This window comes from Sebastes umbrosus, chromosome 12 (genome assembly GCF_015220745.1).
Source record: "Sebastes umbrosus isolate fSebUmb1 chromosome 12, fSebUmb1.pri, whole genome shotgun sequence".
Lineage (NCBI taxonomy): Eukaryota > Metazoa > Chordata > Actinopteri > Perciformes > Sebastidae > Sebastes > Sebastes umbrosus.
Window position 1 is genome coordinate 25,325,174 of NC_051280.1, and position 288,358 is coordinate 25,613,531.

A 288,358-nucleotide genomic window follows, 5' to 3' on the forward strand; every position below is an offset into this window, starting at 1 on the left:
TGTTGACACAGCTTCACAATTTGGGAATATTTTGTCATCATGAGTAATTATCACAATTATGCTAGCATTTGAAAGCAGGAGTTTAAAGTTTCAGTAGGCAGAAGGTTTTTGGCATCATTGGTCAAAAAAATCCATAAAACCCTTTCAGCATATTGTAATTCATTCTGCACCTCCTCATGGCTCTGTTTTCAGGCTTTACAAAATCTAGCCCGTGACGGTAGACTACAAGATGTTGGAAACATTTGAGGCGAGAAATAGGCATTACAGTAACATAACAACAACAACACACATTTGCTCCATTTCTACCCACTGCAGCTTTAAATAAGAGAAACACCGCCCACTGGGGCAAACCACATTCCTCAAAACGAACGCCCCCCAACCAACACACTGTCAGTTTGAACTGCGCAACAACCTCTCTGTCTTCTGATTGGACAGTTAACCGCTGACACACACACACACACTCAGTAGCAGGTTGTGCGTGTGTGTGTGTGTGTGTGTGTGTGTGTGTTAGTGATGGGAATTCCGGCTCTGTTTAGTGAGCCAGATCATTTGGCTCAGCTCACCAAGAAGAGCCGGCTCTTTCGGCTCCCAAACGGCTCTTCGTTTTTACGATTAACTTTATTTTCATTTCACTGAGTATTTGCATACACAGAAGGAAACAAAATATTGTTTCTCCCAGCTCCCGTCAGTGCATTAAAAGGATAGAATAAACAAGTATTAAAATTAACGTACTGAAAAATAACAATAAAAGATTAAAATAAGTCAACGTTTCAGACACAATTTCATACAATTTATTTTTATTCAAGCACCGCACTCCTCTCTCTTTTTCTCTCCTCTTCCTCCTGCTCTGTACCTGTAGACTGTCAGCGCGCCGCGCAACCTGCGCCCCTCCCTGCTTGATGGTATGATCCTTGTCTGTCATCACCAGATTGGTCGCACGGACGTCATTAACACAACATTCAGTCACAGTCAGTGCATGGAGTGCCCGTGGCGTGGAGAAGATCATCCTATCATTGTACGTGTCCACAGGGGCGTTTTTTATCGCGGGGAAAAGCCTACACTAGGATCAGCATTGATTCATGGAGAGACCTTCGTCTGGTCAGCTAACATTACTGCCCAGCAGGTGAAATATAGAGTGATATTGTGGTTTTAGCTGACGTGTGTCGCCTCACTGCTTTGAGGGATGCTCGTTCATGTCTATTTAGAGCGAGTACAAGCGCGAGCCCGACGCTGACTTTCGTTGACTTAACGGCCACAGGTGTCGCTGTTAACAAGCATTTCTGAAAAATACAAATAGTCCCCTTAATAAAAAAAAAAAGAAAAAACGGCTCTTGAACGGGAGCCGGCTCTTATCGTTCACTTAAAAGAGCCGGCTCAAAGAGTCGGCTCGTTCGCGACCAGCACATCACTAGTGTGTGGGGGGTGACAGCAGCCAGCAGCCACAGCGGGGCTAGCATCACATCACACTCCACCACCGTGAAACCGCCAACGTCAGCTAAGGTAACGGGTAACATTTATGTTCTACACGGCTTCAAGAGACCGCTTTGCTTTGCTAAAAGGAATAAAACGCCATTCTCTGAGTTCCGGTCGCCGGTGAGGATGTGTGTCCCGAGAGGAGAAGGATGAAGATGACACCGCTGCTGTTATGGAGAGTTGTGTCAGTGTGGCTGCTGTGTGTAGCTGTAGTCTGTCGGTAAGTTATTAAATCCTATTTAAACAGAGTATTAGTAACTGTAACAAGTAATAACCCAACTGACAAACGTTACCTACGTTTTATACCGTTACAACGCATCATAGCTGGCTGGCTAACTGCTAACTATGATGCTGTGATGTGGCACCTGGCTGACAACAAGAGAGTCAACGGTTAGCTTCAGTTAGCTTAGCTGCTACTTAGCTTCAGTTGCTCAAACTATAAGTACCAGTTAGCTTGGTAGCTAGCTGATAAACTACTAACTATCTAACTACATAAACCCCTCCACCTCATGACAGTATAACGTTACTACTGAGGGATTTAGCAGAAGAAACGTTGGTTATAGCTTCACAAGTTTAATCAACTACCACAGGTTTGTGTTATGTATGACTTAAAGCATAAATCAAACAATCAAAGATTCAAGATGTGTATTGTCATGTCGGTTATACAGGTACAATCGTGTGAAATGCTTTTTGCTGGGAAGCTTCATTCAAAATAATAAGTTATATTACAATTATAAAAGGAAATACTTTGTACAAGGCATATTAAGAATATATACAAGCATATTAATGACACATACAGGCATATTAAGATCATATACATTAAGAACATATACATTAAGAACATATACAGGCATATTAAGATCATATACATTAAGAACATATACATTAAGAACATATACAGGCATATTAAGAACATATACATTAAGAACATATACAGGCATATTAAGATCATATACATTAAGAACATATACATTAAGAACATATACAGGCATATTAAGAACATATACAGGCATATTAAGAACATATACATTAAGAACATATACAGGCATATTAAGAACATATACAGGCATATTAATGACACATACAGGCATATTAAGATCATATACATTAAGAACATATACAGGCATATTAAGATCATATACATTAAGAACATATACAGGCATATTAAGATCATATACATTAAGAACATATACATTAAGAACATATACAGGCATATTAAGAACATATACAGGCATATTAAGAACATACAGGCATATTAAGATCATATACATTAAGAACATATACAGGCATATTAAGAACATATACAGGCATATTAAGAATATATACAGGCATATTAATGACATATACATTAAGAACATATACAGGCATATTAAGAACATATACATTAAGAACATATACAGGCATATTAAGAACATATACAGGCATATTAATGACATATACATTAAGAACATATACAGGCATATTAAGAACATACACAGGCATATTAAGGACATATACATTAAGAACATATACAGGCATATTAAGAACATATACATTAAGAACATATACAGGCATATTAAGAACATATACATTAAGAACATATACAGGCATATTAAGAACATATACAGGCATATTAAGAACATATACATTAAGAACATATACAGGCATATTAAGAACATATACATTAAGAACATATAAAGGCATCTTAAGAACATATACATTAAGAACATATACAGGCATATTAAGAACATATACATTAAGAACATATACAGTATATACAGTATAAGATCTATTTTTGTGTGAGAAGGTGTCGTATGAATTATCTATTTAAAAGTCTGATGGCCTGGGGGAAAAAACTGTTCCTCAGTCTGCTGGTGAGAGTCCTGTATCTTCTGCCAGAGGGCAGGAGGGAGAACACAGGCCAAAATAAAATGTTGAACATAAGACTTTTGTACAAAAAGTCAACAATAGTGAAATTTAAAACAAGGGATTGCTATAAAAAGGCCCTCCTGTAAAGGTAGGTTTTGAGGCGTGATTTAAAAGAAGAGACGGAGTTTACTAGCCTGAGTAATGATGATTAGCAAGTAACCTCTTTGAAATTTCTTTGGAATTACTGCCAAATTACCCCCAATATTTACCTCAAAATTGATCAAAAATTACTTTATTATAAACATTATTTAATAGTAATATTCGGCTATTTCTCAATATCTTAATAATAATAATTAATTTAATACATTTCCAGGATCACCATGAAATTTGCAGACCTGTGAAATTAAGTGTTACCGAATATAGTCATGGATTAAGGTTACATGATATATTCCATAATTCTACGGTCTGGTACCACTGACTCAGCGTTTACAATTTTAAAGCGTTCTACCTAGATTTCAGAAGTGGCAGACAAAATAATTTAGTGGCCGGTAAAAATGTTCAGTGACGTGCCACAGTGGCAGGTGAGGAAAAAGGTTATTTTCAGACCCTGCCCACGACCCATACCGTCACTGAGCTGACGTTAGCCGACGTTACACAGATTTAGTTCATCAGCTCTTGACAGGATTAATTGACCTGTCACGTCAGTCCTCTTGAAAGCTGCAGGTTGGTCTGTGTAAATCTGACAGAACACAGTAAAGCCAGCAGAGAGGGAGATTATGTAGGATGATTACTGGCTGTAGCTATGATGTTAGAGGATAGAACACAAACCATAACACGCACTGACTACTGTACTTTAGATAGAGAGAGAGAAGGGATGGAGGGATACGTGATGTAATGTGGTATTAAGATCTATGTTAGTGATGTTGACCTGGCCTACTTTCACCAGCATTGCTTAGGCTCTCATTTTGAGAGTGAAGCTGTGGTAGTATTTTTGACCTTTTTGATGTCTGTTCTATACTCATGGCAGAGTACAATTCAGTAAAATGTAAACATGTCTAGACTGTTATCTCAGTGCTCAGACATGCCATAGCAGCAACAGGTGTAATTATGTTATTAACCGCATTATTACATCCAGGTGTAACAGCCCCAGGGCCCTGGTATCGTGTATGCTGGCTAACTGGAATGGCAAAGTGTGACATTTAATGGAGGAATGAATAATTCTCACAAAAAGATTTTTTTTTAAACGTTGCTCTCAAATAGGATTGGCCGATATTTACATCAGAGATTTTACTGTAGTCGTCATACTGTGGGTGGCATCTATCTGGTTGTATGAGACCATTGTAGGGTTGTTTTTATGGCAATATTGGATTTTTGTGTGCCAAAGTTTAAAGGATTTGATTAAGGGCTGGAAATCAAAGGGTAACTCATGATACTAGTATTGTATCATGAGTTACCCAGTGATTGACAGTATTTCGCACCATGGTAGAAATACTATCATAGCACAAGTAGGGCTGGGCGAAAAATAAAAACCAAAACCAAAATACCTCGATAACGATATTCAGACGATATTGCAGGGTTGACTATTGGTGCTTTCACAAAATATTTACAAAATTTGATTTTTGATAAATTGTCATCGGTTATGTCAGTTATGTGGATATAATGACTAAGTGGTTAAAGGCAAATAAAAGAACAGCTAGAACAGTCTGGTTAGTTCATAAAGTTACATCATTTTACTGTATAGCCTTTAAAATCAGGCAAAGGCAATACTTATGGCATATAACGATATTCAAAATCTAAGACGATTTACCTAGTCTCATATCACGGTATCAATTTAATATCAATCTATTGCCCAGCCCTAAGCACAAGTGATACATGCAATATGCTGGTGCCTCAATGTCAACTAGGGGTGCAACTAACAAATATTTTTATATTATCAATTAAGTTGTTTGGTCTATAAAATGTCAGCCGTTGCAGCTCAGATATCAATGTGTTTCAAGAGACTGCTGCTTCATGAAATGCAGTACATGAAATCATAATCACGGTACATATGATGTCATATCGCCATGTACTAAATTATCTTATCAGATTATTACACAGGTTAAGAATTGGGGTAATCAATGATGCATCATGTCAGGTGATAGAAGTTGAGAGACTCACAGGTCACTTGTTAGTCAGAGGTGTGTCTCAAGGACAATCATGATGAGAGTGGACACATACACATGATCTTTGCACTTGTGGGAGACACGTATATATTTAGTTTGTTGCATAGTAGGCAGCTCACTCCTTCATATCCAACCTGCTCAGTAAAAGCCCTGTTTTGTACAGTAGTGTACAGGGTCTGCTTTAACTCTTTGTCTCTAACCGGTTAGTTAATTATTGAGCAAGTCATGCCTTAACACCACTCTTGCTCCTTTTGGGGCTTTCAGTTAGAAAACAAATGCTCTGTTGTTCTCTGAAACGTCTATCGCTAGTCTAGCCCCTCAAGTCAGATCAACAAAGGAGTTGCGCCAGCCAGCCAGCCAGCCCAGTGGCCATCGGCCAAGTACTTGACCTGGAATCCAGAATAACATCCAGATAATGTCTTGGATTGTTGACAAGTTTGCAGTCGCTGTTGGAGTGTGGCCTTTGAGACTGTACGAGGAGGACATGTCCCCCCCACAGGAACACTCCATTATTAACGCAATTATTTAAAGCCTTGTTACTGCTAATTATTGTTTTTTTTCCTGCCAGGAGTGAGCACTGAAACTGACAAAAACAGAACATGATAAAATATAAATAACATTTTAGAACAATATTGCAGCTTTATTTTTCAAGGCCACACAGTGGGGTTGAGCAATATGCAGCTTGTTCGAGGTGTGTCTCTTTACTTTGACAACATTTCCCGACTCTGCATACAGATAAGATAAATTGTCGACGTTGGGGGTACAGGCCTCTGGGACTTTCGCAGTGCGTCACACTGTGACATTGGGCTGCAGCTTCCACTATGCATGACTCACTGTAGTCAAATAAACATGTTTAGTATGCCTGATTCAAGAGATGAATGCCCCTTAACAGTACTTCTATCCCAGATACCAGGACAATTTTCCCCTAATGTATTATCAAGTGACCCACTTTCAGACTCGTATGGTATTATGACACAGATTTTCTCTCCCTCCGTCTCGTAGGTACCGTAGTTGCTATGTCGGTTGCACGGAGTCGCATCAAGAGGCCCAGGGGCCCGTGTCCTCACAGGACGTCGGTTCGGAGGAAGAGTCAGGGGAAACGATTCATCATCAAAAGGTAGCATCAGCTGTATACTACTGTACAACCCACCTCATTGTCCAGAGGTTTCACAGGTTGCTGTATGAAATAACTCATGTGACCTTACACTTCATTATATATACCAGGGATGTCACGAGAACCAAGTCGATGCCCAAATTCTGAAAACATGACGGTACTCGTTTTTCTACATTACCGTAGGTAACGAAGGTACCGTCGTGGCTCGAGACTAATGGCGTCTAAAATCCGAAAGGACGCATTAAACTCACTACTGACACGTCCAGGGGATGCACCCTATTTTTTTTTCCTGATAATGCTACATTGTGAACGACAAATCCATGTTGAAATCGGCACGCTTGTTTTGTTTTAGCTGGTGTAGTTTTTGGTTTTGGTTGAGTTTTGTGTCTGGAAGATGATGATGATGAAGAAACATTGCAATAAAGTAATAAATATAAAGGAGAGCTAGTGAAGTTAGCCGTCAGCAGCCGGTGGGCTGCCCAGTCCTGCTTGAGCTAACAGCTAACGTCAGGTTTTTGTTATTAGTTTTTGTCAAGAAACCTGAATAAATAAAGTTGTTTGAAGGAGATGTTTTCACAGTAATATAAAATAGATAATAGAGAGAGAATTGTGATTTGTTTAACTTCCTAACTCTAGCTCTAAGTGTTTGTTGTTTTTTACCATGGTATCTAATTGGGTATCGAGAATCGTGGAATTTCACTGGCATTGGTATCGACTACTAAATTTCTGGTAACGTGACATCCCGAATATATATACATATATTTTTAGCTCATTTAACCACACAGGAAACCTGCTGTCATGCTAGACTCATATCGGATTAACAGTAGTTGCACAACAGTATCTGAATATATGGACTAGCAAAACAAATGTTGCTCATTTAAGGATGATCTTTGTGACTGAAACTGTCTCTTTCATGGTGTAAATGATATCTGTGTGTGTGTGCTTTTCTCTAGGTTGAGGAAAGCACGGTCTTACCTGCCCTTTCTGAAAATGAGCAGTTGATAGAGGATGAACGGCAAAAATATGAGCTGGCAACACAAGAGGTGGACAAAAAACAATATTTAGAGGAGGTACAGTATATATGCAGCATTTACGTAAAATAAAACTTCCCCAAAAATGAACTTCATACTACAAATTGGTTCTGTGCTGTGACGTTTGCTTAATGTACGCAAGTGATAATTTCAAAGACATGTTTAAGCTAACATTTCTAAAAGCTTTACCATTTGGTTTCCTCCAGATCAACACAACAGTTTTAGACCTGGATCATATGCACCATTACCACCCAGTCCTTTTTATTGATCGTTCCTGGAACATTTGAAGCTTTAAGTGTTTGGTTGATAAATCCAACTCAGGCTAATGGGCCAAGCGTTTTAACATTTCCATCCACAGCTCAAATATCTCTCATGTTTATCCATCAGGCCTTTGAAGTGGAGGAGCCCGCTGTCGAGGAAGAGTTGGAGGCAGACAAAGGGATTCCACAACCTGAGCCAGAACCTGAGCAAAGCTCAGAAAATCAACATCCTGAAACCTCCATCACTCCAGACCAGGACTCCCTGCTGCCTTCCTCCGACACTGTCTCTGAATTTGCTGCTGAGCTTGAAGACAACTCCAACATCCTTAATCTTGAAGACAACATCCCATATAGGCAAGATATTATTACCTCCAGGCTTATTTTAGTCTTTTTTTGGTCTTCTTTTTTTCTTTTCATAAGAGCAGTTCATTAATCTGTCAGTTATGTGGAAAAATGGCACAATGCAATTGAAATAGCTGCAAAAGTATAACATGGATTGTTGTTTCATTTCAGTGTTTTAGATGATACAGCTGACGTAGCTGCACCTGAGGTCATTGATTCTAACCTTCCTCCAGCTGACTTTGAAGAAGAAGAAGAAGAAGAAGAGAACAACCCATATGACAATGAAAGGTGGGTACAGTTAATTTTGTGCCCTACTTAGTGAGCTAAAAATATCTAAGGACGCTTTCACAAGCCATAGTCTGTTTGGCTAGTCCCGAATCAGAGTGAAACTGATATTTTTGGGTCGTTTTTTGTTTGGTCTGGTTCGGTTTCACGGTGCACAAATTAAAGCGTATCAAATAAAAAATATAACTTGCTGAGGGGCGTGTACGAAAGAGCTAATTTGTCTTTTTTGTCTTGAGAGCTGCCACTTCTCTTCAGGAAATCGCGGACTTTGATATATTGTTGTCAACGTTTTTTCACTCTGCACTGATCTACTGTGCGCACAAATCCCTTCTCCAGTTTATCTCGAATGACTTTATAAACATCATTACTTTTTTGAACTTTATTTAGCATATTCTGTATGCTCTCTTCGGCCCAGATGTCAAGCAAACATCAGTCAGTCCTCTCCCACTCATGTTAACCTGTCGTTTACCTGTGTCCACCGCAGAATTTGGTTATAGTTCAACTTAAAAGACAAATGGGACTCTGACTTAAACAAAGCTGTTTTTTTTTTTTTTTGTTGTTCCCACAGCAATCCTCCAATTGTTCTGGAGAACACTTCCAATGTTCACACTGCAGGTACTAAAACCCTCGCCGACCTGCCTCTGACTTCTCAGACTGAACCCGGCACACAGCATCTGGAGGCCAACGGTTCACACATGCTGAAAGAGCAAGTATGGAGCTCGGTTACCGTGTGAACTATTTTTCTCTCTCTACCAAATGAGGTGCCCCAGCTCTGATTTTTCTCATTATCTTTGACAGGACCGGAGCTCCCCTGTTCCCACAGGCCCAGATACCAGCGTGAACACCAAAGACCCCGAGGACATCCCCACTTTTGATGAGTGGACGCGGAAGATGATTGAGGTCGAGAATGAAAAGAGTAAGAATACAAGTTTATCCTTCTAAATTGTGTTAAGATTGATGATCCAGAACAAAACATATTGTGTGTGTGTGTGTGTGTGTGTGTGTGTGTGTGTGTGTGTGTGTGTGTGTGTGTGTGTGTGTGTGTGTGTGTGTGTGTGTGTGTGTGTGTGTGTGTGTGTGTGTGTGTGTGTGTGTGTGTGTGTGTGTGTGTGTGTGTGTGTGTGTGTGTGTGTGTGTGTGTGTGTGCGTGCGTGCGTGCGTGCGTGCGTGCGTGCGTGCGTGCGTGCGTGCGTGCGTGCGTGCGTGCGTGCGTGCGTGCGTGCGTGCGTGCGTGCGTGCGTGCGTGCGTGCGTGCGTGCGTGCGTGCGTGCGTGCGTGCGTGCGTGCGTGCGTGCGTGCGTGCGTGCGTGCGTGCGTGCGTGTGTGTGAACAATTTTTAAAACTCCCCCGTGATTCTTTATTGTGTTTGTCCTCTCAATAGCTCAGTCTACTCATACTTCTAACAACGGGGCTCCGCCTACGGTGAAAAAGGTTCAGAAGAATTTCAATAACTACGCCTCAGTGGAGTGTGGAGCCAAGATCCTTGGCGCTAACCCAGAGGCAAAGGTACTGTACTACATCCTACTGAGGAATCCGCTTCCTCTTTCTGATGTCGACACAATGACGGATACAAATTCGTATTTATTTGTGAATTTGTTCCACACAGAGCACTTCAGCCATATTGAAGGAGAACATGGACCTGTACATGCTAAACCCCTGTAGTAATAAAATCTGGTATGTAGTATGCATGAACCTCCTGCGTTCTATCCACCGATGCAACATTTCTTTTCACCTCCAACTGAAGCCAATTTATTGAAGCCTTGTTTCTCGTTCTGGCGCAGGTTCATCATTGAGCTCTGTGAGCCCATCCAGGTGAAGCAGCTGGACATCGCTAACTTTGAGCTATTCTCTTCTACTCCCAAAGACTTTCTTGTCTCCATCAGTGATAGGTATGCACTAGGGCTGTCCCGAATATCATCTTTCGGGCTTCGAAACTTCGATGAGAAATATGCGAAGGTATTCGAAGCTTTGCGGCGAATAATATGAATAATGTTGTGGGATTATTCCTTATTTCATGGGCTATTTGGGGGATTTAAACATTATTATTACACACATATAAAAAACAAAAAAAACAAAGCATTCAAATACTGATTTGGAGGTCGATTACCATGGCAATGGTCGAAGCTTCAAAGCTTTCGTGTCAGCCATAGTATGCACTGAGGCCACCATACACACAATATCTACCAGTATATTACCAATGTTGATCTTTTAATGTATTCATTTTTGGTAAAAAAACTACAGGCATTTCATTGGAAAAACTGACGGTGAATTCACAAAGAATGGATTGCGACCGCTGATAGCACCATGAAATGCGCATCACTTGCAACCGCTATTTGCCCCAAGGTCTGATTCACAAAAGATATTGCGCTAATGGTATTACGCCGAAAACACGCCCATAAAGTTTTGCATCTGGTCGCAATTACCTATGTAGCAAAGTATAGATGTTACCTTTGCGCCAAGAACATAGGCAGAACAATGGCAGAGAGAAAAATGACATTTTCAGACCGTGAGCTACAGGTCCTGACCGACGAGGTGCAGAGGCATTCCTCAAAACTTCAGGCAAGGAATTTGGCATTTAATATGCCAATATCACTTTTAAGTCAGGGCGTGACGCCCCTTTATAAAATGTGCTTCAATTACCACCAACTCTCTGAAGACGCTAATAATTTCACTGTAACTGTGTGCGGCTTTTGGCGCTGATCTTTGTGAACTAGGCTGTTTTTGCAGTGAGGCTTATTTGCATAGAAAGGGGCCAATTTTGTGCCAAATGTCTTCATATTCCCTAATTTAAATACGTGCAAATAGCACAGGAGCGCCGAGACGCTGTTTGCTTGACAGCACAGTCAGGGGTGCTTTGAGAATTAGTTTTTTTTTGTCTTATTTGTGCAGGTTTAGCTGCTGCCAAAGCCGCGCAATCCTTTTGTGAATTCGCTCCTGTTTGTGGTTCATTATAGAAAACGTATCAGAAATCTAATTTTAATGACCAAAACCTGTTCTGTAATCTTAATCTCCCAGACATTCATATCACTGAACTGACTATGTTGTGCAAATCTACTCCTGCAGATATCCAACAAATAAGTGGCTAAAGCTGGGAACCTTTCACGCCCGGGATGAACGCACAGTCCAGAGCTTCCCATTGGATGAGCATCTTTATGCTAAATATGTGAAGGTGAGTTTTTCTAGTCACACGACCATTGCATCTGTCTCTGTTCAATGCTTAAGTAGTGCAGAGGAATCGCCATAATGTCCTGATGAAGGTGAACATTTAACTGTTTCTGTACACTTTCTCTCTGAATGTCTTTGAATGGAAGTTTTGGCCCCTTCACTGTAGAATGCCTGTATTATAGGAGGAGGTCTTGTATATAACAGTTTCAGTGTTCATTATTGTAGATAAGAGGACTAGCAAATTTCTGAAATGTGAAGTGTAACCAGTTTGGTCATTTTGTCTCTGAAGTGACTCAAATGACAAACCAACACACACACTCTTTGGTCGTGTTATAAATGCATGTATACGTCTCTTTTAATTCTTTTCTCTTTTTTTCTGTCTCTCTTGCATCAGATGTTCACCAAGTACATAAAGGTTGGCCTGCTTTTCTTGTAGACGTCTGTGGTTGTGTGAGCTGAATAGTAAACACGGAGGGGGATGTATTTTCTTTTGTCTAAGTGGTGTGATCAACTCTAAACAGATGCAGATCTAACTCGCTATGCTAGCTGCTAACCCATTTGAACTTCAATAAATACTCTTTGCATACAGTCATATCGTGCATAATGAACATTTGATAACCCATGAAGTGATACCCACCAGCTGTCATTCAAATAATAAAGCATAGTATATATAAATCAAATGATCTAACCTACCCTATACTGAGATGTCCCTCTGATTCACTCACATTGCCAATCAGCCTCACAATGTTTCATTTGAACCCATTGTGTTGATTTTACAACAAAACAAATCACGGCTTTGCTGTTTGTAAATGATACAACCACTGCTGACTGAGAGTGTTTATTTGCGCGAGGTACAATGCAGCATCCATTTCCATTATAATAGCTGAATAATTTTAGCTTTCTTTTTTTTAGGTAGAGCTGGTCTCTCACTTTGGCTACGAACATTTCTGTCCCCTCAGTCTCATAAGGTACGTAACATTCAGGCAATGTCATGTTTTTCTAACATGATTTGAATATTTTAAGCTGTTTTACAAAGAAGGTGCGAAACATTAATATGGAACATGAAAGTAAAAGCAACATGTAGGTATTGCTATGGACGTGTCATGTTCTTATCGTTATACTTTTTATTGTTTTGTGTTGTATGTCTTTTTTAGTTGATCATTTAAACAATAGCTTACAACAGGCCTTGCTACAGTATATTGTATTATTTTCGCTGGTCTGTGCACAGTCTTCATTTTCTAACCACACGGATAGGCGGAAATCATGCTGAAACTATGCTGTAGAAGAGTGGGTAACCCAGAGTTTGAAAAATGAAGCCAATGCCTTAAACTTGCATTCTTTCTAATAGCCAGCAGGGGGCGACTCCTCTGGTTGCCACAAGAAGTCTGATTGTATAGAAGTCTATGAGAAAATGACTCTACTTCTCACTTGATTTATTACCTCAGTAAACATTGTAAACATGAGTTTATGGTCTCAATCGCTAGTTTAAAGTCTTTTTCAATACAGCATGATGTTCATTTAGTAAATTATGGTCCCATTTAGAGTAAAATAAACGATAAAGCAGAGTATGCTTTAGGGCGTGGCTACCTTGTGATTGAGAGGTCGCTACCACGGCGTTGTCCGGTCTTGGAGTTGTCCGTGGTTTCGTCTTACAACTTTAACCCTTTCACAGTGTGCTTTCAGTTCATGAAAGTTAATTATAACTTTTTGGTCGCCTAAAAAATGTCTTATTCAGCGTTCGGCTGTATTTAGCTCACAACCTCACAAAGCTCACTTCTGATTGCAAAAAAACAAAATGCTGAACTCGAGGCTTGAAAACGGCAGTTCACAAACCAATGGGGTGACGTCATGGTGACTACGTCCACTTCTTATATACAGTCTATTATGTTGAGAGCCATGCGGAGCTCCCAATCACACATTTAGCACCTTTAGTGTGTTTTCAAAATGATAGCTTGTTGCATACTGCATGAGCTCTAGAGGGTGTCAAGTGATATTATGTAATATTTGGCATGTGTTCATGGTCAGCTCACCCTTTACCCCAGCCCTTACCACACTATCAAACCTTTGGTGGGAGTAAGGAGAGCTAATGCACATGTTAGCAGCTGTTCTGGCTGAAGCATTTGCACCAAAGAGGTGCCAGAAATTGAAACGGTTCAGGAAAAGGACCAGCTGTTGGAGGACTCTCCTATACTGTATGACCTGTGTGTGTTGTGGGCTTTTAGCATAGCTCTCTGCCTCCTACAGGCTGTCAAAGACTTGATAATGGATCACTTCTAAGTGGCTAGATAACACAGATTAGATTTCACTGTTACATGAGCTCGGTTAGAATCATTTCAATGCACCTTTTTTTGCCAGGGTGTTTGGGACGAGCATGGTTGAAGAGTACGAGGAGATAGCTGATCCCGCAGAAAGGCCAGATGATCAGGACGATGAGTTGGGTAAGAACTCAGAAGAATCATATATTTAATACAGTTGGACATTTTCACAGCGTGCAATACACACTAACCGATTTGGTACAGTTTGTATCCCTTGTGAGGATAATATAACAAACTTGTCGCACTGAAATTACCCCATTCATGTGTGTGTTTAGGCATTATGTTTATGGTCACTGCACCAAAATCAACAGTCATATTTATCATTGTCCTTTTAATATTTTGTCATGAGATTGATGTGTGTCATTAAGTGTGCTGCTCCTTACAGATTATCCTCCTGGATATACACCCGCTGAAGTCAAGTTATCCAAGAATCTGATTGGATCAGCAAAGGGTAAGTATAGACCGTTTCAACTGAATTGCATTGCTAGTTAACAGCTTGGGTCTCTGTTTACTTCCTATCAGCTTACAGTATGTCATTCACATTCACATAGGCTGAGTACAAAATCGCATACTATGCACTAAATACTCAACATGTGTACTATCGTTCAACCTACTTTTGTGTGAATAAACAGTAGTATGCCTCTTTTTGGACGCACTGAACTGTAATTACCACGTCAGTTCCAGAGAGCCTCCTTGCCGGTTGGAGACGCGTAACCATGGTAACATGCACCAACCTCGTGTGACCAAAACGATGATTTGTGAGGATAAAGTCTGAACTAATATAAAGACTATAGTAGACTAGCAAAATGGAATCTTATACTTACACTTAAATTGAAGGGTTATTGAAAGAGCAGTCCGTCATTGTCTGTTATAAACGTTGTCGTTGCTATGGCATTGCGTTGTGGAATATTTATGCCGGTGTAGTGTCCAGTGTTTGCATACTGTAATATTTCATTGGAAATAGTATGCAATTTGCATACTTTTGGTTTCATACTAAGGTTCTGGACATACTAACAAATCTCACATACAGTTTTAGCGCACTAAATAGCACGTTAGTATGGAATTTCGGATGCAACCATACACTGCAACAGGAAATAAACTGGGATATATTTGGAATGTTTACGTGTACAACTGTGAAATGACCTATAGCCAACACAGATTTCTACTGCAAGAAGAGATGACTACAATGATCCCAAAACCTGGATTACTGTATTAATTTGTTACTCTGGTGTTTACATTGTCTCTTCAGATGTCATTTTGAACATGGTAAATAACATTGCTGTCAATGTTCTCGGCGGAGGTGAGGAGATGCAAGGTACGACCAACACAATCAGCTTGACATTTCTGCCCAGTAGCTCTCATAACCTTCGCTTTTTGAAGGAGATACAGTCACTATTTTATTTCCCCAACTATTCAGTTGTTGACAATAGGCTAGCGATGACTTTTTTAAATTATAATTATTTGTTTCTATTATTTACGTTTTGTAGGCAACCTTTCATCACAGGACGTGAACATATCTGAGCCACCACCGAAACTTGAAACCACCTCTAAAACTACCACTACGGACCTCACTTCAGTGTGAGTACATGTCTTATAACATCTTTCATAATTGTAAATTCATCTTCAACAAACCTTAAAAAGATGGTTTGGGTGTTTTGAAGTGGGGTTGTATTAGTTCCTCATATCTGGAGAACTGCTTTTCCATTAACCAGTGCTTTGTGAAATAAAGGATAAGGTTGCTCCACATGCTCTTTAGATATTTTTAAATGAGCTTACAGTGCTTTTTTGTCTTTCATGGCTGTTGTATTGTGCCCCTCCTTTACTGTATTTACTATGTACTATATTGTCCTTCTATTTCTCTAGTCCAGACACTGAAGTGGAAGAGGTTTTACCAGACCCCGATATCCCTGCAACTGTATCCCCGTCCTCAGAGATCTCTGAGTCAGAGTCACCTACTACTGATTCAAGCAATCAAGAGCTCCCCCCAGTGGAGGAAAATATTATCATTCCTTTAGAGAAAGATCAGGAAGAACATATCAGCTCTACAATCACCCTTTTGGGAAAGGAGGAGGAGTTGGATGAAGAAAAAGAGAAAATGAATCACCATGAGCGACAACAAGAAATCCAAAACTACTGTTCACTGCTTACTTCGTTTTCTTCCTCTTGTTCTTGCGCTGCTTCCCTCCAGGAGTATCTCCATCGGCAGTGTTCAGCCCTGCTGTCCAAAAAAAGGAAGTGCCAAACTATGAATAGAAAGCAAATGATTCCTCCCATCCAAACACCCGCTTGGCAACTACCGCTGTCCCCCTCTGCTTGCCCTGAACCTCAGCAGCACCACAGCGAGGTACATCAGCCCCATGAACAAGAACAAGCTTCTGAACAGGAGCCAGAGAGCGGAGCCAGCTCGTCGGAAACGCCACCGCCTCCAGGGAGCACAGTAGATACAGAGTCTATGTCCGAACCTCCTCTGCTGGAGCCCAGTCAGACCTCGAACCTCCCCACACCCAGCGCCACGGACTCATCTTCTGCCAAACCTACCCCTATTGTGGACACACCGCAGCTGTCTTCTGAGGAACCAGCGAGGGAGCTAAAGCCAGAAAAGAGCCAGGACGTGCTGGCTGAAGAGAAGCACATTGAGCCTTCAGCCTCTCTCAGTAGCTCCAGCGTCGGCACAACAGTGGACGAGGCCTCAGTGGCACCAACAGAAGAGAAGTCTGACATTGAGGTTTCTAAATCAGAGATAGACGCCCCCATCCAAACCCCAGATAAAATGGATGTATCCCAAGTTCTCCACCCCGCCACCTCCCCTCATTTAGACCCTGACGCACCAGCTGTACCTGAAAGCGGCACTACTTCCGCTGAAGTGTCCCACCCTGCTCCAGACACCTTTACAGAACTCGAGCCCTCTGGTGATCCCTCGACCATCACAGAAACTAAAACGGAGGATTTCGCGGATGACATCTCCACATCGTTAGGTGGCAAGCCTTCCTCTCCTATTTCGCCGTCCCTCTCAGACATCTACGCAGAGCCCCCCAACGACACGGAGCAGAACGGGAACCCGGTGCACGGCTCCGGCCAGAAGGAGTCTGTGTTCATGAGGCTCAACAACCGCATCAAGGCCCTGGAGATAAACATGTCGCTCAGCGGACGCTACCTGGAGCAGCTGAGCCAGAGGTGAGAAACGGGGACACACACCAGTGCTACAGAAGGGCAGAGTATGGTCGTCGAGTAGAGGCTGATATTAAGTCTTCTTCTATGTTTTGATTCAAGGTATCGGAAGCAGATGGAGGAGATGCAGAAGGCTTTCAACAAAACCATCATTAAACTCCAGAACACCTCTAGAATAGCGGAGGAGCAGGTGAGCAATGAAAGGGCACAAAATCAATTTATTATATTGATTAAAAATGCAATTGAAAGTCTTGCTAGGCGGAGTACAAAATTGCCACAGTCAGATGTGTTTTTCCCAAAGCTTTCTGCTTTAGGCACGGAGCAGAACGTACTGTACTTAAGTAAAGTAGAAGTATGTGAAAATTATACTTGAGTATTTTCATTTTATGCTACTCTACACTTCCACTACATTTTGGAGGTAAATATTGTACTTTTTACTCCACTACATTTACTTGACAGCATTTTATTAATACAAATTTTAAATAAACTAATACAGTCTGATATATTATTATAGATTAAGCTACCCAACACTATATTAAGTAATTAAAATTAGCTCCACCTTCACCAGCTACAACATTAAAGTGATGAACACATTCATGCATCCATAATTATAATCTGTTAATATAATATATATGATTCTGCATAATGAGTACTTTTACTTTTGGTACTCTAAGTATATTTTGATTCAAATTTTGTTTTACTTTTACTCAAGTAAGATTTTAAATGCAGGAATTTTACCTGTAGGAAAGTATTTCTACACTGGTATTACTACTTTTACTTAAGTCAAAGATCTTTGTACTTCTTCCACGACTGCAAATGACTATAATATGAAAAGGGTCACTCGTAATAACAAACTCACAGAAAAAAACAACATTGTACCTTCAATGATTTATTCATAATACCTTTTACACATACTATTTCAATGATGTGATTGTGTGTGTGTGTTTGCTGAATTTGTTGTCTTTGTTGTCTTTGTTGTCCTCCCGTAGGACCAACGTCAGACTGAGTCCATTCAGTTGCTGCAGGGCCAGCTGGAAAATGTGACTCAGCTGGTTCTCAACCTGTCTGTCAGAGTCAGCCAGCTGCAGAACGAGGTAGATACAACAACGCTGCAGGCACAGAGCCTTCATCTGTAATCAGGAGGTTTTTTTCAGCCTGATATCAAACAGAGTAAATTTAGTCTTTTCCTGGGACCAAGTCATTAGGATGACACACGGGTCCTGACCAGGCTCAGGGAGTAACGGAACGGCGTTACGTAATTAGAATACAAAAAAAAAGTGACTGTATTCTATTAAAGTTACAGAAAAAAAAGACCTAATATCCACCCCTAGTAATTAGTAATATCGGTATACATTTTTAAAGTCAAAGTAAACATCTTTAAGGCTACTAAATGCGTTGACATTTTACTGATTCAACTTCTGAAATACATGTCTGAATGTGTACCTATGGAATTGTTTCAGTTTTCTTCACTGTATTTTTCTCTCTCATTTGTCACATCAGACATTGTCGCTGTTTTGCTAATGATATAATCGCTGGTCTGTCTCCTACTGTAGGTGTCAGACAGGCAGAACTACCTGCTGCTATCTCTACTGTTGTGTCTGTGTCTCGGCCTGCTGCTGTGCGCCAACCACTGCCGCATCTCCTCTGTTCCTCCAACCACGGACCCAGAGCCACCCATGCCTAAGAGCTACGCCTACTGCTGTCCTGAAAGGTAGCACGACAATCGTACAGTTTTACTTTCTGTTGAAAAATACATATAATGACAAATCTTAATAACAAGATTCAGTAGAGTAAAATTGAAATGCTCAGATCTATCTTTACATACATGGTGGCACAGAAAAAGCTCTTGTGGAGAGGGTAAGTGTGAATAAGTGGCTTCTCCAAATGGGCTATAACAGCTAATGGGCAGAGGTTACTGTGCCTTGAACGGCTTCTACTAATTAAGCCAGTTTATTGATACGATTAATCATCAGGAGCATCGCAGCTGGAATCTTAGGCGATGACACAGTCGTGACTCATGTCTTAATAAAGGAGCTACATGCAGTCTTTTTCCTCAACCATTACTGTTACCCTAATAGGCAGTTCTCTTCCTGTGATGAGACGGGCTTGAAGAGGAGTGCATCCTATCCACTCATACACTCACTCGCCAACACTGACGGTACGTTTCCACTACATAAGTGCTATCACGGTAATAATGTTAATCAGTTTCAAATATATCTTGAATAATTAATCAATCCACATTTGAACCATTCCTGATCTTGGTGGAAATTAACCTCAATTGTTTGGCTCACAGGCCCAGAAATGCTGCACTCAGAGGAGAGTCTTTGTCCAGCTAACAGAAAGGTGTGTAAGGATGCATTTATCGCAGTGCAGTTTGAAATACTGATTGTGACTGATTAACAGTTACCTTTTCCCCACACAGAAGAGACGCCGTAAGATGAAACCCATGGAGAAAGTGGAGACTCTGAAAGCCTCTTTTCACGCTGCTCCAGAACTGTGTAACGGAGCTGTTGTGTGTAATGGCGTACTTATCACCACAAACCCTACACCCTTTGCAAAAAGGTTACTCCAACCTATGTTTAGAGACTCGCCGTCAGAGGGGAGCTCGGAGGGATCTTCGCATTCAGATGACCCCTCCTTCTGTGGCATCACCACAGCTTGCAACCGGATCTGCGACGGGCTCCCTCTACCCAAGACACGGGCGGAGAAACGGGCTTTAAGACGCAGGCGTCCGAAGCCCAGCTGCACGGTGGTGGACTTGCTTCAGGTCCCACGGAGGGACAGGAGCCAACCACTGCCCATCTCTACCATACCGGACATCATGAACAAGAAAACGGAGCAAAGCTCTGGGACCTTTGGGGTAAATGTTGCCCTCTCGGGTCCTGTTTGACAGGAATCCTTCTCTCACTGACTGCTTAACTCTTTCCAAAAGAGGATGGATGTTAATTTCTGTAGCCACAGGCAGCTTTAAGCTTCGATATGTGACAATCCCTTCACTCTTTTTTTTTTTCTGTTCATGTTCTCGTCAGATGTTTATATTTGTTATACTTCAAATCAAAGAAATGTCTTCCCAGCTTTCCATTAAAGCTTTTCTCTTTTGTTTGGAAATATTGACTGTGACTACTGACCCTACACACTAACAAAATGATTCAATCAAGTTTTATTGTCCACATGCTGCACACTGACCCTGTAAATGGTAAATGGACTTGCATTTATATAGCGCTTTTCTAGTCTTCCGATCACTCAAAGCACTGTAAACAACATCTATATTGTGAAGAAATTATTGTTTTTCAAAAATCTATCTGTCCCTTATTTCATAAAAAGTCAGATCTGACCTCTACAGTATGTAAACCTGATGTCAGGACATTGTCTCAAATATTCAAGAACAAGTACAAAGAGTTTTTCCTGTAGTCAGTTCACCTTCGAATTAAAAGCCCAGAAACTGTTACTTTAAATGTATTTGGGGTGTAAAGCACAGAAGACATTGAGATATTGGATTTTTTAAATTGAAAGTGGAAAGATGGAGCTATAAAAGAAACTGTATCATGCTGTGTTCTATTAGTTATTGATCAAGTTAACCTGAAAGAGAAGAAAGATGGTACACAACATAAAAAGGAATTCAATGAAAAAAGTACATTTATTTAGTGATGCTGTATACAGCAACTGGTGCTGGAATAAGCTTCAATGCAACCACTGAACTTCAAAATGGTACTTCAAATATTCCTAAGAAAAGAGATTAATCAACCATCAACTGCACTCAAGTCCAGTCATGTAGTGATTATTGTGTTTTCCCAAGTGTAAAATATTTCAAGACACATTTACTTGGTGTGTTTACCTTCCACTATGCAGAGTGAAACACTAGCGCAGGTTACAAGAGGCCATGGGTCATTTCAGTGTTTGGGACAAGTGCTGCAAAGCCCCACCTGCTGGCAGCAGAAAAAAGTGGTTTTAGTGGTACTAAGTAATTTAGAAATTAATATAATTCTGGATTAATACATGACATAAAACATCCTGAGTTGCTGCTGTTATTTATCATTATTCTACAATTCAAGGTCAATAGCTGGATAGAATAGTTTTAAAATTATGTTTTAAATGCACTTGGCTTGAGAAGCTGCTATGTGGGGATAGCCATATGGGGATCAAAGGGTGTAGAAGCAAAGAGAAGAAACTCCCGTTTTTTTGACAACACCCGTTGCCGCCATTTTGGACTGAAAACGCTTATTAGATTTAAAATATTTTATTGTTCACACACAGGCTATTTCGGTAGAATATGACAATAGAATGGAAATAATTTTGTTTTACTTTTGCGCGGCACTTTATAGGAGGACGTTTTACTGGCTTCCGTTAATTGCTTTCAGTCAAAAATGGCGGAAGCGTAGCTTTGCTGCTGGGTGCTGATGTTGCAACAAGGAACGTATATTGCCTCTATACTCTTTGGTTGCAATGGAACGAACAATGGACTTTCACTTCTTGGCAATATACATTCCTTGTGGGGAAAGCCATAGGCATATGTAAATATATCTCTATATATATCTCTATATCTATATATATATAGATATAGATATATATCTATAGATCTATATCTATATATATAGATATAGATCTATATCTATATCTATATCTATATATATATCTATCTCTCTCTCTCTCTATATATATATATATCTATATCTATATATAATATATAATCTATATCTATATATAATATATAGATATAGATATATATATCTATCTATATATAATATAATATATATAATAAATATATAAAATGTATATATTATATATATATTATACATCTATATATCTATATATATAAAATTATATAGATATATTATATATATCTATATAATATATCTATATGAAATTATATATATAATATATTATATATATATAATATATATATATATTATATGCCTATGGGGAAAGCTACAAGCTCGCAACGTTAAATGTGAGAAAACTACAGTGCGCATGTCCAAAGGCGCAAGTGTGATGATACCACGTGATGCTCCGCTTCTATTTGATTGGCTATTTGCTAATTACTGTTGTTGTCGTCATCTGCTGGCAGACGTTGGTATTTCTTTTAAACAGGATAGCTAACTGTCACCAGGAGCGATGGAGATTAAACTTCTACAGCACTAATCTGAAAGCGGATGGTTCCAGTTGTCAAGAACAGACTTTGAGGACCTGAAGCTTCTTTCTGAGAGGATTACCAAACCTCAGGACAACGCGGTGAACTCGGGTTTAAACATTGCCAAGTTACCCAAACTGACAGAGAATCCAAACAGAGAATCCAGCAGTATGACAGCAGATTGAGGAGGACAGGTAACTGGGTGTCAGTCTGATTACTTCCTGTGTTAACTGGGTGGGAAATTTGAAATGGAGCATTATATCAAATTTTAGTTTTTTTTGCATCTGTCCACAGTAGTTGTTGCTCCACCATTTTTTTTTTTTTTTCAATATTATATTTATTGTTTTTTTGTTCATTTTGAAACAACAGAACAAACATTCACAAATGTCCCCAATAATAACATTCTCAGTACAAAGAAACTTAACAAACCTAATATTAATATAAAATAAGCCAGTATAGATACAGGAAAAACACATTATATACATAAAATAGATAAATTAGTAAAAAGAATATACACAAGTAAAAAAATAAAATTAAAAACAATAAAATTAAATTGTTACATCACCATTTTACACATAAAAACACAACTGCAGGTTACACAGGAACTTACTGGAGATGTTTTATAAAAGCTGTAAACGTGGTGAGGCTGGATGGTTGTTGTGATGAATGCCATAGTCAATGCAAAGATTTGAGGTTTTAAGATTTCATTGTTGCTGTATGGCCACAAGACAATAGTTTTATGCAATATTGTCTGCATCATGTAAGATGTTTTTTTTGTGGTTGAGACACATTGCATCTGGAGAAAACAACACTGTGCATCTATCCATCATCTAAGTTATCAATCAAAATGTAAGTTTGCAGTGAGTTACTTTGCATGTTGTGTGGTCTCAAATTATGGTCAATAATGATAGCTGAGAGCTGGTCTAAGTCTAAATGGGGTGTTGGTTGAGAAGTTTAAAGTAACAGTTTTTAGAAAAGTTCAGTAATGGTTGTAATTTCCACTATGTAGCACTGTATTAAAGATGGGAGCCAACAGGAGTTATTAAAGAAAAAAGTAGTTTCTGCTACTATCTCCAGTTTTGGACATGCATTGTCTTTGAAATGCCAAGTTCTCAGTAATCTGAAGCACGGTTGGTTGGTGTGAGTCCTGGAATTGAACAATAACTTTAGATGACACACATGAAATTGGACATTTCCACCTTTTCTACTGAAGAATGAAGCTTAAAGGTCCCATATTATGCTCATTTTCAGGTTCATACTTCACTACTATTTTGTGTTTCCTGCTAGAACATGTTTACATGCTGTAATGTTAAAAATCAAAATCAAATCATGTTTGACTATAGGTGGGTGTAGTGTAATCTGCTAGAAAAAGAGGTGGGTATACCTGCGTATACCTTCCACTACACCACTGATTACAGTAAGGAATGCTTTGCTACATAAAACATCTGAGAGGGTCAACTATGGGGAAAAAAGACCAGTAATATGGCTGAAATTCCTTATAAGGTCATCAAATCTGATGGGTCACAGAATATGGCATAACATCTTTTATATGGCACTGACATGCAGATGTTCTCCTGTGATTTAAAAAAAAAATGTTTTTAGCAAATGGCTCATTTTGCAAATCCTCTTAACCTTTAAAAAGGTTAAAGTGTATTACAGTTGAAGCTGTACACACTATAGAAATGGAGTAATGGAGAAAACACACACACACTCACATGCACATTTAGGTAGACGACATGCATGCATCACTTAATACCGTGCAGTAACAAAACCACACATACTTACAATCACTAATAAAAATATTCACCCACACACATTTATGTGGAACCTGTTTGCATCATTGTGAGTTTATGTATTCATGAGACAGCAATTTTGGTAAAAAAAATAAGAATTTATAAGACAATCACTTCCCAGTCTGCAGGTAACAGAAAGCTGAACTACTGTAACCTCCCTTATGTAAGTGTGTTGTTGCTTTGTCCAGTAGGGGGCGGTGTAATCTTTGGATAAACCTTCTTTGTGTGATTTTTGATCTACCATCGGTTTCCATGTGATGAGTCATTACTCAGGATGGAAGTAAATTAGTTCAAGGGCTAATGCTGCTCTCCACCATGCATATTCATTTGCTTTTGTCTTTTCCGCCATAGAGCCACTGTCCTTATTATCATATGTGTGTTCTTTTATTAAAATCTACTTGTTAGACTCTGAAACAAGGAATATTCAGACCAAATGTGCTCACTGTTTTGTAGTTGCACATTTGAAGTGTTTCATGGAAAACAGAACACTGACTGAAACTGTGTTTGAAGACAGCATCTTTTGATGTGCAGCCTCAACCAAAAGCATTTATCACACGGCTTCAGCTGTGTATTCCAAGTCGGAAATTAATTCCATTACTTTTACACACACACACACACACACACACACACACAGTGTCTCTTGCTGGCTGCGGTCAGGCACGGTCAGAGCGGTGGTGGATGTGAGAAATTAGGTTAAAACCTCTTTATTCATCTGACCCGGTTGGGTAGCAGGAGCCTTTCAGAGATAAGCGTGCCTGATGCTCTTTTTTTTTTTCTCTCCCTTCATTTTGTTAACAGAATTCCTAGGTTTCTCTTTGCCCTGCCTCGTTCCAAAGATTATCTGTAAATGCAGGGCTGCAATCCTCTTTTCCCGGGCACTTTATCCGAGGTCTGTTATGGACTGAATATTATTCTCAGTGTGCTGTTGTATCTGTATGTTTTTATTTTGCTATACAGGTGTTTGCTCTATACTCTCTGTTGGCTAGCTCACTCTCTTGCCTGAAATGACCTGTGATTGGCCAAAGTCCAAAGTAGATTTTTTTTTTAAAGCCTGAAAACAGAACCATAAGGAGGTGCAAAAGTCTAGTTTTCTCTCAGAACACTTGAATTATAATATGCTGAAAGGTTATTATGGAATTTTTGCCCAATGGTGCCAACATTTTTTCTGCCTACTGAAGCTTTAAATCATGAAAACAGTTGTGTAAGCTGCTGCTTTTTAATGACAGTACATGTGTTTAGACAGAAAACAAAACGAGGCAAATTTTTTGCCTTATGTTATTTGCTGGGATTTGACCTCTGGACCATTTCTACAGTCTGTGTTATTAGCTCCAAACTGACTGATCTCAGAACTCACCAGGAACTCTTGACCCATTTTAGGGACTGAAAATCAGTATGTCTCGGCCTCTGTTGTTATTGATCTTGACCTTTTCTTCTTTAAATCTGTCTCTTGTGAGTTCCCCAACTTTAAAGAGCAATAGTTGGAGCATCCTTTGAATCTGTGTGAGGCACACTAACAATGTGGCTCTAGGGATGGCAATGTCAGTCTGTCGGTCGCTCCACGACTTTGATTCAGACTGAAATATTAATGTATTGCCATGACATTCTGTGCAGATGTACATGGTTTCATCATCTGGGCATCACGCTGGCTTTAAAAGGAATTCATGTTACTCGGATGTTGTAAGACTGAACTGGTCACCATCAAGAGGACAAGGTTCCCCCTTGTGTCTGTGTGTTTGTGTATTGTGTGGGTAGATAAAGCTTTTCGAGTGCCAGTTCTCATCGGGCCTGAATGCTCATCTGTCCTTTAAAAGGGCAAACACTCTAACCCTCACTTTCTTTTCCCCTCTATCTAGTTTCTTCATTACTTCACATTCTCTCCACATGTCCTTGCATCTCTTTATGGATCGACTCACGCACCTTTTATATATCTTTTTTCCCAAAAGCTCTTACCCTCCTTTTGCTCTCCTCCTTTCTTCTCACCACGCATACTTCTCTCTCTCTCTCTCTCGGTGTGGGAGGGGGGGTCTGTTAGCGAGGATCCCGTCAGTGTGAGCGTATGCGATTGGAGAGGAATAATCCTCTGAGTGCTTTGCTTTCTTAGATTTTTTGCGAGAGGGGAGTAAGGGGGTTCTTTGATGTTCTGCGGATACCATTTGAGACCGCGGCATTAAATGCGGATTTACAACTTCTGTCATAGATTCTCCCATCGCCTCCTTACCTCCCTCGGCCGTCTTCATGAGTGTTATTGCTCATTTCCTCCTTTTTTCTTTAAATTGCCCCGCTCATTATATTTCTACGACCCAATTTCCTGCACTTCCTCGCAGCGTCGGACATCACAATAAACACACTTGTAGTTGTGATTTAGCAGCAGTTTAATCTTCTTCATGGTTGGGCTACAATGGCATTCTGACAGGGCCGTTTAGCAGGGTGCTTAGCAAGAGGCCGATAAGACGTTGGCAGCCACTTGGAATCAATTCGGCCATGCTTTTACCCTCAGTAAGCCCACTGTCGCAGAAGTCCCATTCCCATGCGCCTGTGATTAAGCCCGGTGTGTAGGGCTGAAGTAGACATTCAAAAAAGCTACAGCAGACATGCCACATTGGATAAGCCTTTGGTCGGAGATGTATGTATATGAATAACGGTCTCCTCCAGTGAAGCTTCTGCTTAATGTTTCATGGACTTATTTCCTCTGTGCCTCTCTGTCATCTGAGATTTGCTGCTGTCTGATGCGACACACAGAGGTGCTCCCCATGAACATGGCTCATCTAACACAGAAGCCTGAGGTTTGCAAGGGGGTAACACTGGATATATATGTTTACTCATCACTCACATATCCCGCGTTCATGTGGCACGAGTGCAGCAGACGTATGGACATACAATACTGAGTCCACATTCACTGGGTCACGCTGTGTTCTCATGCGAAGCCCACATGGGTGAGACCCAGCTGAGACACACACACACACACACACACAGACGAGATGTGACATGTTGACTAAATACAGGATAGGATGCACATCATTCAGCCTAGAGTAAAGAATGATCATGCATGACGTGCAGTTTCACAGAAGCGTGTAGCCTAACCTTTCCTCTGCTGATGAATGAGTCACAACCCAGATGCCAAAGGTGACCTTAACTCGGTGTGTGCGCCTCTGACTATAGCCGAAAACCTGTCTTCAGCACGTCTCCAGACTTTTCAAACCATATCTCACATTGTTTTCTATTGTTTGCCATTTTTAATCTTCTCATGTTGGCGCTTTTAAACTAGTTTGTTTAAAAAAAAGAGAGAGAGAGAGAGGAGAATTGTACATATTGGAGCACATATTCAATGATCTCAATATCCACATCTCACCTGCAACATTTCACACACATCTAGTGTCAATGTTTTCACTAATTATAAAACATACAGTCTGTTAAATATTAATGTTAATGGCTTATGTCATTAATGAATTAATAGTGGATTTGTAGTTAAGAATATGATACTGCTCTACTTAACACGAGAGGACACAAAAATGGTAGGTAAAGGTAAAGTAATCATGAAATAAAAATGCATTCCTAGTAAATATTCAGACTATGTCCACATTACACCAGCTAAATTAAAAAAAACAATCATAACACCTTATACATGTGCATACGTATCGGAGTGAAAACGGTATGTTTTTAATGCAGCTTCTCATTTTCTTTATGGTTATTTGAGAACATAAACATAAATGCAACTTAATGACAACACATGTATATCTAAACAATAATAATAATCAATACAACTGTATATGGTTGGTATATATGATGATCTATATATGATCTGCTATATTGACTAAAGGAGTAATTAAAGAGAGGGTGACTGGCAGTGTTTGGCAGTAATAATGTGATTTTTTTGTTTCAGTAACGAGAACTGTAAGGGATCACATTTTGTAATTTACATTGCAGTTACTAATCTCTGTTACTTTTGTGACATGTGGGCGTTGTCTAGTTTACTGGGACTTAGATGGAAGGTTGATATCAGTTTGGTCTCTGTGTTCAGTGGACAGACTGGTCCTGGACATGCTAGTTTGCTGCTGAGACTGGAGGTGGTTAGCCTGTACAAAAAGAGGAGAAATGTGACTCCTGATAATTCTAAAGTCTTATTCATATTTTGTGTGTTCTTAGTTGTCTTGCTAACGTTCGCCACGGGTACGCCTACATTCAGGTGTTTTTTTTTTTTCAAGCTAGAGGGTGTGTGAACAGCGCAGCTGAGGTCGGGACAACTCACAGACCCGACAACGCAGCCTGTCAATCACAAGATAGCCACAAGATAGCCACGCCCTAAAGCATACCCTGCTTTGTTGTCTATTTGACTCTAAATGGGACCATAATTTACTAAATGAACATCATGCTGTATAGAAGAAGACTTGAAACTAGTGATTGAGACCATAAACTCATGTTAACAATGTTTACTGAGGTAATAAATCAAGTGAGAAGTAGGGTCATTTTCTCATAGACTTCTATACAATCTGATCAGACAGTCGCCCCCTGCTGGTGATTAGAAAGAATGCAAGTTTAAGGCACTTCAACATTGAATTCACGGTTCTGACCCGGAGGTTGCCCACAGTTCAGTGGTAGTTTCCGCTACAGTAGGTGTCTCCAGGACCGCATTTTACCATGATGACACACACACACACACACACACGGACTCACAAGGTGAAAACAATACCAGCCACACGCTGTCGCAGCTGGTAACAATATACAGCGAAGAGCCCTGCGGTAAATGCCATTTTATTGAAGCTTGAATCATTGTTCTCTGTTGAAAAACTGAATCAATTCGATTATCATTCTTGATGCTGCATTGTTGCTAGGCAAACCTAATTCACCAGAAATATAGACAATGACTGCATGGTCTCATGTGTCTCTGTAATGTGCTAATTAGTATTTAAATTAATATGAGTCTCTCGTGTAGCTGCCTTTGTAATTGTGATTTATAGTGCTTGGAACAAACACCGCAACATTATGTAATGTGGCAGGGGGGAAAAGCCTCAAAAAATGGCATGCACACTGTGTGTCAAGGCAAGAAAACTGTACTGGCAAAGAGAAATAGTGTGCTGTTTCTGAAATGTTTGTTCACCTCTTGTAGATCTGAATGGACAGTCTGTAATCACTATGTTCAACTCAAGACTCTCAATCTTAGACTGATGATTCATCTACACGTGGCAAACAATATCAGCTGTGATTCAAAGGGGCGAAATACCCACAACGTGTTCACGGTGTTAGATAAGAGGAACACTGTCTTATGAAAACCTTTATTCAAAGTAGTTTTCCATATGTAGCGGTGTAGAGAGGCAGTTTGAAGGCCACTGCACTGACCCTGACACCGCACCATCCTTGAGGACTAGTGGCCCCCCCTCTCGCTCAGATTGTCGCCATGGTTACACACAATGGGGGTCCTACAGATAAAGATACGATGATGAGGATGATGAGGATGGTGTTGGTTGTCATAGTCTGTCCCCGGGGCTTCTGCTTTCGCATCAGGCCCACCATCCTCCGCATCATGACCTCTGTCACCTACCCTGGGGAAACACTTGCCAGGTGAGAAAAGCACGCAACAGGAATTAGAAGGGCCAGGTCGACTGTATGTGTGGTCCCCCGAGCAAGGTTGTGTTTGGCTGATACGTCTGTCCTTTTCGCTCATTTCATAAATACAGGGCAGGTTTATTTTCTTCTAACTAAACCAGGACAAGGGGATGCACTAGCTGATGTATAACTAGCTGAACGGAGTCGCTCTTAATGAGATTTTACTGTCCAATCATATTAAGTTAACTTCAACTTTGAGCCCAATTTATTGTGTGTAAATAATGAGACCGTTTTTACACTGTTTACAAGGGAACAAGCAAATTTATTTAATGTAAAGTAAAATACTGAGACTCTAATAACTTTAATGGACCTGAAAACTGTTTTTCTCAATCTGTTTTTCACTATGAGTGATGGGGTCCTACTTGAACACACTATTATCTGTCATCGGGGCTCGGTTGTAAAATGATGAAGTCAATTACTTCTGTGCACGAATCAGGTTTTTACCAACATTTGAATTAGCGTCTCTTTCAAGTGTTAGTGATTTTCTGAGTGTTAAACTCTTCTTAATAACACCTAAAAATGTTCTTTTGACTTTTGTTCTACCTTCTTCATGAATATTTAATATTATAGAGAAATATTTTGGTTTTCAGGGACTCTATCTAAATTTCATTAATTCTGAAGACAGCTCAGCTGTCATTGATTTTAAAGACCCATTGTTATTTATTATATATTTTTCTCCATTTTGCCATTAAAATATGAATGTCCAGGCTTTGTTAAGTCAGAATTTAGCTTAAAGTTGTAAACAACGACTTATTATCCCCTTTACTCATTTACACATCCATCAGACAACGAACACCATTAGCATTTATTCGTTTTTTGTTTCTGGTGATCTGGCATATCTAACTCCCCTTTTAGCTCTGTTTTGGTCTCTCCACCAACGCCTGGTGAAAATATGTGGCCCTTTAGCTGCTAAATACTTCACTATGTTCTCTAGCTCAATGCTAACTTTGTGTTTCTGCCATTTTGGGCCTGGGCAGGTGAACCAAAACAGTTAAGTTGCGGTCCGTAAAACCAAAACAATAAGCTGAAAGATGCTAAAAAGGTGAGGGGAAACTACAAAGGTCGGTCATATTTATCTGTGGGTTCATCACTACGAGTAACACCTTTCACAAACACATAGTCATTTAACTCATTGTTAACATAAAATATGGGTAAGCGCAGCTTTTAAGAAAGAACCGATGCTCCACCATCTAAAATCAATCTAGACAAACGTTTACTGACGTTTTTACACCCAAAGAATATGTTGTTGTAATGTTAAATGTTATAAACCAGAATACTTGCCAAGGATGTCACCTTGGAATACTGATGCTGCATATCTATACTGGCAGTCTCCCATGTCAGTGGAACAACTCCAACTCCCTGTGATGGCCCATCACCATTTTGGCTCTCTATTTCCTGCCTTTGAGTGAGAGATGTTAATGTTCGCATATTAGAAGTAAACTTTTCAGGATCACAACAACACTCAAGACAATCCTTTTTCTCATTAAGGGTAACAAAGGGAGTGAGAGAATTGCATTAAAGAGCAGCAACCTGACTAAAAATACCGTAATAGATATGTATCTAGAGTGAAACAGCCCCACAGTGCTCGCTGAGACCTTCTTAATTAAACCTCTCTCCCTCCCTCTTTAGTTTTGGGTTATGCAGAAGGATGTTGTTACTCAGGTTCATATCCACTAGTCTTGTATTGGATCATGTTGATGCCATGTCGGCCCCTCAGCTCATACATAGTGTAGTGAAGGGTGATTATTTCGTTTGAGGGTAAAACAAGAAGGTGGTAGAGGAGAATAAGTCCCTGCAGGCTCACCACTTTGGTCCAGACTGATATAACTGTTTGTACAAAATTTCAAAGCAATCAGACATTCATGGTCCTGAGTGGATGAATCCTACTGACTTTGGTGATCCCTTAATTTCTCCTATAGTACCATCATCTGGGCAAAATCTCAACTGTCCAATACTTTTGTTCACGACCAAACACCTTCAAAACTAATGACATCTCCATCAGCCTAAGAAGTACTTTGTGTTAACATGCTATTGCCAACACTCTAAACTAAGATGGTGAACTTGGTAAACATTGACATCATCTCGCTTCACTGTCATTGTGAGCATGTTATCATCCTTACATTAGCGGACGTGCCTACAAACCACACAAATAGGGATACCTTATTGCAACAAAAGACCATGGTTCAATGTAATTAAACCAAGTGGCAACCTCCGGTGCTGAGAAATGAAACCAATGCGGAACTGCTAATAACTGCAGTTCTTCGAATGGCCATTTGAGGCTTGCTCCAAAAGTGAGTCAATCCCCATAGACCCCCATGTTAAAATGCCCAACTTTACAGCCGAAATAAACATGTTTATACACTGGTACAATAGATGTTTTTTGTCTCTATACCTAATATCCCCATTCATCTACGATGGGTGAATTTTTTTATAATGATATTAAGGCTTAAAGTTAGGCATAATTGAGGGCATGGCCTCTTTGAGTGACAGTTGGGTGCCGTACCAGGTTGCTCGCTGCTAGTTGTCTGTGATGTTACGAAGACTACGTTCATATTTTATACAATCTTTGAATCAAACACGGCGGCTGTGGTTCAGAGGGTAGAGCAGGTCGTCCACCAATCGTCAGGTCGGCGGTTCGATCCCTGGCTCCCCCGGTCACATGTCGAAGTGTCCTTGAGCAACAGACTTAACTCCAAATTGCTCCTGAAGGCTGTGCCATCGGTGTGTGAATGAGTATTTAGATCAGATCCTGATGGGCAGGTTGGCACATTGCATATCAGCCTCCGCCATGAGTGTATGAATGTGTGTGTGTGAATGTGTGAATGCTGACATGTAGTGTAAAGCACTTTGAGTGGTCAGAACACTAGAAAAGCGCTTTATGAGTGCCATTTACCATCCAAACATAAATTTAATGGATATGGTGTTTTACTATCAATGCACAATAGTTTGATCCTCACATGATGAACTCCGTAATCATATAACTACTTGAGTTCTTGATGAAGTGAACACTCGAAAGGAATCGTTCCTATCTCTACAATCCATGTCATATGACGTGAACACGGCACCAATACAGTCTCGCACAGCCTCAAGCATGTAGACTCTTAAGTTTTGTTCTACAGCTACTGAAAGGCTCTCAGCTTGCATGAATCCAAATCCATGCCATTTGATAAACCTTAATTTGGTCTCTGGAGTCTCATTTTTGTCTTGAGCCATATGGTCTAAGCCATGTGCATGTCATTTTACATATATGTACATTTGTGTTGTGTGTGTCTGAGGTCGCATGAATGCATGTACATTATTTGCTCCCATAGAGACCTTCAGTCCGTTGGGCCAACAATCAGCTGTTTGCTGTTTACCAAGAGACATTTATGCTCAAGTTTATGTGAACTGTGCTTGAAGAAAAAGACAATGGGCTGTCTAATAAACTTCCTCCTGCCAAAATGATTAATTCAGTCTTTTGCCTACGGGTCCAAGTTCATTAAAAATGTTGTGTTAATCTTCTTGTGTGGGGGCCAATCAGAACTAGGCCTATGACTTATTTTGGATTTGGACTCTTTGGCTATGACTAATCGCTGCGCGCTGACTGAGTGATCAGCGATGCTGTTTGTGCCCTTCCATGATGCTGTGTCCCTGAGTGGGCTTTTTAGAAAACAATAGGCCATGTCATACGTTAAGAAAAACTGGCTCCACTGACTCATACTGTGAGGCCATTTACCACTTTCTCTGAATGTAGAAGGAAAAGCCAGGCAAGTGAAATAAAAGGACTCACGACAATACCTCTGATGCATCATGGGTAGTTAAGACGGCACAGAAGTGGGCTGCAGCTACTGTACTGTACAAGCGAACTCCTTTAGGCTTGCTTTCTGACATACACCATAAGCAATTTAATTCCTCCAGAGTTACTCTGCTACAGACCTATCCACTTGAGAGCCTTGACATCATTAATCCATTAAACTTTAAATTCCAGAGGATTTTTTAGCCCTCCTGCTCCCAGATTAGCAGTTCAGTGCGTTTCTGTGTCAGTTCACTGGGTTGAAATTAATTTCTCGACTAATTTAGTAATTGCACGCCAAAGCTTTTCTATCTGTGTGGAGGATGAGTTGCATCACACTGCTGCTATATACTGCGGGCAGGTTAGATGTTTGGAAAAACTGCGGTTATGTTCACTCTGCCACACAGGCTTATTTTTTACTTATTTTGGCATCAGTACTACAGTAGTCTGCCCGTAACACCTCACGCATCGCCAAATAACTGACTGACCAGATCAAAGCTGGCGTTTTTTTTTTAAAATTCAACATGTGAAATCCAGATTGTAGAATATTGCACGCTGTGACCTGTCACTGCGAGGAAGCGGGAATCCATACTGAAACATGATAATTTGCACAAGCTTTTAACCACTTTCTCTGAATGTCTGCTCTAATTGTGAACACTGTATTATACAGGACGGCTCTGAATAAGTGCTTGATTCACTGCTGCAGCCTGCTTCGCCCATTATGGATAAGCTCCTCTGACACACTGATGTAGAGGCTACTTCTTTCATATGCTGCCATATGTGTGCGTGTGCATAAACTCGGTGTGAGCGCTCTTAGTGTCTGTGGGTGGTGTGGGCTGTAATGAGGGAGGTGGGGGGGGATGATGTGGGCACATGTGTGATGATGAGTGACTCTCAATCCTTCTCTCTCTCCCTCTCTCTCCCTCAATTCCCCTTCCCATCTACAGTGTGAGTCACTGTGTCTCCCTCGGCGCCCCCTCCACTCTCCAGAGAGGATGTACACACACACAAACACACACACACACACACACACACACACACAAATGACAGTTTTGTGCTGGCACGGGACGGCTGGACGCTGTCCCCGCCGATCACCCACCACGTCTGACATCTCTGCCTCTCAGCGCGACTCCAGCTCACAGAGGTCGGGGCGGGGGGGGTGTCATACGAGCGCATCACCCAAAAACATAGTGTCTCCTCAGCTGCGGATCCACTAGCTTGCAGCCTCTGAAAAAAAAAATGACAGCGCTTGAAATGCACATCACCGCTGTTGTGACACTGACTGGAATTACACTAAATTACCAGTTTGTAGTGAGGTGTAATAACAGCATTTGCTAGTCATTCGTCCCCATGACGCCGGCTGCCGCTGCTTCACTCATATGAGGCCCATCTGCTGGCAGCTCTGTCTTACAAGACGCACGAGAACATGAGGTGTACCCTGTTATCACGCCTCACTCACACACACACACACACACAAGTGTACTTGCCTGAGGTGTGAGAGTCGTGATAATGGTGTGTCTTGCAAACCCAGTCATCACGTGTCACTTCTGACAGTCATTGCTCGCCTCCTCCGCTGGCATACATGCAGCCGCCGTCACAAATATGTGATTGTTGTCACAAAAAGGTACGAACAACAGAGAGGAGACAGGCTGACAGGTTGTGATGAGGAAAATGTGTTGTCTTCTCACACAAGCACATGCTGTTTTAGATATTTAGGAATACATTGAGACATGTTTATGTCCCTTTTCTGATATCTTTTAGAGCACACATCTTTCCCAGAAACAGATCCAACGTTATCATCTGTTGATATAACTCACGGTACGATCTCAGGGTCCTGGGGCGGCGTTCTAAGCTGGTGTTTGTGGAGCCGGTGCCTGGCGTTGTGCAGTTGGTTAGAACGGTGTTTTCTCTGCCATCATCCCTAGTCATCCCTAATCCTGTGACTGCAGCTGTACACACAATGGGTAATCCCAAAATGACTCAATTGTGTGTGGAAATAAAGACACGCGTTGGCCATGAAGAGGAGTTATTTGTTAGAGCTCAAAGGGGGGGCAGGGACTGTTGTTGTGTGTTCACTGGGGAAGGGTGAATGGTATTAAATGTTCACCTGCCAATATGCCTCTACTTGGATGGGGTCCAATGTGGCTCCTGCTGCTACTAGAGGATTTTTCCTCATGAAAAGAGAGTGTCAATCTTGCTTGATAATACAGTCTAAAGGTTTTTACACACCGGGGGGGGATTTTTTTTCCCCTGTGATTAATTTGCACGTCAATAGATTTTTTAAAACTGTTGTTTTTGTCATGAATGCTTTCACACAGAACGTGAATAGTAAGCGTCGAAAAGGTGACAGTTTTTCTTTCGGAACAAGGTCGATTTTTCCTTACCTTTCACAATAAAAGCCCTAGACATATACACCGCCTAACTGTTTACCAGAGGAAAATTCACTCAGAGCATTTCTCTAAAAGTTGGTCCTCTGCAAGTACGAATCTCTTCAAATCTGTTATTGAAAAAGTGTTGTCGCAAATTCACATCGCTGCCATTATGAATAGTTTTGATGCAAAACATTTGCAGGCGTGTATTTTGCATTTTTTGTGTTGTTTATTTGTGTGTAAAGGCCTTATTGTGGTGTCAGATTAACAATACATTTCACTTGGCAAACACCGGCTTTCCTCGAAGCGGAAGAGTTTTTTTATCCGGTCTATGCCTTTGCCAAAATGTCTTGCTGAAGAAACAGACAAAAGTGAATATTTAAGTGAATCGAATATTTTTGCTAGCGGGTTATGTGCTCAGGGGAAAAAGCCGATAATTTCACAGTGCGATTTCCTGTTTACAGACCGATACCAGGCACTGAGCGGGGGCTCAGTACAACCACAGGCTGTCTATGTTGATGCCTGTTTGAGGTTTACGGAGCCACTGACCATGCTTGTATGTGTCAGATCGCCGTGGCCTCTTATTTCTGCTCCTGCTCCACTGAATTCTGTGCACTGGCTCAGATAATGAACAGTCCAACCCGAGGGGGATAATTAGCTTCTTAATGTGTCTGATCTGATAGACGTTTGCTCTGATGAGTGGAAATCCTGCGGAGGAGTGAGCGCTGCCACGCTATGAGGCCGTCGCAGCCTTATGAGGCTGGCGCCGTGACACGGAAAGGATCAAACTTGAAACACAAGCCTTCTGTCTGACACCGCTGTGTCTCTCTCTTCGCCGTACAAGGAACAAGAACCCCACAATGCATTTGGGATTCGCTGTCTGAAGATTTTTTTTTTACACAGAGCACCCCCACAGATTCCAACTGCACTTAACACTCGAAGCCGGCAATTGCCTCAAGGAGTTGAATCCAGTACCTTTGTCTGGAAACCCTCTTGACACACCAATCAGGCAAAGAGGCAGGGCAGACGCTTGGAATTTTAATCAGAAAGAGAATATTGAGTTTGTAGGATTTGAAAATGTGCCTCTCAAACAAAATGCTGCCAACCCTCTTTGATATGGAAAGCTGCTCCTCCTCCCTCCCTCCTTCATGAATTAAATTATTTTCCCTGTCTGTACAGTTGAGTAGCCCAGGGCACTATGACCCTCATTACATGAGCTGTACATATGAGAGTAAAGCCTCCACGTCTCTTTATTCGCCCTTCATTTTTTAAACTATTTATTTTCTCTATTGTACAATGACTCTCCAGCCGAGCAGGCAGGGTGGTGCTCCGCGCTGACAGGGTGTTAAATAGGTTGTGAGGAGGTCTGGAGGTTGTATAAGATTAACAATTGAGTGTAATTAATTACTGCAAAGTTCATGATGTGTATGTCAACCTTTATTGTGATTAAAACCTCTACAGCAAAAAAAAGAAAAAAAGAAACAAGACTGGCTCTGTTGTAAGTCAGCCAAGTTTCTTTTTAGAAGTCAGAGATATTGTAAAATCTAGCTTGCTGTTTGATCTTAACATATGTCTGTGTTCCTGAACGCCTCGAGTTTCTCTGCTCCCAACTAGTTTTTTAAAGTAATGTGATATTTGAAACATTTTGTCCAATTTTAATCTTTTTCTTGTTCATTGCCTTTGACATTTTAGTACAGTAGAGGTTCTTAGTTTGTATTTTCAAATGAAGAAACTGCAGTATATCAAAGAATGAATGTAAATTTGTAGTAATACACATTTAAAGAATCACTATAATCAAATGAATTCATATAATGCCACCATATGTTACAGGTGCCTTCACAGACTGCAATCAGGACTGTCATCCTGAGCCATCTGTCAGATGTTAAAACTGAAGGCAAACAAGTTCACCTAGACATGCATTAACTGACTTTAATGGCGGAAGCAAGCTGTAAACCCAACACTGACATCACCTTTTGAGATAATACGGTTAACATGTTAGCAAACGGGACTCCCTAAAAACATGGTGTTTCAGTGCACGCTTCGGCGAGCTCTGTGACCAGCCTTCAGCCCGTGTTCCGAGTGCACGTTCATAAGTGATGTTAGTTTTTGTATAAATAATGCACTACCTGCGTTACTACTCACTACGTTACTACTTTTAATCTGCACTATCCAGTCATGCTAATATTAGAATGTCATAACGTGTGTCACATACAGTATCATGTGTCACATACAGTATCATGTGTCACATACAGTATCATGTGTCACATACAGTATCATGTGTCACGAGGTATTGGATGAAAATAACTATCTAGCCAATGTTAGCTAACTGTTTACAAGCAAACACTATCAGGTTTCCTTTGTAAACATGCCTCACGTGCGGAGCGCTTGGTAACGTTAACCCCATGGAGCTATAAATAATGAAGTCACCCTAGTGTATTGTTAACGTTAAATAGATTAACCCTAATGTTAAATTATATAACCTTAACGTCACCAGTTTGTCAACAAATTTGCGCTTGGCAAGTGTTTGAGAGTTGAGTTGTGTGTGTGTGTGTGTGTGTCTGTGTGTGTGTGTGAGAGAAAGGGAGTCAAGTAAAATCACAGTGTGATCGGACAGTAACGTTAATCTCTGCTCTCCGGATTAAAGTTTCATAGATCTATTCTTCACGGTTGCAGCTCTGCCAGCAACGTAACAAGGATCAAAATAGCACAAGAAATGTTTAAATCATCGAGGTTTGAGGCATGAGGTCTCCTGTAGGTTTAATCTTTGGGTTAAGGCACAAATTAGGTTAATAAACAACTTTTTAGGTTACAGTTTTGGTAGTTTATCCAAAAACTGACGAGACAACCCAATGCGAGCCGATGAAAATGCGCCTCAGGCACACAACACTGCGTGACACAGGACGTAAGGCACCGTCCGTGGGTGAAATACCAAGTTTTTAGGGAGTTCCGTTAGCAAACAGTTGGTTATTTATACATCTTGCAACATTAAAATTCATTTGGAGTCGTGTTTCTGGCCATAAAGTGAATATAAATCCAATATTCACTCTACTTTTTAACTCTGTTTTGGTCTCCACCAACTCCTGAGGGAAATATCTGATACTTTAGCTGCTAAATGCTCCATTATGTTCACCAGCAAGTTTCTAACTTAGCATGCTATGAGCAGTGAGACTGAACCAAAACAGCAAAGTTGCAAGCTGTAAAACCAAAACAATGAGCCAGTGTTGTAGTACTCAAGATCGGTCTCAAGACCACTTTTTAAAGTTTCTCGTCTTGGAATCGACTGTATTTTTACTAAACGCGGTCTCTGTCTTAGACGAAGAAGACTCTAGATTTTTTTTCAAGACCACAACTGCGGGGATATCACGAAATTGCCTCTGATTTATTTGTTCACATCATTACTGTGTTGTTATTACATCAATACTGGATTATTTTATCAAGACATTTATCATGGCTCATTCATACATAAACACATATACTGTATATACGTATATGGCAATAAAAGAGGTGAATGAAGAGGAATCTTCATTTGTTTTCTGCGGGTGCGTTTATGGGAATGTGGATCTTTCAGATCAATTGGAGGAGTCCCTATGGTTTGCATGTTCCACATTTCATCACAAGTGTGTCACGCAGTTTGGGACTACTCACACTGGTCTGGTCTCGGTCTTGACTCGGTCTCGCCCTGCCTTTGTCTTGGTTTTGACTTGGTCTCAACCCCTCAAAGTCTTGGTCTTGTCACAGTCTCGACACACTCTGGTTTTGATCATGACTTGGTTTCGGTTTAGGTGGTCTTGACTACAACACTGCAATTAGCTGAATATTTACACTTAAATTCTCCATAGAGTGGAAAGGAGCTGCAGTTGAGTGATGCGTGAAGCAACCCCCCTTCACATATAAGTACAACTAGTCATTTGATCCATCGCTAATATAAAATATTGATTATAGCCATTTAGAGGCATTGCAGTCATATACCGGCTTTAACGATGGGCACTAAAAACTGGGTCGTCTTTGGCTACTCTCCCCATGTGCATGCTAATTACCTATTGCAGTCATATTACTCACATCACTTAGGTTAATGTAGAGCCATAGGATATAGTAACTGTTTTCACATACTGTGTATTGACCCACATAGTGAAGAAAGTGATTTTCATGTATAAAATCGGAGCCCTTTAAACATCCAAAACCTCCAAAACCTTTATTTTAAGTGTATAAGAAGCAGGTTTTTTTGGATTTATGTTATGAAGTTATATGCAATATACGACCATATCTCCCACTTCTTACTGTCCTGTAGTCTGTTATCTTGGATTTGAAGATCTATTACTTTTGAAGCTTTGCACCTGGTCCCTACTTATGGTGAAGGCTTTTGCTCTCTTATGAGCCTCTGAGCTTTCTGCAAGTCTCAGCTGAAGCTCTTTTCGCTCTTCCTTAATGGAGACTAAAGATTAAAGGTGACCGGTGCTTATGCCGCCAGGGCCCCTATAGGCGCCTCCGCCTGAGGAGCTCAGGCTGCCAGAGCAAGTATCATGATTTAAATCACTTCTTATACTGTGTTTCAACGGTAGAGTATGCCTTTTTGCGATCTTTCATTTCTTATTCACTTTATGTGTTTCCTTGCATGTCTCAGCTACCTTTTTATGCATTTTTTCTTCACATCTTAACCTCAATTTTTTATCTTTTGTTTTGATAAGTGCTATTCCGTGAAATATCAGCATGCATCATTCTTTGCATATAATGTGTGATTAGCACAGTTATCGTTACGCACCATAAAAGCACAATATGACGCACATTAAATGAATATTAGTTAAAGAAGATTCAAGGGGTTTTATGATTTGGTTGAGGTGAGCAGAAGGCTGTAATGTATTTCGGTTCTGCTCTAACAGCTACAGTATGTCTGACGCTCCAGGTTGTGACACTCTGGAGTTACTGTCGGCGAGAGCATATGGCGGGCTCTTACTCTGGTTTGTGGACCCTTTAATTAGCGCAGCGGTCCAAATGAGGTTACTGCAGTGAAGGAAAGAAAAATCAAATGAAAACGAGCAGGGGAGAGAGAAGAGTGTGTGTGTGTGTGAATGGGGTCATGTGGGGCAGCGGTGGGGGTTGGGTATCCTGAGAGCACAAAATGTTATGTAATTCAGTGCTTGGTTATGTAAGGGATCAATAGTGTAACTGTAAGAGAACTCCAGTTCCCCCTCCTATCAGTATGCTCACATGTTAATCATTGTTCTCCTCTGAAGTTCACGGCTAATTGTTTCTCAGGAGAGGTGGCTGGCATCCTCTGCTGCTCCTGCTGTGGAAACAGAGATGGTGTTGCATGCCGTGTTGTCAGACATGCACAGGAAGAACCGCACGACTTTATTAGACAGGTTTCCCCCCTGTGCTTTTTAACATTAAAGAGATGGGTCATAGGGAATTTTCTGAAGTGGCTGGCAGAAGTCTTATGTCTGACCCTTTTATGTAGTCTAACAGCATCCATGTCTACTCTGAGAATCACATGATCAAAATGAGAAACCAAAAGGGATACATTTATATTTCATACTTTTTGTTTCATGATTGCGCTCCTCACCCAGCTAGCAGCAAGAAATATGTGGGCCATCACGGGCAGAGTGAAGGAACATTTTCCTTCTCCCAGCAGGTAGTGCTAATTCGGTTCAACATCGGCTCTGATCCTGCGAGACGGCAGATCTTTAATGGTTTAATGGTTGCTCAGAATGTAGGCAACCTTCAGCTGCTAATGTTTGTGTGAAATTAAAATGAAATAAATCTTGAAAAGTGGAGTTATGCCTGGTACAAACTATACGAGAATCAAGCTGATTTTGGTCCCGATCCCCCCCCCGCCTGACAATTGTCAGCAAAGCCCAGATTTTTTGATGGTTCTAAAGATTATCTTTCCAGATATTTCTGTGGTGGGAGGTATGTTAAGAGCGTTTTTTACATCCCTCGATCAGCTCGGAAGTCCATCCTGGCCGCACTGATTTTCAAATCCTAAATATTAAACATGTTCAATATTGACGATCTGATATCCTGTTGTGTGTGGGGAACCCCAAGGACAGCCGATGACACAGTCATGTGGGAAAGAACAATAGCCAACTGAAAACCGAGCTGACTGAAGCGGAAGGACAACCACCGCCGTCATGTCGGCTGCGGCTAATGCATGAGTCCATGAATCCATGACTTCATCCATCTATCCATCGTGAATTATCAGTACAAAGTAGTGCTAATTCTTCCTAACCGTCGTCCGCCATGTTCGTTTACACTAAAGTCACGTTTGATCGCGAAAGATTTTGTGAGATTTCTGTCTTTTTAGTTAGGACTCTTGTTGTTCATGAATGGACTCTGTTACTGTGTGGTTTGCTGTTTTGGCCAAATCGTTGCTCACCACACACTATGGGAACAAAACTGTTAAATTTAACATAACGTGTCGTTATGTGTGGCGTCTCTCACATTTTCAACATCTGTTAAGATTTGAAAAATCTTCTAGTGTGGGCCAGCCTTTAGAAAGAAGTGGCTTACCAGACATCTGTAGCCGCTCCTCATCACAGCTTGAGGCTAGCGGCTCGAGGTTACATCAGCCCGAATCTCCTATCGAACTGTTGGTGGTCGAGTTGCATTGTGGGTAATGGAGGCGCCAGGTTTTGACAAGGAAGAAAAATGGGTGGAATTAAAAAGACAATATCTGAATCTGAATTTTTATACTTTTTTTCATGCTGGCCATCATGAGTCTGACTCCTAATGTTTCAGGAGTGCAATCAGTGGAGTTCTATTAACAATATATATACGGTATAGTATTGTATATATTAACACTTTTTACGTTTTTGCCTGCAAAAAGGGATGTCTAATTGTGATTTGAGTTGATGGATAACCTACATTATCACCTTAACTGACATTCAAAAGCTTATACAGGGAAAAAAATACTATCCAAATTTTGAATGCATGCTGCTGAGTACAGTGCAGTGAAGAATTGGCATTTCGCTTCAACTGACTGTCTGTATATGTGTGTGTCAGAAAGCCAACATCATGCACTGTGGAACTCTACATGACACCTGTCAAGACTGGGAAATGGCTGTTCTCTGTTTTTCCAATTCCCCTGCTCCATCAGGACGGCCTTGTTCCTTTTCTCACTGTAGAGAGACAGAAGATCACAGCGTTTCCTTCTTACATCTCTCTTTCATTCTCACCCTCTCTTGTCTTATTTTTGCACTTTTGCTCTCTCTTTTGCACTCTTACATCTCTGTCATTCCCCTTCTCTTTTGTCTTATTTCCTAGCTTTTGCTCTGTCTTGCACTCTGTTGCCTTCTGTCTCTTTTTGTTTCCTGCTCTCTCTCTCTCTCTCTGTGTGTGTCTGGCCCGCTCGGCTTCACCTCCTTCCTCTCAGCTCAGCTGCTCTGGGATTGTCCCTGATCATTCAACATCAAAATATCTTCTCCTCACTGTTGCCCTGTGTTCCCCTCATCTCGACCATGTAATATTAAAGTCAGAGGGGACAGCCATGCTGTTCTCAATGAGTGCTTGTTCGCGGCGGAGGAAAAAAAAGACCGAGAGCGAGAGAGGGGAAAGCGATGTCACCCACAGCCGAGCCAGCGAGATGAATGCACTCTGACTAAATCTCCCCTTTAGCCACTTATTATTATTCAGAAAGTCCAAACCCTGCTCCACTGCAGCTCTAAAACTGCATATAAAATGTGAGGGATGCATTTGTAGACGGTCAATAAAAGCTGGTTTAAGGCAAAGCTGAGACTGAGAAGAAGCTCAGACCTTTTTTGATTGATTATGGACTTTGATTACTACTGCACATCTGCCATTAATGCAACAGAAAAGTGTGTTTTTTTCCTGTTGAGATTTCAAATTTGGATCAGTCATTGAATTTCATGTTTCTACTTGACGTGTGACCAACTGTGTTTGGGAGTAAATGAACCACTCGCATTCACCTATTATCAAGAAAACCATAGGGGACTGCCTGCTGGGAGAGAAAACACAGCCTTTTATTATGGGTCCCTCTGTAGTGCAGGCCACCAATGAGGCTACATAGCAGCACATGTGCAATTAACGCAGGACAGATGGTCCAAGTTCACATCAAATCAATGCCGGGGATGAAGTGATGGGGAGGGAAGCCCTGCATCGCCCCATGAGGCCGCCATTGGCTTCACTGTCACCGATGCCTGGTTCAATTTGACATGTTTGATCAGGTGACTCCATGCAAAGTGTATCCACTTTGAAATTGAAATGCATGCCAGAGAGTGCTTACTTACAGCACCCCTCTGTGTTTTGTAACACAGGTGGATCCGCATTACAAAATCCATAATATTATATTACTCTCATGCATTATGCATGCGACATGCCATTAGTGAAGACAGGTAGGGGTAGGGCCAGGGGGGTTTTAATGAATTTTTCAGATGATGATGATAGGAGGATTTGCATTTCGCGGGAGGTGACATTGTGTTTGTTCTGGAAAATTGGTTGAGATTAAGGTTCATGGTCGTGGTGTGCCTGTACCAGCTAATACTGTTATAAAGAACTGGAAAACATCAGGTTGTGGTGTGTGTGCTGTGATCCTTTGGTTATATGAATTAATCTCTGCAGTAATCGTGACCTTGTTAGGTTAATTTCCATGCCAATAAAAGATTTAATACTGATTACGGATACTGATTAAATGCAAATATGACATGTTGTGTCACACAGCGTTGCTTCACATTGTGTTTGACCATCATGTCCTTTTGTAATATACTGTATTTGTTTTATACTCTTTCATAGGGATGTCACGAGTACCGATTTCTGCATTTGTTTCACATTTCTGAAAATGTGACTGTACTCGTTTTTCTACAATACCGCAGGTAATGTAGGGGATCAGGGCTCGAGACAAATGGTGTCCAGTCATCCTGATAATGCTAAATTGTGAACAACAAAACCGTGTTGAAATCGGCAAGAGGAGAGCTAGTAACGTTAGCTGTTAGCAGCCGGTGGGCAGCACAGTGCTGCTTGACTAAATAACGGAGCTAACAGCTGATAAATGGAGGTTACATTGAGTTACATTATGATGCCTTCAAGCTCTATTCTAAAATGAGTATAGGGCTAAGGTAAATTATAATGTTATGATGATGTGTTCAAATGTAATCTTGTAAGATTTAGTTTTTGGCGAGAAACTTGAGGTGGATCATCAGGGGTTGATAATGAATTAGCAAAAAAACAGTATGCAGACAGTAATAAGGAGTGTATGTTGAAGTACACGGGATTTATTATTTTGTTTTTGTTTTTAAAGTGGTATTGAATACTATTCTTTCATATTTAATTACATGACCATCATAAATTAGTATAGTAGGAAATTAATGAAGCCCATGAAGCACCAAATGCAGGTAAACAAATTGGCATTGGACATCTCCCATAATAACAATTTTTACAAAATGCTCATGTATGATTAAACCATAAGATACTAGAAAACTCCATCTGCTGATGAAGCCTGTTTAATCTGATGGAACGCTCTGGAAAGAGTGACATAGTGGACTTTGAGTTGAGAGTGTTTAATCAAAAAATAAGATACCACTACTCGAAATTCAATTCAAGTGAAACCAATTAATGGTTAGGAGATAAATGATGCTTAAAAACATCCTTCATGGAAGTGTTTCAGCTTTTGTAAAGACTACTTTTCTCTTTTCTGTCATTATTCCCCACAGCAATATCAACCAGGTACATGAAGGATAGACGGCCACTTAATGAACTTTCACACAAAACAGAAGGATCGGTCTCAGTCTTACACCAGAAATCTACACTCAGCTGCTGGTGGCTGTGTGAGGCAGCTAAATGCTAATATCGGCATGTTAACATGCTCACAGTGACAATGCTAATATGCTGATGTTTAGCAGGTGGAATGTTTACCATGTTCACCTTCTTAGTTTAGTATTTAAGCATGCTAACATTTGCTGATTTAATTAGCACTAACGTCTAGGGATGTAAATCACAAGTTTCATCACGATACAATAGTATATTGATTCTTTGGTCAACAGTACGATATTTGTTAATATGCCAAAGTCTGCCACGATACGATTTTGATTCAATTCAGGGGCCTGCCATTGATGTGAAATGATCTCATATGCCCATTTTACAAAATCAGTTACATTTCAACTCACAAAAAGCAACTAAAATACGATTTGACAATTTTAATACTGGGCTCTTCCAGACATTTAAATGAAAAACTATCTATTATTTTTTAATAAAAAGAATAAAAATAGACCTCCTGTTGTTCACTTTAAAGTGCTACATTTTCTAATGTTTTAGTAGAATTTGTGCTTGGACAGAAATGGTGTCACAGACGTGCCATGGGAATTTCTAAATAACGGCATATCTTAAAGATATGCATCGATGTTTTCACTTTGCATTGCTGATATTGGATCATTGAATCGATCCAGATTGATGTATCGTTACACGATAGACGTCAATCCATTCAATAATCAGGACAATGTTATTCAGAATCAAAAAAGTCAAAGTCATGGTGGTGCTAGAGGAAAAGTCAGCGATCGCCAAGGATTCATCCTTTTTGGGAAGTTTAAAAACGTCAGAATAATAGACTAGTCTATTATAATAATAGACTGCTGTGCAGCTACATCGAAAACAAGTTCAATGGTTTATTAATGCAAATTTATTTCAAGACTAACTCTAGATGGTAAATATTTTATATCGCCCTGCCATTGGCAGCTGAACCAAAAACTTAATTTCAGACTCTGTCAGTCATAGATTTGTTCTACATGATAATGGTGTAGCCTGCTCCTTCCTCCAACATTGAAAAAGACATCAGAGGTTATAAACCGGTTTCTCCATTTGCTACAGACTGTTAATATTCTACCAGAGGCTGTAGTTTAAAATCAAACAGCCTTCACTGAGAAGAACAGAATATTTATATCTCGCCTTGTGCCTGTACGGCGTCAGTGCTGAGCAGCCGTGATTACAACTGAAGTGTTGCGATAATGACCTTGCTTCGGGTACTCAACAAAATATTAATTAGAGGTTGCTGTGTTTATGAGTCAGCTGTGGTCGTTATGCAACCCAGGCGGGCAAAACAGCCAACTGTTAGGATGTGAATTCACCAAAAAACACAAATCTGTGAGGTTGGTCTTTGTCTGAAGCTGCTGTTATAGAAACCACATCATCATTAGTCGCTTCTTTTTTTCTTGACACATTTTCATCAATAATGTAAGAGATGGAAAATCAATACAGCAATAAAGGAAGAAGTCTATTCATTGGCAGTTTTAATAGCGAGCTTGTTGCGTGACTCTATCATCGTGATGATTTCCTTCAGCACCTGCAGTCACGGAGGAAGCTGTTTGCAGGGGAGGGGAGGCGTTGGAGTAGATAGCATTATGAGCATCCTTGCTAATTAACTGTTTCTAGTTCCCTAACCAAAGCCTGCAGTCTCTCTCTCTCCCTCCCTATCTTTCCTGCCCCTCCTTGTGCTCGACAGTCTGATTTGTATTCAGGTGGCTTCCTCTCCTCCCTGTGTGTGACTCTGCAGAGCAGGTGTCCATGGCTGTGGCTCAGACAATGATAGGCCACTGATAAGCTGCCTCGCACAGACTGATAGATAGGCAGAGACCCTGTGTTTTCCTCTGAGGAGAACGACATGTTTTTCAGCCGGCGCTTTGCAGTTATGGAAGGTCATTTGAATGCAGGGAACATAAACTTGCAAATCCCCATGGATGTGTAGTGTATGCATACAAACACAGCTATGTGGCACACACAACGTTTTCACTATTGATTTGAGCTAAATTCATACATATAATAAAGTTTCTTTCGCCTGTCACATATTTATAGATACAAATGTGGCCCTATATGTTAATGTAATAGTTAATCACTTTCCAAATATCAATTATTCGCATTCTTGCTGAGATCTAGATGAGACGATGGATACCACTCTCATGTCTGTACGATAAACATGAAGCTTGAGCCAGCTGCCAGTTAGCTTAGCTTAGCATAAAGACTAGCCTGGCTCTGTCACAACGTCCCAAAATCCATTTAAGATTACCTCTGAAGCTCTGAAATTCACACGTTATAACTCGTTAGTTTAAATTTGTACAAAAACTTAAGAGTAAAAATGACTATTTTTAGTTTTACAGGGGGTTATGTGCTGTAAAACCACAAATTATCATTTTTACACTTCAGTTTTTTGTCGTATTAAAAACAGAATTTAAACAAACAAGATATAAAATGTTAAATTGTGAGCTTTAGAGGTGTTACTAGGCAGATTTTGTTATGTTTCGACAGAGCTAGGCTAACTGTTTCCCCGTTTCCTGTCTTTGTTGATCTTCGCATCTAACCCTCAAAAAGAAAAATTGCATATTTTCCACAATGTTGAACTATTCCTTGTAGGCATTACTGATAATATAAAAACAATACTAACTTAGATTTCGTTGTTGACTACTGTAGCCAAAGTCACTGTGTTTTAGGGCCTGCCAATAAATTTCTTAACAGCAGGTTCCAATCCTGTGTTCTGAATTTTGGTGATGGGTTGATCCTTTTGTATACATTTGGATTACAGACTGTACCTCTAAGCCCTCTGAAACCGCGTCTGACAGCACAATGTTATCTTTTAACAGTTGTCGGACTTATGGACAGATCCCACAGGTCGAAGCGGTCCAGTATTCCCCAAGTGAACTGTTCTGCATGTGATGATATTGGGCCTCTTGGCATCCGGTGTGATACCACGGCGATTATCTCCTGTAATCTTTAATAACGTCCCAGGGAGGAAGACGGGGGAGCAATAAGCTGCATCTGCTGTAACTGGCCCTGGCTGAACAAGGTGAGGGAGAGAGAGATGTAGTGTGTTAGCCTTGAGATGCGTGTAGCTGTGCCGGGGCAATGAATCCTCTAACCTTCCTGTACCTTTGTTGGTGCTGTTCATTTTGCAGATGAATTGGGTAACAAAATCAAATTCTATCCACACAGTTCAACTAGTACAAAGCAGTGGCCTCAGGGTCATTAGTTGTTTCAAAATGTTTACGGTTTATAATTTTTTAGAAATTTGTCAAGGTTTTGGGTGAACCAATGCTTAGAAATGAATGTATTTTAGTTTCTGAATGTGGTCTGTGAATTGTAGCTTCAATATCAGTTTTTCATTAAAACAAACTAACTTTTTGACTTTGGTCACAGGAGCGATGTTTGTGCCTAAGTTTCTTTAACAAATGAGGCCTCAGGGTTTGTCACTCCCCGCTGAGCTGCGACGTTAATGTCAGTGTGTGCATCTGGGTGTATAATTGAAAAATGACTACATATAAATTAAGGGTGCCAAAGCAACTGCACTGCAATGTGATCTGAATGGAAACTGAAGGGAAATTAGGAAATGCTACGTTGTTGTTGTTGTTGAAACTAAACTTAAATTACAGCATGTAGTTTGGACCAGCCGTCTATCTTTGGAGAAGATTAAAATTGATTTTGTACTTTTGAGAGAAGTTTCTACTAATCTCAAAAACATCCAGTAACTGAGCTAAATCAGACTAATCTCATTGTTCAAAAATGGCAGCTGGTTTCAGCACAAAAACAAGCTATAACCCATTATACACTACCTGCCCAGCACCAAGTTTAGCAATATTTGGTGAATATAGTAGATCATTTAGCTGCTATGATACATATTTCGTTGGTGGAGACCAAATCAGAGAAAAAAGAGAAGAGAGGGCAACATTAACATTCATACTGGACAAATATAAGTCTAATATCCACTCTGTGTTCTGGATGTGTAAAGAAACAACTGTTTGCCAACATGTTTACCACTTAAAGACGTGATCATTTGTCAATGTTGTGTGTACAGATTGTTGCGCTGCCCCCAAGTGGTCAAAAAATTCAAGCCATTGCAGCCCCAATTTTAATTCCTTTATGTTATGATGAAAACAAATGTCTTTCCAGTCTTCCCTGTGCTCAGTTATGCTTATACTTGATTTTTTTCATAACTTAAAAGTACTAAATTTGGTTTCAAGAGCATTAATAAAGCGGCAAACAATTATTAGCTATGTAAAGATATAGAGGAGTAATGTCTACCTGAGCAGAGATTGAAGTCGCTTTCCCTCGTGTGTGTTGTAATCATGCTTTGTTGACATCGCCGGGCCGGCTGTGCATGCTTTTAGTGCATGTTTGTGCATGTCTGTGCATGTAAGCGTGCCCCGCTGCCTAGCTCACGGCCACCGCTCTGCACTGCTCTCATACGGCAGTTACAGCTGATAACAGCTGTCCCAACCAACAGCGTTGCTGGGAAGCGCAGCGCCCACCCTCTGATTCCCCCTCACGTAAACACTGTTAGCTCTGTCAGCACTTTCACCATTCTTTGCACTGTTAGAACTGTTAGCTGCAAGACGACAGCTCGCCGTCGCCATGTTGAGAGCCGTTGAGATACAATAGAAATGCTCTCAATCCCGTATCTAGCACCTTTAAAGTCCCAGTAAAACGGAAGATGGAGCGTCTTTATCTTATGTATTGTGAGTATTACACAGTGAAACGTAATATTTGTGTGGTGTACAGGTACAAGAGGGATTTAAATTAAATCCTTCGTATTTTATTGGACCGCTAAAAAGCCCTTAGGCTTAGCGCGATACAGAACTACAGAGTCCAGAGACACACACACCTCCCACGTCACAAAAGTTGCAGATTGATTGATGGAAGAAATAATGATTGATTGATGATGACTGGGGATGTGATCTAAAAGTGTTAAAAGGGCATTTTTCATTTCATCTTGACTTTAACACTAATTGTTGTCAATGTCAAAAGATTGAGATGGGTAAATGGATTGAGTTTGCCTGAAGACTTCTACATCAAAATGCACATATAAAAGTGTTTGAGCTTGTATTTGTCAAACTAGGAAGAAAAGCCACCGGGAGACATGACAAGCTGTCTGCATTATCTGCCTGTGTTGAAATAAAAATGGGCAAACAATCAAGAACAAGCGCTAAACTGACAGTATTGATCATGTTGTTTGCAGAGGGGAAGGGGAGAGTTGTGGCGTTTGCAGGTGACGGCGAGGTTTTCAGCCATGCTGATGGGCTCATGTTTTTTTTCTGCCTGTGATCATGGATGAAGATTCACGGTGGCCATGGCCGCTCCATGTCCGTTGCGAATCCAGGAAGGATATTTATGTTGACAGCCCTCCTTCTCCCACCAAGCCCGGAAGGAGGATCACACAACCTGTCACTCAGATTGATGTCTCCCCTGACGGCGCAAGTTAAAAGGAAAGGAGGAGAAGGTAATGAAGAGGAGATAGAGGATGGAGAATGCTCCCAGGGTTTGAGACGTATAAGGATGATCTCTCGCCGCTGCATCATCGGCATTCAATTTATCATATTGACATTCACATACATGCACAAACCGTACTGTATGTACTGGGAGTTGCACCGTGAGCAATGTTGTGTCGAGCAAAGCTGCTCTATTTCACAGAGGATTTGTTGAATATGTCTTTGATGTGTAGCCTGTTCGCGAGGGGGGGGGGAAAGCATGTAGGGAAGAGCTCGGTCATACAATATGGATCAAATGAAAAGGAAATAAAAAGATGCAATGTAATGTTATATGCGTGACCTCATTGCATATTGTTGCAATATTTATTATTTGGGATATGGCAGCTGCATTGAATGGCATAACTGTTATCCAGGCCCATCATATTCAAAATGGGATGCTTTTGTACTGCAGGTGCGTCATTCAACCACAACCGAGAACGCATTTTCCATCCCCGCGCGCTTCGATATCAGAAATGATTTGTTTTCATATCGCGGCCCCGGCATTGTGCAACAGGCAATTTTTGTTACATGGCAAGTGCCTCTACATAATGATGAGAGGAAACATAATCTAATTTCTACCGTCATTTACAGGACAGATTGTTCAAATGGAGTAACAACAATCTCCTCTTCCCCCTCGCCGCCACCGCCGCCTCCCCTTGTCCTCTTCCTCATCCTCACTTCTGTCCTTCCCTCGCCGCCTATTCCTGCCCTATTCATTCCTTGAAGAATGCATTCGAAACCATGCAAATGAGAACAAGTGAACAAATGAATGTTTCATGAATGCTTTTATGATGAGAAAATGCAAATGAGGATGAGTGAATGAATGAATGTTTAATGAACGCTTGTTTAATGAAAAGGACTTATTAACTAGAGCGCTGACTTAGCACTGCGCCACAGCCCAGGCCTACCACGCATGAAAGGATCACATTATATTTTGGCAAGGAGGTGATACAACACATTTAGATGAACAAGCGCCGCTAATCAGTCGGACCTGATTGACAGGACGGAGACATATTGAATTAGCATTTAACTGTCACTTTCGCCCAGCCCGCCTCTATTTGTTTTGGATAATACTGCACAAACACGCAATCTGATGGAGTAAAATTGGATGGGCCGTGCCAATCGAGCCACATTTTTTGGCTTCTGCGGCTGAGCTGAGGATAGAGGGCCTCACACATGAGGGAGATATATCACTCGCCTCATTAGCTGTTGTTGTTATATTTCCCCCACATCTCACACGGAGAGGCTAATAGAATAATATTTAATTTCACCCTCATGTCCTCCAGAAGGTTCTTGGGAGAGTGAGAAGTTGTGTATGTGTTGCAAGTGTGCTTCTTTACCTGTGTATCTGTGTGTGTGTTTGTGCAAAGGCTATCGACTTACGCACGTATGCTTGTGCGTGATGGATGTGTGTGAACGCCTTCAAATGAGTATAACCTTGGGTGTGAGTGTTTGTGTTTACCTCTGCTGGAAAGTACCTTTTAATCGTAATGTTTAAAGCCATTGTGGTGCAACTTCTCTCTCTTTATGGGATCCTCCCGCTGCCTCCATCACTCTCTCTAGACCGGCCTCATCACCGAGGTAAACCCAGTAGGAACGATTGGTTGATACACTGGAGCTGACTGGAGTGTGGTTTCTTTTTTATGCCTCCGCGCCAGCCGTGGCTGGAGGCGTTGTGTTTTCAGGTTGTCTGTCTGGCCGTCCTTCCCCTTCTTGTGAACCTAATACCTCAGGAACGCATGGAGGGAATCTCTTCAAATTTAAGGATGAACTGATTAGAATTTGGTGGTCAAAGGTCACTGTGACCTCACAAAGCATGTTTTTAGTGGTGGCCAACCTCCGGGTCTGAGAAGTGAAGCTAATGCCGAAGTGCATTAAACTTGCATTCTTTCTAATAGCCAGCAGGGGGCGACTCCTCTGGTTGCAAAAAGAAGTCTGATTGTATAGAAGTCTATGAGAGAATGAGCCTACTTCTCACTTGATTTATTACCTCAGTAAACATTGTAAACATGAGTTTATGGTCTCAATCACTAGTTTCAAGTCTTCTTCAATACAGCATGATGTTCATTTAGTAAATTATGGTCCAATTTAGAGTCAAATAGACGATAAATTCAGGTATGCTTCAGGGCGTGGCTACATTGTGATTGACAGGTCGCTACCACGGCGTTGTCCGGTCTGAGAGTTGTCCGTGTTTTTCGTCTTACAACTTTAACCCTTTCACAATGTGTTTTCAGTCCATGAAATAATTCATGAATTCATTTTAACATTTCGGTCGCCTAAAAATGTCTTACTCAGCGTTCGGTTGTACTTAGCTCCACCCTCTAGTGTCACTTCTGGTTGAAAAAAAACAAGATGGCAACACCCAAAAACCAAGTTGGCGACCACCAAAATGCCAAACTCAAGGCCACAAACCAATGGGTGACGTCATGGTGACTACGTCCACTTCTTATATACAGTCTATGGCTATAACTCAAGACCTTATATGTTAATTATGACAAAATTTCACACAAATGTCTAATACGATAAAAAGTAATAATATTGACAGTTTAAATCCAAAAGGTCAAATGTCAACTTCACTGTGACATCATAACGCTCTGCAAAAACACTTTTCTGGCCATTATTCAATGCCGTAAATCACAAATTTAAGCGGGGGGGTTTGTGACCATATTTCACATTTGGTTGAATACTGAATAGGTGACACTAATCTGCCCACCTTAAACCTGTGGTGATTGTGTAGATCATCTGTGCTGCCGGGTTGAATGTGTGTGTGTGTGAAGCATCCACATTTTAGAATGTGTAGTTTCTTTGCAGCAACATCCATATTTGAAGCATTGTCTACGGCTACAACCTGATCACTTAGCTGGCCTTCCTTAACAGCTTGTTGAGACTTCTGACCTCCAAGCCTTGGTGCCATCACCCCAACACACCATTGTAAAGAACAGAGCACTGGCTATTACAGAGTGGTAGAAGATCTGCTCTCTTTCACATTTTTCTTTTGTATACTCAGTTGAGTATTTATTGGCTGGCTGGAGTGGAGAGTCACTTCAATAGTGTAGAGAGCTCCTGAGCTGTTATAGCATAGATTTATTCTATATAAAAAATATGAGGCAGAAGTGAGTCTTAATACAAAATGTCAGCCCCAAGTGGCCATGACCATGGCATTGAAAGCCATTGAGGCCTATATCCAATACGTGAATAAATACTTTATAATGATAATTAAAATCTCTGAATGTATAGGATTCAATTAAGTGTCTATTGAAATTTAGTGTCAGTATTTGTTTCCTCAAGATGTTTGGCCCTCACCGCTTAATTCCACTTTTTTCTAACATGAATGTGATTTTAAAGCTGCATCAATACATTTCTTTTGGCCACTTTGGGGGCAGCAAAACAAGCAGTAAACAGCATTTATCGCCTTATTATGGTGAAAATGTGGGCAAACAATGTTTTGTTGATACATCCAGCAGACATGGAGCAACATTACATTACATTGAGAGTTGTTTTTCTGTCCTCCTGACAAATGTAAGTCAAATATTCACTCTCTTTTTAGTGCCGTTGTGTTCTCCACCAACTCCTGAGAAAAAATATCTGTCTCTTTAACAGCTAAATGCTCCACAATTTTCACCAACTAGCCACTAACTTTGTCTATCTGCTGCTTGGTGCTGATCAGGAAGTGTACAGTAAGTTTTTAGAGCTTTTTTTTTCTCGCCTAAGATCGCTGCCCTTCTGATGAAAACAAAGTTGATGAGAGTGAACCAAAGCGGTAAAGTTGTGGGCCCCAAAAACCAAAACAATTGGCAGAGATACACACAAAAAAAACTCCATGGAGCTGAGGACATGGTAAATCTCTGTGGATTCAATATTATGGGCAACACCTTTCACATAACACATGCTCATTTCTTCCATTGTTATCATAAAATATTGATTAGCTTTAGAGACCTTTTTTCTCTTAAGGAGATAGTTGCATTTTGGAAATATCACTTGAAACAGCTCGACGGTTCAACAGTACATTGTGTCCTTCAGGTCAGCCAGCGAATGTAAAAAAAAAAAGAAGCTCATCGTCTAATAGCAGGGTGGTACTGTTCTATAATCCTTGAATGAATTTAAACCTTTCAGCTTTAAACAGAACCATATTATTCCAATAACCGTCATTATCCCTCATATTAGCTTAGCGGAGAGAACACGCCAAATGGCAAGGGCCACTCTGTCTCCTATTTGACCTTCCACACCCACACTAACACTCGCTGCATATGCTCTCTCCCCCCCCCCCCGCCCTCCCTTCTATCTACCCATCTCCTCTCTCTCCCCTGTTGCTACAGTTGCGTTAGGGGGAAATGGGGCTTAACAAAAATATTGTCAAACTGCCTGGAAAGCCGAGGGGAGGAAGCTGGGCGAGCATATCCAAATAGCCTCCATTTGAATTGCTAATTTGAGCTCCGAAGAAAAAAAAAAAAAAGTGTTGACAGAGCGGAGCAGAGGAGAGTAGGTCCTTAATAAAGCAACAGCGTTAACTCTTGGGTGAGCGGCTTCCGAGCGAGATCAAAGCGTTTTAAAACAGGGTGGACTTAAGCTTCCTCGGGGGACCTTTCTCACCCATACACACCTCTCTCTCGGTTTCCCACTAATTCTGTCCCTTCAGTCGCTAGCCTCCACAATCCCCTTTTCTCACAGCTTGGGCTTTTGGATGAGAACCGCTACTTCCTCAAAGAGCATGCAAATGTGCGAATGCATGTGCGACAGAGACAGAGAGTGAGGCGGAAGGGAGAGGGAAGGAAGAAGGCGAGCTTTGTTAGAGATGTCTAAATTGGGTTGCCTTTGTGCAAATCCACTGATCTCTTTCAAATGAAAAGGGAAAACATGTGCTTTTGTCTCACTAATAGGCTGTCCACAAAGGAGGGGGACCCACGCATCAAAACACATAGTTACACATGTGGAAGAGGAGTCGGTCGCTGCTGGAGACGCACAAACACAACAACACGTGCAATGTCTTTACCTACATGTTTACTTTACAAGTCATCCGTGCAGTTGTTTAAAGTGCTATCACAGTCTGGGGTGTCTTCAAAATACAAAAATAAGAACTCCTCAGTGTTTCATCTTTGAGGGTTAACTGGTAACATAGCAAAAAGCACAAAAGACTTTTACTGCAGTTTAATTTACTTTGCACACTCATTGAGAACAGTGGTTGAGCTGTTGACCTAAGCTGCCAGCAAAACAGAAATGAGCATTTTCTATAGCCCTGGTGTAATAGTGTAATAGTAATGGGAGACAAACTCCCCACTGAGTACTTCTTCCACCTCTGGTTATACTGTAGTTATTAGGTCTGTCAATCAATTAAAATATTTAGTTGTGAATTAATTGCAAATTAATTGCACATTTTTTTATCTGTTCAAAATGTACCTTAAAGGGAACTTTGCCAAGTATTTCATACTCTTATTAACATGGGAGTGGGCAAATATGATTGCTTTATGCAAATGTTTGTATATATTTATTATTGGAAATCAAAAGTTACATATTGGACCAACTAGTTGTGACTTCTGATGTCACAAAATCCTGTTTGTAGGTACACGTCTTAAACTTAAATTGAAGGTGTGCACAGAGAAACGTTTCCCCCTTCAGCAGCTGAATGTGAAAACAGCCTTTTAGAGTCAAACATCATCCTGCACAGTGAAGCTGAAACACCCAAGTGAAGTAACAATGAGTAAAACACATTTCTGAGTGGAGGGGGGGGGACTTTTAATGTATAAAGCTGTAACAGAGACTAAAGAATTCCCCACACAGAGACACACCCACCACACCTGCAACATCTCCCCCGTCAGGATCCAAATATTTCAGGCAAAATATTCTAAAGATTAAAAGCTTCTGGCAGCCACACACATCACACACTCACATATCCTCCCCCCTCCTCCCTCCCGACGGGAACCACAAATTACAACCCAAATAAATCTGTCTGCTGTGAGATCAGACAGAATATTGTGTCCAACCACAACGTGACTTCCGACTACACTGATCTTTCCTCTATGATTTAAATAAGGCTGCTCACATATCATTCTGTGGTCGTGCCATATTGATTTCACTTAGATCACAGCCCTGATGAGGACGAGAGAATTATCCATATTTAAAGAAGTCGTGAGGGAAGAAGTCCTCACTTAACTGAAGATGGTGAATCTGAAAAACTTTCTTTATCAATTAAATCATTGCTCAGTTTTGACTTTAGACACATTCTGTCAAAACATATGATGTAAAATTAGAAACTTTTTTTTCATGTTGTCCTTATTTACCCCAAAACTAAGATTCAAATAAATGCTTAGAAGTTTTTATACTACATTAATTAATTTGATTGGATTTTTTAGATTCTAATTGATCTGTTTCAGTTTCTTTGAAAGTAGTGATATAGATCCGATTTATTTTGATTTAGAAGGTTTTCTTACTTTTTTAGTAGTTTTATCTGTTTCACTTAAAGGGAACATATCATGCTAATTTCCAGGTGCATATTTATATTTTGGGTAGAACATGTTTACGTGCTTTAATGTTCAAAAAACACATTATTTTCCTCATACTGTCTGTCTGAATATACCTGTATTCACCTTCTGTCTGAAACGCTCCGTTTTAGTGTCTGTCTCTTTAAGACCCACCTGAAAAAGCCCAGTCCGCTCTGATTGGCTAGTGAGAAAAATATTTTGTACCTTTGCAAAGGTATTTCTCAAACTGGGTGAAATATTCTAATGAGCCTGCATGTGACATATGAAGGGGAGCCAAATCTGAATGGATTGTTGGATTACATGTTTTCTGATCTAGACGGCCCACAAAAACTGACTGGGTTGTCTTATTTCTCAGTTTGTGGGTTTGTAGGCACTCCAGATACCATAATGTATGAGCACAAGAAAAAGTAAATTTTTCATGATTATGTCCCCTTTAACTAAAAGAAAAATGTATGAGCAAGTGAGGTAAACATCCACATCAGGTACACTCTCAGTCCAGCAGTACTGCAGCTCATCTGATGTCTCCCAAACTCTGTCTAGAGACTCCTGTATACTGGAGCGCAGCTCGTCGAGGCTACGTGAAGCGTAATGTAGGTCAGATGTGTGAGCCGCAGTGCCGGTTCACGGCGCTGACCCAGTAACGAGCCCTCTGTCCTGTTGTTGCTGTCAGTCCACCTTACCTGGCACACGAGGTTAGGTTCGTCCCTCTGACTGTGTCGTACAGCGGCCAGAGGAGCGACGAGGCGGCAACATCCAGCTGTCTGATCATCTGCAGGATCAGCAGATGAAGGCATCCAGGATGGCCGGATGTGTCGACAGCTGCTTCTCAGTGTAGGATCCAGAAAAACTCAGTGGGCGTAGGGATTTTATGATATGCTTATTATAATTAATGATTAGCAAGATTTTTGAGGGGCAGGGCTGTGGGTGTGGTGATACCGACGGTTACAGCCACGGTCTATCCCATAGACTATATATAGTGATGGATGATACGTCTCCACTTCCTCCCAATGTACCGAAGTGAAGCCAAAATATCCCGTATACTGGAGCTGCGATCTTGAGTATTTTATGTCATGTGGAGCCTGCTTGTCAGCGAGACTCACAACTGTCATTCAAGACGTCTCACCCCCTTTTTATAGCATCAATTAACTAATTAAAACCAAACGTAACAGAAAAATGAACACTTGAACATACATCAGCGTGATAAGGACTACTTAATGTCTCCTCATGGTGGCGCTAGAGGGAAATTCCTCATCTTTAATCCTCTGGACACCATGAATGTCTGTACAAAATGTCATGGAAATCCATCTAATAGTTGTTGAGATATTTCAGTCTGGACCAAAGTGGTGGACCGACAGGCTGACATTGTCATCCCAAGAGCCACACTGCTTTTTCATTTGTCTATTTGTATTTCTTCTCACTTCCATCTTATCTTGTTTGTCATCTTGGAAAGGCAATGCTCAGTTTCTTTTTTTTCTCATTCAGTTTATGTTGAAGTTTGAACTTCTGTGGGGGGGGTGGCAGTAATAACCACAATACGTATCTCTGCTCATCTTAACTTTGCAGTTTCACTTATTCCAAACAAACTGCTGCTGCTCCATTAAAAAGACAGTATTACTTTCTATGAACCACACATTTTTTTATTTATAAGGAAAGTGTGATCTGCCACTGAATGTTAAGAAAAGAAAAACAAATATGGTATATGTGTTCTAACCATCAGCAACACAATACAGAGTAAAAATGTATGAAATTAATTTTGTGAGATACACTTGATCGCTTTCTTGCCGAGAGTTAGATGAGAATGTCGAAGCCGCTCTCGCGTCTTCTCTGCACTGCTGGCAGCTGGTTAGCTTAGCTTAGCACAAAGAGTGGAAACAGAGGGAAACGGCTAGCCTGGCTCTGTCCAAAGTCTCTGACTGTAAAAGCTATGGCAGCTTTTAGGAAGAACTAGATCAAGAAGATCAGATGAAGGCTCAAGTAAAATATCCTCTTCCACTTGCACCTCCTTTTAGTTTATTCTTGTGCCTCATAAAATGTACATAGAATCCAGCACCAAAAAATAAGTGCGTAATAATTTGAATTCAGTCATGGAGAGCTTCACATAATATGAAATATAGAGATTTTCAAATCAATATATGCATTTACATCTTCAAGTTTGAACTGTAAAAAAGTGCAGATTTTATGGTATGAGAATATGATCATAAAAAGTTAAAAATATTGTCTGTATCATGTGATATTCACTGTAAACATGGTCTATATCTTCTGCACAGGGGACAAAAATACACCGCCGATATGAGCAACGATCAAAGCCAATGTCTTGAAAAAGGTCAACCTCTCCGAGCATCACAACATCACCGTGAAAAGGTAAACATGGGGGGGTTCATGTGTGCTTCACCGTACCTGTTTTTTCCCCTGTGAAAAATTGAATTAGCAGGTGGTACATTAAGCAGCTTATGTTTAGTTTACGATGATCGCCCTCCCCCCCTCTTTGTACCTCCGTTGCTCGCTCCCACTTTTTCTGACAGATGTCGAGTCTCTCCCCGAGCTGCTCCACCTTACTCCTGTACCTGCCTGCGAGGCTCCGCCACGGCTCTGTGTGTTTGTCGACTTAATGCTGGAGCAAGGCTCTAATCTGCCATTAAGACAGGGGGGAGAGAGAGGCTTACTGGTGTTTCTCTTACAAATCCACTTCCAGAAAACCCCGGCAGAGATGCTGCACTGCATCCCAAAGGATTAGCGATGGGGCTACCACCGAACAGGAAGAGTGGAGAGAGGAGAGGAGAAATAAAAAGGTCAAAAAAAAGCAATGATGTGATGAAGGAAAGGTGAGGATAAAAATAGGTGAATGGATAGCAAAGAAGGACAGGAGACCGAGGTGAGAAAATGAAAAGTGTGTTTGTGTGTTCAAACATTGCTTTACGTGGGAACACACAAGAGACGAGTGAAAAGGAAAATGACACAGGAGGGCAGGGGTGTAGGAGCAAGAAAACCAGGACAAAAGGGAGAGCTGGTGGTGCTGTGTGGGTGCCCTGGTGGTAGAATGAGGGGTTGTGGGCTGATACATTTAATATCTGGTGTCCACACAGCGTTTACTTAATGTTGTATGCAAATATCAGTTACTGACAGGTCCCCGCTCTGCGTCTTAACCCCCTTCAACCTGTTCAAATATGCAACAGATTTACCCCTCCGTCCTCCTTTCTTTGCTCAGCCTTTGCTTTAATGGTAGCCAGACTGTACGGCCCTCCTAGTGTCACTGCGATGCAGTCCAGGCATGAGTAACACCTTTCTGAAGGCTGTCCATCTGTAGTGGGAACACCGGAGAGCCAGAGCAGGGGTCTGAAATGGAGCAGTCCTGACAGGCAGATGGCTCAGCTCCTCCGTGCCAGGACTGTGCCCAGTTCCCTCCTACCCCCGCAACTCACCCTCTTCTTGGCTCGACCCATCTGTGGATTGGCCTTGAGGGGAATAAATGTGGCCCACCTGGGCTGACAGGGGGGGGAGCAACGGGCAGTGTCCATTTTGTTCTGAGTCAGAGGTCCGTCAGAGCTTAAAACACACTTAGCAAAGGAGAAACCACCCACGCTCGTCCAAGGAGCTGCCCCTCTAAAGGTAAGTGAAGGTTTTTTTTTTTTTTCCTTCTTCTCCGCCAAACACTCCTGGCTTTACGTGGGCAGTTGCCATGGCTACGGTAAAGTAAGCGACCACCTGTGGGCTCGCTTCTGATGTAAAAGAGGAAAGAGGCAAAAAAAGAGACAAATCAACAGACTGCAAACTGATTGACCGAGAGTACCCTGGAATAAATCCAACATTTGCAGCCCTCTGATGTTTCAGGACATTCACGCAGGCGGATCAAAACATCTTGATTCAGCAGACGGGAAAGCCTCTGGATCAGTCGGATAGGGAGGCAGTCACAGTGGGCATGGGCAGCAGATTTTAGCCCGGGTCAGAGCAGCCTGAACCCCCTCCAAAGCAACTCGCTCCACGGATTCCTCTCCTGCTGGACATCAATCTTCAGAGCTGCTGTCTTGGCAAAGAGCAGATTTGATTTCTCCACTGAACAGAACTCAACCCTTGACCTTCCTAGCCTCAAAGCCCTGGTAGCCCCAAGTAGTTGCTATGGTTACTGTAAAGCGGGTGGTAGCAGGAGCTGCAGCCCTGCAGGATGCAGAGCCGCTGTGAACATTATAGGAATAGATATAAATTTCAACAAGCCCCCTCGCAAAGTGTAATTGAATGTAGTCAGGAAACCCGCCCCTGTCGATAAATTACCTATTTATTTCTGGCCTTGAACAAGGTGACTGTGTGTAATACATGCCAGCACACTGCTGAGACTCCAGAGCATCAGGCTGCACGGAGGCGGATGCTGTTTAAAAACACAGTCATGTCTGAGCACTCTCCAGTCCTGTGTGTGTGTGTATGTGCACACTAGTGTGTACTGTACGTGTGTACGTACATGTGTCCAAGCGTGTGAGTATGTGTTGACTCTGTGCCAGTGGGTTTCCTCGTGCCAGCGCCGCAGTCTGGTGAGGCAGAGCGGCATGTCGGCTGCACAGCTGCGCGCGGGCAGCTCCCATTGGTCGAGGTTAACGAGGTAGAGAGCACATCTGCATCGGAGCAGGCCACGGATGAGTGAGACCACAGCAGAAGCTGTCATGCCGTTTCTCTCACTCTGACTCACCTGCTCATGTTCTTATGTGAGCGAGAAGTCCACGACCGTGGGTTGAGTTTAACGCCGGGAACGGTGTCAGTATGTCAGTGGAAGGAAGATATCATTTATTCTAGTACGGGATTATTTGTATGAGGCTCCCAAAGCATTTACTGCATGTGTGTGCATATACACCAGTTGGAAACTCCCGGGTCTGAAAAGTGAAGCCAATGTGGAAGTGCCTTAAACTTGCATTCTTTCTAACAGCCAGCAGGGGGCGACTCCTCTGGTTGCAACAAGAAGTCTGATTGTATAGAAGTCTATGAGAAAATGAGCCTACTTCTCACTTGATTTATTACCTCAGTAAACATTGTAGACATGAGTTTATGGTCTCAAGCGCTAGTTTCAAGTCTTCTTCAATACAGCACGATGTTCATTTAGTAAATTATGGTCCCATTTAGAGTCAAATAGATCATAAAGCAGGGTATGCTTTAGGGCGCGGCTATCTTGTGATTGACAGGTTCTGCTACGGCATTCCGGTCTGGGAGTTGTCCGTGTTTTTGTCTTACAACTTTAACCCTTTCACAGTGTTCGTTAAAGTTAATTATAACCTTTTGGTTGCCTAAAATGTCTTATTCAGCGTTTCGTTGTACTTAGCTACACCCTTTCGTGCCACTTTTGGTTGCAAAATTCAAGATGGCGACGGCCAAAATGTTGAACTTGAGGCTTCAAAATGGCAGTCCACAAACCAATGGATGACGGCACAGTGACTACGTCCACTTCTTATATACAATCTATGATATATACACTACCCAAGTGAGCCAATGTGTAGTTAGGAAATATAGTAATTGAAATGCAAGTAACAGTTAAATGTAACCAAGATCTTCTAAAAAAGAACCTATTTTCAAACAAATTTCACCTGGTTTGACAAAACCATCCCAACTTAAGGTCCACTTACCAGCTTTTTCTGGAGCTTTCAACCATGTCACATGGTCTTCATCTGTGAATTGAGTTTGCTCAGTTGACATGAAGATGAATCTGTTGACACGTGAGCTACAGTAAGTAGCTCAACCATAGTACTGTTTGGACTCCATGTTGGCGTATTAGTAAACATGAAATCATTCTTGACCTTGGACATAGTAGTTTGACAAAGCAATCCTAACTCAAGGTCTGCCTACTAGCTTTTTTCCATAACGTTGATCACATGGTCTGCAGCAGCAGAGCACAGTAGTTGTTATGTCATTTCATCCATTTAGCCTGTTTTTAACCTGCACACCTCAAAACAACTGTGTTAGAGCTGTACCGTTGTTGTTGGCTTAATGGGATCATAGAACAGAGCCATTGTTAATGTTCTTAGTAACACCTTTTCTTTTCCTACTATTGCTGCATTTACACAATGTCGGCAGAATGGAAAGACGTAGGAGTGATTCAGCATTATTCAAAGACCCCACTAATAACCTTGTAGTCACACCATTTAAATAGCTAAATTAAGCTACTTTTGCTGTGTTACAAATTTGGAGCAGTTCTTTAACAAGTGAACCCAGATACAAACGGTGTTTAGCTTCTTTAAAATAAACTGAATCGACTGTATCTAACTCTATCTGTCTGTATGTGGGTATCTCAGGAACTGTTCTTCCGATCTACTTCACACTTGGTGGGTGTATTGCTGGGGACCCAAGGACGTGCAGTGACGAAGTTGGTTCAATGTCGACACGCGACATGCTCAGTATTATTAAACTTTTAATAAACAAGCGATGGCGCTATGTGCAGCAGCGGGTGCGGGTATTCGGGGCTCTGCGAACTGAATCAATCATGTCATCCTTAGCGTGCCGTTACAGGCCACAGCTGCACTTCACTTTTTATGCTGGATATACTAACGTTACAACCAATCTCTTCTTCACTTCCATGGAGTCAGCAAGCAATGAGCAGTCCTCAAGGCCAAGCAATCCGCCCGCTCCAAGCAGGCACATGCTCCGAGCGGCCAAGCTCCGAAACGGGCACTGAACTAGTTACTCAAAGGAGATCTTTGAGACAGACGGACCGCGCTGTTATTTGCAAGTGATCAGATCGGATTTGTGTGTCCAGACATCACCAACTATCTGCATAGGTTGTTGTGGCAACAACGTAAGCATCAGTAACTACGAAGCTGACGTTAACGGTTCTAAACGTAGCAGTCTCCACAGCATCCACTTCTTCAGTAGCAGAGCCGTCAATAAAAGTAAAGGGACAGAGTATGTTGTCCAGTAAATCCTAAGCTGGGTTGCTGACACTGCCTGGCAGCTTTTGTTGTTACCATCTTTAATTTCCTCGTATTTAGTTTTCAGATTTTTTTATTTTTCTTTGGCACAGCAACGACGACCTACGGAACCGCCTTTCTTCCATGCTGCATGTCTTGTTCCGGTAGGTTCCTTCCAGCTTTGGAAGCTGGACAGAAGCTCCCCTCAAAGTGCCAGCAGACAATTTATTTCAGCGTCTTTCCAAGGACTGTTGTTCTCCCCCGTGTTGTCTTCCATAGCGCTCTGCTAGTAGCAGCATGGATTCTGCTCAGCACCTCCGTCACTCTGGATTTGACGTTGTTGTTGTGTTTTGCTTAACGAGTGATGCAAAAGACACTTCGAAATCTGACTTTAGTGGCCACAGCATCCGTACTGAGACACATCTGTAGAAATCCGATTAGGATCGTATTTCAAATGTGGTTTGGATCCGATTTGCAAAAATTGCATTTTTCGGCAGTTTGAACAAGGCCAAATGTCTGCTGAGAAAAAGGCCTACATGCTAGCTGGAGTCCTCAAAAGGAAACCAGGATCCTGTGATCTCCTGCACACATTCCATCCTCAGCTTGAATTATGTAATAGTCAGTCAGTAAAACAAAATACATGATCATAAATGATGCAATGATGGTCTACATGCTGAAATGAAAGTGTATGTCTGACACTGGTAATGTGGAAGACAGACTGTATTATCACTCTTGCTGGTGATCAGATAAAGAAGGTAATTCCAGCAGCGCAGTAAAGGCAGCGAAGTCCAGGAAGTCAAAAGGCTAACTGAGTTCATCCTCAGCTGCTGCAGCAACAACTCAATCGGTACAGGAACGACAGAGAGGAACGCAACTGAACTGATAAAGATGAACAGAAACCTGGATAATGTTGGGATCATGTATGAATAACCAGGCTGCTCTATGTTCTGTGTAAATGTCATTTCCCCCCGAATATCAACAGGATTAGATTCAAAATCAGGGAAACTGAAGATGACATAGGACTCATTCATATGCAAAGAAAATCCCTACTTTTTATGAATGGATTTTCAATGCAACACGAGTCACTCCTCGAGTTACAGGTGCATCGGATTGAAAATCAAAATTCCGCAAACTTATCACGGCGAAGGGTGCAGTCAGGCAAAGGCAAAACATCCTTGGAATAAATATGCGCACACTGCCTCGGCAAAGAGGAAGAAGTGATGATATGCTTCCATTCACTGCTCATCAAATATGGTTTCATAAATACCAAAATGTATTCACACACCTCCTTCACCTTCAGTGAACTGACTCTTATTGTGGAAATATCGTCCTGTATCCCACTACAAACTGTCTAGGACACTGAATGACATACGCCGAACTTTCCACACTCTGAACTTCATCTAAATGAGTGCTTGTTTATGCATGCGGCGTCCTCGGCCTCACTACGGTCTACTGCAAAGTATGAATGCGAGCGTACTCAGTCATGCATAAATGTGTCTTTGTGCTTAATGGTGTTGCAGTGCACAGTAGTATCTATCTAGGACAGTAGCATGTAGTGATTGTTGTTTACACTGCCTATTTACATTAGAAAGCCCCGTAACAATAGACGGTCTCACCATGTAGATCGGATAGCCGGGGGTTTTAACGTTGAAGCCCATCGTCCTTATTGTCTGTCTCACCCAGGGAATGTAGAATTAACAGATTAGCCAACTGGAGGGGGTAGAAGACGAGGAAAATGCCTGCATCCGCTGTTTGATTTAGAAAAGGGAAGACAGTGGTGATTGTTTGAGCAAGCATGCATGAATTCATATGTCTATTTGAGGACAATGAGCGAAATCGTATGTCACAGGACCCGATGAACGAGAGCAGGCCTCGATAATGGGCTAAAGCAAGTGTCTCCCTGTCCGTCTCCGTATGTGTGTGGACACGAGTCTATGAAGTGAAGCGTGTGTGGAGAGCGAGACGGAGAGACAGACAGAGGGAGGGAGAGAGCGCGGAGATGAGAGGAGGAAGAGAGAGGGCAAACATACCTTGGATTCACTGGCTGAGTCACTGCAGATGGAGGGCATTTTTCATGCTGCATTGCTACACAGTTCTCTTTACTGCGTTATTTTTTATGACACTCCTCCCCAAGGATGTTGGAGTCTTAAGGAGGCCCCTGACTGGGATTAATATAACAGGCTGCCCATTACCGACTGACATTTGAGTTCTTCTCCTACACCATTACGCATCTGCCTCATCCTTCATCGGGCGGGTTACGGCAACAGCCGCGCGTCACGCTACAGTACATGTGGAGGGATGGCAGTTAGCAGAATATTCAAACCTCCATCTGGCTCTTTCCGTATCTATTTTTCATTTTTACTCCCGTTGTCTTCTACCTTTTGCCTCTCCTTCTGTCACTCACCGCTTCCCTCAGATCCCGTTTCTCTCCTCCTGCTTCAAAGACACTTGCACACATGTAGCATCTCTCTCAATCTGGCTGATTTCTCCATACACCTGCAATCGTTTCCAAGTAGGTTGCAAATACTTGGCTGGTCGGATTCAATGAAATCCAGCAATCCCCCATCAAACATCACTTGTTTGCGCTGGGAAAGTTTCTGGTGTAATTATAGAGCAGATTCAGTGTTTATTAAGATTTAGAGTTGAGTTCTGAAGCGATGTATCGCAGTAACGCCCCCCGTGGAACAAATCAAAACTGGGTCAGAGCCTCAAAATATCAGAAGAGGAGCCTTATTATAATTTCTTTGTATTGTCGAGCTTCATATTCTGCCAGATAAAAAAAAAACCTCTCTAAACAAAAGGTTGGCACATTTAGGAATGGAGATGAGGATACGGTGGGAGGAGAGGGAAACCCAGACTCAATCTGGGCCGTGCACCAGTTACACTCCCAAATCTCTGGTGAATATCTCGGGGCAACCCTGCACACGTGGAACAGCGAGTGGAAAAGCCTGCCTGTGTGTGTCAGTGTGCCTCAATTTGCATCTTGCGTGCGTGTGTGTGTGTCATGTAAAGTAGGTGTGGATGGTTAAATATATATGTCAGTTAGACACAGAGAGGTGTGCAGCAGCTGCACCCATCTGTCTGCATGTGCACGGGAGTGTGATGATGCGAAGATGTGTATGTAGGTGTGCCTGTCAGGGCTGTGAAGGGGAGGTCTGAAGGCATTTGGATTCGCTTGATGGAAAATCAAATGCTCCCTCCTCCCTCGGCTTCGACTCCCCGTGCGGAGCTCCACTTTTCTGACGCGTTCATCTGGGTGCCGCGCTGCAAAATGCACCCATCTCAGCTCGTCATTTATCTAGGATTGAGTCTTAACATCTTGTTTTCCTCAAATACCAAAGTGAATGTATGTGCAAAATCTGACTTGTTTACAAACCTTGTTCACCTGTTAATGTCGTAAAATATGGCAAACTACTGCATTAATGTGAAGATAGTCACAATATATTGTGATTTGCATTGGAAAAAAGTGAAATAATCTCCACTCCACAACTCTGCTGGACTGATATGGAGCCCAGAAACTTACAAAATGTTGTAAAAGATGATCAGACAAAGTCAAAAATATATATGAATACATGAATAAATAATGTTGTTGGTTAAATAATTAAAATGCAATTTAAAAAGAAATGTGAAGGATGTAAGTGCATGCATTTATTTTCTTTATGTTTCACTATCTTATTTTATTTTTCAACTCTTTCAGTTTAATTTTTTTAGTCTCGGATCACATTACTTTTTTCTTATTGATAAAATGTTTATATAGACAAATAACTTCATAATAATAATACATCCACAGAGCTTTGAAAAAGGTGACGAATAAAAGCATGGCTTTTCCTAAAAAAGAAAAAAAAGAAAAGATGATTGTGAATTAATAATTAAATTTTCTTTTTGAAGGGTCCAAAATGAATGTTTTGTTTATCTCTCTGGAAGATATATATGACGTTTGGTTCCCACTTCTAACAAGGCTTCTGTGCCAATAGTATAACAACGTTGGTATCTCTGTGTCGTCAGCGATGCAATTGCCAGTTAGTGTGGAAAAAAACGTGGCAACAAGTTACAACTGACGTTAGCACATAGTAGCTGTCTTAGCTTAATCGTCTGAACAATAATAACCCATAAAATTACAATTCGGCATATTTAAACAAAACCAACAACAACTAACAACAGTCCTTACAACCTTAACTAATGTGTTGTCACCTGTTAGATTGTCAAAATGAGAAAAATAACAGCTTATATCCCTGAGGAGCTACATTAGCATCTTATAATTATAATCATCTTATAATGCGTGAACTCTCCCAAGTTGAAATAATAGAAGCTTTTCCTTTTTCCTTCCTGTTCTACCGTTACTGCGTGAATGTAGTATCACAGTGTAAACTCTTGTAACAGTAGCTAAAGCATTTTAGCCTGCAAGCTTATGCTAAAAACGTTAGCACCACCTAGACACCATGCTTCTATCTTCATAACATTATCTTCATCTTTAGAGGAAGACTGTATAACATTTAGGGGGATCTATTCACAGAAATGGAATATAATATTAATAGTATGTTTTCTTTAGTGTATAATCACCTGAAAATAAGAATCATTGTGTTTTTGTTACCTTAGAATGAACCGTTTATATCTACATACGGAGCGGGTCCTCTTCACGGAGCCGGCCGCCATGTTTCTACAGTAGCCCAGAACGGACAAACCAAACACTGGCTCTAGATAAGACCATTCGTGTTTTCATTTCGGCCACCATAGTTCTGCTAAATTTCAGTTGGTTGCAATCTGCAACCTCACCGCTAGATGCCGCCAGATTCTACACACTGCACCTTTAAGTGCATGTTTGATCGCCTTTTTTATCAGTTTCGAGGCTCCATACTCTAAAGGTCTTGTCAAGATGGACATTTTGCTGTGCAGCAGTGACAGACGTGATGCACAATTTGTGAGGCTTATTTCCGAAAGTGGAGAGGCACGGCTGAAGCTGTGGTTTCCCCGCCTGTCCTGCATTTACTGTCTTCAATTTGTACCTCTCTGATGCATCGCTTTAAAGAGCATCGGGGAAACCCATTTCTCTCTCTTTCTCCGGATTCATTTGACACTTGTGTGTGTGTTTTGGGATTTTATGCATTGAGATGTGCAACACACACCCACACACTGAGAAACACACTCACACGCGGAGGCGCACGGTGTGAAACGCATCTGTACATATACACAAACACTCCCCCTCTATGCAGTGCAGTAAATACAATGATTGTATTTTTTTGGCTCCATTTTCTCCAGGGTGGTGACAAGTCTTTTTTCCACTCGCATGGTTGAAATGAAATCCAATTATATCTGTAATGGCTCTCCAACTCTTCTTCTGCTTTGAAGGAGTCAGCTTGCTTGAGTCACCACTGTTGGACCTAAATGTGCTCAGTAAATCAGTGATGCGCAATGGCGCAAATGTGCAATGGAGACAGATGTAGAGTGTGTGTGTGGTACGTGTCTCTTTTTTAGGCCGCTAATGTTCGAAAGTGACTGAAATCCCATCAAACTTTGTTACTCTGCTAAGTGTGTCGCATGTTACGACGATGGCTGTCTATTTGCATATTTTAATTAAATAGCTGGAATTTAGAATTAATCACTTCCTAAATTTATGGGGTAATTATATGGTGTTTGTCCTTGACTTGGCAGCGTCACCCACCCGTGAATAAATTCATCATAGTCTTGTGACGGGAGACAAAGTTACGCTGACACCTGCAAACTTTGTTTCCTCCACTTACCCCTCAATTACCCTCTCTTACTTTCTTTTCTGACACAATAAATCACATACTGTCACATCGTCTTTGTCATCGGGGCCCCGTGACAATTTGATCACAGTGATGTGTGGGTGGAAAGAGCGCGTACAATACGTGCTTGTGTGTGTGTGATGGGGTTTCTAAATACTCCGTGCACTCACTAAAATAAAGGGCCTCTTTGACAAACCGGACATGAGAGGGGTGTTGTGCGTTTCCATGGTACCCTGAAGAAGCTGCTGTGTGCTCAGAGTTGCTGATTGGGCAAAGACAGTGCCACCTCACTGTTTTCACATATGTAGTATAGTATTCAGACTTATATCACCGGGAGATGGATGATGGACCTGTTGGTCAGATAATAAATGATAAAACATCCTTGGATGAGATTTATTTTCAGAAAAAAAGTGCATGACATAGTGTATATGTTAACATATGACATCCCAGTTTCTCTACTGGAAGGGCACCCTGGAAGTCACTTCATCCCGTTTTCTCTATTGGAAGGGCACCCTAGAGGGCACTTCATCCCATTTTCTCCACTGGAAGGGCACTCTAGAGGGCACTTCATCCCACTTTCTCCACTAGAAGTGCAACCTAGAGAGCACTTTATTACGTTTTCTCCACTGAAAGGGCACTGCATCCCGTTTTCTCTACAGAAAGAGAACCTTAGGGGGCACTGTATTATGTTTTCTCTACCATAGGGGCATCCAAGAAGGCACTTTTGCTGCGCTGTGTTTGAACATGGGGGCACCATGGGGGGCGGTTGCGCCCGCCCCCTGCCCCCCTTCCCCGAGTCCACCAGTGTCTGCAATGTCGATGGCCCACTGACACAAGACAGTCGAATAATTGCTTAATATTATGGAAATATGCATCTGCTCATATAGTGTCATCAAACAATAAGAATGTGGCATGAATGCAGGAGCAAAAGATGCAAATGGCCCACGGAGTATGCCAAATTTCTACAACAGACAATAATCAAGATGTTCAGATCCAAAATAACTGGCAGAAGATATCTGTACACTATTCTGCATCCAAATAGTGTACAGATGCAATGTAACCACATTGTGTTGGCGCTTCTAATTAAAAATGCGAGCTCAGCAGATGGATATAAATCCAATGCCTTTTCCCTCCCAAAATGAAAACTGGCACCTGTCATTGTCCATCTGCTTTATTTCCTGTTCTTGTGATTTAATATCAGCAGCTAATACACAGTCACACCCTGAGCATGAGCTTCAACCGCATGTATCCTTGATTCTGTGGTTAGACTGAGTGCTTCCATGCTGCACAATCATTTTAACCTGTTAGTGGGTGAGTGCAAAGTTGACATCTCGTATGTGGCTTTACAGGAATGATGCATCTACACTTTACAAACGTCACAGTTTACCATTGATGTTTTTTCAACCATGACATTCAGGCACATTCGAGAAATCCAAGGATATGTGCAATACACAGAAGCCTTGAATTTCTCTCTACTATCAGAAGTCAAAGCACAGGTCCCATTTTTATTTTTTAAAAGAAAGTCGAAGGCTTGCATCATGGTCTGATTATATCATGTTTTATGTGCAAGATTTTTCTCCAGACCTTCATGACCTTGACAAGACAGCTGGTCTGGCTACGTGAGATTAATGAGCTGGTGTTGTGGCTTTTAGACTCAGACAAGACACAACAATGGCAGAGAGCATCACACACAAAGCTAAACGTGTGGCACAATGCACAGACACATTTTAAAACCAGGCTGAGCATCAGCACTGCGCATGTTTTACAGCAGTTTGGCTGCATTAATCCTCTTATTCAATACCTTACTCTTTCAAAAGTAGACATCTAAAGTGACATCTGAATGGGGAAAAAGAAGGTGCTAACAACACGCCTAGGGGCAAATTCACAAAGGATGGATTGCGGCCGCTGATAGCACCATGAATTGCGCATCATTTGCAACCGCTTATCTTATTCTTCTTATTCTTATTATACCGCTTAATCTTATTGTGCACAGTCTTATGCGCTTCATTTACCACCAATCTTCTGAAAACGCTAATAATTTCGCTGTAAATGTGTGGAGCTATGAGCGCTGATCTTTCTGAATTTTGACTGTTTTTGCAATGAGGCTCATTTGCATAGAAAGAGGCAGATTTTGCACCAAATGAATGCATAACTAATTTAAATATGTGCAAATAGCGTAGGAGCACCAAGGAGCTATTTGCTTGGCAGTGCAGTTAGGGGTGCATTTCACCCTTTGCGGGTGTTTTTGAGAATTACACAGTTTCATATTGTCTTATTTGCACAAATTTAGCATCTGCAAAAGCTGCACAATCCTTTTGTGAATTCACCCTCTAGTCTTTCAAGGTGCAAAAAGCAGTATTAATAGATTTTTTTTTGGCCACTTGGGAGCAGTGGGACCAGCTGTAAACACACTCACCATTGACATAAAAAGGTGATATGGCGAACGTGTTTAGCAAACAGCTGCCTTTTTACACTTCCAGCAGACATGGAGCAACATTAGCATTCATTCGGAGTCATGTTTGCGTCCACCAGATGGATGTAAGTCCAATATTTAGTCCACTTTGTTGGTCTGCGCCAACTGCAGAGGGAAATATCTGGCCTGTTAGCTGCTAAATGCTCCACTTCGTTCATCAGCCAGTAACTAACTGTGTTTGTCTGCTGTTTAGTGCTGGGCAGATGAGGTTGATGAGAGCTATGAGACTCATTTGAAACAGTAAAGTTTCAGCCAGAAAACAAAAACAATGTATGCTAAATGTTAGCATGGCACACGTGTGTGAAGGATCATGACCAGTGGCTTGAACAACTTGCTTATCTCCCTCAGTAGAAAGTGGGTGTATTACTTTACCACAGGTGCTCTGCGCTCTGTCCCCTGAGGAGTATGGCCTCCGGACCTGCTGGTGTCTGAGTACATTATGATTAGCCATGCTACAGGAAATGAAGAGGCCTGGGAGAGACTGATAAAAGGAGCGGAACTTTCCAGCATCCGGGGTCAAGGTTCACATGTCATTTATCGACGTCGGGCGTCTCCCCCTCCTCCGTTCCCCTCTGAATGCTAATCGCTCACACTGATACGACAATACGATTAGACTTGATTAAAACAGTCCATTAGCATAGAACTGAGCACAATACTGAGAAAACAGGCCTCTCTCCTGGAGAACGCGCTCCATTCTGTGGCTGTTTACTTGTGTCAACAACACAAGCTGAATGGCCCAGTCGGTGGTCAAGTCTTTAGCAGGCTGCAAGCCCAGGAAACACTGTTGAGCATTTTGTGCCATGAGCATGTTTTCCGCCAGTCATGTACATGTTGTATCGTGATCCCAAAGCTGCTGCTCTGTCATTGTAACCAGCAACTAGTTATTGATCAGCTTTCACTCCCAAGGTTTTGCAGGAGGGTGGAAGGGGGCCACCAGTTAACCACCTCTCCTCTGGGAGATGACTAATCATTCGGGCCGGGGTGCAGCGATGAGAATTTTGACGTCGGTAATCTCTGGATTGAATGGAGATTAACCGCCATGTGGGGTGATGACTCTCCTCTTTTGTCTGTTTTTGTCTGGATGGGGATCTGCTCGCCTTATCTTATCGCTCTGCCTCATTTCTCCGGGGCAGTTCCCCGCCGTTATCAACGCCGCTCCATCTACATGGAAATCAAAGCCTTTGCAGAAGTGGAATACGATTAGGGAGGGGGAGAAAAGTCTAATCTTCCCCCCCGCCCCCTCTCTTGATTCGTGCTAATAATGCACCGCGGCAACCTGAACGACAACAACAACACTCTGTTATTGTGAAGGTGGATGGATGGGTGAACAAGGTGGCAAAAGAGCGAATGTGTTCATGTGTAACTCATGAAACATTTCATCTGTGAGGCTTCTTTTTGTCTGTGGGCCTTGAAAATGAGGATTAACTCTCGCTTCACGGGACCCAGCTGCCTGATACTGACCTCCTTTGTTTTTTTAATGACCAAAGAGTAGATGCTTGTGTGTGTGTGTGTGTGTGTGTGTGTTTCTGTGTGTGCGTGTGTGTGCACAGTATAGCAGTGGTGGCCGCTAAATGGAGGGCGGGTTACAGAGGGGATTAGAACCCACACAGCAGCCTCCCTCCCCAGTAAACAAAAGTACATTAGCTGTACAGTGTGTGTGTGTATGTGTGTGTGTGTGTGTGTATGTGTGTGTAAATGTATAACACACCACTGCTGGTGACACCAGACAAAAAGAGGAAGACTGAGTCCATCTGTGAAAGCAGCGGGATTAAGCTGTGCTCAAGCCAAGAGCTACACGTCAATCACCAGCTAAGTGTACGTGCGAGTGTGTGTACTACTACCAGTGTGTGTGTGTGTCGCATACACAACTGTACACACACACCCACACACACAGAGCTCTCGTCCAGCAGTGGGGGGAGGGAGGACCCCAACACTGTTGTTTTCATTTGTAATCTGTGGGATGGAGTGAAGCCAGCGATTCATCAATCACACTGAGCGGCTGCAACACAACAACAACAACAACAACAAAAAAATGAAAAGAGAAACTTTTTTTTTGTAATTGCGTATGAACTCTTTTTGCACCAAAGCATGAATCAGATATGACTGACATCTTTTTTCAATAATGTAGAATGTAAAAAAAAAAAAAAAGTCTTTTAAAAAAAAGAAAAAGAATTTTGACATTCAAGACGGAACAAAAACACATTTCATGCTTTCATACTTTTTATCTGCTGGAATGTCCCAGACAGTCTCGTGCACGCCCCCACACATGGGTCACCCCCCCACCCCCAAAACCCCCCTTCTCCGACTGTCTCTTTGAGAAGCTTGTTGTTACGCTGTCAGGACCCCCGACTGTTCCCCCATAATGCACTAGCACTTCTGACTGGCACCCTGTGGGGGCCCGTCTGAAGCCCACTGGTGTGCCGGCTGCATCCGTTCACAAAAGGTCAAGGCCGTTGTGTACAGTAGGTATGTGTGTGTGTGTGTGTTTGAGGATGGGGGGCTTGACCTGGATGTAGTAGCCCCCTCTAGGTGGGGGGTCATTACGCTCTCCACGTGCCACGTACCAGTGATTGAAGCTGGCTCTCGCTCCCCTACACCTTTCACCCCGGTTGGAGGGGAGGGAAATTGGAATCAATACGGCCTATGATGAGGCGACTGGAGTGGGACAGGGGTGAGGATGGAGGGGAGAGAGTTTGACGGATGGCTGGTTAAAAAGGGGGGTTGTTGATCAATTACCCGGATGGATTGCTTTTTGGGGATTTCAGAAATGAGACGGATCTCTGCTCCTTTATTGTCCGCTGAAGGAGAAGGAACCTTCGGTTTGCGTAACATCCTGGAATATCACTCACTTACATCTTTGTTGTAGTGAGAAGTGGCAACTGGTCCCTCCTCCTCCTCCCAATCCCTTTTATTTTTCAAAAAAAAATGTTTAATCCCCTCCCTCCATCCCTCCATCCCTCCTCCTCCTCCTCCACACATTCTCCCTCTAACGGATCCCCTCTCTCTACATTATTCTCTGTGCATTTTAATTTTTCTTTTTCTTGTCACCGGGGGCCCAGTTTCCCCCGCCCACTCTCCTCATTTTCGCCCGAGTCTAGAATAGTGAGAGCCAAGAAATAGTTAATCTCTCCGGCTGCTGCTATGATTGGCCGCTGTATGCAGCCCTCAGCCTCCTTGAATGAGAAACAGGGGTAACCAGGCAACTTCAGAGCTGGAGAGAAGGGAGGAAGAAGAAGAAGAAGAAGAAGAAGAAGAAGAAGAAAAAAAAGAAAAGAAAGAAGATATAGAGCTTTACTGGATCTTAGAATTGAATTTTGAACATGTAAAAAAGCGAGGCAATGTGATTTCACCTTGGAAATGGAATTAACAAATGGATTTTCTTAAACACTCTCTCTCCTCTTCTCTCTCTCTCTCCTCTCTCCTCTCTCTCCTCTCTCTCTTTCTCATTGGGGGGGAAATAGAGCGCTCAAATGAAGGGGACACAGATGTGGATTAAAACGCATAAATGGGACACTCCAGAGAAGCATCCGCTGAGAAAAGGTGAGTGTGCATCTCAGTCTATTAACTGGGTTTTAAAAACTGTGAAAGTGTAGCTGCTGTTTAAGGATGCGAGGCAGCAGCTCCGCGACATGCCAAAGATTTATGGATAAGGATGCGCTGTGGCTGCTGAATGGAAATGGGTTGCGGAACCAGGATGACCGAGAAACACTCACATATATATCTATATGTGTAGATGGAAATGAAACCGATCAGAAATGAGCTCGTGTTGAAGATCATCGATGGAGGATTTTGAACGTGAAGTCCTTTTTAAAAAGCGCAAAACGCCGGTGCGCCTGTCAAATAACCTGCTGTCCCACATTCAATTGCGCACAGATTAGATCTCGTTTTGAGATGATTTCGATGCATGACAATATGTAGTGTGCTTTTATAAGATGTCAAGAATCAGGAAAGGCTTTTTTTTTTTTTTTTTCTCTCTCTCCAGCCACGTCTGTTCTCTCCCTCCCTCCACAAATATTCAAATGAAGAGATGTCCTGCTGCAACAGCAGTAAGTCATCTTCAAACCACTGCGTGTTAAACTCAGAGCTGAATGAGCGAACGATGACGCATATGTTGATAAATGTATCGATCGGTGCTCAGAAACGGTTAGAAAATGCTCAGCGGGCTGCATGGAGGCTGGATGAGTACCTGTGGATGGATGGATGCTTGGATGGATGGATGGATGGGAGCGCACAGCAGAGCGCAGCAGCACCGGTCTGACCGGCAGCTGTGAGCACCAAGTCTGCCTCAATCCAGTGCATATACTACTGTAGGCCTGCAGAAGAAGAGAGAGTCCTCTGGTCTTTATTCACGTTCGTGGGTCAATGTAGGGGTAAAAACAATCCTGCTAATTGCGGAACCGTCTATTGTGGAGGAGGGGGGGCGTCTAAACTGCGTCAGGGAGTGCAGTTGCGCACACACGAGACATGGATTTCATTGGCCAGTTACTTTTTTTTTTTTTGTTGCATAGAATACACTTGCAACTTTTTTATAGTCTGTTATGATTTTTGGTTGTATAACCATATTGACTTTATGAAACTATACCAGGAGCCAATCAGCACTGTAAAATATTCATATTCATTCAATATTCATTCATAATTACATTTGATCTTATTTGATTTCTTAATAAAAGTGAAAAAAAGAGAGATATGCTTTTCCAAATAACTTGTGAGACAAACCATTTGTTAAAGTTAAAGGGTCAGAGTGTAACATTTCGGGGGGGGGATCTATTAGCAGAAATGGAATATGATATTCATATCTACGTTTTCATTTGGTGTATAATCACCTGAAACTAAGAATCGTGTTTTCGATAGCTTAGAATGAGCCCTTCATATCTACATAGGGGGCGGGTCCTCTTCACAGAGTCCGCCATGTTGCTTTGCCTTGTTTCTACAATAGCCCAGAATGGTCAAACCAAACTCTGGCTCTAGCGAGAGCCTTTTATGTTAACTGAAGGCCACCGTAGTTCTTGAACACGCTTAAGAAACTGCGGTAACGTGAGCCGCAGAGTGCAAAACCGTGGTACCGCCAGCCACCGTCTGACATCCGTTGTTCCTAAAGTAGTGTTATTGTGGTAAGGATAGCCTCTGAGTGAGGCGAATGGCGTTACCACGGTTTTGAACTTGGCAGCTAATATTACTACAATCTTGGAAAAGGAGTAGTGAGCAGAGGGGTATACAGTTGGTTGCTGCAACCACACCACTAGCTGCTGCCAAATCCTTCACACTGTACCCTTAAGTGATCTTCATATGAGGTAACTGGTGGTTTAACCTCTTCCCTCCATGATTTTCAATTATTTTAACCTCTCAAAAGTCAAATCCCCCCCCCCTCCCCATTGGGTAAAGCTGAATATGAGCCAACATAACCAGTTCAAATGCACAATTCAGTACTGGACCATATGTCTGTCATGATGCCCTATGTTTTCTGCTTGAGTGTTCATCTAAGAGAAGGCCTAGATGGAAAATGGCCTTGACCATCGGTGTGGAAAAGCAGTAGCAAAACAGCTAGCAGCCATCAAACAAGCTGCTGGTGAAATAGCGCGGCTCGCCTACAGTTCATCTCGTTGGCTCAAATTACCACGAATCGTGTTTATGTTGCTGCTCGGCGGGATGTAAGCAAAGGTCGTCGTTAGCGTTTTTGACATTGGTGCCAAAGTTCATCAGCGACTTCTGCCAATCGGCCAACATGCCTATAGTAATCTCCTTACAGAGGATGTTCTGCAACAGATCCTAAGCTGCACTCACTGGCTCGATTGTAGGACACATGTGTTGCACACGCACACACATACACACTCACACGCAGTGCAATTTCCAGTTGTCATCCCAAGACAGTTCTTTGCAGCCCAGTGTGAGTTGTGGGGCTTAAGATGGAGCCGAACAAAACACTAGAGAGCATTAACTTCTCCAGTAAGGGCTTCTTTGTTGGGTCTCCCAGTGGAAATCGAGACACTTAATTTAGCTCCTGACAGCAAAAGCAGCGGGTGGATATGTGAGCTATATCTTATCCGATTAAGACCATAATGCGTTTTCCCCTTTTGCATTTATTGTAAAATGGTGAAAGTGGTTTGGTTATTTCTTTTTCATGTTATCCTGGCACAATTACAACACAGCAGGGACAACATTTGGGCTGGTTGTTGTCTTGCACTCCCGACATCCTTGTGGTTGTCTCACCCATTTGCCTTAGTGTTGCCTCTTGCCTTTTGTCTTGCTGAAAGCCTGGCGTGTTATAACATTTGTTGTTTGTCTTTATATTGCAGTGGCATTACCTCAACTTGAACTCCCTTAAGATTTCTCCCAAGTGCTCTGAGATAATGCATCTAACGAACAGGCGTTACACTGAAATCAATGTAGCGTCTCAGCATTAGACACACGATTGCTGGAGTGGCCTAAATCTTTCATAAAGGTAGTTTTAATGAGCTTGCAAGATTGTGTCTGAGTTCTCATTTTGCTGGTGGCCGTATCACATCCCGTTTACTCATTAATGAAGATGTGGCCCCTGGCAGTGGCAGGTCAGAGGTGATCTTGGTCGCCTCGGTTTAACAAAAGGTGGAAGATTGGCCAGATAACGGTGCATGTGGGATGCTGAACGATGCACATGCTCCATTGGGGGTCTAATCAACATGACAGGTGCATCTGAAGTTGAGAGTGCAACGGGAGGGTGGCGGCAGCCAAACGTGTCAGAAGCAAAGACTCAAACTACAAGCTGTAAAAGTAGCTAAAGAAAAAGGAACGCAGATCTCCCCCATGGAGAAGTTAAAAAGAATAATTTGACATTTTGAGAAATACTTTGATTCGCTTTCTTGCCAAGAGTTATATAAGAAGATTCCTAGAAAAATCAAAGTGTAAAAAAGCAGTGCTTATTCAAACTTGTGAAGGGCTCATTGCATGGGTGGAATATGGGTCATATTGGACAAAGACCCTGATGAAGACCCATGTTGGTCGCAACATGTTGGTCATTTTAAACAATTATTGACATGTAAATAAAGGCATTTTGATTTTGCACAAACTCTACAAGTGTGCCTTGGATTATTTTTTGAAAGAGACTTGCATTTTGTACTTTTTTGAGACTATATTCCACCAATGCAATGAGTCCTTCACAAGATTGAATAAGCACAGTACACCTGAAGGATCCAAAGAGCACCTGTATGTGATCACCACAAAGACCCAGCAGCACTTCTACTCCGTTGTCTTAATGTAAAAGCAACAGTTTGATGTTTTATATGGGTCATGTGCTGAATTATTTCTTGGTCAGGACCACTTCCTGAAGTCTCTGCCTTGCCTTGAACCTGGTCCTGGCCAAGAAATAGTCTGGCACATAACCCCCATAAAACGGTAGGTTTTACACTTTAGCTTTTGTACAGATAAAACAAACAAGATATAAAGTGTTCATTAGTGAGCTTTAGAGGTGCTGCTAGGCAGATTTTGTTACCTTTGGACACAGCCAGGCTAGCTGTTTCCCCCTGTTTCCAGTCTTTATGCTAAGCTAAGCTAAACTGACCGGTCGTCCGCACCTGCTCCATATTTAATGTAACGCCATAACAGCGGTATCAATCTTCTCATGTAACTCTCAACAAGAAAGAAAATAAGCGTATTTTCCAAATTGTCATTCTTTTAGTCAAACATCTTCCAGAAGAATCAAGTATTTAGTTTGGACAGACCTCACACATGGCGACATAATGGAAACAATCCTCACTGACATCAATAAGGGGTTGTGCGAAATATAAAACCTCAAATTGGAAAAATGTTTAAATGAGCATTTCCTTTCCAGTATGTTTGGGCTGGACATGTTTCAGTAATACAATCCCCCACAGAATAGAAGATATTATCTTTTAACATTTTTTTCACATTGTAATGAGGCTGAAACTCTATTTCCGACCATATCTTGTTACATATATATTTCTCCTGAATTCTTTCCAATATCCATTTAGACTTTATGCAAGTAAAATGGGACCATTATGTTTACAAAAGCATCAAACCATATCAAAGTAAACTTGGTTATTATTATGGAATTACACGTTGAAATGAGAAAAAAAAGTTATCTGAATAATTGTGGTTAATGGCCGTCAAAGCTTAATGAATGCTTCAATCTATTCATATGTACTTAAGTCAATTATATTTATATATCTAAATTATGCAAAACCAGCAGTCAGGCACCATTGACTGCAAGTGTTTTCCCTTATTGCACCGACCCTGTGGAGTTGACAATGAGGCCGCGACCCCGCCACTATAGAGAGTGTTACTGGAATCAAATGGGCCAGTGAATTGCCAGACCATCACACAATTATTTCCATTGTGTGGAGGCGGGTAGCTCGTAATCTTTGTGCCCTGACCTGTAACATCTGGTGAGTGAGTGAAGTGTTCAGTGTGAAGCCCGACAGTGTCGGCCCGCCTCTCACGTTCAGCCGGAGCAGCCGTCGGTGCCCGCTTCACTTCCAGAGGACTGGGCATCTTCAATGCATCAATGACACCAGCCATCACGAGGGACATGTAGCATGCCAAACCAGTGATTCATTAGGACTCAATTAGCTGGGAGGCATGGGGCGCCCTGCCATATGCCTCGAGGTTCTACGGCAATCTGTACCCACTCCCCACTACTGTACTCTCAACTGTCTGTACAGTCTGTACATGTGTGTTGCATCAGTGCTGTACAGAACCAGCACAGGGCAGCAGTCTGCTCCTTTTTCCTCTTCTTTGTGTTATTAAAACAAGTCGGTAGTAGAGATTTAGCGGCTCCGTCTCCAGCCACCCAGCTTCCGAGCTGGAAGTGAGTCACAATGACCTTCAGCTCAACTCATGTTGCGCCAGTTGGCTCCGTATGAAATGCTCATCCATCTACTGAAGTATGAGGCTGTGGAGCTCCAGATACTGTAAATCTTAGGAGGTAAGAAAGCCCCCCCCCCCACCCTCCCGCTCAATATCGACTTCGCCTCGCTTGCCAAGAAACGGCGTGTGCTGCCGACAAGATCTATCCGCCCTCAAATCTACTTTGTCTTCAGATCTGTGCCAAGGTAAAGGACCCCTCGCCCCGTCCTCCGTGCCCCCACCGCCCAATCAAACTCTTCCACCACCCGAAATTAATGAAATTAGATTAGAGCACTCTTAAAGAGAAGGGCAATGAACACGCCGGGCTCCAGATATGTGATGTGATATGATGTGATGTGGCATATACACACTCTGTCTATACATCTAAGCTGGCTTGTAATATGAATGTGTTAATGATTGACATCTGCACATTTATTAAAGGTCATTACTGCTAATTTGCTATCAAGAACATATACGGAGCTGCAGAGGACTGTTATTGTTTGCTAGATCAGAAGGTATTGGGAGAGCTTCGCTGGTCATCCCAAATCCCATTTGATCCGATAAATGTATCTATCTGCCACAAAGTGCATGACGAGTCATCAAAAACTGTAAAACGGGAAGCTAAAAGAAAGAGATTTTGATATAAAAACACTCAAAAATTATTTTTTTTCCCACATATTTTACATACACAGAGAGATAATTAGGAACACAAGATGGAAACAACTTAAATTTCTCCACTTTTATGCCAAGATATAACCTGTAACACAGGAACAAACATCTGAAATGCCCAGTATCGGAAATGTTTCCCAAAACTGCCCAAAATTTGGTATCGGGTATCGGGTATCGGCGAGTACACCGGTCTATGCACTGATCCGATACCATAATTTATTAACCTGGAAAAGAATCAACTTGTTTAACCAGAAATCAATTATTTTTCTTTGTTATTTACCAGACCATACAACAAAGATAGTAATCATATCACATCCATACATGGTCAGTAGTAAACAGCTGTTAATCAATAGTAATGATAATAATAATATATATATTTTTTATCACACTGGCATCGGATCGGTACTCCGTATTGGCTGATACCGCAAGTTCAGGTATCAGAATCGGTAAAAAATGGTATCGGAACATCTCTAATCTGAAACAAAGATCGATAGCAATTATTTTTCAGAGCATTCCACAATTTGCAAATAGAATAAATTACTTTTTATAAATTCATGTTGATATTTCAATAACATGTTACTGCACAATTGAATGACATGGGGAAAAAAAAGCTGCCTACCTTTTTTAAATGTAATTATAGTCAGGGAGGGATCTTGTATCAGCTGTTGACAACATGCCCGGCAGATAACAAGTCAAATGTCAATATCTGCCTACAGAATGCATTAGCGATACATATTAATGCTATTTGCCTAAATATATGCATCAACCCTAGAATTGGTCCATGTCCACAATAGCAGCAAAAAGACGAACATCAGCAAACTGTTTTTCATTTGGGTCCATTTAAATTTGTTTTGAGGGCGTGACTTCAAGAAATGGAGAAAAAAAGCAAAGAATGTTTTTGCAAATTAAAAGCGTAACTTTTCAATAATGCCAGGAGGGCGAGAGGAGCCAGAGAAAGGAAATCGAGTCGAGTTGGAGCAGCTCTGCCCCAGTTGTAGGCACGTGCAGCCACCCAACTGCACTCCTCCAGCGTTTTCACCGCATTACCCAGAAACGCTACGTTCGTGTGACCCAATTTATCAGCCTCTCCTCCCCATTCATCTGCTCTCACAGATGCACTACGGGAGGCTCCATAAGCAGCAGAGCATTCATCACCTCTCTGAGTAGTGAAGTCCTTTCGGTTTCATCCCGTTGGCCCGTTCTACAACCCTATTCCCCACAGGCGGGACAGCAGCCCCATATGTGGCTGATGATTATAATAGTGTGGCAGCAGCAGGCACTACAGTAGCTCAGATGCATTTGTGCGTGCATTTGTGTTTGTGTTCCATAAAATATGTAATCAAATATAAGCTTAGCAGGGTTTTTCTTCCACTGACAGTCAATTTAAATATTGTATCTGCCACATCTCCTTACTGCAGTGCTTTTTCAACCCCCCAGAGGTAATTGAGATGTTTAGTTCAGCCGAGAGGAGCTATCAAACTCCATTCTCATGTGATTTCATATCCCCTGATTCATGTTTTTTCTTATTGAGCACAGCGCATTCCCCCTGTTTGGATCACTTACAGTTTTGAGTAATCAAGAATTAAATGACAGCAAGAATTTATTCACTTTCACACAAGCGAAGTATCTCTTCATTGAAACTGTTTTAAAGGAGGTTTTGATTTAATTTTATGGTCATTTTGGAGGCTGAAGTTTTACTCGTGTTTGGTCTCCATTTATTCATATAAAAGAATCTCCTGTCAGAGTAATGCAATACAATTCAACAGTACCAGAAACTGCTGCCTTTGAAATAGCCGTATAGTTGAATCAACACCTCAGAACCTTGATTGGTGGTTGAATTTATCTCAGAACTGTTGTTTTAGACTGCATTTGTTTTTGTACCAAATAAACTGGCAACTGAGTGTATAATGAATTAGATTAAACCGGTAGGTTGTCTGTTGGCATTACTTTCAGGTGGCCAACATGGAAGACGAAAACTTCATTATCTTTGACTATTTAATGCATCTTTCAGTTACTACACTGTAGAGATGTAGGAAAACAGAAATGGTATCAAAAAATACTGTTTAGTATTTGCTGAAATCCAAAAACACGCTAAACACAGCATTGGCTTCACTTCACAGACCTGGAGGTGGCCCACTCTACAGAACATATCTGCAATATACTGTATAGTATAGTGATTTGAAGCACATGGCCTTTCCTTAACCACCTTAAGTGCTTTAGTTGTCCTAAACAACTTGTGTGCGATACAAAACCACAACACGTTGCCACTGAACATAATCAAAGCAGCACCTCAGAAACAAATTAATACATAAATGTAATTTCTAGGAGACAGGTTTGCTCACACACTTATTCACTGACTATTTTTGTTAATTAGGAGGAGTGCAGCTATCTGTTGAATAAAACTTGTCTCGAAAATGAGTCAAATAGGAGAAAAATGACTCTCTGAGTAGGACAAGATTAACCTGCTAGGGAGGGCCCGGGGCAAAAATAAGCTCCTGTTAAGCACCATGTTTTTCCTCACTCTTTTATTCAGGAATATTCACAGAGTAAGCACAATATAAACTGACATAATGAAGTCCATAAAACTAGATATCAACCTCTCAAAACAGAGCCTCGAGAATAGATAGTCGCTTATGGGACGTACTGTATACTGCCACACAGTGACCCTGGGACCTTCAGACCCACTGCAGTTGCCTGCTTTGACCAATTGGTAACACAGCTTGTGTCAGAACCAGGCAGGAAACTGCAGTTTTGAAAAATGAAGCCAATGTGGAAGTGTCTTAAACTTGCATTCTTTCTAACAGCCAGCAGGGGGCGACTCCTCTGGTTGCAAAAAGAAGTCTGATAGTATAGAAGTCTATGAGAAAATGAGCCTACTTCTCACTTGATTTATTACCTCAGTAAACATTGTAAACATGAGTTTATGGTCTCAATCGCTAGTTTCAAGTCTTTTTCAATATAGCACGATGTTCATTTAGTAAATTATAGTCCCTTTTACAGCAAAATAGATGATAAAGCAGGGTATGCCTGATGGCGTTGCTACCTTGTGATTGACGGGTTGCTACCACGGCTTTGTCCGGTCTGGGTGTTGACTGTGTTTTCAGTTCATGATAGTTAATTATAACCTTTTTGGTTGCCTAAAAATGTTTTATTCAGCGTTCGGTTGTACTTAACTCCACCCTCTTGTGTCAAATACCAAGATGGTGACGTTGAAAATGCTGAACTCGAGGATTCAAAACGGCAGTCCACAAACCAGTGGGTGACGTCACAGTGACAACATCCACTTCTTATATACAGTCTATGATAATAATTCAGTTTGCCTATGGGACGTCCTTATTATTTCCGTTTACTGTATATTGCCACACAGTGATCCTGGATCCTTCAGGTCGCCTGACTAATTCTAACTCTACTAACTCTAAAGGGAGCTGACCCTCAGATTGACCCTCATGGAAGGAAATGGAACATTTCTGGATTTGGTTTGCTAATGCATCATTATTATCCTTTTATTTATTCATATTATTATTAGAAAAAGGGGTGACAGAAGGCCGTATTTAACTCAGTGACAGTCAATTAAGCTATAGAATCTGACATTTAAGTAAAATGTAGAATGAATGTTTCACTCGTAATGGCTGTTGGCATCTGATTTTTCTAAATGTCTGCCCGGGCTGAGTCACTGCAGTTGCTCTACCTCATTTTAATTAAATGTAGATCTGTCTCGTAGTGATGCCTGCAGGGAACAGATTCTATATTTCTGATGTGGAGCTGCGCTGAGCGACAAGCATCTGGCACAGCAACAGCGGTCAGCATGACGTCTTCTGACGAGACCCTTTAGATCACTTCTCATCAGAGCGTCACAGTTGGGGGGCTACCCTGATGTTTTGCTCTAATCAGCCATCAAGTGTCATATTCAGAAGGCTTCACTCAGGCTTGTACCCGGCCTCTGCTCTGGGTTTATACAAAACAACATGAGCGACTGAAGAAGCGGCGCCTCAGAGAGACACAACAGTGACACTGCTGCTCGTGTGTGTGTTCGCGATCTGTGCGAGATCTTGACCTTGCGATGCCATTGTAATGAGACGCAGTCGAATATTTCACTTATCATTAGCGGCATGATTAGCTGCCAATGGGCTGTGCCTGGCGTGGTTTAATCCTCCCCAGTCTCCGGAGTGCGATAACATATGAGATGACAACAGTTTCACACCCGGTTTCACACCTACCGCGGTTCCATACGTCGCAGCAGCCTAATCACTCATGAGAGATTAATGAGAGACGTTGAGGTGTGGTGGGAGATTCACTAATTACATCCGCACCCACTGCATTGTAGTCATGGGAATAGACAGTTTATGTGTGTGTGTGAAAGCTTCTTTTTAAAGTAAAGCTTTACGATTTTACCTGTAACTTCACAGTGGGAGAAGTTGAGCTTGAGGTGCCCTCAAGAGAAAAGAAGAAATAGTTAAAAGTACTTTGTGGGAATGATGATAACTACGTTACAGCTGCAAAAACAAAAGCACACCACTGCAAAATATCACTAATTGGAGAGTTGTAGTTTAATTTATTTCTGTTCTTTGAGTAGCTCCTACAGCTGCCCGCAAGAAACTAGTAGAGTCATGAAAGTAAACCAAATAATCATCTGCGTTATCACAGCAAGAAGTGTTACACGTGCTAACTTTCCTTTTCAATATGATGTCAGTCACTTCTATATTTCCTCTCAGGCGTATTTCTGCCAGACGTAGCGCTTTCAAAGGAAACCCAAACCAGCTCTGGAGTTTTCACAGCGGAAGAAAAGATAGATGGAGGATTTGTTGCATCTGAATTGTGTACAACATTGATCAATAAATGACCAAAGACAAAGATAATCACTTTTTTTCTCTTATACACTAGAAGGTAACCCACAAGTTGCGAAACGTGTGAAAACTATAAGAATTCAAGGTCGATGCCTAACCATAACCAATCAAGGTTCGATGCCTAACCATAACCATTCAAGGTCAATGCCTAACCATAACCATTCAAGGTCGATCACTAACCTTAACCATTCCAGGTCAATGCCTAACCTTAACCATTGAAGGTTTGATGCCTAACCTTAACTATTCAAGGTCAATGCCTAACCATAACCATTCAAGGTCAATGCTTAACCTTCACCATTCAAGGTCAATGCCTAACCTTAGCCATTCAAGGTCAATGCCTAACCTGAACCATTCGAGGTTGATGCCTAACCATAACCATTCAAGGTCAATGCCTAACCTTAACCATTCAAGGTCAATGCCTAACCTTAACCATTCGAGGTTGATACATAACCTTAACCATTCAAGGTCAATACTTAACCTTAACCATTCAAGGTCAATGCCTAAGACCTACAAAGTTAGCACCTAGCTGGTGAACATATCGGAGCATTTAGCAGCTAAAAAGCCACATGTTTCCCTCAGGAGTCGGTAGAGACCAAAAACAGAGCTAAAAAAAGTTGAACAATGGTGTACCATTTCAAACATATGTTAATGGAACAATCATTTTCACAGTATTCAGTAATTGCAAATTAAAAATGATGGCAAACATGAAATAGTTTGTTTACCAAAGTCCTGTCTATCAAACACTCCAGCCAATAGCTGAACAGCTATTACCGCTGTCAGTGAGTAAATGAGCAGCTCAAGGGAAGGCTGAAATAAAAAACAAATCAGGGCAGAAAAAAATCAAAACACTCTCCCCTGCTCCTGCAAAAACATCAGGCTACCCTCACTTCATCAAAAAGAAAAAATATATAACCCATCAATTTTTTAAACCCCCTCTCTGTCTCTAATAATTCTCACACAGTTCCTTAGCAGGCTCAAAACGACAACAGTAATTAGGAACTAAAAACTAAAGTTTGACTTTCCTCAGTCCAAAATATGTCATGCTGCTTTTTCATTTGCATTAAGTAAAACTCCTCCTCAACATTGTGTGTGTGAGGTATGTCACATCATGACTACATCAATAAGACAGTGTGACAGCGAGTAGAAAAACAAAAAGGTTCCTGTTTTGAAGTGGCTGTCCGGTGCTTCCCCCCCAGCTTCATTAATGCTGTCTCGCAGACTGCAGGTAATGTTTTTGTGCTCGCTGGTTTTGATCACGGCAACTTTTATCTTGACTACTTTGGATCTCTGCTGTGTTTGATAGTCATAATGTCTGTCCACGGTGCTGCTGAATCAAATTTGTGTCTTTTTAAGACATGAATACAGTCAGAACAACAAACAGTGAAACGGTTATTCACAGTCGAGTTTCATAAAAAGGCTGCTTGCGTATCTTAATTATATCCATGACCCATGTGCAATTAAAGAGGACACCTTTTGGCTATTTATTTAGTTCAAAGGGAACACAGAGGGAGGGGAAAAACCCTAATTGTCTCATTAATTACTCTCCGCATGAAATAATGACCAAACCAAGGTATCCACAGTTCTTTTGTAACTCACAAAAGAAAGCATGGGTGGGGGTGGCAGTGAAATAAAACGTGCTTGAACCTATTTTCACAAACAGGCATTATGTTAGAAGAGAGGGAGACAAAGAAAAAGAGGGCAGCGGTGGGAGGGAGAGAAAAAAGAGGTAGAGATGAAATTGAAAGGAGAAAAAAAAAAGGCTGTGGAGATTAAAAATGATAAATACAGAGCAAATCAAAAAGCGAGACAGAAGGAGAAAAGATTGGCTGTGAGGTAACATGGTGTTTGTCCAGGCCTTTCTGGAGCCTGCCCAGTTCTCTCTCCCACCGAACGTGGTAAATAGCCTGTTTTAACACACTGTTCAGACGCTGAGACACAGCACAACAACAAACCGAATCAACAGTGAATTAAAGACTCCTCGGGGAAGCCATAGAGTAACACCGGAGGAGGTGTTTTTGGAGATACACATCCACCAATTAAGTGTTCTGAGAGGGGTCCAGGAATCTCACGCCAGCTATGTTTCCAAACCTGCTGTACGCGGTGGGTGGAACTAGATGAATAAAAGACGGAAATGTATCGTGTTTTCATGCTATTGTTTACTCTCACCATAGGGAGCTGGTGACACTTTATTAGCCTGAATATGTCTGTTACAGAGGCAGAAGCAGCCTCAGAAATGCAGACTTTCAAAATAAACCCCATTAATATTTGCATCTTGAGACCTCTGCTGTGCGAGCGCGAGTGTATTTGTTCATTTATGTCATGTCTCAGACTTGAAGAGACCACCCCCTTTGCACACACACACACACACACACACATCTTCTCCTCACTCTTCTTCCATCTAAATTGCGCCCAGTTATCCTGCAGCTGAGCTGGTAAAGAGGATAATGCAGGAGCACTTCAGAGGGCAGCTCCTCACTGCCCTCTGTGTAGCTGTGCCCGGCCATGTTGGAGCCACGCCTAACCGAGTGCACAGCTCCGAGGCCTGTGCTGACATAAATCAGCACTGCAAAGCAACTGTGTGGCATCGCTTATTTAGTTTACCAGCTGTAGCCGCTGAACCCGAAGCGATGAGACCTCAGAAAGTAAATGAGAGCGCTTCAAATGCCCAAAGTGAATTTTTTTTGTATGTATTTTTCTTCTTCCCGTCGTCGTCCTCCTCCTCCTCCTCCTCCTCCGCTCGCACACTTGACTGTTCCGTCGTCAGAGGCCCTCCATCTTGTCAGAATGAGGTGAACTAATGGGCCGTGGCTGAACAGCCTGAGCTCAGAGGCTATCAGTTCCCCCTGGAAGGCCAGGAAGGCAGAGGAGGAGGAGGAGAAGAAGAAGAAAGGAGAGGTCCTTCTTCTTCTTTGGCTATAATATTTCAGCTTTCCCTCAGATAAATCCTCGCAGAAATCAAAAGGAATGGTTTAGTTTATAGAACGTCAATACAGAGTAGCTGTACCCGTTTCTTCTGCTTCCATTTCATGTCAATTTTATACACATGTGCTAGCTAAAAGAAAGCTGGGTAATTTACTCAATTCCATCACCGATTGTGATTAGGCTGTCCTCTGTAGCGTTGATGCTCATACTACCATCCTTTGGTTTTTAGCCATGTTAGCAGTGTGGTTGGCAATGACAATGGATGACAATGTCAGCCAGTTGGCCGGTCTGTCGCTCCACCACTGAAATATCACCACAGCTATTGGATGAATTGCCATGAAATTTTGTACCGACATTCATGGTTCCCAGACAATGAATCCTGCTGACTTTGGTGATCCTCTTACCTTTCCTGTAGCACCACCATGAGGTTGACATTTGTTTTGTTGTTACTGAAATGTCTTAACAACCGTTGGATGGATTTGCCACGAAATTTGGTCCACACATTCATGTCCCCCTCAGGATGAATTGTAATCACTTTGTTGATCACTCAAGTGTTCTTTCAGCCAGCGCAACTCCCCGACTCCCCGCCGGATCAGCAAACTTTCTGTTGCTGCCGTTGGACAGGTTAGACCAAGCGTTGCTGCTGCCAACAGCCTGCTGTGACTTGAATTTGACTTGCTACAGCCACCGCCGCCGCTCTGCACTGCGCTCAAACGTCGGTTATCGCTGATAACGCTGTCCCGACCCACAGATTTGGCGTGGAAGCGTTAACACCCACCCTCCGGTTCCCACCCCCAGGTTCCCACTGTTAGGTCTGTCAGCACTGTTGTGTTCGTTGTTTGCACTGTCTGTGCCGTTAGCACCGTTAGCTATAGGCGCCGGCACAACCGTTGCCATGTTGAGAGACAAATTTGGAATTGAGCACCTTTATCTAAGATGGTGAACATGGTATACATTATACATTAACATCAACATGTTAGCATTGTCAACTTGCTCACGTTAGCATGTTCATGTTAGCTTTTAGCTCAAAGCATCACTATGCCTTTAGTACAGCCTCTTAGTCTCGTTACTGACATATGTTTCTGTGTCTCTGTGGCCTTAATAGCTCGCCATGAATGTTTCTAACATGATTAACCCACTGAATCATATGGTCAGAATTGTTAATAGATTTCAGCGCTACACCAAAGACCCATATGTCAGTCGCTAGTCAGGAGTCTAATTAGTCCAAAAAACAACAAATTACTCTTATCTTATCTTAGATTCATGGTCTATCAGCCACTTGTAAGGCCACATTAGACATCCTTATTGTTGATAGTGAGGCTGCGTTAAGAGCTGATGTAGAAATTAAATAAATAAAATGTCCAGCTCTGGGAAAAATAACACAACAGTACAGATTAAAGTCTGTAGGAGAGGATATAGCAGTAGTTGGCCGACCTTCGCTGCCATAGGTGACACAAGGTAGCACAGCAGGGCTATTCAGAGGAGCTTTGCTAGGCCAGGTTGTGACAGTTGTGTCCCACTCCATAAGCTGGGGGGCGTTTTGTAACAAAGATGACCAGCGCGAGGTGCCAAAGCCGGTCTGTCGAACAAACGTTCCACCGGCCCCGGGCCATGCCAGCCTTGGCCAGGAAGAGCTGGAGATGGTCCGGGGGACGGGGGGGGACGGGGGGGGCCTCCCCGCTCCTCAGCAGTCACATGCAAACCGGAGAGCACAGACTGCGCCTTCCGTCGGGACCACAGTGAATGGAGGTGTAATTGGCCATATCCAGTGATAGATGGCTGTTCAACCTTTGTTACTCATCGGTGGCAGGATGCACGGAGGCTTGTCTCACAATATGAGGTTGATTGTGCAGTCTATTAAACACCGGTCTCGGGAGGAAATGCGACTTACAAGAATGCTGGAGCTTAAAAAAAAAATATCTCAAGAATGATCTGATTTAAAAATCAACGCGTGTTCAGTGATTGCCCATTATGGTTCTGAGACTGAGGTAAACATGACTGAAAATCCAATAATGACTCATTTTCATCCATAGAGGCAACTAGGAACTCAGTATAATTGTTGTAAATTACAACCCTTTGTCTCTCAGCAACATAAATCTAAATTATAGTTTATTTCATTGCAACCAAATTATCACGTCAAGCAAATTCCCCCTTTGTATGTGCATTAATTACATAATTACGAAGAGTTGAAGGCAGTAACTACACTCTATATGAATTTTTTGTTTATCATAAAGCCAATTTACAATGCGACTGAATATTTTAATTGGCCTGTACTTCAACCCACTAAAGGTTATAGGCATCTTTCTGACAAACTGATCAAAACGACGGAGAAAGAATTCATGAAAAGGATTCAGATCACATCTGATCCCAACACACTGACGCTGCATGACAGGATATATGTACCTGCGTGTTGCCCAGGGGGTCTAGTTCGCCCTGTGAAGGTATACACTCAAATCCTCCCCTCTGAAAAATCAATGGCTTACATGATTGATGGAAGAGAGAGTTGCCATACATCAGGTTTTCTCACAGCATGCCTGCTTTTGTTTAATAACGCGGTTACGGGGTAAAGAGTCTGACGCAAGCAGGAAACAAACATCTCAAGAGATGATTTGTGAAACGCTGGCAGACGAGAGACAAGACAGCGTGCGGGGTTGATGGAAGGAAATAACGAAATGCAAGCAGAAATGAAATTGACTTCCCTCAAGGAAGTTTCCACTCTTTGCACTTGAGAGAGGCAGTACTAAAATGAACAAATTAATAAATAAAGGGTGGCTTTTGTCAAGGGCTTTTGACATCCCCTAACAGTTGAGAGTAGCTGGAGAAGCGAGTGATGCTCGTTAACTCTGACCCAAATCATAAGAGACACTGGGAGCTGTTAAAACACAGAGCAGATTGGGGAGTCTGGTGACCTAGATAGCATTGGTTTTGACAAGCAGCCGTACATCACATTAAATCGCTCTTCCGTCTAATACAATGAGGCATATCTCCCTCGTTGGTAATGAAAATTACATTCTGATAAGGTTCTTTGTGACATGGAAAATACCTCTCCCACCGCTTGCACTCCAAGGCTCTTTCTGAGACGTACTTATGGGGAGATCGCCCCTTTCGCCCCGGACCTGGGTGACATTATCTGCCTCATGAGCACACATGAGTGGTGACACATGGTCTAGACAGCCATAAACAAGAAGAACCGTTGGTGATGAGGCAACCGCAATGACCTGTTGTTAGAGGAAATTAAATGTGTCTTAACATCACAGTTCATTTTGGAATAATGGGAGGGTTGAAGGACTTGTCTGCAGGAGGAGGAGTATATAGCTGTAGAGTCTATTTCATAGATCAATTTGTTTTACGCATACGTACAGTATATACAGGAATGCACAAAGCTATGCATCTGTACGCTGAAAAAATGACTATCTGGAGGGTTTGCCCAACCCAAATTGCAAAAACCAAGACATTTTCCACCTCTAGTCTTATCTAGTCATGTAGCCCCATTTGTGACCTCAGCACTTGCGTGATTCCGCGACAGTGGCCAACACAGTATGTGGAAATATAGTATTTCAATGTTGATTTAGCAGCCGATTAGACTGTTGTCAGGCTATTAAATAGGTCATTATCAGGCGCTATAAGCACCATAGATGTGGGTCAATAGGGGCCTACTACACCCATCAGTAGGTTTTATCATCTATTCACATGGTAGGTCATTGAAATTAACAATAAAAGAAGACCGACAGCGGCCTCTAGCGGCCGTAGTAGTTATGACAGGAGCAGAAGCGGAAGTCAGGCACTGTACTGTAGTATAGACAGCCTGAAACTCCATATGGGGTGGAGGTCAGGGGCGATGGATAGGACACAAAACACAGGACTTTCACCCAGGAGACCAAGATTTCCATCCTGTGTGAAACCAATGTGTAGTTGTCTTTGTGTTCACAAGCCCTAAGTTTCACTTTCACTTTTGAAACATAGTTATTTTAAGCCAAAACACAATGTTTTTTCTCTAAACTTAACTAAGTGGTTTTGTTGCCTAATCCTAAAAGCTTTTCTTTGTTCAAAGCATAATGTTTCATTCAGTTTTACATGTTAGAAGGTGTTGCTTCCAAGTATCGCTTTCACTTTTACAGCGTAGTAGTCGTAGTAGGCCCCTACTGAGCCACATGTATGGTGCTTGTAGTGACTGATAAGAACTGTTTAATGGACTGATAACAGTCTAATCATTTAGCACTGGGCAAAGATTTTATCTAATTGTGGACAGACAGTAGACACCTTTGGGATCACAGAAATACCTCTGAAACACAGCCCGCTATTGGATAAATGGTACAATCGTAATATTTAGACTTTCCTCCTAAGGTTTGCTTAAGTAACGTTACTTGCTGCTAGACATGCAGATGGTATCAGAGATTTTTGGCACCATCACAATACAGTGGAGGTGAATGGATTTCCATTTGGGTTGCTCTAAACATTGAAAAATGACATTTAAAAAATTCAACGGCAACATCTCTATCTTGAGACGGTGTCCCAGTTACTCTGGATAATCCACATTCTTCCCTGTGATGGTCCCTAAGAATAGCTTTCTTGTTTGATAGAAAGTAGTTCCAATGAAAACTGCTCACATTGGGTCCTGTGGATTATCCAGATTTAACGGGGACACTGTTTGTGGAGCACTGTCTCAACCTGGGCCAAAAAAGAACATAAGTGAGAGGATGTGCTTTTTGTAATTTAGGTGACCCTTTAAAGGTGCTCTATACGATATCCAGAGCATTAATATAGCATCAAACAACTATTTACTATGTAAAGATATGGAGGAGTGGGCGCCTGGCTAGCTCAGTCGGTAGAGCGGGCGCCCATGTGTGGCCAAGGCTCAATCCTGGCAGCGGTGGACCCGGGTTCGAATCCGGCCTGTGGACCTTTCCGCATGTCATCTCTCTCTCTCCCCCTTTCCAAGACTCTATCCACTGTCCTATCAATAAAACGCTTAAAAAATGCCCCCAAAATAATAATTTAAAAAAAAAAAAAAAAGATATGGAGGAGTAATGTTTACATAGCTGGGCCGGCCATACCTGCTTTTAGTGCATGTGAGCGTGCCCCACTGGCTAGCTAACGGCCGCCGCTATGCACTGCGCTCATAGGGCGGTTAAGGCTGATAACGCCGCCCCAACCGTCGTCGTCTTGGAAGCGTAGCACCCACCCTCCAGTTCTCCTTGGGTAAAGACTGTTAGCTCTGTCAACACTTTGCCGGGTTTGCACTGCTAGCGCTATTAGCACCATTAGCTGTGAGCCGCAGACTCGGTATCGCCATGTTGAAAGCTTTGCGGAGGCAATAGAAATGCTCCCAATCCCGTATTTAACACCATTAACAAGTCACATATTTAAGTTTTTTTGTCTCACATCAGAAACAGTTTCAGGAAGAAGCAAGTTGTTGAAAAAATGCAGAGTATCAAAATAAAATCACTCAAAATAATCTTAAAAATACATTTACAGTGACACTCAGATCACAGTCTCATTCTCACCACACAGACTCACAATGTCAAACAATGTCAAACAGGACAATGTGTGCCCGGTGCTCGATGTGCTGCAGCTCTTTTCAGGCCGGGGGTAGGCTGAAGGCCTCTTTTCTCCAACAATGGCCCATCACCATGCCAACAGAAGCAGTGCCAGCCGCGGTGCCAGCTTGGCACGGCACCCGTGTTAGCAGTGGATGATTCAAGGGCATTAAAGCACAATGCGGGGGGTTCCAGTTTATGGACGGCTGTGCCAGGATTTCCACCACAGTTTTGCTTTCAAACAGCCTGTCATTCATCGCTCGCTGCTACTTCCCCTCCTCTCGTGCCGTCGGGCCTGAGCTGTGAGCATTAACAATCCATCTTTGGAAAATTTGCTTTGCATGCACAGAAGCACCGGTCATGCTTTAATGTGCTATGTTTACTCACAAGCTGTACAAAAAACAAGTCAAATATGTCACCACAGGTCTCTTTCAAGGGTGGCCACCAAACAGCACGACTTTGCTGCACTCTCATAAAGGACTGATGCTCCAGAAGAGATGATAACATCTTTGTTGATTGGTTTAAATTGGAGTCTGCCATTTCGTATTTTAAATGAATGTTGTAATGAGTGATCAAGGTTTTTTTTCATTTCAGTTTTTAAACCACCTCCAGCTTAACATTAACTGTCATCCCTGTCTCCTCTCCTTGCAGTGCTCGGAGCAAGCGACTGTGATGGGCTGTCGGACTGCATCTGAAGTACTCCACCAAAGAATAATATCCACTCCTGACCTACTCTGAAGAACAATATTTGATTCAATCAATGTTGCAGTCTCCCCTGGGGGGAATTACTCCTGAGTAATAGGTGGACCCTCAGAAAAGAGCAACAGTGGACCATGTGATACTTGACCTTCAAGGAGAGAACTCAGGTACACTCCAGAAGATGTCAAATCGGATCTGAGGCTGCTCTCGAGAGGATCACCCAGCTCACAATTCAATCATCTTTTCATGTTGTTGTTCAGCAATACTCAAACACCATGGGCCAGCAGTGACGGCGCATAGCTATCAATGCTGGATCTTCATTTTATTGAGGAGTACCAGACGTCTCATCATGGATTCGAATGAGATTTTCCCCACCAAAGAGCGACTGTGAGAAAGACTGGAGTGTGCGGGAATCGGACACTGGGAGTTGGGAGGATCAGCTAGTGTGCTGCTAACCCATGGTGGATCTGCTGTGAGCAGGACGAGGGACTCAGCAGTGGAGGATGTCAGCGGAGGCCGAGCTCCAGCCGGGTGTCAAAACCAGCCAGCGAAAGGATTCCAGGAGGATCAAAGGTACGTGAGATGCTACTTAGCAAACAAATGCATTGGTACAACAATTCTGTAATGTAGATGCATGTGAAAAGGCTCATATGGTGGTATAATTTGAGATAAAAGTCTTATATGTAATGTAGAGGGAAAAGTACTCAAAAGACGACCAGAGGCATGTAGGAAAGGGAGTCAGGATAAAATGGGAAACTGGCAGCTCTCTCATGTTTGGCAGGCAGCGAACATAACTTTAAGTCATGTTTGGATGGAGCTAAATAACGCTGGACTACATGGGGAGAAGCTTCACTCAGTCAAGTCCGCCGAGAGCTCCCTGTCTCATCCCAGGGATCCAGATGTAGTAACAGCTATTCCATGTAGCCCCAGGGTTTGGTAGCGCCATGATTTAGGTGTCATGGACAGGGTAATTCACATCCTGTCGCTTTGATGAACAGCATAAGTGATGTAATAGGACGAGGCATTCTCCGAAACTTCACTGGGAGATTGAAATGGGATTGAATTGGCTGAGAGGAGGAAAGAAGAGGAGATAGAGAGGTAGAAAGAATGAGATTCACAGGGAGGGGGGGGGGGGAGGAAGTGAGCAAGAAGAGGATGCTTTCTCGTTTGCCTTCCCTCTCTCCATCCTTTTTTTACGCATTTCTCTATCCGTGAATAAAGCCACTCCAGCTAGTCCAGTAAATCTGGCTTCTGCGGGCCGGCTGTAATGAGGCCGCGGGGCCAGGTCCTCTGTGGCTGTTTCACTGGCCCTGTCGGCTCGCTCAGATAAATGGCCAGGCTGGAGGAGGGCCCATTGATTTGAGTTAAGTGGAGGGGGGAGAGCAGAGCGAGGGGGCTATTACACACGTGGGCACGCGGCGGGCTATCAGCACAGGCTATCAGCCCCTGACTTTACCATGTTAATCACATGTGCTGCAGGGACCATTGTCACAATCAGCAAAGATGCTATTTAGATCCATATAAATGGAAATGGGGCAACATAAATGCATGCAGGCTGTCAGGCTGCACAGCTCGTAGTGTTTGTGAGCAGGCTGGGGGCCAGGTGAAAGACACTGCTGAGGATCGAGATTGATGGCATGTATTTAGACAAAGCACTGTTTATATTCACATGGGTGGGAAGCTACAGAAGAATTCTGTGTGCTAAAAGATAAGGTTGCTGTTAGAGTATTTTATATTTTTCGTCTTCCCATGAAAAGACCAAAATCAACCATGTATAAATCTGTATGTGACTTCCACACCCTGTCTGTTAGCCCCATTGACTGTATATAAAGACGAACGACATGAAATGACATGACCGTCATGAGTCTGTGTCATGGAAAATGTGTCAATGTGATCATAAATGTAGTTATAGGGATATTATGGTTAGTTGTGTCTTTCTAGCCAAACAGCTTCCGTGGTGCTAACGTAGCAGCTAGGTGGCTCCTGCTAAAAAGCTACAGCCATGCTCGGCTCGTGATTGGTTCGGGCAGGTGTGTGGGCGGGACCTCCGATCACTACTGCGCAGACTCTGGTTCCAAATGATGTCAAAATCTCGAGATGGCAGCTCCAGTATCCGGGATATTTTGGCTTCACTTTTGTACAGTGGGAGGAAGTGGAGATGCATTGTCCATCTTTATTTACAGTCTATGGTTAGCCCATTTCCATCCCATCCCAAGCCCATTCATTCCTCGGGAAGATGTAAACCTTTTCCTTCTTTTTTTTTTTTTTAAAACTTGCAAATACATATATAGTTTAGTTTTTTTTTTAGAGGTTACACAATTTTGTGAAACAGCAGAGAACTGTAGTTTTTAGCAACTGTTACTCAAAGAGGAGTAAATAGTGCAGTAATTACAGGAGTAGGAAGGTATATATGTTATTGTGTGTACATGTTATTGCCCAATTCTGGCTTTTGATGTATACACAGGCGCTTGTTAGCAGGATACAGTAATTGTTGGTTTTGGGTTTTTTATGGGATTTGTTAACAATAAGGAAAATTTAGAATATATCCAGCCTCGTTCTTCAATGCCTGTGCCGCTTATTGTTTTGCTCATTGCTTCATAATTCGCTTAAAGAACGTATTTCAGAGGAAAACAGAACATGTAGGGTGATACTAGACACACTACCTTGTGTTTCATTTTTTTAGGAAAGTCATATTGCTCATCATTCCTTTCAAAACCTGTTTAGAGAAATCAAACCTCACAGCAGCAAACTCTGACTGCCATGGTTAAAGCCAAAGCTCCCCTCTATCCATCAACATGCGTGACTTTGCTCTATCTCCATAGCAACTGTTGCTCTCCCACTGTAATCTGTGCGCGCACAAAAAAAAATATTCATTTCAAAAAGAGAGACAAGGAATAGAGGACAGAGAGACATTGAAAGAGGAGGAGGAGGAGGATGGAGATGCCAGCAAACACAGAAAGAGACAGAGGGAGGCAGAAAAAGATACTGAATGTATGGCATTGGGAAGGCTGTAAGAGGCAGCACAAATAGTAACCATTTCACCCTATTCAAACACTATTTCCCACATTTGACCAAATCATTTGCTGGCACGCTTATCCGACTGCTCATCCCGCTGCTTCACCACGAGTGTGATAATAGCATCATCGTGGAGCCCCCCGCCTAAAGAATGATCTCGCCCATCACCGCCCGGCACACATCAATACCTGTGTGTAACTCTACAGTGATTCAATGGTCTGTCCACTGCATTGACGATGTGCACAATACCCCTCATTAACTCTGTAACTGCTTTAACGATCAGCCATTAAACCAAAACCTCGATCTGTTGTTCGATGCCAAACTTGGGGTTGAGGAATTTTGACATCAACGCGGGTTGGACGAGGGAACGCGTGCTGCTTGTTAGTGTTTGTAAGTGTGTGTCTGCGTGTTTGCTGAGGCTTACGGAAGTTCGTGCACATGGGGGAGGCAGATGGCGAGGACAGATTTGCCTTCCTCAGACATCCATTCTCTTTACTGCTGCTTAAAGCCATCAGCCCCCTGCGCTGATAGGACATACCTTTCATTTTATGTTGTGTGCAGAGATGCTGCAAATAATGGTTGTACATCCTATGTAGGTGAACTCATGACTTAGTAGGCATCGCCTCTCATTATAGCTCAGTGTGTGTGTGTGGCCTTCTAGCAGACGGGGATATTGACAGGAAGAGACACACTCGGAAAGGTTCAAAGGTTAAGCTGCCTCGATGCCCAGATCCCCAACAAAAAGTTTCTTGTTGCCAAGTCCTCATATCTGGAGGGGCACTTCTGACTCTCCATCTGTTGCCATCTGTCCCTTCGCTGTCCCCATTCTAGTGTGGCAAGGAGGAGGATGCAACACTGTGATCAGAGACAAGCCCTGAAACAGTATGGAGCAGGGCGAACAGTAATTGTTCTCTCCGTGGTCCTGTGTGTGTGTGTCAGGTGGGTGATGGTAGCGTTTGATTTAAGGCCCTCTTGATGTCCCCGCTGTTAAGTCTCAGCTCCATTTTTGAAGATTTGGCAATTTTATGGCGCTTAAGGGCACTTTCACAAGCCATAGTCCGTTTGGCTGGTCCAAATCAGAGTGATATTGATACTTTTGGTTTGTTTTATTATTTAGTCTGATTCGGTTTCACAGTGCACAAATTAAAAAAAATTAATTTGCTGCAGGGCGTGTACAAAGGAGTAGAGCCAAAATGTTTTCACCTTAACTCGGCACTGATCTACTGTGTGCACGAATCCTGTCTCAGTTTATCTTGAATGACTTTATAAACATCACTATTTTTGTGGACTTTATTTAGTGTATTCTGTATGTTCTCTTTGGCCGCACTAGGGTTCGCTTCGAAACGCACCTCTTGTAGGTGTTCTTGGACCGGTTGTTTTGGTCCGCACCAGATTACAATTACTGCGCTCATAACTAGGGCTGTGTATGGGCAAGAATCTATTTATTGTGATACTGTAAGCAAGACGATATACTGTCTTTTTTAAATTTAATTTTAGGAAAACTGTCATAGTATAAAGAACACACCAGAAATAAGCTATTTTAGAATAAGCAAAAATAACACATTTATACTGCATGCAAAAAACTGCATGGTTTTTGCCCCAAACTGCATGTGATTATCATCAAATTGGCATGTCTGTAAAGGGGAGACTTGTGGGTACCCATAGAACCCATTTTCATTCACATGTTTTGAGGTCAGATGCCAAACGACCCCTGTGAAAATCGGCATGCCAGTTTTTCCTCGCCAAAATTAAGCGTAACTTTGGAGCGTTCTCGACAAGCTAGTATGACATGCTTGGTACCAATGGATTCTTCTAGTTCCATGATGCCAGTATCTTCACTCTGGAAAAATCAAATAGCGTTCGGACAGCAGGTTAATTAAGAATCAATACAGTGTTTTGGAGAATCTATACACTATCGCACCACATAACATTGCGATACTCACGTGTATCGACATTTTCTTACACCCCCTATACACAACTGCCCAAATGAACCGCACCAGAGTTTGATTAAAACAGACTAAATGTTGGCTTGTGAAAGCACCCTTCGTCGTTATTAGATCGTTGGAAAATGAGGGCAACAGGAAATACTGTGGGGGGAGCAGGATGTGACGAAGGTCCCGGGCTGGATTCTGACCCTAGGACGCGTGAATCTCAGACCACCAGGACTCGCAAATGGCAGGCATGTTGTCCCATGTGTAGGATACACTTAGACGCAGACCGCGCTTTAGGCAGCCCTCTGTCAGACAAATTATGAGCATCCGGCTTATGGGCCAGAAATATTGTGAGGACCATTCAACCTTGGGTAATTGTAAAGCCAGAGGAATATGTGTCACCCCCCCTCCCCCCTTACACACACACACCTTCTCCCTCTCTCTTCTCCTTTCTTACAGTAAAAGTAACAACATGAAACAGCGTGCCCCGCAGCTCTTTAGTTTTCAAATACAGCACACTCGCTCGTCTTGATCTGAACCCAGAGCACGTAGCGCACGAGTTATGCCACTGTGTCAAGGCTCTCATTCGGTATGCAAGGCCTACTTTTTTGAGGATCTGCGCATAAAGCTCTAAATCTCTCCTGAAGTGTTATTAGGGGAAATGGCGAAGCTGTATGTAAAGAAACAAATGGCACAGAACATCTGGTTAAAGCTCATCTGAGAGAGCTGCGCTGAATTGGACCGATCGTGTTTAAAATGCAACTGGAGCAGCATGCATTTTACATTACATTAGTGTATGAGTCAGTAAAATCTGGATGGAATACATAATACGGTAGGAATAGGCTCCAGTCACCGTATGAGGGATGGTTTGAATAAGGTACAGCAATCGTTATCGTAGGAGTCCGCCCTCTCTCGCGTCTGTCCTGCAGGATTTAAGCAACAGCACATACATACATAGCGATGTCTATTCATCTTTTTAGTGAGTTTGTCATCAAAGTGGGAATGTTAATTTCTCTACATGGTTGCTGTGTGCATGCCAGGCTGCGTCTGGTTAATGTTCCGAGGTACACGGTGGCTGTATATAACACTCGTTATCCTCTGGCTTAGAAACGAGTCTGAATTAGACCCAGATTTGACATTCGCTTGCTTAGAGACTGTAATGACTAGCATCATCAAGCCCTCACCCCCCCTTTAGAGAATTGTGCCCTCATGAATTAGTGAGAGGGTGTGCATAGCCAAGACAAGTGCTTGTATTCAAACTTTTTTTTTTTTCTCCATTTGCACGAGCCACTTAATTTGCTCTTTTTCTAATTGTTCTTTTAGATTTTTCCTTACAAATTGCAGGGATGGAAGACTCCATTTGTGTTAGGGGTAGATGTAGTACAGATGGCAGTACTGTGTGTTTCTCGGTGGAATAAGGTCATTTCGGTGTAATACGCTCTTTGAGAGCAGCCTGACAAGTCTCTGTTAGGGATATTAAACCTTGTTCTCTTCTCGTGCACAGCTTAGCCAGCCACTTAACTGATGTACTGCGCGGGCTTCATGACCTAGAATTGAGTGAAGCAAAGGGGCCTGAAAACTGTTAAATTCTCAAAGGTGACGGTGACCTTGATTTTTGAAATCCTGCTATCTCGTCGTGTAAATGCGGCGGGGAGACAGTGTTTTGGTGGCTGACAAACCCGGCACAGGTTACGAGGGGATGGTTTATATGCTGTAGACGCACGAGACGGCGCTCGAGGCTCGCGCCCTCGTAATGAAAACCGTGCGACGGCAGACAAAAATGAGAAAAGTGTCGGTGTCAAGGTGGTGTCGGGGTAGTTTCAGAGACTGACAGACAGAATAATCAGCAACAGGGACGGGGAGGGAGAAGGGAGGGAAGGGGGGGGGGGACATTATAAAGCCCGAGGCCAACCAGACACACATTTGCAAATGCCCCCCTGTGTCACACCACCATCCTACCACCCTACATCCATCACCCAGGGAGGACCTGGTGGATTATGGGTGAGCGCTGGACCGAGATGATTCCTCTCAATAGCGGCCATTCAAGCTGGTTTGTCACTGCCAATCGCACCCATGGGAACCGTGGGTGTGGAGCGAGGCGTAGGGGTGAGCGCCCCCCCGCCCCTCCCCCCACTCGACCACCCCATAACCTTCCACCCCGAGCTTTCTGTGTGAACGCCCCACAATGCCGTGCAAATAGGTGACAGCGGAGTGTTCTCAATGTTCCAGTCGTTTTCTCATTTAGTCCACCGGCTTTATCCAACTCCATTTTTCAATCTCGAGTTCAATTTTCTTTCAATCTTTGCTCGCTGCTGCTAATTTGCAATTCATTCTGCATTTCCTATTCCATAAATATTTATACCGGAGCAGCCAACTCTGTCTCACACACTCACACACACGCACACACAGTAGCCCTCTATACCTCAAGCAGAGGGCATGATGCTAAAGTTGTAGGATTCAGTTGAGCTCACATCCGTGTCTCCTGTAATCGCTCGCCTTCATTTTTCTCCTCCTTATTTCTCGTCCTCTCTTTTTTCCCTCTCCCGCCCGCAGGTCAGGACCGCAGTGAGGCGGGGCTTATTAAGCGTTTCCGTGGAGATGGCGTGCGCTACAAGGCCAAGCTGATCGGGATTGATGAGGTGACAGCGGCGCGCGGGGACAAGCTGTGCCAGGACTCCATGATGAAGCTGAAGGTGCAGACTCCTGTGTGTGTGTGTGTGTGTGTGTGTGTGTGGACATCATCGGGTCTCTTCACTCATCACAGTCAGATTTGGAAAAGGCATGCTCGGGCATGTCTGTATTGTCTGTTGAATGAGTCATGGGAGCTGTCTTGTCCTGTATATGACTCACTGGAGCTCTGTAAAGAACTGACCAGACGGAACAAATAAAAGTCCAACCGTATTATCCGGTAGCTCTTTGTCACGTAGCTACTGTACGGTTGGTTTTATATCTTCTGCAAAAATGGTAGCATCTCTGTACTTTTATTTTCCCCTCTAATAGGCTGCTGTATTTTTAGCATTGCTCAAAGCTCTCCGCATTTATTCATACAGCTTTTTTTGACCTTGGAGGCAAACTGGCTTCCTATGTTGAGACGCTTAAAGCAATACATCACTTAAGTAGGAAATTTTCACTTTTCAGCGTGTGACTGCTAACCCTCCCAATTTGTCTGCCTCTTGAATGTCTTCTCACGTCAGTCACAGCCTTCTATTTTTACAACAAAGTCCACAACGTTATACTTGTAGTACGTATGCAAACTGTGATAACGTGACCCAGATAGTATTTTAGCCAGTGTTCTTGACAGAATGTTGCAAGTAAATTAGGTCAAATTCAGCCCTACAGAAAGAAAGTCTGGAAAAGGTCTGAATACTAGTGAATGTGCAAGAAAGGGTTGAGTGTTCTTGAACTTATTTTGAAGTATGTGTACAAAAATGTACTCTAAAATTACTGTTGCTACGCCAGTCAAAGATGATAACAGGTCTAGATTTACCACTACATTTTTAGTAATTCTCAAGATAATGGGTCCTTCATGTCAGGCAGTGGTAGACTAAAGCAGGATTCTCATTTCTAACCGGCATACCATCAATTTCATTGGCTGAAAAGACGACTGAGGCTAGCAGATTTTAAGGTTGTCTGTACAAGGTAATACACAAATAGCGAAACTCTTGCAAGATGGTTATGGTCATGCCAAGTTTTAGGTTTTCACACTACATGACTGACTGGAGACAGACACTACAGGGTCACACACTACAAGATCTTTCACAGGGAGGAATCCCCGATGAGGTCTGCAAACAACGTTTTGTCACGAAAACATACGCGAGAAGTGACGGGCGTATATGCTTGTTGATGTTGTCGCCCTTTTAATTTCGTATTGTTGCCGATTTAAGGACTTTAGGAGCTCGTGCTGTTAGCTACTTTCATTGGAAAAGAGTTTGCAACACTGGGCTCCGTGTTTTGGTTGGATCATTTTTTAAAAATCTAGTGTACTCTTGCTAGGCTCTCAAGATTACCAAACCTAGCTTTAAGCAACTCCTTACACCTTTGCTGTCTTATTATTAGGCATAAAAAAAGAAACCATCATTCAAACATCCAAATGCCAAGTATCGCTATTAATAGAACCCATACTTCTGTTCGTGGAGCAGAGGTTTAGCGAACAGTCAATTATCAACATAAATGACATATTACTCAGAAATAGCGAGCTTCCTCTTCTCAAAAGTTTATTCTGTATCCTCTTAAATGCCAGCTGTGTTTATTGGCTCCAAAGTAAAAGGCAGGAAGTACTTATCACTCTTCTTTGTTGGGGGGGAAAAAGCAGCACATAAGCATCTTTGCAGTAGGTGGCTACGGGATAAATCCTCCTCCAAAAGAGGACGTATAACGCATAGCTTTTTTAAGTATCTTCTCACACACTTTGCTGGAGCTTAAATGTGTGGGAAGCCCCATGAGAAGAGCAGTGTAGCCGGAGGGCAAAAGCCTCTCATCACCCATATCCATTCCAAGCGATATGTCCAATAAAACAACTTTTTCCCTGCCTCGATCTGACATTTCAGCAGTGCCCTCCATATGACTCCAGTAGTCGCAAGCTATCGGCCAGTTACAGTCAATGGAGCAGTCGATACAGACCTGCTATGATCTGGACAGGGGATAGAGGAGGGGACGTGGGTCTCTATTGAGTTGCCTTGAGGACTAATCCACCAAATGGAGAAGCCGATCGCTGATTGACAACATCCATCGACTCGCCCGCCCGCCTCTCTCTCACTTACTTCATCTCTTCCTTATCCCTGTTGCTTGTTCTGCTCTTTATACTCTCTTTATCCCTTCAGCTGCTCTTTTTCTCACATGAATGTACATTTTATGTATGTGAAGATGGATGGATATTTTCCCTTTAACATCTCCCTGAAGAAGCAGAGCTTGATGGTGATTAATGCGACCCGTTATGGCTCGGGTTTTAAATATTAGCTAAGCCTTTAAAAGAAAAAAAATCTAAAGTGGAGGGTAGCAGAAGTACAGAAGAGGTCGACCATTCATTAACGTTAGCGGGCCTGCAGTTTTGTCAGACGCATTCAACGCAGCAGGCAGGTCTTTCTTCTCCTCTTATCTCCTCTCCTCTTTTTCCCTTCTTGTCTCGTCTCTTCTCCCGCAGGCTTTTGTTCTATGAAAGACATGTCAAGCACACAGGTCGCGTCAAACGGAACACGGTGGAAATGTTAATTGTTTTCTTTATTAAAGCCGCGAATGTAAGAAAAAGGGGGAGCCGGCTGCCGAGATGCATGGGAAAAAACGCACTTCAAAGGCACGATCGGCTGTTCAGTCAGCACTATGCGAAGTTGTCGGAGCGAGCTGGTCGGTCAGCAGCCGCGATCCATTCTGTCAGCAAATCTCACCTCATTGTTGTTAGCTAGCACTTGTGTGTGTCACGTTGAAGTGCAGTAAACCTACTTCAAGGAAAGGGAGAGAGAAAAGGTGCTCTGGGGGGAAAAAAGGCCGCAATAATAATAAGACTCGCTGCACGAGTCGACGCGTGAATTCCTCTGAGAGTGAAGCTTCAAGTAACGGCACATGAAAGAACATTCTGTCCTATCACACCTTATGTAAGTCCTGTCACCCTACCCCCCATCTTCTCCCCCCCCGAATCCTCCCCCCCATCTCCCACTGTCACACTCACCTGAGTCGGAAGAGAAGAAGGCTCGCTGTCTCTCATGCTGAGCTCATATCCTTTCATCTCCTCATGTCGTTTCCTTTAATCTCTTGCAGGGAATGGCTTCCTCGGCACGTTCCAAAGGGGAGCACAAGCAGAGAGTGTTCTTGACGGTCTCTTTCGGCGGGATCAAGATTTACTGCGAGAGATCAGGGGTGAGTACGTAGCATGTCGGCGAGCGGGGGCCTCGTGGCAGAGCTGCACCGCGAGGCCTCCGCCAGCTGCTGCACTGTGAACCTACAGTATAGGACATCCAGAGGGCAGACGCTCGCACGGTTCAGTTCACAGCGGCTGCCAGGGCCGCCATCTTGTAAAGCCTGGCTGGCACGGTTTGACATATTAGAACGACTGCAATACCTGCGCAGGGGGAAGATGATTCTCAAGGTTGTGCTGGAATAAAACTGCATTTGCAAACCATCCAAATTCCTCTCCGAACATCAGTGCAAAAAATGAGCCATAACATGCAGGACAGTTTGCCCTTTAGCTCATAAAGATTGAACTTGACAGCGTTAAATTACAGGTCTTGCATTTGATATTTGACCCTACATAAACTGGTTTAACACAGTAGGATACGGGGCATACTGCAGGACCTACTTAAGATCACTCAGGCCCCGTCTGCCTGCTAATGATAGCGCAGTGAGCAATGTTATGGTGATGTTATGAGACGGGCTGTTTCCGCCTCCATCCTGGCTTCCATCCCCCTGGCGGACTCGGAGGCCTGCTGTTCCATTACAGGATGATCGAGGGGCTCGGCTCTCCCCCGTCCTGGGGCGTAGTGTTGGCTAGATAGGCCCACTCTGCTCATCAGCGCTAACCGATAATTAGCACTCCGTTCCACCCCTTAATGATCATTGCCGCTAATGCTAATTACACCGCGGCTCCACCTCAGCTGTCGTTAGAGCTAAACTGGTAATTATGCAACGGCGTTCCGTCCCGTGGCTGCCGACCCCCGCCCCACCGCCAAGCGTCTACTCCCCAAAAAAAAAACTAGCCATCTCTGATAATATCTCTTTTCAATATGACTGGTGGTGATAGCGGCGTGTCTTCTCGCCTGTAATGAAAAAGAACATTAAGCCTCCAGCCACCACCAACCAGCTCACCAGCTTTTTGACAAGCTCATTTGTTGTTTTGGAAATCATGCCCCCTAATGCTCCTCATTTTATTTACTGATTACTGGCAGTAAATAACACTCCACACTTAATATCCCTCTTGAGTTATTATGGGGAAACGGGGATCACTCCGGCGCAGGCGGCGTCAGCAAGCGTTTAGATGGAAATACTTTATGTAAAGCTGACATGATTCTCCGCTGAATCGAGTAGACTAGTCATATTAGTTTTGTATTTTACATTAATCTGAGGGGTTACTAGCGACGCTCTCCCGCTGAATATCGGCTAATATTCAAATGAATGCTCGTCCCCGGTGTTTGAGCTTATCTCTGCTAGTAGTGGAGCGGCAGGTGGGTGTGCCCGAGTGACAGCTGAATTACTCTCAGTGTGTATATGTGGTTTTTGCGGGTGTTTATTTTTTGACGAGTGATTCGGAGCTGCCCATTAGTCGGAAATATTATGAATGCATCACACAGTATATTTTGAAAATGGGATTATCTCTCAATCACCAACTTTCACAGCATCTCACATCCTGCTGATATCAAAGATGGACATTTAGAGATGTCACCCAATCTGACAGAACAGCACAAAACAAACTGATGCTGCTGGATTACAAGTTCTATAGCGTCTATAGAGTACTGTGTAGTAGAGATTTGAACACGCTTGAATCTCTCCTCCCTCTGTGTTGGTTGGGTTGCGTTTGGCTCAACAATATGCAAAGATGTTTAAAGTAGGTCTGACCTACTTTTCCTGCCAACACACTGTACAGTACTTGTACTTGTAAAACATTATTTAAAAAAGGCAGAAATGAAAGAAGAGATGTTTTTTGGCAACTTTAAAGGGATAGTTCGGATGTTTTGAAGCAGGGTTGAACAGTATGAGCTACTTATCCATAGTCAGTGTGTTACCTACAGTAGATGGTGGTCGGCACATCCCCAGTTTGGAGAAACAGACTGGAGTTACCACACAGAAGCAAAGCAATGTGGATTGGGGCAGCAGCAAAACATGTTTTAGCCACCTAAAAATCAGAATAAGTATACGCTCTATTTAGAATACTTTCATTGCTTTACCTTGCCGCGAGACAGCTATACAGTCTATGTTCCCGAGGGGGAACTGAAGCCGTCGTATCCATCTATGCTCTCGCCAAAGCCACCAGACTCCATTGAAAAAAACAGTAATTTTACATCGCAGAACACAGACGTTGCTGGTCTACCGCTGCCTCGATCGGTTAGTTTGTTCGTGTTATTGTGTAACTTTGGTGACTCCAAACTAACCAAAGTTGCTCAATGTCACTGTCTTTGTCAATGGAGTCTGGTTGCTTTGGCGAGAGCATAGATGGATACTGTATATGGGCTTCAATTCCTTGTTGGAAAGGACTGTCTGACGGCAAGGTAAAGAGGTGAAAACATTGTAAATACAGCGTACACTTAAACAGATATTGATTTTTTTTTAGGTGAGACTTTCAATTAGGTGGCTAAAATGCATTTTGTTGCCAGCCCCGTCCACAGCAGTACATTGCTTTCCTTCTTTGCGGTAACTCCTGTCTGATTCTCCAAGCTGGGGGCGCACGGACCGCCATCTACTGTAGGTAATACACTGACTATGGATAAGTACCTCATACAACCCCACTTCAAAACATCCGTACTATCCCTTTTAAGGGGAGCAAGACATACAGTATATTGTGTGCGATTACCCTGTTTCACCCGTCCCACGTGGTCTCTCCTGTAACACTTTACATCTCTGCCATTTAGGTGCTCATGCATCACCACTCAGTCCACGAGATCAGCTACATCGCCAAGGACACCAGGGACCACCGGGCCTTTGGCTACGTCTGCGGGAAGGAGGGCCACCACAAGTTTGTGGCCATCAAGACGTCACAGTCGGTATGTACTTTTCAACTCTGCTAGAGCTGCTCATAAGTTATCTTAGGCAAGTCCAAGTCAAGTCTCAAGTCCTCGAGGGCAGTTCCAAACCAAGTCACAAGACTGGATAAGAAAATTGAGGGTCGGGTCTTTTAAAATTTCTAAATTTTTAACATTTTCCTTTTAAAGCTGTTCTAAAGTAATATTGTGTTTACATAGCTGAGACCAAGTCCATGCAGTCGGACTATTAAATATTCAAGCTGCATGGCTGTGCGGCTGTGCAAGGTCTTCCTGGCGCTCTCAAAAACACTTATTTTGATTAAAATTGGGGGACTTGTTTTTGCATTCAAGCCTCAAATAGAGTCTATAGGCAGTCAAGTCTTCATTTCTGTCAGGTTTGACTCGATGTGCACTTGTTTCTTCACAAATCTTCAGCTCCAGCTCAGGAGCTCCAGTGGAGGATTGTGGAATACACAAATAATGGTTTAACTGAAGATTGCTCTGATGTGTACTGTAGGTAATTTCAGTAACCTGTGAAAATGAATTCTGTTGATTTGTTTCTAAACGACTGTGATGCAGGAAACTGCCTTATGTTCATTTTAACGCCACCTCAGTTCTAATCTAGGAAACCGATGGGAATATTAACACGCAGCTACTACAGTAGTCTCCTCTGATGCTAGTTTCTACTGACGAGGTCAGAGCCAAACACCTTCATATTCCACATTCACATAATCTATTCTACGTGAGTCGGCTGACTTAAATAACATATGAATATTTTAATAAATACATAAATAAAATAGAAACTACAAACAATTCATAAAGGTCACTCCTCATAATAAAACATATTCATTAAATTGTTGAGGATAACACGGTTAAATCAAGTCTGAGGCACCTCAGAATTATGTTTAAAGGGTTAAATATTTGTTTTGTAATATTATTCCTGAAGATTTTAAGATAGTTTTCTAAAAATATAAATAGCCTTCCTGCACATGCGCATCCTCTGGATTGGCAATTTTTTCCCCTCTTCCACATCTGTTTCTGCCTGCTTGCCTACACATGTTCATCTTCCAAAACACTGCTCTCCATTGACCTGGATCTCGTTGCTATACTCCTCCCCTTATTTCCCTGCATCTCTTTCTTCTATTTGTCCATTTCCTCTCCTTCATTTTCCACATCCTCTTTTTCCTCTTCTTCCAGGCGGAGCCTCTCATCATTGACCTGCGCGACCTCTTCACGCTCATCTACGACATTAAACAGCGGGAGGAGATGGAGAAGAAGGCCCAGAAGGACAAACAGTGTGAGCAGGCGGTCTACCAGGTAGGACGGCACATTTCTGCTTTTTTTTTTTTTTTTTCTCAGTTTCGTTTCCCATTCGGAGGCGAGATCACACGTTATAACTCAGCCAGCAATTCATTCACACAACAGAAATCTTAACACTCTCAAGCTTCCTCTGAAGTGCATCGCAGACTGTGTTTGTCTGCACCATTGATTTCTATGTTGAATATCTAAATATAATGGAAATACAACAAGTTTAGATGCCTTTTTTTTTTATTGGAGTCAGGTATGTGTGACAGGAAATGCATGCGTTGGTTGTGTGAGTTTGATATACAAAATCAATGTTTCATTAAAACACACTGTCAGTGTGTAAATATGCACGCTTGCAAGAAAAGACAGACAGAGATGAACGTATTTTTGCTGTTGTTTTCCGTCGTTCTTCCATTTTCTGTCTAATGAGACTCTAAATTGGGCCTCACTGTCTTACTGATGAAAAAACAACATGTGTCGTCTGCCTTCTGTCCCACCACTCTGTCCCACAGACCATCCTGGAGGACGAAGTTGACGATCCAGTTTACCAGGTATGTCCGCAGGCACACAGAGCAGCTACGAAACACTGCTGACCTTGATGCTTTTCTAGCTTCACTGGTGCTGTTTTCACTCTCAAAGCTTGGAATACAAAAACAAACAATTAATCCTTAATTTAAATATCTCCTCCAGTCACTGATCTGCTTGAATTAATGATTCATGATATTCCACCATTCCAGTAATACACAGTAGACCATCCTAGTGGACAGTTTTGTTCAACCATTCAACTCCCATTTGCCAGTGCAGTGTTGTAAAACCATATTTTTTGAGTTGATCTGTGTCAATGTTCTGATTTCTTCCAAAGACATGCCCTCCCCCACCCCCCTGACTGGTTGTTACCCCCTCCCCCTCTTTTTGCCCTGTGCATTTATTTGGCTGAACATGATTTATTTTTTTTCTCTGTGTTTGCTCACACTGAATACAGACAACACTAACTCTTACTCTGAATGCTATGTTCAGTGGTACGTCCAACCACCTCCCAGATCACCTCTGTTCTTTGCTCTTGAAGTGTGTTTTTGCATAAAGTCATTCCATTTGCAGCTTCCGATTATGTTGATGTTGGTTGACAAAACTCCAGACTGTGGCCAGAATCTTAAAGGACCACTTTGACACTTTGGGAAATGCATTTGTTCTTGCCGATAAGTTCAATACCACTCTCATGTCTGCGCAGTGAATATGTAGCTGGAGCCAGCAGCCGATTAGCCTAGCTTAGCATAAAGACTGGAAACATGGGGAAACCGTTAGCTTGGTTCTGTCCAAAGGTTACAAAATCCGCCTACCAGCACCTAAAACGAGCTGCAGTGTTAACTTTATATTAGTTTTAGTCCAATTTTAGTCATTTGTGGTTTTTGTTAGTTTTCGCCATGAAATTCTAGTCTCGATTATGTGATGTTTTCTTATCTATTGAGTCTTCTGAGCATTTTGAGGCTACAGCATCTTTGTTGTGTACAGTTACCATGGTTACAGGTGTCGTTCTCATCTATCACGAGGTTAGTGGTAAAGGCGCTGTTTACACACACACAGTGTCCATGTTACTCTGCTCTGCAGTAACACAACAGACTCTCATCAGTAAATCCAGTTGTCATTTCTAACGTTTGAATAAAACCGCTGTCGTTGCTGCTCACTTAGCATTAGGATTACCGCTGCTTCCTGTTCTCTCCACTGCAGAGCAGCTGATCAGAGGCTTATTCACTCACTTGTTCATTAAAGTCTTTGTTGATTTAGATTGAGAGAACAAGCTAAAACGTTGGATTACGTAGCGTTATTGTCTTTAGCGAACATCTAGAGGAATATTTAGATGGTTGACTTCCATCATTAATCCTACAATTTACTCATTCCTTCCAACATGAAAGATAGCTGACTGAAAGTAACATTAACATTACATCTACATCCACAACACTTAATAATCCAACATTAACTTACCATATTATAAACGTCGGCGTGCTGCCTGCATGTTTTCGTAGCCTGTCCCAGCTTTTTGGTTGCCGCTTCGTGTTTTATTCTGAGTGGATTGTAGAATACTTTAGTCCATAAATCTGTTTCTTTCAAGAACTGTTAACATCAGAAAACATTTCTGACATAACGGTACTGAATTGAAGACGTTTCTTACTGATGGTAGTGCAACAGGTCAAACAGCTCACCTCAACAAGAGATATTTTTGGGCGGAGGAGGATACTGTTGCTAATCAGGCGTTAGGCTACAGTGAGTGATTCCACAGATGAAAAGCAGGTTGTTTGATAAGACTTTGCATTACAACAGTAATTAGTTCATTTGTCCATTCGTCTATTTTTCATGGTGTTGTTTAGTTTTTCTTCGTTGACAAAAATGTAGTTAATTTGTCATAATTCTTGTTTTCAATGGTTACTTTTATTTAGTTTTAGTCTCGTGTACGTCATGAAAAATAGGTTGTCGACGAAGCTAACACTGCCGAGCTGGTAGACTAATTTTATTACAGTTGGACAGAGCCAGGCTAGCTGTGTCCCCGTTTCCATCCTTAATGCTAAGCTAACCTGAAACGGCTGCTGGCTCCAGCTACATATTAACCATGCATATATGAGTGAGGTATCCATCTTCTCGTCTTATTCTTGGCAAGAAAGTGAACATCATTCCCAAAATGTCAAACTATTCCTTTAATTGAGATCCATAAAGGCATTTATTAACATCAATCTTAAGAGGAGATACTGACCGATGATGTGAGACTTCACTCATGGATCTCAAGCGGACATTCTGACCTCCGGGTCTGTTTTCTCTCAAAGAGGTGGAGCATCATATTGCTGATGTTGAAGGGAGACCTCCACATTGCCTTGAACTACTGCCTGACCTATTATACTTGTGCTCTTTCCTCTTCCCACCTCACTCTTTTTTTCTTTCTCTCCACATCTCCCCCCATTCCTCTTTCCCATGCCCCATTTTTTTTACACCCTTCATATTCGTGATCTCATTTCACTCCCCACTCGACGCCATCCTCGCTCCCCTGTGCTTTCATTTATTCTCGTCATGTATCACTCCCTCGTTGTATCTCTCTGTTTTATATGCCAACCTTTCTCTCTGTCTCCCCATCTCATTAATTCTCTGCACCTCTACGCCTTGCCCACTACTTCTGTTCTATAGTACATAGTGTTTGAGGCTGGACACGAACCCCTCCGTGGCCCCCAGTCAGAGGAGAGCGTTTATCAGGTACAAAGACAAGCATTGCCCCCTTTTCTTTCTCCCTCTTTATACCCTGTGATAGATGATAATAGTAACAGTACTAACAACATGACTTTATAGCACCTTTCTTAAAGAAGCTACAAATTGTTTTTGGAGAAAGGATTTTCTGGGGATTCAAGTAGATCAAACTAAGGTTTCTGTTTGAATGTGGCTGAAGATGAAAAGCCATCCAGGAAAGAGAGAAAATGTGAGACCTATTAATAAGTTTAATTCATGTTAAAGTTATAATCCGTGCGATTTTAGTCCATTACTCCCTGCAATAAATAAAACTGATCGTCTGTAAAAAAACGCGAAAATTACCACGTCTTTATCGGAGCTAACCACGCTGACAAATCCATTGTGTTTCCCGTGGCTTCTTCACAATAAAAGCCACCCATGTATCGCTAGTTGAACGCTTTTAATGTGAAGCAGCGGCAGTAGGATGTTCCATTTGCATTAGCAGCAACTAAATACAGCTCTGATACAGTGAAATGAGAGCGTACGGTAAACAGTAAGGCTATCAGTGAGATAAAATTACACTGAGTTACATGCATGCGTCGTTTCCTGTGCGTGTGAAGGCAATTTTTAATCCAGCATGGGAATGACGGACTCCGCCACTACCAATGAAAACTATTATATTGAGAGGTAATTACAGAATGTAAATACTTTTAATGCCTATTGTTGAAAAATGCCAACCCTTTTCATGAATATCTTTAGGATTATACCTTTTAAAGATACTTAAAAATTAAAAAGGCAGCACCTTTACGTTTAAAATGAAGCCTCATGTAGCGTCTAAAACAGCTGCAGATGAGTCAAGGTCAGTTGTTCAGTCCAGATAGTTCTGTATAGCAGGCTCCTTTTATACATCCAACACTTTGACCTTTTGGCTTTAGACCATTTGAAGGACCAGCTAGGACTCCAGGGACCTGTCGTATGGTTTAATCCTACCCCCCTCCCTCCTTTTCTCTCCCTCCTCTCCTCCTCCTCCTCCTCCTCTTTTTGCCTCTCTGTATCTTGCGTTCCTCTGAAGATGAAAGATGCAGAGAGAGAGATTAATCACTTGCCATGCCATTTGATCTCAGAATGAAACAAGATCAATAGACTTGGGGAAAACGTACGGGAAAGTTAACCAGTAGAGAGAGAGAGCGAAAGGGGAGACAGGCAGCGAGGTTAAGAGCAACAGATAGTTTGAATAAATGTGAGAGAAATATACAAAAGGAGGCCAGAGCCGAGGCATTCTCGTATTGTCAGATGAACCAGTTGAGACGTACTGTTGCAGAATAACAATAGGCTTTCTTAACTCTCCCAGAACCCGCACGCACCATCGTCGCGCATTGTTTGCAATCAATATTGATTTAAGTAGAATTGATTCAACAAAACAGCTGTAGAATTTGCATAATCCCGCCGCTCTAAAAGATAAAATTACACCTTAAAAAAATTGACTAAATCGAAATTGACGCAGAAAGCTTTTTCTTTCTCAATAGACATGTTTCAGTTCCTTTAAGCTCCTGTTTTTTTTTAATAACCCAGCCTGTTAAAAAGAAAACATAAAAAAAAGGTGTTGCTCTGTTACTTACGTTTGAATCGACCTCCAATCCAATGCAGGTCCCATCCAGTCAGCAGAAGGAAGGGATCTATGATGTCCCAAAACGCCATTTCATGACTGTAGGTGTTTTTTATTTTTTTATCATTTGTTTCTTTACTCCTCTACTTGCAAACCTCTCTTTAAAATCCTCTCGAAGGAAGTGCCTTAAGCCCCCTTTTGACAGCGTCCATTTGTAATCCACTGTATTCAATAGCTTCAGTTATGTATTATACAGCCTGCAGGCTCTAAAACGTCAAGCCTAGAACGACTCAGACTGGGGTCTGCATCCGCTTTCTGTGGCGGTGACGATGAAACAAAGCCACATTGGTCATGCCTACCCTGCTTGAAGAGATAAGACTAATTGATTGGTCAACCAAAGTCAGACATGTCAGCAATTTCACAGGACATTAAAGAGGCGGGCTTCGTATCCAAAAACCCAATCCTGTGCAGAATCTGACGCATGTCGTGACCAGATGGTCGAGACAAAAAATCTGTTTGCCGGTCCCGTCTGACTGGTACGGGCGGACCGACTACATAAATAAAGGGGTGGCTGTTCCGTCTTCCTCGGAGGAAGAGGACGAGAGGTTTGTAGGTGGGGTTGCATGCAGTGTAGTCACGGCTACAATCAAGGCCGCCAAAACACTCATATAAAAGCTGTACCTTAATGAATAGCAATACATTTTGTTCAGGAAAAACAGCACAAAAAGCATCTTTGACTCCCCCCTCCCCTCCTTTTCATCAAACTGAAAAAAATATTTCATCTCATCCTGGTAGGTTTTATGAGTTCTTCACCACCATGCAGTGACCACGCTATTACATCCCTCAAATCGCTTATTAAAAAAAAACATTCATTCAAGCCCTATTTCGCCAAACATTCACCCAGAGACAATTTCCACGCAACTTCTGAAAACAGCCCTGGCAAAAGTGCTTCTCTGCTCTCCGCTGTTTGTGTGCTTGTTGCTCAGCATATCAAGCAGATAAACTGTCCCGGCCGCCCCTCGCTATCTCACCCGAACAGCCCATGCCAGTATAAGTAGCAGCGCTTCCATATCTCTTAAGTGTTACTGCTTGTCTGTTCATTCAGTTGGAGCCTTTTTTTGAGAGCCTTCGAAGCTCCCCTGATGTGTGTCGGTGCCTGCAGGGAAAGACCTCTGTGTACAATGTTTACCTTTTTCCCCCCCAAATTCAGACTCATTCTGTGACCCTCAATGGTTCCAAAGTGCCGTGCAAACTGCAATCCGCCATGTCCCCGGCTTATTCACGGAGGACATAAACACCCTGTTAGCGGCAACACTGATTGCTGCGATTCCTCCCTTTTTCTTTCTTTGCTTTAAATATGTGTGTATCTGTTTATTTACAGCATGCAAATCCTGTGTGTTTTTGTGCTTTTTTTTTTTTACCGTGATTCATTGTCTGCTTGTGCATGGCTCCCTGATACATTTCATGCAACTTAGCCATCACATAGTGTCTTCCATAGCCGCGTCCCCCCCCCTCCTTTTAAGTAGTGCGAGTGGAGGACAGAGGGGACCAGAGCAGGGGTCACGTCCGCCTATAGGGTGAGGTGGCCTCATTGTCTCGGTTGGGTGGTTCCAGGAGCTTCTTCCTTTCATACATTTGATGAAATAAACACACTCCTCTGTGTATGTGGAGTAGAATCAGCATGATAAAAGCGGCCCAGGCCTCTCACGGGGGCCCCTCTTGATTGGCAGACATAAGAATATCTAATCAGAGCCTGTTTTATGGGACTGAATAGCCTTTTACCCACTCAATTATAGCGAGCCATGAAAGATTCATTTTAGATCCATTTTCTGATAATGGAACGAGGGGATAGTTGTTTCTTGCCATCCGCAGCACAAACCGCCTTTGTGAATAGATTTCACTCCCCACACACCTACCCACCCATGCAATCACCACCATACCCTATCTGGAGATGAATTTTAAGGTTTCATGACGGTGCAGATCTCGTTGTCGTGATGTATCACTGGACTTTGTCTCTCTCTGTCTCTCTCCCTCACAACCTCGGTTTCGACTCGCAGAACATCAACCACTTTGATCTTTTCGGCGACATGTCCACTCCTCCCTCGGTGAGTAGTACCACACGAAACCAAAACCCCAATTAGCTTTGTGTGATTGGTACAAGTTTATAGCATTTAAATGACGGTATTTTAACTGTAATGTTGGGTCATTTCATTAGCAGAGATCTAAAGTACCTGAATATCCGACAGTGCTGCAGATTGGTGACTTTTAGGTGACTTTGTTGTGACATCTGTCTGTGTGTGTGTGCACGCTTTGCCTCCCAGATGCCCCCATCACCCGCCAACACACTGGACCCGAGCAGGAGCAGCCGCCAGCAGCAACACGCTGAGTTGTACGCCCCCTTCAGCCCCACCTCCGTGCCGTCAGGTAGCTACCCGGACTGAAACACATAAAAGAGAATAACGTGCTGGTGGGGATGTCAGTCTTTGATGTGTAGTTTGTGAAAAGCCTCGCCAAGATTTAATGTTACACGGAGATACTGTAAAGCGATGATTCCATCCAGCACTGGTGGCTTTGCATATTTTAGCAAAAACCATTGACATTGTGGGTTTCCAAGAGCATTCAAGAGCATCCCAAGATCATTTTAAAAAATAGCAGCCTTCTGAAAAGCAACCTTTTTAATGCAGGAAACATCTTCATCCCGTTCACAATGTGCATGTCCATGATAACACAGATTATGAAGTCAGTGCTTTTTGGCAGCGGAGCCTCAAATCTCAGATGTTGTCCTGGAGCACTCCAGCAAAGGAGCATTTTCAAGACAGTCCTTGCTTATAATTGCATCACCATGCAACAGTAACATCAATTGGACAACAATATGAATGTGTGTCATTGATTACTGAAGTTTAAAAAAAAAAAACAATACACCACATTTCTCAGTTCAGTCTAAAGGCCTTCACACACCGCGGGGGGCGTGGTGAATAAACGAGACGAAAATGCAATACGGTCCAGCTGCAGCCTGTAGCACCTCAGTAGCACCTTCGCAATAAAAGCCCTAGACATATAATATACGCAGGCGAGTATTTAGCATTTTCGTCTCTCTCCGAGAATTATCCGCCACACACACCTCACGCCTAACCCTATCCCGTCATTTTAACCCTAACCCTAACTATAGCAGGAAGGGGCGTGGCGTGGCGTGGCGTGACGTGAGTGTGGCGTGAGGTGCTACAAGCCGAATCTTTCCAGATTGAAAGAAAGGAATAATACAGGTTGCTGTCTTGGTTCGGACTACAGAGCCTCCGTGTTGTCGTTGTTTCATAAATATAGGCGCAACTCAACTCGTTCCGCACAACGTGATTGGTTGATGCCTTTATTCGCAGTGCAAAAGCTCCGAAAAGTCAACCATTGTCGCTTTTTCGGCGTGTAATATTTGAGTTCTGTGTGAGAGTACTCACGTCAAAAACAACAGTTCAAAAAAATATGTTGATGTACAAATTAATTGCGCAAAAAAAAAGCCTTAAGACTTTAAAAGCTGTGGAGTCCTTCAATAAATCTTTCTGTTATTAAGTTCAGCACTGAATCGCTCTCATTTAGTCAAAGATAGCCAGACAGCATTATTAATAGAGGAACATGCTGTAATTTTTAAAATCGATGTATTGACCTTGTAATCAAAGAGAGAAAATGTATTCTGTGCTCATAATAATAATAATCTCTCCTTCATTTTTCTGTCTTAATACCCTTTAATATTCTTTCTTCCTTCGTCTCTGCTCCAGGTTATATGACCATGGGTCCGGTGCAGGCGGCCCAGTGGGCGCAGCAGCCGTTTTCTGCCCAGGCCCAGACTCTGGCCTTCCCCGTGCAGGGGCCCCTCCAGGTGGCTCAGGTCCTCCCCGGCGGTCAGCCAGTCATCTGGAGCCAGGCCAACATTTTCCCGGCCACCCAGCAGCAGTGGGCGGCCATGGCGGCCTACATGCCGGCCCAGACCGTGGGCGTGGGAGGGCACGCCATACCAGCTGCCATGCTCCAAGGCCTGTTACCCATTACCACCATGTGCCCGCAAGGCTGCGACATGTCGGCCCCCTCCTCCGCCATCACCAGCCCCCAGCACACGGTCGACCCCGCCCTGCTACAGAGGCAGCTGAGCCTGGGGAGGGAAGGCCTCGGCGCGGACTCGGACGCGGGCGAGGGACCCTCTACGTCGGGAGTCGGAGCAGCAGGTGTGGGACCTGGCGTCGCGTCCGCGGCGGTGAGCAGATGTGGGACCCCGGGCCTCATGAGTGTACCGGACACGCTGGTCTGCAGTCAGCTGCTGCTGCCACCTTCAGCTGCCACGACCCAGGAAGAGGAAGGGAGCTGTAGTGACCTTGATCTCTCTAGGATGACCTTGAGCCCAGTTACATCCACATCACCGTCTACTGAATCTCGTAAGTGTTCTTCATTAATGTCCTCCTACATAATTGCAGCTTATTAAACCATCATCTGTACCACTTAATGCATTTCAAAAAACATGATTAGCCTTTCTATCTGCGTGGCTCTGTGGATGGTAATGACACAGACTGGACTCAACATCTATTAGATCCATCGCCATGAAATTTTCTACAGGCGTTCATTGTTCCCAGATGATGTATCCTACTGACTTTGGTGACCCCCTGACTTTTCCTCTAGCGCCACCATGAGGTTCACATTTCAATTCATGAAATTTAACATTTTGGTTGCCCAAAAAAGTCTTATTCAGCGTTTAGTTGTACTTAACTCCACCCTCTCGTGTTACATCTGGACCTCCTCTCCACCGTGGAGACCTGGACGGAGGACACACAAACACACTAGAGACAAAGCTCAAGCACACCATTCACATAGATAAGAGAAAGGAAACGAGCACACAGAGGCAGAGAGAGACAAGAGGAGAGGATGAATCTCCTGGAGGATGAAGATCCAGATTTAAACATCTGGAATGAGGCATCGACAGCCACAGCTTGGACGTTCATGTGCTTGTGGAACAACAAACAAACTAGGCTTCACAGATTAATTGAAACTGATAATGGTAACATGTATGAGGCCTGAAGTGATCAAAGAATAAGCAACTTACTGAAAGTTAAGGCAAAAAGATGAGCTTTAGGTTTGGATTTAAAGGCCACAACAGTGCAACTGTCTGTGTCTGAGGGGGGCATGATGGGAAAAGGCCCTGCTGCCTGCTGACTTTTTAACTCTGGGGACAGACAGGCGCCCTGTGTTCAGAGAGCGGGGAGCGTGGGATGTAATACAAGGTTTAAGGAGAGCAGACAGGGTATGAAGGTGCGTGCAGGTTTATAAAGTTGTGCTTTATTTGATAGTGTACAGAATGTCAGGTATAACAGAAAAGAAAGCCGAGGGGATGACATGCAGTAAAGGTCATGAATCCGCTGCTTCTCGGTATATGTTATTGCACGCTACCACCTTGATGCTAACATGTATTTACAGAGCAGATTAGCATTAATCAGTAAACACTCCACATTTTTTGGAAAGTGGTACAAAACAAAGTTGAAATCCTACTTACTGTATTTACTAGGGCTGTCAATCAATTAAAATATTTATTTGTGATTAATCACATGATTGTCCATAGTTAATCACAACTAATCACATGATTGTCAGTAGTTAATCATGATTCATTTGCAAATTAATCGCACATTTTTTATCTGTTCAAAATGTACCTCAAAGGGAGATTTGTCAAGTATTTAATACTCTTATCAACATGGGAGTGGACAAATATGCTTGCTTCATGCAAATGTATGTAAATATTGATTATTGGAAATCAATTAACAACACAAAACAATGACAGATATTGTCCAGAAACCCTCACAGGTACTGCATTTAGCATAAACAATATGCTCAAATCATAACATGGCAAACTGCAGCCCAACAGGCAACAACAGCTGTCAGTGTGTCAGTGTGCTGACTTGACTATGACTTGCCCCAAACTGCATGTGATTATCATAAAGTGGGCATGTTTTTAAAGGGGAGACTCGTGGGTACCCATAGAACCCATTTACATTCACATATCTTCAGGTCAGAGGTCAAGGGACCCCTTTGAAATTGGCCATGACCATTTTTCCTGGCCAAAATTTAGCACAAGTTTGGAACGTTATTCAATCTCCTTCTCGACAAGCTAGTATAACATCGTTGTTACCAATGGATTCCTTAGGTTTTTCTAGTTTCATATGATACCAGTATCTTCACTCTAGCTTTAAAACTGAGCCCGCTACAACCTCCGAAAGATCGATCGCGTTAATGCGTTAAAGAAATTAGTGGCGTTAAAATAAATTTGCGTTAACGTGTTATTATCGCGTTAACTTTTACAGCCCTTGTATTTACTGAACCTTTCTTATATTCCTCTCTCCGCAGCATCCACTCCGGCCCCTCAGCAGAGCTCGTCTTCAGACTGCCCCCCTTCCCAGGCCAGCGACCCCCCCACAGATCACTCCCCCGTAGACCCAGAGGGCGCCTGCAGCAACGCCAAGGAGGAACAATCGGTGAGCTCCGTCCCCCCCCTCTGGGTCACAGCCCAGTCAATAAGACTCATGCATTTGATTTAACAACTGACTGACACGATGCTGTAATCTGTTATTGTCATATGGATGATCTGTTCTCAAGTACATCGCATGTAATCACACACGGGAGAATGTCACGTGAGTAATATGGCCAAATGGGATTGATTTTACCTTCCTTTTTTTTTTAGAAAAATGTCAAGTCAATTAAACATGAAAGGTTATGTGTCTTGATTAGATCATATATAATAAGGTAAAATGGTGTTTCAAGGTAATTATAGTCATTATCCTAAATGTTTGGCTGATGTTTTTCTGGGAAATGTGGTAGGAAACAGACGCACATTTTGCAGGTCCTCACATGCTGGAGGATAGTCGATTTTGCCGAAGCATGTCACCTGCAAAATATAAATTTTACAGCTTTCTCTCTCTCTTTCTCTTTCTCTCTCTCTCTTTCTCTCAGGGCTCTGCTGTTGCGAGGTCGATCTCTCCGGAGCCCAGCGGAGATCCTGATCCTCCGCAGGATCAGACCTGTCCACAAGAAGACAGCTAGAGAACAACAAACAGAGTGGGTATTTCACGGTCCCCTCCTCTTCTCATTTGCCTGCGTAATCTATCAACTACCTTCACATTGCGGCATTTCGTGTATTTTCTCCCTTCTCTTTTCATCTCCCCTCCTCTCTCCCTCTCATTTTTTCATAACTCTTTATTAGCTTTTCATTTGTCTCATTTCCCCTTGCCCATGAGTGGTTTTGTGCCACTTGGAAAAAAGCCTTGGTTTTAGTTCAATGTTTTCTCTCATTATGCCTCTCTGCATCACCCAAACATAAGAAAGGCACAACGTTGCCACCTGGCGGTCGGATCTGTCGCCGCACAAATCATGATTTGGTCGACTGGTTTGTCTTTTTTTTAGGGGATGGAAGCTCTCAAAGGCCAAGACCGAAGCTCACGAGAAAGAGAAGAAGCGAGGGATGAGTGACTGTGAGCAGCAGCGTCCCTCACAGCTGGATTACACAGACTTGTTCTGTTTTTTACAACCTTTAAAGGATATTTTGGCAGTCCTGTAATAAGCTGGCTAACCCAGGATCTGCTTTCCTCCAGAGGCCGCATAACTCTACTGTACTGTACTCCTCAGCATGACAACCAGACTTTGGCTTTAACGTCCAATCAAATAAACCTTTCAACCAGGAAGTGACCTTTTGATATTTGAGGGGAAACCTACAGCAGGAGGCGATCGCGCCCTTCCTCCTGTAACGGATTAATGAGGATACGTTAAACGGGCCATGGTGACAACTGACGATGCAAATGATTTTTTGGGAGCCTTTCAAGAGGAGCAGTGTTCCTACTGCACGCGGTTGACCTTCGGGGTTTGTCAGCCGCCACCAGCAGAGACTGCACACAGCAGATGGATTTGCCAAATGTTCTCATAGTGTTGCTCCACCGATTCGTCCATTTGCATGAACAGACTCGATGTGGATTCAGCGGACTCAGCTGTGAGCAAAAACAGCTTCCTTCTAGACCTGAAACGAATACAAAAAAAAAAAATATGATTTCTTATTTTATAAGCTGTGAATTCTTAGTTGATGACGCCGAGTCATTAGAGGTATCGAAATGACTTTGAGGCATCAAATCGAAAAATTTGCCAAACATCTATTTTGTAAATAAGAATCCCCCCCGTCCCCCGTCCCCCCCCATACCTGAGCCTCTGTGCCATACGATAGCTCTCTGCCTCTTGGATGCCAACTACCTGTGTTTCTCTCAAGCAATGCCCTACCAGCACCTCCATCTTTTGACGTCTGGATGTTTGTTTCGCTTTTCGCAGCCGTTTAATTTCTCATTTCTGAAACATGTCTCTGTTTCCGTTCGGTTGGTGAGATATGAACTGTGAATCTGTGTTACATGGTCATTCAAAATAAAGCCTGCTGTTACCTGTCTCACTCATTTTGAGCTTGAAAGAAAGGAAAGGGTTGACAAACATAAAGATCGTGACAAAAATCCTCCTTAAAGGTTTTTCTTTAGTAAATAGGAGGCATCTGTTTGTTTTTAGATATTCTACATCTCCAGCTGAGGTCGTATTGTTTACAATTTGCCTCTTTGAATCATATCTCTGTTTGCTTTCTTGAATAAATAAACCCATACTGGCTTAATAACCGCGAGCTCGGAGACAGTAGAGTGCATTTCTACGCCTTATCAGGTTGATTTCTGTTGTCCAGTCACTGTTCTTCTTGTCGGGTCATTTGTATACAGTAAACAGGTCATTGTTGTAACAAAAGCACTTGGGCGTATTGTAGGTCTGCTCCACCCAATCCAAACGGTCAAAAAGAAAGGCGACTTTATATATAATATGAACAATAGAGATATCACTATTAACTGCTTAGACTTACAATAACAAAAGGTAACTGTACCCCCCTGCTCGTGTAAGAAAAATGAGAAATAGTCCAAAATATTTTGTAAATTTTATTTATGGAATTAAGAGTTGTCATGAAAAAGAGAAAAAAAGGACTTTTGTACGTCTATGACTTCCCCCCCATACACTGTACCCATGCCACTGTTCAGTCACAAATAAAATATCATGTGATTCCCACGTTTCTGCTCCCTTTTCTTTTCTTTCTGTAACCTGATGCCGTCTTTCTCAAAGGCCACAGAAGCAGCCAACAGAGGCTGCTCTCCTCTCACAAATACTGCACTAATCCTCCATGCAGGTCATGTGAATGTGATATATTAGTATAATTATCACTTGTTCTTTTTTGTGCTGATTGTGTTACTTCATCACATGAAGAGTAGCACACTGTCATTCAAAATCATACTTGTAAAATGAGAAAGTTTGTGACCCGGCAGCCATGTTGAGATCAGTTGAGGAAATACCAAGCACCAAGTTCTCGTTTTACAGCTAAACAGTACACTACAAGATGTTTCTGAAAACATTTGAGGAGATAAATAGACATTACAGTAACAGAATATTGATTCATATTTGATCAGCGCTGCCTAGATTGACAGTTTTGTTCACAAGCAGTGACACGAAATCCAGCTGTCAAATAAGTACAAGTGAAAAGTACGATATTTTCTTCTCAATTGTAGTGGTACGAGTATAAAATAATAAATACTCATGTTGAGTGCAAGTACCTCAAAGTTGTACTTAAATACGGTACTTGTATTTAGCTACTTTCCACCACTGCTGTCCTTATAAACATGGATCGACCCATCACACCCCGCTGCACATACTGCAAGGATAGCATATCTTAGTCATATCTTATCTGATCTTATTCGTACCAGTCATTAGATATTAGTTAGTGTTAGTGTTGTGATGGTGCTTTTCACTGAGTGAGTGAACTAAAGCTGAGTCAGTGGATTGTGTAATTCTGTAAAATCCCAAATCAGTGAAAATGGGGGAAGTTTAAAGGTCAAAGTACACAAACATTACTCAAATGATCTGAAGTCTGTAACAGGAATTGACTTTATTACAAAGCCTTCATTCTCCTCCACCGTCATATATTATTCTACTAAAGTATGTTTGCTTGCCATTTCAGATTCATCACATTCCTGCGGATTATACACAATAAAGTTTATAATAACTGAAAAGATATCCAGACCTCCTGGATTGCTTATTAATAAACGTGCCCATAGATTCTAACGTGCTTTGCTACGTATAAACCTGATTTCTGATAAATACACACTGACCCGAGGCTTAATACCACAACACCTTGTTTAGTGGCTCTGAGTCCTGCAGTCTTGTGTATTCAGCTCCACCTTTGAGTCTAATGGCAGCTCTGATTTCATATCCAGGCCAGTATTGATCAGTGTGTGTTTACACAGAGAGCTGAGCGGTGTCGTCTCCTCGTTCACAGTCAGTCATCATAACACACAGCCATGCTTCCTGTGGTCATACGGATGAGTGCACTCAGTTTGCAGTGCTGTCTGCTCTATGTTACTTTGGGCCTGGTGCTGCTAAGGTAAGAGGTTTATTTGTCTGTTTAGTAATAGATTGCATGTATTATAATGTTAATTTCCATTGAGGTTAATGTAACCTTATTGCTGTCAAAGATAAACTGGTTCCTATGCTATTCTCTGATAAAGATCTGTAGTTCTGTCAGTAGCCAATCCTACAGAAAGATGCTTTTGAGAAACACCTTTGTCAATTTGTTTTGCTTTGATTTTCATCTGCATGTCACAGTAAATTTGCCGTCACAACAGCGAGCGATGTAGAGCCTGGTGTTCGTGAAGCTCGGTCAGTGGGCGACCAGGTGCTGGTTCATCCAGTGGACTGTGTTTTATCAGAGTGGAGCTCGTGGTCACGCTGCGACACCTGTCAGAAAAAAAGAGTAAGTATGATGAGACCAGACAGGTGATAGCGGGGCCCCGGGGGGCGGACATTACAGCTGCAGTACATGGCATGTGTTCCAGCTGTGTTGGCCCATCGGGATACCTCAGTGTTTGCCTGATAGTCTGTTAGCAAGAAGGAATAAAATCAATGTGATGACGTTTAACATGTTTAAATCAAGAGTGCAGTCAGAGACGCTTAATGTCTCTCTGGGAGCAAGCTGTGATAGATTTGTCAGAAAAGGTTTAGCTCTGCCCTTAACACATATATGAACATTAAATCTTAGTTAAATTGATAATACCAAAAATACCATGCAGCAATAGCGAGAAGGGTTCACCTGCATGGATATGATTGGATGTAACCAGTCAGCTGTGAATGAGCCAGTGAAGCACAACGTCAGTGCTCTGTCTGAACTAATGCTATGCTTACAAAGAATTAAACGTTTTCATTGTTTCTCCCATAATGTCGTAAACCTCTGAATCAGCTTGTAGCTACACCAGTGGTTTTCAAAGTGGGGTCCTGGGACACCCAGGGGTCCTTGAGGGGGTTCCAGCAAAAAGGGGACTCATTTATTTTCACTATAATTCTATCTAGTGACACAATGGCAGAATGTATGACTATTTTGGTCATGGGTTTCATACATTTTCTGTAATAAAACATGTAAAAGCAAAAATCCTATCACATTGGGGACTCTGGAACAAAATCAACAAAATCGTATGAAATGGGGGGCCGTGGTCTAATTTGTGTCAGTTTAAGGGTCCTTGACTTGATTTTGGAACCACTGGCCGCCGCCTAGACCGTCATGTGACACCAAAATTCACCATTGAACGCACGTTAACGATATCATCTGATGTCTGCCCCTTCTTGTGTCTCTCAACCTAATTCCTATATAACAGGAAGACTAAATTATAGGCATTTAGTTTCAGAAAACATTTTTGGAAATATGCTTTCTTGCTGAGAGTTATGAGAAGATTGGTACCACTCCCATTTCAGTACGGTAGATATGACACTACAGCTGGCTAACGTAGCTTAGTGTAGAGACTAGAAACAGGGGGGAAACAGCCAGCCTCGCTCTGTCCAAAGGTAACAAAATGTGTTTGTTTCATTGATACAAAACCCGAAGTGTTAAAACGACAAAACGGCATTTTATGGGGGGTTACACTGCATAAAAAAACTGATTTTGGGCACCGTGAATGTCTGCAAACTTCACTATAATTCCCGATCGTTAACAGCCTGTGAAATCTTCGTTCGTCTGTGCCATAAATTGTCGAGAACGTACCCCTATTTCTTGGTTGGGTCAAGTAACATCTTGGAGTGCAACTGGTTCTGACCAAGAAACAGTAGGTGGTAGGTGGATTTTGTTATATTTGGACTAGCTGTTTCCCTCTATTTCCAATTATTACTGCTAAGCTCAGTTAGCCAGATGCTGCTACAGTAGCTTCAGCCTAGATGTGTGTCATCAATCTTCTCCTCTAACTCTTGGAAATAAAGCAAATTAATATATTCCCAGAAAATGTCGGACCTTTCCTTTAACTAAAAACTGTTGACCTTAACAATCAAATAAGTAAAAATGTACAAAAGAAACCCCCAAATGCTGGTTTTATGGATTGCACTGAACTATATGTCCAATATCCCACTACACCACTGGCCAGATAAGTTGATCTAACCATTGTAATACACCGGTTAAGATAAGATTTGGATACAGTCCGATTAGATTTGGGTGAATAAATCATTCCTATAGTGCTCGGAGGATGAGAGGTAATTCTGTTGACCCTTGTGGGCTGTTTTTCTGCGAGGTAGAGAGCTCCACTGCTGGCAAAGGTCTCAGCTGATGTACTTCAGTGCTCTATCTCATCCACTTTACAAGGAAGGGGGATTAATAACCTTGACATGACAAAGTGAAAACAGCCCTCTAATGGGATTTCGGCTGTTATAGTTCCCCGGAGCGGTTTCCACCACCTTTTATTGGGTAGTGGCGAGCCTTCCTCTGTGTTTCTCTGACCGTTTAAATGTGCTCGTCTCTCTCGACCACCCAGTACCGCTTCGCTAAACTGGACAGGCCGTCCCAGTTTGGAGGACAGCCGTGCAATTTTCACGGCCGGGAGGAGGAGGCCTGTACCGTTTCAGCCCGCTACACCTGTGACAATGTCCCTTTGTGTGAAGGATTCCTCTGCACCCAAACAGGTAGCTCCTACATCCATACCCATATACTCTCCATTTGTCCCCACTGCCTTCAGTCTTTATGCTAAGCTAAGCTTATTGGCTGCTCACAGTAGCTCACAGATCCATCTTTCTGCAAGAAAAACAGCATATTTCCCAAATATGATCCTGTCTTTGGAAATGAACCATTACTAAATGCCATCCACGTCCTTTCCTCTCCTTCAGGTCGCTGTATTCCCAGAACTCTGCAGTGTAGCGGAGAGGACGACTGTGGGGACATGTCAGATGAAGCCGGCTGTAAGAAGGTTTCCAAGCCCTGCAGGCAGGAGGCTGAAGAGTACTGGGGAATCGAAAACCTCGCCAAAGGGTGAGTCACATTCCCATTAGTCTGCAATGTGAGTCCCAGATATATTTTTTCGAGGGGCTTAGATGCGTAAACATGTCGCTCTCCTCAAATCAATCTGCTCACCACCGTTGCTGTTAACTTATCTTTCAGAATCAACATCTTGAACAGTAACCTGGAGGGAGTGGTGCTTGATAACAGATACTACGCTGGCAGCTGCTTGCCTCACTACATCCAGGATGTCAGCTTCAGGAAGCCTTACAACTTGCAACAGTACACTCTGCAGGTGAAACCGGCGGCTAATCACAGTTTTGTATAACAAAAGTATTGAGTTGGAGTTGATATAGCCTACGAGTTTTTTTTCTCCACCACTTTCTGATGCATCACCCTTTATAATAAGAGATCAATAAGTTGTATCTAATGTCTTCATTAATGGTGAATGAATCACTTACAATTGCTTTATAAATCAATTTTAAGCTATTAAAGGTGCTGAATGCGAGATCGGGAGCATTTCTGTTGCCTCTGCACGGCTCTCAACATGGCGACAGTTGAGCTGATGGCTCGTAGCTAACGGTGCTAACAGCGCTAAACGTGAAAACAATGGCAACAGTGCTGCCAGCTATCGTATAGAGAAGCTTTAAAAAAACTATTTTAGCCTGCCAAATTGTGGAAAATCCCTTTGACTGATTTGACCATATTACTACCAGAAAATGTCTGCAGAGGAACTGGATCAAAATTCATTAATCAACAACATTTATTAATGGATTACCAACATTTATGACTGAATTATTATAACCCCTTTATAAAGGGTGCCTTAGTAGAAAGTGGTGCCATTTTTTTCTTATTGGTTGCATCAGCTAGGATTAGGCTTCACCCTGTAATAATGATGGTTTATCTTATTTTATCTTTGTCTTTCATCTATTATTCCATGTTCTAAAGAGAGTTGGTAGTATATTCATTGTTTACTTGTTATTTTCCTGCTTATATCACACTATAAAGGACATTTTGCCTTTCATGTGTTTGCAGACAAGAGGCTCGTATGATTTCACCCTGCAGTCTTTCGAGTCGTACTCTGAGTACATGGACCACACCATAAAGGAGCGAATGACCCAAACCACCATTTCCTTCGGCTTTGCTATTCCAGGCATAGCTGAATTTGGCTTCAACTACAATAACGCCAAATTCACCAAGGCAGAACAGAAGATTCGCCGTGCTTCTGGCAAGGTGAGATGTCTTTTTCTCCTCCTGACCTCTTTACAACCTACTGATCTCTCCAAAACAAAACAAACAGATTTATACAAACCCACAAGTCATCTAAAAATACCTACAAATTCCTACTCCGAGCTTAGCCTGAAGTATCCATCACCTGCCTCCTGCTGATTCTCCCCTCAGACTAACAGCTTCGTGAGGGCCAAAGCAGAGCTGGAGTTGGCCCAGTACATGTTGAAATCAGATGATTTGATGCTTCACCCCGAGTTCCAGCAGCGCCTGCGCTCCTTGCCACAGTCCTACGTTTATGGTGAATACAGACAGATCTACAGGGACTACGGCACCCACTACATCACGGAGGCGGCCCTCGGAGGAGACTTTGAGCACACCATCATCCTGAACAAGGAGAAGCTCGAGAAGACAGGTAATAAATGTTAGCAGCTGCTGAACTGGAGTCGTGGGGGTCTCAGTCAAATCAAGTTTGGTTTAATTGCTCAGCCTCTTAATTTACTGCACGTTGCATAAAGATAATTATTATGATCAGTTACTGGGGTCTGGCAATGGCAGTGACCAGTGGACGCTGGTCCATAGAGGCAGAGGAGGTTGCTCCTTCTCTATTTTTGAGATGCAAGAGGGAGATCAAAATATTAAAAAGAGTAATTGGCTGAAATAAACCATTACCAAATCTCAGTATCATATTACCCCGTCAATCACTACATGCAGAAATTAAAAAAGACATAAAGACCTTTGCAGATTTGTCATTGATCATATCTTTTAAGACATTATTATGGGAAAATGTGGTGTTTGGTTTCTTAAAAAAATATATATATATATATTTTCTTATAATAAATTTGATATGTTTTCTTTTAATCTTTTTTTTCATAAATATATTTAACAATAAATACCTTATTGTGTTGTTTTCCCGAAGGATTTTGAGCAATATGTGAAACCACTTTCTAATTTGACAAAGAAAAAGGCTATTAAGGTTTTAATATTTTTGTTTAGTGTGATATACCCCTGGCTTTTTTGTTATTGTTATACTGAATGTGAATTATGTTCTTTTGTTTAATAAAGAAAGAAAGTAGAATGAAGTAGCCAACTAGTGTAAAATAACACAACGCCATGGGTTGGTTTCCCTCCTGTCCGCCCCAATTTGTTGAGTCAGCAGCCGCCACTGGCAGTGACATCATCTATATCTTGTCATCCTAATCACTGACACCTAGTGAAAAATAGGTGATGGATAAACCACACTGAAATGTCAAACCTCATGGCTTAATTTCATGGATGATAATATAATGTAACCACTCCCTGACTCCCTTTGTCGTTCTAGATTATTCCTTGGACGACTACAGGCGCTGTACGCAGGCAGGCCTTAAGGTCGGGGCCAACATATTTGGTGTTTATGTGTCGGTGGGGGCAAGCGGTGGATCCTGCAGCGGCTTGCTGAACGAGATGGGAGGTAGGGTTCCACGTTTTACCAAAAAATGCCCTGCAGAATACGCTCCGTTTTTACATCAGACACATGAAGCGATGCTATAAAACTCTGAAGTCATTCCGTCTCTCCCCAGAGGACACTGTGCAAGGCAGCATGGTGGAGGACTTTGTCGCTGTCGTAAGGGGTGGAAGTAGTGAATCCATCACCGCTTTGGTGTCTAAAAAGCTTCCCACCCCGCAGCTGATGGGTCTCTGGGGTGAAGGCGTGCGTTTCAACCCTGACTTCATTCGCAAAACAGTGAGTTTCTCCGTCTTTCACTAAATCTCTTCTTTTTTTGCTTTGCTATTTCTGTTTTTATTCATATTACAGGCTATAATCCCTTTCGTAATTCTCTCTTATCTGTGTGTTTCTTGTCTCCCACAATCACTTGTGACATTTCTTCCTCTTTTATATTTCACCATCTCAATTTGAAGCTGTAATAAAACTGTCTACATGGAATTTAACCTGACTAATTGATGTGGAAACATTCACAGAAGAGTTCAGGTCAGTGGTGGTACCAAACAGGCAAAGTACAGCGAGGCTGGTCAATAACAAGTTGGAGAACAAACAGCAAAAGATGCCAAATGGCAACTGTGCCAAATACAAATAGGCTGCCTTGCTCCGACACGGTTAAGTTTCAGCCCTTGTGGGGCTTTTCAGTTGGCTCTAAAAGGAAAAAGAGAATTAAATTTGAAAAGTATCAAGACGATTTATTTGTTTCTCATTAGACACGGCCGCTGTATGAGCTGGTGACCTCCAGAGTCTTCTCCCAGGATGCCACCCTGAAAAGAAACCTGAAAAGAGCGCTGTCAGAGTACCTGGCAGAGGCTAGCTCGTGTCGATGTGCTCCCTGCCACAACAATGGAGTCGCCGTTTTGAGAGGTACCTCAGAGGATATCATTTATTTGGTGTTCACGACAAATTTTATGGTCCCGTATCCATCAGTGACTGACTGAAAACTCATTAATTCTTCCCTAAACTATGTTTTGTTTTCACTCACAGTTTGTGCCCAAGCTTAAAGAGGACCTATTATGCTTTATTCCTATAGTGTGTTATATAGTTTTTTGTGGATTTGTAAAAGGTCTGCAAAGTTACAAAACCTAAAATCCACGCCAAAGGGAGTTACTCTCCCCCACAGAAACACTGTTCCTGAACTGCCTGAAACGCCTTGATTGAAGTCCCGCCTTTTCTTCTGTAACGTGGTGATGTCACCAAGTTAAACATTTACATAATACCAGCCTAGCGGCTAGTTTGGCTTGCCCTCAAACAAAGCTAGATAGAGCGGAGCTGGAGTGGAGTCTGAAGAGTTTGGTTCAGTTGACCAATCACAACAGAGTGGACCAGCTGACTAATCAGAGCAGACTAGGCTTTTCGGGAGAAAACTATTGTTTTTTGAACATTAAAGCATGTCAATATGTTCTAATAGAAACACTAAATACAAGTATGCACCTGAAAATAAACATAATAGTTCCTCTTTAAGGTTTAATTTTACTTAAAGGAACATTAAGTGACCTTTATCACCCTCAACGAGATGACCAAAGAAGCCAGTAACACCAACAGAGCTTGTTTTTGTTCCCAAACACAAAATTAATAGTGCACAAAGTGACTCTGATGATAATTACAGTGATGGTAATTATATTATTGATCATGATGAGAGCAAATTAAACATCTTCCATCTCCTTCAACAGGCACCAGGTGTGACTGTGTGTGTCCTGTTGGTTACTCTGGACGGGGCTGTGAGATCACAAATAGACAAAAAGGTTAGCTCCAAACATCCAAAACACTAAACACTGCATACAACGTTATGTTTCTTTCCTTGCACAAACACCTACAGAGATATTGACATAATGATACGAGATATGATGTGGCCCTTCCTGACAGATGTAGCCATTGATGGCAGCTGGAGCTGCTGGGGTACGTGGTCGCCCTGCAGTGGAACAAGAACAATGACGAGGAGTCGACAGTGTAACAACCCAGCACCCGGCGAAGGAGGCATGGCATGCAGAGGACTGCAGCAAGAGTCTACTGAATGCTTTTAAAAACAGCCCTGCTGTCAACCTTGACATAAAGATTTATAAAAACCCTCCTTGAAAATAGAAGTTTGGCCTGTGGTGTCTTTGTCTTTTCATCTGACATAATGAATCATATTTGAATAAAAACGGACTTCACCTGAATGGAATATCCTCAATGAATATTTTTTAAAGAGTGTTAAACCATTTCTCTTTAATGTAACTGTAGCATTTAGCTAAATCTGCCTGAAGCACTGACCTGAATTCAGATTCTGTTACCCAAATATATCCATCACATTCAAGATGATGTAAAGGTACAGTGTGTAGGATTTGGTGGCATCTAGTGGTGTGGTTGCAGAGTGCAACCAACTGAGTACCCCTCCGCTCACGCCTACCTTTCCAAGACTGTGGTAATGTGAGCCACCGAGTGCAAAACCGCGGTAACGTCGTTCGCCTCGTTCAGAGGCCTTCCTTACCATAATAACACTACTAGGAGCAAATGATGGTGGCTGCCGGTACCACAGTTTTGCACCATGTGGATCACATTACTGCAATTTCACAAGTGTGTCGGAGAACTACGGTGGCCTTCAGTTAACGTAAAAGTGCGAAAGTCTCTCTCTAGAGCCAGTGTTTGGTTTGTCTGTTCTGGGCTACTGTAGAAACCAACACGTTCTCATCCCACCTTGTCACATACCGCTGCTTTGTCACGCCCCTTGGCATCACTTTATTTTCAGCATCAAAACCAATATAGTTAAATTTGGGGAAAGAAATACATAGTTGGGCTTAAAACTACTACGTTTGTACAGTGAAAATGACACTGAACGTTGTGAACATGTGACACGAACAGCGGTCTCCTGGATGAAAGTCTTGTGATTGCTGGACCCATCCACCACTCCTCCCGCCCGCCCGGTGTATGTCTCTTTCTCTCTACATCACCATACACCCGGCGCACTTTTTCGTAGCGTTTACATTCGTTAATGGAACGCCTGATGCGTTTCCCCACCGCCAAAGGGTGCCGTGACAAAGCCTCGGTATTTAACGCCCTGGGAATGAAAATAGGCTGTCAGAAACATGGCGGACTCTGTGAAGAGGACCCGCTCCCTATGTAGATATAAACAGCTCATTCTAAGGTAACAAAAACACAACGATTCTTAGTTTCAGGTGATTATACACTAAAAACTTATTAATATTGCATGCCATTTCTGCCACTAAATCCCCCTAAATGTTACAAACTGTTCCTTTAATAAACCTCATAAAAAGCATCTAAAGTTGACTGTTTCACTCTTGTCCTTAGAAAAGGTTCAGACAGAAAAACAAACACATAGTAAAGTCTGCGCATCACACATTTATTGCTACCTTTAGTATACAGTGTCATCTTGTGTGTCCGGATAAATGCATGCATTTTATTATATTTTTTTCAGAGCTCAGACAGAGGATAGTGGAAGAGCAGTTTTTATTCATTAAAAAAAAACTTCAACATCGCTGGTTCTGAGAGGAGGAACCCAGGCAGATTGTTCCGCCCCCTTCAGGTGCAGGATTATCACAGGTTCTTGTCCGAGTCTTCCTCCCCGATGCACAGGATGACCAGGTCCCCCAGCACGACCACGACCCATCTCTCAGGGTGTCTATTCAGGAAAAATTAAGGATGTTTTAAGCTAAATTTAACAAAACGACGTAGATTTAAAGCCTGGAAACAGGAGGGAAGAGCTTTACTTTAGCAAATGATTTGAATGTGTTTATCTTATGACAAAAGTCTCACCTCTCCTGAGAGTCTCTTCACAGGCCTCTCCCTGGTAGCCGGACTTACAGATGCAGTTACAGGAGGTACCCGTGAGGACAGGGATGCCGTTGTGCTGGCAGGGGGCGCAGCGACAGGAGTCGAACTGCTGCAGATACTCGTCGAAGCCCCTCTCCAAGTTTGCCAGTCTCGCACCTACATGGTCAGCAGCTGTGCTGAGGCGCACTAACTCATAAATTGGCATAGTCTGGGTCATAGGGGAGGACGGACAGAGACAGGAAGAGGAGAGAAGTTAATAAAAAGCAGATGACCACACCACTGACACCAACAAACGCACAAAAGCAGCGTGCGGTCATAAACTGAGAAATTAACTATAACTTATGTTTTGTTTTTCTTCTGTTTAAAGGTCCAGGGTGTAACTTTTCAGAGGATCTATTAGCAGAAATGGAATATAATAATCAAAGCTATGTTTTCATTAGTTATATCCCCTGAAACTAAGAATTGTGTTTTCGTTAGCTTAGAAAGGCCACCGTAGTAGCTTGTGAAACTGCAGTAACGTGAGCCGCAGAGTGCTAAACCGTGGTACCGTCAGCCGACGTCTGACTTCTATTACTCCTAAAGTAGCGTTATTATGGTTATCGTTAGCTTAGAATGAGCCCTTCATATCTACATAGGGAGTGGGTCCTCTTCACGGAGTCCGCCATGTTGCTCTGCCATGTTTCTACAGTAGCCCAGAACGGACAAACCAAACACTGGCTCTAGAGAGAGCCTTTTGCGGGGTTTTTTACGTTACCTGAAGGCAACCGTAGTTCTCCAACACGTTTGTGAAACTGTGGTAACGTGAGCCGTAAAGTGCAAAACTGTGGTACCGCCAGCCGCCGTCTAAACTTCTGTTACTCTTAAAGTTGTGTTATTATGGTAAAGATGGCCTCTTGGTTGCAATCTGCAACCACACCACTAGATGCCGTCAAATCCTACACACTGTACCTTTAAGAGCATGTTATCATCTTCCAGTAAGTCACCTCGTATTCGATGAGCGTTGGGTTGTATTTGAGGGAGGCTCCCCATTGCCTGTAGGTGTCAGGGTTCCTGATCGCCAACAGGCCGCTGCTGCTGTGTGTGACGCCCCCCTTCACTAGAGTAACAATGTCCTTAATCACAGCGGAGTCAGAGTCCCTGCCTGCATTTCAAAAGAAAAGAAAGGCTCTGATAACACCTTACTTCAACAATCCTTCATATCACTTGTCAGTTGAATAAAAATTGGACATAGTTACAAATAAACCCATTAAAAAATTTCGCCGTCTCACCTTGATTAAACTCTCCTTCTTTCTTGCAAGGTCTCCAACCCACTTTGAGGTCTACTGATTGAGAGCTGCTGATGGCATAGCTCAAACCAATGGTGGCACCAAAACATTTACCAGTTTGTTCAGCATTAAGATCTGTGACAGTTAGACGGAAGAGAATTTAACACAGATTACTTTACATGACATTTCCCATCAGACGGCACTGTTTAACAAACTGGAAAAAGCCCACAGTACTTGATTCTGACATAGCCGTTTTGTTGACAACCGCCACGTATTCAAGGGTTCCTCCCATCGTTCCCTCTGTGACATAGTGGGTGCCGAATGTGCTGAAGAAGCGGGAGTACCTCCCAAAGTCGTACTGTTCCGGGAGCTCCATGAGTGAGATGTAGAAATCTTCATGAAGCATCAAATTATTGCTTCTCATTTTGAATTGGGCTGTTTGCACTTTGGACGAAAGCCTGAGGAACCCTACATCCTGGAGTCAAAAAGGAGCGTTGTTAGAGTAAAGTGATTTTTTTATTTCAGAAGTAGAAATAGTAATAATACAAATTAAATAAAACTAGTTTATTTATACCACAAATAATGACCTTTTTGAAAGTTTGAAATTGTGGGTAATACACATATTTGCTTTCTTGCTGAGAGTTGGATGATAAGCTTGATACCACTCTCTCATATTTAACTGTTAATATTAAGCTAAGCTATTAAACTGTTAGCTGAAAACAGGGGGAAACGGCTAGCCACGGCTCTGTCCAAAGGCAACCTGATCTCACAGGAAGGCGTATAAATATTATGACATTGCAAGGACTTTCTGCATGTTATGAAGACACATTTTAAGCTTTTTACATGTCATTTGTACGATACGGAACAACACTACGGTAACTTTCGCAGACAACGAAACCACTTAGTTAGGTTTAGGAAAAACATCATGGTTGGGCTTAAAATAAGTACCTAAACTAAGTAAAATACGTACGGAAACAACGTAACATTAGTACGGAGAACACGTCACAAATGTCAATAAAAAACATGACAAACGTCACTAACTCAAAACACTGGTCTGCTGGTTGAAAGTTCTGTTTGTTGGACTCTCTCGTCCACCATAAGCGCCATTTACGCAGGTACAGACATGACGTACTGACACGCCAAAAGCAAGGAAAGTGCTCTTATTGCACGCTAAATGCCTTACACATTAACATGTCATTCATACACCTTTTTGTGCAAACGGGCTGCCAAAGGTAACAAAATCCACCTACCAGCTCACTAACAAACACGCAAAGGTCCATAGGCCTAATATATTTGGTTTGTTTAGTCTGTACAAAAAAAGTGCTAGCAGGCCCATTTTGTTACCTTTCCCTGTGTTTCCAGTTTTTATGCTAAGCTAAGCTAACCAGCTGCTGGCTGTAGCTTCATACAGTATATACAGAAATGGACAGACACAGAGTGCGATCATTCTTCTTGTCTAACTCTCGGCAATGTATCATGTAGAACATGTTGACCTTTGGGTCGATAGCTCATACCTGGCTATTATATCGTGTTATGTTGCTGAGAAACTCTGATTCTCGACTTCCACTGAGTCCCACTTCCACATAATAGATCCCAACTGTGGCGCCGCCTTTGGAAGAACTGGAAGTTTTCCTGGCTTTCAGCATGCTCATCATGTCTTCATAGTATTCCTGAGTGCCCTCTGACGAAGCTTGAGCCTGTAACGGGTTAAAATCAGGTGAAAACGTCTCAGTTCAAACAGCCCACTTGTTAAATTTAAACAAAGAAATGAGTCACAACTTTACCACAAACTGGTAGGTATGGTAGTTGTACGGTTTCCTGTAGTTCTTCTCGTCTTCATTGTAGTGAAGGTTCTCACAGAACGCGTCATAGAGGAATTTCCTCCATTCACCATTATAGACGTATTCACACTTTCCTCCAAAGTACTTCGGGTCAAGTACATGATCCACAAATTCTCCAGTCAAGATGTTGTAGCTGGGCAGAGTAGAATAATTCAAATGAGTCATTAAAACCTCCTTTCATGTGATATAAACTATAGTGAATAATAGCAATAATAGCAGTATTTACCCCTGAGTGCCGCGTTCAGCACCAGGGATCGTCAGTATGGTGGAACACTTGTCATCTCTCAGGTTGAACTCTTCACACTCGTCCTCGTCAGAGAAATCATCACAGTCGGACTCTCCATTACAGCGAAGGGACTGACTGATGCAGCGCCCTGGACAGACAGAGAGACAGATTACTATACTGTACTGTAACCCCTTCAGCTTAAAGAGATCGGTGGTCGTTGGACTTGCCTGTTTCTTTGCAGGTGAAGCTCTCTCCACAGTAATCTGTCACCAGACACTGGGTTGTTACCGTCGGACACGCCAGCTTCTCCCACAGTGTCTCAAAGCACTGTGTGCCGCCAAACTGTGAGGGCTTCTCCATGTATCGGAAACGGACCTAAGACGGTTAAAAGTGAGTTGGCTCTTAAAATCTCTCAGGATGTCCATTCCCATTTACTGTACCATCGTTCAGATATAGATTCACACAGAAACAGTCTAGAAGTAGCCCATAGATATTGGTGCCTTCAAATGGGGTCGTGTTTACCGTGTTTACGAGTTGGGCCCATATGGACGCCCCCCTCATGTCGTATTCACGACCTCGTAAGTGGAAAGTTTCTGAAAGCTTCAGAACTTGTGATGTGTTTGTTGACGTTGTGAGAAATGGCGGAGCCAATGGAATTCATTTTTTGGTGCATTATAAGTTCATTTATTGTGATTTTAGTCGTATATTGTTTTTCTTGGTAATTTTATAATAAGTCTGAGGAAAATGTTGATTTTTCCTCCGTCATTATGCCTTTGCATTTACTGCATTATGTTACCCGCTTGCTAGCTCTCTAAATTGCTAGTCTCTGTGGCTTCTAGAGACCGACAGTAACGTTAATATTGTCGATGCTTAGCAGCAGTGTTCTTCAGGACTTAACCACTTGAACGCCAAGCATATCGTGTACATGATGTTGTAAACACGAGTTCACAAGTTTCATTTGAAGGCACCTTAATGCACAAATGTCTATTTCTACGTTCCATATACCAGAGGTTCTCAAACTTTTTGGGGCCAGGGATTCCTTACAGAGGAGAAAATTTGCCTCATAATCACAACGACAATTAAGCATATGCCATTTGTACTCTTAGTTGCCATTGGAACGATTGGTATTCTAAATCTTTCTAACCAAAATACTTCAGATTTGTTTCATAGTGATAAACAGAAACACATTTCAATTTGAATCATATTAACACCACTTTGTTCGCTGTTCTCAATAAAACCAAACTCGATATAACTGTCGTCATATTTTCTCAATTTAATTGGGCTTAGCGTCACTTGACGATGTGGACTGACTCAAATATTTCTCCATGCTCGCCAGCTAGCTAGCTGGCTAATAGGCTAAACAGGAGGAATGGTTCATTGCGCTCTGAGTGAAGTGACTCTGATTCCTGACTTGACGTTAATGTGTCACAATCATATCAGCCGAATATGCTTTTTTTATTGGCGGAAATGGTCCTTGTCTGTAGGTATGCACTTTTTAAGGATAGAGCAAAATTTTATAATTTATAGCACATGGACCCCCTGGCAGAGTACCACGGACCCCTGGGGGTCCCCGGACCCTACTTTGAGAATCACTGCCATATACTGCTATGTAGAGTCTACAAGTGGTTCCAAAGGTCCTAAATAAGTTGAGTATTTTGGAGCCTAAACAGTGTAAAAACCAAGGCCCACTTTAATTGACCTCACTGGAGCAGAAGTGCTGATTTAGGATTATCATTGTTCTGTTTGGACCTATTGATCATCTCATGCATGTATTGATCTGAGCTTACCAGACAGAAAACTGTCTCAACTACACATGATTTTGGAGAGAGTTTTAGTTGTGCTATTGCCTTGTATTGCTACAAGCCACCCATAATAGAAGTCATCATTTTCATTCAACATGTTTAAATCAACAATTCATGTAATTTATTGAGAAAAATACCTTTTTGTCTGTGCAGGAGTCACAAGGAGTCCAAGATGACCAGACCCCCAGTCTACAGTTGACGGGATTTGGTCTGTTTACGGCTCTGGCCATCCTCATCCGAGCCCAACTGTCGCCCCCCAAAAAACATCCATTATCATCTCAGTCTCTTCTCTAATACCCACGGTGCACGGGATATATCAAATCACTGCTATCAAGTGAATGTAAGAGATGTTGAAGCGAGGAATATACTGCACCTGTTATCAGCAGTTGGCCATTGCCTCTTGGATGTGTTTGCAACTGACATCTCAGACAGATGCAGTGTGCATAAAGTCAGCAGTAAATGAATAAACGTCTCCATACTGAAAATGAGTAGTAAATGGTCCTTTAGATTAAAAATGCCACAACACAAAACAGCCACTGTGTTGTGGCTTCTACCACTGCAGTCTTGACCAACCACAGTGAATGATTGATCAAGAGTAAACACATGCTGTTACAACAGCTGGGGAAGTTTTTTTTTTAATGATCTATAACCCCCATTTCTCATCTTCACCAACGCAAACACACATCAATCCAGCCAGAACATGTTGTCTCAGTATACACAAACACATTTGATGCAACACTAACAGTAAAAGTACTTCAAACACCTCAAACTGAAACATATTCCTTTTTACAATATCTGCAGTGAAGTGATCTATTGATTCTTCTTCTTTTTCTTCTTCTTCTTCAAATTACTATTATTATGATTATTAGGATGATTATTATTATATAATATTATTATTATTATTATAGCAATATTAAAGCCTATCCACATACAAAGAGGCTTCTGTCGCTTCCTGATTTTTTTTGTATGATATTATAATCATTTAGTAATTTATATGTCTTAATAAATTTTTATTTTTAATATTGGGTATGGTGGTGCTATACTGTTTGAATTAATTAATAAAATGCAGGAAAGTTGGCTTGGTTCCTGATCATTTTGTCTCATGAATATGACATTTTCCAAAAATAATTAATAATTGTATTATATACAGCATGTTATTTCCAATCTTATCTTGACTAAAATATAACATTATTGTATATATACAGTGAAAATAGATGGGGAAATACTCTCTTTTTCTAGTCCACAGAAATCACACTTGTAATCAATATCCAGCTTGAATCTTTCTAACACTAGTTTTACCAGGTACATATTCTTTTTTTTTTTTTTTATAATACTATTTTCAAAAGTTCAATACAATATCATTACAGTTCTGCAAAAATACCTTACAGTATAAAAATAAATTATAAATTATACAACAAATAAACTGTAAGGAAAGGAAAAGATGAATAAAAACATTTTTTATATATTTACTGTATTTCTATTGTTATTATATATATTGTCCTAATTGTTTGTTATCACTATTATGTAGTCATATTATTTCTTTATATTAATTTTGTCTCTAGGTGGAGGCTTCAGATAAGCCCAGTTGGGTTTTTTGCCTCTTCCTGCACTGTATATTATTCATTTATTTTTTTTGTTATGTTGTATAGTCTTAAATTGTGCAAAACAAATAAACAAACAAACAATAAACAATAAGACATAATAAAAAACAAACAAAAAACATTCAGTGTCTGCTAAACAATTGGAATAAATTTGAAATGTCTAAACAATTTAATGGGTAAATTCTATGCAAAATCTTGAAAGACACTTCCTTAAGTTTGTTATATTAATACAGTATTTATCACACATTTTCCAAGCTTTCTTTCCCACTTTGTCAATTAACCAGCACGAACGCGCACGTCATCACGTAACGCGCATTACGCAGGTGCGTCTCAAGTCAGGTGCGGTTTCAAATTGTTTGTTTTAGCATCAACAGTCTGCTGGATTCATCTCGCTCAATTTATCAACGTCAGAGTGCACGTCGCCTCAGTTTAGACCGTTTTCCACATGAACACACCTGAACAGGGATGAACAAAACGAGCCACAATGGAAGAGGTAACTTTTAAAAGAGCTACACCATGTTTGTTTTTTAGACAATTTGTTCACTAGTTTAGCTTTATCATAGGGGTGGTTTGGCTTAGCTTGGCTATCACAATTTTAAATACTATAGTGACAAAACATGTTCTCATTCACTTCTACTGGTATCTAGTCATGCAGATAGTTTTGGTTTTATTTGAACAGGTTTTCAGATAGATATCTAACTATATATCTAAGATATCTGCCTCCACCTCAAAACAATGGCTGCAAATTTCTTTTTGTGGTGCTCACAGCATTGAGGAGTTACATAAACAAGCATCATCTGTTCTGAGAAACATTGCACCTGTTATCCTGGATAACCCATAGACCTCAAGGTCAAGAGTTTATTCTCATAATTTATTATTATGTCTAATATTTTAGTTAATTATTTGTTTTAAAAAATGTCAGAAAAATGTGAAAAATGCCCATCATAATCCCCTAAAGCCCAAGTTTCTTCTGCACTATATTAATTTTTAACAGTTTCTTCATCTCCTGTTATTTTTATATTTTATACTCTGTATTACTTACTTGTGTCTTTTTACTAATATGTTTGCACTATGGAACTGTGATGCTGGAAACTTGAATTTCCCTTGGGATCAATAAAGTTACTATCTATCTATCTATCTAGTTTTGTCCACCCAACAGTTCAAATCCCATATTGCAAACATTTGAGAAGATTTGACGATTAATTGATTATCTAAATTGTAATCGACAAAACAATTATGGTAAATGGACCTGCATTTATATAACGCCTTTCTAGTCTTTTCCGACCACTCAAAGCGTTTTACACTATATGTCAGCATTCACCCATTCACACACACACATTCATACTCTGGCTTCCATACAAGGTGCCCATCAGGATGTGATCTAAATACTCACACACCGATGGCACAGCCTTCAGGAGCAATTTGGGGTTAAGAATCTTGTTCAAAGAGATGTGGACCGGAGGAGCCGGGTATAGAACCGCCGACCACAACCACAGCCGCCCCATTTGATTATCAAACAACTGAAGCTCTACTCTGTTTCTGGAAAATAGATGTTCAAATACAAATTGCATTCACCTCAATTGTATTGGAGTGAAGGCAGAAATCTTAAAGACGGATATTTCCAAATCTGAGCTTGTAAAACCAAAACTATCTGCATAACTAGATACCACAAGGGACTGGGAGTGAGTGAGAAAATGCTTTGTGTAATTTTGGTAAACCAAACCTTAAATTACGTTGTGTCAGCATTGGGGTTTGGCTAGTAAGTAAGTAAGTAAGTTGTCTGTGAAAGTAATAGCATTTCTATTAATTTAATGATTAATGATTTTTTTTTGTGTGTCTTTTTTCACTGGAGGGACCGAGCAGTTTCAAAGCTCTGAGGGCCAAGTTTCAGGAAGAGGCCCTCCTGGCTCAATCCAAAACCAGCCGACCAGCTGTTGCGGAGAAACCCAAACACCTTCCTCCTCCTGGAGGTCACTGCAGCTCCGTGGTCAGCAGTATTAATATTGCTGTGGAAAACAAGACCGTGGCTCCCCGGGTCATCTTCAGAGATGGGCTGCGGGCATCTGGAGGCAAGCGACCAATTTCCCTTCCACCACAACCTCAGCAGACCTCCCCCCCATCCCAGCTGGCTAATGGAGACGGCACAACAAGGCAGTCCCTCAAAGACAGACACATGCCTCTGGTGCTTCCTGTCCTGCCTGTGAAAGAGCAAAAGACAGAACCGCCGGCCAAAAAGGAGCACAAACTGAAACCAGAGCCGCAAACTAAAATCAAGAAGAAAGGTTTGCTGCTTCCTTTCAAGTCAGCCAAAGCGTCAAAGGCCAGTTCAGTAAATGGAGATGAGCCTACGTATGCTGATTTGACCACCAGACCTGCCAGTGCTCCCGGCGAGTTGCCCTCTGTGGAAAAACAAAACGCAGAAAACGGGGTTTCGCACCCGAGTGACCAGTCCAGCCCAGATATCCCAATCACCCCTCCTTCTGCAGAGACAAGTGTTGACTTCGAAAAAAAAGTTCTTAACTCTTTGGAGAGGGCCAAGAAGAAGTTTTCACGCAGGCCGATGTTGATCTCTGCCAAACCGAAGAGCTTGCGTTCCCCTGACTACGTCTCAAAAGACAAGGCGTTCCCTTTGCCGCCAAAGAACATTGTTGAACCTGATCTACCCATACCGCCACCACCCTGTCTTCCTCACCTGGCTTGTCTATCGGCCCGGCCTTTCTTCAAATCCAACCACCCTGCACACAGTAAGTCATATTCAGTGATAAACATCTTTTGTTCACATCAGACACATTTCTCTTCTTAGGAGCCGTACACATGCCACGTCTAAAAGCGCGTGGAAAACGCCAACTGTGCCGCTTTTTTTCTTTCCAATGTGCTTGGGAGGCTGTGCTCCTGTCACGCCTGTTGTCACAAAGCAACCAAAACCTGCGTGCTTTGATGACGATGAAGTTGCAGTAATTTAGCAGGAAGCCTCGCTGACTAAACTAAACACAATCAAAACAAAGATAAATGCATTCCCAGCACCGTAAATCCCTCACCGTATCGATTTCTCTGTGTCAGTTTGGTTGACCTTTTCAGCCGGATGTTGTGCCGTCCTCGGTCAGAGAGGGTGAAGCCAGGAACATAGTCGTAAAGCTCTGGGTAGCTCTGCACTAAAACGATTAACTTCTCCTCCATATTTACTGTAGACTGATACTGAACAGAAGAAAGAAAAGATATCTGCTGGCTGTGATTGGTTGTTCCTCATCACATGACGTGCGGGCTGCAGCGTTCAACTATTTTTTATCTCGGGTTACAGCCGTCGTGGCCTGAAAAAATAGGGGCTTGGGAAATGCATCTAAATTGACAGTGTATTTGAGCACGCAAAAGATGTGGCATGTGTTCAGCCCTTCATGCTGTTTATACAGATTTTTAATGCATTTGTGATATTGTATTTCCCAATGGCTAGAGTCTGCGTTGGATAGACACTTTGGCAGGGATAAAGCTCTTCCCTCTGTCAGGACTAGTGAACCTCGTCCACCCTCTGCTCCTCGGAAGAAGCCTCTACCTGACTTGAGGTCATTGGGGCTACCGCCTCCAAAACCCCCCACACCACCATTAGTAGATCTTGGCTGTTACCACCGACCCACAGTGAACGGTATGTTAACTTGCTTTAATTGTTTCTTTTTGGTTTCCATCGACTTTTGTGGCTACAGACAAAAAGTTCTATTTTACTTGGACATCGCTCACTGTGTCTTATGCGTACTGCAGTTTGCATTATACTTATTTGTGGTCAAGTTGAACATCTGCTCAAGTACTGACTTTGGTTTCCTATTATAGAGGTGTCACCAGGTCTTAGCCAAGCACCAAGTGAAGAGCCAGAGTCTGAGCACCCATCCGTCTCCCACTCTGATCTAGACGCTCCAGAGTTTCCAGACTTTGAGATTTCAGAGATGGAAACAGCAGAGGTGGATGCTGTGGACATTGGTTCGCTAGAACTGGAGGCCTTGGACTTCGTCAGCACTGACCTTCCTGTACCAGATGATTGGGGGGTCGCCAATTTCGAGGATCCGCAGCCTGACTTATCAGTGTGTGATCCTGTAGAGCCCCTTATGGGCACCGGCGTCCAAGATCTGAACCTCGGCAGCGAAAACATAATACCCCTCGATCCAGCCAGCTTCCCTGAACTAATAAACTTTTCAGAGTTCCCAGAGCTGGCTCTGCCTGAGTGGCCTCAGAGCGAGGAGGTGGTCGTAGATCCTCTTTCTGGCTCTCAAGCTGATGAGACTGATCTGGGAGATGCTGAGTCACCGGAAATGGTCAATGGTACCCACGCAGCTTTGAGTGATGGAATCCAGCCACATCCCAAGTGAGTTTTTCTAGCACCTGCAATCACACTCTGATCCATTTTTTTTCAGTTTGTTATGACATGTTTGTTTTAACAATGTTTTTTCTGAATTTTGTTAATACAACTCTGACAATTCACTGCACAAACATGTTTGGACTGAAAGATATCCCACCTACCCCCCACCGACCCATGACAATACCCAGAGAGCACACAACTAAAACCACGCAAGGAAAACAAGTGTACAAAAATAAATAAATACATACAAATATACAAATAAAATAATCATAGTTAAAAGAAGGAAAATAAAGAAGGATAAATTGTTAGTGGTCTATGACAGTACCCCGTATTATCTAGGGCACTAACATGCATAAAAACAAGCACAGGAAAAATGTGAACATGTGTCCTTCCCATGCTTCATTTGAAACATTCCTGGTCATATATACACCAAGTTATCTGAGCCTAAGGCGTCAACACGACTAAGGAAAGGTTGCCATATCAAAGAATACTTGTCAGCTTACCCCTTAATAGTGAACCTGATCTTGTCCGACTTAATAAAATACAACATATCTTTAAAAAGGTTTAGTTTTATTGTTGTTTAAAGTAAAATTTTGTAGTACCGCACCAAATAAAGCAAGGAAGGCTGATGGTTCTAAGGAGTTATCAGTAGTTTTGGAAACCATATTGAATATTCATTTTCCTTCTGTTTTGCTCCTCTCTAGTGAATCTCAACAGGACAGCTACTATGAAGCGTGCGATAATGTGTATGAGGATGTCGACACCATTCACAGATTCGTCTTGGGTCAGAGCTCGCGTAAACGAAAAAGTGGTGCGAAGAGTAAGAGTAAGTTTACTTAATATTTCTTCTCCATGTAAGATCATTTGCAGATATTTGTTGTCCCTGTTTAACTTCCCTGTTAACCATTTTTTACAGATCCGAATGCTGACAACCACCCTGTGGTAACTATCTTTTTTTAATTGAATTGAGTTTAAAATCATCTTAGTGAGTCAGAGAACAGTTGAGTTTATGGTCAGAGACGCATCCTGTGCAATGAAGAAACAACGTGACTCTGTTTAACAATCATCTGTGGTAAATTAAAAATCATGTGTGTTTATTTGAAGAAGGAGGAGGCGTCTCTTCACATGTGGCCGCGGAATCCGTGGTATGTCTTTTTTTTCCAAACATACAAGTCCTGTGTTTTATCAGTGACATTTGTTTTTTGTCAGGCAGAAGGCAGCCATTGATTTTTTTTTTCTCGCTGTGTTAATCAAACTGCAGGGGCAGCGTATCAGGAGAACACGCTCATTCAGCCCATAATCATGTCCACAGGTACGTTAGACATCTCCCCTCTCATGCAGCCTGACGCTTATTCCCTCTGTTCTCACTTTGTTATTTCTTATTCAGTTATTTTTACTAGCATATGGTTCCATTTATATTTCAGGTGGTACATGTAATCTTTATGGAAAACAAGTTTTCTTATTTGCCGCTGAACAGTCAGATTTTCTTTTGCAGTAAAGAACGCCAAAGCCCCAACAGTGCTGACCATAAAGAACAGAAGAAGAGGGAAAAGCATCGACTGGAGAAGGAGAAAAAGGAGCAAAAAGAAAGAGGGAAGAAGGAAAATGAAATGAAAAAGAAGTTCAAAGTAAGTTAGGCATTCACTTTACTTAGTAGTTGACTGTTGTCAGTCTTGTAGAGCTGTTTTTTTTTTCTCTAGTCTACTTTTAAAAGGTCTTGTGCCTCATTGAGACACTGCAAATATTTCATCCTGCATTTTAATGAATGTCTTAGTATCACAATGATGGTCAATGAATAGCGGTAAACAATTCACTGCTTAGCTGTTCTCAATCCAAACTAGAGCCTCTTAATACTGAAATTTGACTCTCAAGGTGACGGGCGAAGAGGAGCCCTTGTACCACGCCAAGGTGATGGTGGCTAGCAAGGTTCGCAAGAACGACCTTCCAGTGACGAGCGGGGACACGGTCAGCATCATTCGCACCACCAACTGCCCCAAAGGCAAATGGCTGGCCCGGGACGCCAACCACAAGTGTGAGTTTAGACGCGTGTCGTTTTGTTTCCATGTGAGCCCGAGAATTGAAATCAGGATTTGGGATATGACGATGCATTTGTGTTTAACCTAGACTTAAAGGTATAATATGTAATTGTAAACACACCGAGAGAGAGAGAGAGAGAGAGAGAGCGCCGCTAGTGGTAACAAAGCAGTGAATCAGAGAAATTAAACGTTATTTTGTGATTGTTTCACGGCGGTTATGTTCTAAAACACAAATAAACACACAACTAACTCCGCAGAGGAGAGACAGGGGAACTCACAGCGACGTAACAAACCCGTTCTCATCCGTCAAATACGGCCGCAAAACATCTAAAAGGGGGACTTGTGCCCATCGATGTATAATGCTTGTGAGTCTGTATCAGAAGCTGAGGGGCGTGACAAAGCGGTGGCATTTGTCCACCTGAACGGGCTGCACACCCTGCACGCTGTTTTTAGCTGGGGGTTACACCCCCACTTAGGGCCCAGAGGCTGTTGGCTGAAGCCCAGCAGCGTCCCGAGTAAAGCAAAACAAGAAGAAAAGAGAAAATCCAGGCAGAGGGCTGCACCACACACTTCTAGTGGGGCATACGTGATGATTGAGAGGGTTAGTTTTTATATCTGTCCATACATATTATATCTTTTTTTTTAAAGAGCCTAAGCATGTGTTGACTTCACCTGAATAACATCTAATCACATAGAAGTAATGGGAATTCTTTACAGGAGTCTTTTTTTCACATTTACACCACCGTTTCTCAGTGTTATCAGTAACTACTCTATTCTTGGTATTGCAGACGGTTATATTTCAGTGATGAATGTGGAACTAAATATCAAAGAGATGCTGGAGCTTGGCAAGAAGGCCCAAGCAGCTGGACGAGGAGGCAACCTGGAGGGAGATACCATCAGCATTGGGAGCAGGTACCGGGCAGCCCACTGATAAAATGCTTTGGTATCTCAATTAATAAAGATTTGTAACCGGCCCTTGCTTGCCAGTCCATCAGTGTGTTTCATCATCGATGGGGTCATAACTCTTTTCTTTGTTTTGCAGATCCTCTAACCACCCTGTACTAACAAGCAGTTGTAAGTGCCAGCAGCCTCTGCACAAAAACATTAAGCTCTATGGTTAACTTACTATTATTAGACTGGTTTTACTGTCACCTCTAACAAAAACACACTGCAGTCTGATAAAGATGTACACGTAAAGCTTCAGTAGGCAGAATGTTTTGGCATCATTGGGAAAAAATTCCATAATAACTTTAAGCTTTAAAAAAAATCTAGCCCATGACGGCCAATCACAGGTCATTTCAGAGAGAGAGAGTTCCTATTGGCTGTTTGTTCAACGGAGGCAGCTGTCAATCACGCACAAATTCCAATCAAGCGGTCAAACTAGGCAGCGCTGATCAAATATTAATCAATATTCTGTTACTGTAATGTCCATTTCTTGCCTCAAATGTTTTCAGAAACATCTTGTGGTGTACTGTTTAGCTGTAAAATGATTGATTGATTGGAGTTCGCGAGTGATTGACAGCTGCTCAGAGACGGCAAGACTCCAGCTCGGCTCTGATTGGTTGTTTTCCTCCGATCTGTGAAATCTTGCAGATGCCATTAGGAGCACTAGGAGGAGGCAGAGGAACATCATTTTTTCACAGATTATCTGTCTCATGCACTACTGTCAGGATATAGTGACCGTTTTATAAAAATAACTTTTTAATTATATTTGCTCGGAGTTACCAACTGCAGCTTTAACATGTTGATATAATAGATGGACTTGTTGACTGACAGAGAGCAGTTGCACAGCGGTTGGCAACCAGCCCAAAGACTCACACGAAGCAGTGCCTTGGCCTGATATAACTTAACTAGTTGTCATCTGCTCGACAGCCATGTGTTGTTTTATGATTGTGAAGGAATTCAATGTTTCCAAGCTGGTGGTTTTAGTTTCAACGCTGCCAAACATCTATCATCACCATACATGCTGGGCTTAATCAAAGTAATTTGCTTTTCCACAGTCACGGATGACAGTGAGGAGTGGGCATGTGAAGATGAGACCCTCTCACCGGCCAGTGAAAGCCAGTACGTACTGTCCTTCACTGTGGCTTAAAGTTGCAAAATGCTTGTTCTTTCTAAGAAGAATGACAGAAACCATTGACCACATACATAAGAGTACATTTATTCCCTCTGAAATATATGGCTGAATTTATGTGGCACACACTATATGTTATTATTTTTCTTTCTTTTCATTCTGTATAGCAGCTTTCCCCATCAGACTGCCTCTCTGCCGGAGATGTGTGAGTACATTTTACATCCGGTCCTTTTGAAGTGAAAACATGAGAACACAACATGGTCGTCGTCCCCCTCTCAGCCTTCTGGTTTAGAGGGAAATAAAAAGCTCTGCCTGTGGTTGTTTTATGTTATGCATTGACATATGGCAGCCTGTAACAAGCCTTTGATGTGCACTTTTACCATGCCTCTTCCTTACTCCCTCCCTCCTCCGTCATACTGTCCTCACCCCCCTCCATCCCTCCCTCCCTCACCCACCCACCCACCCACCTCTGCCCTTCATGTGTTGGCTCTGACAGCATGTGGCCATGTCGGCGCCCAGCACACTCTGAGCGATGCCAACCTGGAGGACCTACACACACAGTAAGTCTCAAAGCGGATACCTTGGCATGTTTCTCTTGGTTACTCATATGTACATAAATCTCTCTACATCCACGTCTTCTCAAGACAGCGAGTGTGTACCTATATACAGTATTTCTTCATGAGTAACTAAATCTTAAACATTGGTAAGAAGAAAAATAATGTTAAGAGCTAAAGAATTTGATAATGGGAAACATTATACATCAATTTGTAGAGTGTGTTCCTGGCGTCCTCGACTACAGTGTTTCCCAAACTTTTTTCTGGGTATCCACTTTTTCAAACTCACAAACCATCGCGACCCAATTCATAATAGACCTTATCCATAAATTGTGAATTTGTGCGAAAATGAACGTTCCTGACCATTTTTACTGCCATTTCCACATCACCTTATATGATCCTGAACAGGTAAACCAGCCATTTCAAAGAGAGAGATGTGTTTTCTGCATGTTATTGAAAAATACTTTATAAATGAGACCAAATAAATACATTTAAGAGGAGTTAACAGGCTCTCATTTTTTCCTCTCATCTGTAAAACAAACAGAATTGTACGATAGCCTTACATATTAGATTCAATGTTATAAATAGCCTACAATTATCAGAACAATACGAACATTCAGGCTCCCTCATGTGGCTCAATGGTGTACTGCAGATATAAATCTTAAATAAGGCTATAGAAGAAAATCTGCAAATTTATTTGGCGACCTGAATAAAATTGCCTGAGACCCACCTGTGGGTCCCGACCCAGTCTGTAGGAATGATTGCACTACTATGTGATTACAGTAGAGACCAAAGACAATAGTTAGTGCATTGGATAACACTACACACCAAACTAGGGCTGCAACTAACGACTGTTTTTGATAAATCTACAGATTATTTTCTCAATCTATGAATCGTTTCTTCTGTAAAATGTCAAAAATAGTCAAAAATGCTCCCATTATAATTTCCCAGAGTTTAAGATGAGGTATTTAAATAGCTTGTTTTGTCCGACCAGCAGTCTGAATCCCAAAGAGATTCAGTTTACTTTCATATATAACAAAGGAAAGCAGCAAATCAGCACACCTGTGGAGCTGAAATAAACAAATATTTTGCACGATGAAATGATGATTAAATAATGAATTGATTAGCAAAATGGTATCCCTTTTAACTTTCTGACGAATGTCTAATTGATTTAATCGTTTCAGCTCAACACCAAACAGCATAAAAGTTTTTTCAAAGCTGGAACTCGGATGCTTCCAAGTCAAAGTTACCAGATTTGGATGTCACCAAATAGTCTAGTCAGAGCCCAACTGGCCCAATTGTCATAAAAGTAGCCCAAAAGTATTGGTGAGGGTTTTATCCAGCATGGTATGTATGAAATAATATTAGTCTGAAGTGGGATATGATAACATTTTGTTAAAGTAACACACGCACAGTTTTGTTTAAACAAAGCCTGCATGTCGACAACACAGGACCTCTCGTACACCAACACTGATCATCATAAGCTAATATGGTCGTATTTATTTCAGGGGTACTGTTTTAGATTGTATTGGCTCTATATACAAGTAATAAACTTGGACAAAGGAATAAACTAAGGTGTAGTTGGAATGTAATCATGTAGTTCTAGTAGTAAAACAAGTCGTAACCGTTTCTTGTCTTCAACCTTTAGGACGAGACACGAGGCCCTGCAGAAACTAGCCATCTTCTTTCAACACAGCAAAGATGAGTTTGGAGACATCCCAGATGGCGGCGGAGCGACCCCCACAAAGTACAGTATTCTCTTATCCATCTCCATCACCTCAACCATTACTTTATTGAAACTTATCTTCTTATGTCCAATGATCAGGGTCTGAAATTAACTCTTTTCATTGCCTGCCACTGTGGCAGGCAAGTTTTGTTTTTTTATCTGCCACTTTTGAAATCTCTGCGCTAAATGAAGGAATAACATTTTAGATCTGATGTCATTCAATGTTCAATATATTTTACACAAAAAACATTATATACACGGTAAATTACAGTGTCTGAATTACACCGTGGCTTCCGGGGAGGGAGGGTACTGTACACAGTACTGTACTTTGTTACCGTCATCTATAGAGGTTGTTTGCATAAAAACACACAATCCAAATGATTATGATTATTTAAATATTTGCTTTGATTAAAACAAATCCTGCAAGCTGCTTAGAGTAAGTGTTGGGAGGTTAAACAGGTCATAATTCCCATTCCCATAATTGTTTTTCTCTCTCCCTCGTGGCTCCGATCCAAAACAACTGCAACATGATACAGCATGTGTATGCGTCACTGTGCATGCGTAACTGTCGGAAAGCCTCAATACAGAGGAATCAATAGTCATGGAGGGATGGGATGCCAAGGAATCAGACAACTTGGAACCGGTTCTCTATTCCCATCTATAGCGTTTTCCCTGTTGTCTGCCAAAGTGGAGGATGGCCTGACGATTTCACCCGTGGCGGGTGCTAATTTCAGACCTTTCCAATGATGTTGTCATATTCAAAAAGTCTATAATCAACGACCCTGTTAATGATATAAAATGTTTATTTGTTTCTTCATTTTTTATCCATTCTCTACGCAAAGTGCTGAGCCATCAAGTAAGTTTTGAATTCTTTCCATGACTCCACTGTTGTCACCACTTGTGTCACTCTCACTGATAATGGTGAAGCTAAGGAGGGCACTTGCACATCTTGGCGCCCTGTCTGTGATGGAAAATGACTTGTAGGGTGCATTTATCTGACTCCTGTAACCTGGAGACATGGTGCAGGACACACTGCAGAGACAGTTCAAAGTTAACGTGACGTTTTTTTATCTGCTCGTCTTTATCCAGACTTCTTGTGTGCTGTTGAGGAGCCTCCATATCCGTAAGTGTTGACAGGTTTCCTTCTAATCAGCAAGGGGACGCTTGCCTTTGATTGATTTATATTAGTACTCAGAGATATTGCCAAAATATAAAGTAATATTGCCAGTACTTCAGGTTCTTCGACATTCCCCTGAACTGTGTTGTCCCATTGTTTGTTTTGTCTGACAGTGAACAGAAAGTTGACTTCACGGAGCTGGAGCTGCTTCCTCCTCCGCCTCTATATGCCGACACCTTCTGATTACCAGGTCAGCTGGAGCAAGTAATGTTAGCAGGAAAAACTTGAACTTAAACAGTTCACTTTTTGGATTTGATACCATGAAGAATATGTGCCATCAAGACCAGTTTGCCATGTGTTTGGAAATGTATTTTTGATCCTCTACAGTGAAGAAAAGAAACAATCGAGAATGGAGCTGCTGATGTGACTGTATTATAATTTTGATTTCACTTTTTTTTTTGTTTGGTTTGTTGTTCATATTTCACGTTGTGTTCTACACTTTCCTTTTCTCTGTTACTGTTAACGGAGCACAAACTGAATCATTGCACTTTATCCAAGTGACATAAATTAGCCAATTATAGAAGCTTAAATTTAAGGATTTGTTTGTATTTGCATGTGGATTTTTCTTTTGTTTCTGTGTTACATCCAATAAATATTTGTTATTGATTTATGCTTTTGATGACATTATTTGTCCCTGATTGAAACAGACTGCTGGAACAATCATAATGTATAAAGTGTAGTTCCCATAGACCTTCAGTGATTCACTCCTGAGATACGTGATGCAATCCCTCCTCTCTTATCCTGTTTATTATCAGCACTTCACTCTCACTTGATACTTTGTCAAGGTGGCACAAATATAAGCCTTGCACCATCTACATTTTGTTGCTTGAATTTCATTACACTTTTCAGGGTTTATCATGATGCAAATATGTCACATGGAAGAAGTCTGTATTGCATCTTGTCTTTTTTTGTTGGTTTTCCACAGATTATACCAATTTAAAGCTTCAGTAAAGAAGGGAAAAAAGTGGAAAACAGACCTAACCACATAAGTGGACACCTTATGCTCCTATTCCTGGGTCTTTTTCTCATGGGAAACACTTCATTTTACAGGTCTGCAAAGTTCATGGTAATTGGGTGATAATTAGCACGTAACCTATTTGAATATTTCTTTGGGATTACTCCAATATTACCCCAATATTTACCTCAAAATGTATCAAAAATGTATTATAAACATTATTTAATAATTATATGCTAAAATAGCATATAATTAAATAAGCTTAGGCTTGAGAAGCGGCTGCTCTTCATGGAAGGTGGAAAACCAAAACAAATAGAAGACACTTCTGATTAGGCAAAAATCTCCCCATTGTGTGACTTATTATCTACACAAAGGTAATCTAATGTCATGATTCAGGGAGTTTTTTTTAAAGAAATTTCAAATAAGTTATTTGCTAATTATAATCTATTTACCAGCAGACATGGAAATAAAGCCTATCAATTAACTATGTATTGGAAATGTATTAAATAAATTACCAGCTGTTGGGAAATAGTGGGATATAATTATTAAATAATGTTTGGAATAAAGTAATTTTTGATATATTTTTAGGTAAATTTTGGGGTAATTTGACAGTTTTTTCAAATAGGTTACTTGCTAATTATCACCTAATTACCATGAAATTTGCAGACCTGTAAAATGAAGTGTTACCTTCCATTGTGATCTGGCTGACTTTGCTTTGTGAAATCCCCCTAATTACTCCTGAATTTGGAAAGGGAGTTTTCTTTTTCCTTCTTATAAGAAATAAAATAAAATGAAATATGAATAAAACAAAACAAATAAAACCAGATAAAAAATGTATAAAGAGAGAAAAAGAAAAAAGAAAGAAAACTTAAAGCTTAAAGCATTAAGATTAAAAATAAATAAATATAAATAAATAGATAAGTAAAAGACAATGATGGATAAAAAAGATGTTTTAAAAGAGAATGATGGGTAAAATTTCTTGTTGGTTTTCCACAGATTATACCAATTTAAAGCTTTTGTAAAGTAGGGAAATAATAAAAAGTGGAAAACACAACTAACCACATAGATTTACACCTTGTGCTCATATTCTTGGATCTTTTTCCATTGTTGTCTGGCTGACTTTGCTTTGTGAAATCCCCCCTTAGTTAGGAACAAATAAAATTCTTCTTCTTATAATTATTATTATTATTATAACAAATAAAATATGAATAAAACAAAATAAAACTGGATAAATCTTCTTTTTTATTATTTTTTATAAATAAATAAAAAATAAATAAATGAGACAGGGTGGGGGTGGCTGGCAGTAAGAGTGGAAATCAAATTAAGGCAAGATTAAAAAATAAATAAATAGATAGGTAAAAGAATGATGGATAAAAAGATGATGTTTTAAAAGAGAATGATGTGTAAAATTTCTTGTTGGTTTCCCACAGATTATACCAATTTAAAACTTCTGTAAAGAAGGAAACCTTCTACACCTTGTGCTCATATTCCTGGATCTTTTTCCATTGTTGTCTGGCTGACTTTACTTTGTGAAATCCCCCTTATAAATTACTGCTGAAGTAGTAAAGCATCACCTAATCCAGCACCCAGAGGTGACTGTGGGAATCAGCCTGTTTGTGTGTGAAGCTGTGGAGCAGCTGCTGCCATATGGCATTAATTGAAAGAGGAGGAGCTGGAGGAGGAGTGGCTTTCAAGGAAAGGCTGTCACAGGACTCTCACTACTCCTAAAGAAGAAGAAAAGAGGAGTAGATTGGTTAGAAGTTAGTAGAAAAGGAGCTGTGATTGTGAAGTAGACAGACAGGAACTGTAGTGTAACATTAGTTTAGACTCACATGACGACGACTCTTTTATGAAGAAGCCACGTTTTACATAGTAAAAATAATAAATAAACGCACTGCGACAGCTTGTAAGATTTTTAATCCCTTTTATTTTGAAGCACACAAAACGTTTTTTAAATGCAACGCTGTTTGATATATGAGAAAACGATGGCAGCCGAGACGAGGAACGGCGGGAGTTCACTGAACAACAATAACTGCAAAGACCACAGCAGGAGGAAGTTACTGGTCGGAGTGGATCTCTTCTGCTTGTTTCTAGGTAAGAAGAGTCTCACACTGTGCATGCTCATTAATGTCACCTATAACATGTATGATGTCATGTTTACAATGTATCATCTTCTGGTACTCTGCAGTGGATTTATGGCTTCATATTGTGTCATTGTAATAATATATATTTTAATGTTAGTGTTACAGGACTTGCAGGAAAAAGTATTAAACTAGTAGTTTACTGAGAGTATACTTTAATGTGTACTTTTCATAAACTTAAAAAGTGGGCTACATGTATATAACTAGCAAACTAATAGTATACCTAACTAGTTGTGTACTCAAAGTTTACTACTCTTACATTTAAAGTACACTTAAAAGTATACTTTTATAAAACTAAAAAAGTGGGTCAATTTAGTCCAATTAAGAAATATTGAAGTAGTACACTTACAAGTATAGCCTATCCTTAGCTTATACCGACAAGTATACAGAAACATCTAAGTGTACTTGGCAAGTATACAGAAAAGTCCAAGTATACTTGGCTTATAATGAAAATTGTACAGAAAAGCATATTTGATTAAGTACTATAAGCTAACTTAAATAATACTTACAAAACTATAAACTATTAAACTAGTAGTTTACTGAGAGTATACTTTAATGTGTACTTTTCATAAACTTAAAAAGTGGGCTACAAGTATATAACTAGCAAACTAATAGTATACCTAACTAGTTGTGTACTCAAAGTTTACTACTCTTACATTTAAAGTACACTTAAAGGTATACTTTTATAAAACTAAAAAAGTGGGTCAATTTAGTCCAATTAAGAAATATTGAAGTAGTACACTTACAAGTATAGCCTATCCTTAGCTTATACCAACAAGTATACAGAAACATCTAAGTGTACTTGGCAAGTATACAGAAAAGTCCAAGTATACTTGGCTTATAATGAAAATTATACAGAAAAGCATATTTGATTAAGTACTATAAGCTAACTTAAATAATACTTACAAAACTGTAAACTATTAAACTAGTAGTTTACTGAGTATATACTTTAATGTGTACTTTTCATAAACTTAAAAAGTGGGCTACACGTATATAACTAGCAAACTAATAGTATACCTAACTAGTTGTGTACTCAAAGTTTACTACTCTTACATTTAAAGTATACTTAAAGGTATACTTTTATAAAACTAAAAAAGTGGGTCAATTTAGTCCAATTAAGAAATATTGAAGTAGTACACTTACAAGTATAGCCTATCCTTAGCTTATACCAACAAGTATACAGAAACATCTAAGTGTACTTGGCAAGTATACAGAAAAGTCCAAGTATACTTGGCTTATAATGAAAATTATACAGAAAAGCATATTTGATTAAGTACTATAAGCTAACTTAAATAATACTTACAAAACTATAAACTATTAAACTAGTAGTTTACTTAGAGTATACTTTAATGTGTACTTTCATAAACTTAAAATTGGGCTACAAGTATATAACTGGCAAACTAAAAGTATACCTAGAAGTTCACTTCACAAGTTGCAGTACAAAATACAACTTGGATGCAAACTAGTTGTGTACTCAAAGGTTACTACTCTTACATTTAAAGTACACTTAAAAGTATACTTTTATAAAACTAAAAAAGTGGGTCAATTTAGTCCAATTAAGAAGTATTGAAGTAGTACACTTACAAGTATAGCCTATCCTTAGCTTATACCAACAAGTATACAGAAACATCTAAGTGTACTTGGCAAGTATACAGAAAAGTCCAAGTATACTTGGCTTATAATGAAAATTATGCAGAAAAGCATATTTGATTAAGTACTATAAGCTAACTTAAATAATACTTACAAAACTATAAACTATTAAACTAGTAGTTTACTGAGAGTATACTTTAATGTGTACTTTCATAAACTTAAAAATTGGGCTACAAGTATATAACTGGCAAACTAAAAGTATACCTAGAAGTTCACTTCACAAGTTGCAGTACAAAATACAACTTGGATGCAAACTAGTTGTGTACTCAAAGGTTACTACTCTTACATTTAAAGTACACTTAAAAGTATACTTTTATAAGCTAAAAAAGTGGGCCAATTTAGTCCGAATTAAGAAGTAATTGGAAGAGTGTTCAAGATTAACTATTCTTTGCTCCTTAAACCTTACAAAAAAGAAGTATACTTCAAGTTTATTTTAGGATATAAACTTAAGTATAGTCCCATGTATACTTTATGTAATATGTATACTTATATTAAAGCACTAGTAGTATATACTTGTGTACTACTTCAATACTTCTTAATTGGGACTAAATTGACCCACTTTTTTAGTTTACTTATAGTAGTTTAAGTATACTTTTAAGTGTACTTTAAATGTAAGAGTAGTAAACTTTGAGTACACAACTAGTTTGCATCCAAGTTGTATTTTGTACTGCAACTATGATATGAACTATACTACAAGTGAACTTCTAGGTATACGTTTAGTTAACTAGTTATATGCTTGCAGCCCACTTTTTGATTTATGAACGCACACATTAAAGTATATACTCTCAGTAAACTACTAGTTTAATAGTTTTTACTGCAAGTATACTTGTAAGTTTTCTTTAAGTGAGCTTATAGTACTCAATCAAATATGCTTTTCTGTATACTTTTCATTATAAGCCAAGTATACTTAAGTATAATTTTGTTAAGTATATCTCAGATAAGTACAGTAAGTGTACTACTTCAATACTTCTTAATTGGGACTTAATTTTTACCCACTTTTTTAGTTTATAAAAGTATACTTTTAAGTGTACTTTAAATCTCGAGCTGTGTTACCTTAGCAACAAGTGATGCCCCGTTAGCAACTGCAGCCCACACATTTAACTTGTAACAGCTATTAAGCTCCATATTTTCCAAAAATACATCAGCTTAGCTAGTGAAAGTATGTTTTCCTCCATGTCTCCACCCCTCAAAGAAAATAGTGCTGGCAAAGGGGAAACTAATGATTTGCTCCAGGAGGGATATATTCTTTGGTGTCCAGCCACACCTGTACTGTACCTCTCTGCTTTGACTCCTCATTATATTTTCCAGAAAGGCTCACATTCCTCACCAGCAGGAATTCTCTTGATCTCAACATCTGGCATAATATATATGTATATGTATATGTGGAGTAATTAAGGGAAGTGGTGAAAAGGTCAGACCTGAGTGTGTGTGTGTGCATGTTCATCAGCACAGGTCCTGTGATGTTCAGCAGCTGCAGACACTGAGTTAAAGGTTGTTAAATATTCTTTTTTTTGCACTGATGTTTGAACCCAATGGTCCTACTAATTTCACTCATTTATTTTCTTCTCTGATAAAACCATATGTTTGCAATGTGTTCTGTCAAACAGTGTGAGAACATGATTGCAAACAGCAAAGCGGTAAAACTAAATTGTTGCAACTGCATGGGGAAAAACACCAGCTATTGTTAAAACAACCCCATGAAACATCATACAGTATAAACAGTATTTTTTTCTGACAAGCTATGTTTAGTTTTTGTCTAGTGTTTTGTCTCTACGGTGGGTAAATCCCCGTGATTTGCTCTGTGTGCAACGTGCCTTCCCACAGAGAAGCTTGTCAACAAACCAGCAGTGTTTTTCTGGCTGAAGATGTGGTTTTAAAGGGAGCAACCACAAGGAGGAAATGGTGTGTAATCACAAAGTCCCTCCATTCTCTCACACACTGATTGCAGTTCCAGTATTACTGCATCCAGTCGTATATCTCCCTCTCCTGCTTGCTCATGCACAACAATCCCCGGTCACTGTGATCCCAGTAGACCACCAGTTCCAGTAAAAGATAACACTTCAAAGTCATAAATAGTCATAAATTCACTCTGATTCAGTGGTGATTGGAACTAAATCCTGACAAATAAGGAAAGCAGGAGGCCGCTTGGACCCTGGTGAGGTGATCAGGTTCAGTTTACATTAAGCCGTAGCACGTGGCTTTCATGTTTCCCACTTAATCGTCTTACAGTATAATGTTTCTGTGTGCTTTTGTCCTGGTTCAGCACTGGGTAAAAGGTGGTTAATCGGCTACAGTTGCAACTAAGTTTTTGTGAACGCAAGCCTTCCTTTTTTCATGCTGAACCAGGTAAACAGGAAACTGTGGAGAGTTGGATTTAAATGGTTGGTTCATGCTTGTGGTATTTATGTTGGGGTAGTATCAAGTATCTCAAAACTTCAGAAAATAAAATGGACGTTCATCTCCAATTTTTGTAATTTGGTTCAACTAACGCTTTAAAATGAACTAACATAAGCTGAGAAAATGCTTTCAAGAGTTGAAGATTCAGTTGAACTTCCAAGCACTGAAAGGAGTTGAAGTGCCGGTTAAAGTGGTAAATTGAGCTTGAAGGGTCCGTTTTAGTTGAAGCCCTAAAAAGAAACAAGTGCTGCCCAGTTAGAACAGACAATATGGGCTCTAAGATTGTTTTGGGTCTCTCAAGTCAAGAAGTTAAATCACAGAAAGTTAAAAGTGGCACTGGGACATTAAGGAATGGTCAAACAGCTGTTTCGACATTTTAATTTGTCACACTTTACAACAAAGACGTGAGAGTTATATGAGATACTTTTGATCTGGTGGCTGTTCCAACAAACATAAGGGCTTTCATCCAGGAGACCGCTGTTCGTGTCCCGTGCATCATGTTACAATCAGCTGTTTGCTTGTGTCCCATGTTCACAACGTTCAGTGTCATTTTCACTGTACAAACGTTGTAGTTTTAAGTAGGGATGCACCGATACAGATACCAGTATCGGGTCCGATACTTTGCTCATGTACTCGTACTTGCAAAACGGCTCCAATACAACGGCACCGATACCACCTTACGGGAGCGTGACATTACCCTCTCGTCACCATCTTTCGGGTCCTATCGCACGCGCTCACGCTCCACCTCCCTGACTGTGCGTGCGAGACGTGCTGGTGATGCGCCCTGACCTCGCGGGGCCGGGATCCAACCTCAGCCGGCGCGCGTCGGCCCTCACTTTCATTGCGCCACGGGGTTTTGCTTGCACCCACTGACTCGCTCGTGCGTTAGACTCCTTGGTCCGTGTTTCAAGACGGGTCGTGTGGGTTGCGGACATTGCTCCAGACCCCTGGCGCCTTTTACGTGGGCCGAGCCCCGCCCTGGGGTCACGACGCGGTTTGGGCGCACTAAGGACAGTCTGCCCCAGTGACACTTTGGCCACGGCCACAGCCCCGGGAAGCACCTTCGCCTCGAGCCTTTCCAAGCCGACCTAGAGCCGGTTGCGGCGCACCGCCTCGTAGGCGGGACTCCCCAGCCTGCCGTGTGTCGCTAACAACCTCCAGCTGGCTGTTAATGAGGGTCTTTTGGCACAGAGAAGTACTCGTATCGGTACTCGGTATCAGGGAGTACCCAAATGTAAGTACTTGTACTCGATCTGAAAAAATTGGTATCGATGCATCCCTAGTTTTAAGCCAAATCATGTAGTGTTAACCTAAACCTAACTATAGTGGTTTTGTTGCCTAAACCTAAAGTGAGGGGCGTGTTAAAGCGGCGGTACGTGACGAGTTGGAATGAGAACATGTTGGAGGCACACAATGATTTCAGGTGTTTTAAATGCTTCAATTGAGTTAACATTAAAATGTTGGATCGTGAACAGTGTGTTTATAAATGTACTTTATATGTGATAATGTTATGCATGATTTATTTGTGTTTGTATGTACATGTATTGTCAGCATTACCATTTCTGTTTTTGTGTGTTTGGGGGCTGTGGGAATAGAGGAGGAACAGATATGTAAACTGTAAACTGCGTTGTGTTTAACCTCCTCTTCTTTAGAAATGTGAATAACAAATGCAGTGAAAAGCAGCAGTTATAGCCGCTGGCAATTCAATGTAAATGCACTTTTATTTAACTCAAGTGGGCAGACTCGGTTTCCCTTCTGCAGTGGAACTATGAACTACGTTTTACAGCAGGACGGACAGACAGACAGACGGACAGACAGACAGACAGGGGGCAGGTTGTGCTGCTGCAAGTAAAAACAACTGCATCTGTGTATACACCACAACTACCTCAGACATGTATACATTTCTACGCCAGACAGTGAGAGATCCCTGCAAGTGGAAAATGTGCGTCTGTTTATTTTAATAAGTCACACTCTGTGTTTTGGCCGATGCCTCCAAAATATGGTGGGGATTTAATCCAGTGTGAGGAGGGAGGTTGTACACTGAATCTAGTTTCCGTGGAGCTGCCAGTGCTGAACTGGGGGAAAGGCGAACGGGCAAGCGTAGGAAATTCTAACAAGTGTGTCTTAACCGAGACGGAGCTCGGTTATGTGCTGAAAAAGTCATCATTGTTCTTCATTTGCGGTGTTTGCTTATTTTCAGTTAGGGGCCCCCAGTTGATTGTTAAGCAAACTGCTTTAGGGCAAAATGGAATAGAAGACACCTGATGTTGACATTAGCAACTGAAAACTTGGTGGGAGAAAAACTGTCTCCCTCCAACTCCTGTTCCATTTTGTTTGTTTCTGTTCTCTTTGGGTTGATGTTGAGCTAATGCAAAAGACATACCCACGCTGGCTGACTGGTGTTGTTGTTGTTGGCAGGACAAGCACAGCGTCCCCCTCCTCCTCCTCCTCTTCCTCCTCCTCCTCCTCCTCCTCGCCCCCTGGCTGTTAGAAGCGGGAAAGGAGGAAGAGGGTAAGAGGGGAAAATCCTAACACGCTGTTTTCAGTGCTGATGCTGCACTGTTTAGACGGATGGAAAGGGGGGTCGGAGCGGGGAAGAAATCCCCGCTGAGTGTCTGGAAAACAGGGCCTGACAGCGTCTTGTAGTGGGTTGTGTTTTTCTTCTTCTTCTTCTTCTTTCCAATCAGCTGTTTGAAGCACTTGACCCGTGCAGGTTCCTTAAAAGCTGTGGACTCTTCAATCCTGTCTCTTTCCATCAATCTCTGCCCTCTGCGCCTGGCCTTTTGTATCGGCTCTGTGAATGTGTTTTTCTGGGGTCAGGACTCTGGGGTTAACGTGTTTCACGTCCAGCACTTTCAGCCGTGTATGCTTTTTAAAAGATACATATATATCAGCAGTTTGGGAAGCCAAAGTCCATGTTTTGGGAAGTCCTGTGTGGTTCTGTTCACGGCCAGGCCAAGCAAACTGAAGGGATCAGACATGCAGGATTTAGGGTACTGTAAAGTACTGTATGTTTTTACAGTTACAGAACTCTGAGACATACCACCCTGCTCTTTCTTGCTCCGGAGCTGATTGTAGCCTCGTCGGGGGTATTTGTTTGGAGAGCGAGAATGAAAAAAGCGAAAGTTAATAATGTGAATCCTGCTGAATGCGGAGGGAACGCCGGCGCTCTGGAGTTCCCATCAGGCAGCAGAGCTCTGTCTGTAACCTGAGATCAACCCAGCTGGACCTTCAAAGGCCAAAGTCAGCTGTGTGTGTGTGTGGATGTAAGGGGGTTGAGGGGCTCAGCAACTGAAGCGTGTGTTGACATTTGGTTTGAGAAATCATGCCCCCCCCTTCACCGCAACCGTCCCGCCTTCAGCGGCTCTCAGCGCCGCTGACCTCTACACCCCCAGTGCCTTTTAGCTTCTGAGACCCGAGAGACAGAGGAAGGGAGCGTGTGAGAAAGTCAGCGCCGATGTTTGTTTTCCTTTGTATCGGCAGATCGCAGAATTATTCAGAGAGCGACTTGAAAGCTCAGCCATCAGTTAAATGGTGCTTTGAAGTGATTTGAAAGTGTGTTTTCCCAAATTCTGTCAGAGATTTGAGGCCTCTCCTGGGTACCACACGTCCACACTCCAATTTCAAAGTCCTCCATTGAAGCCTTTGGTAAATGGGGGAATATAAGCTGTCCTTTTTGGCTTGCATCTCAGTAACACCCACTCTTGTTTGTTGTCAGGAGATAAATAAGATCTTTTTGCCACTTTAAGTGGCGAAAGACACTAAATTGATCAGACGCAGACACCCCCCAAGGCATCTTAAAGTGGGCCTTTTTAAGTGCACTTGAAAGCCTCGGCAGGAAGGGAAGGATGGCTCTGATACTGTTTGTGTTTTTTTCTTGTCAGTTAGCAGCGATGGTCTCTCTCTTAAGAACATGACACATCCAATCCTTTTAGCGCTAACTCAGCCTGTTTGAGATCCAGTGATGCTATTCTAAGCATAAAAGGTTCACTTAAGTCTAAAACAATGACGGAGCTTTGATTTTGGCGTTAATTCCGACACATTTTATTTTGTTTATTTTGGCTCATGACGGCATCAGTGTCAGTTTAGAAAACGGGATGAGATACATAACTTGAATACATGTCTGCTGGGAGTTTTAATCTGTTTGTATAACTGTCTGTCTGTCTCCTTGTTGCTTTTCTGTTTGTCTTCCTTGTTGATAATGTGTATTGATGAAGCTGTCCACTGTGTGTCCAACCATACAGTGTTGCTTGTTGCCGTGTTTTTGCACAAATCTCCCTTCCCGCCTTTCCGGAGAGGATTCTTCTGCGACGACGACAGCATCGCGCTGACCTATAAGGGCAGCACGGTGTCCAACACTGTGCTCACAGCCGTGGGCGTCACTGTGCCCGTGGTCTCAGTAAGTCCTGCTGTGGTACCGCAAGACAACTAGAGAACACGTGTTGGGACACGCTCAGTTCATCCAATGGTTGGCTTGTGACGCCTCAAAAGACATGACTGGTTGGACAGGCTCTGAATCACACTCAGTGGTTTTGCATGTCGTACCTCATTAGCTGCAAATCATGTATGCTGTGCATAACTGATGACCATTTTCCAAAGCTACTGGGTATTATCATAACTTTCAGATTGATTTCCAAGTGGCAGCCATTGCTTTCTATCAATTTCACTACTGTAAGTTATGTTACAGTTGCTCTTATATAAAAGCACAGAAATGTAAGAAAATAGAAATAAAGGAGTATGTAACATGTAAATTGTGTGCAACAATATATAACACAATATATGTAGAGATATATAAATATATAATAAAAATAAGAAATTTTAAATATTAGAAATATGTGCATCAGACGTACAATATATACCACAATGTAAATAAGTAAATACAAAATGCTGAGAAGTGGGATTTATTAAGTGTGTTAAACATAAATTCAAGAATGGTATAAATAAGAATATTTCTTGAAATGTACAGTATAAATGTAGTATTAATGGCAGATTATTGCGCTACTCAATGCACTCTTAATTTCACTACTGTAAGAAAATATTTTAACTGTTAAAGTACTTTATCAAGTAAAACATACCAAAAAACTTTGCTTTGAAGGTTCACTCTTGACCTTAAAATAGTCATTTGTAAGGATGCAACCGCCAGTTATTTTCTCAAATAATTGAATAATTGTTAATTATATAGAATGTCAAAAAATTGAGGTAAAATGCATGTGACAAGTTAACTTATTTAAATTGCTTGTTTTATCTAATCAAAAGTCCAAAACCTGGAGATATACAATTTTCTACCATAGAAGACTATATAGAAAATTAGATCATATTCCCATTTGAGAGGCTGGAACCAGTGACTTGTTGGCATTTTTGGTTAAAAATAAAAATAAAATCCCTTTTTAAATTGTTGGCAATCATTTTCTGTGAAGTGTATTTAAGGTTCCTTTTTTATTTCAAAAATGTCTGCAGCTAACTGTCATTCTGTAGTGAAATTAATAGAAACCATGGTAGCCTGAAGAGAGAAGTCCAGAACATTAGGTGTGCTTTGGAAAATGGCCATCAGTTAGAGAAAATAAACAGATATGGCCCTTTAAGACAACCATATGTCTGCTCAAAATTCACCACAAATCCTGAATATTGAACAAAAGCTGGAGTCATTATTTCCTGATTAGTCACAGATAACAGCCACAGAATGGACTGAGCCTGTCCCAGATGTTCCCTTGTTGCCTCTTGCTTGTACCTGCGACCTCTGTAATTTGCGTATCATTAACCCAGCACCTCCATCTCTCTCCCATCCCCACACCCCCGTCTTTCTCTCTGTGCCGCTCACTGCTTCTTCACACTAGCCGGCCTGCCTTTCTTGGTCATTGAGACCAGCGCTGTTCAGCCTTACCGTAGAGGGTTTTACTGCGACGATGAGTCCATCAAGTACCCGGCCAAAAATGGAGAAACCATTAACGACGGTGTGCTTAGCGCTGCTGGCATTCTTATCACCATCCTCTCTGTAAGTCACCTCCTCACTCTGATCACTAATGTCATCATCACTCTTTGTGTTTCAGCAGCCTTCACCATTACTAGCAGCACCCACTGACACCCACTGACCAGATGTTGACCACATCATTTCTCATCCTCAGTGCATTGTAGTGTTTCTCAAATGTCTGATTTGTTTACAATAACATGTCCAACAATATATAACATGGGTGGGGGGAAAAAGACGATTCACCTATGTATCATGATTTTAAAAAATATTTTTTTACGATTTTGAAATAGATTTTTTTAATGCTGGAATCGATATATTTGCTTCATTTGAGTCAATGCAGCGATAGAAAGAAATTACCACTTTTATTGTTGTAGTCAGAGTAACGTGACGTCATATCCGTTCCATATCCTTCAACCTAAACAAACAAGTCGGCCGCCACGAGCTGAAACGAAAGAGTAGAATTTGGCGAAGGATCCGCGTGGATACAACCAGCACCTTCACATGTTAAATCCAGCGTGGTAAACACTACACATACAGTAAAGTATGGAAACACTTTGGGTTTCACACATTGCCATGAAAAGCAGAGCTAGACATCACGGCTAAAGCTGCATGCTAACTCTGTCATGGACAGGAAACGTTATCATATCGTATCGTGTGGTCAAGCCAGCCGCCACTCGTATCTCCGTGGTCAAAACGCTACACCTGTAGAGCACCCATATACTGACATTTATGATAAATGCATTCAAACGGCTCCGATGGAGCTGACCATGGATGTATTAAGAGAAAGGAGCTGACGGGAGAGCTAGAGACGGACTTGACAAAGTTAGCGGCGTATACACGTGTGACTACGTCCGGTTTTCAAAATAAGGTGTTAACGAAGGGAACTGTATATAAATAATACGAATATTGAAATAAGATTGATTGGATTATATTCACCAGAAGTATAAAACATTACATATCCCTTATAAATTAAAAGAAAATACCACTAATGTATGAGGGAAATGTCTTTTTTCATTGATTTTTGGGTTGCTGGAATTTTTTTTTATAAATAATGCCTGACAATGACTGATATATTTGACTTAAGGACATCTCTGACTACATACATGCTGAAAATCAAATATTATTAGATATTTTCCAAAGTAAAAGTCCCTAGAAGTGTATGATTAAACTTTTTCCCATGGTCTAGTGTTAAAAAAGTTAACAAAAATAGCAATAAATCGCAATATCAAATCACTTAAAATACTTAAAAGTTGCAATAACTATCGAATCGGCACCCAAGTATCGTGATAGTATCGAATTGGGAGATAGGTGAATCGTCCCAGCCCTAATATATAATAATATGGTGATTATATAGAGATTTTAAACTGTTGAATTAAATGCAATTGCAACATGTGTTCATGCTTTTCTCCAGCCAAACCGTGCACATTCCCACTGAACTTATGTTCAGAGAAATATCTTTGTGCACACTCCATCAGAGCAGGGCTTTATCTGACTGTTGACTCATTGAGGCTATAAACTGAGATTATCCTCCATGATTACTGAAACAACGACTCCCCATACCTGTGCTATCTGCCCCTCCGATTGGCTTCAGCACATTCCAGATAAAAAAAACAGTCAACAACATTTGTTCAAGGCTTTTCTCCTCGGGGGCTTAAGATGACTCTGTTGATTAAGGCACTTTAGCAAGTGAAGTGTTGAGTAGTTTGTTGCCATCTCCTGGGAGAAAACAGTGAGGCTGTATCCAAGATCTGCACACTAAACTGTCATCTTCCCAACATCCTTTAATTCAATTTCACTTTTCTCCGTTTGCCACCGCTCGGAGGCTGAAGCTCAAATCGTCTCCGTACATTTTTCTGCCACGGCTTTCAGACACGCTTTCCATTTTGAGTAATGCGTCCGTCTACACGGCTCCGTAATGGCTAGCATTTCAGTCCACAGATAACTGCGACCCGAAGCGTTTTTTCGGCCTTGCTTGTGCGTCTAAGTACATGATTGTGTACTGGCCTTTGAGCTCTCTCAAAACACTTCTGAATTCACAGCAGTACTGTGGCTCAAAAAGAAATCCAGTGTAGATACTGACACGCTTCTGTTGTGCTGCTGATTTAAATGAGGGCTATTTAAGTGTTTATTTAAAAGATTATCCTCTGATTTACAGACGTTTCTTTACACATTCATGGCTATGGACTCATTGGTGTTTTCAGTCCAAAATGGCGGCAGTGGTAACGCAGTGCCATCTAGCGGCCGCTGTCAGAAAAGCACCAGAGTTTCGCCTCTTTGCTTCTATACTCTTCGCTCAGCAGCATTCTCAATTAGTCAGAAACGTCCTAGTTCCTCTACGGTGTTACTCAGAGCCGCCATAGCACAGCATTCGTCACCTGGCCGACCCACAGTGGGAAGGTGCCTTGTCTCACGGCATGGCCCCGTCTGTCCCTGTAGCCGGCATTGCCGTCCTCCTGGAGAGCAGACTACTATACAGACTTGGGGCCACAGGGGTTTTCATGGTGAGAAGGAGTCCTGGCCCTGTGTAATTATGGTTGACGCAATGGTTGTTCGGTTAAATACTGTAATTGGCGGGGTGGAATTGCGGTGAAGGCCCAAAACAAGGGGACTTTGCCAGATATCTCATTTTCCCCTTGCAAAACCCGACTTTACAATCCATCTTCCCCCCCACCGGAGCGTTCTGGCGGGCGTCTGTGTTTTCTGAACTAGAAAACACCAACATCAGGTCATTTAGTGCTTCGTTTCCCACTGAACAGAGCTGAGAAACACAACGAGGCCACTTCCTTTTATAATTTATGCCGATCCGTTTTTAGAAGAAAAGAAAACACCACGGTGTCAGATTTGGAAACACAAGACGTTTGACGTGAGCCACAAATCAGCGTCTTGCACCCATGATGATTATCTCTTGAGGTCTCGGTGTAACAGCTACACGTCCTACAACGCCAATTCATTTATTCATTCACATAGTTAAATCTTTCACACAAGGGGAACCAGATGTGTTTCCCCACCGCCCCACTCTTTCTTCCCTGTTTCCCATGAAAGCAGCTGGGCTGTATCGAGCTGGCTCTAAAGGCCTGGATGGTGGAGAACAGCACAATCTCAATCAGCTTGTCAAATCTCCGTAGAGGGCTATCCCTCTAGCAGAGTGGTTCCCAGAATGAGACTTATTTTCTGCGCCCCTCGAAAGAATGTCTGATGAAATGGAGATACTAACATGAAAACAGCCAGACATCCCGTGTGAAATCGGAGCCGTTTCAGAGAGCGGTGAAAAACAAACGCGGCCCCCGACGTGCGTCTGGTGGAGTCTGGCCACCAAAATCAGACACGTCGCCTAGCTCAGCGTTTTGCTGATTAGATCCAGCAGTGCCTCCCTCGCTCCCTCCTCATTCCTCCTCTCACCTTCCTCTTACGTCCCCCTTTTCTCCTCCTCCTCCTCCTCCTCCCTTCCCGTCACTCGGCCCTCCACTTTCTCCCAGAAACTCCCCCACACTCTCGCTCTGACTCCTCTTCCTCACTGATTTGTGAGCTGCTGGAAGACAACGGGTGATGAGGGGGTTGGGAAGGCCTTTCTTGAGCTGGAACAGCTGTTGTGAGTTATGGCACGTCCACCTCCCCCTAAGTGAGCCTTGCACGTCAGTCGTCGGTTTTTAGACGGTGGTTTATTTACACACTTAGAGAAAACTATACACGGCGGACAGTTTTGAGTCGCCTCCCACGTCGCTTTCGCTGTTTTCTCTCAGAAGTAGAACAGCACAGGTAAACACGTTCAACTGTAAAGTAGCCCTTTTCGAACCACTTCAGGAGAAGTTCTTATTTTAGATGTCATAATAACATCTTGATACTTAAAAAAAGGGTTATTTTAGTCGCATACATCACTTAAATTCTCCACTCTGACCATCCAAGTTTGCTTAGCTTAGCGCTGTCCCTCCGTGAAATTTGGCAAGCACAATTTACAGTGTTCTAATGTTAAAAACAGTGATGACATGTCTTAAAGGATGACAAAAGACCTTAGAAGAACAAGTTTCCTAGGCTATTATTATATTCAGATAATGACAAACACTAAAATTACATGTGAAATATGAGCATCACACTTGGCTGGCAAAACACATTCCTCTTTCCAAGTAACACAATTCCCAAAGTGCTGTCCCATTCCTCATAAAATGCTTGGCTCTCATGCGCTCACACATTTTCACGGAGCACTCAGGAGATGAATTAGGTGCTTAGGAATAAGGGTGGACATCGGGACTGGGGCTGTGTTAAAATCATGATATTGATCCACTGACGTCACCATCTCTTCTGTGCCTTCAGATCATCATCGGGGAGAGCTACAGGATCTACTTTCTGAATGAGGGATCCAAGTCCTTTGTAGGCAACCCGTACATATCTGCTCTGTACAAGCAGGTGGGCGTGTTCGTCTTCGGCTGCGCCATCAGCCAGTCCTTCACTGACATCGCCAAAGTGTCAGTGGGCCGCATGCGCCCTCACTTCCTGGATGTGTGCAAACCAGACTTCTCTACTATCAACTGCTCTCTGGGCTACATCACTGACTACCAGTGTCAGGGGCCGGATAGCAAAGTTCAGGAGGCCAGGTATTTTGATTGAGAGAAACATATACTGTAGAAACATATTTTAAATAGGGCTGTCAATTGATTATAATATTTAATCACACTTTTTTTTATCTTCACGCAAAATGTACCTTAAAGGGAGATTTTTCAAGTATTTAATCCTCTTATCAACATGGGAGTGGGCAAATATGCTTGCTTTATGCAAATGTATGTATATATTTATTTCTGGGAATCAATTAACAACACAAAACAATGATAAATATTGTCCAGAAACCCTCACAGGTACTGCATTTAGCATAACAAATATGCTCAAATCATAACATGGCAAACTGCAGCCCAACAGGCAACAACAGCTGTCAGTTTGTCAGTGTGCTGACTTGACTATGACTTGCCCCAAAGCTGCATGTGATTATCATAAAGTGGGCATGTCTGTAAAGGGGAGACTCGTGGGTACCCATAGAACCCATTTACATTCACGTATCTTGAGGTCAGAGGTCAAGGGACCCCTTTGAAAATGGCCATGCCAGTTTTTTCTCGCCAAAATTTAGCGCAAGTTTGGAGCGTTATTTAGCCTCCTTCACGACAACTTTGACAGCCCTAATTTTAAAATGTTTTGCATTCAAGATTTTGTTGAACTGTGTGTTTTTTATACAGTTTACATCTGTATTTGTACATATTGTAAGCTTTGGTACAATGCTGATTGTCCTCTATTCTTCTCAGGAAGTCTTTCTTCTCTGGACATGCATCCTTCTCCATGTACACCATGCTTTACCTGGTGGTGAGTTAATGAATTGTATAAATACACCATATTCAAAAACAAAGTTCCCTCCCTAGATAACAATATAGTTTCTATCTACAGTATATCACCTCACAATTCTCTCTCTCTCTCTTTTACAGTTTTACCTGCAGTCTCGTTTCACCTGGCATGGAGCTCGCCTGCTGCGCCCTCTGACCCAGTTCACCCTGGTCATGATGTCTTTCTACACCGGCTTGTCCCGTGTCTCCGACCACAAGCACCACCCCACTGATGTCCTGGCGGGTTTTGTGCAGGGAGCTCTGGTGGCCTACTGCATAGTGAGTGGTTCTATTATGTTGGAATGTTTTTCAAAAGATTGGTTGCGTTAATACGTTAGAAATTAGTGGGTTAAAACAAATTTGTGTTAACTTTGACACCCCTAATATGTGCTATATTATATGTGTAGTCTACTGTCCATTATGTAGTGTATCTTGTACTGTTCCTCCCCTCCACTTTGCAATGATTAAGATGTTCAAGTTTTTTTTTTCTGTTCCCTCCGCAGGTATTCTTTGTCTCTGATTTGTTCAAGAACAAAGGTAGACGCTCTACACTGTCGCCAACCCCAGTGAAGAAAGATCTCGTTCCTCCGGCAGACATCAGAGAGCGGAGCAACCATCTCATCATGGCATAGAGAAGACTGCAAACGTGAACTGTACGTAACCCTGACCTGTGCCATTTTTAAATCACTGCTACAGCCACTGGCCATTACTGGATAGAACAAACATCCAAACAATCTGGATGATGCAGACAAAATATGGGATCTTGAACATCTCAGAGGACGAGAGAAGAGGAGGCTACGGAAAACAGTCGAGAGAATTTTGCTTTCTCAACGGAAATGTCTCACCAGACATTTTGTAATGTGGAAAAGAGACGACCAAGGATATTTCGTACCTCTTCTGTTATGAAGATTATTGGAGATTCTCCTCTGTCAAGGCATTTCCATGGACAAACGTCTGAAACAAAACAAAACCGAGAAACGGCAGCTGTAAACGAAGTGTGTGGCTTTTGTGCCTTCTCTCTTCAGCTGCATCCAGCGTGGGAGCTACACTAATATTCCTGCCACTCACTCACTGTGTGACTAATACAAACAAACACATGACAAAAAAACAAATTCCTTTGATTTCATGAAGGATTTTTGTTTGGTTTTTATTACAAACATAAGCATTGTATATGTGATTTTTTTTTTATAGCACTATTTTAACTAAACTCAAGTACTGTTCGTCACCACTTGAATGACCTGAAGTGAAGCTTTTGGAAAGCTTCGTAAGCTTTTTGTTATGTCTATAATGTAGTGTAATTCTTTTAGAAGGTGCACATAAGTTACAGTAGGCGGTGAAGTAGAGTGAGAGCGTATGTGTTGGATGTGTGGGCCTCTTTCTGCTGGCTAGGACGAGCCCCCACTGAGCCATTTAATGAAATGACTGTCTGTTATATGTACCAGACGGGTGCTCACAAGTGTTAGGTCAGAGTGTGTGGGAGAGTGTGTGTGTGTGTGTGTGTGTGTATGGGTGAGGTCTTTCTGTGAGCGTGCCAGTGTGTCTTTATGTCATGTCTATATATTTCAGTGTTAATAGCCTACAAGTGTGCCTCTCTTCAGCCAGAGAGCGGGCACCTGCTCCAACAGACACATCATGTAACTTGGACACGGAAACACTGTGGAAAAAAAAGCATCACATGCAGTACATGTACTTTACTGTTACTAATCATAGCGATGATTCACATCTTGTGATATACTGTATGCCACACAGTCGTGTATATATAAAGACAGTGACTTAGAGCAATGGTTACTTACAGTAGCTTTTCAGTATCGAAGCACAATTTAGTAAAACAGTTTTTAAAAAATCCTTATTTTGGCACATTGTAACCTTTTAATATCTCATAATAGTCTTGTAAAGCACTACAATAGGGCTGGCAATGAGGCTCTGCATTATAATAGATGAAAATCTTTACGATGAATTTTTAAAGTAGTGATGCTAATATGTTTTTGCTTAATGTAACTTAACTTCTTAGCAAAAAAAACAACTTAAAACCACTGACTGAAAGCATCCTGACTTTAAGTTACTGAGACAGACTTTGATCTGACACTTATAGGGAAACTAGTCTTTTCTTCATACACGTCTTGGAAGTCTACTATATACAGCATCAGAAGGATTCTGCATGCTACCATACCTTGTACAATACTGTTTCACGTGTACACATACAGTATATCTTTTGAAGAAAACGCCCACTATGACTTTGTGTGTCGAGACCTGTGTAAATGTAAACCATGCTGCTTTTAAAGAGGCAAAGCTTTGGCAGATGTCATCCAGTAAAGTTGACAACTTGTGAATATTAAGTTTTATGAAAAACAAAAAGCTCTCAAGGCGGACAGCTCCAGTACGTTTTTATTAAAAAATTGCCTTTCAATATTTTTGTATTTGTCGTGTGAAATTTTGTACGATGAAACTGTAAGACGTATCAAAGATAAAATGTCTTTAATAAAAACATAAAAAGAAAGATCAAGAGCAGCGTGCTGTGTTGTTCATTTCAGTCTCTGTGTGTCATACATGACTTTTGTACTGTAATTCAGAAGCCGGCCAACTGTGCGTGCGATGGAGGGATCTGGGCGTGGGGGCAATGGTAGACTTCCATGCTTGGCTTCCTGTGGGGAAATAGTGTGCATTCCAGGCTTTAACCCCTCTCCCCAATGGCTCTCTGGAATAATATAGCCTCCACACAGAAAGTATGCCAGAGTGGCAAAGTACATTCACATATGAGAATGCTTAGAAGCAGTGTAATTTGCCTTTAGTGTCTTGTATTATCCTTATAGACCACGTTGTCTCCACATAAAACCTGAATAAACCATAAATATATATATATCTAGAGGTTGTTCCATGTTAAGTTACTGCATGTGTCAGCATATTATGAGCTGGGTTTTGGGCCGCGGTGTTCACATGGTATCTTAAGCTGATTGGTTTCACTGTGGATCAGGCACAGTGCCCAGAAGGAGATTAGAGTTGATTAGTTTAATAAGCTGCAAAATGTGTTTTGTTTTTATGACCATGCCATGGGGTGATGCTATTCTTCAGCAGCTGTCTTGTGTTATGACTACTACTAAATGACTGTTTCCAATGTCTTAATTGGGCACAAGACTACACCCTTACAGAGTGTGTGTGCCCTGTGGTAGAGTTTTTCACCACTTTGGTCGAAAACTGAAATATCTCTCTCTAACTGTTGGATGGATTGCCATAAAAATTCATTCATGGTCCCTAGAGGATGAAATCTAATGATGTTGGCGATCCTCTGGCTTCTTCTCTAGCACAATGACATTTACCTTTTAGGTATTTAGTGAAAATTCACAGGTACACAGATATCCATGCATGGTCCCCAGTGGATGAAACCAAATGACTTTTGTAGACCTCCGGGTCTGTAAAGTGAAGCCAATGCAGAAGCCTTAAACCTGCATTATTTCTAACAGCCAGCAGGGAGCGACTCCTCTGGTTGCAAAAAGAAGTCTGATTGTATAGAAGTTTATGAGAAAATGAGCCTACTTCTCACTTGATTTATTACCTCAATAAACATTGTAAACATGAGTTTATGGTCTCAATCACTAGTTTCAAGTCTTCTTCAATACAGCACGATGTTCATTTAGTAAATTATGATCCCATTTAGAGTCAAATAGACCATAAAGCAGGGGATGCTTTCGGGCTTGGCTATCTTGTGATTGACAGGTCGCTACCACGGCGTTGTCCCTACACTTTTGATTACACTTTTTGGTTTGGTCGCCTAAAAATATCTTATTCAGCATTTTGTTGTACTTAGCTCCACACACTATTCAAAATAGGTAAACATGATACAGGTAGGGGAAACGGTGGAGCATGTTGTATTGCATCGTGAGAGATATGAGGAAGAAATAAGGCATTTGATTCAAGACCTTACAGAGATTAAAGTACATTTTGATTTAATAGATATTCTAAAAAGAACAACTCACTAAATGAGTGTTATAGAATATTATTTCAATATCTTAGACAAATTAATATGATTGAAAAAATATTAGTTTTTATTTTATTTATTTATTTATTTATTTATTTTGTAGTTATTGTTTTTGAATATTATACCAGTTGGTGGCGGTAATGCACCAAATCGTTGTTTGCCAACCGCCAATGAAACTCCAAAAAGAAGAAGAAGAAGAAGAAGAAGAAGAAGAAGACTTAGCTCCACCCTCTCGCGTCACTTCTGGTTGCAAAAAAACAAGATGGCGACGGCCAAAATGAACTCGAGGCTTCAAAACAGCAGTCCACAAACCACCGGGTAAGGTCCCGTAAGGTCACAGTGACTACATCCACTTCTTCTATACAGTCTATGAGTGTGAGCATGTTAGCATGCTGATAATAGCATTTAGCTCAAAGCTATTCTTCCAGTAGCTGCTAGCTTGTCTTGTGATGCCTGTTATCTTAGGAGTGACATAATGTTGTGTAGCAGTTTCCTTGTTTTGACTACTACTAAATGACTTTCTCCGGTTTCTTAATTGGGTACGAGACTACACCCTACAGGGTGTTTGTTCCTTTTGGTAGATATTAGGTTTTCTACCCTTATCCTATCTTGTTACCGTCCATAGTTTCCATCTCTCTCTCTGCCTCTTCCTCTCTCTAAACCAAACATGGAGCGCGTTTGATCGGAGTGATCTAATGAAGGTGTAAAGACGTCTTTGCTACCAAACATGGCAGTGCCTTTAAGTCCATGCTAGTTGTGTTTCTCTCTCTGTTCAACAGATGTCCACATCCAGCGCCAAAAGCTTGACATAATGTTTATCTTTGTGAACCAGTCCTGACCCGCTCCATTAAACCATCAGTGGTGCGAGATTTTCTCAGAGATATCTTCAGTTGTAATTGAAAGTGATCGAGGCTGCATGCGGAGTATATTTTAAGCATTCACCAGACCAACAAATTGCACAGCCTTGTGTGTTTTTTTCACATTTTTAGCTGGACCCATTTTTCTTGTATGGGATTCAAAGAGGCTTTCTTGATCAGCAGCTCGTAACGCTCTAATAATGGAATCCTTTTCATGTGGTCCGGAGGAAAAAAACTCTTGTTGTATTTATCCCCACCGCAGTTTAACCCCCATTATTTGTGAAGTAATTACCCTGTGTGATTTACAAATTCTTCTCATGAACTCTGTAGCACTGTTGTGGTTGCTCTGAAGTGATTCTCTTTCTAGTTTACCCCCGACACACACAAACAATTAAACCACCATCCCTCTTTCCCACTAAGATTGTTGCAACTGTTGTCATTTAAATTACTAAACTGACATATTTTCACATCACACAAACAGATTAGACTGCTTACACAGTCTTTATGAGCGGCTTTGAGCTGTGTTTTTACAATGTGGGAGCTGTTTGCTGTTTGCTTTTCCTGGTGGTGGTTTGGTCTAGCCATTAAGGGAAAAACAGCAATAATCAATTTGTAGTTTTTGTCACTTGAGTTAAAGTGGCAGTAGGGAGTATATTTTTGCCTTTCAGCATATTATAATTCAAGTGTTCTGAGAGATAACTAGACTTCTGCAGCTCCTCATGGCTCTGTTTTCAGGCTTTACAAAATCTAACCAGTGACGGGAGACTTTGACCAATCACAGGTCAGTTCATTGAGAGAGCGTTCCTATTGGCTGTGCTCCGGTCATGTGACCGGAACTTGGCGTTCCTTCACCAGATTTCACAATGGCGGCGGTGTCACAAACTTTCTCATTTTACAGCTAAACAGTACACTACAAGATGATTCTGAAAACATTTGAGGCGAGAAATATGCATTAACGTAACATAATATTGATTCATATTTGATCAGCGCTGCCTAGTTTGACCGTTTGGTCGGAGTTCGCGAGTGATTGACAGCCGGCTCTCATAGACGGCAGCTGGATAGCAGACCTCAGATCAGCTCTTACTGCCTGTTTTCCTCCGGTCTGTGAAATCTTGCAGATGCCATTAGGAGCAACGGAGGATACAGAGGCACATGATTTTTTTCAGGTTACCTGTTTCATGTACTACCGTCACGATATAGCGACCGTTTCATAAAAATAACTTTTTTTTAATCATATTTGCTCCAATCTCGTCTACTTCAGCTTTAAAGCAGTTGGAAGCAAAAGAAAAATCGTGACCTGCTTCATTCTTGTTGAAAGGCTGTACTTCAGAAAGTTTGTCCCGTCTGCTCCTTCAGTCAACTTGAAGCCTGTCAAAGAGTCTGACGCCACACGACATTATTGGCAGTCGTCGCTGAGGTCATTTGTCCTCGTCCCTGACAGATGGAGGGATGCTGAGAGGAAGCGAGGCACACCCTCCAAATGCCCTGTCTGATAAGTGACCTCATTACAGCTCCACTGGGCATGTTTTTCTTATTCACAGAACACCATGATGATGGCTGGCTCCCCGGGAGACCTCGGCTTTTGAGCCATGCCAAGCTCTTGCACTTTCTGAGAGTTTTTCTCTCCTTGGCTCATGGCACACAATCTCTTATTCCAAGACTATCACTATCAGCCTGAAACACTTATAATATACATGAAAATGCATCTTTAATCCCTCCATACTAGTGGTTTACATGGCATTTATCGCTTGTAAATGTTCTGTTTGAGTGGACTGAAACAAAGACAGCAGGCCTTAAACATGTTATGTAAGTCTCCTTTATCTGCCCCTCACTCATCCACACACAAACCCCCCTCATAAAAACGACCCTAAACCCTAATGTTAGCCATAATATGTTGTGTCCCTGCCCAGAAGCCCTCAGACTTTGGGTTGCAGTGCTGCAGCTGTAAGTAATTCTCTCTCTGTTTCCCTCTCTCTCTCCTCATCCTCCCCTGTGTCTGGATAATGTAAACATCCAGAGGGAGGCCAAATCTCTACCATCACAACTTTTCTTACAGCTGACCTGGAGACGGGGCTACACTGACCAGGAGTCTGAGCCTGAAACAGTCTAATGTACACACAGGGTAAAGTGTGATTAGTGTTTGGCTTGTGATGCTGCAACATGTTGTTGACAGTTTAACCCTCTCCTGGAGCTTTTCCAGCTCAACATCAGCATTTCAGTCGTCCATATCATGTGGACGGCATCTCTTAAAGTGTTTGCTATGGATGCAGAGCCAACAATCAAAACCATTCCTTCTTTATAGCATCTTTTATTGCTAGCGACGGGGCCTAAGGATGATGGCGTCGGCCAGTCTATTGGTCAGTCGCAAATACTTTGTGAAACAATAACTGCCATGAGCTTTGTTCTGGATATTCGTGGTCGTCAAAGCATCAACCGCCCTGACCTTTTGTCTGGTGTGAAATGGCATCCAATGTCCATGCTGCTGAGTTTGAACCCCAGATAATAAAGGATGACTACAGGATTGCGAAGAAAATGAATTAGCACATTCATGCTCCACAGAAGATAAACCCTTTTCATTTGGACCCTCCATGGGCTTCCCTCTAGTCGTCATCAGGGGAAATTTGGAACACAAATTACCAAAAACTGAATTGCCAGATTTCATTCATTTTATTCTATAGTCTATTGTGACTATTCATGCTCCCCAGAGGAAGATGCCTTTTTAAATTTGGCGATTGCACAATTTTTTTTTGTAGCGACATCCTGTGGTCAAACATTTTTAGCTTCCCCATTCATTACCTAAAAATGAATGTATTTTGTTTAATGAAAAGATCCAGAAAAATAATGGCTAGATTTCCAAAATAATTCTTTGGGTATTTGTGAACCCCAGAGAGTAAAGGATGACCAAGATGTCAGGATTACAGGACATTTACTTGGCGAATTGGCAAGCAATTTATCATTCATGTTCTCCAGAGGATGAACCTGTTTAATTTCAGACCCTCCGTGAGCTTTCCTCTAGCACAATCATCAGGTGATAGTTGAATCATCACTAGATACCCAAAAGCAATTGCCGGATTTCTGTCATGTAATTTTATTATGACTATTCGTGGTTCCCAGAGGAAGATGCCTTTTAAAATTTGGCGATTACACAACCTTTTTTGAGGCAAAATCCTGTGGTCAATCATGTTTAGCTCCCCCATCATTCTCTTGAAACATTACCTAAAAACTTAACCCTAGAGGGTAAAGAATGACCAAAACAGGACATTTACATGGCAAATTAGCAAGCAATATAATTCATTCTCTCCAGAGGATGAAGCCTTTCCATTTTGGACCTTTCATTAACTTTCCTCTGGCACAATCATCTGGTGAAATGTGAAACACAAGATACCAAAATGTAATTGCCAGATTTCTAATGTGTAATTTTATTATGACCATGTTCCCAGAGGATACATCCTTATGAATTTGGTGATCCTGTGGCTTTGGGCAATTTCTTCTTGCACACAAGATACTGTGATATACTGTATATAATGCAAAAATGCTTATTGTCATAGAAGATCCCTTGTACATGTGGTTATTCCACAACTAACCTTTTTTCCTTGTGACATCCTGAGGTCCAACTTTACAGTTTTAGCTCCCCTAACAAGGCAGTAAGAATAGCAATTGTTTTCTATTTGATGTCACAGTCATGTAGTGACTTTCATAAAATCTCTTAACGCACTCTTGCATGTTACTCAAAGCTCTTTAAAAGCCATTTCTCACAGAAACCCCTGTTCCCTGTACCCTCGAAGATGCGTACCCCGACTCATTCCCAACCTCTCAAACTGATTTTCAACCCAAAAAAAACCAAGGCCACCCCCTCCCCTCTTATTTCTCTCTCTGCTGAAGAATTTGAACAAATCACCTCCATATGTGTCTGAAGGAGCCCCATGGGAGAGGAGCCAAGAAGAATATACTGCTGACGGAACACAAACATTGACTTCATCAAACATCGCGAGCAGCGTGCTCTGATGCTCTCCATATGCTCACCTGGCACCGGCAGCCATTTGCTGACAGCACGGCAACATCTCACCAGCGAGCTCTTTATCTTCTCGTGCCACATGTTGTTTAGTATCTGACATGAGGAGGTGGACCGAGGTTGTGGTCATGCTGGTTGCTATCGCCAATGAGGTAACATGTCACCGTATAGAGGAGGGTTTGTGTTTCCTCAGGCCTTTCACAAGATAAGCTAATCGAGAGATAAAGATTTTATGCGTCAATCAAATGTAAATGTTTCGTGTGTGTGCTGTACAATCTTACGGAGGTGAACGAAATCCCAGATCCCCTCTCTATAGGGCCTCATGTGTTTTCAGTTAGTAACCAGAGAAACGGTAAAAAGGGGGAAGCATGAGACAGGACAGAAAAATGGAGAAAATAAAAAAAAGAAGTAGGAAGACGGGGTTTAACTTTCCCTGCAGTGTGATTAACTTTAAATCTCAGGTACCGCACTCGTTCTCACTGAAACCTGTATTTCCTTTGGCACCTGGCCAGAGGCTTTTGACCTCGTTCACTTTCTTTCTCATGTCACTCGGCAGGCGCTCGGTTGTGACCTTTAAGGCAATGAATGTGTGTCTCTGGAGAAAGATCACTTACAGAAAGCTTTCACGAACCTTGCAGAGAAAAAAATCACCCATTCAACAACAGCTATATTTCACGCAACCATCAATGTGTCTGGAGTCTTTCCTGACCTCCAACATTAGGAATGTGTGATTCACCGGGGGAGGAGAAGGGTGGACTCTGCTCCTATCTAGCTAACTCCAAGCTGCGCTGTAAAAGAGCTGCAGGTTGATCCAGAGGAATCCTCCTCCCCAGGCGTTTCTAACACCACAACATGCTCAGAGAGAGCGAGGGGGAGAGATCGTCAAGGATTTGGCAATAACGGCCTTTCTGAGGAGAAGTGGAGCTATGAAATTGCAGGGGGTTTCATTGTGTAGCGTTCCATGTGGATCCACTAGGCAGCTGTTTGACAGCTCGTTTAATGGTGATAGAAATCCAACAAGCCAGTTGACGTCAGACTGAAGAATTGTTGAACATAGCGATTGCCTGGTTATGACCAGTAGTGTTCTTGTTTCGCAAGGACAAAGGCACAAGAAAAATGTCTTTGACTGATCATATAAACTCTTATAATTGATGATGTGGTGGGAAATGTCTTTCCAAATCACACTAAATGCCGACTTGGCAACATATTTGGCAACAATAGACTGTTAACAGCCGCAGCAGGCAGCTGTTTTCAGGGAAACCGACTGTACACTACATGTTCAGCACCAAACAGCCATAACAGACAAAGTTAGCGACTAGCTGGTGAACATAGAGGAGCATTTAGCAGCATAAGAGACAGATATTTCCAGTGGGCAAAACTCCGACTCTGAGAAGTAAAGCCAAAGCGGAAGAGCCTTAAACTTGCGTTCTTTCTAATAGTCAGCAGGGGGCGACTCCTCTGGTTGCAAAAAGAAGTCTGATTGTATAGAAGTCTATGAGAAAATGAGCCTACTTCTCGCTTGATTTATTTGTAAACATGAGTTTATGGTCTCGATCGCTAGTTTCAAGTCTTCTTCAATACAACATGATGTTCATTTAGTAAATGATGGTCCCATTTAAAGTAAAATAGAACATAAAGCAGGGTATGCTTTAGGGCGTGGCTACCTTGTGATTGACAGGTCGCTCTAGAAACTTTGACCCTTTCACGGTGATGTCACGTTGACGTCACGGTGACTACGTCCAGGATATTTCCCTCAGGAGTTGGTGGAGACCAAAACAGAGCTAAAAGGAAAGTGAATATTTGACTTATATTTGTCAGATGGACACAAACTTGACTCTAAATGAATGCTAATGTTTCTCTGTGTCAAGATATGTAAAGAGACACATGTTTGCTAACATACAGCGGGTAAAATAAATATTGAACACGTCACCATTTTTCTCAGTAAATATATTTCCAAAGGTGCTTTTGACATGAAATTGTTGCAAAACATACTGATGACATTGGTTACAGACGCATTTCTAAACTTCTGAATGTTCCAGTGAACACTGTTGGGGCCATAATCCGGAAGTGGAAAGAACATAATTTCACCATAAACTGGCCACAACCAGGTGCTCCTCGCAAGATTTCTGACAGAGGAGTGAAAATAATTATCAGAAGAGTTGTCCAAGAGCTAAGGACCACTTGTGGAGAGCTTCAGAAAGACCTGGACTTAGCAGGTGTTTTTAGGGTGATGTGCAGTGCCATTTGTCCTCCAAACATGGTGTGTATTATGGCATCCAAAGAGTTCAATTTTGCTCTCATCTGACCAGACTATATCCTCCCAGTATTTCACAGGCTTGTCCAAATGTTGTGCAGCAAACTTTAAACAAGCTTCAACATGCTTTTTCTTCAGCAATGGAGTCTTGCGTGGTGAGCGTGCATACAGGCCATGGCGGTTGAGTGCATTACTTATTGATTTCTTTGAAACAATTGTACCTGGTCGTGGCCAGTTTATGGTGAAATTATGTTCTTTCTACTTCCGGATTATGGCCCCAACAGTGTTCACTGGAACATTCAGAAGTTTAGAAATGCGTCTGTAACCAACGTCATCAGTATTTAGTCTCTGTGCTGTTCCTTGTCTTTTGTCAGTTTGTCTTTGTTGCTTCATGGAGTTTTGTTCGCTTGTGATCTGCCAGCTGTACCTGCCTGTCTTTTTGGTAACCTGTAAGACTTTTATTTGATTTATTTAGAAGTATCTCTGTTGAATGTGCCAGTCTCTGGCTCTGTATTAAGGTTCTCCCTGCTTGTGCTGCTCCAAGACAAAACATCCATAAAATATTTGTCCATAGATTTTGTACTTACAAGCAGGGGCAATTCTATAGGATCAGACCTTAATGAGAATGTGACATGTCTACAGTCAAGGGCATAGGCTACGTTTCAACATTGGGGGGGATACACATTAAGTGGGGATCCCCCAGGAAATTGTCAGTGTCAAGCACTTCATTTCCTGCATTCTGGTGAATTTTTATGCTCTAATTTCTGCAATTTTCTGCATCAAGTTATGGTGGAAATGTCTTTATTTATCTAAAGGAAAACACAAAATTCAGGTGCCAGGCGTCAATTCAATTCATTGGATCCACAAGAGTCTCAGCTTTCCAGTCATACCCAATTTATGTAATTCCAAGACTGTTTAAGGACCCCGGGATGCAGAAATATTCAAATACCCCATTTTTTGAATTGGCAACAATTACAAATTTATACTGCATGCAAAAAACTGCATGGTTTTGCCCCAAACTGCATGAGATTATCATAAAGTGGGCATGTCTGTAAAGAGGAGACTCGTTGGTACCCATAGAACCTCATTTAATTTACATACCTTGAGGTCAGAGATCAAGGGATCCCTGTGAATATGGCCATGCCAATTTTTCCTCGCCAGAATTTAGCCTAACTTTGTAGCGTTATTCAGCCTCCTTCCTGACAAGCTAACATTACATGGTTGATACAGCCTCTTAAAGACGGTAATGTTGGCCGGGATCGCCGGCAATCCTGTGGGTCTCAGAGGGTTTGATGATTAGTTTTTTTAGGGGTGCTGAGATGAAATTTAGGAGTGCTTGAGCACCCCTAAAAAGAGTCTAAAATCGCCACTGCTTAAAGGGTAACAATGCAAACGGAAGACTAATTTTAGCACAATGTACCACCATATACCATGTACAGTAGGGAGTTTCCAGCACGTGTAATGGCGAGGTCTGATGGTGCTCTCAGAAACATATCCAAAATGAACAGAGCAATGTATGTGAGTGAACAAAACTGCCTGGAAACAATTAAACACAAAATTAAATGTAGTATAGAGTAAAAAATGGCACATAGTTTAGCAAAGCTTACCTTTTTAGGTGTTTTTTGGAAGTCTCTCACTATAACTTTATGTTATATTATGCTGTACAGACGGTAAAGCCCCTTGACGGAGGCTAATTTGTGATTTGTGATATTGGGCTATATAAATCAAATTGCCTTGACTTGACTATACTTAACCTCTTGACCCCCACTGGTCTGGCTGAAAGTCCATTATTACAAACACATGTTATGTGGAAAACAATGTGAAACCCATAGTGTAGTAAAGATAGAAACATTTTTGTAACAAGTTTTATATAAAACGTGTTTTTACTTGATGATATCACTACTGGTCGGATGTGTTTGTATGTACACTGATGTAAAAATGAACAATATCTAAATGAATTCAACCAGAATCACCAGAATTCTTTCATGTGCTGCAATTTTCTTCCTAAGGAAGGATAGGATATAAGGGGTTTAAAAAGCTCTTAATTTTGGCACTGGGTGCTTCAGCTCCTCCTAACCCGGGGCGATGGAGACGCCAGAGTGATGCCTGGCCGTCGTTCTCCTGGGCTCTGGGAGGAAAATCCTGTTTAACGTCTCCACAATAACATTCCCTGGGGTTATTTATTCAGGAATGTTAATGTGCTTAGAATCTACTGGCCCCCGTGGCCTCTGACACAGGCTCCTCTGGGCTTTCCTATCAGGCGTTCGATCAGGCACAGCACAAGCTCTTTGGTGCTGCTGCCATCTGTTTAAACAACAAAGATGGATACAGCAGGAATCTATTGATGACCCTGCAGTCAGACAGCGTGGGCTGTATATGTGTGCCTCGGTGCATTTGCACAATACGCATCTCTGCTTATGTTTTGCCTCAATTTGACATTGCGATATGCACTCTGGAAGTTGATGTTGCAAGCCTTTCAGTGGAAATTAATGGACTTCTTGGTATGCCTCTCACGCACTGTAAACACTGTATTTATGTGTCTCCTCAGCTCCGGGGTTTGTGCTTTATGTCATGGTTTGAATAAACACAACACAATTACAGGATGTAAATGGGCCTCTCTGTACATATGAGATCCATTACTTTTCCACACTCATTTAATCTCACTATAGGTTCCTAAATGGAAACAGATGCACAGAGCAGCATGATCACCTAACTAAAAATTCACGAGCGGCGGGAGTTATTAACTAACTGTTTCTCTTTTAATCCTGGGCCTTTTTACATAATTCTTAAAATATGTCAGTTAGATCCTTAAAAGAACAGTGTGTAATATTTAGGGGGATCTATTAGCAGAAATGGAATATAATATTCATAACTATGTTTTCATTAGTGTATAATCGCCTGAAACTAGGAACCGTCGTGTTTTTGTTAGCTTAGAATGAGCCGTTTATATCTACATATGGAGAACCATGATGTAACGCCATGTTTCTACATTACAGTAGCCAAGAACGGACAAACCCAACTCTGGCTGTAGAGACAGCCTTTCATGTTTTAACGTTACCTGAAGGCCACCTAACGTGAGCAGGAGAGTGCAAAAATGTGGTACCGCCAGCTGCCGTCTGACTTCCTTTGCTCCTAAAGTAGAGTTATTATGGTAAGGATGGCCTCTGAGTGAGGCGAACGGCGTTACCACGGTTTTGCACTCGGCGGCTCACGGTACCGCAGTCTCGGAAAGGGAGGACTAAGCAGAGGGGTGCTCAGTTGGTTGCAATCTGCAACCACACCACTAGATGCCGCCAAATCCTACACACTGTACCTTTAAAGGAAATGTTTGCTATTTTGGGAAATATTGCTTTTGGGCTGAGAATTATATAGAAGATTTCTTCCGTGTTCACGACGTTCAGTGTCATTTTCACTGTACAAACGTTGTAGTTTTAAGCCCAACCATAACTATAGTGGTTTTGTTGCCTAATCCTAAAGTGACTCCAAGGGACGTGACGCCATGGCAAGGGACATGACGCCGAGGGACGTGACAAAGCGGCGGTATGTGATGGGTTTGGATGACAACGTGTTCAAGATTTATACCATTCTTATATCTGTTCAGTAAATATGAATCTACAGCTTGCTGCCGGCTAGTTTAGCTTAGCATAAAGGCTGGAAACAGCTAGCCCGGCTCTGTCCAAACGTAACAAAAACCACCTACCAGCACCTGTGACAGCTCTAAAGTTTCTTGTGTACTGTACATTTGACATGTGACGATTTCCACACTTGAGAGCTTATTTTTCTTAGGAAACGTATACGAACCGTTGAGTGATTTCTGGCCTAATTGTGCTGTAAAGTCCAGGCGTCCCCTCCCTCCCTGATTGGCTTTGTTTGCAGGGCCTTTCCACAAACAGACCATGTGAACCTGGAGGATTTCCTGGCCCGGGGGCCTCAGTTATTATGCTGTTTTTCTGACCTTGACTTCATGCATGCAAACACGCAAACACACACACACACACACAAGTCACGGTTCAGGCTTATTCACTGGGGAATTAGGCTACACCACGAGGATGGTTAAATATCTATTCCTCTATGTGTAAGAGACTTCAGGATTTATTCAACCCACATGAGTGAGTGTGATTCATGTCTCTGCTCTTCACGTTTCAGGTGGTTTGGCAAAAAAACTTTTTTAGGGCAACTCCCCTAATAAACCCCCACATCCTCTTTATGATTCAGAGTAAATCACACTTAATTGCACTGACAGATGCTGTAAAATCCTATCTGCTCATAATGCTGGCCTTTCAATGACATCCACAATTTGACCATTTTTTAATGTTTGCGCAGGTTTATGATTTCCTTAAAACTGGAAGTAAGAGGCCCCCCGACTCGTAAAAAACATAACTCTTTCTGTGTGTAACATTTTTATGCCTACCCTCCACCTCATGTAACGCTGACCCCGGGGTCACTCTGAGCTAACCTGCCTGAAAACACTTGCTTGTATGTGGGGCAATGTTTCATAGCCCTGCCCCCGCCCCCCCTCCCCCCCGGGATCGCAGTAACATGATTTTTTATCCACACGTCATTCCAACTTCCCACTCGCTTTTCCAAGTATGACATATTTGCTGTCAGTATTACGCCTCTCTGATGAAATCATGGAATGTGTTCGCAGCATGTTTGTCGAGAAACCTGGAGAATTAACGGCTGAGACTCTCCTATAAAATTACAGAAAACATATTCTTTATGATGAGATGACCTCAGAGTGTTGACTTTGGCTCCGTTTTCAGGGTTTGACAGCCTCATCGGTGAAACTTGATCTGCACTCTTGAGAAAACAGAGCTAATGAATGAAATCCCATGAGGTGCAAAAATCAGGCTTGATTTGCTCAACCCCTCTGAGAATGTCATCAAATACCTGAAAGCTTAGAAAATGTTGAATGTCTGCTGCCATCTGCAGGCCTTTTCAGAGGAAACAAGCTATTTGATTTAGCTGATTCTCAAAAAAAAACAAATCAATTACCAGATCACGTCAGGAGAAGAAGCTGTACGTTATGACCAAAAGTCAGAGAGTGTGGCTGAGCAGATGTCTCCTCTCTCTCACAAAGACATTCATGCTGCATCCTGCTGCAGACAGACAGAGTGGAGGGAATATCGATGCTTCGTATTATGTCCATCATGAACATTATCGACAGCTGTAACAGTACAGTTTCAGATCTATTTATGTGTACAAACATTTAATATTATATTAAACCAAATGTTTAATCTCTACAAAGGTTCTCTGCTTTGTTATTTGACTTGTGTGTGTGCCTTTGCGTCCTAGTTTTGCCTTATTTAAAGAGGACCTATTATGCTTATTTTTAGGTGTATACTTGTATTTTGGGTTTCTACTAGAACATGTTTACATGCTTTAATGTTCAAGAAACTCTTTACTTTTCTCATACCGGTTGTGCTGCAGCACCTGTTTTCACCCTCTGTCTGAAACGCTCTGTTTGAGCTACTCTGATTGGTTAGCTGGCCCACTCTGTTGTGATTGGTCAACCGAACCAAACTCTTCGGACGCCGCTCCAGCCCCGCTCTAACCAGCTGTGTTTGAGGGCGTGCCAAACTAACCGCTAAGCAGGTATTATACAAATGTGTTACTTGGTGACATCACCACGTTACCGAAGAAAAGGCGGGACTTCAATCAAGGAGTTTCAGACAGTTCAGGAGCAGTGTTTCTGTGGGGGGAGAGTAACTCCCCTTGGCGTGGACTTTGGGCTTTGTAACTTTGCAGACCTTTTACATGCAGAAAAAAACTACATAACACACCAAAGGAAAGGGGAAAAGCACAAAAGCATCATAGATCCTCTTTAAGAGTTTAATGGATGATGCAAAATAAGTTCTTTTATATAAAATCAACAGCTTCTAGCCAACTGCTGAAATATTTCTGTTCAAAATATGATATCCACAATAGTAGCTTATAAGATTAATTTTTGAAATGTGCAAAAAAAATGTAAGCATATATACATATTTCAACACAGTCCTCATATTCATTCACCTGGGACTGCCCATTATAACGACAGTGTTATACAGGTCTCCACAGAGCAGCTCCAGTAAAACCAACCCGCGGATTCTTTTGCACTGTTGAGGTTTAAGAGTCAAGCTGACTGAACTTTATGAGGCTCTGAGGGAGGTGAGGCTAAAGACTAGTCAAATTTCATCTTTAAAATCACACGTGTGAGATCGAGATTCATTCTTTAAAACATGGTTCTACCCTACTTTGTGTATTTGTTGGATTGAGTTGCTGTCTGTTATTTGTTGTGTTAATGTTTTAGCAATTTTTTGTTAGTAGTGGCACTGTTACTGCTGTCTCATTGTATTTTTTCAGTATGTTTGTGTGAGACGTACTTACTCATGTTTATGGTATGTTCATTGTATAATTATGTATGGTAATTACAGTTGGCAATGTTGGAGCTATTTGGCTGCTAACAGCTTCTCTGTTTGGGATGCTGCAGTGTTTGTCTCCCTCTAACAGTGGCCGGTGGTACAACCCTCCTCAAAGTTTCCTCCCACAGTCACAAAGCTGCCTCTCACTGTCTGACTTTTCTTTTCACATAAAAATAACTTGAGGTCTCTGCTTAGCTTTCTGTAAGCTGGTGAAGCATCAAACTTATTTTCAGTCATGCACTCTGCATGTTTACCTTTTCTCAGGCTGCCACTGCCTCCTCAGTGTGTGTTACACAAACTCCTTAAACAATGCAACAACTGGTCTTAACCTCAATCATGAGGAAGCAGGACGCTCTCATAACCGTTGCCCTGATTTTGAAAGGCATCAATATGGGGCAATAAAAATAAATCATCTATTTGGGTGGGAGGCAGATGTTAGCCTCCTCACTGTTTATTTGACCTATCTCTGTATGTGTCTGAAAGTGGGCCGTGCAATTGTACAGACCTGTTTCTGATATAGACCATCTTTGGAAGCACTTCCGCACTGCAAAGTAGGACTACAAATTAAACATAGACTTATCATACAGAATGTCTCTATAAACACATTTGTACATGGCAGTAAAATAATTTTTTGGACACTGTATGTTGCACCATTCACCATGGCCAGAACCTGCATCTACTGTAGGCTATATCAGTCATATAACAGTCTGTGCTTATATATATAAATAATTATATCACTTGTATTTATTTATTTAATGTACTTTATTTAATGTACTTTATTTATTTATCCATTTAATATACTTTATTTAATGTACTTTATTTATTTATTTATTTAATGTACTTTATTAAATGTACTTTATTCATTTATTTATTGAATGTACTTTATTTATTTAATGTACTTTATTTATTTATTTATTTATTTATCAGGAATTAAACTTATTTTAACAAGTAGGTTATATATATATATACACTTTAAAACATAAACCGTTATCCCCAGAATACAACCAAACAAATAAATCAACAAACAAACTAGAGGTTGCCATGAGGATATTTGAAGTTGATCCAAGAACAAGTTACTCAGGGACAGATTTAGTTATTAGTGTAAATTATAGGTTATGCATAACCTACATTACATCTTACACAACTCTGTTTCCTGGCTTTAGTTATGTTTACTAATTAAACATTTCAGGCTTACAAAATCAAATAAAAGTTATAAATATGTTATATCAATAATCTGTATGGAATTATTGTTGTTTTTTTATCATGTGGTGCCATCAGGGTTAAATGCATAAAGACAGTCAATCATGGCCTGATTTCACAGATTGAATGTACGCTCTTTACATCACCAGCAGCTCTGTACCATGGCCAGCACCTGCATCTACTGTAGGCTATATCAGTCATAAAACAGTCTGTGCTTATATATAAATAAATATATCACTTGTATTTATTTAATGTACTTTATTTAATGTACTTTATTTATTTATTTATTTATATATTTATTTAATCTACTTTATTTATTTATTTAATCTACTTTATTTAATCTACTTTATTTATTTGTTTAATGTACGTTATTTAATCTACTTTATTTATTTATTTAATCTACTTTATTAAATGTACTTTATTTATTTATTTATTTAATGTACTTTATTTATTTATTTATTTATATATTTATTTAATGTACTTTATTTATTTGTTTAATGTACTTTATTAAATGTACTTTATTTATTTATTTATTTAATCTACTTTATTTATTTATTTATCAGGAATTAAACTTATTTCAACAAGTAGGCTATATATATATATATATACACACACTTTAAAACATAAATCTTTATCACCAAATATTTCAGGCCTAGAAAATCAACTATAAATTATAAATATGTTATATTAATAATCTGTATGGAATTATCTTTTTTTTTTTTTCATGTGGTGCCATCAGGGTTTAATGCATAAAGACAGTAGGCTAATAAAGACAGTCACAGATTGAATGTGCACTCTTTACATCACCAGGTGTTGCCTCTCCACTCATATGAAACTCCCACTATTGTTTGAGGACTATAGCAGTTCCACTTTCCAGCATCACATTCTGGGCTACTACATACCATCAATACCTCTGCAGCCTGAATAGTGACTGACAGGCAGCAGTCAGCAGGTGCATGCAGGTGATTGGCTCGTTCACACTTCCAGCGTGTTCATGGCTTGTTCTGCGCTTCTGTGGCACGTCTGTCACTCTCGATCGTGATTTATTTACTGTGTGGAGCGTTCAGGAATATAACGCGTTGGGAAAAAGTGACTTTACGCACATCCAAAGCAGCCACTGATCGGAAGACTTTGGAGTAATTACTGCGAGGTGGGATGATGGCAGAGGACACCCTCAACGATTCCTTCCCAGATCTGAAAGAAGTGGAGAATAAGGTTGGCAGGAAAACACCGGAAAGCCTCCTGACTTGGATGAGGGATGCTGCGGACTGCGAAGAAGATGATCTGAGGTCTGATGTGGTAGATATGGGAGACCGCGGCTCTGCATCCAGCGACAGCTTCTCTGACAAAATAAGCAACTTAAAACAAGAGATGGTAAAAGATTCCTGTTGTGTTCTCAGCTCACTGTATGTTCATGCATTTTAGACTGTCTTTGTAGTGACTCAGCCTGCGTCTCTAGTGCAGCTGCATATTTGGCCACAACTTGCACAACTTGTTTCAGCAGCAGCAGCAGCAGCTCCTCTTGTTTATTCTGATGACATGTTTTTACTCTGAAGTGCAGAAATGTCAAAACCACCAAGTTCCTTCCTGTGCCACTTCACCTGCTAATTTTGATTTCTAATGACAGACAGTGTCACCTTTTCCCTCCACCACACCCCTCACCTGGCTCATTCACCTCAATTCACTTAACACATTATGTGTCTGGATTTCTCTGATCGTTCTCTGAACACCTTGCACCTCACCCGTACTCCTCCCTCATTCTTCTCATTTCTTTTGCTCTTTTCTTCTTCCTCATGCGTTTGTAGTCAAATGAGCACACAAACAGGGGCCTCACTAATGGGGGGACAGCATGGTTTATGTCTGGGGGGGCCCTGAGAGAGGTTAAAGGGGACCTATTATAATTATGTTCAGGTGCATACTTGTATTTTGGGTTTCTACTAGAACATGTTTACATGCTTTAATGTTCAAAAGATGCTTTATTTTTCTAATACCGGCCGTGCTGCAGCACCTCTTTTCACCCTCTGTCTGAAACGCTCCGTTTGAGCTCCTGTCCCGCCCCTCCGGAAAAGCTCCGTCTACTCTGCTTAGTCAGCTGGCCCACTGATGTGAAACTCTTCGGACTCTGCTCCAGCTCCGCTCTATCTAGCTTTGTTTGAGGGCGTGCCAAACTAGCCGCTAGGCAGGTATTATGCAAAAGTGTTACTTGGTGACATCACCATGTTACGGAATAAAAGGCGGGACTTCAAGTGAGGCGTTTCAGGCAGTTCAGGAGCAGTGTTTCAGTGGTGGAGAGTTACTCCCTTTGGCATGGACTTTGTAACTTTGCAAACCTTTTACATGCACAAAAACTGTATAACACACTAAAGGAAAGGGAAAAAGCACAAAAGCATAATAGGTCCTCTTTCAATGCACACACCTGTCTCAGCTCTCCCCATACATAAACCTGCAGTGCACACACACTCACACCGGTTCCCTTATTTTCTCCTGCATCATGCTTAACTAACTCCTCACTATTCCTGCAGAGGTGGCTGCGTTCTGCCGATGTGAAGATTCTGCGCCAGCTGGTGGCCGTGCACGAGGGCATCGAAGCCATGCGCTGGCTGATGGAGGAGCGGGGGGCCTTAGCCAGCCACAGCAGCAGCTTGACAGGCAGCCTGAGCAGCCTGGTGACCATGGAGGAGTCCTCGATGTCCCACTGCAGGTACAGCACAGTGTTTAGTTTGGCAGGTGTACTAAAACCTTGTTTTTATACAAACTAATATCAGATTATATGTATGAAAAAGGGCATTAAACAAAGTAATACCTGGACCAAAATTTTACCAAAATACTGGTGTAGATGGGTTGAGGATTCACTATCAACAAGGGAATTTTCATTGCAGAAAGTATGACAATACTAAACCTAAACTCTTTTATCTTACCTTTAGAGTTATCATATTTGGCTTATTCATCCGTCTTCTAGAGAGTATATGAATTTTCAGGATGTGAAAAACTTGTACTTTCCATAGGATATTATACAAACTGCTGTGAGAATACACATACAAGCAGTGTGGTAAAACTCTTGAACTTACTTCATATCTTTGCAAAGATTTTTGGGAAAGTTCATGCAGTGTAGTTGTGTACATTCAACAAAACAACTTCTGAAACCTAAAACAAAAAAAAATGAATTTCCCAAACAGTATTAGTAAATTAACTTCACTGCTGGCTGGAGCTCAAACAGAGCGTTTCAGACAGAAGCTGTAAATAGGTGCTGCAGCATAGATGGTATGAGAAAAACAAAGTGTTTTTTTAACATTAAAGCATGTAAACATGTTCTAGTAGAAACCCAAAAAACAAGTATGCACCTGAAAATGAGCATCTTTAATACCTGAATTGTGCTGGATGTAGATTTAAAGCATTTTCAGTTTCATATGTGGTTCAGTATTTCTATCATTGCTCCCTCAGAGAAAACCAGAGTCCCACTCAGGATTTGACTGAAACCTCTGGAGAGGAATCAGCACATCACCCACCAAACACCGATGATGGTGATTCACACCGCAGGAGCTCCTTCGACATCCTGATCCCCGAGACTACTGAGGCAAAACCTCTTAGTCCTTCCACCTCCGAGTTTGAAGTCAGTCCTTCCACATATGGCGGGCACGTTTGGGCACCATCTAGTCCCACTAACGATTCGGTTAGTGCCGAATTACAAAAGTCACAGCCACAGGACTCGGCTAGAGCTCCATTAAAAGACTTCAGTGAGGGCGCTAACACCATCAGAAGGGCTCTCCTCAGATCTATCAAGTCAAGAAAAAAAGTGAAAGCAGCTGATATAGTTGTAGCTGACAATTTTCCCCTCACTAAACAATCAGTGGAGATACAAGCAGAGCACCGAGCTCAGCAGAGTGTCGAACCCCCTCAGAACAATACGACGGATGAGAAGGAGGAAGAGAGGACGCCTGACAGAGAGATGCCTTTGCTGTTCTTTGATTCTCAGTGGTGCTGGGTGGACTCACAGGACGATGTGACGTTTGTATGATTTTCTATAAGCACAGTTTAAATGTATGATATTTGGTTTGAAGCTTTTCCCTTCAACAGTTAACTGGCAGTAATGCAGTGGGATTTAAAATGCCCTTTGACTCTGATGAATGAGTGATGAATGATGCTTAAAGATGAACGTCTCACTGTCTCTTTTTCACTACTCTTTTGCTTTATGTTTACTTAAGGAGTTCCAAACTTGTATTAAAAATTAAGGAAATCACAAATATGAAGAAGCCCTTTTAGAAGATATCAATAAATGTTATGCCCTATGTCTAATAAATGTTTTACACACTGGTGACTTGAATTGCAGAGATTGATCATAAACTCTGTTTTTCTGTCTTTCTCATTAGGTTGCATTGAATTTCATGTGAAAGTTTAATCTTATTCATAAGACAAGAATGGCTGCGAATACTTGCTTATTTCTCATATAGACTATTGTCCAGTCTCTTTGTGAATATTGTGGATATAAGGCAACAATAAAGCTGTGAGGATTTTAAAGAGGATGCCATTGTTCTGCTTGAATTGTTACGCAATGATGAGCCTAATATATCTGTTGAACAATATTAAAAAAAACGTCTTTATTGATGCTCTTGCTTGTCTCTCAAGCTGAACAGCAGAGCAGTATGAACGTCCGGGGTTCTCTCAAGCTTGTACTTTTAAGTAGTAACGTTATAATTAACACACACACACACACACACACACACACACACACACACTGTATTCATGGACTATTACATGTTCTACCTAATTTACTTTTTTGTAAGATAGATAGATAGATGTACTTCATTGATCCCAAATTGGGAAATGATTGTGTTAAAGCAGTAGGTTATCCAAGCAATGCACAGGAACGGTACATAAAATGTACATGTCAACACTAAAGAAATATATCCAAAGAATACAAAATATAAAGAATATTGGAATACACTATAAATATACCTGACTACTACAACTAGCATAACAAAATCTAAATTATAAACATAAAATAACCCACTATTTACATTAGCAAGTGTGCAATAACCTACTATATACTTTAGCAAAGTGTGCAAGATATATACATTAGCAAAGTGTGCATTAGCATAGTATGTATGTTATTATGTATTGCGTTATTAACAAAAACTTGTCGTTTATGTCACTTTAATGATATTTGCACATAATTTCTTTAAGGTCTTTTTATTAATTGTCAATAATCAATAGAACAGTCACTACACAGGGAAAGTTATTTTTTGTTTTTCTGAACAACACTCACCCGTGACACAACACATCAATCAATCATACCTGACAACAACATACACACAGACAGCCACAGCCAGCCACAAAGGACCTAACTGATTCTCAATCATGGATACATACAATTCAAATTGTAGAGAATACAACACAGGGAGAGTATCCACAAATAAATCATGAAATAATAATAATAAGAAGAGAAAAAAATAATATATATATATATATATATATACATACATACACATACATACACATACAGTACATACACATACATACACATACATACACACATATACATATATATATAATATATAAAAATAGAAGAAAAAAATAATAATAATGAAAATAATAATGATAATAATGAATAAATAGATAAAATGAAATTTAAAAAAGGAAAAAGAACATACTTCTACTGGCTACTCAGAGATTACTGTGGTGGGTTTCTCAATTAAAACACATTTTGAATGAAAATGTATCGTTCATGTGTACGATATCCATCTTTCCGACAGACCTCAAAGGCAGCACGCTACAACGTCGTGACGTTGGTGTATTTACATAGAAACCAGGAAGTGCTGTGCAGGTAGAATGATTTCCCCGTAGGTAGCAGATCTGTTTGACATTACAGGTGGATTAAAGGACGATGTAATGCTTCAGAAACAAGCAAAGGAAACATGGAATTTAGTTTTCTTCGTTGTCTCCTTCTCGTCGCCCTGTCTACTTGGACTTTAGCAGACGGTGAGTGTTATTATTATCAGAGGAAACTGGTGTTAGCATGTTGAAGACTATCTCCACATGAGTTTACCTGAATGTCAACAACCTCTAACGCAGTCTGCGCGCTGTAAGACAGCCTCACTGCTCTTACACTCACATTGTTAAAGACATATTATTGTCAGCTTTATGATGTGTGAATGTGACAACGTGTATATTATTAACAGAGCCTCTCATTGCTGCTGATTGGTTATTTAACTTAGTAGCTGCTGGACATGCAGCTCAGGTTTAAACCAGGTGTCTACTGCAACCTGCAGCTCTTCAGCTCCTCTCCTGTGGCTCCCTGTGGATTTATAATCGGTTCTATCTGTTATAATCTGATCTTCTATAACTGTTTTTTGTTTACATTTTCATTTTTATTTATCATGTTGTAGGTCTATGGTCAGGGTCAGCTTTGACAAGGGGGGCATTTTTTTCACCTCATATGGCCTTTATTAAGTGTATCTTTAACATTATCATGTTTTATGAAAGAAATAAACTGACAGAGTGGTGTATACATACTGCCACTTCAGAAAACACACGTCAACACATTAATCTAACAGTCTGACTGATTTCTTCATAACTATAATTTAAGTTAATAAAGACTAAATGTGGATGTTTCACTCAGCAGTTGTTGTCCCTGCTCAGCCTGCTGTAGTGTAACATTAGTCCATTGTTTTACTCCACAAAACTGAACAGAATAATCCAAACAGGTAGAAAAAGTAAGATGTGAGAGGAGCACAGGATGCTTTTTACTCTCTTGGTCCTAATTGTGCTTTAATGCACCAGGTTTGTAGGCCTACTTTCTCTCATTTTTTTCTATTGAGCTAGATTGAAAAAAAAAATAATAATATTATGACTTTTTTCTCGTAATATTATGATTTTATTCTCTTAATATCACAACTTTATTCTCGTAATATTACAACTTTTTTCTCGTAATATTATGACTTTATTCTCTTAATATTACGACTGTTTTTCTTGTAAAGTTATGACTTTATTCTCATGATATTACGACTTTATTCTCGTAATATTATGACTTTATTTCACGCAAAGTTATGACTTTATTCTCATGATATTACGACTTTTATTCTCGTAATATTATGACTTTATTCTCGTAATATTATGACTTTATTCTCGTAATATTATGACTTTATTCTCGTAATATTATGCTTTTTTTTCTCATAAAGTTATTTCCTTAATTTTCCTTCCACTTTTATCACCTCTTACAAATACAATATCACTTTACTACACTTGTTTCTGTTGTCTTTCATACAATGACATCTTATGCCCTGTACAGATGGACAGGTGACGTTTGTATCAGAGCTCTCGTCCAAACCAGCTCAGAAGTTGTCCAAGTACGGTTGGTACGGCAACGTGAGGCTGCAGAGGTTTCATATACCAGAGGACACTGCCGTCGCTCGCTGGCTCTTCACTGTCACCAAGGGCCACAACTTCAACTGTGGACAGCACAATGTCACCATGTAAGTAGTGGTGTAAATCACAAGTTTCATCACGATACGATATTATATTGATTCTTTGGACAATAATATTGCAGATATCACAAAGTCTGCACGATACGATTTTGATTTGATTCCACTCAGGGGCCTTTGATCGATATGAGACGATACCGTATGCCTATTCAACACAATCAGTTACATTTATATAAACTCATTGAATCTATATATTGATCCAGAGCGACGTATCGTTTCACCCCTACATGTATTAACTTCTGCATCATGAAAACGTCTACCCGTCTTCTCTGCTATTTATTTTAGTCTTCTCTACTGTTGCCACTCTTCTTTATCTCTTTTTATCTTCTTGCTCAACCAGTTTCTCTGCTGAGTTTTCTGCCAGTACTTTATTTGTTCTTTGAAACTTACTTGAAACTCTCTCTCTCTCTCTCTCTCTCTCTCTCTCTTGCTCTCTCTTTCGTAGCCATATTCAATATGGTGCCCCTCCAGTAATAAACCCAGTAGGGTCGGTGTTTCCCAATGAAACACTATGGAGCCCCTGTCTGTCTCTGATCCTACCGGTGACATCACACAGCTCCACAACCTTTAACCTCTCCAATCCGGCTCCCGGTGTTTGGTACGTTGGTGCCCACTTGCCTGAAGATGACGGGCGCATAGAGCAGAAGGTTTGTATTGAGTATATATATATACAGTATTAGGCGTATAAATCAGAGAAGTTCAGTTAGGATACGATATTATATCAGTTCTTTTTACAACGATACAATATTGGCTGATATCACATAGTCCGCCACGATACGATTTCAATTTGATTTAATTCAGGGGTCTTCGATCGATATGAGAAGTTATCATATGCCCATTTAACATAATCAGTTAGATTTATATGAATTTACAAAATATGATTTGACAATTTTATTACTGGGCTCTTCCAGACATTTAAATAAAAAGCAATCTATTCTTTTTAATAAAAACAATAAATATGAAGTGGGAATAAAATAAAGGCGTATCTTAAAGATGACGATATGTATAAATATTTTCACTTTGCATCGATGATATTGGATCATTGATCATTAAATCGATATATACATTGATCAAGATCGATGTATCGTTACACTCCTATACAGTATGTGCTTGTTATTTATTATTTTATTTATTTATTTATTTGACAGGGACAGTGCTCAGCGTCTTAGCTGTATCAGAGTTAGCTATAAGCTAATTTACATCTGCAGTCCTTCGGCAGGAAACAGAGAATGACGGTTTCAAAGAGTAACTTTCTGTTATTGTTTTTGTTGTCCCCTTACTGGACTGTTCCTCTGGACATATGCATACAAACTGTGCTCATTAAAACTGCTGCAATTTTCCTGACGACCATTTCCAAGAAAGATTTGACAGCAGTTATTTAGATTCTTTGATGCGTCAAATTTTCACTTAACTTCCACTATGGTGTCTTTGTCTGAATAAGAATTTTGTTTTGTATTGAAAAGCCAAGATAAAGTGTCAGTATTCATATCTTGCTCCACTTGAAAATTACCCAACCTGTTCCACCGGAGTGGGGGGAAGGTGGATAATGTGTCAGACGTTAAGTGGCTAAACCACATTCTTCTGCTTCTTCTCTTTCTTGGCCTCTGTTCATATTGCAGAATTGCAGCTGGTAATGCAGTCTTATTTACCAATGACTTGCATTGAAAGAAAAAATCTATTTACATTTTAACTTGTATCTCTATATTTGTATTTTGTTGTGTGCTTTAGACCCCTCATTGTTCTATTTTGTTTTCTTTTTTCATTTATCTATCAGGGCTTCCCGTCTTGCTCGTACTTCTTCCAGCCTCAGCTATCAATCAGGAGGGCGGTGGACACGCCCGTCTTACAGCAGGGCACATTCCTCCAGCAGACCGCAGCTCTTGACAGACCTGCACGCCTTAAGTAATCACCATCTGTGTGTGCATGTGTACACCTTTTATTTCCTGTGCTCCTTTGTATGTTCTGAACTTTTCTTATCACTCTTTATAAACTCAGTTAACCTGCTAATCCCATGTAGTTTTGGGCAAAAACAATGCAGTTTTTTGCATGCAATATGTATATGTAAAAATGTTTTTTATACCAAATCACAGCATGTCCTTTTACTATGGTGTTCCTCAAGGTCTTGGTGTCTTAATGTGGTATTTTGGAGGGATTATTGATCATTTTTATCAATTCTCGAGTTGTAAAAAATGGTTAAATTTGGCACCAAATCTGTGTAACAAATGGTATCAACCCCAAAATTGCTGCAACAATTTATGAGACATAATAGAGCATAGGGATGACCATCATGTACTTGTATCATAATGTTCTAAGCCCTTATACACTTTCACCATTTATTATAATTAATTAATTATTTAGTTATTTCTGATTTATGACTAGAACAACTTGACACACAGTGCTGAATCTCAAATTAATCTTCCCCGCTTTCAGACGATGTACACCACTTCTATGTGACATCTACTGCTTACCTGCTATCTCCACCTAAAGACCCCCTGTACCTCCCTAAAAAAAATAAAAATGTGTGTATGGTAAAGAGGGGTGGAGTGAAGAAGGTTAATGTATTTGTGTCTGTCTTTAGGTTGTATGTTCCAGAGTTTGCCTCCTCTCTCTCCGTCTCTGTTGCCGACTGTTCGTCAGGGGAGAGAGCAGACGGTGGAAACTGTTCACTGGTCCTCAGGCTGGGCTCCACCTCTCTGCAGCAACGCCCGGTAACAGTGAACTGCTCAGGGATCGGCTGCTCCGCGGCTCTTTCTAACCCACCTTGGGATACCTGGTTACGAGTTGTCGTGGAGAGCAGCCTAGACAACCGCACTGTGACCTTTAGTATCGTCTCCAACTACACAGGTGAACACAGAAACACACGTCCATAAACATTCACATATCATATCTCTAATCTAATACCAGTATGTGCAATTTATTCTATTCTGCATGTGTGTCTACCTCAGTGGGGTGTAAGCCAACAAGTGTCGGCCTTAAACTAGATGATGACATCAAAAAGCTCCGTGGCAACAGCAGCGATACCAACTCGACATCGGCAGGCAACAGCTCTGTGATTACAGACACAGTCGCCGTTAGCAACGAATCAGCGTCGATGTTAACACCGTTGCTGGCGTCGGCGTGTGTGTGGAGCCTCCCCGTGCTCTATGAGGAGGTGGATGTTCTGTCACTCCGATACACTCCCGTCAACGGAGCTAACATCAGCGTTACAGATACACACCCCACGCTGCTCACCTACCCGCTGCACACACAAGCCACCGGTGGTACACTCAACCTACAGCTCACACTCAACTCTGTGAGTATTCCTGAATTACTGCACATAATCACACATATTACACTATAAACTAAACTGAAGAGTTCATGCTGTTTTACTTTCATACGTGTGTGTGTAGACTAATGCAACCCTGGGGAACAGCAGCAGCGTGGTGGCCTGTCTTTCTCCGTGGGCTCCAGTCCTCGAACTCAACCACTCTCAACCCTGCCGCACAGGTAACCAGAATGCTCAAAGTACAATGTGATGTTTTTAAATGTCTTGTTTTGTCAAAAAACCCTAAGATATTCATTTTAATATGATATAAAACAGAGAAAAAGAAAGTAATCTCCATATTTGAGAGGCTGGAAACAGCATTTTCTGACATTTTTGAATGAAATAAATACTTAAAAGATTAATCGATTATCAAAATAGTTGGCAAATATTTTTCTGTTGTTCGACTAATCGATTAGTCGACTAATAGTTGCAGCTCTACAAAAAATAAATGACTTTGCATTATGAAAATAAAATTTGAAGACACTTCTCATGTGTGTATCTGCAGCTTTGTTTGGAGGGTACGGTGTTCGTGTGAATGTCAGTGCTCCTAAAGCTGTGGTCAGGCTGCCTTTTCCTCAGTCGACAACATGGTACCTCACCCTGCAGCTCACATGCAACAGGTAAGACACACACACACACACACACACACACACACACACACACACACACACACACACACACACACACACACACACACACACACACACACACAAACATAAATATTGCGTTTCTATCTTTATCTGAAAATGTGTATCTGAAATATTTCTGGACAGATAGGGATAACACTACTCTCAACACACCCTAAATAGTCTACGTATACAGTATATAATGCCTCTGTAGACTTGTTCATGATAACATTATACACATTTTCACACCACATCTATTGTCGTAAATTCACATATCTGTTTTCTTGAGTTAGATTAGATTAGATAGTACAAACTACATGATATGTTTTATGTAACGCTATAGATGAATTCAAGATATTCTCTGTGTTATAAGACAACAACTCAAGTCCACTAACTTGGGTCTGAGAGTTGCTTAACGATGGGAAGTGCACATTTTGAATCCACATGTGGAGTGTTGAGACCTGGAGTTTGATGAGACACTTCTGTCTTATTCATTATTTTGAGTGTTGTTGTTTTTAATATTTAAATATGTGTTTTTCTTGCAGCAGCGACTGCGGTAATAGATCATTGGTGTCTGTGGTCCCGGAGGTGTTTATCAGTGCCTGTGTAGAGGACTGTGGGACGTACGGTGAATGTAGACTGCTGAGATCCTACAGCTACCTGTACGCTGCCTGTGTCTGCAAGGCTGGTACGACTCTCACACACATACAAAAACAAACAGAAAGATACTTTGCTTACTGATTCATTCAGCTACTGTATATATTTGGTTTCACTGAGTGTGTGTGTGTGTGTGTGTACAGGCTGGAGAGGTTGGGGCTGCACCGATGATTCCACAGCTCAGTCGCTCTGTCGCCAGTTGACGGCAACTCTGCTGCTCACCCTCAGCAACCTTTCCTTCCTGCCTGCCATCGTGGTGGCCATTAAACGCTGCTACATCACCGAGGCCTCCGTCTACCTCTTCACAATGTTCTTCTCCACGGTAACACACACTCAGAGACACTCTCATGCATACATTTGGGAATACTTAGGCATGTTTCTAGAGTATTGTTCATATTCTTTTGGCCTTATGGTTTAAAAGTTGCATAAGAAAGAAGTTTCAGGTAATCAAAGCAAGGATCTCTTCTGATTTTACATTGTGTGAACACTTGTTAGCTCAAGCGTAGCAAGTTTTTAGATGGGTTATCAGTCTTTCAGTGAGCTAGGTGACCTAAAAAAACTGATGCTCCTCACAAGATTGTGAAGACTACTAGCGACAGTATTTAATGCGGAGCATGTAAAGTTAGTTAGCAAGTATATCTTGACTATGACTTAATTCTGTTGTAACACGATAGCATATTGATATGGTAAAGGTATGCGTAAAGCAAGACTTTTGATATGTGATCAGCTGATAATAATGAACTAAAAGCAAGGGTTGTTTCAGTGAATATGTAATGGTTAATGTACAGCGAGCCGGTCATTGTTGTGAAATAAACCTCGACAGGGCGAAGCGGAGCGCTGAAGGCGTTTATTTCACAACAATGACTTGCTAGCTGCACATTATCCCACTTATTACACAGCTACTTACTCAAGAAATCAATAATTTGAAACGGAAAACGGTCCAACATCACAACTACGACCATAGCAACGGTCTGTTATACATAGCAACGGTCTGCTATAAAGAAATAAAAGACCGTAGAACGCCGTGATTGACCATTCAGATTCTAGTATTAAGCAAAGCTGTGTAATAATTTAGTCTAGTCTGCCTGACTCATCGATCCTTTATTTGACTGAGGTTTGTGTAAGTCAGAATCTACGGCCCCGACCATGGCTCTGAAATATCAGTAACCTAACTGTTGTGTATTGATGAATCTACGGCGCTGTCCGTGGTGCTGAAGTAGCAGACGGGTTTGTAATTGTGAATTTTTCTCTGACCTTTTTCTTCTTCTACTGACTAAAAGTACTGCTAACAACAATTTATCATATCTATCAATGTGTGTTTGAGAGGCAGATGCAGTTAACTGTCTCACCTCATCTATTACAGGACACTTCTTACCACCAGGTGTGGTAGTAAAAATACAGACAGACAGTGTCTATATTGCTATTAATAGAGTTGTTAGGTCTAGGTCTTGGTGTTAGATAGCTTCAATATAAAATATAGATTAATCCAGACCAGACTACACACAAATTTCAAGCATTTTTACCCTTCTGGATTATTTATTTTTTACATTTATGTAATAAGCGAAGAAAGCTATACAAGCAGATTGGTCACTATGGAAACATCTATGTGTATATGTAATATGTAACTGTGGGGAAAGAGAGCACGAATTCATATTTATACTGACTGGACGGGTGGACAGTTTTGTAGCCTTCACAGTGATTCCTCGTTTTCCATGTTTTTATTACGTGTTCGGATTGTTCGTCCCGTTCTTGTGAACGTGATATCTCACGGAACGCCTGGAGGGAATTTCTTCAAATTTGGCACAAACATCCACCTGGACTCGAGGATGAACTAAGTAGATTTTGGTGGTCAAAGGTCACCGTGTCCTCACGTCTGTCCCATTCTCGTGAACGCGATATCTCAGGAACGCCTGGAAGGAAATTTCTTCTATGGCCGAGGCATACAACTGCGAGGTGGTAATTCTAGTCTATAAGTAAGTAAGTCTTTTCTTTTCATATTCTAGTTCTACCACGCATGTGACCAGCCAGGTGTAGCTGTAATGTGCATAATGGACTACGATACCCTGCAATACTGTGACTTCCTGGGGTCGGTCTGCTCCATCTGGGTCACCATCCTGTGCATGGCTCGCATCGGAGATATATTCAAATATGTAAGACACTGAATATTCCTATAATATTATTATCACACTTAACTGAGGAATATACGACGGAGTATTAGGGCCATGTTGAGGGGGAAAAAAAATCTGAGATTTTGAGAATAAAGTCATAATATTATAAAGTAGTAATTTTATGTGTTATTTTAGAGGGGAAACAGAGCAGCTGTGTGAAAATGAGGAACGTGGAGCATCTTGTGAAGTTGTAAATTACGACTTTTTCCTCATAATGTTATGACTTTATTCTTGAAATCTCAGATTTTTTTCCCCTCAATGTGGCTCTTATAATCCGTTCATTTTAATATTTATTTTATGTAAAATAATATATTTTAATAATTATATTTTCTAAGTGCTAATATTTGTTTAATATTGTCTCTGTCTTAATACCTTGTGTGTGCAGACTCTGTTTATGCTCGGGGCTCTGCTTATAGCCATGTCGATGCAGCTGGACCGCAAAGGCCTGTGGAACCTGCTGGGCCCCGTCCTCTGTGCTTTGCTGCTCATGATCACTGCCTGGGTAGGACCAACACTACTACTAGGGAGTTTATAACACACTATCTGATGGGAATCTGCTGCTGACTTCCTTGTCGAGGCGGTCTAAATGATCAGAAGACAAAACATTGATAATAGAACATTGAACTTGCTGTTTGCTGAGGTGTGCTGAATCCAGTCGTCTTTTGTTTCCAGGTGTACCGAGGGGTGCGGCGACGACATTGTTACCCTCCTTCTTGGAAACGCTGGGCCCTCTTCCTGCTCCCCGGGGCAATCTGCGCCCTGATCGGGGTATGTTTGTACATTTTTACCGAGACCGAGGACAACTACTACTACACACACTCGCTGTGGCACATCCTGGTGGCCAGCTGCGTGGTGTTCCTGCTGCCGCCGAAGGAGAAGAACAGGGAGGCGTTGGGCTGGAGCAGGGGCTGGAGCTGGACCTGGAGCTGGAGCTGGAGCTGGAGGCCCCGCGTTTGCGGGTACACGCTCTGTCAGAGCGACAAGGATGAACTCTACACTGTCACATAGTCGGGACAGGAGATGCTGTAAGGAAGCAAAAGTGAACGGGCATTGATTGTTAAACAGTACTGCAAACATTCACATAAGGTAAAAAAAGACACACACAAGCACAGGGAGTCTGCTCGTGTTGACAAAAGACTTTAGACCTATATTCTCATAGGTCTACACAGGGTTTAAAACTGTTCTTGTATTTGAATAAAAAAGACCCGTAAAGTCTTAAAGGGACAGTGTGTAGGATTTGGCTGCATCTAGTGGTTTGGTTGCAAAAACATAGTTATGAATATTATATTCCATTTCTGCTAATAGATCCCCGAAATGTTACACACTGTTCCTTTAAATTAGCTTGCAGACATCCTGAAATACACATACACACACACACACATACACACACACACACACCAACCCAAATCGAACCTGCTGAAACCTCCCAGGTGGTCCATCCCACCAGCTTAGGTATGAACAGCTAAAACCTTCAGGTATAGCAGACCACCTGACCTTTGACCTCACGACCAGGAGTTTGTACATAATTGTGTATGTACATACATGCTAGGAAATCAATGTTTGAACTATTTATAAGAAATAGCACTTTGTGGAGCTCTTTTAAATCTTTATATTCAGCCTATCGTTGAGTCCGCTGATAAAGTATACTATATTTATAGTCGATGTAAACACTCCTCATTCTTGTATCCTCTTGTATTTTCATTTTCTGCACAGGCAAAATTTTAAAATTGTTTCAACTTTTTTTTTTTTTGCCGGGTAGTTTAAACAACCTTTAAAATAGTTTGGCTTTCTAGCTTCGTGCTGGAACTTTCAACCATATTACATGGTCTTCATTAGCAGATTAAATCTTTCTTCAAAATGTATCATTGTAGAACAGAAAAGTAATTTAAAATCATGTAATAGAAATGATTTCACTAGCAAGGACCACATCATCAACAATGACTTTATTAAGGAAAAACATGATTGATGTGCGAGGTTTGAACTGCTTGTTGCTCATCTGCTTTGCCGAATGTGTTGTGGGGAAGCTTCGGAAGGGAATCCGTCGTAGCACCCGCGCACGGCGAACCCCCTCATCACCCTATGTAGAGGAGAGGAAGAGAGAGGTAGAGAAAAGCAGGGTGGGAGGGAGGGGCGCTGAATACGAGAGCGGGAGAGGAAGAGTGAGTTATAATCAATATTGAATATGAATAATGAATAATGTTGTGGTATTATTCCTTATTTCATGCGCTATTTGAGGATTTATACATTATTATTACATACTTATATGTATAAAATTTTTTTTTTTTTTTTAAAAACATTCGAATACTGATTACCATGGCAACGGTCGAAGCTTTGAAGCATTCGGGTCAGCCGTAGATTGAGGTGTGGCTCCTGCTCCTGAAACTCCGCTAGGTAGTTTCAATTAAAACCAGTAAACTGCTCTTTATGCGTACCACATGTATCATGCCTTCCCATAATCCACATCTCTACATACTCTGCAGTACATGGCAGGAGGTCCATGTCCAGATTTACATGCAGTTTGTATTGAAACTGAATGACTCCTTTCTTTTCTTGTCTACTGTTTATTTTCCCGCTCTAAAACCTTACCACTCCTTACTTTTTAACACTTATTCTGAAGCACTTTTAAGATTGAAGAGCTGATTCCTCTATGTAGTGTACATAGCCCATCATGTGTATGAATGGGCACTATGAATGTATATTCAGATTAATGTGTCCAGTGCCTCCTCGTGTCTGTATCTGTCTGGGAATGAGTGCAATGTATGCACCTGTATGAGTGTGTGTTTTGTCTCTTGCACCAGTGAAGCACTTTCCATACTTGATTTCATGTTAAAACATACAGTATGCTCATGTGTTGTCTATTTCTAAGCGTCCCATACTGTGATGATTTTCTCATTGTGATTTTGCACAGGTTCAAGTTTCTGTCACACTTGCATAGCCTTCCTTTCTTTTTTAAATTTGTCCTTGTGTGCGAGTGTGAATCACTTTATTTAGAAGTAGGAGTATGAAAGGCATTGTACCACTACGACACTCTGTAGCTCTCATGCGTGTAAGGATGAAGAGATTTAATGTTCTGTGTAAAACGTGATTTTACTTCCCTGTACTGGACAGCTACTTTTCAATCTGTTAAAAAAAAATCCAAACAGCATTTATCCCATCAAAAATAAATCTGTGCTATAAAGAGAAAGGTTTCATGATTTATTTTATTTTTATTCAGTCTCAAAATGTCCCCCCCCCCCCACACACACACACACACACACACACACTAAGAGTGGATGGGGCAATGGAGGGAAGTGGATTATCATAATCCTCAGAAATATAGAAAGTGCTTGTGTTGAAATACACATTTCACAGTCTGCGTGCTTGTGCATGAGTATGTTTGCCCTTATATGGCTTACCTCCATTAGTAAATCTGATGAGCTCTCAGGTCCCGCAAAGCTGACACAGATCAGTGCTGCAGGTCACAGCGTCTAGCCTTAACTGCTCATTGTTTTTCGTTATCAAAGGCCGACATATCCTGATTTTTAATCCCGAGAATGAGTTCAAAAGTACTGCATCCTGTTTCCCTTATGCAATTTAAAATTATCTTTCATAAGATCCTGATTATCTTTAAAACGCCACGCTTTCAGTTTATAACACAGGTTTTCTGTCTAACTCCAGACTTTAGCTCCTCCACAGCCATAGAAGATATTATACAACAGTTTTCCCAGACTGAGTAGACCTCCTTATGATGTGTAACCTGACATGTATGTGTAAAATCAGTGAACTTTAACCTGAATTGTCACCTGAAAGGGGTCCTTGCTCAGTAGTAGTAGTGGTGAGTCCCAACCTGGGATTAAGATCAATCTGAGCTGTCTCAAGATGATTAAAGGGATAAAAAAAGGAAAAATAATAAATTTCTTTCTCCTCAAAATTATATTTATTTCTTGTAAATATTCTTTCATTTGTTTTTGCTATATTTTTCTTTTGAAATACTGGATACTTTCACCTTGTCAGCCCTCTCACTTCTTTTTTAAGTTATTTTTTAGGGGCATTTTTACCATTTTTTATTGACAGTGGATAGAGTCTTGGAAAGGGGGGAGAGAGAGAGAGAGTGGCTGCGGAAAGGGCCACAGGCCGGATTCGAACCCGGGCCACCGCGGTCAGGACTGAGGCCTATTACATGGGCGCCCGCTCTACCGACTGAGCTAACCAGGCGCCCAGCCCTCTCACTTTTTTCAAAATTCATACATGTTATTCCTATGGTCTAAGACAGTCCAAAACATACTAGTTAACATGAACAACTCTCTCCCAAATCCCCAAACTAGAGTGTTAAAACTCAAACTTGTGATGTCATAGGGTATAAAGTCTGGAGCTGATCCACAGACAATGACTACATAATATAATAAGTATATGGGAACATTTTCTGTTTCACAACTGACTAAACACCCTGTGGGTTCTCAAAATCAGTCTCCCATTCACTGTTCACTTTATACCCTATGATAACCCTAGTTAAGAGTTTTTCTAGTTTTCGGACTGTCTTAGATCATAGGAATAAAAGTGTATGATTTTTGAAAATGGGCGTAGTTCCCCTTTAAATAAAATGGTGGTTGAACTGCTCACAACTCATATTAACTAAAGGGTAGACATTGTTCATTTTTAGGGGTCACAAGACAAAATGGTTTGGATCCACTAATTTACAGGAATAAGTAAAACTAGTATTACTTTGACTGCATACAGCCAGTAGAGGGAGCCAGTCCAGTGAAAAGGAAAGAAACTGCAGCTCCCTCGGGACTAAATGGAGGGAAGTAAAACCCGAAAGGTTATTAGATGAAGAAGGAAGGTGTGAAAAGAAGTTACTAAGTTCAGACACAGTAGCGGAAGAGAGAGCGAGAGAGAGAACAGCATGTGCAGACAGATGTCACTGTAGGAAACAGACCTGAGCAAATGTTTTCTGCAAATAGCAGCTGGTTTTTAAGCTTCTGGAAGTAGCTGTGAAATGGGCTGAGTGACTGAACTCTACTCAGTACTTCATCATTACAAAACCTTCACATCTGGAGTTTAATAAATGCTAAAACAAACCATATAAAGGCTTTGTGCTTAAAATAGATCCCACGTCTACAAAGAAATAGAACACATGAATGAAAGAGAGCAGAGAGGAGCGAGAGGAAGTCAAAGAATAAAAGCAGATCCACACTCACAGTTCACCACGGCATGCAGCGCTGAGAGCACAACACAACACTGAATGCTGTTGTGACATTTTATTGGGATGAAAAACATGCTCGAGCAAAATTAACAGCGACGACCGGCATGGGATGAACAAAACAAGCAAACTGTACGATAATCGTACACATGCTGAGGTAAAGTTTTGACTAAATACATATTTTACATCTCAATTGCTCTATAAACAATGCTTTTGTTTAAACCTGCTTATGAGAGACAGAGTAGATTCTATATAAAAGCTACTGAGGGAGAAAAAAAGACTTGGTATTAGGAGTCAATATGAAGAACGGGACAGATTGTTTGAGATGGGATGGGATGCTGGATGACTACGCAGCACTAAAAGCTCTTTTTCCTCTCTGCTGTTCGCTGCCCGTGCTCGGGGAATAAGATGTGATGCTGCTGAGGTACGCATTAACACCTGTGCTCTGAGAGGAAGCTCTAACGTTGAAGTCCTAGCTCTGGTACTGTTGAAGCGTTGTGGCTTTCACACAGACAGCTTGACTTGAAAGAAAAAGCAGAGAACTCCTTGGGTGGTTGCTATGGTGACCGACAGAGACAATGGAGGCCGAGATTGTCACGTTTTTGTTTTTTTTGTTTTTTGGCCCGACATCAGACATGGGAGCCGCCTGCAGAGTTGGTACCTGCATGCCCGGCCCCCTTGGCGTGCCCGTCTTCGTCCATCGTCTGGGCGACGGCCTGAGCGGGGGAGGGGCTAGAGTGCCGCTGGCGTCTCATGAAGGGGAACACGCTGAGAGGAAGGAGTGAAATGTTAGCGAATGAATGTAGTAAAGTATAAGTAAAGTAAAAGTTGTAATTGATTCGAAGTTCACCTCTTCTTTGTCTCCTGGGGGACAATAGCTTTGACCAGCATGTTCTTGTATAGGTCAGACTTCAGATATCTTGGGTAAGAGTCCTAAACGCAAAAACACAAATACAACATTACCACCTAAACACATTCTAATAACTGTCTCCTAACCTTTAAAGTTGTTGTGATGTGTCTGCTTTTAGTTTATGGACGAGAAATGAATTCCATATCTACCTAAAGTTGACAGAAAATGTATGTTTTGACCAAACTAGAATTACCGCCTTGTGGTTGTATGGCTCCGCCAACCAGTCAAGTTGCAGTTTATATCCATGTCTGTCAATAATGTCATCACTAAATCATTTTATCCTGTTAGACATTTGCATGAAATTCTTGAGTTATGGCCAAAAACGTGTTTTGTGAGATCACAGTGACCTTGACCTTTGACTTTTGACACCAAAATCGAATCAGTTCATCCTTGAGTCTAAGTGGACGTTTGTGCCAAATTTGAAGAAATTTCCTCAAGGTGTTCCTGAGATATCGCGTTCACGAGAATGGACAACCTGAAAACATAATCGCGCTGTTGCCGGTGCGGAAGCATAATAAAATGTGCTTGGTTTGCATTCTATCTGAATGGATGACAATTTTTTTGTTGGGAATTGTATATCCAGGAAAGGAAAGGGCATCAAATGTGGCGTCCCTCAGGGGTTAATACTGGGTCCACTGCTGTTCAGTTTGTGCAGCCACAAAATCCGGAAACCCCTTGCAAGTTATCATAATTACGCTGATGACACACAGTTATACCAACCTACCCCTGGAGATCTAAACCCTGTTAAATCCCTGTTAAAGAGGACCTATTATGCTTATTTCCAGGTCCATACTTTTGGGTTTCTACTAGAACATGTTTACATGCTTTAATGTTCAAAAAACGCTTTACTTTTCTCATACCAGCACCTTTTTTCACCCTCTGTCTGAAACGCTCTGTTTGAGCTCCTGCTCCTGGACTTTGGGCTCTGTAACTTTGCAGACCTTTTACATGCACAAAAAACTATATAACACACTAAAAGAAAGGGAAAAAGCACAAAAGCATAATAGGTCCTCTTTAAATCCTACTCTTCCAGGCAGCCATTGATTTTTCTTTTCTCTTCTGAATGGTATGAAAATCGATTAGCAGATTCGTGAAGCTTGCTTGAGCAGTACCTCCCATCACACTGAACACCAAAACTGCAATCATTTTTGGCAATGTTATATTATCATTGCACGATAATGTAATTTAAGTGCAGACTGATTTAAAAAGTCCACACTGTATTACCACACAACGATAATGCAAATTTTAATATCCCAGGAAATGATGACACCATTCAAATACTTATCAAAAGTCTGTTAAAAGATTTTCACATTCTATATAAATGAATTTAAATCATTGGATGCCTGGAAGAGGAGAAAAAGTGCATTCAAATTTGTCACACAGTAGTATGGTTTGGGAAATAATTAGCTGTTATGTTAAGTATAGTTGATTTACGGCAAAGGGGCTAAAACATGCATGACCATTGGTATGGACAATTAAGACAAGTTAAGACAAGTGTACTGTCTTTCCATATCCAAAGGTTAAAGTGTCAATCTACAATGTGTCAGAGGTCAGACCTTCTTCATGAGAAAGTAGATGTGCATTTGTGCGTCGTCCATGACGAAACGATGCGGGTGTCTGATCCCCTCAAGAGTTTTAACCATCGTCTTACTGTCGATGTTGACCCAACGGGCAGCTCCGGGAGCCAGGAAGTTCCTGAGCCACACACAAAAGATTGTCAGTCATCTGACGGTAAATATAAGTGTATATTTCTGCATGTGTGTGTGTGCTTGTACGCTTACTTGTAGATGTCTTCCACTTTCTCTATGATCTTGGAACTTTCTCCGTGCCTAATCTCCTCACAGGCCTGCCAGAAACACAGGTTCTCCGCTAGCAGAGAGAGACAGAGAGTGAGGTGTCGGGTATGTATGGAGATGAATAACACAACAGTGACGCAGGGAAATGTGATAAAAACAATTAGAGACTTTTTATAGCATGGCTGGCCTCTGTGGAAAACCTTGGCCCCTGGCAATATTTCATATGTCTGCATGGATGAACAGATCCCTTTCCTGCTTCTGTTCTTCTTCCTTATCTACTCTTTCCATCCTCTCAACGAACCATATCATGAAATTAATCTTCCTTTCCACTACCTCAACTCTTCCATCTTTCACCGCTGGGATTGGAAAATGTCATTAGGGGAGATAATGAAATTCTGAATGCTAGTAAGAGTAAGAATCAATTTAAGATGATTGTCATATGATAACAATTAAATTAGTTTTACTCTCTCTATTATTGCGATACGGTTCCCTATATATAATTCCATTTGCAGCATTCAATTGCCAATTTATATTCAACCTGAAGGTGGTTTAGAATACAAATAAGAAGGTGTAGGAAATATTCTGGGATATTCTGTGTCTGAATTCCTCACACCAAGTTGGGTCGGGTCCGATCACCAAACCTAATCAGCAAATGTTTTAACATTTGTATTTTGAATATATTTCAACATTTCAGTCACTCCTTCTTACCACTAAACTCTTTCTCCAGGTAGGTCATGAACTCCCGCCTCCCCATGTCGTCACAGAGGAGCTCCATGAAGCTGAAGCTCCAACGTTCAACTCGAAGACGTGTCGGTGTAGGTACCCTGATCACGGTAACACAACGACAACACAAACACATCCACTGTGACACTGTGAGCTACTGTGATAACTTTGAACTACAAAAATGAACTGACATGTTAAAGGGATAGTTCGGGTGCTTTGAAGTGGGGTTGTATGAGGTACTTATTCATAGTCAGTGTATTACCTACAGTAGATGACGGTCGGCACGCCCCCAGCTTGGAGAAGCAGACAGGAGTTAACGCACGTAATCAAAGAAATGTACTGCTGTGGACGGGGCCGGCAGCAAAATGTATTTTAGCCACCTAAAAGGCCCACCATATTTGATATGGAACTGAAGCCGTTGTATCCGTTCATGCTCTCCCAAAAGCCACCAGACTCCGTTGAAAAAAACTGTAATTTTACCACACTAACTAACTGATGCAGCGGTAGACCAGCAACTACCGTGTTCTGCGAGGTAAAATTACTGTTTTTTCAATGGAGTCTGGTGGCTTTGGCGAGCGCATAGATAACAGCATCGGTTTTCCGTCTGAAGCATTGACTGTCTAGCTGTCTCACGTAGGGCTGGACAATATATTGATATTATAGCGATATTGTGATATGAGACCAGATATATCGTCTTAGATTTTGGATATCGTAATTTGGCACAAGTGTCCTGGTTCCTGGTTTTAAAGGCTGCATTACAGTAAAGTAATTTTCCAAACATACCAGACTGTTCTAGCTGTTCTATTATTTGCCTTTACCCAATTAGTTATTATATCCAAATTATCCAAATAATAAGCTATCAAAAATCTTATTGTCTAAATATTTTGTGAACGCACCGATAGTCAACCCTACAATATCGTCGCAATATTGATATTGAGGTATTTGGACAAAAATATTGTGCGCCCAACCCTAGTCTCAAGGCACGGTAAACCAGCGAAAATATTCTAAATACAGGGTACACTTAAACTGATATTGATTTTTTTAGGTGGGCTTTTCTTTTAGGTGGCTAAAATATTTTTTGCTGCCGGTCCCATCCACAGCAGTACATTGCTTTGCTTCTGTGCGGCAACTCCTGTCTGCTTCTCCAAACTGGGGGCGTGTCGACTGTTATCTACTGTAGGTAATACACTGATTATAAATAAATACCTCATACAACCCCACTTCAGAACACCCAAACTATCCCTTTAAGAGATGCTACCAAAGCTTAAAACCAGCTAAACTAAAATGCAGTTTAGATTTGTTATAACGTGTGTGTGTGTGTGTGTGTGCATATCTGTGTGTATTTCCTCACATTTCTGAATTCATTGTCCAATGTGCGGTGTCATCAGAGATCCAGGGGTTACTGGGAAGGCAGCCTTGCATAATGGGGTCATGGTTCAGGTACTGCTCGCTGTATTTCACAAAACTGCACATACACACAGACACATAAATGCAGCGGCATGCACACACACACACACACACACACACACGCACACAAACACACACGGTATTATTGTATTAGTGCTGCAGATCATAAGAGTTAATGGCTGCTAATTCCAACTTGCCTCAGGAAGCATCCATTAGTGGCTCTTATAGTGGGAGCACTAAGCCTTACGTGCATGTGTATGCGTGTGTGTGTGTGTGCGTGCGTGCTGGAGAGTTCGGTTCAGGCAGTCCGGGACTACAAGTCCATTAGTCCTTGTGTGTATGTGTACTTGTGCATGACACGTACCCTTCTAGGCAGATGGATGACTTTACACGGTTTCTTCCAAGGGCCCTTCTATAAGTGTCGATCTGTAAACAAAGAAAGAAGCAAATGTACAAATGTAAACACACACAAAGCGAGCTATAACATACACTCAATGTACTTAAAGTGAGGGTATATATACATTATGTATGATGTTTACCTCACTTTTGAAGTAGTCACTGTTCTAATTCTGTAAAGAGAAATACAGTGTCATCACTTTGGGTCACACATTGACTGCATTATACTTTTATACAGTCATATCAGTAGAACAAGGAAGCCTCCCCGTGTCTATATGTGTCCACCCATACAAACAATGGCTTAGTATGCATGAGATTATATACTGATCAAAACATAATATATATTTAATTATCATCAAAGATGGATATTTTTCTGTGCCGCTGCTACTTAGAAATGGTTATGACCAGCTATAATTTCCATGTGGGACAATGGAGGTTTGGCTATCATGTCTTGTCATGTCCTCAAATTTTTAACCTCTATGTATAATTATAAAAAATATTGCAATGTACTGTAATTGTCCATAGTATAGCACGGCTCACTTTGACACTTACTTTGAAACAATCCCCAGCAGCAAGAAAGAAGGAAAGCAAGCATAGACGCGTTATCACATTACGTTTTTTCAGAGGGGAATAAACGCTAAAACAGGAAGTAAACAAATCTGATGATGTCACTGACCAGTGTAACTCGTGCGCTGAAGTTATTTGGTCTCTCCAGACCCATGTCCAACACATTATGTGCCCCAGGCTGGAAAAAAAAAGCACACACATACGCACACTAATAACTAAATGTACTGTGTGTGTGTGTGAGATGAGAATATGCGTGTGAGTGAGCACTTATCCTTCCTTGAGCTTTCCACTCCACTGGCTCTGATTTTTATTCTCAAGTTCCTCTTTCTTTTTCTCCATGTCCTCGTCCCTAATTCATAAGGGCAAGACAAGATGGAGTCTCTCCTCCAAACCCTTGTCCTCTGGTTTACCCTCTCCTCTCCTCTCCTCTCCCCCACAGTACCGCTACACTTCCCATCATCACTTTGCTTTCTGCCCCCACACACACTTTTTCCCTCCCTTCTGATCCTCCTCTCTACCTGTCTTCATCTAAGAATCAAATGGACGGCTTTGATGTTTAGGCAACATAAAGAAAGTGGAATATGATGAGTTTTCGTTTTCTCTCCCTCTGTTCCTCTCTCTCTCTCTCTCTCTCTCTCTCTCTCTCTCTCTCTCTCTCTCTGTTTCTCCTGTTGTCAGCTCCGGCTTTAACCAGATGGGCTGAATATTTCATGTAGGAGGCAGAAGGGACTGTGAGTGAACATTAGTGGGACTTCTGACTGTTTTAAATACTGTTGTGTTTCTATAGTTGAATAGTATAGTATAGTATAGTATAGTATAGTATAGTATAGTATTAGTGTAGGGTAGTGTAGTAGATATTCTAATCCAACAGAGTAGAAAACACTGTAGTGTAGAATAGTATAGTATAGTGTAGTGTAGTGTAGTATACTATAGTATAGTATAATATAATAATGATGATGATACAATAGTACACTACAGTAAAGTACAATGAGAGTAAACGTACCGGGGGTCTGTTGATGAGCCAGTAGGCCTGCTCCTGACATTCTAGTACAATGCGGTCAGCCTTCCGCCGCTGTTTGGATGCTCTAAACATAAATCACACTGTAAGTTTGCGTGAGTGTTTACGTGTTTGTGCGTGTTTGTGGGTGTGTGGGTGTACCTGAGTTGCTCTCTGGCTTGCATCACCACAAAGTCCCAGGTGTGGTTGATCCTCTTGTGTAACACACTGTACCTCTCCTAAAAAGGAAGAGAGGAAAGGGAACAACGGATGAATAAAAAAAAAAGAGAAAACAAGACTAGAATTTAGAAAAGTAATAATAACAGGCCTTTTAGTTCAGACTACTGCATAATTCATAACGCACACACACATTCACTCTCTCTTACTTACACACACTTTCCTCACCTTTTCATATTCCATCAGTTCTCCTTGTTTTCTTATGTTCTTTTTTGCCAAATAGATTGCTGATGGCATATAAAACAAAAACAATACAGAAAGAAATGAAAACAGAGGTTAAGAGAGTTGTGCCCTGATCTACATCTGTATGTTTTTCCCCACAGCGCCTGCAAATGCTTAACAGAACTCTTTTGAGAAGTTATATTTGAAGTGATGGCTTTCATGAATTATTTATAGTTTGTCACACGATGGGTGGGAAATAACTCTTCTCTCTCGTTTGTTTTTGGCATTTCCTTACTCACCATAGTCCAGCTCTGAGGCAGGCCACCGGGTGCTAGTCCAGAAGTAAGGAGTCTGAGGAAAAACAAGTGACATTTTTTTGACATTTCTGATAGAGATTGATCGTGAAGCTGGTGGTGAAAAAGTGGCAGCAGAGAGTGGCAGATGGATGGGGGATTAGAAAGTGGGCTAATGGAGTGTTTTAGAGAGAGAGAAAGGGAGATAGCCAGTGATAGATGGAGAGAATGTGAGTCCAAAGTCGTAAAGCATTTAAACTGGAAGGAGGGACGGTGGGTTTTTACAAGCAGGTGGAATAAATACCCGATTTGACTGTTATCAGGCCATTAAATAGGCGTTACCAGTCGCTATAAGCACCATAGATGTGGGTCATTAAGGGCCTACTACACCTACTGAGTTGTGAAAGTGAAAGTGGAACTTAAAAGCAACACGTTCTAACATGTTGTAAAACCAAACTTTTTTAGGTTTAGACAATAAAACTACAACTTCTTTAGGTTTAGGCAAAAATAACTACAACTTTTTTAGGTTTAGGCAAAAAAAAGACAACTTTTTTAGGTTTAGGCAAAAAAAAAACTACAACTTCTTCAGGTTTAGGCAACAGAACTACAACTTCTATAGGTTTAGGCAACAAAACAACAACTTTTTTAGGTTTAAGCAATAAAACTACAACTTCTTTAGGTTTAGGCAAAAAACAATACAATTTCTTTAGGTTTAGGCAGTCAAACTATAACTTCTTTAGGTTTGGACAACAAAACTACAACTTCTTTAGGTTTAGGCAACAAACAACAACTTCATTAGGTTTAGGCAACAAAAAACACTTTAAGTTTAGAGAAAAAAAGTTTTGGGTTAAAATAACTACAAACACAACTTCACATTGTTGGTTTCACACAGGATGCAAAGTCTTGTCTCCTGGGTGAAAGTCCTGTGTATCTCCACCCCTTTTGAAGTTTCACGCTGTCTATACTACAGCGCCTGACTTCCACTCCTTCTCCTGTCATAATTACTACGGTGTTGTGTTCTCTTATACCTTCTTCCGGTGATCTACTATGTGAATAGATGATAAAGCCTACTAGTGGGTGTAGTAGGCCCCTATTGACCCACATCTATGGTGCTTATAGTGACTGATAACGCCTATTTAACAGCCTGACACCAGTCTAATCAGCTGAATAAACATACTGCATGAGGGACTTACCTGGAAGCGGTAGGGCGACTCGTCAGGCCGTAACACAAGAGATCTCGGCTCCTTGAGGGGGTATATATAGCCGTATCTCACCAGCATGCCACTGATGTGCAGTGCCTCTGTTAAACACCACAGAAGAAACTAATCACAGGACTGTCTCATGGTTTCTTTAGGCTGTAAACTGTATGATGTCTGATGGCATCTGAAAGAGCTGTTTCAGTAAGGATGAAGCTCTCAAACTGAACAAACTGTATGCATCATTCAGAGTATATAAACTGCTTCATTCATCATTCATTTTTTTATCAAACACCTGCACCCTGTCAGCAATCGCTCTCAAATCAAAGCTTCGTCCCAGTGATGAAATGCGTCATCAATCTTCAGTCTCCCCTCATTTGGTAAAGAGCCCTACTTTTGAGACTGACAGCTACCAAAAAAAGCTGTGTAATGCATTTTAATCAGCTTTTACCACTCACACTCTCTCTCTCTCTCTCTCTCTCCCTTGCTGACTGGCTCCTCTCTTTCCTCCTTCAGTCTGCTCCGAGGCTCAGAAGGGACCAGCAGGCTACTTTTTTTTCCGCCCTCTAATTTACTTCAGGTACTGCAAAGTCTCCTGAGGTGAAGAACCTCCACGGGGACGCTAATCAAACCCAGATCATCAGGTGAGTTAATCAAACTTGGATCCTCTGGGGCTCACACCATTCCTGTTTACTGGAAACAGCCCCCACATTACACACTACCACGAAACACCATATCCTAGCAACGCACAGGCAACGACACACAACAAGCGAGGAAAACATAAACAAGAGAATCACAGCAAATATTCTCTATCTCACATAAACACAAATATATATGCATCAATCCATTTCCTTACCCTCCTCACAGACACAGTACTTCTGGATCAACCAGGCAATCATGTCACGCCCTGAAGAAGAAAAAGAGAGACAGAAATAAAGGAGACAAGAAAAAGAGGACAAACTTCCTCTCTCTCTACTCTGCAAAGCACACACAGTATTCTCCAAAAAATCCACCGCTGCATTATGCATGAGCGCTGGGACAAACACAAGCTGCAACGTACATGTCCACACACACACAGATGCTAATGCACACTGACATAAAGGGACACACACATATAGACACACACACACACACACACCTGTCATGGCGTGTGGAATGATAGTGATGAGGAGCCTCTGGTTTCTCATCTTCATGCCCATGTCAGGGTCCTGCATGGCCACAATCACTTTCTCCATCTGTCAGGGGAACACACACACACACACACACACACACACACACAGAGAGAGATGGAGATGTACACACACAGATGGAGATGCACACACACACATGCATGCAGATACACACAATATAGAAAAAGCAGTCAAAACATACATAAGTCAGACATTCAGATAAAACAACATACTCATATTGAATGTTCCACCCTTTCATAACTTGTTCTCCTATCCTTGCACTGGTTGTATGTCACACACAGAGGGTTTTATATATATAGGCTACAGTATAATATTTCACATTATAAGAATTGACAGACATAATTCCTATAATTGTACCTTTCGAAAGCATGCCATTTGCTCCCGGTGCCAGCCTCCTTTAGCCATGGTATTGATGGTCATCTTGCGGGCTGCTTGGGATCACTCGACGGGACGGTAAAGTGCAGGACCGAAGTGATGTGTCGGGAGCGCGCAGCAGAGAGTGCACCACTGTTTCCTTTTTTTTTTTTTACCCATCAGGCGGTCCGGTGCGTGGAGGCGCGCCCCTGTGTAGATTAGAAGGGATTACTGTGTGCCAAAGTGATTTTTCAATATGATATATAGTTCCTGCAGTGAAAACAGCAGTTTGAATTTTTGTGTTTATATATTTGTCACTGATATATTTAAGCCCATTGAAAATGCATGATCAACAAATTCTCAAACATATTTGCGATTATGCGATGAGGTCTACAAACTTGCAGTTAAATGGGGTTAAAAATGATGGTTATAACACAATGACACTTTTTAAAAGTCAAGTTCGTTATGGCCAGCAAGCACTGCTATCACATTAGTATCACACCTTCACAGAGTTTTTACTTACCCGAAAAAAATCATACTACAAAAGAGGTATTGCATAAGAAGACAATCAATAAATATAGCCCTATAAATAAGAAAATAAATACTATTTTAAGTAATTCTGGGTGAGATCATAAAAATGTCCTAATTTTGACAAACATAAAGTCTTTGTCTGATAAAATAGGCTAACTTTTTTTTTATTATTATTTTCATTTCCTTTCAACAGGTACAGTCGTACAGCACAATCACATGTTTTAACATGACACAACAGGGTCAAGTGTCCTTAGGAGGTAGTCCGGGAGCTTCGGCATCCCCAAAATGTCCATACATTGTTAAATTAAATAGGAATGACTAATATTCTTCGTCCATTGGCCCAGAGAATACATAGATGTACAGGAAGGAAAAATAACATGTTTATTTATACTTATATTAGGAGAGAGGATAAGATAAGTATAAGCAAAGTAAATAGTGATAATAAATCACAAAATAGGCTAACTTAACATATATATCTCAATAAAGCTATAGGCCCATAAATAAGAAAATAAATAAAAAAAATTCCTATTAAGTAATTATGGGTGATGATATAAAAAATACTAATATTTCTTTAATTTAAAATATAAAAATCTGCTATTTTTAAGCCTATGAATAAATAAACAAACAATAGTTTTCCTTTTATGTAGCCTAATTTATCTTTTATGTAGCCTAATTTATCTTTTATGTAGCCTAATTGAACAGAAGCTTCTTCCCAGCTACAATAAGACTGGTGGCAAAGTACGTTAAAGAGGGACACAAATACCCCACACCGCACCTCCATATATTATTGACCCACAGTACACCTGAACTGAATGGACTGTAATGCTGTGCAATATGCTGCCTTCCACTGTGTAATTGTCTGAAATATATTAATTATTATTTTTTTTTTAATATTTTTGAGAGCTACAAGTTCTTTTAACATGGTCATGGAACATATATACTGTTTATTTGTATTCTGGGGGTATCGTTCCTATGCAGAGGGTAGTTTATTTTATTTATTAACTACACTGAGGGCGTTTTATATATATATTTATTATATATTTTAATTATTTATTTATTTATTGTGTTGAGTTGAATGTGCTACTTATTTTGTACTGTAATTACCTTGTGCCTTTTCTATCTTTTTTCTTTTCTTAAAGCTGACTCAGTGTAAACTGCTCAGAATTCCAATGTACTTATTATAGGTGCAAATGGCAAATAAAACTCTTGAATCTTGAATCTTGAATTGTGAGATGATACAAAAAAAAGTTAGTTTTGATTTAGAAAAACTTGAGGTTTTTGCTAGCTAAAACAGGCAAATTTATTTATCTCTATTTTATGTTATTTTTATTTTTTTTTATCTCTAACGTAAATATAGAGACCTAATAAATAAATGTAACAATATTTTTTTTCCTTTTGTGTAATGCTGTGTGAGATAACAAAAATAACAAATATTATTTTTTTTTAAACACCTTACGGTCTTTGTATTGTAAAATATGTTAAAGTCTATTTTTTGGATTATGATGTTCCCCGTGCAGAAAGAGCTAACAAAGTATGTTGTTGACATTTATAAACAGCACATGCGCTGACTTCGCTAAAAACGTCAATGGCGTCAGTTTATCCCTCTCAGGTTTCCGTAGCAACCGGAAGTGGTTCCGTCGTCGTTTAGAGCCCGTTCACTTCTCTCAACGGCTCATTTACTAACTCTATTAAGAGCTTTTAACAAAGGTAAGACGTCCACTACATACTTGTGTTTTCTTGAAAACACTCCGACGATAACTAACCAACCTGAGAGTTGTTGCGGAACACAAAACAGTCTTTCTTTAGCTGGCTAACCCTGCTAAGTGCTAACCTTAGCTAGATGCTAACCCTAGCTAGCTGCAGCAGGCTGCAGGAGACCGACTCACTGTGGAGCTGCTCACCTGAGGAGAGTCCAGTTACAGCTGGAAACACACAGTTTACAACACAGATATATTCCTCTTTTTGTGTATGGATGGAAGTAAACACAGGCTGAGCATCAGTGCATTGCTGTGTTACAGCTAGAGCTGGTTTATTGTAGTTTTTGGACACATTTCCGACACATTCAGTCAAGACTTTGTAAAGCAAAGTCTACAACATCATGCCCATGTTGTATTAATGTAATGTTGAATGTCAACTGATGGAGAGGTGGAAGAAGTACTCAGATCTTTTACTTAAGTAAAAGTACAAATACCACAGTCTAAAAACTACTTCATGACAAGTAATACAGAAGTTACATAAGTAAAAGTACAGAAGTATTATCAGCAAAATGTACTGAAAGAATCAAAATTAAAAGCAGAATGGCTCATTTCAAAGTGTTATATTCTTATAGAATATTATATTTTTCTGTTTTTATCACTAGCAAATACATTTTGATGTTATACATCAGCATTTCTGAGTACATTTATATACTTAATATACTATTGGGTAGATTTGTAGTACTGCATCATATCATAAAATCATATGATATGATTTTTATGTAAAAAGTAACTAGCAGCTATAAGTGTAAAATAAATGTAGTTGAGTAAAAAGTACAATTTTCCCTCTGAGATCCAGTGGAGTAGAATTATTAAGTAGCATAAATTGAAATACTTATGTAAAGTACAAGTACCTAAAAATTGTACTTAAAGGTCCCATATCATGCTCATTTTCAGGTTCATACTTGTATTTTGTGTTTCTACTAGAACATGTTTACATGCTGTAATGTTAAAAAAAACTTTATTTTCCTCATACTGTCTGCCTGAATATGCCTGTATTTACCTTCTGTCTGAAACGCTCCGTTTTAGTGCATTTCAATGGAATTGCAACGGAATTGCGTTGCTAGGCAACAGTTTGGGTCCATGTTTACTTCCTGTCAGCTGATGTTATTCACATACACTAAAACAGGAAATAAACTGGGACACATTTAGAATGTTTATGTTTAAAACCGTGTAATGGTATAAGTATTGTATATTTGTGACATCACAAATGGACAGAAATCCTAACGGCTTGTTTCAAACGCGCAATTTCTGAATACGGGCTGTGTGTATTTCTCCGTATATTGAGCGTTTTGATAGTTTAACAGTATTTATATCGCACTTAAACCTGCTTTATAATATAAAAGACATGAAAATCTCACTTTTTACAATATGGGACCTTTAAATTAAAGTACAAATACCACAGTCTAAAAAACTACTCCATGACAAGTAAAAGCCCCAATTTCAGAAGTTACTCAAGTTAAAGTACAGAAGTATTATCAGCAAAATGTACTGAAAGAATTAAAATTAAGGTACTCATTATGCTGAACGGCTCCTTTCAAAGTGTCATATATTATAGAATATTATAATTTTCTGTTTTTATCACTAGCAAATACATTTTAATGTAGTTCTATAATTTGGAGTACATGTATATACTTTATATACTACTGGGTAGATTTGTAGTATAATACTTCATCATATTTTAAAAGCATATGATATGATTCTTATGTAAAAAATAACTAGTAGCTATAAGTGTCAAAAGTACAATATTTCCCTCTGAGATGCAGTGGAGTAGAAGTATTAAGTAGCATAAATGGAAAAACTCAAGTGAAGTACCTCAAAATTGTAAATAAGTACAGTACTTGAATAAATGTACTTAGTTACATTCCACCACTGCAGTTTAATCACCTATTTTGAAACAGTTCTTAAACATGTTACTCTTGAATTTTCAGCAACACATTTGACTTGTTAATGAAGGTTTTACATTTTCTATGGGTATCTGCTAGGTAGTGATGGGCGACATTCGTCAGTCGTTGCTGCCTCGCGATGTGCTGAGTGCAGCCAAGGAGCTGCTGTATCATCTGGACATCTACATCTGTAACCTGGTGCAGTCGGGAAGGCAGCCTCCTCAGGTCGACTCCAAAACCCAGGAGCTGGTGGAGGAGTTCATTCTGCATGCACCAAAGGACAGAAACACCCCATCCAGGGTAAGACATGACCCTCAACATCCAGTATATAAACACACACACACATGGAGCAATAAACCAATTAATTGTCTGTGTTTTTCTTTCAGAGGATGAGTGCTCTCCAGGAGCTCCAGCTGCTGGAGATCATGTGCAGCTGTTTCCAGGAACAGAGTCGCGACACTGTCCGTCAGCTTATGTTCTCCGCCCTCTTTAGTCTCCAAGGCAACCAGGCAGACGAAAGTCGAATGGCGCTGTTAGGCAAGCTGGTCTCCATGGCAATCGCTGTGGGCAGGGTTCCTATCTTGGAATGTGCTGCTAGCTGGTTACAGGTGAGGATTCAAACACACTTACTATGTTTTGTGTGTGTTTTAGTACTTTTGTGTATTCAACTCTTTAGTGCCTCCTTCCATGTGCGTTTGTGTACTATGGATGTGCTGAACATGTGCCTCCGGTTGTGTTTGTGTCCTGCAGAGAACCCACCGTGTGTACTGTGTGCGCCTGGCTCAGGTGCTGGTAGACGACTACTGTAGTATGGTGCCAGGCTCGGGGCCCACCCTGCAGAACATCCACAGCGCCAGCCCACGCTTCTGCTGCCAGTTCATCACTGCTGTCACCACCTTGTATGACCTCACCACAGGTGGGTTAACACAAAATTGCAAAAATGTATAAAATGTGGGACCTGAAAAACTATAAAATCACATTTGACCTCTGTCTGTTAAATGTCTGAAAATATAAAATTCCCTGGAGTGTTTTCTTGCAGTGTTTTGCATCCTTTTAGTCATCTTAACAACATCTTTGGTTGTGTGTTTTCAGAGGAGCTCACCCCTCCTTTAGAACTCCTCCAGATGATTGTGTCATGGATCCAAGATGACCCTCGTCTAGTCCTAATCACCTTCCTAAACACGCCCCTCTCTGGCAACCAGCCAATCAGCTCACTCGATGTCACACCATTAGGGGGGTTGGTGCGCTGGTGCATCAAAGCCCCCCTGGCCTACAGTAGAGACAAGAAGCAGGCGTTAACCAATGGCACCACTGAGAGTGAACCAGAGGTGGGGCCTCTGTTTTCTGCTCTCCATCTGAGTGTCCTCCAGGTATGTTTAGATACATTTACCTACAGTATACATTTGCATGCAGCATGCAAAACACCTTCAAAATACACAGCGAAGATAATCAAGCCATTGTCCGTCTCCTGTCACGTTTAGGTCCTCATGCTTTTGCCGAACATACTAAATGAGAAGGGGCTTTATGGTCGCCTGGCGCTGCTCCAGATGGAGTCTCTGGCCGCACTGACCTCAGACCTCTCCAGGCTGTTGGACCAGGCCGACAAACACACGCAAACGTCATCCGTGGACACACGTGCGCTGTCTCAGCTGGCCCTGGACCGGCTGGCACAGGCCCTGCAGGTGGCCATGGCCAATGGAGCCATGCTCTGCTCGAGAGGTAAGATTTCGAAAAGAAAGATACAAGTGGTCCAGAGGTAGAGGCTGGAGAAGTGGATTGCAAATTGTCAATTCATTTAATCAGATTTTTAATTATCCAGGAAGTGTCTTGGGATTAGTTGTGTTTTTACAAGAGAGACCTCAATAAATCCATCTGTGTGGTGGAGTATCATAAAACAAATAGGCACTGTTACAATAGTTGGAGAGTCCGTACTCTGTTATGGTAATGTAGATCGGTGAGAGCTTGTCGGGCCGTACCTGTCCTGGTTGAAAGATATACTTTTGACTTTTACTACTATTTGTATTTTCGTGAATAAAAATTAAGCATAAGCTTAATAGCATTACAGTTTCCCAGCTAGTGCGTTTCCCAGTTTTCTAGAGACTGAAACTCAGAAGAACATCAGGCTTCAACACAACCTTCAACATCTCCACCTTCTCTGCTGTAGACCTGCAGAGGGCAACAATGTGTGAAAAGCTACAGATTTGACATACTTAACAAGTAACTGACTAACTGGTGTGATCGCTCGTCCCATGGATTGTCTCGTCATGCTTTGGTGAAGTTTGAGTGTTCATTTCATGCTGCCTTGTCTCAACAGAGGACCTGAGGGCCATCTGTTCCCGGCTGCCACACAACAAGTAAGAACCGTTAACTGTCCATTACCCATTTAACTTGTAACCATTTCCATGGTTACCTGGTTTTAGCTAGAACTATACAGAACAAGAGTATAAGCACAGCATCAGCTTCAGGGTTATCTACCTATATGTAGAGAATACCCCCATGTTAAGAGTAAACCTCCTCTGTGCCTTGATCCACATTGTGTGCAGCATTATTTAACTAAAACCATTTTAGTTAAACAACGCTGTAACTTTATTTAATAAGGACATTTATTAGTGTAATTCAAAATGTAACCGGTGTTTTTCAATCTGGATTTTCCAATTCCCTATTTCCCCATGTTTTTGTGTCTAACTGACTAATACGGACAACAATTTCTGAAATTGGTCCAATATTGAGGGAGAGCGCTGTAGAGGGCAGCTGCTCACGGGCTGAAGTATGGTTCTGGCAGAGTCATTTACGTCCACTTAAGTGCTTGTTTTTTCCATGACAGGCTCTGATTGTTCTTACAAGTGTCTGACATTTAGAAAGAGTCTTGCTCAAGGAGAAGTCTCATTCTGAAATCTGGCGAGGTGACGTGTTACCGGGAGACAGCGGTGGAATACATCCATGGTGGAAACACAAGCAACAGCCGGGCAGCGTTTGTTGTGTTGGAGTACAGAAAGCGTAGCTTAGTGTTATCTAAAACATTTTCAATATCATGGCTGAATGTGGATGAGGTATTTGAATTCGATGGCCATCTGTATTTATTTAAGCCAGAGTATACAGATATATCCAGATTTCAAAACAAGACTTGTCCTTGAGCGGAACTTGGACACAATAACAAACAGACCGCATCAGGCGAAGGGTAAAGAAAATATTTTATTTCTCTGTAGGGTCCTTTCCATAATGTTGTCAGACACTTATAATAACAATCTGAGCCCGTCAGTGGCAACAAAAAGCACGTTTAGTGGACGTTACATTGACCCTGCTCATTTGCCCTTGCAGCTCGTTTAGCAGCCGTCGGTTACAACATTATCCCTTAACACTGGACCAATTTGAAAAATTGTTTTCCCCATTAGACACAAAAACATGTGAAAATAGGGTCCAGGTTGAAAAATACCGAAGTTACACTTTTACTAAAAAAAGGTTAAGACATACACTTGATTTCTGCTACAATTCCAGGCTACTTTTCCTTTAAGAATAGTGCTTTCCTCAGCCTGCTGTGTATTGAGTGAACTGACAATCAACATAATTACAGTAAGCACCCTGCCAACGAGTGTCAGGTTAATTCCACACACACATTTGTTTTACGTTTGATTAATGTAAAGAATAAATTACATATAAACACAAATTCTGTAATATTTTACTAATATAAAGTGGCATGTTTAAGAACAGTAAATCAATTTTGAAGCCAGAAAAACTGTGCAGCACTCACTGTCACTCATTTCATCGGGGTCCTTTGTTTCTCAACCCTAAGATTTTTGTTGTGATGCCTAAAAATTATTTATATTTTATGTTTTTTGTTCCGTATGAGCATTTAATCTCTGTGTCCTTGTTTTTTTCCCCCCAGTTTGCTCCAGTTGGTGTTGTCAGGCCCAGTGATGTACTACAACAACATCCACACCCCTCCACTGGCCTTCAGCCCGCACGCAGCTCACTCCCCCATCGCCTCGCACCCCACACACCCGACACACCCCACACACCCCACACACCCCACACACCCCACACACACACCCCTCGTCGCCACCCATCCCTCCTCTCACCCTCAGTATCCCGCTCAGCCTTTCATGACGGGGATGCCGTTCCCCTTCCGACCCAGCCACTAAAAGAAATAATGTCCCATCTTGTGAAGCTGTGTGTTTATGTATGTATGTATGTGTGTGTGTGTATGTCTGTTTGTTGCTGTACATGAATGTGTGTGTGAGTGATGCATTATGTTGTTAATGAGCAGATGTGCTTCTGCTAAAAGTCTGAGAGGCTAACATGTTTGTCCAATAAATATTTTTTTACCTCACTCTTGATGTTGTTCTGTATTCCAACCACTTGTGGTCACTGTTGTCTCACTCCCAGCTACAAATGCATAATATCCAGCTTCAAACTGCAATGTACTTCAGGGCTTCATTTGAATTATTGCAAAGTACAAGATGGCACGGAAAGAGAACTCTGCCGTAAGCTTAATTATGCTTTATGCAAATTGTACGTGCTGTTTTTTACTGTATGGAACAAGAGTTAAAGAGCTCTTAAATGTGTAAAAATACATTGTTTGCATGGTGAGAACAAACCAAACTGCTTCTTATAATCAGCACCAAGCAAGAGTCCTGCATTTAGATTAAATAAATGGAATTCACACAAGGAGAGATGCAGAAAAAAAGCTCTAGGATGGTTTGACCCATGTGGCACCCACACCACCACAGGCTACATGACTCATGCTGAGCATAAATATCTAAAGGTGGACTGTTCACTCTGTCCCAAACCGACATGGGTCATTACATAACTAAAGATGTCAGAGTCTTTTGGAGCCGAGCCCTGTGTGCATAAACTCGGGCCTGTTATTAGACAGATATCATATCGTTCGTCTGCAGCACACCAAAAAAAGATGTCCAACCCTCCCCAGCAAGGACCCCAGCTGCTCTCATCCAGGATGAGAATTGCATCATCCATACTAGTCTCTGCACAGCATCAGTGACTGCTTAAACATTTAAGCACTTTCCACATTAGTACAAGTGTGAACTGGAGATTTATTAAGGGTTGTTGGGTTTTGGGAATCCTAATGGACAGGAATGACGTGTGTAAATCCCCATTTTTAAACCCTACTTCCTCATAATCATCTTTAATGCACGCTCTGATAGGCCTAGGTGTGCTACTACTCAGTAGTGTTTCCATATTTAGCAGTCACTGCTTCCTCATCTATTCTAGTATCTTACAATGGTTCTGCTGATATTTCTTTAAGACTTCCTGGAACAACTGTGCCAAAAGACATCAAGTCTCTTATCACCTCTGTCTCCACAGGGGCGTCTAGGTGTTGCAGCATCTTGGACTCCAGCTGTCCGCCTCACATTGTCTCTCACAAGTGTACTGTTAGAGGCTGATTGTTCTCACGCTGTAGATTGTACTGTCCGTGGGCTTCCCCCCCTGCAGAGCTCATGGGTGGGACTGACAGTGATAAGGATATCTTTTCTGGGAAAGTGATGCATTACTGTTAGGCTGGTGGGAGGTGACAGCAGATAATATTCGAGTGAAAAAGGCGCGATCGAAGAGAAGAAAGTGTGTGTTCATACTAAAGAGAGTGTGTTCCTATAAATCATACAGGAGCTGTTTGGTGCAGGCTTGATCAGGCTTCCAGATTTTGAACAATATTGTCAGTATTGGCAAAATCACTTCAAAAAGACTGGAAATTACACATTCAAAATGATATTTTACTTTCAACCTACTATGTAAAAGTTTTAGCCAATTAGCATTGTCAGGCTATTAAATAGTCTATAAGCACCATAGATGAGGGTCAATAGGAGCATACTACACCCAATAGTAGGTCGTGTCATCTATTCACATAGTAGATCATCGAAAGACAAAACTCAGGGTTTTCACCCCATGAGAAACCAACATTGCATACGTGTCTTTTTGTGCACAAGTCTTAACGTCACTTTCACTTTTGAAACGTAGTTATTTTAAGCCAAAACACAATGTTTTTCTGTAAACTTAATGAAGTGGTTTTGTTGCCTAAACCTAAAGAAGACTTTTTGTTTGTGTTCAAAACATAACATTTCATTCAGTTTTACGTGTTGAAACGTGTTGCTTTTAAGTTTCGCTTCGATTTTTACGTTGTAGGTGTAGTAGGCCCCTACTGACCCATATGTATGGTGCTTATAACGACCAATAAAGCCTATTTTAATGGCCTGATAGCAGTCGAATCGGGTGGTTTTATGACTGTATGTGGTTTTTATAGTGTGACCAAAGCTCACAATGCCTCATTTTGTCTTCTACTTGTATACGCCTAATTATTCAACCTTAGTTTGAACATTGCTATGCCAGTGTGCCATGACACTAAACATGCTGGACAGAGCTGGTTTTGTCTGTGCATGGTTGTAGTTATATAATGGGTTTCAGAAAAAACCTTGGTTTTGGTTGGTCCACTTCCCCCTTGCAGGTGTGCGTTGTGGTTTTGCAGGACTGTCTGTGTCAGCAGCTGCAAAATCATGGTTTCCTGTAGGAAAAACTAACTCCCAAGGCCAAACACCAAATCTGTTTAAGAACTCGATTTTCCAGGCTAACCATAAACCAGATGGGTGAACCTTCATTCTGAGTCTGTCTGAATTGAACCATTAGTCTGTGAATATCTGCTCTGCTTGGGCTTTTATCAGATGAATGTCACAATGATGCTTTACGCTTCAAGTGGGAAACCCAATGACTGATTCATGCTTGAAATAACACAAAGCAGAAGTAGAGAAGGATATAGAGCTGTTTTTCACTAACACCTTTTCCCTCTGTATTGTCATTTTGCATAACTAGAACGCAGGTGTGTTCATCACACTTCCTCGGTCATCAATAAAGTAACAGCAACAGCCTGACAAGAGGATTAACTGAGCACCTGGTGATTAGAAAGTATAAAGGAGAAGTCAAAGAATAAAAACAAATCTCTTTCACCTAGCTTTTGGGAGTTAGTTTACTGTAAGTGAATGTGTGTACAGCAGCATAAGGTATCATTAACAGGCTTGTTTAGTCAGATCCTACAACACTGGACTTTATCCATGAAAGATTATAAGTCCAGCTGTAGTTGCCATGGGAGACCACCCTCAAAAGAAAGAATAACCGCCACTGAGTTTACATCCTGCAAAACCTGATCTCATTATTGACTTTACCGCAGAAACAAACAGATCTGAGGGCTCATTGTTTTCTGAAGAGGACACCAAATGGTTTTTAAAAAGGATTTAGCAGCATTATGGGAAATGGAAGACATTTCCTTCACATACGGGTCTGAAACTAAAGTTTTCTCTGAGATCAGAGTGTTTTTTATTAGCAGCAGTTCAGTTGTCACATTATAGCATTACAGCTAAGCTCATGTTGGCTTTAGCCCGTGAAATATATTGTATAATATAAGGATGCATTCTCTGATAAACTGTTTGACTTCATGTGTCTTTTGGTGTAACAATTTATGATGTGTGTTTGCTAAGGAACACTGAGAGGTAGGCACATGCTTCTGTTAACAAGTAGTTTTGTTGCCTAAGACTAACCAAGTCAATCTTTTCCTAAACCTAACTAAGTAGTTTTATTTTGAAAAGCCTGGAGTGGAAATTGACATGTGTATCACGTGTTGCTGGACATTCGTATGAAAAAACCCCCAGAAAATACAATATTGAAAGTCAGATACAGATACAGATACAGAGAGCTTTATTTATCCTCGAAGGGCAATTCAGTTTCTGCAGTCCACCGAGACATATACACATTCATACTGCACAATCATCAATGACAGAGGGAACACAGTAGGTGGCATATGGGGAGGTGCAGATCAATAAAAGTACAAGATTAAAAATATTCGCAATAAAAACAATAAATGCAAGAATAAAAACAAGATGAGATAAAAGAATAAAGGAATAAATAAATGATTAGAATAGAATAAAGTGCCAAGAGTATTTGCACATTGCAAATTACATTCCAAGAATGTACCTAGTGCAAACACGGACAACCATTATGTGGTTAGTGCAAAATAACTGTACATTCAAAGTAAATAAAACATTTTTGTTGTCAAGATAGTTACTCTGTGTTCAGCAGTTTAATGGCGGAAGGAATGAACGACTTGGAGTAGTGGTTTGTCTTTCTGTGAGGCGGCAGATAGCGCCATCCTGAAGGCAGTAGTGTAAACTCACTGGGCAGGATGTGGTCGTGATTAATAATGTTTTTGGCCTTCTGGAGAACACGTTTCTCCCAGAGAGAGTTTAAGTTGCTCTGCTGGGCTCCGATGATTTTGGAGCAGACTTTCACAATGTTATTTAGGCAATTCCTGTCCTTCATAACCGAACCGTTAAACCAGCAAATAAATGAAAAAGTTAAAAGGCTCTCAATATATGACAAGTAGACAGTACACAGGATAGATCTACACACACCAAAGGAGTTGATTTTCCGCAGCAAATTAATTCTCTGTTGGCTTTGTTTAACAATTGACTCAGTGTTTACATCGAACTTGAGATGAGAGTCAAACACTGTGCCCAGGTACTTATAAGAGTCCACGATGTCAACATCCTCGCCATGAATTGAATTATACTATGAGTGGGATTAACCTTGTTTTTTCTAAAGTCAATCACAAGTTCCTTAGTTTTTGAGACATTGAGATCAAAGACATTTTTGTCACACCACTCGACACTCGAGTGTCATGAAAAAAAAGGGAATTTGTGTCTATGTACACAAATCAAATAGATAAAATGTCGTGACTGCTGTGAGACTGTGTTGTGTGGTTGCAGATTGCAACCAACTGAGTACCTCTCCGCTCACTCCTCCCTTTTCAAGTCTGCCTCGGTGTGAGCCAGCGAGTACAAAACCGTGCCGGAGAACTATGGTGGCCTAATGTGAAAGGCTCTCGCTAGAGCCAGTGTTTGTTTTGAACAACATGGCGGATAATGTTAGGTTGTATAGGTGTACCTCATAAAGTGGTCACTATATGTAGCCTATTTCTCTCTGAACCACAGTGTCAACCTTGTGTGGCTAGATGACAAGTCGGGATCATATTTGCAGATATTATGCAACTTCGGAGGAAGTCAGGAACTCATCTGAAGTTCCTCAATGATGTTGACAGTTAATCTCTTATCTAACGTCTCCTTGTCCTACAACAGATGGGGATACTTTTACTTTGTTCCCTGTTAACATAAAAAAAAAAAATACATTTCTTGTGCTTCTGCTTTGGACTGCAACCAACAGCTAAATGATTGCCATATAACTTCTATTTAATGATATTTATTCACAAAAGAGGAAGTTTTCACATGTAGGCAGGGAACTAAGGTGTTGCATGAGGTGTTTCTTAATCATTTCAGCACAGTGGTTTGGTCTTGCAGCCTCCTGAGTCTCTGTGTGCATAGGTGTTTCTTAATACATTTTATAATGCCTAGACATTTCCAATGAAAGTCCAGAACCACCTCCACGTTGCATTATATATTTTTTTTCCTGAGAAAACATTTCCTGTAGTGTTTTCGCACAGTTGGAGTACTGTTACAGTGCCATGAGTGGCGGCTACAGATATTGTGGAAATCTGTAAGCTTGCTGTGCTGTTCACCTCTAACACATCTGAGGTAACAATTCAACCAAACAACACAGGCTAAAGGCATTATTACCTGTTGCTTGACACCAGTAGTGTCAAGTAATGATTACACTGAAATAGAGACTATTCAACCTGCTGACAATCTCTATGGTGACTTTACATTCTTGGCCTGCGACCGCTCGAAACTGCAACAACCGACTCGCTGTGAAAAATGCAGTTGAACTTTCAGAACTCTAAATCCTCGACTGTGAGACCGCTGTTTTTAAGAGAGGACGGAAATAAATTCCTGTCATGCCTGACTGTTCTGTTTAGCAGGAGATATACAGCTGCTTTATTCGTGGCTATGAACATGCATGTTCTAAAAAACGGTGGACTTCAGAAACAGAAACAGTTTATTGTCAAGTAGGTTTGCACATACAAGGAATTTCTCTTGGTGTTTTGGTGCATAATGATAAGTGCATAAAGTCTAGAGACATCATGTAAAATAGAAAGAAAATGTAAGAAATTCATAAAAATGTATCTATTTTTAAAGTGGAAGAGCTGTAGAGTATGAAGTAGATTTTCACTACACAATTATTGTGGCTAAAAGAATTCATGATAACAATATTATCACAAAATCTATGGAAAATTTAAAAAAATACTATCATAAATTCATCTTTAATTTTATTTATTGTGCGTTTTGTCTATTTTTTGTTAAATAAATTACACTCAAAATATGAGTGTAGGGAGGTGGAGAGAGAGAGTCTGTAACCATAACTGTTTATATATATATATATATAAAATAATTTTGAAGAGGTGCTGGATTATATACACGATATTAGCATATGTGTATTATTAACATGATATCAATATTTAATTTTTTAAATATCAAGGTTATCGTCAATACCGGTATATCTCAGCACCCCTGAAGTATAAGGTGTTTTTTGCTGTGTATAGCTACCTGGAAAATATATAATTTTATGTCACTTGAAATTTCAAAACAATGATGGAAAGTGACCCAAAATGTGGGAAAATGATGCTGTGGGAAAATTATTAAAACCTGAGCTCAGACCTCCTAATGACTGGTGTGCACAAAACATACGTTAGCAGCCAGGCGGCGCGCATAAACATGTAATTACTGAAGATACCCAAAAGAGCAATTATACAGGGACAGGAACACAACCTTACCAAGGCTGTTTTGGTTCAAGAATCAATAATTAAAAGTGAAAGTAAATAAATGGGATTGCAAAACCAGCTATCAGAGAATAAAAAAGAACAACCTGTTGACAGAGATTTACTAATAATTTACCACCACTGGCGTCTGCTTTGCTCCTGCCCACCTCGAATGCCCAATCCCAGGAGCTGTTGATTTATCAACCCTGTCTGGATGAACATAACAGTGAGTGATATAAAAACCAAGTAAGTTAAGTAAAGGCAAATCAAACCTTTTCACTAAATAATTTACCAGAGTTGGCTTCAGTAACAACGGGCCGAGGGTTTCCAAACCTTGCACGTTAAGCTTAGATTGTATAATAATGCATTGTGTGGATATTAGAAAAAACGAGCCGAAATGGTCCCAGACATCTTAACTGGAATCTTAACGTCTGACTTAGTCAGCACACTGATGACCAAACTAAATAGACCTGCACTCACTTTCCTTTCCTTTCCTAAAGCTGATATTTTCACAGCTGCAGCATGAAGAAAACTATTATGTGGACTGAGAGCGAGGTCTGAAAAGTGAACAGTTCCCGGCACGCTGGTGTCATGTTGTTCTCATTTCAAGGTGAGCTGCAGATGGAAGTCGCCAATTTGTCTGTGACACACTGGTGGGGGGGTCATTCAAGGTAATCCTTGACTGAGGTGAATCCTATAGGCTTCTTTCCAAACTAAAATACTGGTATGGTTACAATATTTAAATAGGAACTAAAAAAGTTTGGCTATGATCTGCAACCTGAACTGTAAACGTGTCATTATTTTTAGTTTGGGATTTACTCAATTTATGTCTCATAGTATGGCTATAATATTCATATAGGCCTTATAGACTGTTATTCCTATGGGCACATTTAAAGGTGCTATTGATAAAATTCAGCTACTAAATGTCTCATTCTCCCCCGTTCCATTGCATTTACTTCACAAGAAAATCTAGCCTGTGACGGGAGACTTTTGCCAATCACAGGTCATTTCAGAGAGAGAGCGTTCCTATTGGCTGTTCATTCAACAGAGGCAGCTGTGGATCACTCACGGACTGTGATCAAACGGTCAAACTAGGCAGCGCTGATCAAATATGAATCAATATTCTGCTACTGTAATATATAAATATATATATATAATAAAATGAGAAAGTTTGCTCTGGCTGGTGGGCGGTGCTTGGTATTTCCTCAACTGATCTCAACATGGCTGCCGGGTCACAAACTCATTTTACAGCTAAACAGTACACTACAAGATGTTTCTGAAAACATTTGAGGTGAGAAATAGGCATTACAGTAACAGAATATTGATTCATATTTGATCAGCGCTGCCTAGTTTGACCGTTTGATCAGAGTTTGTGAGTAATTGACAGCTGCTCAGAGACGGCAGACTCCAGCTCGACTCTGATTGGTTGTTTTTCCTCCGGTCTGTGAAGATGCCATTAGGAGCACCGGAGGACACAGAGGCACAGGATTTTTTTTCAGATTACCTGTCTCATGCACTACTGTCAGGATATAGTGACCGTTTTATAAAAATAACTTTTTTAATCATATTTGCTCCATTTCTAACCACTGCTGCTTCAATAAACGTGCTGCATTCTAATGAAAAATGAACTCCAGTGTTTTGATGAAAAAGAAGATTGTTTTAGTATGTTTGGAGGTTTTGTTATACAAAACATGCTGGATTTGACTCTGACTTGCTTGTCACTTGGTGGTTTTATCTGCATCATCCCAGTTTCATATTTGCATTTCACTGTAATATATACAGATGTTTATAAGCAATGGTGATGTGTGATATTAACCGCGGATGCCGATTGACAAATTATAAAATCTGTATAAATGATAATTGGATGTAATGACAATAAATACAATGAAAACGGTGTGCGGCCATAATTGCAGACAAAATGTCTTTTCTATGTTGCCTCATAATGTTGTCTGTGCAGCAAACAAATGTCAGCAGGATGTTATTTTTTTAGGTCTGGTTTGTGGTTCCTGTGAAACTATTGTTGTATTGCACATGATTTTTTTTCAGATTACTTGTCTCATGAACCACTGTCAGGATTTAGTGACTGTTTTATAAAGATAACTTTTTTTTAATCATATTTGCTCCAATTATACCCGCTACCTCACAACTCACAGTACCTCACAACTGAAGGTTAGTACTTGAAAGAAAATATAAATGGGTACTTCCCCCCACTGACAGTGACCTTGTTTCAACTTCATGGTTGAATTAAGGTCAGAGCAGTAGGCTATAAAGTTTTAAAGTCATCTGTTTTAATGTATAACTACTCTACAACAACTTAAATTTGTATAAATATATGTGGTAACTGGTAAGAAAAAGAGTGCCCCCTCTTATGCATATATATAAACCAAAACTGACAGTGTCAAAAAGCACATGGAGGAAGCACCCTCCACCTCCACCAACAGGGCAAAGAGGACAGACAAGATCTCGCGATAGTTTATGATTCATTTTCACAATTGAAAGTGAGTACTTGAAAGACAATGTAAATGCGACTTCCTACCACTGACAGTGACCTTACTTCAATTTCATGGTTGAAATAAGGTCAGAGCAGTATAGGCTATACATTTTAAAGTCATCTGTTCGAATATATAATTACCTTACAACAACTTACTTATTCATTAAAATTAGTATAAATATATGTGGTAACTGGTAAGAAAAGTCAGATTTTCACTACATAATTATCGTGGCCAAAAGAATTTATAATAACGATCTTATCGCAATATCTATGGAAAATTTGAAAAAAACATAAATAATGCTATCTGTCAAATTCATCTTTAACTTTGTTTATTGTGCATTTTGTTTCTTTTTGGCACACGAAATATGAGTGTAGGGAGGTAAAGAGAAAGTCTGTAACCACAACTGTATATATAAAATGATTTAAGAGGCGCTGGATTATTTATACGATATTAGCTTATGTGTATTTATTATTAACATGGTATCAATATTTCTTTTTTTTTTTTTAAATAAATTTTGTATAAGGTGTTTTTTTGCTGTATATGGCTACCTGTAAAATAGAATTATATATATTATTAAAATAGAATTATATATATTATTATTATATAATGTTATGTCACTTGAAATTCATTATTTATTATTCATTAAAATTTGTATAAATATATGTTGTAACTGGTAAGAAAAAAGATTCCCCCCTCTTATGCATATATATAAACCAAAACTGACAGTGTCAAAAAGCACATGGAGGAAGCACCCTCCACCTCCACCAACAAGGCATTGAGGACACACAGGATCTCGCGATAGTTTATGATTCATGTGGCGCGAGAACATAACCAGGACGTGACGTCATTAGCTACGCCTCTGCTCTATAGTAAGCGCTGGTCCAATCCGATAGATAAAACTGGAAGCAGCATGGTCAAGGGCACCCGGCTGAAAGAGCACAGATAGCAAGGAAGCAGCAAGGAGGAGAGCAACCTCGTGTCTAAAGGGCTGTCACAGAAGAACAGTCGGTTTAAGTCGTGTTGAAGAGAAGAAGGTGAGAGTTTTAATCCATCACAAACAAGCTAAGAAGCTAGATAAAGAGTTCAAACTGAGAGCTTATTGTACTGAAATGTAACAATACTCTCACTGCGGAAGGAAGGAAGGAAGGATGTACACCTTCTTTTACCTTTTAGAGAGTGTGTTAAACAAAAGTCTAATATACTGTACTCCTTTTTGAGTATCTTAAAGTCATGTTACAGTTATGAATGAAATGCTAACGTGTCTGAACAAAGCGTGTAGCGTCACAGCAGCAGCAGCAGCAGCTGTGACTGGTTTCAAGACATGTCTGCTCTCATTATGACTCTCGATATGAATCTATTGGTTGTCACGTTGCCAGTTCAACCAGGGCGCCATAATGAGGGTGGCTGGTAGTCACGTTCATCTTGTATTGAGCTTATCTGTGCTGCTGCTGGTGTTAAATACAGCTATAGCTTCCTTGAATGACCCTTCCTGAGGGGTAACAGTGTCAGTAGGTAGACATTACACTGTCCCTGTTTGCTGACCTTGACAGGGGCAGCAATAGGCTTTCTGCAGAGATAAGCTTATCTTTACTACCCATAGCTGTATAACCTCCAGTCTAGACTGTTTATTTAATAATAATAATACAAACAGATTGTGCATATTTAGGTGAAGCTAATAAGTCGATTTTGAGATGCCTTTCAAGATTCAAGAGTTTTTATTTGCCATTTGCATCTATATATAAGTATATTGGAATTCTGAGCAGTTTACACAGAGTCAACTTTAAGAAAAGAAAAGAAAGTAGAAAAGACACAAGGTAATTACAGTACAGAATAAGTAGCACATTCAACTCAACACAACAAAAAAAAAATTATTAAAATATAAAACGCCCTCAGTGTAGTCAATAAATAAACTAAACTACCCTCTGCATAGGAACGATACCCCCAGAATACAAATATACAGTATATATGCTACATGACCATGTTAAAATAACTTGTAACTCTCATAATAAATATAAAAAATAAAATAAAATGAAATAAATAAAATAAATAATTATAATATGTTTCAGACAATTACAATTACACAGTGGAAGGCAGCATATTGCACAGTATTACAGTCCTTTCAGTCATTCACATTTGTCAGAGACCTTATGTTACCATATGGTAGGAATTGGAGCTATATTTGGTTAAGGATGTCCCTAAGGTGGTAATTAGTCATGAGTGAAACATGCAACACCAAGTAGCAGCAGGTGAACTTGACAACTGAAAAGCCTGAGAAAAAGAGCAATTAAGTATTGCCTCATTTCATTAAAGGTCACATACACAGTTAAACAGGTGTAACTTGTTATTTAGTATTGCAGTGTTTGCTTGTGTTTGCTTGTATTTTGTAGTAGTATTAGGCATTTGAATTTATTCATTTCCTACGTATCACGATACAGGGGGTACGATTTAATATATTGCGATACTGTAAATAAGGGGGTCTATTGTGATTTTTTTTTTTTTTTTTTTTTTTTTTTTTTTTTTTAAATCTAATTTTAGGAAAACTGTCATAGTATAAAGAAAACACCACCATATGCATAAAATCTGAGTAAAAACAAGTTTTTTTTTTAATGCAATCAGATCAGTGGGATCTGCATTTGCATTTATCACAGACCAATCCAACATTATAGCTACTTTGAGAGGGCACATTCACTGAGGACACATCTCTTTGCAAATTAATAAAAGTATTTATTGAGTTAATATTTGCATTCTTACTATTAATTAAAAATCAATAGTGTTTTTGAGGATCGATACAGTATCACAAAACATAATATTCCAATATTAGATTTTTTCGATATTTTCTTACACTCCTGTCTTCCACAAGGGTTTAGTATGTACCTGATAAACGGGCATACACTGTAGTGCCACCTGGTGGAACCCCGGTGTACATAGATAGGACCCACTATTGTGAAAATGCCCACCAGAACCTGCATTATAGTTTAAAACAAACTGCTTAAAGCTGACAATAGCTCAGTGTCTCCTCTGCATAGAATACAAATGCATCCTCTGTTGCTGCTCCAGTCTATAATTCAGAATGTGCTGCTGTTTTATAAATACTTGTGCATTGCTAATACATGGGATTTGCCTGCCTCTTCTGGCTCATTTTCCCATGAGCAACTCAGAGCTTTTCACCCAGTGTGACTCTCACATGATGTGCCACAGCACAATGACTCCTACGCACCCCTGACCCCGCTCCCCTTCTCCTCTCCCACCGCCCCCTATCGCCGTTCTCTTTTTCTCACCGTTTCTTTTTGTCTCCCACACCTCACTCTTTCCTCCCTCGACAATGTTTCCTACTCTGTGCATTGATCATTTTGTTCACTCTGCAAAAGTTGGGTGGAAACGGTTATGTTGCAAGACGCCTACAGGATTAGACCAATTTGTGAAGTTTTTGCAACCACCAAGGAATTTTTAAAAAAATTAATGTTCATGATTACTGGAGATTTTAATCAGAGAGAAACATTTGACATTGAATTCCTTAATAAAGGGAATTAATCAAGTTTGAAAATATCTTATGCTGGTTTCTATACTTGCTTGTGTTGAGCTGTATAATTATCAGCTTGTCAAGAGTGTTTTCTACAAAGTAAACAGGCTTATTGGTTATAAGATGGACTTGATGTGGTAGCATAAGTTCAGTAATCAAAGCTTGGCCTGTCAGTTGTTATATTGCCCATGCTGAAAATCATTAATGGGTACACTCACTGTATGATAATGATTTTTTTATTATCCAAGTTATTATCATATAACTTAATCTCGTCTAGTGGGTGTTCATAAAAAACTTAGATTTAAAACAGTGCTATTTCCTTGTGCTTTGTGCGTGTTTCCAGTTAAGACTCAACCACTAGTCAGACAGGGTTGTTTCTTAATTGTATGGTATTTGAGGCACCAGGAACGTCTCAACGCTTTTACTGTAACCGGAAGAACACGATGTGGCTCTTCCTGGAAAGATGGAGGGATGTATTTCGATCACAAGTACATGTGATAAAATCATTCCATGCTGTTTAATCAGATGCAATAACAGATTGTTCTTGCATGAGTTGAAAGTGTTCCCACGATAGATTAGTCATCAGTTTGTTTTTTGCGACACCAACTGACACTTAAACTCAAAGAAGGTGTATTAAGAGCCTGACCATTAGCTGATGGCAAAGCCCTTCAGACAAATAGGTCTTTACCACCATAATGATAGTTATTATGTTCTATGTTATGGTTGCACTCACTAGTTATAATCATGTAATGTAGTTAACGTATAATTTAAGTTGTTGTTTAAGTGTAGTGGTCATTGGTGAATGATGTCAGCATTGTAATATAACTACATTGGACTGTCCTAACAGTTGGATGGCATGCTTGTTCGATAAAGTTAATTTAGTGAATAAGTGTGATTGATTCAGTTATTGTATGAAAGGCGTTTTCACCTCCGACTTCTTACAGCATGGCCCCCCCTCTCAACGACCCTCTGAACTGAGTTCACAATAGTTCTGTTGTAATATTAGAACAAGAGTTTTCTTGCCACAGCGTCTATAACCTATTTATGAAGCAATGGTTGCGTTTTTTCATACGGGATTTGTTCAGTTACAAAGAGCTCTATGAGGAAGCTACTTTTGCGACATGTTTGACCCAGGAAACCATAAAAAGAAATTCACCTTTCAAACACAGACTGTGATGTTGATTCTGTCTGCAGGGCTATGCTGTCCTTGAAGTTGAACATAATATCAAAGTTCAACTTTCTTACATGTTTTTTGCAATAGTTTTTTTTCATTCTGTCTGCATTATTTTAAAGGAAAAGTCTTGATAACAGGTGAGAATAGCAGGCTCATTCACAACTTTTCTAAGTGCTCAGTGTGCAGAGGAAATCCAATATCGTCTCTTGTTAAAGTTTAGCGGGGGCCATGCTGTCCTGCCCTCATTTAGCATGACTGTCTAACAGGTTATGCCTGCAAGTGGCGTTCCCAGAAGGGCGTGACTCAAGTTTGCTCTTACTATCTCTGTTTTGCACGCACTTGGCTAAAAATTATTCAATGGAGATACAAGTCGGGGTTCAGAGACGACCTACGAGCAAATTGACCCCTTCAAGGACATAATGCACATGCTACCACTTTGTAGTGGAGCTGTGGGTCTTTTTTTGTGCTTGTACCTGTTCATTCTTGATTTGTGATTTGTTTTATATTGCTAATATCCATAGGTCTCTCAACTGAGCGAGTAGCTAATCTGATTAAAGTATTAAGGCCCGGTATGTTTGGTATGTAAGATTATAGACACGGCCCTGCCCACCTTAGAGAGCAATTAGCTTCACAAAGCAGCTAAGCCTGGTCTGATACCATTTTGTTTTAAAGTCCATATTCGTCAAGTGTCTTTAGGTTCTATAAGATCTATAAGGAAATGTGAGGCTACTCATTAAGTCTGTGACCTTTAGGTCTAATGCACTTGGTTGTATCCTTCCTCAAGGTTGCAGAAGTCAAGGGAGTCCTGGGGTTGTCTGAGGCCAAGCCACGTTCTAAAGTTAGCTGTACTTCATAATGCCGAGCATAGCCAAAGTGTTTTCCGAGCCAAGTTATTGTATGGCTGCGATCCATGGCTGCACCCTCATTTGCTTTATTGAATACACTCTGAGTACAAGGTTAGGCTTTTTATCCGTGCTGTCTCGGAAGCACGCTGTCGGAGTATAGCAAGGCCATGCTTTGGCGCTGCAAATTAGTGCAGGCCTGCCTGGTCGTTTGTGTCCCGTTGGCATTTGCCCACACACAAGCTCTCCTCACGCAATGTCCAGTTTGGGATCTCCTTCCAGCGGAGCCTGTAAATTGGCCCATAGGGATCATTAAGAGTTTCTTTCTCTGCTGTTTAGCCGCACAGCACACAGCATAATCACTCAAGGCAAAGAGTCTGCATCTTTTTTTGTTTATTTTCAGTTTTAGCTTTACTTTTGTTTCATTACAGAATAAACTGAACAGAGATGGTGCACAAAGCTGTGAGCCATATTTAGAATATGTGCTTTGTGCTCAAGTCTACTGTCAACAAAGCAGTGTTTTATTCCGTCCAAAGTTCGGCAAGTGTGGTAATGGTTTAACCCCTGAGAGGCTATATAATTCTCTTTAACTTCTTCTCCACTACTGGGTTTGATAAGACCAGGGTTGTTTGAGAAGTTTCGGTCTGTTTTGTTCTCTGAAGGTCAGACAGGGAAGGAGCGGTCATGAGCGCTCTCTCAGTCAATGCAATGCATCCTGTATGCACACTATTGCTTAGATTAGGGTTGGGTAAGAGTTGCTTTGCTTATGGCTTAAGAAGTTAGTTGGTTGGTTTAAGGTGGAACTGTGTGAACCACCGCCAACTCTTCATGGAAAGGCATTTCGTTAGAGGGTCATGTTACCTACGATAGTATTTTGCAAATGCTTTGAATGTGTAGGTCGCCCCCTGTAGCCGAGAGATAAGGACAAGGAAAAAAAGTACAACTATCTAACCGGGTTATATGGCCTTTTGTTGTCTATAATGATGCCCTGTCAACTGGTAGACAGCCTTTCTCCAACCCCATTTGTGTTTTCTGCATGCACGTTGTCACCCGGTATGTATTGTTGTAGAAACATGGCGTAACTTTGTACAGCTTCTTTTGTTGACATCCAGTTGTACGAGCCGTATTGGAACAAAAAATCACCGACCTTCCCACCCACCATTGTGCTTTTATGGTGAACGAGGAAGTGATGCCACTATTATTATTCTGTAGCGTGTGTTGTTCATTGAGTAACTTCCCCAAAAGGGCATACATGATGTCTCTGCAATACAATAGAATAGTACATGTGCTACTACGTGTATTCAATGTTGTGCTTGTGAACCTTATCATCACAAAAGGATGTGTTGAAGTCTGTGATAAGCTAATCTTGTTAGACCTCTTAACCACTGTAGTCACATACACTGTCTACTACTAAACCACCACTAAATGCTGTGTTTATTACAGACATTAATAAACTGTCACCTTTTTAAGTTTAAATGATAATGACTAAGGGTGTAATGGCACACAGAATTCACGGTTTGGTATGTTTTCAGTACAAGGGAAAAAAAAAAAAAAATGCAGATAACTTTTTTCCATTTATTTTGAAAATGTAAACCATTCACCTGTGGGACATTGGCTATAATTCTACCTTGGGATTGACAGGTCGCTACCACAGCGTTTTCCGGTCTGGGAGTTGTCCGCATTTTCGTCTTTCAACTTTTACCCTTTCACAGTGTGTTTTCAGTTCATGAAAGTTAATCGTAACATTTTGGTCGCCTAAAAACGTCTTATTCAGTGTTCGTAGGTACTTAGCTCCACCCTCGCGTGTCACTTCTGGTTGCAAAAAAACAAGATGGCGACGGCCAAAATGTTTAACTCAATGCTTCAAAACGGCAGTACACAAATCAGTGGGTGACGTCACGGTGATTACGTCCACTTCTTAAATATGGTCTATGGTTATTACTCAAAATTGTCACATGGCCAGCATGGAAAAACAGCTGTGGAAGGCCATGAAGTGACTATGCAGTGTCCCGAGTGTTAAATATCAGTGAATCAATAGAAATTTTCACCGAGTGGTCAGAAATTCTATACTGTAACACTGTCTCTCCTACGCCTTAATATGCTTTTATAATAGATGCGATGATTCATCTGATATGTGTATGATATATCATACGTATGAGATATGAAAGCAAAGTGGTTCTAATTGGTTATTATCTCACATAAGAGATACAGGTTTTGACCCATGTGATCCTCCGTAAATGAAGCACCTTACGTAGCAAGCCTCTCTCTCCTGAGGGCGATCACATGCATAGCTCGTATTCCACTAAATATTGATTATAATATTTTAAGAAAACACACAGAAGACTTGAATTTCAGGTTTTGTTCCTCTGTTACATTGAAACCCTGCTGTGTTTGGCCCCTCTTTTGAATCAAAGCTAGTTCTTCTGTTATTGTATTCTTCTGGCGATGGAGTTCACATGGAGGCTTGGAGTCTGTGTTGACCTGTGTGCTGGACACTGGTCTTTTGTGCCTGGGAACAGTGCTGCCTTTCAAGTTAGCAGCAAAGGAAACCCCATGGATGTTTGGACAAGAGGTGGGACGTGTTCTTTGGACACCCCGTTATTCCAAGAAGTGAAACAGTAACACACTGTATAGAAATAATGTATAATCATATTCCACCTAAAATCATTTGAGTATAACACACTCATCCCTTGTAGACTTGAAACGTAGCTGTTAAAAAAGTATTTATAGCCATCAAGTCTACAAGGGATGAGTTTAATACTCAAGATAGAGTTTGAAAGTCGACTACAATCTATCTTTAGGCCTGATGCTTCACTAATACACTTTCTTTGTTTGTTTCCCTTTGTAGATCGAAGCAGCAATGGATCAGGCAAGGTCAACGATATCCAAAATTGTGAGTATTACAACCTAAATCCTAAAATAACCAGCATTGCTCTAAAGGACTTATCCTCCCCATTATTACCACTTCTGAAATGAGTGTTGTTCTAACTGCCCGTGTTGCACAATTGAATGTTTGGGAACAGATAATTATTACTTTACATTTCATCAACACCATGCTGAATGATTATTAGGAAGAGTGACTTGAGAATATTTTCAGCACAGTTAATGTTGCATATTATTTATGTGCTGTAAATTTATCTTGAGTGAGATTAGTGATGGGATTATTTTCTAATCGGTGCAAGGAACAAAAACTGTACCACTTTTAAATAAGGCATACTTTAAGGATTTATAAGCTATAACATATAGTTGTTATTAAATCATTTTTCTTTTTTCTAGCTCTCGAAAAACACAACCTCGTGCTTATTTACCCGCAATAAGTACAGTAACGTATCAATAAAGAATGTGATATGCATATGCACGTAAACAAACCACGTACCTATCAGCTGTGCTGTCAACATCAGACTAGAGACGTAACCACTTGAAAGATGGGAGAGTAGTACTTGTTACTAGTAGTACGTGTATTACTTATGGAAATAAGCAGACAACTAAATTAACTTACAGCCATTGCTTTATGACAGCCATCACAGAGAGTTCGAGGAGACTGAAAATGAGCACCACGCAGTCCTGGTTTCACCAATAGTGAACTACTTCCTGTCAGACTTTAAACTTAAATGGCAAAATAAACATTATTCAACATTTACATTTTTTTTTCCATTTTCCCTTACCTAGCACAACCCATTTATGATAAAGTTTGTCACAACAATTTTTTTTAATTACTTTTTATTGAAATTAATATGTAGATATGTAGACATTAACGGAAACAGGGAGCAGTTCTCCATTTTCCTCTTGGCAGTTCTTCGAGGCAGAAGATCTGAGTAGTGCTCATTTTCAGTCATCTTCCATCCTTCTTTTTTAGTTCTCCAAAAGCAACTGCTGTAAGTTCATTTTGTTACGCACTGTTCAGCATTCTATATCTATGCATATTATTTATTTAAAAGAGATTTGTGATTGTTATGATGAGGTTTTTAGATTGTCTGCCATGTGCTTAGGCCTACAAGCCTAATCACAATTTGTCAGAAACCAGTGATTTTGTCGGGCGTAAAATGTTTTGATATCTGTAACCCTCACACACCGACGGATATGTTAAATGTGCTACTTTGTTTAAAAAAATGACAGAGAAAGAAAAAGAGCTAGAAAGAGTGGGTGATCATGAAAGTGAAACGAAACAGAAACTGAGCTTTTACAGTAATTTATTGTGGGTATTTTACTACTTATTTTACTTTGAAAAATACAAATAAAACTCTAGTTGGTACAGTCATATTGTGATATAGATATTGCTATTTTAACAAAAGGATTCCTTTACTACGAAAAACCAATAAGCCCAACTGTAACTGTTAAAACGGTGTCGACAAACTTATTTTCTGTGGGGGCAAAGCAACTCATGGAGGAGGAAATGGGATTTCCCACAACCTGTAAACCCAAAAGTTGGTGATTATTACTGACCAAATAAACATTAATAAAGGATTTTAGTAACAGTAGTTAAGTCATTAAAGCTACAACTTGTATTGCTGATGTTGGACATTTAAGGGGGAACCTGTACTTTCACATCCATAATACATCAGTCAAGTCATTATCGGACACAACCCCATTTGTCACATATGACCTTAGCTAAATAATAAACCATATTTTCTCCTCATACCGGCATCGTTCTGTCGTTACAGTTTAACGGGGAGCCCCACTCCTACACACGATTCAACTTGACCCAGAACATGGAAGGCGACAACAGCCAGGTGGAGATGAAGCTGTCGTCCGACATGGACGAGGAGGTCGGGGGAAACGGCGTGGGAGAAAACCTCAATCACAACTCCAACCGCAAACCCTACGTGGCTCAAAAGCTCGGACGCACGCCGAAGAACCTCTGCTTCATGGCCGCCGCCACCCTCCTCATCTTCATCATCGGTAAGATGATCCTATGTTTATAATAAGAAGTAACATTTTTTACAGTTCAACCAGGATGAAACTGAATTATTAATTAGATTTAAATTCTCAGTAAGAGGAACTGAATCATCAAGTACAACAAAACTGGTTTCACCTTAAGGCTCATGTGGGGAAGGTCATCATATCTGCTTTTTATCATCTGAAAACACACTGCTCAAGTGTGACCGTGTCCTTCTCTGAGCAACACAGAGAAACCAAGACAAGCTTTTATATCTAGAAGTCAGGCTTTGGCATGTAGTGGTAGATTCAATGTAATTCACTGGACGTGAAAAGTATACATGCTGTACAGTACTGTCATCCGTTGGTGGTGTAGTATTTCAAAATGCTGACTGTTTGGTTGAGGCTGTAACTTGATGCCGTCAGTCTGTTCTTGTATGCCCTTCTCTCTGTCGGTGCCATTGTTCCTCTCTGTCCCTGATTGTTCCTCTCTGTCCCTGATTGTTCCTCTCTGTCCCTGATTGTTCCTCTCTGTCCCTGATTGTTCCTCATTTGAAACCGTTGCTTCTGTACAGGCTACTTGATCGGCTACCTGGTTCATCGAAAGAAGGATGTGACTCCCATCTGTGCAGCCTCCGTGGCCACTTTTGAAGAAACAAATGCCGTCGAGACCGGTGCCGCCCCCCTCATGGACTGGGACGATGTCAAAAAGCTCCTCGCTCAGAAACTCACCGCAGCCAAATTTGAACCGGTCTTCAGGTAAACATAAAACCCCCACACACACAGCTTGTAGAATCTGCTGCGAAGCAAAATGTCTATTCATAGATTTTAAAAGTGAGTCATTGGTTTTTGTCTCTCTTTTCTTTCCCCCTCATGTTTTATTTCCTCCTCTCCTAGTGAGTTTTCCAGTGCCAACCACCGGGCTGGTTCTCCAGGTGACGAGGCTCTGGCGAACAAGGTGATCCAGAAATTCAAAGAGTACGGCATGAAATACTGGACCGATGAGCACTTTGTTAAGGTTGACGACCCCCCAGCTTCTGGCTCCAACAGTTTTGTTTTCAAGAGCGGGAGGGAGGAGCGTCCAGAGGGCTTCCTGTCCTACAGCGCCAATGGAACAGTAACGGTAATCTATAAGATAAATGAAGTAGAGATTTTTGTATTATTATGAAGTAGAGAAAAATACAGTATCTTATTAATTTTTTTTTTTTCCCAGGGTGCCGTCTTGTATGCATATTACGGGCGGGAAGATGACTTCACGTTTCTGCAGGACAAGAGCATCAACCTGAAAGGCAGGGTCATGCTGGTCAGAGCTGGTAGGATCAGCTTTGCCGAGAAGGTGGGTGTTTATATTAAGAAATTCAGTATAACTTTTAATATAACAGTAAACTTTCTTCTTCTTTTTTTTCTCTCCTCACTCTAAAGTACATGATTCTTGTACGAATTCGTATAATAATTTCCATGACTCCTCTTTTGTTCTTTTTGCTTACAGGTCGCCAATGCTGCCAAAACGGGTGCCTCTGCTGTGCTGATCTACGCGGACCCCGACGAGTACTCTATTGGAGCAAACACTCAGCTCTTTGGACATGTGAGTGAGGACAGTTTAGAAGATGAAACCCACTGGAGAGACATATATTACATATGTAGTTTGTTTAGTGTACTGATGATATTACATTGAACAACTTTAAAGGCACCCATTGGTGCCATGGAGCCATGTATTGACGGTGGTTCCCTGTTTTGTTTGTATTTTGCTGATGGTCTCACATTAGTCCATTAGTGGTGGCTCTAATGTAGCCAGAAACGTAGCAATACGCCAGCAAAAAGCAGAGTAGGGGAAGACTGCTTGTTATTGGGTGCATCCCAAGTCTCTTAATTGCATCCACGTTTTCCTCAGAGGAGATCATGCGAGGAGAGAGGAAACGAGGAAATATGTAGTTAGAGAAATGAGACGTCCTTTCCTCTGAAGCCTCACGTGAAGCAACGTCTGTTTTATGATGACGGTGGCAGCTGATCACAGCTTGATCAGCTGCCAGTTGGTTGTAAAGACTTTTAAAATATTTTTAAGTAGAGCCTACAATTAATGGTAAGCCAGAGGGGGGGACTAAGCCTTAAAACTTATATTTAAAAGGATTATTTGATTTCTAAAGAGAGAAATCTTGGGTATAAGAGCTTAGAAGTCAATGTGTAAATTGTCTGTAGAGTATTTTTCATATAATTTTCTTAATTTAAAATGTAGAAGTTTGAGGGTAAGGCTCCAGGCTGCTGGGAAGATAACTCAGGAATACAAAAGCATTCAAAATGTCACAGTCAAATCATAGCTGTGGGCAAACTAAAACCTGTTTTTTAAAAACTGTTTACATTTAACCGTCTTCTGTCCGTGTGCCACAGGTCCACTTGGGTTCAGGGGATCCCTACACCCCAGGCTTCCCCTCCTTCAACCACACCCAGTTTCCCCCCGTCCAGTCTTCGGGCCTGCCGAAAATCTTGGCTCAGACCATCACAGCAGCCATGGCTACCAGCATTCTGAGGTACAGCTCACATACGCTGCGGAAACGACGCACTAAATATTCCTCTCGCACTGTGACTGTCTGCTCCAGCTGCTAACATGTATCGTCTGCATCCTACAGGCAGCTCGGGGGTCAGAATATGCCGGTGCAGTGGGGAGGCCCCAACAAACTGGGAGAGGAGAGCGACGTTATCACCGTGTCGGTCAACAACGTTCTTGCCGAGAAAAAGATCAATAATATCTTCGGGGTCATCAAAGGCTTTGTGGATGCAGGTACAATGAGGTTTAACAACTGAGAGATACTGCGATCAGGAAGTCGGTGTACTGAAAAAGAATATGGGTGATGAATGTTTTTTTTCTTTTTTTTAAATTGTAGATCGATATGTGGTTATCGGCGCCCAGAGGGATGCCTGGGGTGCAGGTTTTGCCGCGTCGACCGTCGGCACCAGCGTCCTTGTTGAGCTGGCACGTTCCATCTCAGATATGGTGAAGAACGGTAAGTCTCAGTGGCAGCTGATGGGTAGTTTTTAATGTCAGATTTTGACTAAAATGATATTGATGGATTTGATCTACACTTCATATCAGATCGTACATAAGTCATTGAGCAGCTGAAGAAAATGGTCCGAGGATATGCTTTGTCAAAATCTGAGTATTTTCTGTTAATGTGCATTTGTCGTCTCCTCGACAGACGGATTCAAGCCGAGGAGAAGCATCGTGTTTGCCAGCTGGAGTGCCGGAGAATATGGGAGTGTTGGCGCCACCGAGTGGCTGGAGGTGAGAATCGCACAATTCATTTTGCACTAAAGGTTTTCCCATCTGCAATTTTCTTGATCAGCAGTTTTGGTGTTAGTACTCCTTCCTTAATTTTTTTTTTTTTGTTTTTCCATATTCAGGGTTATGTTACCTCTCTGAGCATGAAAGCCTTCTCCTACATCAACCTGGATGGAGTTGTAACGGGTATTTACTTCTACGCTATTAAATATTTAACAGCTTCCTGTGCCTACAATATGACAGCACATGTGATTTTCAGAATGACTGAGTGTAAGTTGTCTTTTCCAGGTCCCAAAGGATTTAAAGTGGCAACCAGTCCCTTGATGCACAGCCTGATCCAGAGCACTATGAACGAGGTAAACCCACAGCTGGAAGCACATTTAATACAAGCCTGTAGTATTGTCATTAGAGAAATAATATCATCAATTTATTTGTGAATGTTCAGTTTATATAATCTACGTATCTCCTCAGGTGAACTCCCCAAACAAGGCTGGGACTCTCTCTTCTCAATTTGCGAGGGGCAACTGGGAGACATCTGTGTAAGTTTGACCAGGCCGTTTGGTCCAATCACATCCATAGTGTGTCTCATCAGTGTTTATACATCTCCATGACATCCAAGCTGTTCTCAGTAGTATCACATCCACAGCTGGAATGTGTAGGTTAACCGTCATTCTCATGTTTGGCTAATGTTCACTAACTATTTTCCAGGTTGGAGCCTCTGAAGATGGATAATGCTGCGTATCCTTTCCTCGCCTTTTCTGGCATTCCCTCGGTCTCATTTGGATTCACCTCTGGTACCTCGGTAAGTCATCCCGTCGTACTATAAGTTAAATTAAATATTTTTTGAGTGTTAATTGATTTCCAATAATCAATATTTACTTACGTTTGTATAAAGCAGCATATTTGCCCACTCCCATGTTGATAAGAGTGTTAAATACTTGACAAATCTCCCTTTAATGTACATTTTGAACAGATCAAAAATGTGTGATTAATTTGCAATTAACTATGGACAAGCATGTGATTGTGTTATAATATTTTAATTGATTGACAGCCCTAATTTTATTTCTAACTGTAATTCTTAACACATCTTGCTTTTCCCTCTCAGGACTACAAGTACTTTGGCACAATGCTGGACACCCGGGAGAGTCTGAACTTGGTGACGGGCAACCAGGTTCCTCAGCTGGCTGAAATAGCGACCCGGTTCGCGGGTCACATGGCGCTGAGGCTGGTCCACGATCACCTGCTGCGGATGGACGTGATGAAGTACTACAAGGTTATAAGCATGCAAGTGGGGAAGATCAACGTGAAAGTCAAGGCTGTTCAGAGGGTGAGTGTCCCGTATGCAAGAAATTAATAATCAATGAATTCTGTATATTTAACTCCGCATTGAAATTCAAGTTTTCAGTGCCTTTTTTAAATTAATTTTGTTGCTGTTTTTTCTCAAATGTGCCTAGAAGATGCATATCCATTTAATTTTGTTTATTCCAAACACTAAATGACCCCCGTGGATACTCCGTGTGCTTCCAGATGCAGCCCCAGCTGTTGCCCAAGGCCCTGTCAATGCAGTGGTTGATCTCGGCCACCGGCTCCTACAGCCGCGCCTCCAGCAGGCTGATGGCAGACATCCAGAACAGCGACCTGGAGGACATTGAGATGTGCCGTATCATTAATGACCGCATAATGACGGTAAGACCTGGACTAGATACGTGCAAAAACAAAGTTATTGCTGCATATTCTGTGGGTATGCCCTCCGGTTCAACTCTCAACATGCCTTAATGTGGGGTATCTTGAGGAATAAATAATCTTCTGTTTTTTCCTTAAAACCAGTTTTCTTAATCAGTGGCAGAAAATATGTGTTCATGTAGGACACCCAATGCTTATAGTAAGACAAAGTTGGAACAGTTTTGGGTATTTCACAGGAGACATTTGTGTGTTTTTGTATTTTTGTCCTTGTCCTTGTCCTTTTGTCCTTTTGATATCGGCCCGATACTGACTCAGATAGCTGGATTGAGTATCGGTGACAACGGGGCTATTCAGTCTATTCAGTCCTATTCCGTTATCTATTCAGTCCTAAGTTTATATACTATATACATTTTATACTGGGATTTTAATTTGGACCATTCTGTTGCTGCATTACAAAGGTTTATACTTTTGTAATTCTAATAATTGTAGTTCCTGTTAATTTTGAAGATTTTTTTTTACTAAGTTGCTGGAGTACGATTTATTATTTAATAATAAATAACAGTTAATTGTAATTAAAAAAAAAATGTAATTTAAAAAAATATATATATATTTGTTACATTTTGATTTACAAAGTTAAGAAAGCAATGTTTAAGTCAGGCCTAATGTTTCCTTACTCACAAAAGAATGACTTAAGTCACTTCCACACAGTGAGGCATACAGTTTATTAATTAAACACTGGTATAGGATCGGTACTCGGTATCACCGATACCCAAAGCCCAGGTATCGCTATGCTATCGGGACGGAAAAAGTAGGATTGGTGCATCCCTAAGGTGGGGGAAGAAATCGATACAGCATAGTATTGCGATATTTTGCGTGGCAATATTGCCAGGTAACTGTCAACCTCTTAACAATCTGACTTATAGTAGGCTCAGATACTGGTATCATATGAAACTAGAAAATGTCATGTTAGCTTGTCTGGAAGAATGCTAAATAACGCTCCAAACAACTGGCATGGCCATTTTCAAAGGGGTCCCTTGACCTCTGACCTCAAAATATGTGAATGAAAACTCTGAGATGAACAGAGTGAAAACTGTATCTTATTAGATGAAACAGATGTTGACAAACTGCATCATTTGCAGTTGAAAAGAGGTAATACATTTGCAATATATCTTATCGCAGTACTCCTCATATCACAAAATCGCAATAAGATCTTGGGGCCTTGGTGATTCCCACCCCTACTAATTATGACAATGTCACACAAACGTTTAATAGGATAAAATGATGAAGTGATGACATTTTGGACAGACATGGAGGTAAACTGCAACTCGTGGCGGAGGCATACAACCGCAAGGCGGTAATTCTAGTTTTAGACTGGATGTAATTCAACAGTCACCTCATCTTATTCATCAAAGCAAAACAACAATCCAGTGACTGGACCATTTTTCTCTCCTCGTGTTTCCGTAGGTGGAAAGGAACTTCCTGTCGCCCTATGTGTCTCCACAAGAGAGCCCTTTCCGCCACATCCTGCTGGGCTCCGGACCTCACACCCTCAAGGCTGTGTCCAACCACCTGGACGCCCTCAGGACCAACGACTCCAAGGCAGACGCCGACCTGTTCCGCAAGCAGTTCGCCCTGGCGACCTGGACCATTCAGGGCTGTGCCAACTCACTAGCAGGGGACATCTGGTCTTTGGATAATGAAATCTAAAAAGTTAATTCACCCCCCCCCTCCTGCTTTGTTCATGATTTGACCCTCTCATCACAACCGGAGTGAAAACCAGTAGGCTGTGATCATTAACCAACAGATGCACAGCTTTTTAATTTAATTTAGTGGAGCCGTTACTGAACGGATACCAATATCACAGTCATCCCCTACAACATTTGAGTGATGAGCTCATCTTCCATCTTTCTGAAATTCTCCATAAAGCCAAACATTAATGATACAAATGTACTTAAGCCTTAAAGCCTTAACAAAAAGAAACTTTAGAGGGTCATTTTCTTTTTCTCCATTTTGGAAAGAAAAATTCTTCAATAACTTTAACATGTGGCATTTAATTACCACATTCTGAATACTTTGGTGCTACCTTCAAATAGCCATGTTATGTGGCAGTACTACTTAAAATGATGTTACCCTCATGAATGAGTTGAATGTAGTGAAACTGAGGCTTCTTCAGCACAGTATCATCAGGTCACAATCACAGGACAGGCTGTGTTTGCCAGCTCAGAGACGAATGAAACGCAAAAAAGGCCAGTATGATATTATAAGCTAACGACTTTCCATCTGTTTACCATAATTATTACAAATCAAATCTGCTGGTATTTTTCCACTGGTGCTGTAGCCTCGCGTTCAAACCTGAGCTGGTTCGTATTGGTAGCTATAATTACATACTGTGCTGAAATCTGCTACTCAACTCAGAGATTCAGAAGGTGCTGAAAAAGGACCGAAGATTATTAACCATAATGACGCATTCACACCAAGCGCGGAGCGAACTTTTCACGTGACACGATTCCATAGAAAGTCAAAGCAAAATGTGTCATTCACGTATTCGCGCGAGTTGAAATAATTCAACTATAGCAAAAAAATGTGTGTGACGCTGTGTCGCGAAAGCCCATCAGCGCTGAGATTCTCCCATGATTCACTGATGTCCTGATGTAGTTGAATCAGAGATGGAGGACAAACTTATTGTGGCCGTTTGCAGGCACCAAGAGCTACGATAGCACCTCATATTTTTACAGAGACGGGACGAAACTCTATGTTTATAATGTCTATTAGGGCTGTGTTATAGCACGAATCTGGCAATACAATACGTTCATTATACAGGGGTTACGATTCAATATAATGCAATATATTAATAATGTATATGTTTAATTAATTAAATGACAGCCTAATCTGTTTATTTTGGGTAGCGACGTGTGGCTTGCTAGATAGGCGACAGTCAGTGCAATGACACTGTATGTGAATACAGCATGGTGAAATTCACAGAGCCCCGCCGGCGTTTTTTCCGACATATCTGGGACTTCCGCAACATGTACAAAGCATCAACAGTGGTTATTTCTTCCATGGTTGATGGTGGAAATAGCAGAAAGAGAAGTTGATGTTGGTATCTATGGAGACGAGCCCCTTCTCCTCTCCGGCGCGTCTAGAACGAGTAACGCGAATGAACACGAATGATCCCGGCGGTCCAACTCATGCGAGTAAAGCGAGGCGAAAATTCGCTTGGTGTGAATGCGACATAATACAGTTGTGTTGCACGTAGAAATAGATTTTTGGGACAATCAGCTGGCATCGTTTAACACTCGTGCAGCATTGATCTTTTTAAGAGAAGTCCTAATTACATGCAACAATTTAAAAAAAGAAAAATGTAATAACCTGATTCGTCCGCCTCCTGACATGAGGGCGAATCTCTGCAGGCCTTTCAAAAACCCCCGAGGGAGAAGGTCTCCAACCACGTGGCACTGAAACAGAAACCGTACGTCTATTTATTGTGTTATTTATTTATCAGTGGCAGGGTTCACTATAAATAGTTTTTTTTTATTGCCTTTTATAAAAAAACATAGTGTATAATTATCGGGAGCAGTGCCTTCCATAATTATGACAGTTATACTGTCGAAATGACAAAAGCAGCATCTGCTTAAAAGGAAGTGTACATGTTGACCGACGGACAGGACTGAACACTGAACCATCAGGAACTTCTCAGAAAACAGCACAACTCTTTTAAACTGACACTGGATTGGTCTTATTTTTTAAGGCAAGGCCAGCTCATACATCACACCTCTCTGTCTGTCAGTACCGGTCCCTTGGTCACATGTACACCTCTCAAAACATTATCGGGAGCAGTGTCTTCCATAATGTGGAAAAAACTAGAAGGTAGTTTTTGCCTACCAGTGTGTGTCCGTATCGGAGGCAGTGCCCTCCATATTTCACTGTAGGAGTGGATGTTTTTATTATCGGGAACAGTGTTTCCCATAATGTGTACATATTCAATGCATCGCTACACAATGCAACAATGTTGTCCGCATCTTTAGATCCCATCTGTCATGTTTCAAACGCTTATGTAGTTTTAATTTCAGCTCTTTATGAAAACGTCTGTCTCATTAGTAAGGTAAAGAAGCTGTCTTTACAGTGTTCTGGGTTTCTTTAGTGAGTCTCATTTCAATCAAATGCTGGTAATGTGTTTTTCTTCGGGCTTTATGATATGGAACTGATATGGAAAGCCTTTTTGCTTTAAAGAAAGAAAAATGTTACAAACATGTTTGGGACCCCGGTTAACAGCAGTGAGGTCCACTAATTCCAGAAAAGATCAACTCAACAACAAAATGGATTTTTGTTTTTGATGATTCAGTCAGTCGGTGTGAAAGTACATTCTACCTTTCTATTTTGATGTGTTCATTCATTGTTGTTAAGAGATTTCTTTGTGCCTTTTTTTGTTTGTTTGTTTCATGACTGCATAGAGCTGAGTTTCTACATACAGTACTTAAAGAGGTTTTTGGAGGATGTATATTTGGCTTGTTTTGTTTAGTTTTGACATTTCTGCATTTCTTTTTTCCCCCTGTTGTCTGCTAGAATCAAATGTTACTGGTTTTAAATGCCTGTTATGCTACTACACATTGAGATAAAGTCACAGGAAGAATGAAAATTGTGAAAAATTGAAAGTACAAAATCAATGTAAATGGGATTTAAAAATTACTCAGTGAATGTTACAGAAGTTAATGTGGTCCTCCTTTAGCTAAATCTGGTCTTTTAGTTTCCTTTTTTTTTTAATGAAATCCACCTGGCCTCAGCAGAAAAACCTGAAGTTGAATTGTTTTAGATCAGTCATTTAAAAATGATCTATTAACCGTTCATACGTTCATAGTTTGAATGCTTGAACTGATCTGCTGGGCTATAATGAGGCATGTTCTGGAAGTTACATTTTCTAATATTGGTGTCTTGCTGAGGACGCAGACGATTTGGCAAATTTGGTCTTTCAAAATTCTGACAACGTGGATGAAGAATGCGTTTGGGAATTGTTAAAATAACAATGCATTTTGTTTTTCTCAAACTGTATACGGATTTGCTTCGCTTCACATTTTTTGTTGCTGCAATAAACAATCACATCAAAACTGTTGAGTCCATGGTATGAACATTAGATCAAATGATCTGTATCTACAGAGTTCATTTTGAGACTTTTACAGTTACATAGAGCTATACATATAGTTTGAATGTGTCACTATGATGGGTCTTAACTTTGTTTTATATAGAACAATCTGAATGATGTGTTCACTTAGAATAATTTAGTCATGCACATGTTCTGAAAAAGTCTCTTGGCGTGAGCTGTAAACAACTCGTGTCCACGGTGAAATTCCTGCAGTTCAACTTACAATGAACAATCCCCTGTCAGAAATGCATTGAATAGAGATTATCAATGCAAAAAACACAATTCTGAACGACATGAAATTTGTCAGACAAATTTAAATCAAAGGGCCACTGATGCACCATGGATGGATAGGTGTTATACACGGGCAAAAAAGTCCTTTGGTCATGCAAAGTTTGTGTTTTGTATGATTTATTTATTCAAAAAAGCAAACCAAGAACAAAGAAATCATGGCTGTCGCTGCCTCTCTTGTTCTGGTAAAAAAGCATAGGCCCACCCAGGTGCATGCTGGTCCTATACCTGTCTACCTCCCAATTCACAAACAAAACAAAAATACTAATTTACGCAAAAATTAAATATACTAAACAAGATAATAATAAAACTAAACAAATCACTAGTAAAATAAAACTATAAACATCCAATCTAAATAAAACAAACATCTAGAATAATATAACAATACTGGTTATTAGTAAAACTTTACTTATTAGTTAAACAACAACTAAACACTAACAACAAATAAATAGCTCCAACACATTATTTTTAGACAAATATCTGCATTACATTGGAGCCTTACTGCAGCATACGTTTTTTTTTTTTTTTAGATGTAATTTTAAATATGCTTAAATAGGTTATTAAATATATCAGAAATGATCGTTCAAAGCAGAGCATTTCTGTGTCTCTTAAGCACACTGATTCCTGTCCAACCCATAAAGAAGACCCTATTATTAAAGGAGCTGGCACAATCCACCCCGTCCAGAAAAAACTAGTTGTTGTGATACTGTTTGACCAGATGATGGAGACAAAGTAAACCATATGGTTATCATTCAACTTAAAGCTTTTTAACTGTTACCTTTGAGTCTCTCACTAAAGTATGGTTATTCATAAGTGATAGTTAATGTTTGCATTTAAATAGGAGGTGGCCATTAGAGGGTCCAAAAAAACCTTTTCCTGTCAAAACTGAAAAGGTTTTTTGAGGGATTTATTTACCATAGAATGTCATCACTTGTTGTACCTCACTTGAATTGACTGAGGCTATTTTGCCATTTTGGGTGAAACAGTAACTATGATTTGAAATTATAAGTTTGATTATATTTTACAAACCAAAGCACTAAAGCTGTTTGTAGAAGTTGCAGCCACAAAGTGGAGCAATTTTGCAAAATTGTGTCATGTTCCTTGAAGAGTGGGCTGACAGCCTGAATGTGTACCAGAGATGTGAGAGAAAGAGAGAGCTCTTACTTTGCTACTGATTCCTGCTGCAACAAATGCAGACCACAGTCTTAGATTAAATGAAATGACAAGAAACATACAAACAGGGAATACAAATGTAACAATGGGAAATAAGTAAATATTACCAAGTGACCACTCTAACTCAGTCACCAGTCAATAACAAGGCTAAGACAGATAAACAAAGCCTCTCACTGCTATGAGCAGGACCCAGACCAGTGAGGAAGTATACATGAACAAGAGAGCAACATTCAAAATCCACAAAGAAATCTTCTTGTACGTGTGGCAAATAGAAAAAATTAATGACAATGCGCCACAAAGCTGCATTAGCTTTACTTTAAACTATAGTTGTTTTTACTTACAGGCTAGTAAATGAGTGAATAAGCCCAATGATAGTTATGAAATTATATGTATGTATGAAGAATGCAAAAATGATGCAGAGTAAGCAATTGGAAATTTCACTTTTTTCACTTTTACAATAAAGTATAGAAAACAAGGATGCTTCCTGAACATTTACTTAGATATATATAAAAATAAGTTAAGCTAAATGCCACCCCGTCACTACTATCATCTTCATATTACGAATCACCCCTTTCCTATACCCCCCCAAAAATAAAATAAAATAAAACTCTCTGATAATGTTATAGATAATTTGATGTAACCTGAATATTATCGCCAGATGCAACTAATTGCATGTATAAAGTACAGTATGTCAAGCTGTGTCTCAGTTGTAGGCTACACAATAGCCTACTAATACTAATAAATATACATTATGTACACAAAAAAAAGTTAATTTGAACAGAACTGAACAGAATATTGTAAAAAGTGAAATGTTCATGTCTTTTATATTATAAAGCAGGTTCAAGTGCTACATAAATACTGTGAAAGTATCAAAACGCTCAATTTACGGAGAAATCCACATAGCCCATATTCAGAAATTTTGCGTTTGAAACAAGCCGTTAGGATTTCTGTCCTTTTATGATGTCACAAATATGCAATATTTAGATCATTACACAGTTTTAAATGTAAAAATTCGAAATGGGTCCCAGTTTATTTCCTGTTGCAGTGTATGTGAATGATATTAGCTGACAGGAAGTAAACATGGACCCAAACTGTTGCTTAGCAATGCAATTCCGTTGAAATGCACTAAAACAGAGCGTTTCAGACAGAGGGTAAATACAGATATGTTCAGGAAGACAGTATGAGAAAAATTTTTTTTTTTTTGAACAGTAAAGCATGTAAACATGTTTTAGTAGAAACACAAAATAGAAGTATGAACTTGAAAATTAGTATAATATGGGACCTTTAAAGTTAAGGAGCAAAAAATAACCCTAACTAACTGACTAACTATCTAACTAACTAACTAACTAACAAGTGAACAAACAAGAGCCAGTCTGTGTTCCCTCGCTGTAGTGATCCATCTTCACATACACAGATGATCTTTGATGCTGTACAAAGACAGCACAGAAGTGACGCCAGCAGCCTCAGCGCTGAGTTGTCAGAGTGGTCTGATGTCATGTTATCCTGCAAAGCAAAGCGATATATCGGGCTGGTTGCTGATTTTGTTTTGGTGTGACTTGGTGAACTCTCTGTGCATAAAAGTTTGGCTCGTTGGCAAACAATGTGAGATGACTGCATGCTGACATTGTGCTCACATTAGGGCAAAAAATAAGGAAAAATAAATGAATGAAAAATAAATAAATGACATTGTATAAAAAATGTATTATTCTACAAAAAATATTATAAATCATAAATAAATTATTATATACAAAATAAAAAAAGAATATACAGAAAAAATTGAGTAATTTATATTCAAAAAAATAAATAAACATTTGAAAAAAATTAACAAATAAATGTCAAAATAAATTCAAATGACTACAATTATTCTTTTATTTGTTATATTTCCACATTTATTTATTCTTTTATTTTTTTTATCTCTTTATACTTCCACATTTTTTTATTTACTTATTTAGTCTTTTATTTATTTCTCATTATATTTCCACGTTTATTTATTCTTATATATTCTTTTATTTATTCCTTATTATATTTCCACATTTATTTATTACTTATATATTATTTTATTTATTCCTCATTATATTTTCACATTTATTTATTTACTTATTTATTCTTTTTTTCTCTTTATACTTCCACATTTGTATTTACTTATATTATTCTATTTATTTCACTTTATATTTCCACATTTATTTATTTACTTGTATATTACTTTATTTATTCCTCATTATATTTCCATATTTATTTATTACTTATATACTATTTTATTTATCCTCATATTTCCACATATATTTATTTACTTATATATTATTTTATTTATTCCCCATTATAATTCCCCATTTATTTATTTGCTTATATTCTTTATTCATCCTCATTATATTTCCACCTTTTTTATTTACTTATGTATTCTTTTATTTATTCCTCATTATATTTCCACATTTATTTACTTGTATATTCTTTTATTTATCCTCATTATATTTCCACATTCATTTTTTTATTTACTTATGTATTCTTCTATTTATTCCTCTATATTTACACATTTTTTTATTTACTTAGATATTCTGTTAGTTATTCCTTAATATATTTCAACATTTATTTATTTATATACTTATATATTCTTTTATTTATTCCTCATTATATTCTTTTATTTATTTTATTATTTATTCTTTAACAGACTTATTCTTTGTTATGGCACTATCAGGTTCGATGTTTGCTCCGGGTTGCAAAAAAACAGCCAACCAGGAGACGATTTGCCACTTGGCTTGAATTTTCTGTGTTGATCTCCAAAGGATTCTCTGTCCCAGCAGCGTTCATCAAAAGGACACCTTGAATAAAATGATGGTAAGTTGCTGCATTTTACCTTTTTTATTATTACATGTAAAGGCATCATTATATAGTTGACTTTTAGGTTTGGCTGCCCGAGGAAAGAATTCAGTTTACCTGTAAATGAAGTTAACATTAGACTGTTATTGTTTATGAGAGAATGATTTTACTGTAGCTGCTTTGATGGAAGCAAAAAGTGCAGATATTTCTCAAAACAATTTTAACTCAATGCTATTGTAAAGTTGTATGATTGTAAGATGTCATCTGATGTTTGTAGGTGAACCACTTTGGATGGACTTGGATGGTTATGAAGCTGTTAGATGGATGCAGAGAAGGTTCATGACCAGAAGCTGGTTTCAGAGATAAAGGGATCTGGGTTTGGGAGGGAAGTGGCCTTTGAATGGAAAAAAACACAGTAAGTTCTCATATTGGACACTAAAAATACACACTGCATCTTTCAATTTCCAATAGTTGGATAATTTATAATAATTGTTGCTTAATTGTCTTTGAAGGAGCCAAAAGAGGAAAACTTCAGATTGAAGGTGATGACTGAGGAGGAACTTCATGGGAGGCTGAACTGAGATCAACAAATCAAGCACCTGTTGTATGAGGGGCGGAAGTAACAATTAATTGATAAAAGTAAAAGTGATGAAAATGCATGCGAATTGAAAAAGTGATAAATTGTCAATTGATTTGATAAACTTGATTGATATTTTATTTTCAACAGTGTTGCTCTGATAATCAACTGTCCACAATTCATCATTCACAACACCCAACTGACATTTATCGTTTACAGCACGCAATTTTTGTTACTTCCGTCCAAAACGACTGATAGGGCAGAAGTAAAAATAATTGCGTGCTGTAAACGATAAATGTCAGTTGGGTGTTGTGAATGATGAACGGTTGAATGTTGATTATCAGATAAACACTGTTTCAAATAAAATATCAATCAAGTTTATCAAATCAATGCACAATTCATCACTATTTTTCAATTCACATACATTTTCATCACCTCAGCACTTTTACCAATTATTTTTTGTTACTTCCACCCCTCATACTGATGGAATTTTGCTTGTATTTATTTATCAATTAATGTTTATCACCTCACTATTTCACCACTGAACACCTTCATCTTTTCTTCAAGAATGAGAGAAACACCACTTTTGCACACTTTGGAAAATAGACAAAGACAGATTATTTGACAGAAGATATGTGGAATGTGAAGTTAGATGTGTTGAAGTTATGATGTGGTTGAAGTGTTACATTTGGTTGTGAATTCAGTCAGACTTACTGTAGCAGAGCTGTCTTCTAATCAGTATAACGGTGTCATGCAAACAATGTGTTTAATTACATGTTTTTGGCGTTGTAGATCAGAATCTGCTCATGAACCATGACGTCTGGTCTCGGTTTCTAATACTTGTGGTTGCCTGCTGGAATTCATATCAGTAGGCAAGATCTCCTGCTCTTACATTGACCCCTCACATCAGCACAGATTTGGTGATAGCTACTTCCACTTTTCACATGCTGTAGCTTGTAAAATGGATTGCCCTGTGTTTGAAGTGGATACGATCCAGTTTTCGTCTGAATATGACACGCTGTCGGTCTGTGGTGATAGTGGGAGTGCTCACATAAATACACATCATGGCAGTGATGGATCGTAGAGAGCTCTGTGGAATGAGCAGATTCTTGAGAACACCAAATGTGGTTTCTTGTTGAGGTATAATCTCCCAGCTTCCTGTGAGGTGATGTTGTGATGTCATCTAGTGGTCAGAGAGGCTTTATATTGTGCAGCCCACATGCCCTATGTTGTTATGTCGTCTTTTAATAAAAAACTTGAATTGTAAATAACTTTTTTGAAAATATTCTGGATAAGAGCGTCACCGTAATGCATCCAGTGTAGTGAGGTAAAGTGAGGTGCTAGATTTACCTGTGTCAAATACGGAAACATTCAATATACTGTAGCATATACATCTTTTAAGAAAAATGTTTTTCTCTTAGTTTTCTATAGCATTATTCTGTAATCTATTCTGTTCCGATTGCTGCTCAAAATCCAGCCCCGATCTTATTACATGCAGGATGTTCAATTAGTGACTAAACTAGTCGGATGAGGCTGACAGTCATGTGACATAAATGCAGTTAAACACATTTACTGTCGTGCTCTCCTCACTAAAGACTGATTTAGTGACGCACAGGCAGGCCACAAGTTTATGACTGGTACTGATTTTAAGATTTACATAAAGCGTCGACTCCATTGTTTATTTTTGGCTATTTGATGAGCTATAATATGTAGATTTTTACTTGTATTAAACAAGAACATTGCTAATTTGAGGGGCAGTTACTGACTTTCAGAGTCAAACATGACGCACACAAATCATTAGAAAGGGAGTAAACTTGATCATCATCAGGCACAGTTTGCGTTTGTTCAGGGGGCTCACTGAACCCCCTAGAAATGCATTTATAAATTTATTTATAATAATATAGAACTAATAATTTATTGTAATGATGAATAATATCGACCTTGTTGTGTCTTCATATTGACAGAGTAAGAAACCAACAAGATAAGAAGATAGATTTGTGGTATTTTTTATTTACTTATAGCCTAATAACATCGGATACTCTCTGTCCACACACTGTTATGCATATGCACTGTCTGTTATGCCACGTAAACAAACCACGTACATATCAGCTGTACGGTCAACATCAGACTAGAGACGTAACCACTTGAAAGATGGGAGAGTAGTACTTGTTACTAGTAGTACGTGTATTACTTATGGAAATAAGCAGACAACTAAATGAACTTACAGCCATTGCTTTATGACAGCTATCACAGAGAGTTCGAGGAGACTGAAAATGAGCACCACGCAGTCCTGGTTTCACCAATAGTGAACTACTTCCTGTCAGACTTTAAACTTAAATGGCAAAATAAACATTATTCAACATTTTAATTTTTTTTTTCCATTTTCCCTTACCTAGCACAACCCATTTATGATAAAGTTTGTCACAACAATTTTTTTAAATTACTTTTTTATTGAAATTAATATGTAGATATGTAGACATTAACGGAAACAGGGAGCAGTTCTCCATTTTCCTCTTGGCAGTTCTTCGAGGCAGAAGATCTGAGTAGTGCTCATTTTCAGTCATCTTCCATCCTTCTTTTTTAGTTCTCCAAAAGCAACTGCTGTAAGTTCATTTTGTTGCACACTTGTTCAGCATTCTATATCTATGCATATTATTTATTTAAGAGAGATTTGTGATTGTTATGATGAGGTTTCTAGATTGTCTGCCATGTGCTTAGGCCTACAAGCCTAATCACAATTTGTCAGAAACCATAGTACTTTTTTAATCGAGCGTAAAATGTTTTGATCTCTGTAACGCTCACACACCGACGGATATGTTAAATGTGCTACTTTGTTTAAAAAAATGACAGAGAAAGAAAAAGAGCTAGAAAGAGTGGGTGATCATGAAAGTGAAACGAAACAGAAACTGAGCTTTTACAGTAATTTATTGTGGGTATTTTACTACTTATTTTACTTTGAAAAATACAAATAAAACTCTAGTTGGTACAGTCATATATGTGATATAGATATTGCTATTTTAACAAAAGGATTCCTTCACTACGAAAAACCAACGAGCCCAACTGTAACTGTTAAAAAGGTGTCGACAAACTTATTTACTGTGGGGGCGTCTAGAAGTCAAGATGGTAAGTGGTCGTATTGTCCATTGGAGGGTCTTCCTGATTAATTAAAGTGCTAACAAAGCAACTCATGGAAAACATTAATAAAGGATTTTAGTAACAGTAGTTAAGTCATTAAAGCTACAACTTGTATACTCCGTTATTTAAAGTACTTATTAGGAAGTGATACCAAAAACTGTATTGCTGATGTTGGACATTTAAGGGGGAACCTGTACTTTCACATCCATAATACATCAGTCAAGTCATTATCGGACACAACCCCATTTGTCACATATGACCTTAGCTAAATAATAAACCATATTTTCTCCTCATACCGGCATCGTTCTGTCGTTACAGTTTAACGGGGAGCCCCACTCCTACACACGATTCAACTTGACCCAGAACATGGAAGGCGACAACAGCCAGGTGGAGATGAAGCTGTCGTCCGACATGGACGAGGAGGTCGGGGGAAACGGCGTGGGAGAAAACCTCAATCACAACTCCAACCGCAAACCCTACGTGGCTCAAAAGCTCGGATGCACGCCGAAGAACCTCTGCTTCATGGCCGCCGCCACCCTCCTCATCTTCATCATCGGTAAGATGATCATATGTTTATAATAAGATGTAACATTTTTTACAGTTCAACCAGGATGAAACTGAATTATTAATTAGATTTAAATTCTCAGAAAGAGGAACTGAATCATCAAGGACAACAAAACTGGTTTCACCTTAAGTCTCATGTGGGGAAGGTCATCATATCTGCTTTTTATCATCTGAAAACACACTGCTCAAGTGTGACCGTGTCCTTCTCTGAGCAACACAGAGAAACCAAGACAAGCTTTTATATCTAAAAGTCAGGCTTTGGCATGTAGTGGTAGATTCAATGTAATTCACTGGACGTGAAAAGTATACATACTGTACAGTACTGTCATCAGTTGGTGGTGTAGTATTTCAAAATGCTGACTGTTTGGTTGAGGCTGTAACTTGATGCCTTTAGTCTGTTCTTGTATGCCCTTCTCTCTGTCGGTGCCATTGTTCCTCTCTGTCCCTGATTGTTCCTCTCTGTCCCTGATTGTTCCTCTCTGTCCCTGATTGTTCCTCTCTGTCCCTGATTGTTCCTCTCTGTCCCTGATTGTTCCTCATTTGAAACCGTTGCTTCTGTACAGGCTACTTGATCGGCTACCTTGTTCATCAAAAGAAGGATGTGACTCCCATCTGTGCAGCCTCCGTGGCCACTTTTGAAGAAGCAGATGCCATCGAGACCGGTGCCGCCCCCCTCATGGACTGGGACGATGTCAAAAAGCTCCTCGCTCAGAAACTCACCGCAGCCAAATTTGAACCGGTCTTCAGGTAAACATAAAACCCCCACACACACAGCTTGTAGAATCTGCTGCGAAGCAAAATGTCTATTCATAGATTTTAAAAGTGAGTCATTGGTTTTTGTCTCTCTTTTCTTTCCCCCTCATGTTTTATTTCCTCCTCTCCTAGTGAGTTTTCCAGTGCCAACCACCGGGCTGGTTCTCCAGGTGACGAGGCTCTGGCGATCAAGGTGATCAAGAAATTCCATGAGTACGGCATGAAATCCTGGACCAATGAGCACTTTGTTAAGGTTGACGACCCCCCAGCTTCTGGCTCCAACAGTTTTGTTTTCAAGAGCGGGAGGGAGGAACGTCCAGAGGGCTTCCTGTCCTACAGCGCCAATGGAACAGTAACGGTAATCTATAAGATAAATGAAGTAGAGATTTTTGTATTATTATGAAGTAGAGAAAAATACAGTATCTTATTAATTATTTTTTTTTCTCCCAGGGTGCCGTCTTGTATGCATATTACGGGCGGGAAGATGACTTCACGTTTCTGCGGGACAAGAGCATCAACCTGAACGGCAGGGTCATGCTGGTCAGAGCTGGTAGGATCAGCTTTGCCGAGAAGGTGGGTGCTTATATTAAGAAATTCAGTATAACTTTTAATATAACAGTAAACTTTCTTCTTCTTTTTTTTCTCTCCTCACTCTAAAGTACATGATTCTTGTACGAATTCGTATAATAATTTCCATGACTCCTCTTTTGTTCTTTTTGCTTACAGGTCGCCAATGCTGCCAAAACGGGTGCCTCTGCTGTGCTGATCTACGCGGACCCCGACGAGTACTCTATTGGAGCAAACACTCAGCTCTTTGGACATGTGAGTGAGGACAGTTTAGAAGATGAAACCCACTGGAGAGACATATATTACATATGTAGTTTGTTTAGTGTACTGATGATATTACATCGAACAACTTTAAAGGCACCCATTGGTGCCATGGAGCCATGTATTGACGGTGGTTCCCTGTTTTGTTTGTATTTTGCCGATGGTCTCACATTAGTCCATTAGTGATGGATCTAATGTAGCAAGAAAGGTAGCAACTGCGCAAGCAAAAAGCGGAGTAGGGGAAGACTGCTTGTTATTGGGTGCATCCCAAGTCTCTTAATTGCATCCACGTTTTCCTCAGAGGAGATCATGCGAGGAGAGAGGAAACGAGGAAATATGTAGTTAGAGAAATGAGACGTCCTTTCCTCTGAAGCTTTACATGAAGCAACGTCTGTTTTATGATGACGGTGGCAGCTGATCACAGTTTGATCAGCTGTCAGTTGGTTGTAAAGACTTTTAAAATATTTTTAAAAAAAAATCATCATAAGTAGAGCCTACCATTAATGGTAAGCCAGAGGGGGGAACTAAGCCTTAAAACTAATATTTAAAAGGATTATTTGATTTCTAATGAGAGTAATCTTGGGTATAAGAGCTTAGAAGTCAATGTGTAAATTGTCTGTAAAGTATTTTTCATATAATTTTCTTAATTTAAAATGTAGAAGTTTGAGGGTAAGGCTCCAGGCTGCTGGGAAGATAACTCAGGAATACAAAAGCATTCAAAATGTCACAGTCAAATCATAGCTGTGGGCAAACTAAAACCTGTTTTTTAAAAACTGTTTACATTTAACCGTCTTCTGTCCGTGTGCCACAGGTCCACCTGGGTTCAGGGGATCCCTACACCCCAGGCTTCCCCTCCTTCAACCACACCCAGTTTCCCCCCGTCCAGTCTTCGGGCCTGCCGAAAATCTTGGCTCAGACCATCACAGCAGCCATGGCTACCAGCATTCTGAGGTACAGCTCACATACGCTGCGGAAACGACGCACTAAATATTCCTCTCGCACTGTGACTGTCTGCTCCAGCTGCTAACATGTATCGTCTGCATCCTACAGGCAGCTCGGGGGTCAGAATATGCCGGTGCAGTGGGGAGGCCCCAACAAACTGGGAGAGGAGAGCGACGTTATCACCGTGTCGGTCAACAACGTTCTTGCCGAGAAAAAGATCAATAATATCTTCGGGGTCATCAAAGGCTTTGTGGATGCAGGTACAATGAGGTTTAACAACTGAGAGATACTGCGATCAGGAAGTCGGTGTACTGAAAAAGAATATGGGTGATGAATGGTTTTTTTCTTTTTTTTAAATTGTAGATCGATATGTGGTTATCGGCGCCCAGAGGGATGCCTGGGGTGCAGGTTTTGCCGCGTCGACCGTCGGCACCAGCGTCCTTGTTGAGCTGGCACGTTCCATCTCAGATATGGTGAAGAACGGTAAGTCTCAGTGGCAGCTGATGGGTAGTTTTTAATGTCAGATTTTGACTAAAATGATATTGATGGATTTGATCTACACTTCATATCAGATCGTACATAAGTCATCGAGCAGCTGAAGAAAGTGGTCCGAGGATATGCTTTGTCAAAATCTGAGTATTTTCTGTTAATGTGCATTCGTCGTCTCCTCGACAGACGGATTCAAGCCGAGGAGAAGCATCGTGTTTGCCAGCTGGAGTGCCGGAGAATATGGGAGTGTTGGCGCCACCGAGTGGCTGGAGGTGAGAATCGCACAATTCATTTTGTACTAAAGGTTTTCCCAAGTGCAATTTTCTTGATCAGCAGTTTTGGTGTTAGTACTCCTTCCTTAATTTTGTTTTTTTGTTTTTCCATATTCAGGGTTATGTTACCTCTCTGAGCATGAAAGCCTTCTCCTACATCAACCTGGATGGAGTTGTAACAGGTATTTACTTCTACGCTATTAAATATTTAACAGCTTCCTGTGCCTACAATATGACAGTACATGTGATTTTCAGAATGACTGAGTGTAAGTTGTCTTTTCCAGGTCCCAAAGGATTTAAAGTGGCAGCCAGTCCCTTGATGCACAGCCTGATCCAGAGCACTATGAACGAGGTAAACCCACAGCTGGAAGCACATTTAATACAAGCCTGTAGTATTGTCATTAGAGAAATAATATCATCAATTTATTTGTGAATGTTCAGTTTATATAATATACGTATCTCCTCAGGTGAACTCCCCAAACAAGGCTGGGACTCTCTCTTCTCAATTTGCGAGGGGCAACTGGGAGACATCTGTGTAAGTTTGACCAGGCCGTTTGGTCCAATCACATCCATAGTGTGTCTCATCAGTGTTTATACATCTCCATGACATCCAAGCTGTTCTCAGTAGTATCACATCCACAGCTGGAATGTATAGGTTAACCGTCATTCTCATGTTTGGCTAATGTTCACTAACTATTTTCCAGGTTGGAGCCTCTGAAGATGGATAATGCTGCGTATCCTTTCCTCGCCTTTTCTGGCATTCCCTCGGTCTCATTTGGATTCACCTCTGGTACCTCGGTAAGTCATCCCGTCGTACTATAAGTTAAATTAAATATTTTTTGAGTGTTAATTGATTTCCAATAATCAATATTTACTTACGTTTGTATAAAGCAGCATATTTGCCCACTCCCATGTTGATAAGAGTGTTAAATACTTGACAAATCTCCCTTTAATGTACATTTTGAACAGATCAAAAATGTGTGATTAATTTGCAATTAACTATGGACAAGCATGTGATTGTGTTATAATATTTTAATTGATTGACAGCCCTAATTTTATTTCTAACTGTAATTCTTAACACATCTTGCTTTTCCCTCTCAGGACTACAAGTACTTTGGCACAATGCTGGACACCCGGGAGAATCTGAACTTGGTGACGGGCAACCAGGTTCCTCAGCTGGCTGAAATAACGACCCGGTTCGCGGGTCACATGGCGCTGAGGCTGGTCCACGATCACCTGCTGCGGATGGACGTGATGAAGTACTACAAGGTTATAAGCATGCAAGTGGGGAAGATCAACGTGAAAGTCAACGCTGTTCAGAGGGTGAGTGTCCCGTTGTCTTCTTGCTGACTTGGCTTGAGCTTGTAGGGTTGTTACTGCAAAGAGCTGCATGCAAGAGATGGTTAATCAATGAATTGTGTATATTTAACTCCGCATTGAAATTCAAGCTTTCAGTTCCTTTTTTAAATTCATTTTGTTACTGTTTTTCCTCTATTTGCTGCTGTGATTATGCAACCCAAATGTGCCTAGAAGATGCACATCCATTTAGTTTTGTTTATTCCAAACACTAAATGACCCCCGTGGATGCTCCGTGTGCTTCCAGATGCAGCCCCAGCTGTTGCCCAAGGCCCTGTCAATGCAGTGGTTGATCTTTGCCACCAGCTCCTACAGCCGCGCCTCCAGCAGGCTGATGGCAGACATCCAGAACTGCGACCTGGAGGACATCGAGATGTGCCGTATCATTAATGACCGCATAATGACGGTAAGACCTGGACTAGATACGTGCAAAAACAAAGTTATTGCTGCATATTCTGTGGGTATGCCCTCCGGTTCAACTCTCAACATGCCTTAATTGTGGGGTATCTTGAGGAATAAATAATCTTCTGTTTTTTTCCTTAAAACCAGTTTTCTTAATCGGTGGCAGAAAATATGTGTTCATGTAGGACACCCAATGCTTATAGTAAGACAAAGTTGGAACCGTTTTGGGTATTTCACAGGAAACATTTGTGTGTTTTGTCCTTGTCCTTTGTCCTTTGTCCTTTTGATATCAACCCGATACTGACTCAGATAGCTGGATTGAGTATCGGTGACAACGGGGCTGATCTATTGAGTTCTAAGTTTATATACTATATACATTTTATACTGGGATTTTAATTTTGACCAATCTGTTGCTGAATTAAAAAGTTTTACACTTTTGTAATTCTAATAATTGTAGTTCCTGTTCATTTTAAGATTTTTTTTTACTAAGTTGCTGGAGTACGATTTATTATTTTAATAAAAAATAACAATTAATTGTAATTAAAAAAAAAAATTTATTTAAAAAATATATATATATATATTTGTTACATTTTGATTTACAAAGTTAAGAAAGCAATGTTTAAGTCAGGCCTAATGTTTCCTTACTCACAAATGAATGACTTAAGTCACTTCCACACAGTGAGGCATACAGTTTATTAATTAAACACTGGTATCGGATCGGTACTCGGTATCACCGATACCCAAAGCCCAGGTATCGCTATGCTATCGGGACGGAAAAAGTAGGATTGGTGCATCCCTAAGGTGGGGGAAGAAATCGATACAGCATAGTATTGCGATATTTTGCGTGGCAATATTGCCAGGTAACTGTCAACCTCTTAACAATCTGATTATAGTAGGCTCAGATACTGGTATCATATGAAACTAGGAAATGTCATGTTAGCTTGTCTGGAAGAACGCTAAATAACGCTCCAAAAAACTGGCATGGCCATTTTCAAAGGGGTCCCTTGACCTCTGACCTCAAAATATGAGAATGAAAACTCTGAGATGAACAGAGTGAAAACTGTATCTTATTAGATGAAACAGATGTTGACAAACTGCATCATTTGCAGTTGAAAAGAGGTAATACATTTGCAATATATCTTATCGCAGTACTCCTCATATCACAAAATCGCAATAAGATCTTGGGGCCTTGGTGATTCCCACCCCTACTAATTATGACAATGTCACACAAACGTTTAATAGGATAAAATGATGAAGTGATGATATTTTGGACAGACATGGAGGTAAACTGCAACCCGTGGCGGAGGCATACAACCGCAAGGCGGTAATTCTAGTTTTAGACTGGATGTAATTCAACAGTCACCTCATCTTATTCATCAAAGCAAAACAACAATCCAGTGACTGGACCATTTTTCTCTCCTCATGTTGCCATAGGTGGAAAGGAACTTCCTGTCGCTCTATGTGTCTCCACAAGAGAGCCCTTTCCGCCACATCCTGCTGGGCTCCGGACCTCACACCCTCAAGGCTGTGTCCAACCACCTGGACGCCCTCAGGACCGACGACTCCAAAGCAGACGCCGACCTGTTCCGCAAGCAGTTCGCCCTGGCGACCTGGACCATTCAGGGCTGTGCCAACTCACTAGCAGGGGACATCTGGTCTTTGGATAATGAAATGTAAAAAGTTAATTCACCCCCCTCCTCCTGCTTTGTTCATGATTTGACCCTCTCATCACAACCGGAGTGAAAACCAGTAGGCTGTGATCATTAACCAACAGATGCACAGCTTTTTAATTTAATTTAGTGGAGCCGTTACTGAACGGATACCAATATCACAGTCATCCCCTACAACATTTGAGTGATGAGCTCATCTTCCATCTTTCTGAAATTCTCCATAAAGCCAAACATTAATGATACAAATGTACTTAAGCCTTAAAGCCTTAACAAAAATAAACTTTAGAGGGTCATTTTCTTTTTCTCCATTTTGGAAAGAAAAATTCTTCAATAACTTTAACATGTGGCATTTAATTACCACATTCTGAATACTTTGGTGCTACCTTCAAATAGCCATGTTATGTGGCAGTACTACTTAAAATGATGTTACCCTCATGAATGAGTTGAATGTAGTGAAACTGAGGCTTCTTCAGCACAGTATCATCAGGTCACAATCACAGGACAGGCTGTGTTTGCCAGCTCAGAGACGAATGAAACGCAAAAAAGGCCAGTATGATATTATAAGCTAACGACTTTCCATCTGTTTACCATAATTATTACAAATCAAATCTGCTGGTATTTTTCCACTGGTGCTGTAGCCTCGCGTTCAAACCTGAGCTGGTTCGTATTGGTAGCTATAATTACATACTGTGCTGAAATCTGCTACTCAACTCAGAGATTCAGAAGGTGCTGAAAAAGGACCGAAGATTATTAACCATAATGACGCATTCACACCAAGCGCGGAGCGAACTTTTCACGTGACACGATTCCATAGAAAGTCAAAGCAAAATGTGTCATTCACGTATTCGTAAAAATGTGTGTGACGCTGTGTCGTGAAAGCCTATCAGCGCTGAGATTTTCCCATGATTTACTGATGTAGTTGAATCAGAGATGGAGGACAAACTTATTGTGGCCGTTTGCAGGCACCAAGAGCTACGATAGCACCTCATATTTTTACAGAGACGGGACGAAACTCTATGTCTATTAGGGCTGTGTTATAGCACGAATCTGGCAATACAATACGTTCATTATACAGGGGTTACGATTCAATATACTGCGATATGTTTAATTAATTAAATGACAGCCTAATCTGTTTATTTTGGGTAGCGACGTGTGGCTTGCTAGATAGGCGACAGTCAGTGCAATGACACTGTATGTGAATACAGCATGGTGAAATTCACAGAGCCCCGCCGGCGTTTTTTCCGACATGTCTGGGACTTCCGCAACATGTACAAAGCATCAACAGTGGTTATTTCTTCCATGGTTGATGGTGGAAATAGCAGAAAGAGAAGTTGATGTTGGTATCTATGGAGACGAGCCCCTTCTCCTCTCCGGCGCGTCTAGAACGAGTAACGCGAATGAACACGAATGATCCCGGCGGTCCAACTCATGCGAGTAAAGCGAGGCGAAAATTCGCTTGGTGTGAATGCGACATAATACAGTTGTGTTGCACGTAGAAATAGATTTTTGGGACAATCAGCTGGCATCGTTTAACACTCGTGCAGCATTGATCTTTTTAAGAGAAGTCCTAATTACATGCAACAATTTAAAAAAAGAAAAAATGTTTCCAACCACGTGGCACTGAAACAGAAACCGTACGTCTATTTATTGTGTTATTTATTTATCAGTGGCAGGGTTCACTATAAATAGTTTTTTTTTATTGCCTTTTATAAAAAAACATAGTGTATAATTATCAGGAGCAGTGCCTTCCATAATTATGACAGTTATACTGTCGAAATGACAAAAGCAGCATCTGCTTAAAAGGAAGTGTACATGTTGACCGACGGACAGGACTGAACACTGAACCATCAGGAACTTCTCAGAAAACAGCACAACTCTTTTAAACTGACACTGGATTGGTCTTTTTTTTTAAGGCAAGGCCAGCTCATACATCACACCTCTCTGTCTGTCAGTACCGGTCCCTTGGTCACATGTACACCTCTCAAAACATTATCGGGAGCAGTGTCTTCCATAATGTGGAAAAAACTAGAAGAAGGTAGTTTTTGCCTACCAGTGTGTGTCCGTATCGGAGGCAGTGCCCTCCATATTTCACTGTAGGAGTGGATGTTTTTATTATCGGGAACAGTGTTTCCCATAATGTGTACATATTCAATGCATCGCTACACAATGCAACAATGTTGTCCGCATCTTTAGATCCCATCTGTCATGTTTCAACGCTTATGTAGTTTTAATTTCAGCTCTTTATGAAAACGTCTGTCTCATTAGTAAGGTAAAGAAGCTGTCTTTACAGTGTTCTGGGTTTCTTTAGTGAGTCTCATTTCAATCAAATGCTGGTAATGTGTTTTTCTTCGGGCTTTATGATATGGAACTGATATGGAAAGCCTTTTTGCTTTAAAGAAAGAAAAATGTTACAAACATGTTTGGGACCCCCGGTTAACAGCAGTGAGGTCCACTAATTCCAGAAAAGATCAACTCAACAACAAAATGGATTTTTGTTTTTGATGATTCAGTCAGTCGGTGTGAAAGTACATTCTACCTTTCTATTTTGATGTGTTCATTCATTGTTGTTAAGAGATTTCTTTGTGCCTTTTTTTTGTTTGTTTGTTTCATGACTGCATAGAGCTGAGTTTCTACATACAGTACTTAAAGAGGTTTTTGGAGGATGTATATTTGGCTTGTTTTGTTTAGTTTTGACATTTCTGCATTTCTTTTTTCCCCCTGTTGTCTGCTAGAATCAAATGTTACTGGTTTTAAATGCCTGTTATGCTACTACACATTGAGATAAAGTCACAGGAAGAATGAAAATTGTGAAAAATTGAAAGTACAAAATCAATGTAAATGGGATTTAAAAATTACTCAGTGAATGTTACAGTAGTTAATGTGCTCCTCCTTTAGCTAAATCTGGTCATTTAGTTTCCTTTTTTTTTTTAATGAAATCCACCCGGCCTCAGCAGAAAAACCTGAAGTTGAATTGTTTTAGATCAGTCATTTAAAAATGATCTATTAACCGTTCATACGTTCATAGTTTGAATGCTTGAACTGATCTGCTGGGCTATAATGAGGCATGTTCTGGAAGTTACATTTTCTAATATTGGTGTCTTGCTGAGGACGCAGACGATTTGGCAAATTTGGTCTTTCAAAATTCTGACAACGTGGATGAAGAATGCGTTTGGGAATTGTTAAAATAACAATGCATTTTGTTTTTCTCAAACTGTATACGGATTTGCTTTGCTTCACATTTTTTGTTGCTGCAATAAACAATCACATCAAAACTGTTGACTCCATGGTATGAACATTAGATCAAATGATCTGTATCTACAGAGTTCATTTTGAGACTTCTACAGTTACATAGAGCTATACATATAGTTTGAATGTGTCACTATGATAGGTCTTAACTTTGTTTTATATAGAACAATCTGAATGATGTGTTCACTTAGAATAATTTAGTCATGCACATGTTCTGAAAAAGTCTCTTGGCGTGAGCTGTAAACAACTCGTGTCCACGGTGAAATTCCTGCAGTTCAACTTACAATGAACAATCCCCTGTCAGAAATGCATTGAATAGAGATTATCAATGCAAAAAACACAATTCTGAACGACATGAAATTTGTCAGACAAATTTAAATCAAAGGGCCACTGATGCACCATGGATGGATAGGTGTTAAACACGGGCAAAAAAGTCCTTTGGTCATGCAAAGTTTGTGTGTTTTGTATGATTTATTTATTCAAAAAAGCAAACCAAGAACAAAGAAATCATGGCTGTCGCTGCCTCTCTTGTTCTGGTAAAAAAAGCATAGGCCCACCCAGGTGCATGCTGGTCCTATACCTGTCTACCTCCCAATTCACAAACAAAACAAAAATACTAATTTACGCAAAAATTAAATATACTAAACAAGATAATAATAAAACTAAACAAATCACTAGTAAAATAAAACTATAAACATCCAATCTAAATAAAACAAACATCTAGAATAATATAACAATACTGGTTATTAGTAAAACTTTACTTATTAGTTAAACAACAACTAAACACTAACAACAAATAAATAGCTCCAACACATTATCTTTAGACAAATATCTGCATTACATTGGAGCCTTACTGCGGCATAAGTTTTTTTTTAGATGTAATTTTAAATATGCTTAAATAGGTTATTAAATATATCAGAAATGATCGTTCAAAGCAGAGCATTTCTGTGTCTCTTAAGCACACTGATTCCTGTCCAACCCATAAAGAAGACCCTATTATTAAAGGAGCTGGCACAATCCACCCCATCCAGAAAAAACTAGTTGTTGTGATACTGTTTGACCAGATGATGGAGACAAAGTAAACCATATGGTTATCATTCAACTTAAAGCTTTTTAACTGTTACCTTTGAGTCTCTCACTAAAGTATGGTTATTCATAAGTGATAGTTAATGTTTGCATTTAAATAGGAGGTGGCCATTAGAGGGTCCAAAAAAACCTTTTTTTCAAAAAGTTTTTTTGAGGGATTTATTTACCATAGAATCTCATCACTTGTTGTACCTCATTTAGGCCCACAGTTAGGCTATTTTGAACTTAAATTGTGGGTGAAACAGTAACCATGATTTTAAATTACATGTCTTATTATATTTTACAAACCAAAGCACTAAAGCTGTTTGTAGAAGTTGCAGCCACAAAGTGGAGCAGTATTGCAAAATTGTGTCATGTTCCTTTAAGAGTGGGCTGACAGCCTGAATGTGTACCAGAGATGTGAGAGAAAGAGAGAGCTCTCACTTCGCTACTGATTCCTGCTGCAGCAAACATCATCACAGAGAGAGTGGTGGAGGAAATGCAGACCACAGTCTTACATTAAATTAAATGAGAAGAAACATACAAACAGGGAATACAAATGTATCAATGGGAAACAAGTAAATGTTACCAAGTGACCACTCTAACTCAGTCACCAGTCAATAACAAGGCTAAGACAGATAAACAAAGCCTCTCACTGCTATGAGCAGGACCCAGACCAGTGAGGAAGTATACATGAACAAGAGAGCAACATGCAAAATCCACATAGAAATCTTCTTGTACGTGTGGCAAGTAGGAAAATGTAATGACAATGTGCCACAAAGCTGCATTAGCTTTACTTTAAACTATATTTGTTTTTACTTACAGGCTAGTAAATGAGTAAATAGGCCCAATGATAGTTATGAAATTATATGTATGAAGAAGAATGCAAAAAAAATGTATGCAGTGTAAGCAATTGGAAATTTAACTTTTTCACTCTTACAATAAAGTATAGAAAACAAGGATGTTCCTGAACATTTACTTAGCTATATATAAAAATAAATTAAGCTAAATGCCACCCCGTCACTACTATCATCTTCATATTACAATCCCACCCTTTTCCTATACCCCCCCAAAAAAATAAAATAAATAAAACGCTCTGATAATGTTATAGATAATTTGAAGTAACCTGTAACCTGAATATCAAGATTCAAGATTCAAGCCGTTTATTGTCATTGTGTAGTACAATGAAATTAGATTGTGACAATCCCATAGGTGCTAATGAAAAGATAATACAATACAAAAAAGAGATACAAAATATAAGAGATAATACAATATAAAATGTAAAAATACAATATGTATATTGATGAAATTACAGTTTTGCCAGATTATTACACAAAGTGTCCGTCAGATAATTATATAATATTGCACAGCATCATATAATTATTGTATTGATTATTATCGCCAGATGAAAACTAAAGAAACAGATTAAACTAATTGCATTTGCATGTATATTGTCTCAGTTGTAGGCTACACAATAGCCTACTAATACTAATAAATATACATTATGTACACAAAAAAGGGGGGAAAAGAGTTAATTTTAACAGAACTGCCTTAAAGTTAAGGAGCAAAAAAACAACTAACTAACTAACTAACTAACTAACTAACTAAGTGCACAAAGAGCCAGTCTGTGTTCCCTCGCTGTAGTGATGCATCTTCACATACACAGACGATCTTTGTTGCTGTACAAAGACAGCACAGAAGTGACGCCAGCAGCCTCAGCGCTCAAACCACACTGTGTTTTCAGACTTCAGTGAACCATTCAACCCGGACTGCTGCAGACTTTATCCAGCCTCCTTCACGACATGACCGAGAGCCTTTAAAGCGTTACAGCGTGAACTTGTAGCCGGTTTGTTGGAGCAGCTGAAACACACCGGAACAGTAACAGGAGGTGACAGACAGCAAAGTGACAGGAGCTGAGATTGACAGGTAGGAGCGCTCACTGTGGAGAGCAGTATATATATATATACATGTTGCACACAGAAAACACTACTACTCTTTTATTAATAGTTTCCGTTTTAAAGTGTTGGCTTTGCAGTGAAAAGCTAGAGTTGTCAGAGTGGTCTGATGTCATGTTATCCTGCAAAGCAAAGCGATATATCGGGCTGGTTGCTGATTTTGTTTTGGTGTGACTGGGTGAACTCTCTGTGCATAAAAGTTTGGCTCGTTGGCAAACAATGTGAGATGACTGCATGCTGACATTGTGCTCACATTAGGGCAAAAAATAAGGAAAAATAAATGAATGAAAAATAAATAAATGACATTGTATAAAAAAATGTATTATTCTACAAAAAATATTATAAATCATAAATAAATTATTATATACTAAATAAAAAAAGAATATACAGAAAAAATAGAGTAATTTATGTGCAAAAAACTAAATAAACATTTGAAAAAAATGCATAAATAAATATATACACAAATAAATGAACAAATAAATGTCAAAATAAATTCAAATGACTACAATTATTCTTTTATATGTCATAGTTACACATTTATTTATTCTTTTATTTTTTTTATCTCTTTATACTTCCACATTTTTTATTTACTTATTTAGTCTTTTATTTATTTCTCATTATATTTTCACATTTATTTATTCTTTTTTTTCTCTTTATACTTCCACATTTTTTATTTACTTATATTATTCTATTTATTTCTCTTTATATTTCCACATTTATTTATTTACTTGTATATTATTTTATTTATTCCTCATTATATTTCCATATTTATTTATTAGTTATATACTATTTTATTTATCCTCATTATATTTCCACATATATTTATTTACTTATATATTATTTTTATTTATTACCCATTATAATTCCCCATTTATTTATTTGCTTATATTCTTTATTCATCCTCATTATTTTTCCACCTTTTTTATTTACTTATGTATTCTTTTATTTATTCCTCATTATATTTCCACATTTATTTATTACTTAAATATTATTTTATCCATTCCTCATTATATTTCCACATTTATTTACTTATACATTATTTTATTTATTCCTTATTATATTTCCATATTTATTTATTACTTGTATATTCTTTTATTAATTCCTCATTATATTTCCACATTTTTTTATTTATTTACTTGTATATTCTTTTATTTATCCTCATTATATTTCCACATTCATTTTTTTATTTACTTATGTATTCTTCTATTTATTCCTCTATATTTATACATTTTTTTATTTACTTAGATATTCTGTTAGTTATTCCTTAATATATTTCAACATGTATTTATTTATATACTTATATATTCTTTTATTTATTATATTATTTATTCTTTAACAGACTTATTCCTCTGTTATGGCACTATCAGGTTCCGTGTTTGCTCCGGGTTGCACAAAAAACAGCCAACCAGGAGACGATTTACAGTCAGGCAGTATTTTCAGAAATCCCATTTGCCACTTGGCTTGAATTTTCTGTGTTGATCTCCAAAGGATTCTCTGTCCCAGCAGCGTTCATCAAAAGGACACCTTGAATAAAATGATGGTAAGTTGCTGCATTTTACCTTTTTTATTATTACATGTAAAGGCATCATTATATAGTTGACTTTTAGGTTTGGCTGCCCGAGGAAAGAGTTCAGTTTACCTGTAAATGAAGCTAACATTAGACTGTTATTGTTTGTGAGAGAATGATTTTACTGTAGCTGCTTTGATGGAAGCAAAAAGTGCAGATATTTCTGAAAACGTAACAATTTTAAGTCAATGCTATTGTAAAGTTGTTTGATCGAAAGATGCCATCTGATGTTTGTAGGTGAACCACTTTGGATGCACTTTTGTGAAGCTGTTAGATGGATGCAGTGAAAGTTCATGACCAGAAGCTGGTTTCAGAGATAAAGTGAGCTTTGAATGGAAAAAAACACAGTAAGTTCTCATATTGGAGACTAAAAATACACACTGCATCTTTCAATTTCCAATAGTTGGATAATTTATAATAATTGTTGCTTAATTGTCTTTGAAGGAGCCAAAAGAGGAAGACTTCAGATTGAAGGTGATGACTGAGGAGGAACTTCCTGGGAGGCTTAACTGAGATCATCAAATCAAGCACCTGTTGTGTGAGGGGTGGTAGTAACAAAAATTAATTGATAAAAATGGAACTGATGAAAATGCATGCGAATTGAAAAATCATGTGATAAATTGTGCATTGATTTGATAAACTTGATTGATATTTTATTTGAAACAGTGTTTATCTGATAATCAACATTGGACCGTTCATCATTCACAACACCCAACTGACATTTATCGTTTACAGCACGCAAATTTTGTTACTTCCGTCCAAAACGACTGATAGGGCAGAAGTAAAAATAATTGCGTGCTGTAAACGATAAATGTCAGTTGGGTGTTGTGAATGATGAACGGTCCAATGTTGATTATCAGATAAACACTGTTTCAAATAAAATATCAATCAAGTTTATCAAATCAATGCACAATTCATCACTATTTTTCAATTCACATCCATTTTCATCACCTCAACACTTTTACCAATTATTTTTCGTTACTTCCGCCCCTCATACTGTTGGAATTTTGCTTGTATTTATTTATCAATTAATGTTTATCACCTCACTATTTCACCACTATTTCACCACTGACCGCCTCCATCTTTTCTTCAAGAATGAGAGAAACACCACTTCAATTTGATACTATTTTCCTACAAATGAGGTGCAATATGTGTTAAATGTAAGACCACAAATATGTATACAGAACCTCTGTACTGTATGGAGTACTATTGTACTGAGTTGCTTGTCTGGATGTAAGCTACGTTGATTTTTTGTGCTGACTTGTATGATATTGTATAGCCGCATGTATTGTGTAGATTTGTACTGTATAAGGAAATAGATTTTTCACTTAAAATAAATAACAACACTCCATGTGCCTGTTGTCCTTTTGTAACCTATTTTATATGTCATGTAAAAGATCAGTTAAAGGGACTGTTTGTAACTTATTACACGTATAAATCAATCCGGGTCGGTGTCCCATGCGCACTTGTGTGTGGCTACACTGTTCAGACTCAGACTCCAACACAAACTACACGGAAGCACCAAAACCGCAAAGTTCTATCTAGTGAAGCCCGTCTTGCAAAACAGTGTTGGCCGCGGTCGGAGGACGCGGGGGAGACCGTAGCTTTGGTCTCCAGGGCCGGAGTCTCTGCGACACCTGTGTCGCTGTTAACCAGCATTTCTGATTCTTACAAACAGTCCCTTTAAATAAGATTAGCAAGCATCTTCTGACCCTTGAGTTTGAACCAGTGTATTTTACATGATGAAACTTTATTAAGCTGCCATATATAAAAATTCTCATCCAAGAAATCAGATCACCCAGGATGAATAAAATACCTGTAAATAACGAAATGTGTTCAGAAAGACAAAATATGCAGTTTAGCTCCATAAGGGCTTTTCTTGTTTCCACTTGCTGTGTGTTATCTCTCTCTCTTCTTCTTCCTCTTCTCTTTCTCACCTCACACACACCTGACACACCTGACACACCTGGTGACAGATACTAGGCCTGAGGGCAGCAGAACAAAGCTTTCTATCTCCTACCCTGTAGATTAACTTCCTCAGCTGGGCCCAGCTTCTCTATTCACACTCACACTCATCCTCGTAGAGAAGTTACAACAAGCACGAGGGATTGTCAGTTGCTGTGAGTATTGTATCTTTATGCTTGAAGTCTCTTAAAGAAAACACACTATCATTTTCTCTATCTCTGCTCGTCACACACACGGACACACACCACCAGCTGTTATAACTGTCATTATATCTGTAGATCTATGAGTAATGCTCATAGTTTTATGCTTGGCATTATGTAAGCCATTTGCACACGACTGATTGTTTTATTGGTACAATTAACTTTAATGGTTGCCAGTGTTTGACTGTAAAATCAGATTGACCTGCTGTCGTCCGACAGGATAAGAGTCCAGGGCACTCTCGTACAATCGGCTGTTGATGAATCAGGTAGTTGTTGCTGAACGCCACACGGCTCCTAGTGATTTGTTTGATTGTATGATTTAATGTTGACATTAAAGTACAAGAGTGTTTAACTAACTTGCATGTGAAATCAGCTTGGATCGTCAGTCATTACACATTTGAGTGTCTGACTTCATAAAGCTTGCAGTGTAAGATAAGATATTCCTTTCAGTTTGACACAATCTTTATTTCACTACAGTTAAGCTTGTAACGGTCTGGAAATGGAAATTGAAGGCAATGGGAATTTACAAGGGATCTTTATCAACCTAACTCGCTGATTTAATGCAGAATATTCTAAACATCTCACATCCTTCCCTCGTCTCTATATTTTAGGGATGCACCGATCCAACTTTTTCAGTCCCGATACCGAGGCTTTGGGTATCGGCCGATACCAGTGTTTAATTAATTAGCTGTATGCCTCGCTATGTGGAAGTGACTTTGGTCATTCTTGTATGTGTAAGGCAACATCAGGCTTGACTTGAACATTGCTTTTCCTAACTTTGTAAAACAAAATGTAACAAATAAATACGTAGATCAAAATGTAGTTATTTCTTAATAAAATAATAAATCATACACCAACAACTTGGCAAAAAAAAAGGAATTACAATTCAGTTGTAAAGCTTTTTAACGCAGCAACAAATTGGTCAAAACTTAAACTGGAATTAAAATTCCTGAATATAATGTAAATAGTATATAAACATAGAGCTGAATTAAATAGATCGGCCCCATTGTCACCGATATCCGAGCTATTTGAGTCAGTATCAGCCTGATATCCAATCTGGTATTGGTGCATTCCTACTATATTCGTATTTTTCTGTATAAAACACTCCTGGATAAGTCAGTGTACATGTCATGACTATGCATACGTCTGTTGCACACTTTGGAAAATAGACAAAGAGGTTATTTGACATTGGATGGTGCTAGAAGATATGTGGGATGTGATGTTTAATGTGTTGAAGCTATGATGTGGTTGAAGTGTTACACTGGTTGTGAATTCAGTCAGACTTACTGTAGCAGAGCTGTCTTCTAATCAGTATAACGGTGTCATGCAAACAATGTGTTTAATTACATGTTTTTGGCATTGTAGATCAGAATCTGCTCATGAACCATGACGTCTGGTCTCGGTTTCTGATACTTGTGGTTGCCTGCTGGAATTCATATCAGTAGGCAAGATCTCCTGCTCTTACATTGACCCCTCACATCAGCACAGATTTGGTGATAGCTACTTCCACTTTTCACATGCTGTAGCTTGTAAAATGGATTGCCCTGTGTTTGAAGTGGATACGATCCAGTTTTCGTCTGAATATGACACGCTGTCGGTCTGTGGTGATAGTGGGAGTGCTCACATAAATACACATCATGGCAGTGATGGATCGTAGAGAGCTCTGTGGAATGAGCAGATTCTTGAGAACACCAAATGTGGTTTCTTGTTGAGGTACAATCTCCCAGCTTCCTGTGAGGTGATGTTGTGATGTCATCTAGTGGTCAGAGAGGCTTTATATTGTGCAGCCCACATGCCCTATGTTGTTATGTCGTCTTTTAGTAAAAACCTTGAATTGTAAATTACTTTTTTGAAAATATTCTGGATAAGAGCGTCACCGTAATGCATCCAGTGTAGTGAGGTAAAGTGAGGTGCTAGATTTACCTGTGTCAAATACGGAAATAGACAATATAGCATATACATCTTTTAAGATTTTTTTTTTCTCTTAGTTTTCTATAGCATTATTCTGTAATCTATTCTGTTCCGATTGCTGCTCAAAATCCAGCCCCATTCCTATTACTTGCAGGATGTTCCATTAGTGACTAAACTAGTCGGATGAGGCTGACAGTCATGTGACATAAATGCAGTTAAACACATTTACTGTCGTGCTCTCCTCACTAAAGACTGATTTAGTGACGCACAGGCAGGCCACAAGTTTATGACTGGTACTGATTTTAAGATTTACATAAAGCGTCGACTCCATTGTTTATTTTTGGCTATTTGATGAGCTATAATATGTAGATTTTTACTTGTATTAAACAAGAACATTGCTAATTTGAGGGGCAGCTACTGACTTTCAGAGTCAAACATGACGCACACAAACCATTAGAAAGGGAGTAAACTTGATCATCATTAGCTTTTATTACAGAATTATCTGAAGTGTGTTTCGTTAATATTTAATTATGCCACAATTGTAGAGAATGAGGAAGCTGAGTTCTATATAGCCACCACTCCTGTGTGATTGTAAGGCTGTATGTATCTATCAAAGTGGATGCCGAGGTGCTTCCTCCTCACAACACCACATGGTGCGATGATTATAATTCCTAGAAAGTCAAATAAAAGGAACCAGACCCTTCTGCCCGACATGTTTAAACACAGACCTCTAAAGATGATTATTACCGCTCTGAGGTAGTATGATTACAGGTGATTGGACATGTAATAAGATGGGGTGAACACTACTTTTAATACTGGCTTGTTGCCCAGCGAGCAGTTAGAAATACAGGAATAGTGTTAAATGTGGGCCGCAACAACAGGATGTGACAGTTTGCAGTGTTGCACCACCTTCCTGAAGGAGTGAAACATTTGGTGACTCAGAGCAATACAAGCTGTACTTTATACTGAAAGTGAATACAAGTCCGTAATCAAGAATGACAGCCGGGGGATAAGATGTCAATGTGCTAGTGTGCAGGAAGTTTTCCAGTGCTGTTTTATGAGCAGAATGTGAACAGTAATATATGAAGACTTGAAGCTGTTTGACTCATTTGTGTCTCAAACGACCATGTACAAAAATCATTAATCTCATTCAAAGAGAAGAGATGTCAGATTTAGCTACGAGCTAATTTCCATAATGCTTATTCTTCTGTGCCAAAAAAACATTAAAAATCATCGATGAGCCACACTGTTGACATGTTCCTTCATTATGATAATCAATGTAGCAATGTAGTTTATTTGAGTCAATCTCACATACACTGTCCTGGGTCTGTAAATACTCACTAGAGCACCACACCTGTATTAATCCGCAGCTGAAAATAGTCCCCATCCCCAACAATTACACTGTTTACTCCAGTTTGAGTAACATTTGTTAAAAAATGAACAGTGTCCAGCTGTTTTAAGAAGACCTGGTCAAAACCGAGTGTGTGTCTGGACCGTTTATGATCATTCTATGAATTTGTGTCTAAATTGTTATACCAATAGTCAGTAGTCATCTCTATAATGTTAAATCCAGTGGTACATGTCCACCAGGTCCGGCGAGAACAGTAGAGGACGCGCTGCTCCACTCGACTGGCCGTTCAAGCGGTGATGTACCCTAATGTGGAATGCATGTGATTAGTCGCTGGTTTTCTGCTCGCCTTTTCAAACAGGAGACAACATGGCGGCCTGCTCGTAAACTTTCTGTTACTCCGTCTGAACAATCCACCAGAATCTACTTCCGCAAACATTTTAAGCGAGAAATAGGTGATGCCACCGCTTAATCTGGTTTCATTTTAGAACTAGATCGCCTAGTTTCACAGCTTCGCTTGACATGTCGCGCTGGACGGGCTCATTTGCATAACGGACTGTTTCTCCCCTTTTGTTGAGCTGGCCCTCTGTTGTCATGCCAAAAAAAATAAAATAATCTTTTTAAAAAATGAAACTAAATATTAGTGACCTATTAAAAAAAAACAACAAAACGAAACATCCAGCCACAGACAGGGTAGGGATGTTGGAAGGTATAGAGAGAGGGTCTAATTCTGGTCTTGTCATGAGGTTTGTTGGTGGCAAGAAAAACGCCAGCCTTGAAGCTGTGACTATAGTTACTACTAACTGATGAAGTGAAGTACCCTTTAATTCACCACGCTTTACCAC

General features: G+C 40.7%; 12 protein-coding genes and 1 long non-coding RNA gene across 29 annotated transcripts in view; 10 read left to right on the forward strand and 3 right to left on the reverse strand.

Annotated features, from left to right (window-relative positions):
- Nucleotides 1–1,412: 1,412 nt before the first annotated feature.
- LOC119498596 (SUN domain-containing ossification factor-like) lies at nucleotides 1,413–20,462 on the forward strand. Of its 2 annotated transcripts, XM_037787602.1 has the most exons (24): nucleotides 1,413–1,693; nucleotides 6,486–6,600; nucleotides 7,551–7,667; nucleotides 8,016–8,242; nucleotides 8,402–8,518; nucleotides 9,084–9,225; nucleotides 9,314–9,431; nucleotides 9,897–10,021; nucleotides 10,122–10,189; nucleotides 10,297–10,404; nucleotides 11,579–11,684; nucleotides 12,075–12,095; nucleotides 12,593–12,648; nucleotides 14,036–14,118; nucleotides 14,381–14,446; nucleotides 15,245–15,310; nucleotides 15,483–15,573; nucleotides 15,859–17,169; nucleotides 17,266–17,353; nucleotides 18,153–18,257; nucleotides 18,717–18,874; nucleotides 19,242–19,321; nucleotides 19,457–19,506; nucleotides 19,586–20,462. In XM_037787602.1, exons 1-24 carry the CDS (start codon nucleotides 1,623–1,625, stop codon nucleotides 20,051–20,053), a joined length of 3,957 nt encoding a protein of 1,318 aa, XP_037643530.1. In that variant the 5' UTR covers nucleotides 1,413–1,622; the 3' UTR covers nucleotides 20,054–20,462. The 2 variants fall into 2 exon arrangements, with proteins under 2 accessions (XP_037643530.1, XP_037643531.1); XM_037787603.1 differs by lacking the exon at nucleotides 12,075–12,095.
- Nucleotides 20,463–22,261: 1,799 nt separating this feature from the next.
- LOC119499201 (complement component C8 beta chain-like) lies at nucleotides 22,262–134,053 on the forward strand. The gene is made up of 29 exons (XM_037788452.1): nucleotides 22,262–22,485; nucleotides 59,803–59,896; nucleotides 60,228–60,357; nucleotides 76,092–76,170; nucleotides 96,092–96,712; nucleotides 103,639–103,778; nucleotides 106,837–106,935; nucleotides 109,638–109,769; nucleotides 110,946–111,065; nucleotides 111,566–111,604; nucleotides 114,222–114,287; nucleotides 115,905–115,964; nucleotides 117,921–117,968; nucleotides 118,185–118,287; nucleotides 119,631–120,281; nucleotides 122,236–122,363; nucleotides 122,839–122,925; nucleotides 126,237–126,325; nucleotides 126,547–126,694; nucleotides 128,730–128,877; nucleotides 129,079–129,220; nucleotides 129,350–129,482; nucleotides 130,223–130,420; nucleotides 130,589–130,829; nucleotides 131,736–131,864; nucleotides 131,974–132,137; nucleotides 132,608–132,761; nucleotides 133,568–133,639; nucleotides 133,761–134,053. The coding sequence occupies exons 5-29, from the start codon at nucleotides 96,643–96,645 to the stop codon at nucleotides 133,916–133,918; spliced, it is 3,519 nt and encodes a 1,172-aa protein (XP_037644380.1). The 5' UTR covers nucleotides 22,262–22,485; nucleotides 59,803–59,896; nucleotides 60,228–60,357; nucleotides 76,092–76,170; nucleotides 96,092–96,642; the 3' UTR covers nucleotides 133,919–134,053.
- A 1,160-nt stretch (nucleotides 134,054–135,213) lies between these two features.
- c8a (complement component 8, alpha polypeptide) lies at nucleotides 135,214–141,376 on the reverse strand. Its single transcript, XM_037786889.1, has 11 exons — nucleotides 141,173–141,376; nucleotides 140,937–141,045; nucleotides 139,225–139,372; nucleotides 138,998–139,145; nucleotides 138,715–138,904; nucleotides 138,445–138,627; nucleotides 137,165–137,405; nucleotides 136,934–137,065; nucleotides 136,649–136,806; nucleotides 135,648–135,873; nucleotides 135,214–135,513 (listed from the first exon to the last, which is right to left on the reverse strand). The coding sequence occupies exons 1-11, from the start codon at nucleotides 141,274–141,276 to the stop codon at nucleotides 135,362–135,364; spliced, it is 1,791 nt and encodes a 596-aa protein (XP_037642817.1). The 5' UTR covers nucleotides 141,277–141,376; the 3' UTR covers nucleotides 135,214–135,361.
- Nucleotides 141,377–142,694: 1,318 nt separating this feature from the next.
- On the forward strand, nucleotides 142,695–154,921 carry si:ch211-188c16.1 (uncharacterized protein LOC562677 homolog). 5 transcript variants are annotated; one of them, XM_037786885.1, is made up of 20 exons: nucleotides 142,708–142,893; nucleotides 144,250–145,144; nucleotides 145,849–146,037; nucleotides 146,220–146,748; nucleotides 147,447–147,568; nucleotides 147,659–147,684; nucleotides 147,847–147,887; nucleotides 148,004–148,054; nucleotides 148,238–148,370; nucleotides 148,615–148,774; nucleotides 149,567–149,690; nucleotides 149,821–149,852; nucleotides 150,779–150,842; nucleotides 151,020–151,057; nucleotides 151,349–151,412; nucleotides 153,055–153,153; nucleotides 153,975–153,988; nucleotides 154,222–154,255; nucleotides 154,423–154,499; nucleotides 154,637–154,921. In XM_037786885.1, the coding sequence occupies exons 1-19, from the start codon at nucleotides 142,885–142,887 to the stop codon at nucleotides 154,490–154,492; spliced, it is 2,694 nt and encodes an 897-aa protein (XP_037642813.1). In that variant the 5' UTR covers nucleotides 142,708–142,884; the 3' UTR covers nucleotides 154,493–154,499; nucleotides 154,637–154,921. The 5 variants fall into 5 exon arrangements, 4 of the variants coding, with proteins under 4 accessions (XP_037642814.1, XP_037642816.1, XP_037642813.1 ...); XM_037786886.1 differs by having other exon boundaries at nucleotides 142,695–142,893; nucleotides 144,253–145,144; nucleotides 154,423–154,921; XR_005209095.1 differs by lacking the exon at nucleotides 153,975–153,988 and having other exon boundaries at nucleotides 142,707–142,893.
- A 1,970-nt stretch (nucleotides 154,922–156,891) lies between these two features.
- On the forward strand, nucleotides 156,892–175,283 carry LOC119498672 (phospholipid phosphatase 3-like). Of its 2 annotated transcripts, none has more exons than XM_037787718.1 (6): nucleotides 156,892–157,358; nucleotides 165,697–165,851; nucleotides 171,729–172,009; nucleotides 172,706–172,763; nucleotides 172,883–173,059; nucleotides 173,284–175,283. In XM_037787718.1, the coding sequence occupies exons 1-6, from the start codon at nucleotides 157,220–157,222 to the stop codon at nucleotides 173,410–173,412; spliced, it is 939 nt and encodes a 312-aa protein (XP_037643646.1). In that variant the 5' UTR covers nucleotides 156,892–157,219; the 3' UTR covers nucleotides 173,413–175,283. The 2 variants fall into 2 exon arrangements, with proteins under 2 accessions (XP_037643646.1, XP_037643645.1); XM_037787717.1 differs by lacking the exon at nucleotides 165,697–165,851 and adding an exon at nucleotides 167,287–167,444 and having other exon boundaries at nucleotides 156,899–157,358.
- LOC119498673 lies at nucleotides 167,974–187,066 on the reverse strand. Its single transcript, XR_005209161.1, has 3 exons — nucleotides 187,056–187,066; nucleotides 181,461–181,463; nucleotides 167,974–168,116 (listed from the first exon to the last, which is right to left on the reverse strand). It is a non-coding gene; the product is annotated as an uncharacterized LOC119498673 (long non-coding RNA).
- A 5,337-nt stretch (nucleotides 187,067–192,403) lies between these two features.
- Nucleotides 192,404–196,031, forward strand: LOC119498670 (leucine rich adaptor protein 1-like). 2 transcript variants are annotated; one of them, XM_037787716.1, is made up of 4 exons: nucleotides 192,404–192,851; nucleotides 194,000–194,178; nucleotides 194,919–195,053; nucleotides 195,087–196,031. In XM_037787716.1, exons 1-4 carry the CDS (start codon nucleotides 192,633–192,635, stop codon nucleotides 195,490–195,492), a joined length of 939 nt encoding a protein of 312 aa, XP_037643644.1. In that variant the 5' UTR covers nucleotides 192,404–192,632; the 3' UTR covers nucleotides 195,493–196,031. The 2 variants fall into 2 exon arrangements, with proteins under 2 accessions (XP_037643644.1, XP_037643643.1); XM_037787715.1 differs by having other exon boundaries at nucleotides 194,919–196,031.
- A 1,358-nt stretch (nucleotides 196,032–197,389) lies between these two features.
- Nucleotides 197,390–207,365, forward strand: pgap6 (post-glycosylphosphatidylinositol attachment to proteins 6). Its single transcript, XM_037788445.1, has 13 exons — nucleotides 197,390–197,453; nucleotides 198,763–198,946; nucleotides 199,401–199,602; nucleotides 200,730–200,857; nucleotides 201,534–201,799; nucleotides 201,901–202,247; nucleotides 202,345–202,441; nucleotides 202,765–202,879; nucleotides 203,431–203,573; nucleotides 203,686–203,864; nucleotides 205,546–205,692; nucleotides 206,096–206,212; nucleotides 206,383–207,365. Exons 1-13 carry the CDS (start codon nucleotides 197,390–197,392, stop codon nucleotides 206,716–206,718), a joined length of 2,325 nt encoding a protein of 774 aa, XP_037644373.1. The 3' UTR covers nucleotides 206,719–207,365.
- Nucleotides 207,366–210,064: 2,699 nt separating this feature from the next.
- rgs11 (regulator of G protein signaling 11) lies at nucleotides 210,065–221,312 on the reverse strand. The gene is made up of 17 exons (XM_037786458.1): nucleotides 221,121–221,312; nucleotides 220,712–220,808; nucleotides 220,430–220,480; nucleotides 219,571–219,677; nucleotides 218,384–218,435; nucleotides 218,091–218,149; nucleotides 217,848–217,924; nucleotides 217,692–217,773; nucleotides 216,798–216,866; nucleotides 216,265–216,288; nucleotides 216,090–216,151; nucleotides 215,670–215,783; nucleotides 214,304–214,419; nucleotides 213,581–213,668; nucleotides 213,356–213,494; nucleotides 211,740–211,822; nucleotides 210,065–211,657 (listed from the first exon to the last, which is right to left on the reverse strand). Exons 1-17 carry the CDS (start codon nucleotides 221,181–221,183, stop codon nucleotides 211,519–211,521), a joined length of 1,422 nt encoding a protein of 473 aa, XP_037642386.1. The 5' UTR covers nucleotides 221,184–221,312; the 3' UTR covers nucleotides 210,065–211,518.
- A 1,909-nt stretch (nucleotides 221,313–223,221) lies between these two features.
- c12h7orf26 (chromosome 12 C7orf26 homolog) lies at nucleotides 223,222–229,616 on the forward strand. Of its 2 annotated transcripts, XM_037788598.1 has the most exons (8): nucleotides 223,222–223,355; nucleotides 225,388–225,588; nucleotides 225,675–225,896; nucleotides 226,039–226,204; nucleotides 226,381–226,658; nucleotides 226,770–227,007; nucleotides 227,603–227,642; nucleotides 229,172–229,427. In XM_037788598.1, exons 2-8 carry the CDS (start codon nucleotides 225,394–225,396, stop codon nucleotides 229,425–229,427), a joined length of 1,395 nt encoding a protein of 464 aa, XP_037644526.1. In that variant the 5' UTR covers nucleotides 223,222–223,355; nucleotides 225,388–225,393. The 2 variants fall into 2 exon arrangements, with proteins under 2 accessions (XP_037644526.1, XP_037644527.1); XM_037788599.1 differs by lacking the exon at nucleotides 223,222–223,355 and having other exon boundaries at nucleotides 225,394–225,588; nucleotides 229,172–229,616.
- A 9,770-nt stretch (nucleotides 229,617–239,386) lies between these two features.
- Nucleotides 239,387–258,958, forward strand: LOC119498541 (transferrin receptor protein 1-like). 3 transcript variants are annotated; one of them, XM_037787495.1, is made up of 19 exons: nucleotides 239,396–239,401; nucleotides 239,435–239,522; nucleotides 246,873–246,917; nucleotides 248,686–248,923; nucleotides 249,475–249,658; nucleotides 249,797–250,022; nucleotides 250,113–250,235; nucleotides 250,389–250,484; nucleotides 251,285–251,424; nucleotides 251,524–251,675; nucleotides 251,779–251,898; nucleotides 252,091–252,176; nucleotides 252,296–252,359; nucleotides 252,462–252,529; nucleotides 252,645–252,712; nucleotides 252,882–252,975; nucleotides 253,279–253,500; nucleotides 253,701–253,859; nucleotides 255,321–258,958. In XM_037787495.1, the coding sequence occupies exons 3-19, from the start codon at nucleotides 246,885–246,887 to the stop codon at nucleotides 255,561–255,563; spliced, it is 2,316 nt and encodes a 771-aa protein (XP_037643423.1). In that variant the 5' UTR covers nucleotides 239,396–239,401; nucleotides 239,435–239,522; nucleotides 246,873–246,884; the 3' UTR covers nucleotides 255,564–258,958. The 3 variants fall into 3 exon arrangements, with proteins under 3 accessions (XP_037643422.1, XP_037643423.1, XP_037643424.1); XM_037787494.1 differs by having other exon boundaries at nucleotides 239,387–239,522; XM_037787496.1 differs by lacking the exons at nucleotides 239,396–239,401; nucleotides 239,435–239,522; nucleotides 246,873–246,917 and adding an exon at nucleotides 247,802–247,899.
- Nucleotides 258,959–263,191: 4,233 nt separating this feature from the next.
- LOC119498540 (transferrin receptor protein 1-like) lies at nucleotides 263,192–275,850 on the forward strand. Of its 3 annotated transcripts, none has more exons than XM_037787492.1 (19): nucleotides 263,192–263,286; nucleotides 263,546–263,683; nucleotides 263,781–263,872; nucleotides 267,299–267,536; nucleotides 268,108–268,291; nucleotides 268,430–268,655; nucleotides 268,748–268,870; nucleotides 269,024–269,119; nucleotides 269,937–270,076; nucleotides 270,176–270,327; nucleotides 270,431–270,550; nucleotides 270,743–270,828; nucleotides 270,947–271,010; nucleotides 271,113–271,180; nucleotides 271,296–271,363; nucleotides 271,533–271,626; nucleotides 271,930–272,151; nucleotides 272,432–272,590; nucleotides 274,021–275,850. In XM_037787492.1, the coding sequence occupies exons 4-19, from the start codon at nucleotides 267,347–267,349 to the stop codon at nucleotides 274,261–274,263; spliced, it is 2,235 nt and encodes a 744-aa protein (XP_037643420.1). In that variant the 5' UTR covers nucleotides 263,192–263,286; nucleotides 263,546–263,683; nucleotides 263,781–263,872; nucleotides 267,299–267,346; the 3' UTR covers nucleotides 274,264–275,850. The 3 variants fall into 3 exon arrangements, with proteins under 3 accessions (XP_037643420.1, XP_037643419.1, XP_037643421.1); XM_037787491.1 differs by having other exon boundaries at nucleotides 263,781–263,810; XM_037787493.1 differs by lacking the exons at nucleotides 263,192–263,286; nucleotides 263,546–263,683; nucleotides 263,781–263,872 and adding an exon at nucleotides 265,892–266,448.
- A 4,365-nt stretch (nucleotides 275,851–280,215) lies between these two features.
- tnk2b (tyrosine kinase, non-receptor, 2b) overlaps nucleotides 280,216–288,358 on the forward strand; it is a 64,744-nt gene continuing 56,601 nt past the window's right edge. For 2 of the 5 annotated variants that reach the window (XM_037787480.1, XM_037787488.1), the window contains exon 1: nucleotides 280,217–280,493. The gene's annotated coding sequence lies outside the window, so the exon portion shown is untranslated. Of the gene's footprint in view, nucleotides 280,494–288,358 lie in introns of all 5 variants that reach the window. The other 3 variants (XM_037787484.1, XM_037787487.1, XM_037787489.1) reach the window with 3 other exon arrangements.

Excerpts from the sequence above, each read along its gene's own strand:
- LOC119498596 (XM_037787602.1), top strand. The coding sequence starts at position 1,623 with ATGAAGATGACACCGCTGCTGTTATGGAGAGTTGTGTCAGTGTGGCTG. Across the intron at positions 15,311-15,482 it reads CGGAGGTGAGGAGATGCAAG|GCAACCTTTCATCACAGGAC; the intron begins GTACGACCAACA and ends TACGTTTTGTAG. Across the intron at positions 17,170-17,265 it reads CTGGAGCAGCTGAGCCAGAG|GTATCGGAAGCAGATGGAGG; the intron begins GTGAGAAACGGG and ends TTTTGATTCAAG.
- LOC119499201 (XM_037788452.1), top strand. The coding sequence starts at position 96,643 with ATGTCAGCGGAGGCCGAGCTCCAGCCGGGTGTCAAAACCAGCCAGCGA. Across the intron at positions 130,830-131,735 it reads GGAGAAGCTCGAGAAGACAG|ATTATTCCTTGGACGACTAC; the intron begins GTAATAAATGTT and ends TTGTCGTTCTAG. Across the intron at positions 133,640-133,760 it reads GATCACAAATAGACAAAAAG|ATGTAGCCATTGATGGCAGC; the intron begins GTTAGCTCCAAA and ends CCTTCCTGACAG.
- c8a (XM_037786889.1), bottom strand. The coding sequence starts at position 141,276 with ATGGAGACGTTTATTCATTTACTGCTGACTTTATGCACACTGCATCTG. Across the intron at positions 137,406-138,444 it reads TAACACGATATAATAGCCAG|GATGTAGGGTTCCTCAGGCT; the intron begins GTATGAGCTATC and ends TTTTGACTCCAG. Across the intron at positions 137,066-137,164 it reads AACGGCTATGTCAGAATCAA|ATCTTAATGCTGAACAAACT; the intron begins GTACTGTGGGCT and ends TAACTGTCACAG.
- si:ch211-188c16.1 (XM_037786885.1), top strand. Across the intron at positions 149,853-150,778 it reads CCCTGTACTAACAAGCAGTT|TCACGGATGACAGTGAGGAG; the intron begins GTAAGTGCCAGC and ends GCTTTTCCACAG. Across the intron at positions 151,413-153,054 it reads CTGGAGGACCTACACACACA|GACGAGACACGAGGCCCTGC; the intron begins GTAAGTCTCAAA and ends TTCAACCTTTAG.
- LOC119498672 (XM_037787717.1), top strand. The coding sequence starts at position 157,220 with ATGCAACGCTGTTTGATATATGAGAAAACGATGGCAGCCGAGACGAGG. Across the intron at positions 167,445-171,728 it reads TTCTTATCACCATCCTCTCT|ATCATCATCGGGGAGAGCTA; the intron begins GTAAGTCACCTC and ends CTGTGCCTTCAG. Across the intron at positions 172,764-172,882 it reads ACACCATGCTTTACCTGGTG|TTTTACCTGCAGTCTCGTTT; the intron begins GTGAGTTAATGA and ends TCTCTTTTACAG.
- LOC119498670 (XM_037787715.1), top strand. The coding sequence starts at position 192,633 with ATGATGGCAGAGGACACCCTCAACGATTCCTTCCCAGATCTGAAAGAA. Across the intron at positions 192,852-193,999 it reads GCAACTTAAAACAAGAGATG|AGGTGGCTGCGTTCTGCCGA; the intron begins GTAAAAGATTCC and ends CTATTCCTGCAG. Across the intron at positions 194,179-194,918 it reads TCCTCGATGTCCCACTGCAG|AGAAAACCAGAGTCCCACTC; the intron begins GTACAGCACAGT and ends TTGCTCCCTCAG.
- pgap6 (XM_037788445.1), top strand. The coding sequence starts at position 197,390 with ATGGAATTTAGTTTTCTTCGTTGTCTCCTTCTCGTCGCCCTGTCTACT. Across the intron at positions 200,858-201,533 it reads GACAGACCTGCACGCCTTAA|GTTGTATGTTCCAGAGTTTG; the intron begins GTAATCACCATC and ends GTCTGTCTTTAG. Across the intron at positions 206,213-206,382 it reads TGCTCATGATCACTGCCTGG|GTGTACCGAGGGGTGCGGCG; the intron begins GTAGGACCAACA and ends TTTTGTTTCCAG.
- rgs11 (XM_037786458.1), bottom strand. The coding sequence starts at position 221,183 with ATGACCATCAATACCATGGCTAAAGGAGGCTGGCACCGGGAGCAAATG. Across the intron at positions 213,669-214,303 it reads CCTGGAGAAAGAGTTTAGTG|CGGAGAACCTGTGTTTCTGG; the intron begins GTAAGAAGGAGT and ends TCTCTCTGCTAG. Across the intron at positions 211,823-213,355 it reads TCTACTTTCTCATGAAGAAG|GACTCTTACCCAAGATATCT; the intron begins GTCTGACCTCTG and ends TTTTGCGTTTAG.
- c12h7orf26 (XM_037788598.1), top strand. The coding sequence starts at position 225,394 with ATGGGCGACATTCGTCAGTCGTTGCTGCCTCGCGATGTGCTGAGTGCA. Across the intron at positions 225,897-226,038 it reads GTGCTGCTAGCTGGTTACAG|AGAACCCACCGTGTGTACTG; the intron begins GTGAGGATTCAA and ends TGTGTCCTGCAG. Across the intron at positions 227,643-229,171 it reads TCCCGGCTGCCACACAACAA|TTTGCTCCAGTTGGTGTTGT; the intron begins GTAAGAACCGTT and ends TTTTCCCCCCAG.
- LOC119498541 (XM_037787494.1), top strand. The coding sequence starts at position 246,885 with ATGGATCAGGCAAGGTCAACGATATCCAAAATT. Across the intron at positions 246,918-248,685 it reads GGTCAACGATATCCAAAATT|TTTAACGGGGAGCCCCACTC; the intron begins GTGAGTATTACA and ends CTGTCGTTACAG. Across the intron at positions 249,659-249,796 it reads AAATTTGAACCGGTCTTCAG|TGAGTTTTCCAGTGCCAACC; the intron begins GTAAACATAAAA and ends CTCCTCTCCTAG.
- LOC119498540 (XM_037787491.1), top strand. Across the intron at positions 270,829-270,946 it reads GCGCCACCGAGTGGCTGGAG|GGTTATGTTACCTCTCTGAG; the intron begins GTGAGAATCGCA and ends TTCCATATTCAG. Across the intron at positions 272,152-272,431 it reads AAGTCAACGCTGTTCAGAGG|ATGCAGCCCCAGCTGTTGCC; the intron begins GTGAGTGTCCCG and ends GTGTGCTTCCAG.